Source organism: Ursus americanus, chromosome 21, assembly GCF_024610735.1.
Source record: "Ursus americanus isolate L20-20 chromosome 21, mUrsAme1.1.p, whole genome shotgun sequence".
Lineage (NCBI taxonomy): Eukaryota > Metazoa > Chordata > Mammalia > Carnivora > Ursidae > Ursus > Ursus americanus.
The window spans coordinates 53,933,250-54,221,607 of NC_142147.1; the positions used below are offsets into that span (position 1 = coordinate 53,933,250).

At 42.3% G+C, this 288,358-nt stretch overlaps 5 protein-coding genes and 3 pseudogenes across 10 annotated transcripts in view; 6 read left to right on the forward strand and 2 right to left on the reverse strand.

The window, feature by feature from the left end:
- LOC123786905 (zinc finger protein 616-like) overlaps window positions 1-22,982 on the forward strand; it is a 23,235-nt gene extending 253 nt beyond the window's left edge. Inside the window, exons 1-4 of one of the 4 annotated variants that reach the window (XM_087871197.1) lie at window positions 1-203; window positions 3,406-3,487; window positions 4,914-5,040; window positions 14,154-22,982. The exon at window positions 1-203 is cut by the window's left edge and continues 35 nt beyond it. In XM_087871197.1, the coding sequence (XP_087727323.1) occupies window positions 3,473-3,487; window positions 4,914-5,040; window positions 14,154-15,442 (1,431 nt within the window). In that variant the 5' untranslated portion in view covers window positions 1-203; window positions 3,406-3,472 and the 3' untranslated portion in view covers window positions 15,443-22,982. The remainder of the gene's footprint in view (window positions 204-3,405; window positions 3,488-4,913; window positions 5,041-14,153) is intronic. The other 3 variants (XM_087871198.1, XM_087871196.1, XM_045789240.2) reach the window with 3 other exon arrangements.
- On the reverse strand, window positions 22,839-24,388 carry LOC123786889 (vomeronasal type-1 receptor 4-like; annotated as a pseudogene).
- Window positions 24,389-34,773: 10,385 nt separating this feature from the next.
- Window positions 34,774-34,873, reverse strand: LOC123786912 (U6 spliceosomal RNA; annotated as a pseudogene).
- Window positions 34,874-39,320: 4,447 nt separating this feature from the next.
- On the forward strand, window positions 39,321-40,083 carry LOC123786910 (KRAB domain-containing protein 5-like; annotated as a pseudogene). The gene is made up of 2 exons (XR_015728185.1): window positions 39,321-39,480; window positions 39,974-40,083. The product of XR_015728185.1 is annotated as a KRAB domain-containing protein 5-like (transcript).
- On the forward strand, window positions 39,978-106,686 carry LOC123786897 (KRAB domain-containing protein 5-like). 2 transcript variants are annotated; one of them, XM_045789231.2, is made up of 7 exons: window positions 39,978-40,069; window positions 61,856-61,943; window positions 68,822-68,910; window positions 74,905-74,978; window positions 78,706-78,832; window positions 79,322-79,417; window positions 92,091-106,686. In XM_045789231.2, the coding sequence occupies exons 4-7, from the start codon at window positions 74,907-74,909 to the stop codon at window positions 94,217-94,219; spliced, it is 2,424 nt and encodes an 807-aa protein (XP_045645187.1). In that variant the 5' UTR covers window positions 39,978-40,069; window positions 61,856-61,943; window positions 68,822-68,910; window positions 74,905-74,906; the 3' UTR covers window positions 94,220-106,686. The 2 variants fall into 2 exon arrangements, with proteins under 2 accessions (XP_045645187.1, XP_087727274.1); XM_087871148.1 differs by lacking the exon at window positions 92,091-106,686 and having other exon boundaries at window positions 79,322-90,087.
- LOC123786904 (uncharacterized) lies at window positions 94,808-137,274 on the forward strand. The gene is given in 6 exon segments (XM_087871143.1): window positions 94,808-94,928; window positions 113,043-113,116; window positions 116,338-116,464; window positions 116,953-117,048; window positions 131,364-133,717; window positions 133,720-137,274. Coding segments are annotated over 5 exon segments (2,682 nt in total). The 5' UTR covers window positions 94,808-94,928; window positions 113,043-113,044; the 3' UTR covers window positions 133,753-137,274.
- A 6,586-nt stretch (window positions 137,275-143,860) lies between these two features.
- Window positions 143,861-148,444, forward strand: LOC123786896 (KRAB domain-containing protein 5-like). The gene is made up of 3 exons (XM_045789230.2): window positions 143,861-143,931; window positions 147,710-147,836; window positions 148,335-148,444. Exons 1-3 carry the CDS (start codon window positions 143,917-143,919, stop codon window positions 148,442-148,444), a joined length of 252 nt encoding a protein of 83 aa, XP_045645186.2. The 5' UTR covers window positions 143,861-143,916.
- Window positions 148,445-161,347: 12,903 nt separating this feature from the next.
- LOC148108321 (uncharacterized) lies at window positions 161,348-167,462 on the forward strand (the record flags this gene model as incomplete). Its single annotated transcript, XM_087871149.1, is given in 2 exon segments — window positions 161,348-164,228; window positions 164,231-167,462. Coding segments are annotated over 2 exon segments (2,988 nt in total), but the record flags the coding sequence as incomplete, so codon positions are not given.
- Between the last annotated feature and the right edge of the window lie 120,896 nt (window positions 167,463-288,358).

A 288,358-nucleotide genomic window follows, 5' to 3' on the forward strand; every position in this document is an offset into this window, starting at 1 on the left:
TCTCCAGTCCCGTCGTCCCACTTGCACGCACGCGCAACTGTTCGCCGACCCGGAAGCGGCTAGCCGGGAGCGAAGGTCAAATCGGCATCAGAGGGTTTTTAACTTTCTAATTTTTACGTCAGAATCTCAATCCCCAGCCCTACACCCCTGGGGCCTGGGGTCTCACGCACATTAGAGTCCCCTCGCCCGCGCCTCGCACCGCGGTAAGTCCGGCGTCGCGGAGAGACACACGGAGCCCTGTGGGCGGCGCTGCCAGCCGGGGTGCCGATGCGTTTCGGTTCACATCTTTCGGAGTCGGTCCCGGCCTGTGGTCTCCCGGCCCTCGGGCCTTCAGACGCCGCCTGCCGCGTTATCTCCCTGCCTCACGCCGTCCCTGGGCACCCCTCCCACCCGCGCCGCGGGAGTCCAGGGACATGGGCGTGTGCGCCTCGCCCCCGCAGCCTGGCCCGGCTCGGCCCGTAGAGGCGCGGAGTGTGTCCCTGGCCCTGGGATTGCGCAGACCCCGCCGCCCTCCTGAGAACCCCCTCCCGTGCAGCCCCGCATGTAGTGAGAGGACCGATGCCCAGGAAGGGCACCGTCTTCAATGCGGGCGTTGGGGAGCGGGATTTAGGGCGGAAGATGCAGGGAGTCACGGAGCAGGTCCCCTCCCCCACGCGAGGATTGGGAGCCTTGTGGAGGCCGTGACTGCGGAAGGGAGGCCAGGACAGCGGCAGACGAGGGAGAGAGGGGGAGCAGGAGAAAGAGAATGGCGGAGGAAAGATCAGTGAGAGGGTCCGTAAATTAGAGACGACAAAATAGAGGATTCGGGAGGGACTTGCAGCGAGGCCGAAAGAGCGGAAGACGAGAACTCGGGAAAGTCGCAAGCGGAGAAGAGCAAAGAGCGAAATGTGGAGGAAGGGGAGGCGGTCCAGGGGAAGGGGCCCTTGGTTAACAGAAGTGGGGCAACAAGGGCGAGGCACTTCACGCAGGCAGTGGGAAGGAGAAAATGGTTGTGGGCCGGCGATGCGGGGACAGAGGCGGTAGGGATGACAGCCAAGAGAGAAACAGCTGTGCGAGAGCTTAGCCAGAGGGGTGCCAGTGAGTGGGGGCAGAGGGAGCAGAACCGGGCGAGCAGAAGGGACACAGATGGGGACTGAGGGAGAGAGAGAGGCCGAAATCGATGGAGATGGGAACAGTCAGAAAGCTTGGGCAGGAGTATGGGAAAGTGAAATAGGTCTCAAGAGTTCCCCGGAAAGTGTGGGTGTAAAGAAAGGAAGAGAGAAACGGGGAGAAAGCAAGGGAGGAGACGGGGGAATGACAGGGAAGGAGAAACAGTGGAGAAAATCAGAAAAGAGACATGAACAGATCCTTCGGAGGGAGAAAGAAGGGGAACCCAGATCTGGGTGAGTGGTGGTTAATGGGACATGGGTGAGTCAGTTGTGATACAGTGACCTGTGTCTCCACTATGTATTTAACTTTAAATTTGCTTGTTTGAATTGAACAGTTGAGAATTACTGAACTGTTTGTAAGGCTTGTGCATTTTATAATTATTTGCATCATAAGATAGCATTAAAAAATTAAACATAGAATTACCATATAATCTGCCAATGTGCTTCTGTGTATATACTCAAAGAAGTTGAAAACGGACCAGAACAAGTATTTGTACTCTATGTCATAACATTACTCGAAATAGTGAAAAGATACAAAGAGCTCTTCTATGCAGAACACTGAAAACTTGTCTATACGCTGCAGTCTTGTTTGCATTTGACTCTTGACCCCCAAACAGACTTTCTCATCTATTTCACTCCCTTTGTCAGAGGCAGTAATGTCCTCCAGTGTTGTAAATCGAATGGGTAATTAACTCTGCATTTATCTGATCAGAAACATGTTGAACAGTGACCACTCCTTCCTTTGAAGACATTCTTTTTTCATGGCTTTTCGGACATTACAGTATTGACAGATCTTATCTATCATCTGTGTGTGTGTGTTTCTTCTCTCCACCTTGTTAACTTCAGTTTCCTGTGCTGATTTTTCATCAGTTCTCCTCTGTGACTGGAGGAGTACCCCACTGACTAGTCTTGGACCTCTTCTCTTCTCTCTCTACGCCCGGTGACTTTCCATATCATTGTATCTCAGGGTTTAAACACTCTGAGGTCTCCTAGGTTCACACTCCCATCTCAGACCTCCACCCTAAACACGAGATTGTGTTGTTCATCTGTCTCCTCTACGTCTCTGCTGGGACACCTAACAGGCATCTCCACCTTACAGTGTGCAAACATGACCTCCTGAACTCCCCCAGTAGTGTTCCCTGCAGTCCTCCACCTCCCAGGTAAGAGCAGTGCCATCCTTCCTGGGGCTTAGGTGACGATCTTGGCAGGTTTTCAAAATACATAGCATATTGTTTTTGTATTCACTTACGATAGAATAAAAAAGAAGACATTAATTTGGGTGAAAGGCTACATGGTTTCCAAAATTCATTTGAGATAGAGAACAGTATCTGAAGACCACGGCCAGACATTCCTGCCCTACTTCTGTGACCTGATCCCCTGCATGTCTCCTCCTCCTACACTGGGATTGAGGCCCACAGATGTCTTTGCTGTTCTTGGGGCTAGGGTCAGCACTGCCTCAGGGCTTTCCTGAGGATGGTCCCTCTGTCTAGAATTCTCTGACTCTTCAAATGCAGGTGGTGCACTTCCTTCCCCAGATGTTTGTTGTGATATCACCTTCTTGTGGGGCCATCTCTGACCCTGCCATGTTCCTCCCCCCCACCCTGCGTTCTGGCCTGTAATGCCTGCTCTGCATGGATCTCTGCTCCTTCCTCTTCCATTGTCTGGTTATGGGGGATGGTCCCAGAAGAGAGCAGAGCCACAGGTGGGTGGGGCGCTGGGCTGGTCTCCGGTGCTCCACCCTGACTTCCCATGGGATTGCTGAGGCATTTTGCAGATCCCTCTTGAACCCAGTCCCCAGAGATTTCTTGTGTTTGGGGTAATGGGGCTCAGCGTCAGTGGTGCTGAAAGTGCCCCAGGTGATTCTAATCTATATCCAGCATTGAGCCCCAGGGCTCTGGCTCATCCATTGATGAGGACTGAAAGTGGCCCCTAATCTAGAGAGAGGTGAGGGGGCTGTTCTCTGCATGGGGTGTTATCAGGGCGTGTCTGTGACTTTAAAGGGAGCGTTAGTGCACCCCAGCTCCCCACTGCCGCAGCTCATGTGTGTGCTTCACCAGGAGGGGGCGAGTTCTGCAGGAAGAGGTCGGAACACTCACTTGCTGGTCTCCATGTAGCAGTTTACTGTCCCTGAATCCCTCCTGGGGCAGTGGGCAGCAGAGGGCTGTCTCCCACGTGGGGGGATCTTCCTGTGTGTGTGGTTGTGGCACAGAAAGGTGTATGTTGACTGAGTTCTCAACAGCATACATTTGACACTCAGGATTGACGTCTCAAGACCCATCTTGCCCGGGAGAGAAGCCCAGAGGAGGAAAGCCCAGGAGTCAGGAATGACTCTTTCTCAGGTAAAGTCGTATCTTGGTTCGTTGTTCTGTCCTGTGTCCTCACCTCCATGTGGCCGTGCTCATCACACTCTGAAGTGTCCCTCCTGACATGTTTGCTCATGATCACCCCAGGACCTTCCCTCAGATTCCAGCTCACGTGTTTCCATATGTGTATTTAATGGAGATCAAAAGTACTTGTTACTGTTTTTTAAAACATCTTGCAGGGGGTGCATGGCTGGCTCAGAGGGTAGATCATGGGACTCTTGATCTGCAATTAGTGAGTTTGAGCCCCATGTTGGGAGTAGAGATTACTTAAAAAAAAAATGTGTTCACAGGGTTGTTTTGTAAGCAAACTAAATAGAATAACATTGGCCATTTTATTTACATCTAATACAATTTGCACATGTTTATTTTACCAGAAATGCACATTAGTAACAAAATGATAGATAATGAAGATTTATGTAAAAATAGATGTCATTTAGAGACTGGTATTTTGATTTCAGTTATTTTCAGTGTGTGTGTTTTGTGTCCACACCTGTGCGTGAACAGTAGCTCGTGGTGTGTAAAAAAGACATCGTCACTCCATATCTGACACGTTTTCCATGGCCTTAAATTTATTTCTATACTATCATGGGAGTGGGATAATAGCGGTAAGAATACGGTGTGTGTGCATATATGCGTGCATGCATATATATTGACCTTTTATCCAGGTTTAGGTTTCAGCCTTGAACTTGTTTCAGGTTTTCTCCATTAGCAAACCCTCTGTCAACAGACTTTTACTGTTGTAAGCATTACTTCACTCTGTGCTGATATGGGTTCCATCGTAAAGCCTGACCACGTGGTTCAGGTGCAGGCTCTGCCATTTATTACCTGTTTGATCAGAGGCATGTTCATTGGAGTGTGTGTGACAGAGTTTGGTCCTTTGTAAGGTGGGAACAAATACTAATTTAATGGGTTGCAATGTCCTTATACAAGTTAACACTTATAAAGCATTAGAGTGATGCTTACCATACGGGAAGTGTTCAGAACTTCAGATGGTTTTATTATGAGATTCCCATTTTGCAATTTATACCTTTCATTGACACTTCTATAGACTTTGTCAACCCCGAAGACACTACTCATGCTATCGCTCATGTAGAAATTAGCTGTCATTCGGTGTATACAACATACTATCTAGAATTTGCATATAGTTTACCATTTGTTGATGTTTTGCATTTGGGTATTTTATCTGGCACAATATTGTAAAATCCCTCAGTTTAGCTGAAGGAAATCCTGTGATGGAAAAGTGTAACAAATCAAAATCAGGGATGTATGACTTGCTCAAAATGATCTTTTGTGGATCTGTTGAAGCACTCATTTCTAATTGACCCTTATACCTCTCTCCTCCTCTCATTTTTATGAAATAAGTTTCCTAATAGCTTCTTGGTGAAATGTGCTTTCATTTCAGGGACGGTTGACCTTCAGGGATGTGGCCATAGAATTCTCTCCGGAGGAGTGGGAGTGCCTGGACCCTGCCCAGAGGGCCTTGTACAGGGACGTGATGGTGGAGAACTACCGGAACCTGCTCTCCCTGGGTAAGGACAGTTTCCCTCCAGAGGTTGGGAACTGCTCTGGTATATCTTTGTGTTTCTCTTGGGAGTTTCTTGGGCGCCCCTTCGCTGCTTGACTGAGATTGAAGCCCTGCTGATTCAGAAATGAAAAGCTTCCCAGTGTGGTATCCGGATTTTAAACCGAGATGACCCTGCAGGTTAGTGGTGGTGCTGGAAGTTGAGGAAGAACAAGACCTTACGCCGGAACGTTATAATATCCCAATGGCTGGTTTTACACCTGTAATCTTGAGTCAGTCGTTCTGGGAAGAGAACTGGATATCTGTATATGTCAAACATTTAAGCATTAGGAAGAAGGGTGTCACTGAACAAATTCGTGAAACGCTATTCTAGACCTGCCTGTAATGAATGTCCTTGGTCCCAGCTGACAAAGGGCTGGGGAGAACCCAGGACGTCATCTACTGTTTTCCATGTCAGCAGGAATCTCTTTCTGAGCTGAATATTATCTCCCCTGTGGAGCAAGGGAGAGCCCTGGGACGCCAGGAGTGGGGTGAAACTAGCCACAAAACCCGGGTGTGTGGGAAGGCGTCAAAGATGTGAACACAAGTAAGGGGCAGATGGCAGAGACGAAGTGGCTTCCAGAAATGTCATTTGGAACATTCTCCCCAGCTAGGAGAGGTGGTTGGAAAAGAAGAGTTGATTTCTCACAGGCTCTCAAAGGAGCTTGTTGTTCTCTCTCTCCTCCACTGTCTTCTTTGTACGTGTATGTTTCCGCCCTCGGTGGTTGTGCAGCTGTTGTCAGCGACAAGGGCAGAGTCTCTAACATGACCCGGGCAGGCTGTTCTCTGTCCCTTAGAGGTCTTTACTGTTCGACCTTGGGGAGCACATGGAGGGCTCTTTGCAGGGGCATTGTTCGTTCCTTAGCCCCTCCTTCCCTACTCAGTCCCCACGATCTGATCTGAGGCTCCCCCTGGTCCTGAGTGGGGCCTTCTCCAGTTTGCATCCCGTTTCCTGTGCTGAGTGACCTGTCAGGATGGGGACATCGGCTGCTCTTCTGCATCTGGGACTCCAGGCAGGAGCATGGGCTGTCTGAAGCCCTCGCCTGTTCCGTGCCTCCACCAGATCCTCGTTTCCACTCTTGCCCTTCAGGGGCGTATGTACTGGGACTAGAGGGGCGTCTTGAGATTGCTGTTCAGCAGTGCTGTATGGAGAGGGGGTGCGGGAACCTTTGATTCCCAGTCCTTCATGGGACTGTATCTCAGGCTTTGGGCCCTCAGCCTGGAGTCTGTAGGCAGACCGCCAGGTCCTGTGTGAACATCCCACAGAATCAGAGCCCCTTCCTTAATTTCCTGTCTTTTCCGTGTCTCCCTGTTGCAGCTCCTCCCTAGTCTGGGAGTGTGGGAAACCCTCGACTGTCCCTGATTTCCTGGTCTCCTAAGTTTGTATGGTGTTGCCTCTGAAATTTTCTTGGTACTGGAATATACAGTTCCTCAGTGTCTGAAATTTTAGCCTCATATTTTCTGCTGTGATAACCTGGCCTTTAGGTGCTGGACGACTTGTGGTGAACTCTCCCAGGAGGAGTTTAACTGGGTAAAAGAACGTTCTGGATGGAGAACACTTATATTTAGGTGTCACAGCATCATCCTGCCAAGTAGAGACGTGGGCCCTGAAGCACCTGAGTAGAGTGGTCAGCATGTTCCACGATGCTGAGATCGAGTGCAGCGTGAAGAGCCTGGCTTGTGGCTCCAGTTGTCCTTCTGGTTTTTGGTGTGTCAGCAAAGTGTCTCTCGAGGACATTGTGGCAATGTTGATGGAGTACGCTAAGGCTCATCCCCCTTGATTTTGCATGAAGAAGTATAGGAAGTTTTTTAAAAAACAAAGTTGTGCTCTTTTTTTAAAAAAAAAAATATTTTCTTTATTTGAGAGGGAGATCACAAGTAGGGGGGAGGGGTAGAGGAAGAAGCAGACTCCCCACTGCGCAGGGAGCCTGACGTGGGACTCCATCTCAGACCCTGGGTCATGACCTGAGCCATAGGCAGACACTTAACCGACTGAGCCACCCAGGCATCCTGAACATGTTCAGGAATTTATTCTAGGGAGAAAATTGCATTCATAATCCCATCTGTGAGACTGTTGACCAAACTATTGTTCATGGAACAGTGTTCATTCCATGTGTGTGCTGTTGTTCCTTCTTCAACAAATAACATGTTGATTTAGTGTTGGGGGAATTTATGAGTTCATGATGCCTACCTTATTGAACTCTACCCCATTTCCGTAGTTGAAAATGCTTTTACTTTGATCTGCAGTGTTCCATGTATTATAAATCAACTTGTTATTTTTGTATTTAATCATTGGTTCTGTGTTTTTGATGACACTCATTAGTGTTCTTTGTTTTATGCCTGGTTTTTGTGGGACTGTTTGATAGAAGGATGAATGTTGGTTGATATATTTTATAAGATTTCCTTCCTGAGTGTTAAGGGTTATAGCTGATTAGGTGTTTTACCAAAACCTGTGTAACCTCTAGAATTGGGAAAATACATTTGTAGTTATCCTTTTCCATGAGTGTTGCTTGCCTTTATAATTGACTCTTAAGAAACACTTCTTGGGGTGCCTGTTTGGCTCGGTCAGAAGAGTGTGTGACTGTTGATCTCAGGTCATGAGTTCTAACTCCATATTGGGTATAGAGATTGCTAAAATAAAATAAACTTAAAAAAATACTTTTCTCATTTGAATGGATTTGGAGTTTTTAAATTGGGAACCTTGGATATCTTGAGAATATACTTTTGTTTTGAAGTGACTGTGTTCCTCCCAGAATTAGAGGAAATTCATCCATAATTAGTTATATAAGATTTTCTATGGTATATTTTAATTTGTCATTTTTCATTTTTCTATGGTATATTTTAATTTGTCTAACATAACTTGTGTTTTATATGAGTTTTATAGACTTTTTAAATTTTGGCTCAACTGTTTTATTTTAAGAAATAATTTCCCTATGTAGATTTGCCGTGAAAGTCTTGGTATATTGAACTAATACTTAAATATCTTATTTTATTTTATTTTATTTTATTTTATTTTTTTATTTTATGATTTTATTTATTTATTCGACAGAGATAGAGACAGCCAGCGAGAGAGGGAACACAAGCAGGGGGAGTGGGAGAGGAAGAAGCAGGCTCATAGCCTCATAGCGGAAGAGCCTGATGTGGGACTCGATCCTGTAATGCCGGGATCACGCCCTGAGCCGAAGGCAGACGCTTAACCGCTGTGCCACCCAGGCGCCCCCTAATTTTATTTTATAGATAAATACCCATTTCTTGTACTTCGTGTAATTCATCACTGTTACTTATGACCCAGTTTTCCACAAAATTTTGTAAGGTTCTGGAAATCCCATTTTTCTGCTAACCAAAGATGATTGTTTTGTTTTTCATCTTTTATTTAACCTGAACTCTAATTAGTGTTCACATATTCCTTGTTGATCCATATCTCAGTGTTTCGTTCTCTGGCCATTATTGTTTCTTATGTTGTTGGTCACCTCTGCACAGCCACTTGCTGCATGAATCTCCTGAAACTGGCAAATATTGTTTCTGCCCTTAACTGATACTGATAATACTGTCCTCACTAGAAGTTATTCCTTGTTGTGTTAATGCACTGACCCTTAAGGTTACCTGTTGTTTCCTGATAGTCTTCGTGAATTCAGGATTTATTAATTTGGGGCAGGTGCATGGTAATTTTTATTTATTCAGGATAATTATATGATTACTAATACAGTAAAAGCATCCCTCACCTCATGTCTGTTCCATGTGCAGATTTATGTTGAGAGATCCAGGATAGAATTTCAGGTAACAAGAAGCAGCCAGTCTAAGAGAAACTATTATTTTTACATTATATAAATAGACTTAGTGTCAAAATTTAAATTGGCTGTCCCTGATTTCCTGGTCTCCTAAGTTTGTATGGTGTTGCCTCTGAAATTTGGAAATTGGAAAATGAATTAATCACTAGTTAGCTTATTTTAAAAGAACACTTTAGGGGAGCGCCTTTGTTGCTCAGTCCGTTGGCGTCTGCCTTCAGCTCGAGTCATGATCCCAGGGTCCTAGGATTGAGCCCCGTGTTGGGCTCTCTGCTCAGTGGGAACCTGCTTCTGCCTCTCCCTCTGCCTCTCTTCTTGCTCGCACTCTGTCTCTCTCAAATAAAAAAATAAAATCTTTTTAAAAAATAATGTAAAAAAAGAATACTTTATTAGAGTGGAATTCACATAACATAAAATTAACCATCTTAAGGTGATTAATTCATTGGCATTTCACACATTTAGCAGTTGTTTAGCTACTGCCTCTGTCTGGCTGTGTATTTCCAACACTCCAGTTTACTGTTCTTTACCCATTAAGCAGTTTCTCCACATTTTCCTCTGTCTCCAGTCCTTGGAAACTACCAGCCTGTGTTTTGTCTCTGTTTATCTATTCTGTAGAAATTTTCTTTTTCAGTATTGTCTGGACTCTTTAGGGCCCTTTGCAGTTCCATATTTATTGGATCATGTTTTTCCACTTCTACAGAAACGGTTTTTGGAATTTTGGTGGTGTCTGTATAGAATCTCCAGAACTCTTTGGTCAGTATTACCATCTTTGAAAATATGAAATCTTCCAATCCATTCTTTGCTATGTCTTTTCCATTTATGTAAACATGTTTAATTTCTCTCAGCAGCATTTTACAATTCTCAGCCTTACAGGTCTTTCACCTCCTTGGTTAAATTTATTTCACGGCTTTTTATCCTTTGGGTGGTTCATTATACATGGTATCATTTCTAAACTTTCCTTTTCGAGTTGTTCATTATAGTGTATAAAACACAACTGAGTATCCTGCAACTTTCCCGACATCACTTACAACATTAGAAGGGTGTGTGTGTGTGTGTGTGTGTGTGTGTGTGTGTGTGTGTCTTTCAGGGGATAGTTCATGGAATTCTATATATGTAGATCTATGACATCTTCACACTGAGATGATTTTCCTTTTTCTCTCCAGTATGTGTGCTTTTTTTTTTTTTTTCTCATTGTTTTATTGCTCTAGTTAGAATTTGCAGAATATTGTTGGGTACCATCAATGAAAATGGATGTCCATGTCTTATTTCTTATCTTGGGGGGAAATCTTCACTGTTTCATCTAGGATATTAACTATAGGTTTTCACAAATAATTTTTAAGAGGTTGAGTAAAGTCCCTTCTCTTCTGAGTATGCTAAGTGTTTTTGTCATAAGAGTTTTAGAATTTTTCAAATATTCTGCATACAGTGAGGTCATTATGTCGGTTTTCTCTGTTTATCTTACTGTTAATATGAATTATTATGTTTATAGGTATTTATATGTTGAACCTTCCACTGTTGAATTCTTGGAACAAGTCCCTCTTATGTTGTGTAATTTTTTTTTTTTAAGATTTTATATATTTATTTGAGAGAGACAGAAAGCAATGGGGGGGGGGTGGGAGGGCACAAAGGAAGAGGGAGAAGCAGATTCCCCGCTGAGCAGGAAGCCCAACATGGGGCTCCATCCCAGGACCTCAAGACCACTACTCAAGCCAAAGGCAGACACTCAGCCGACTTAGCCACCCAGGTGCCCCTTTGTTGTGTAATTTTAATAATACTTTCTATTCAGTTGGCTGGTGTTTTTTTGAAGACTTTTACAACTGTATTAATAAGGGATACTATTCTGTAGTTTTCTTTTCTTGTGATGTCTTTGTCTGGTTTGGTATCGGAATAATATTGGCCTCAGAGGCACCAAGAGGGCACAGTTGGTTAAGGGTCTGACTGGTTTCAGCTCAGGTCCTGATCTCAGGGTCATGAGATCAAGCCCTGCATCGGGCTCAGGCTCAGCGTGGAGTCTGCTTAAGACTCTCCATGCCTCTCCCTCTGCTCTTTCCCTCCAGCACTCACTCACTCTCTCTCCCGGGGGGGGGGGGGAAGTAATGTTGGTCTCCGAGAATAAATTAAGAAGTATTCCATCTTTCATTTCTTATAGTGCTGTTTTACTTACAAGGAACTTCCTCACCTTTTGTTTCTCTTGGAAGCCTAATTTTTCCCTTATTTTCAAAGGATGGTGTTTCTGGGGATAGAATTAATTAACGGATTTTTGTTTTGTTTTCTTTTGTCAGCACTTTAAATATGTTATCCCATTGTCTCTGGACTTCACGGTTTGGCTGAAAAATCAGCTCTGAAAGTTACTGTGTGTCCTTTGCACGTGATGCTTCTCCCTTCCTGCTTCCAAGATCCCTCTTCATACCTTTCTCTTTCACATATCGATTATGATTTGTTGCAGTGTGCGTCTCTGTTGCAGTTTTTCTTAATTGCGTGTTCACTGAGTTCTTAGATTCGTGGAGTCTTGTCTTTTAACGTTTAAGAAATTGTCTACCAGATTTCTTCCAATATTCCTTCTGCTTCCTTCTCTTTCTCTTTTCTTTTTGGGGCTCCCATTGTTCATATGTTGGCCCACATGGTGTTGTCCTGCAGCACCATTAAACTCTGTTCATTTATACTCAGTCTTTTTCTTCGTGCTCCTCAGACACAGTAATTTCAACAGATCTCCCTACCAGTTTGCTGAATCTTCCTTCCACCTCACTAGACCTGATATTGAACCTCTCTATGAAATCTTTGAATTCAGGTATTTTACATTTCAGTTTCAGAAAGTGTTTGGTTTCTCTTTCCACCTTCTGTCTCTTTATTGATATTCTCTGTTTATTTATACAGTATTTTCCTGATTGCTTTTTAATTCTTTGTCCATCATTCCCTTTAGCTTAAATAGTTGATTTAAAGTGTGTATTTAGGAAGTCCAAAACTTGGGATTGCTTAGGGCCCGGTTTTGTTATGTATTTAATATTTATTTTTCTGTATGGGTCCTGCTTTATCGTTTTGTGGTCTCCTTTGTAACTTCTTGTTAAAAACGGGACATTTTGAATATGTTGAAACTTTGAAAATCATAATATTCTCCCTTCCAAGGGTTTTTTTTTTTATGTCTCTTGTGGTTGTTGTGTGTGTTTGTTTCCCTCAACAAATTTTGTGTGATGTATTTTCTTTGTTAGCCATTGTGTAGCCACTGATGATGCCTTTGGTTCGCTTATTGGTCAGCTGGTGATTCAGCAGATTTCCTGAAACCTCTGGATCCAAACACAACAAATCAACGTTTCCCTCTTTGTAGATGAGGTGTGTGTGTGTGTGTGTGTGTGTGTGTGTGTGTGTTGGGGAGCGCAGGAAACACACAGGGTAGAAGTTTAAGACAACAGTGCCTTATCCTTCACTTCTGCTTGCTCAGGATCTGCTGGTCAGCAGGAGGTATGTGCTTGGGGGCTTCTCAGGTCTTTTCTCAGGTGTCTGGTCCTGGACATGCCTGCAACCTTCTGGGGTCCGTGGAATATGTGGGGGATTTTCAAAGCCTTACTCCCCAGCGCACCTCACTCTCCAGTGTCTTCCTCAGGGTTTTCAGTTTGTCCATTGTTTGTGCAAGTTGTCATCCCTGCCCTAGGTGGCAGTGGCTACTAGACTTACCTTTAAATGTTTGTGACGAATGGCCCCTGGTTATTACCTCCACCTCGGTAGAGATCTGAGCTAGGCCAGACAGCGTTTGAGCCAGTCCTTCAGGGAGCCAGCAGGCAGAATAAAAAAACAAGCAGATAACCAGTCACAATTCTTTGAAGAGCCCATCTGTTCCGTGTGTTTGGGAAGCCTGTACCCCTTGCAGACTGCTGTGTTCAAGGCCACTTCCTAGCTGGGGTGCCGGGCACAGAGTCAGGACAAGTTAAAAGAGCTACCTTTTTCTTGATTAAGAGTGTGCCTTGTTGCTGGAATCCTGTGCTTAATTTCCAGGGTTCCTATAAAGTTCATTCTGACAGTTTGGTAGTTCATCTCCTGCTGGAGTCTCCTGGAGTTCCCTTCTTTGCCGTTTTGATGTCACAGTTCCCCATTGTTAATCTCTATAATATCACATATTTGTCAGATTTTATTCACAATGGGTGATTTCAACATATTTTCCATTTTTGATATTTTGTGCTTCTCCTGAAATTCAGCCTCTTTCTTTTTCTCCTACGGGTGAGCTCTTTAGAATTCCGAAGTCTATATACATTTTTTAATAAATGAACATATTTATTAATTATTTCTGGATTCACCTTGGGTCACTAAGTGGTTTATTATTTTTTATTATGATTAACATATAATTAATTTCTACATATATTATGGCATATAACCACTTTTCACTGATCATTACATTATAGTATGCTTGTTTTGCATGGGTGTATTTTTGGAAGAAGTATTCAGAAGAATATTTTATTATCCTTGAATGTTATTTTAATACTCTATATAACAAGTATTCAAGAATTGACCTTTTTTTAGATTTTGTTTGAGAGAGAGATTTCAGAACGAGAGAGGGAGAGAGAGGGAGAGCATGAGCAGGGGTAGTTGCAGAGGGAGAGGGAGAAGCAGGCTCTCCACTGAGCAGGGAGCCCAATGCAGGGCTTGATCCCAGGACCTTGGGATCATGACCTGAGCCAAAGGCAGATATTTAACTGACTGAGCCATCCAGGTGCCCCTCAAGAATTGACATATATATATATATATATATATATATTTTTTTTTTTTTTTTCCCCCTTCCCCAAGTAGGATTCACCTCTATCCCTCCTATGAGGTTTTTAGGCTTTGGGGTACCTATGGAAAATTCCTTTGTTTCTGGGCACTGGAACTTTTGATCACAGAGCATTCAAATAGGCTTCCCTGAAAATAATTTGACCTATGTGTAATCACTCTTCCATTACTGAGGAATCTTATGTTTTTTGTGTTTCTAAACATTGCACACCATGGTTGAGAAACTTGATAGCTGTTAATTTTGAATTCTACTTTTGGTGTAATACTTTTTCTTTCTTTCTTTCTTTCTTTCTTTCTTTCTTTCTTTCTTTCTTTCTTTTTTTTTTTTAAGATTTTATTTATTTGAGAGAGAGAGAGGGAGAAGCAAGCCCCCCACTGAGCAGGGAGCCCAACGTGAGGCTCAATCCCTGGATGCTGGGATCATGACCTGAGCCAAAGGCAGACACCTGGGTTGCCCCTTGTGTAATACTTTTTCATATAAAATATCCATCTTCACACTCTGGTTAATATGGAGCCTATCATTATTTATATATTACAGATATCTCTACTAGATGTATGAGGAAAGAATTACCACCAAAAGACAACATTAATAATGGAGAATTATTCCAAACGTTGATTTTGGAAAGACATGTAAGTCGTGACTTTGATGACTTTGGTTTGAGGGAAGTCCAGCAAGATGTGAACAAACTTGAGACTCAGTGGTTATATGAAGAAAAAAATTACAAAGGAATGACTACATCCCATTATAAAAATCTCACTTGTAGAGAAGACCAACAACATCACAAATCCTGGAATAATTTCCCTGGAAAGCATAGTGTTTCCATAAGAAATAGTAAATCTCAATATTATAAACATGATATGACGAATAAGGCACTAAAATACAAGGTAGGCTCTTCAGGAAGCAAGCATAGGAACTGTTCGGACAATAGGCTTGGATTAAGCTTTCATTCACATCTGGCTGAACAGCGATTTCAAACCCAAGAGGAGATTCATGAAGGTAATCAAGTTGAGAAGTCTGCCAAAAAGTCCTCAGTTTCACCCCTTCAAAGAACTCCTTCTAGTGTCAAAACCAACATTTTTAACAAATATGGGAAGGTTCTTACGCATTCTTCATTACAGACAGAACACCAGAAAACACCCAAAAGAGAAAAACCTTACAAATGTAAAGAATGTGGGAAGACTTTCAGCCATTGCTCAACCTTAGCTACTCATCAAAGAATTCATTCTGAGCCGAAACCTTACAAATGTAATGAGTGTGGCAAAGTCTTTAACAGGTTCTCAAACCTCACAAGGCATCAGAGAATCCATACTGGAGAGAAACCATATAAATGTAATGTATGTGGTAAGGATTTTATGATACGTTCACACCTTTGGGGACATGAGCGAATTCATACAGGAGAGAAGCCTTACAAATGTAATGTGTGTGGCAAAGCCTTTTCTGAGTGTTCAAATCTTGTTCAACATAAAAGAATCCATTCTGGAGAGAAACCTTACAAATGTAATCAGTGTGGTAAGGAATTTATCACCCGTTCACACCTTTGGGGTCATGAGAGAACTCACACTGGAGAGAAGCCTTACAAATGTAATGAGTGTGGCAAGGCCTTCTCCGGGAGTTCAAATCTTACTCAACATAAGAGAATTCATGCTGGAGAGAAACCCTATAAATGTAATGTGTGCGACAAGGCCTTTAGTCAGAATTCAAGCCTTACAGTTCATCAGAGAATTCATACTGGGGAGAAACCATACAGATGTCGTGAATGTGGCAAAGCCTTTAAGCAGTATTCAAGCCTGAGTAGACACCAGAATATACATAGAATGAAGATATAGATGTAGAGCCTGTGGTAAGGCTTTTATTAAATGTTCTCATGTTTGGAGTCATGAAGGAATGCATACTGCAAAGAAACTTTCCAGAAGAATGGCATGGCCTTTGTGCCATGACTTGACCTCAGGAATCACCAAAGATTTCATGGTGGAGAAAACTCAACAAACACAACATGTGGTAAATTGCTTACGTAGGTTGTACAATGTACTGTGCAGGAGAGGATTCTAACTAGTGAGAACTAAGTTTAGTTCTTGAAGATGAATCAAATCAAGTGTCAAACTCTGCAGGAAAATTAAAAGTCAAAATGATTTAAAATTCCTGAGACAATGGGTATCAAAGGAGCAGGGGCATCTGTGGAAATGCCCACTTACCTTCAGTTTATACAGTCATTTTATTCGTTTAGATTTCGTGATGAGGTTTACTTTATTATTGAATTTGGACCTGTGTTTGAAAATCTGTTAATGATGTTATGTCTCCATCACAGACCTTCCACGTGTTGCCATGATGGTGTCTGTAATGGAACTTCTTGTTTTGGTCCTAATGTGAATGGTGATTTGTTTTTATTTTTCAAGTCACTTGTTCCTTGCTGTTACCTAGGAAGACAGTTAACTTTCGTACTGTGACCTTGTATCCTGCAGCCTTGGTATTATTGCACCTTAGCATTTTATCTACCATACTCTGGCACATCATATGCGGTAGTTCAGAAGATCTGGTGACAGGTGCCACTCTGTCTTGTTCCTGGCGTAAAAACACAGGACTCTGTTACCATACTAATGCTGATTGAATCTTGCAGTCATTGAGTCCATCTTGGTCATGGTGTAGGTTCTCGATGTATTGTGTTGCAATCAGAGTATCCAATTTGTTAAGGTCTCAGAAGCATTATGCATCATTGGTAATGGCATATAAAAGAAATCTTTGCACATAAATGGAACCTGGTCACAGCCAAAATTACAGATAATATACCGGTAATCTAAAATATGAGTGCAAGTTACGAAAACACCTAAGCGTAGATCTAGATGATTATAAGAACGTGGCCTTCCAGCTGTTTCAGGATATCATAATGGTTAAATCGTGCGCTTTGGTACCCTCCCCAGTAAGTTTAAGTCCCCAGTCTGCTGCTAAAGAAGGAGTGAAGTTAAATCACTCAAACTCGTGTGCCTAAGTTCTCCTTAGAATGAAGGTAGTAGTAGTCCCATCCCTGATTTTTGATGAATGAAGACTTTAAGTGCCTCAATAGCAGAGATTCTCACATTGTGAGTGTTCTTTAGAATTCCCCATTCAACTCTTAGAAGGCTCCCAATGAAGCTAAAATAAAAATTTTTTTCTTAAGTATTTTATTTATTTGCAAGAGAGTGAGAGAGAAAGAAGGAGAGAGCACAAGGAGGGGGAGAGGCAGGGGGAGAGGGAGAAGCAGACTCTCTGCAGAGCAGGGAGCCTGACGGGCTTGATCCTGGGACTCCAGGATCATAACCTGAGCCAAAGGCAGATGCTTAACCCACTGAGCCATCCAGGCGCCCCCAAAGTAAATATGTCTTAATGGGAAATAAACGTAAGTGAAGAATATTGGTTTTCACTTAAAATGGTAACTCTAGGTGAAACTTCAGGTTCCCATGCAGCATCCCCCAAAGGGAGAAAGTCATTCACTGCGAACCATTCAGATGGCCTCTAGGTTTTTGGCAGTAGGAACGGTCTTCTTATCACAGATGTTGATTAGAATCCTGGGGAATTTCTTTCTTCTTTCTTTACCAGTATATCTTCCTTTTTGTCATAGGTGAAGGTTAAGGACCACAGATTTGAGTGTCAAGCACCCGTTTGTAGCCAACTCCTTAGTCATCGTCTTTACAGGAATCTCCAGCACAGTGACAGCTTTTGGGTAGGAACATTTTCTCCCTGATTTTGGATATAAATTTGTTTGCTGGGTCATAGAGTGATACTGTGCTATATTAGGTAACATGTAACTATCTGAGGAACCTGGTGAAGGGGTGAAGTTTACAAGGACTTTTTCATATGATCTTTGCACATTTTGTGTATAATTACTTCAAAATAAAAAGTAAAAGGCAGCATGATAGGCTGTGGCTTTTAGAAAGTTCAGGTGCAGCTCTTTGTTCATGTGGGAATAGAGGACATTATAGGTACATCCAAAAATCATTCTTAAAACTTAAATTCTTAAAACTTGTCACCTCCTTGGTAATTTTCCAGAACACTGTAAGTGGGACATGCCTCCACCTACATAACGTGCGGTTTACTCTGCTCCTGTGAACTGAGTCAGAAGCACAAGAGTAGAACCAAAGGATCAGGTATTTAAAGTGTTTGCTTTATTATGCATTGGTGGATACTTTGTTCTGGAACCACCTCTAATCCTGCATGAAGTGGGCAGATGGTCAGAGGAAAGGGGAAGTCCAGAAGCACCGTTGAAATTCTCTTAATGTCTGAATGAACGAAGCTTCCATATTTCCTTTAAGAACAGGGTCAGAAACTCCTTATTCTGGACAAAGTTCTCAAGACACAACAGAAGAGGCAGAGGTATACAAGGAGAGGTCCTGCCTTGGGAAGGGAAGCTGTCCTCACCCAAGACAACTGGTTTTCTATAGGTCTCTAATATCATGACTGCACGTAAGCTCTCTGAGCAGGGTCTATGCAGTCCCTGTGCTTCTAGGAGAATAGTGTGGAGTATTAGTGAATGCCACAGTCCCTGAAATGAAATACACACACACACACATACATTTCCTAAAGTGGCAGTGGGAGGATTCTTTTGTTTTCACACAACATAAAAAGACAAGAGTAGGAGCATGAGGATTGGTTCTGGCGTAGTGTGAGGATTATTACTTGGGTTTCGTGGCAGAACTTCTGGGTCCTGACTTTGGAAAAGTTTGACCTCTTTAAGTCTCCGATTGCTCCTTCAGGGTGGCACCTTCCCTGCAAGGTTCAGTTGCACATTGTGTGGGACTTTTCTGTGGAATCGTACGGTTGATGGAAGGCATTGTACACGCATGCGCCTTCCTATACTAGTTACGGGTCATGTGACTTAGTATCCGAATTCAGGTGCTTCTCCGTTTCATCTTGTGAGCATACCACCCCGGAGGCTATCCTCAGCCTCCTCCCATCATCCATCTGCCTTCTTCCTTCACCCTTGTAACCTAGTCTCCTGTTGTCCTGAGCTGGAGGGTTTGCCTGAGGCAAAAAGTGAGGGAACACGGCACCGGCTGTTTCTTAGACACAGCTGATTAATCTCTTTTTTCCTGTATCCCTTTTCCTCACGTGACCTTTGCAGTCCCAGGACTGCAGTAGAGTCTGGGATTGTCATGGGAGAGAGACCTCGTAAGGAATGTAAGAAGAAAGCAAGCTTTAGGATACAGGATGAAAGGATTTTTTAAACAGATGAGGGCCTCCCAAACATGGCAGCCTCCGGAAGACCCACAGTGGTACCCATGCCGTGGTAGTTACAAAACAGGTTGCGTGCACCTGGCTGGCCTGGTAGAGCGTGCCAGTCTTGACCTTGAGTCTGAGCACCACATTGACTGTAGAGTTTGCTTTAGAAAAACATGAAAGTTTGAAAAAGAAAATACAGGCTTGACCGGCAGCTTGATTGTACTCCGTTTCTTCAGTGAACAGGTTGCCCGCCATGCCTTCTGAATGAGTGAACGCAGATGATTATGTCAGCACCACTGATTTGTTTCTGCATCTTACATAAAGATCGGTGCCCTTAATCTCAGTCTGTAGTTTTTCAAGTGGCAGGTCAAATAGCTCCAACGTGGGCATTAGCCCAAGATCCTGGATTCTGACCACTGAATAAAACAGCCACATTGGCTCTCATTTCTGCATGTCCGACAGTGAGGCTAAACAGCCAGCCCAGTGAATCCATGAGGTTTCCAGCTTTGGAGAACCGTCCGTGGACCAGTGTCAGACGATGAGGGGAATCTGGGACCACTGAGGTCCTCACGGTGCCAGGGGCTCTGCTTCAGGCTGCAGATACGGCTCATTCCTGTAGAGCTGAGATGTTGCTGATGCCAGTCAGGATGCATTCTTAAATATACCTTCTCCATTTGACCAGCAAGTCTTCTAGGACCTCTCTGCCTTGTTGGTTGTAGGGTTCAAGTTGCCTCATCAACATGGGAATGTTACACCAGACAGTCACAAGTCCTGAATGGGTCACACTTCACTTTTGACAAATGTTACAGTAGCAAGCAAATGGCTGCTTTTCAAAAGCAATTTACCTGTTAGTTATGTCAGACCTGAGTCCAGGGGTGCTTGGGTGGCTCACTTGGTTATAAGCATCTGCCTTCAGCTCAGGTCATGATCTAGGGGTCCTGGGATCGAACCCTGCATCACATTGGGCTCCCTGCTCAGCAGGGAGTCTGCTTCTCCCTCTCCCTTTGCCCTCCCCCCCCCCCGCTTGTGCACGTGCTCTCTCTCAAATAAATAAAATCTTTAAAAACAAACCCGAGTCCAAACCCCAAGGGAGTCTTCCAGGTGGAGACTGCACGCCTTTGTCAGAGACTCCAAACGGTGGGATCTGGCACAGTTTTGCGTTGTCTCTGATAACTCCGGAAGTCTATTAAGGGGCTGGGCTTTTATTTTGATGGTGGTGGTGGGCAAGATACAACAGTGTATTTTTCTTTATTGCTAGAAGGAGCGGTGCACATTGTCCACATAATTCCAATAAACTTTAATTGGAAAAGGACACTGAATTTGACACATTTTATAAGCCTTACCTACTGGCAGAGAAGGAACGTCCTAGGCAGGGCTATTGAGAGTAATGTCTCTAACTTTCCAACAAACAATTCATCCACATAGTGAAACACAGAAGAGGGTTGAGACAAATGTGCTATATTCTCACCCACACACTGATGACAAATGCCTGGGGAGTTTGCTTCACTGACACTGTTCTACCTTCAGCCCACCCTGAAGAATGTTTGATAAATATAGAATCTCATACAAATGGTGATGGTTGTGAAAATTGGTAAACCATTTTGGAAAGTATTGGAAGTATGAACAAAAGCTGAACTGATGTAAGCCTATGACCATGAAATTTACTATTCCACATGTAACCAACAGAAATCTGTGCATATGTCACCAAAGCACAAATTCTAGAATTTACCTAGCAGAGCTATTCATAATAGCCCCAAACCGAAAACCACCCACATGTGCATCAGGAGTGGAAAAGTTAAAGTAATTGTTAGATATTTACACAGTGGAATTCTGTTAAACGTTAAGAGTCCACACAATGGAACTAATGCTGGTAAATGACCTACGGCATGTGTTAATAAGTTCATGAAACCATTTGGAATGCGAAGCCAAATATAGAAGATTGTATTCTGTATGGGTCCGTTTCTGTAAAGTGCCGAACAGGCATTTTGAAAAGTGATCTGTGCTGTTAAATGTCACATTACTGTTTACTGTGATGGGTAGTAACTGGGAGGCTTACCAAGGAGGTTTTTTGGGCTGAAAATCTGTTTTTTTGAACTACAAAATAGATACAGAGATATGTTCACTTTGTGCTATTTTACTGTGCTTTGTCTTTAAGACCTATACGTGTATCTTTAAATATTGTTTTCAAATACCTATCACCAATTTTTAAAAATTCAGGAGAAGGTAAGTAATGTTTTCATGTCCTTTTGTTATAAAGACATTAAATAGTACTGTGATTTGTTTTTGAAAGATGTGCTCTAATTCCTAGGTGAAACATGAAGATATTGAGTGTAAAACCTCCTAAATAAAGGTAAAGTAGAGAATTATTGAAAATTTACACAGAAGATAGAAAAATTAGAAAATAGACCATGGGTAATGAAGAACACGCTATTGCATGTTGGTAAATCTAATCCCAACTTACCACTATTATATTGAACATAAATTGGTAATAGCTCTTGTTACAGTCTAACATTGTTTGACTGACTCTATTCAGTGAATTTTTTTCAGAAGTTAAAACGTTAGGATTAAAGTAAAATAATGAAATATAATCTCATGGCATTTTAACCTAGAAGAACTGCCAACAGGACTGTATAATAGAGTTTAATGTAGATTGTCATTATAATCATTGTAAGTGGTACTAATCTTATATTTATTGTACAGTTTTCCAATACTAGGACTCGAATAACAATCTAACACTCCCCGCACGTACACATTCACACATGCACAGACATGTACAAGTGTATGTGTATTGCATCTTGATTTGTGGTCTAATGTGTGGTAAATATTTCTGAGTGTCTCTTACCATCTTAAAAATAGTGTTTCTCTCTTTTTCTGCCACAGGGTTCAATATTCAAGATTCATTATGTCAAACTAATTCAAATTATTGAATCCTTAATATTTTACTATAGCTTCAGTAGGTAAATACAGAGATAGCTATATTGTAATTTTTCCTGTACTTGAGTAACAACTGTTTTGTCCTTGTGGAAATCCTCCTGCCACCAACTGCACATAAACAAACAGGATTTCTGACTCTCCCTCCGAGTGACTGTTCCTGAGCTGCTACAGGTTTAGTCAACAACTCCACTTACTTCCTCATAACTGACATGAGTGCCCCCAGTGTCTTTCTTCCCAACGTGAGAATTGTCATCCTCACGTGATACAGAAAAGTCTATCCTCTACAGTTGCCAAAACCCATGCCACGTTATCCTAGACATTTTGCCTTGTTGTCTCTCACTCACCTGATGTCTTTTAAACTATGAGCCATACATCTTCGTGCTTTCATTTTTCCCACTACAGTTTAATCTGGGTATTTCTACAGGAAAAAAAAAAATTGTGCTTCTCTCCCTCCATATAATTATCTTTGCAACAACCACCATCTCTATAAGGTTGTAATGTATAGATTTCATACCTTGGCCCCAAATACACCTGCTACCTGAACCTGATTTCCATTTCCACTTTACCCCATTCTGTTTCATTTTTCCCAGAGATCATTTTGTTTGTTCAGTTTCTTGAATGACCGTCTCACATACTGTTCCTTTTCCATGGAACTTTACTGGACATTCCATGCTTAGTTAATTCCTGGATAAATGCATTATGTCAGACTGGAAGTTCTCTGCTCAAAGACATCCCCATAATATCCAGGTTGTGTCAGGACCCACGTTTTATTATTTCATGGACTCGAACTACTCCACTATAAACATGACTAACAATTATGTAAGGATTTACATAATAATTACATAGTAGTCCATTTACAATTGTGTTTATGGTTTATTATTGGACACAACTTCAGCCCAACATCTTTTGTAAGATGACTGTGTCATCACTGTAGAACTCTGTGAAGAGGAATGAATAAACAATGGACGCTGTGCATAAACCTAACTTTATATGTTTCATTTCTTTTTTTTTACGTTAAACTCAAGCCCCAGTGTGGGGCTTGAACTTATGACCACGATCAAGAGTCGCATGCTCTATTGAATGAGCTGGCCAGGTGCCTCACTTTACATTTCTGATGACATCAGGAGATTTTGTTCCTTGTCCAGATAAAGCAGAGCCTGGACACACTGGAGCCATGGCTCCTGCGAACAAAGGGGCCTACAGTTAGGAAAAATCTGTTAAGGCAGAGATGTTCACCAGCAACCAACTGGGATTATTAATAAGAACAATGCAGACTTGGAAGGTGGAAGACGGCATAAAATGGTACAAGGGTGCTCCCAAGGACAAGGATTCTTTGGGTGACTATGGCCCTGGGGAAGCATCCTGGGGAGAGATTGTTGGTATGAATGTGTCTGACCCATTGCTTGTGCTTATGCATGATAGAAACCATGGAGCCGCTGGCCCAGAGCATGACCCCCAAGCAGCAAGTATCAGATAATGATAACAATGTTGCCTGTGGTGGTGGTGTGGTTTTGTTATTACCTACCCCAGAACGGTATCCCAAATTTTCATTGTGATGTTTGCATTGTTCCATTTGCCAGTCACATACACAGGAAAAGAGATATTTACCAGCATTGGCAGGATCCAGCACACGGAAACAGGAGCCAATGTGCCTGGGAGCTTTCACTTTAAGTTCTGCACATGTGGAATTTCTGGGGCTGATCGTGATGGCCCGGAAGATACTCAAGGGGCAGGTGCTGCTGATGGACACACCCCTTCCCACACTTGTGAAGACAGAAAACAACTTTGCATCTGACATCTTCAAGGAAATCTTTCAGATCAAGAGCTGCCACTGTCCAGGGGACTCCTTTAGAAAGCAGGGTGAGAGAGTTGGCTATAATCAGGTGCTTGAGAATCAAATCTGTGGACCTCACCCTGTGCTCAGTGGAGTAAAGGAGGTAACGGTAGAGAAGAGAGAAATTTCCAATGATTCTGAATATTATCCGTGATAAGAAGATTGTTCCAATGGTCACATTCCTGAAGCCATTCTTCCAGCTTGCAGTGACTGGTAATTATTTTGTTTTCCGAGTCAGAGGATCCTGCGTGGGAGTATGATGTACGGGCTTCATTGTTTGTGTCCACTGCAATTCAGTATTCTCCACTTATCACTGGTTCCCCATTAGAAATGATCATAGTTCTGTAATTTTTAGCAACATCTTTCACCTTAGTGGTGGGTTTGTACATAGGAGCAAACACAACAGCCATATCAAAGTGCAGGGTCCTTTAGTGCCGTTCAAAGATATAAGTTCGTGGACATGTTTATTATTAACATTACTAGTCTAAGCTTTTAATACTCTATTATTATTATTTTTATCCTGAGGAAAACTCCCACAGGTAGCAGCACTTCTCACTTTCAGGTGCAACTTCCCCTAGCTCCCACTTTCCAGCACCTGGGATGGGTCCACATATTGGGACTCTCCCTTTCTCACAATGGGACTCTTTGGGAGCCCATCCACAGTCCCGTTCTCATACTCTCTTGGAGCCACGTAGGCACACCACCCACCCCAGTGGTCGCTGCGTGAATGCTTTCTAGACATAGCCACTTGGATCCCGGAGAGCTTGCCAGTAGCCCCCTGAAGCCCCTGGGAATTGGGGAGTTGAGTGATCATGATAGCCAGTGTCGGCTGGACCCCAGGGAGGACGTGGTGCTGCTATGCCTGCCCACACCCAACACCCCTGGGAGCCCTGAGGACTGAGGCTTGGCATTGAGAAAGCTGGTCTGTTTCCTGAGCAACTTAGCTGAAAGCTGGACGTTTTGGGAAAGGGGAGGGGGGTTTTGAGGGGAGTCAAGCTCCTGTGAGGGAGGGAGCATGCTGGGATGGAAAACAGCAGCTCGGTGCCACCAGGGGTGGCAGCAGGAGAGCCTTCCAGTCCCAGGTCTTTACTGGCACCTGGTGGCCCCACCCAGCACCTCCTGGAGTCCAGGGTACTGGAAGCCTCACAGTCTGCACTTGGAACTTTCCGTATAGTTCCTTTCCCACTTTCACTGGGGGCACGGCAGGGGCCAGGTCCTGGGTGGTGGCATCTGGGTCACACCAGCAGAGTGATGCTTCTTGAAAATCAAGCTGATATTTTTGTTTTCCTGTACTTCCTTGCAGGTGTATTCCTTCAGGGTTTTAGATGGAGCTCTTTTTAACACTTTCTCCCAACTTAGTATGAATTTGATCACTTTTAGGGTAGAGGCTATAGCTTTGGAAAAATCATCTCTTTAATTACTCCACCCTCCTTTTTAAGTCCTCTTCCCCCCTGTTTCACCTTCCTTTCAAATATTAAGTCTGGGGCAACCAGAGGATAAACCCCAAAAGGAAAGTGATTTCTTTTCAATGGGCATCTTCTGTGAGTTTGGGGTGAGGCACTAAGGTCGCGTAGGTGTGCAATGATCGACTGCTGTGGGCCATCAGGTTTCAGAGGTTACCTGTCACCCTGAGGCCATCTGTCCCCAGTTTCCTCTCACCCTTGCACACTCCCACCCTTCTGGCCTTACTGAATTATAGTGCATAGAGTGGAGAGTGGGCAGGAGAACCAGGCTGATTTTTTAAGTATGTGGCAGTGTTCTTTGGCGATCTTCAGGCAGATTTTTAAGAGCTGAAAGAAAAGAAAGTTATTTGCCTTACAAATTAGCATCAGTGTTCCTTTCTTTTTTGTCCCCTCTCCCTGTAAAGACAGAAACTTGAAATTGTTTGGCGCTAGGTGTTTTTTGTTTGTTTTTTTTACTGCTAATTATTAAGTTTTCAAAATTTAAATTCCAGTTAACATACAGTGTAATATTAGTTTCAGGTGTACAATATGGTGATTCAACACTTCCATACCTGGACAAGTGCATTCCGATCCATCACATGTTTAGCCCCCCCCCCCCGAAACCATTAGTTTGGGCTCAATAGTTAAGTCTGTTTCCTAGTTTGCCTCCCTTTTTTCCCTTTGCTTATTTGTTTCTTAAGTTCCACATACGAGTGCAATCATATGCCATTTGTCTTTTTCTTACTGGCTTATTTCACTTAGCATTATATCCTCTTGCTCTATCCATGTTGTTACAAATGGCAAGATTTCATTCATTTTTATGGCTGAATAATTTTTCATTGTATACACACACCATATCTCTTTTATCCATTCATCTGTTCATGGACACAGGCTGCTTCCATAATTTGGCCATTGTAAATGATGTTGCAATAAACACCAGGGTGCATATATCATTTTGAAAATTACTGTTTCTGTATTTTGCGGGTAAATACCCAGCAGTGCAATTAATGGATCATAGGGTCATTCTATTTTTAACATTTTGAGAAAACTCCATACTGTCACAGTGGCTGCACCAGTTTGCATTCCCACCAACAGTGCAGAGGGTTTCTTTTCTCTCCACGTCCTCACCAGCTCTTGTATTTTCCTGCTTTTGATTTTAGCCATTCTGACAGGCATGAGGTAATAGCTCATTGTAGTTCTGATTTGCATTTCCCTAATCATGAGTGATGTTGAGTATCTTTTCAAGTATCTGCTAGCCATCTGGATGTTGTCTTTGGAGAAATGTCTATTCATGCCTTCTGCCCATTTTTTAATTGCATTATTTGTTTTTTGGGTGTTGAGTTGTATCAGTTCTTTATATATTTTAGATACTAACCCTTCATCACATATGTCGTTTGCAGATATCTTCTCCCATTCCATAGTTGACTTTTAGTTTTGTTGATTGTTTCCTTCACTGTGCAAACCTTTTTATTTTGATACAGTCCCAGTAATTTATTTTTGTTTTTATTTCCCTTGCCTAAGAAGCCGTATCTAGAAGGCAAGCATCAGAGAAATCACTGCCTCTCTTCTAGGATTTTTATGGTTTCAGATCTCACATTTGGATCATGAATCCATTGTGAGTTTATTTTTGTGTATGATGTAAGTAAGTGGCCTAGTTTCATTCCTTTGTGTGTAGCTGTCCAGTTTTCCCAACAACATTTGTTGAAGAGACTGTCTTTTTCCCATTGCATATTCTTGCCTCCTTTGTCAAAGATTAATTGACCATATAATTGTGGGTTTATTTTTGGGTTTTCTATTCTGTTCTATTGATCTATGTGTCTGTTTTTGTGCCAGTACCATACCGTTTTGATTCCTACAGTTTTATAATATAACTTGAAGTCTGGTATTGTGATACATCCATTAAAAAAAAAATGATTTTAATTTTTTATTTCCCGTCCCCTCCCCTCCTCGTTTTTCTTTTTCAAGAGTGCTTTGGCTATTCGAGGTCCTTTGTGGTTCCATACAAATTTTAGGATTGTTTGTTCTAGTTCTGTGAAAAATGCTGTTGGTATTTTGATAGGGATTGCATTAAGTGTGTAGATTGCTTTGGGTAGCATGGACATTTTAACAATATTTGTTCTTCCAGTGCATGAACATGGAATGCCTTTCCATTTCTTTGTGTTGTCCTTGGTTTCTTTCATCAGCGTTTTATAGTTTTCAGAGTAGAAGTCTTTCATCTCTTTTGTTAAGTTTATGCCTAGGTATTTTATTATTTTTGGTGCAATTGTAAATAGGATTGTTTTCTTAATTTCTCTTTCTGCTGTGTCATCATTGGAATATAGAAATATAACATTTCTGTACATTGATTTTTATATCCTTCAACTTTATTGAATTTATTTGTAAGTTCTAGTAGTTTTTAGTGGAGTCTACAGTTTTTCTATGTACAGTATCAAGTTATCTGCAAATAGTGAAAATTTTACTTCTTTCTTAGCAATTGGATGACTTTTTTTTGTTGTCCTATTGCTGTGGTTAGGACTTCCAGTTCTATGGTGAGTAAGGGTGGTGAGAGTGGACATCCTTGTTGTTTTCCTCACTTTAGGGGAAAAGCTCTGTTTTTCCCCTTTGAGTTAGCTATAGGTTTTCCATATAAGGCCTTTTATTATGTTGAGGTATGTTCCCCTTAAACCTACTTTGTTGAGGGTTTTTATCATGATTGGATGTTGTACTTTGTCAAATGCTTTTTCTCCATCTATTGAAGTAATCATATGTTTTTTAATACTTTTTCTTACTGATGTGATGTATCACTTTGATTTGTGAATATTGAACCACGCCTGCATCCCAGGAATAAATTCTGCTTGATCATGGTGAATGATTTTTTAATCTATTGTTGAATTTGGTTTACTAGTATTTTGTTGAGGATTTTTGCATCTGTGTGCCTCAAGGATGTTGGCTTGTATTTCTCTTTATTTTGTGGTGTCTTTATCTGGTTTGGTGTCAGGGTATTGCCTGTGAAGCCATCTGGTCCTGGACTTTTGTTTGTTGGGAGTGTTTTGATTACTAATTCAATTTCATTGCTGATAATTGGTCGTTCAAATTTTCTATTTCTTCCTGCTTCAGTTTTGGTAATTATATGTTTCTGGGAACCTATCCATATCTTCTAGGTTGTCTAATTTGTTGGCATATAGTTTCTCATAATATTCTCTTTGAATTGTTTGTATTTCCATGGTGTCAGTTGTTATTTCTCCTCTTTGATTTCTGATTTTATCAAAGTCCACTGTTTCTCTCTCTCTTTTTTTCTTTTTGATGAGTCCAGCCAGAGATTTATTGATTTTGTTGATCTTTCCATAGAAACAGCTTCTGGTTTCATTATTCTATTGTTTTCTTAGTTTTTATTTCATTTATTTCTGCTCTAACCTTTATTATTTCCTTCCTTCTGATGGTTTTGGGTTTTGTCTGTTCTACTTTTTCTAGCTCTCTCAAGTGTAAGTTGTTTATTTCAGGTTTTCTTGCTTCTTGAGGCAGGCCTGTATTGCTTTCCTGTTAGAACTGCTTTTGCTGCATCCCAAATATTTTTGACTTTTTTTTCATTTATATAAATTTTGATCTCTTCTTTGATTTCTTGTTTGACTCATTGATTGTAGCATGTTATTTCACCTCCTTGTATTTGTGCTCTTTCCAGAATTTTCCTTATGACTGATTTCTAGTTGCATAGCATTGTGGCTGGAAAATGTTGGTAAAAACGGCATATTTCGCATTGGTAGGTCTTCACATTTCACATTCCAGTTTGCATCCCTTGTACAGACAGGTGCACTCCTTACTTAGCTAAATTGCTTAAATTAAATTCTGGATCCAGTCCTGACCCCACATTTTGGATCCAGCCTAAGTTCCTGGATCCAGCTGAGGTCTCACATCCACTCACCACCGAGGACCGAGGACCGGGTCCTAGACCACAGAGTCTGGCTGGCCTCTCCAAGGAGCAGTGTCTCTACCTCTAGGACAAAACCGGTTTTAACGAAAACCGACCGTCTCACCTTGAGAAAACACAAACGTTAGCTTTCAACACAAGTGGCCCAAAGGACTATAGCTCTACCTCAGACGGTTGGAGACATCAACTTAAAATAGGCAGCACTCCTGTCCCACAAGACGCGACAGAAATTCAAAGGGTTGGAAAGTCCAAAAAAAGGCACGTCCTGGGGGCGGGCTGGAGGAGACCAGGCCCCACCCAGACCCCATCGAGCGGTCCTGGCCTCGGCCCTGAAGTTCCACAGCCAGGGGAATCCCAGGGGCCCGCCCACTGCCCGAAGCTCTCAGCCCAGCTTCCGCCTTGCCCCGCCCTTATCCGTTACCCTCCCATTACCGGAAGCGCTCCCCAAGCTCCGCCCTATCCCGTCTCCCGGAACTGCGGCCCAGTCATGGCCAGTGCGTAGGTCCGATTCCGGGAGCGCTCCTCCCAGGCCCCGCCCTCACACGGTGAGCGTCCAGGCAAGGCCACTTTCCACAACCTGCGTATGCCCGAGCGTTCCGTCAGGCACGCTCGCTCCTGGGTCCGCGGAGTTCGCGCACTGGCCCGAATCTTACCCGACCCCTCCCTTTGCCGGAAGCGCTCCCCTCAGATCACGCCACAGCCCCGCCCTTCCGCCAGCGCGCACGCGCAGTTTTTTACAGCCCAAATGGTCCCCTCAGCGGCTTGGTCGCTTAGAAGCTCACGACGGCTTCGACTGTTTTCGGTCCTTTCTGTTCTCTTCGTGAGCGTCTCAGTCCCCAGGCCTACACCCCTGGGGCCTGGGGTCTCCGCGCAGGTTAGAGTCCCCTCACCCGCGCCTCGCACCGCGGGAAGTCCGGCGTCGCGGAGAGACACACGGAGCTCTGCGCGGTAAGTCCGGCGTCGCGGAGAGACACACGGAGCTCCGCGGCTGGCGCCGCCGACCCCGAGGTCCTGGTGCGTTTCGGTTCACATCTTTCGGAGTCGGTCCCTGCCTGTAGTCTCCCGGCCCTCGGGCCTTCAGACGCCTCCTGCCGCGTTATCTCCGTGCCTCACGCCGTCCCTGGGCACCCCTCCCTCCCGGGCCGCGGGAGTCCAGGGACATGGGCGTGTGCGCCTCGCCCCCGCAGCCTGGCCCGGCTCGGCCCGTAGAGGCGCGGAGTGTGTCCCTGGCCCTGGGATTGCGCAGACCCCGCCGCCCTCCTGAGAACCCCTCCCGTGCAGCCCCGCATGTAGTGAGAGGACCCATGCCCAGGAAGGGCACCGTCTTCAGTGCGGGCGTTGGGGAGCGGGATTTAGGGCGGAAGATCGCGGGGAGTCACGGAGCAGGTCCCCTCCCCCACGCGAGGATGGGGGGGCCTTGTGGAGGCCGTGACTGCGGAAGGGAGGCGAGGACAGCGGCAGACGAGGGAGAGAGGGGGAGCAGGAGAAAGAGAATGGCGGAGGAAAGATCAGTGAGAGGGTCCGTAAATTAGAGACGACAAAATAGAGGATGCGGGAGGGACTTGCAGCGAGGCCGAAAGAGCGGAAGACGAGAACTCGGGAAAGTCGCAAGCGGAGAAAAGGAAAGAGCGAAATGTGGAGGAAGGGGAGGCGGTCCAGGAGAAGGGGAGCGGACTAGTAGGGGCCCTTGGTTAACAGAAATGGGGCAACAAGGGCGAGGCACTTAACAGGCAGTGGGAAGGAGAAAATGGTTGTGGGCCGGCGATGCGGGGACAGAGAGAGGTGGTAGGGATGACAGCCAAGAGAGAAACAGCTGTGCGAGAGCTTAGCCGGAGGGGTGCCAGTGAGTCGGGGCAGAGGGAACGCAACCGGGAGAGCAGAAGGGACACAGATGGGGACTGGGGGAGAGAGAGAGGCGGAAATCGATGGAGATGGGAACAATCAGAAAGCTTGGGCAGAAGGAGTTAAGGAAGGTGAAATAGGTTTCAAGAGTTCCTCGGACAGTGCAGGTGTAGGGAAGGGAAGAGAGAAAAGGGGAGAAAGCAAGGGAGGAGATGGGAGAGTCACAGGAAAGGAGAAACAGTGGAGAGAATCAGCAAAGAGACGTGAGCCGATTAATAGACAAATCCTTCCGAGGGAGAAAGAAGGGGAACCCAGATCTGGGTAAGTGGTGGTTAATGGGACATGGGTCTCCATAATGTGTTTATCTTTAAATTTGCTTGCTGGGTCATGATCCCAGAGTCCTGGAATCGAGTTCCTTATCCGGCTCCTTGCTCAGCACGGAGCCTGCTTCTCCTCCCTTTGCCTGCCTCTCAGCTTACTTGTGTTCTGTCTCTCTCTGTCAAATAAAGTCTTAAAAAAAAAACAAAACTGGGGGAAATTAAGTTAATATCTATTTCCAGGACCCAGGCATATATAGATACACACACACACACACACACACACACACACACACAGCTCCTCTCTTAGGAAGTGCGGCTACAGAGCCTGTGCTCCTAAGATTCCACTCAAACCCTCACAAGTGTCCACAGGAAACCTGGCCTGAGTCTCCCACAGCAACTTTGGCCCTCCATCAACCAAGGCTTGTGGACCAGCCCTCATGATGCCATCTGTCCGAAGGCACGCATGGATTAAGGCAGAGCACAACTCCAACCTGAGTCAGTGTCTATAGCACAGAGCAGTCCTTCCACCAAGCCTGCACTATCTCCCCACTTGTGTGTCCTTGCTGAGCCTTGTCCAGTGCTACCCCCTCCTTCCTGCTCAGACCCTTGTGCAGGAGCACAATGAGCTCCAGGCCACCCCCAGCTTCCCAAATCCTGTGCCTGTTGGAATCTAGATGTCGGCCAGCCCTGGGTGATCAGAGCCCTAGACCTGGTTGTGGTAAGGACAAATAACACAGGAAGTGTAATACTGTGAGCTCAAACTAAGGAAAAGATTTCCTTCACCTCTCTTTTCTTAGACTGTTCAGTTTAGCAATCTTGTAATTTCCTTCTCCATATCTTTGAAATATACATAAATCCTTTTAAGCTGAAGAGAGCATTTTTTTACTTTCAGGTCTAGGAATGCCTTTCTTTCTTTCTTTCTTTCTTTCTTTCTTTCTTTCTTTCTTTCTTTCTTTCTTTCTTTCTTTCAAGATTTTATTTATTTATTTGAGAGTGTGCAAGAGAGAACATGAGTGGAGGGGAGCTGCAAAGGGAGAGGGAGAAGCAGACTCTGCTGAGCAGGGAGCCCGACGTGGGGCTTGATCCTAGGACTCTGGGATCATGACCCTAGCCGAAGGCAGACGCTTAACCTACTGAGCCACCCAGGTGCCCTCTAGGAATGTCTCAGCTGCATGGGATCTAGCTCTTTGACATGTGATCACCAAGGGGGATAGCATGCCCACCCCTCAGTTTCTGCATGAAGGTAGGAGCCTAACTCCAGCAGGAGCAAGTTCCATGGTGCAAAAATACTTCCTGTCCTAAGGATGTGAGTTTACTTCAACTTGGAATAAAGCCAGTTAACACACGGATGGTCACCCCAAATATCAAATGCTATCAAATCCTCTTATTTGAGGCCTAATTGTTATTTATCTTGAGCACATGAATATAGTAAGTTGTATCTGCTTGGCTACATGAAAGGGTGAGATTTCTTTTGGTCCTTATCACTTGGTAAATTGCCTGTAACTGGCACCACAATTTGGTTTAATGCTTATTCTGTAATAAAAATGTTTTTTGGGGACACCTGGCTGGTATAGTGGGTTGGGTCTGCCTTCGGCTCAGATCATGGTCTTGGGGTCCTGGGATCAAGCCCTGCACTGGGCTCCCTGCTCGGTGGGGGACCTGCTTCTCCCTCTCACTGTGTGCGAATTCTCTCTCTCTCAAATAAATAATATCTTTTAAAAAAAAGTGTTTTTTCTTTCTCTTCTACGTTTGTCTGGAGGTTTTCTGGTTTGGGAGAAATTTTGCTTTTAATTCTGTTTCGCTCAGCACTGGCCAGAATTACCAGTCCCCACATAAACACCCAAGGTGTCCATCAAATCCCCTCTGGAAGGTCATTTCACAGATTATCTCCCCCCCCAATACTGTCTCAGGCTTCCAGCTCTAACCCACAGTTGTGCAGCACAGAGCTTGGATGCCCCAAAATCTTCATGTCTTGTCTATATGAGTCCTACTGTCTCTGCTAGAGCAAAGTTAGAGCAGATTCCCATGGAGACAATATCCCAGCATGGCAATCAGCAGTTCCAGCTCCTTCTAATGTGCAGACCTAAAACTGATTCAGACAGTAGGGCCTGGGAATCCCAAGGAGACAAGCATGTGTACCAAATTGGTCTGAGAAGCTAAACTGCCTCCATCTGTTGCCCAAATGCCCACGCACGTGCAGAGGGTGCCTGCTGCTGCTCCCCTGCCCCTGCAGAGACCTCTCACTGCAGCTCCAAATTTGGAGTCCACCGCTTGGGGATGGACAAGATGCCCTAGAGCATCATCTCCCCTCCAGGTTCCCTCCTATCGTTGTGACGACCACAAAGACAGAGGTACGAGCCCACCTAGGATCTGCATGCAGAGCCTGTTTTCCACTTAGGATTCATGAGAGAAGGTGAGATTTTTTTGTCTGAGGATGTCTGGATAATTCAGGGTAGATAATATTTTTTTTTTAAAGATTTTATTTATTTATTCGACAGAGATAGAGACAGCCAGCGAGAGAGGGAACACAAGCAGGGGGAGTGGGAGAGGAAGAAGCAGGCTCACAGCGGAGGAGCCTGATGTGGGGCTCGATCCCACAACGCCGGGATCACGCCCTGAGCCGAAGGCAGACGCCCAACCGCCATGCCACCCAGGCGCCCCGAGATAATATTTTCTTGAGCTTGAGAGATTGGAACAAAGACATAAAGCCAAAGGCCCTCACTGGAGTGGGACCCCAGTGTTGTCCATATTTTCTTCAATGACCTGGTGCTACTGATGGTCAGTTCAGAGCCAACAAGCATAGGCGTCAAAAGCAGCACTTTTCAGGGACACATGCCCTGCCTTGAGCCATGTCAAGAAGGGAGAAGATCCCTAGCCAAAGGAGGTCAGGACTCAGAAAATATCCAGAGCCATGACCACAATTAGACCTTTGTGTAAACTGTGTTACTGGAGTAGAGACATTGTACATAAGAGTACTGCTCAGGGACAGGTAATATCACACCTGTGTCCGAGGGTGCTCTCAGCCTAGCAGATGCCACCAACCCAGCCTGAATCTTCTTTTTATCACTTTGGGGGCATCCGGTCGGTCTTACTGAGGACACTCTCTCCAGCACCAGGGACTTAGGATTCGGTGGAATCTCCTGTGCAGACTGGGGCCAAGATGACAATAGACTTGAATTTGCTTCCATCTCAGAGGAAGTGGAGTGTCATTCAGGGTCCTCATCTTCCCCCATAGAAGGAATCTCCTTCATGGCACCCAAATGGGAGCCAGGTTCCTTGTACTGTGAGGAGGCTTAGAGTGTGCAAACTGATAGAGAAAGTGATGGTTTCTATTTAATATGGTCATTAGAAAAACAGGTGAAGAGCCATGGTCCCTACCAACCAGAGACTTTGTCTAGAGCAAATGGTTAAGTGGTTGAATTCAAGATTGTTGGGTCACTGTAAGGAAGGGGTGGTTTACAGGGGACTGTGGCTTCATTTCTGTGTGGTTTTGTGAGTACTGATGTGGTGCCTGAAAACCATCCACAAAGAAAAGCGTTTTTATTAGTAGTAGCAGTACTTGTATTTGTTAACCTTGTTAAGAATAAGATAAAGTTGACCCTTAAACAGTGTGGGGCTTTGGGGCTCCAACCCCACTGTGCAGCTGAAAATCAGTGTATCGCTTTTGAGTTCCCAGAAACTTAACTTTTTTTTTGATACGGAATGCTTCACAAATTTGCGTGTCCTCCTTGTGCAGGGGCTATGCTAATCTATGCATGTCTCTAATTCCAGCATACGTGCTGTGGAAGCAAACGCCCAAAAATTTAACTCTTGACAGGCTACTATTGACTGGAAGTCTTACCAGTGACATAAGCAGTCGATTAATACATATTTTTTCTGTGCTACAAGTAGAAGGATTTTCTTCTTTTCTGAGGCTGATATATATACCAAGAAGAAATTCGATGGGGGGACTTCTACCAAGAAGACAGCTAAAACAGAGATAATTTTTTGTATCAGAAAGAGTTACCTGCCTGGTGTGGCAAACATTTGTTTTCCAAACATTTGTTCTTTCCATTTTCCTGTGAATGTACTTCCCCCTTTTTGAAATTGTAAATCCGTACCCCCTTCTCCTTAGGTCAGAATGGCATATAAGCATCAGTCACCTGTCTTTGAGCCTCATATCTTCGGGATTCCTGTAATAAGAAACTAAATTTGTTTTTGTTCTATGAATCTGTCTTATGTTAGTTTGATTTTTAGACCAGCCAAAGAATCTTGATGCATAGAACAAAAAAAAAGCTGCTTTTCCTACACATTCATTCCAGTCACCAGGACAAATATAGCAAGACCACTTCATATTTTACAGTGAGAAACCAGTTAATATTTTCTAGAATGGCTAAAATAAAGGAAAAAGGTAACACCAAATTTTCTTGAAAATGTTGAGGGATTAAGAATTCTCATATATTGCTGATGGGAGGGTGAAAAGTACATGTACTTTGGAAAATTATATGGCAGTTACTTATGAAAGTAAACATTTACATACTGGAAGGGGAGCAGAATTTGTCATCCCAAAATAGGTCTCTTTGGCATAAGAATTATTTTAGGCTGGTTATTTTAAAGACAGAGCAAAGGAAAAGCTCTGAAACCTGGTAAAAGTTTCCTATTGGAAGAGACATTAGCATTTATAAAGGAAAGCTCCCATTTGTAAGGGTGTCTCCCTCAGTGTGTCAATCTCCAGAAACTTATCAGTGGAGAAGGTGTGGATCTAAATCTGGGTCATGTGTGGAGTGTCAGCACTGATCAGATCGTCGCTGGTGCCCTCCTCCCCACCCACCTCTGATTCTGTCATTTGGTTTAGGTGAAAACAACAGTGTTGTGTTAATGAAGGGCTCCAGGTGATTCTCAGTTAAGTCCAGGGTTAAGCCCGAGGGCTTCAGGTTATTTTTATGAGAGCTGAGAGCAGGCTTTAGCGTGGCTCAAGGTGAGGTAACATGGTCTCTGCTACATGAGTCTGGGAGGGTCAGGTCCATGCAGCACACGGTTCCTGTGCTGTAGCTGAATTTGTGGGCGTCTGTGGGAGGGAAGGCCCCCCAAACAGAAGAAAAAGTCAGGGATCGATCTCCAAGTAGGAGCTCATAGTTCCTGAATAGCTCCTGACCCAAAGGACTAGGAAGTTGGGCCTTTCTAAACTGCTAGGGGGCCGGCTAGCAGTTTGCAGGTGAAGAAGTTCTCTTGGTGACTTTAAAGGCATATTCTTCTGATGCAGCTGTGATATCTCCACAAATATCTTGTGAGAAAGAAAGCTAAAGGACCAGGCGAGGAAAAAAGAAATGGCCAGTTCTCAGATAAGCCTTGCATCGGGCGTCACAGGCCGTGTCATCTTTTTCTCCTGAATTTACCTGCATTTAGAAATTGCAAATGCTGGGTCCTCTAGTTCTGATGTTTCTGCCTCATGAGTGTTTTCACCTACTTTTTTAAGATTTTATTTTTAAGTACTCTCTCTACCCAATGTCGGGCTCGAACTCACAGCCCCGAGATCAAGAATCGCATGCTGCACTGACTGAGCCCAGTGCCCCTTCACCTATTTTTCAAAACCTTTTAAAAAATAATACTCAAGGTTAGGTCTTTAGAACGCTTCTCGCCTATATTTCACAGGCTTCTCTCCCTTCTCTCCAACCTGGCTTCCAGTAGGGTGACAACAGTCGTCACTTTGAATTAATGTCTTGCAACCATTGAAAATATTCCCTTTGTGACAGATCCACAGGGAAAAGCAGTTCCTCCTGTGGATGAAGTCAGATCCTGGGATATCAGTCAAGGAGAACATTTCACATTTAGGTTCTGTCTGGATGCTTTGTGAGCTCTGTGTAGATCAGGATTAATTAAATGGACAAATAAGCAGAATGGTTGGACAGTAGACCCAGAATAACTCAGAAAGTTTTGGAAAAGAAACAGTCTTGCTCTTTAGAATGTGAAAGAAAGATGTTCTATTTAAAATACGCTAGACATTACAGGACATGGGAGCTATATGTGGCTTGAAATTTGCATAAATCCACTGTTTGCTCGTAATTAGATTAATCTTCTGATTTCCTTTTGGGGGCCACAACAACACAGCAGTGATAACGTGTCCTGTGTGTCTCAGGCACTGATACCACTTTGCTTCCCTACAGCTGGTGTTAATTTTGTTTCCTTGGTTTGGCATTCTCTGGCAGATTGCTCCTCTATGCTGTTACTGTTTTCCCTTTTATCATTCATGCAGATGTGAGATGGATTTACTGAAAGATGTGCAGAAGTCTTCAGAATTAAAGTGGAAATTCCTTTCTTCTATGAGTTCCACTGGATAATGAAGGCTCTCACTTTTGTGCACTGGAGATACTTACTGACTTCTGGGAACGGTGGTTCTGAGCCTGTAAATTTCCATTTTACTCTACCCACATCCCAGACGTACTCTTCTCTTTGTACTTTCAGAAAAAGAAAACAAGGATCACATAATTAACATGTTCAAGTGTCTTAAAATTCTGAAACATAACATAGCACAAATGATTGAAACAAAAACTGTCAGTGAATACTAGACTCAGAAACTGGCTATATTTTTTTTAATATTCTGTGCATTTGTTTTTATCGTGTGAATAAAAGAAGCATCATCTTCCACAAAGTAGATACATAAATTTTATGTCATTGAAAATGTTCCTTAATTTAAATTGCCATGACCACTTCCCCACCCAACGTGGGGCTCGAACCCAGGACCCTGAGATCATGTAATTACTTTTTAAATGTATGGATGTGTGCATAAAATGTAAAAGGGAGACCGATTTTATGTGGATCCCTTCTTGTTTCCATCACTCTTCTCAGGTTTGACACCTGCTATGAACACTGCTTTTTTAGAGTTTTCTCTGTACATTGACCTGTGTGTCATTTGAGATCAACTCTAGGTTAGGTTACTAACCTGATCCCTTCCATGTACTGGATGTTTGACAAAATATTTGCATAAAAGTGGAAGAATAATACGTTTGCTCTCTTAGATTATTATTATTTTGCATTAGTTTATGAAAAATTGTTAGAATGCTATCTAGTAACTAGAAGAGCTCAAAAATATTGTTGCCATTCTTGCTATTCTAGTGAAACCTGTAACTGCTATAAAACCTGTTCGGTTCCAAGTCCTCCAAGAATTCTTGCCTTTGGGTTCTACCTCTTTGTTATTCAAAAATGTATCCCTTGGCCCATAGGCTACTGCCTTGTTAGAAATGCAGACCAGGATCCCACCCCAGAGCTCCTGAAAAGAATCTGCATTTTAACAAGATCTCCAGGGCACTCTTGTGAAATTCTCATTTACTTTAGAATTTGATATGTACATTTGTAACCCACCCAAATTTTCCCTCTAAGAGATAGACACAATTTATACTGTATGATATAAACACGGTACTCGGTGTGTATGCCTGTGTTTATGCCCTCATTTTACAATTTATCTTGGAGAAATACACAGTATTTATAATGGCTTTGTGGATCATTTGCCATCCTCCTAACGGAGCTAGAGAATACATTCGAGCATATTACCGTGCTAAAAATCGTCTTACTGCATAAAGCAAGAAACTCGTTTAAGCCAGAACCAGTTCTAATGTAACTGAATGAATATGCGTTCACTCCTTGCTGAGTCTCAGAAACTACCTCAGGTGGGGTTGTCACAGAAAGGAAGCTTTGTGTCAGATAAGCAGATCACAGGGAATAACTTCCAAAGCCTTGACTCCCCCAAGCAAGGGTGAATGGGTTCCTTTTATCTAGAGTTAGGATGAATATTTAGAAATGGGAGCCTTGTCATTATATGTAGATGTAGGGCATAAGTCGCACGTGCCCGTAAGTAAATAGTTCCTTACATACTTCTTATATTATGTAAATAAGGTGTGAGCAGAGATTTTAGTTTTGTAATGAAGCAAAAATGTCAGTCACTCTGTGGGTCACTCCATGGTCCATCTGTGTTGGTGTGAGTCAGGAGTTAAGCTCAAACTGGGCTGGGTGGTAGGGACCAGCACGAGCTCTTTGTAGTGGCAGTTGTTGCTACTTGTGGGGTAGTTTCTGTTTCCATCATAGGAGACTTTGCCCATGGGGTCTTTTCCCTGAAGTAAAAGATAAGGTGGAAGCACGAGGTTAAGTAAAACGTGGGACAAGTGTCGGAGGGTACAAGCAGGTGAGCAGTGAAGGTTAGGTCTCGGGGTCTAGCTGGTGACACTAACTCCCTCTTGATCTTAGGGACCACCGTGAACTCTGTCGATGGCCACTTGGTGACCGTGGTATGTCTTGCAGGGACTGCTGACATTCGGGGACGTGGCCATAGAATTCTCCCAGGAGGAGTGGCGATGCCTGAGCCACACACAGCGGGAACTCTACTCGGACGTGATGCTGGAGAACTACGGACACCTCCTGTTCTTGGGTGAGGATGACTCCTTCCAGATGTCCCAAGCCACACTCGGGGTTTCATTCTTCCTTTGAAGACTGTCTCTTGGAAGATTCCCCTGGGAATGCCTGGAATTCAGATCCCGACAGGGAAATAAGTAGGGGTTTGTAGATATAGAGAAAATCTTCAGGGTGTGTCCTTTTCAGCTGTATTTTCCCCTTCCTGAAGGGAACAGCATCACTTCTGTAGATTACTGGCAGTTCTAAACACTGAGTGGCATAAAATGATATTGCCCACATCTTCAGTTCCCTATTTCTACTCTTTATTATTGTATTAGTAGTACTTGGAAGTGGAGGTCAGGATGTGAACATTGGAAACACCTCCTGTGTGTCCTAAAGGGGCTTCTGGGCAACAGCTTTTGGGAAATCATTTTCTAGAATTCTACAATGTCCTGTCTTCTCTACTGAGCACAATTGTGGATTGAAAGAATCTCCAGCAATACTCTTTTTCCTTTTTTTCTAATAAACAGGTCTCGTTGTGTCAAAGCCAGACCTGGTCATCTTTTTGGAGCAAAAGAGGGAGCTCTGGGATGTGAGGAGAAAAGAGACAGTGTTCATCCACCCAGGTAGGTGGGAATGAATGAAACAGATGATGGAGGTGAGGCCCAAAGGTCCAGGAAGAAGCAGGACCTGAAAATATGATTTGGGGAGCTCTGCTTCTACAGAAATGATTGTGAGAAGCCTAAGTTCATTTCTCTTCATCTCACAGAGGGCCATCTGTCCAACACTATTGCGGTCTTCTGTCCTCTAAGAATTCTCCTTCGGCTCCAGTGATCTCCATCACGTCCTCTGTGCATAACAGAAAAAACCAAAAAACAAAAAACCTTCCCTTGGACTGTGAGGGCCTCAGTGATCTGTTTGCTTTTTACTGCTTCTGGGTATCTGGGAAAATCTGTGCACAGAGAAGAACTCTATATTAAGCCATCTTTTAAGTTTTATTTGTTGGAAGTACATGAGAAGAGTGGTGCAGATAACAAGATTTGGGCAGAAATCCCAGAAACACTGGGGACAGAAGTGATGTGTTGTCTGCTTTATTGTTTCCAAACCTAGGACAGTTTCAAACATGACCCCACAAAATTCAGACTCCATAATTTCATCATAGCCCTAAGCACCTCCCTAAAATGAGAAAACGTAATTCCCTATTTTACTTCAAAGTCTTTTTTTGTTATGCACTATCATTTGAAATTCATTTTAAGTAATCTGTATGCTGAACATGGGGTGCAAATTTACAGCCCTGAGATCAAGAGTTGAGCGCTCTACTGACTGGGCCAGCCAGGCCCCCCAACCTCAGAATTCTTAAATGAGTGCTATGGAGGACGTTAGAACATTGCCCACCATGTAGTGCAGTCTCAGTTGTTACCCTATTTCTGTATAACTTAATGTCATTCTATAATTGTCTTGTTTTATACAAAAATTCCTGGGACTGTCCTGAATATTCTCATTTTCTGATTGGATCTATGTGAAATTAGAGTTTGACGGTCTTAGGTTACTCACAAAAGTGGAATCCTATTGTATCTGTCTTTGTGACTCCTTTATTTCATTTAACACACTGTCCCCGAGGCTTATCTAAGTTCTGTCAGGTCACAAAATCTGTTCTTCTTGGAAAACTGAGAAGTGTTCCGTGATATGTATATGCTACATTTTATTTTTCCATTTATCTGTGCGTGGCCATTTGTGTGGATTCTGCCTATTACTGGTTTCTGTGCTGCAATGGACGTGGATGTGCAAATATCAATTTCAGATCTGCCTTGGAATTCTTTCGTGTATGAACGTGGACGGTGGTTGGCTGGATCATAGGATAATTTTATTTGTAATGTTTTCAGGAAACTGCATAGTGTTTTTCATAGCAGTTCCACTATTTTATATTTCATCCAGCACTATTTAAGGGTTCCAGTTTCTCCACACTCTTGCTAACACGTTACTTTTGCTTTATTTCATAGCAATTATCCTGCGATAGCTCATTGTGGTTTTAATTTGTATTTCACTAGTCATTAGTGATTTCGAGCATCTTTCATATGCTTGCTGTCCAGTTGCTTATATATTTTTTGGATTAATGTCTATTCAGTCCTCTGCCTATTCATTCATTCATTCATTCATTCATTCATTCATTCATTCATTCATTCAAGATTTTATTTGTCAGCAAGCACAAGCAGGGGGAACGGCAGGCAGAGGGAGAAGGAAAAGCCGGCCTCCCTCTGAGCAGGGAGTCTGACTAGGGGCTCGATCCCAGGACCCGGGATCATGACCTGAGCTGAAGGCAGGCACTTAACTGACTGAGCCACCCAGGCATCCCTTTCCCCCCCCCCCGTTTATTAATTAGGTTGTGTATTAATGTTGTGTTGTGTGACCTTTTTATTAATTCAGGAGATTAATTCCTTTTCACATATATGCTTTGCAAAGATTTTCTCCCATCTGTAGTTTACTGTTTCACTTCATTTTTTTTTTTTTAACAAAATTTACTTATTTATTTAATTTAAGAGAGCATGGGCACGTGAGCAGGGGGGAAAGGGCAGAAGGGAGGGGAGAGGGAGAGAAAATTTGAAGCCGACTCCTTGTTGAGCACAGAGCCCCATGTGGGGCTCAATCCCAGGGCTGGGAGATCATGACCTGAGCTGAAACCAAGAGTTAAATGTCTAAGCAACAGAGCCACCCAGGCACATTGACTCACTCCATTGCTTTTTAAATATGCGATAGTATTTAAGGTTGTTGTAATCCCATTGGTTTATTTTTAATTTTGGATATCATATCCAAGAATTCGTTGTGAAATCAAATGTCACATAGGTTTTTCTGTTTTTTCTTTTTTTTTTTTTAAGATTTTATTTATTTGACACAGAGTGAGAGAGCACAAGTAGGGGGAGCAGCAGAGGGAGGGAGAGAAGCAGTCCCCTTCCCCCCTCCCCTGCTAAGCAAAGAGCCTGATTTAGGACTTGATCCCATGACCCTGGGATCCTGACCTGAGCTGAAGGCAGACACTTAACCAACTATTTCTGTTTTCTTATAGGAGTTTTATATGTATATGTTTTGTTTGTCAATCCATTTTGAGGTAGTATTTGTATATATGGTTTTAGGTAAGTGTCCAACTTTATTCTTGCCATGTGGGCATCCAGTTTTCTCAATACTTGTTTTAAGATGCTGTCCTTTACCTGCTGTGTGCAATAGGCACCCTTGTGAAGTTCATTTGACATGAGCTTTTCTATGTGGGCTATTTATTTTGTTCCATTATTCTCTGTCTATACTCCATTATTTTGATAAGTATGACTTTGTAATTTGCCTTAAAATCAGGAAGTGTGATACCACCAAAGTACTCTTCATTTTCCAGATGTTTCTGGGTGTGTGTGGTCCTGTGACCTCCATATGAATGTTAAGATGGGTTTTGATCTTTCTGCCAAAAATGTCATGGGGATTTTGATAGACATTGCATTAAATCTGTAGATTAGGGGCGCCTGAGTGGCTCAGTCAGTTAAGCGTCTGCCTTTGGCTCAGGTATTGATCACAGGTTTCTGGAATCGAGTCCCACATTGGGCTCCCTGCTCAGCGGGGAGTCTGCTTCTCTCTCTACCTCTCCACCCTGTTCGCCCTCTCTCTCTCTCAAATAAAGAAATAAAACCTTAAAAAAAAATCTGTAGATCACTTTGAGTAGTATTGACTCAATAATATTATTAAGTATAATATTAAGTATACCATTCCAAGAACATGGATATGTTTCCATTTATTTCTTCTTTCAATTCCTCCACAATATTTTATAGTTTTCATCCTACTAGATTTGACCTGTCATTATGTTAAATCTTAAGCATTTTGTCTTTGTGATGTTAGAATAGATAATAGAAACACAGATGATTCTATTTTTTGTTTCCAATTTCCATGACTTTTATTCATTTATTTATTTTTCTTGTCTCATTGTTCTAACTAGAACATCCAGTGCTAAGTTGAATGGAAGTGAAGTCACTTCATTGACTTGTTCCTGATTATAGAGGAGAAGCTTTCAGTCTTCCCTATTGCAGATGTTAACTTTAGACTTTTCATATATGGCCCTAATTATGTTGAGGTGATATCCTTCTATTCCTCCTTTCTTGAGTGTTTTCTATTGTTCTGCATCAATTCATATTATGTGATTTTTGATCTTTATTCTGTTAATGTGGAGTCCTAAATTTATCCTTTTCCTATGTTGAAGCAGCTTTGAATTAGAGGAGGAATACCACTTAATCATATTATAGAATGTCAAAATGTGCTTTTGATTTTGTTTTATTGTAAATTTTGCATGAATATTTATCATGGGTAGTAGTTTGTATTCTTAGTTACTTGTATTGTCTTCCTTTGGCTTTAATAGGTAATTTTGGTGTCATAGAAAATGTTTTGATAATTCCTCAATAAATGTTTGCTTGAATTATCCAGTGAATTCATCTGGCCCATGAATTTTCTTTGTTGTGAGGTTGTTTTTTTTTTTTTAAGATTTTATTTGAGAGTGAGGGAGCGAGCAAGCGAGCATGAACGGGGTGAGGGATAGAGGGAGAAGCAGACTCCCCGCTGAGCAGAGAGCCTCGTGCGGGGCTCCATCCCGGAACTGCAGGTTCCTGACCTGAGCTGAAGGCAGATGTAACTGACTGAGCCACCCAGGCGCCCTAGTTGTGAGTTTTTTGATTGCTCTTTCAATCTACTGAGTAGATCTGTTGTAATTGTTATAATTTTGTCATGCTGCGGTCCAGATTGGTTGTATTTTTGTAGAAATTTGTACTTTTTGGGGTATCTGTTTGTAGACATGTAATTGTTCATCATCATCTCTTATAGATATTTTTATTTCTTGGCATCAGTTACAATTGTCTGCTTTAAATTCTGATTTTGACTTTTTTCTCTTTTATTCTTGATCAAGTTAAGGGATGTCAGTTTTTTCAGAAACGCCTTTTGTTGATATTTTCCTATTTTAGTGATACTCTAGTTTGGTGATGTCTGCTGTATGTTAAAATTTCCTTTCTGCTGTTACTATTGGGGTTAAATGGCTCATTTTCTGATTCCTTGATGTATGAGAGTAATTTGAGCATTACATTATCACAGAATTCTATATTTGTGTATGTATTTGCTATATTGAAGTGTATTGTATTTTCATATATATTTTTTGTTGTCTAGAATCCTTTTTCAAGTTGAAGTATACTCTTAGCCTTTTTTGCAAATAGCTAGTGATGGGACACCTGGGTGGCTTAGTCAGTTAAGCCTCTGCCGTCAGCTCAAGTCCTGCATTGGGCTCCTTGCTCATGGGGAGCCTGCTTCTCCCTCTCCCTCTGCCCCTTCCTGTGCTTGTGCTCTCTCTCTCTGTCTGACAAATAAATAAAATCTTTAAAAAAAAATATATGATGAAATTCTAGTGAGTTTATTTGGTATAATTTCATTTGTTCTACAGTTTGATTGATAGGGTATTCTTGCTTGCTAGCTTTTCTTTTTACAGGACTATTTTATCATCCAGTCCGTTTTTCGTACAAGGTTACTGCTGAGAAATCCATCAGTAATTCTGTAGAAGCTCTCCTATTCGTGACGAGTTGTTTCATTCTCGTTGCTTTCCAGATTGTCATTTTGTTTGTGGTCTTGATATTTTGATCATAATGTGTACCTGTGTGGATGATATACTTGGAATTTATTGAGGTTCTTGTTGTAGGTCTGTTTCTTTCCTCAACTGAGGGAAGTTGAAACTATTAATTCTTCCAATGAGCTCTCTGTCCTCTTTTCTTTTTCCTCACCTAATTGGGTCCCCTTGATGTGTATATTGATGATGGTGTTTGAGTCCCCCCAAATGCATTGGCATTTGTCCCAAATCCACATTTTTTTTCCTCCTTATAATTAATTTTAAATGAATGGTCTTCAAATGTTCTAGTGTTCTCTTTTGCTTGATCAAGTCATTTTTGATTCTTCTATTGAAATTTGAAATTTAGTACTGGTACTCTTCAGCTTTCATTTTCTCTTTGGTCCTTTCTTATACTTTCTAATTGATATTTTCATTTTGTTCATGCATAGTTTTCTGATTTTGTTTATTTGTTTACTCTTTTAAATCACTGGTCATCGTAAAGATGATTATTTTAAATTGTGTATCAGCTAGTATAACTCTATATTACTTAGAACCAGTTCCTGGAGATGTATTTTGTTCCTTTGAATGGACATGTATTTCTGTCTCTTTGTGTGCTTTGTGATCTTCTGTTGAGATTTGGGAATTTAAACACAGCTACCTTTTTCAGTCTTCGTGGATCTGTTTTGTTCAGAACACCAGTAACAACCTGGAAATTCTGATTTTGTCAAACTCATTTGAGAATGTATATTCTCTGTGCATGTGTGTAATTTCCCAGTAACAAAACTTTTCTGTTCAAGAGCACACAATATCTTTCTCTTCCTGATGTCTGTCTCCAGTACTGTAGTCTTCCTTGTTGTTAACATAGCTCTCACCTTTGTTTTTCTCATGACCACCAACGTGCATCCCTTGTATTCCACCATTCTGTTTAATGTTCTGTGCCATGCAAAATGAAATAAGCTCAGACAGCTGTACAAAAAGCCTCAAAGTTGGACACAGATTCCAGTATTCTTACTTTCCTCCAAAGAATAAAGGAGAAATTGAGTGTTTTTTCACAATCATGCCATCGTGTGCTGGGGAGGCAAAACAAGTATGGGCAAATGTAACACGTTTTCCTACCCTCTTCAATAAGGCTGTTCTTGATTTCATCTTTGATGGGTTTCTTTGACCTCTAGATTGGCTTATGTTCCATAAAGGCTATGTGGTCAAAATCCCCTAGGTATGTTTATGTGTCCATGGAGCAGTGAAGTCCTGATACTCCCTAGTCAGCCATCTTGCTAACAGGCTTGATTGATTTTAATTTTGTATATTAGAGCTTTTAAGTGTATTCATCTGAGTGTAGTAAGTGGAATGATTTTACTTTTGTGTTACTTGATATCTTTCAGATACATCTTTGCATGACACCCAGGACTTGTTAAAGCTGCAATGCATAGAATATTTATTCCAAAAAGTGTCAGTAGGGAGATCTAAAGGTATAACATAACTAGTAATTCATTTCTTTCAGTCCTTTAACTTGATTTTTTCCCTCATTTTTTTTCATCATGGTAAGTGTACTCCTTAATTCCTATCACTTATTTGACCCATCCCTCTACCCACCTCCCCTCTGGTAATCATCATAGTTTTCTCTAGTTAAGAGTCTTGTTTCTTGGTTTGTGTCTCTCTTTTCTCCCTTTGCTTGTTCATTTTGTTTCTTAAATTCCACATATGGGTGAAATCCTATAGTATTTGTCTTTCTCTAACTGATCTATTTTGCTTGGCATTATACTCTCTAGCTCCATTCATGTCATTACAAATGGTGAAATTTCATTCCTTTTTATGATTGAATATATATACATCTCCTTTATCCATTCATCTATGGATGGAAACTTGGGCTGCTTCCATAATTTGGCCACTGTAAATAATGTTGCAACAAACATCGGAGTGCATGTATCCCTTTGAAAATTAGTCTTTTTGTTTGTTTTGGGTAAATACCCAGTAGCGCGATTGATGGATCATAGGGTAGTTCTATTTTTAACTTTTTGAGGAACCTCCATACTGTTTTCCAGAGTGGCTGCCACAGTTTGCATTGCCAACAGTGCAAGAGGGTTCCCTTTCCCCACATCCTTGCCAGAATATAGCCATTCTTACAGGTGTGACATCATAGCTCATTGTAGTTTTGATTTACATTGCCCGGATGATCAGTGATGTTGAGTATCTTTTCATGTGTCTGTTGCCCATCTGGACGTCTTCTTTGGAGAAATGCCTGTTAATGTCTTCTGGCCATTTTTTAATTGGATTATTTGGGGGGTTTTTTTGGTGTTGAGTTGTATCAGTTCTTTATTTTAGTATTATTATTATTTTTTAAGATTTTATTTATTTGAGAGAGAAAAAAAACAGGGAGAGTGAGAGGGAGAAGCACTTCCCACTGACTGGAGAGCCCAGTGTGGGGCTTGATCCCAAGACCCTGAGATCATGACCTGGCAGATGCTTAACTGACTGAGCCACCCAGGTGCCCCTCAGTTCTTTATTTTAGATACTGATATTTTATCAGATATGTCATTTGCAAATACCTTCTCCCATTCCCTAGGTTGCCTTTTAGGTTTGTTGATTGTTCTCTGTGCAGAAGACTTTTGTTTTGATGTAGTCATAGTAGTTTATTTTTGCTTTTCATATGCTTGCCTCAGGAGAACTATCTAGAAAATTGTTGCTATGGGTGATGTCAGAGACATTAGTGCCTGTGCTCTCTTCTAGAATTTTTTTAGTTTCAGTTCTCACATTTAGGTCTTTAATCCATTTTGAGTTTATTTTTGTGGATGGTGAAAGAAAGTGGTTCACTTTTATTCTTTTGCTTGTAGCTGTCAAGTTATCCCACTACCATTTGTTGAAGAGACTCTTTTTCCCATTGTATATAAATTTCTCCTTTGTCAAAGATTATTTGACCATATAATTGGGTTTATTCTGGGTTTTCTGTTCTATTCCAGTGATCTGTGTGTCTATTTTAATGCCAGTACCATAGTGTTTTAGTTACTAACCACTTTGTAATATAACTTGAAATCTGGAATTATGATACCTCCAGTTTTGATTTTAAGGTTGTTTTGGCTATTTGATGGCCTAAAACTTCAAATAATGTGTGATTATTTTTCCCACAGCTTATCTATTGTATGCTTTTCTCCTTTCAGTGACTCCTGGGATATTATGATGGATATATTACAGATTATATAGGGTACTGATGATGGTTTAGGTGAACTATTCCATGATGGTGCTACTTGGCATCCATTTTGTGTAGTCAGTGGGTTTGCAGGGGACTTGAACTGACACCAGCCCTGCTTGCTAGTGCATTTCCTAGACAACACCATGCAAGTTAGAAGTTAACGTAACTTCCAGTATGACACCCCCAACTGCCCTTGTAGCAACCATGTTGCCTGGCACTCTAGACCCTCCCCCATATGTGCCCCTCGGAGAAAATCCCCACAAAGCTTACCTAAACCTGTTTTAGTTTGAATGGCTCTATGTTGACTTAGCCCAGTAATTCCAAAGCACTCCACCATGGATACTAATAAAGGAATGTGGCCCATGGCATAGGTGGAGGGATTCTATTGATGTTTAAATGAACTGAACGTATGCCCAGTATGCCCACGAGAGTGCTGGGTGTATAATAGATACTAGATTAAATAGAAGAAAAATATCCTAATAGAAGAGGTAAGAGAGAATAAGTATAGCAAGAAGAATTGTATGAATTCTGCATGTGGAAAGAGGGCATCTGTTTCCAGGTTACACAGCTGACTCTAAATATAGAAAGAAAAATTCTACTTGTTTTACTTTTTTTTATTAAACATTATTCTTTTTTTTTTTTTTTTAAGATTTTATTTATTTGAGAGAGAGAGCACAAGAGCAAGAGCACAAGCAGGGGGAGCAGCAGAGGGAGAGGGAGAAGCCGGTTCAGACAATTTTTTTACTTGTGCTGTGCCTTGAGTGCCCTCATTGACCTCTTAATTGAGATTAGAGGGATGCAAGGCCAGCGGGCCACAGGATTATTTCAGACGTTTAGCACCGAGAGGGATGTGAACATTGGTAAAACAGGATGATCTATACTCCCTAGAGAGAGAAAGATAAGACCTATTGATGTATTAAAAGCACACCTAGAGAACTCTTTTGAAACGTGGGGAGGGAACTGGAAGAAGCCTGTAGTAATTCCATAGTCCAAGACAGTTCCTGATGGTGTCATCTGATGAATAAATGTAATGGAATGGAGGCTTGGGAAATATGGTGAGTTCCTGAGGATCAGGGAATTCCTATTTTTCTTCATGATTTAACCGCATTCCTGGGTGTTACTGGCAAGCAGATGCTGTTGGATGACAGAGTTTACTGATCTTCCCTGGGTCTACATTATTGGTGGCGGATGGTGAGGGGGGGGTATTGGATGATGGAAGCACTGTAGACATCCCTTTAAAATGGCATATGTCAGAGTAGATGTTGGAGATGAAGAAGCGCTCTGGACCCTGTAATAGGCAGGATCAGCATGTCATGGGCTGTGGCTGCACAAAGCACTGGTATCCCAGGTGTATTACCCAGCATAGGTCTGATGCACTGTAGGTCGGTGCTCTTCCAGGGATGGGCCTCAGAGCTGACACGTACCTCCCTCGTTCCTCTTAGCCCGTGATTAGGGTAGTCACGTGCTCTGGGCTCTGAGCTGGTTACTGAGTAGTTGGGGACACAGGTCCGCAGTGAGAGGCAGTGAACATGTCTACTGCAAATAGTCCACCCAATTTTTAGGCCAGAAATCCCCATGGTCTTTCACAGCCCTTGCTGTTCTTACGCTTATCCTGTCTGGAGTGGAAATAGGATTTCTATAAGGTGTGGAATTCAGTACAATGAAGTTGGGTAACAGATTCATCACATTTAACATTATTGCAAGTGAAATATAATTATTTCATTTTATAGCTGTTAGTGTTCAGCTATACCAAGAAAGAGTAATACTTATAGAAAATAAAATGTATATTTTGTTTTATGTACACAAGGAATATGTAGGAAGCCCATGTCTGATAAAATGACTGAGACATCATATGGGGTACCCTCTTTTTCCTCATTTTTGCTCTGGTATTATCCATATGCAGCATTGTGCCCCTCTTTCATCTCTCATGGCCCCAAAATCTTTGCCCCACCACTAGGTACCAAACTCTGTTTCATGATTAAGGAGTAAGAAAAAAAATCTGACAGCACATAGGGATTTTGGTTGTAAGTTATTTCTTTTTTATTCAGGGCAGTCCTGCCTCCACAGGCACTTCTCCATCTCACTGACCAGAGCTCTCTCAGATGGCGTTCTAAGCAGCATTGCATGTGTAGCCGAAGTGGACACCCAAGAGTATCATTAAAAATGACCATTTTTACCTGCACTGTGTCACAGCATCTGACACAATGGCCATCACCCTTTTCACTGGAATATTCTGCATTTGGCTTATTTCATATAACAAAATGTCTTTCAAGATATAGGGGCCAAGAGCCGGCCATCCCATATAGGGCCATTTTGGCATGAAGATTATTTTGAGTTCAAAAGCAATCAAAACCCAGCGGATTCAGGAAAAGTCTTTACCTCTCCCCTCAAATGCCTAAAAATAGTTTAGATAGCAAAACTGCCCCAGGAAGAGATGGCACCATAGATAAATACATGAGGGTATAATCTAAGTATTGTGGACAAGGAGGAACCTGATAAGGCCTGTTTGATCAAAGTCCTCTATGTCCCATTGTTTCTGAGTGGTTGGCAAACATATGCTTACCAAACGTGTACTCTTTTCCATCTTCTTATGAATTGCATTTCTTCCCATTGAAGCCCCAGACCTTTACTTTCTTCTTCTTAGTTCAGAATGACATGTTTGCCTATCTTTGGATTTTCATGTCTGTGTGGATTCCCCATACCTGTGCCCTTATATTTTATTTTCTCTTGTTAATCTGTCTCATGTCAATTTGATTCTTAGGCTAGAAGAACCTTGAAAGGGACAGGGATTTTTACTGCCAAACAAAATTCATTTTGTTGCTACAAATGGAAAGATTTCCTTAGATATATAGATAGTTCTTTGTTTTTTAAGATATCTATCTCTACCTCTATATGTAACATTAAAAAAAAAAAACCCATTTGAGTGGAAACAGAATAGTTGACTCCAAAATACATAACCGTGCATATAGATTGTTTTGACCAGAAGGCAATTAGGACACAGCAGGCTCAGAAATTTTTTCCCTTTTCTCCTTTAATTATTTAAAAGAAATTAGATGGGGGACTGTAAAGAGTAAGATGGAGTCACTCATGTGAAGTAACCAGTCATGTCAATTAGTGATGTATGCAGTCAAGGACATTGTAGCTAAGACCCTGTATCGCTCATACCGGCACAGACTGGCAGTACTTAGGACTGATAATCAGTAAGCCCAGCCCGTGCCCTGGCAGAGCTGAGAGCTGATCATCACTAGAATGAGAAGAGGCCTGCAAAGGCCCAAGACTGATGATGAAATCCGTCAGGAAGAAAGGACTTGTGCAGCAAACTGCAAAAAGTTCTGAAGCAAACCCTACCATGTTTGATCACATTTGAAAGGCACCTTCCACCAAAGGTTCTGCCTGATTGATCTCTGAATGCAGTGGAGATCCTACACTGCTTGAACGTGATAAGCAGTCTGGGCCAAGAGTGGGCCCAGCATAGACCTGAGTCCCCATCTCAACTGCATGCTCAAGAGACTGACTTCACCTTTGGTTAGTCAACTTCTTACCCCTTATTGTATCATGTTTGTTGTGTGACTTTACATCGTTTGTTTTGTGTGACGTGTATGCAGCCAAGTTCAATGCTTAGTGAAACGTTACTGAGTTTGGAATCCTCAACCTGCTTTCCAATTATGGTAATCTTGCATGACGGTTGAATAAAGCTGACATTGTAGAAAGACACAACTCACGTATGTGCCTTTATAGCATGCTTGAGACTGGAATCTGTACCAGGAACAAGAACTGATACCAGAGATAACTTTTTAGATCAGAAAGAGTTACCTGCCTGGCATGGCAAAATTAGCTTACCATGAGCTCTTTCTGTTTTCCTGTTTACTGACTTCTTTCTCCCTTTTGAGGTTCTAAATCCCTACCCCTTTCTCTTGAGGGCAGGATGGCATATAAATGTGAGTTGCATGTCTTTGAGCCTCATGCGTTTGGGGTTCCTCCTTTAAAACATTTAATTTGTTTTTCTCCTGTCAATCTGTTTCTCAGCCAAGAACCTGGAAGGGCAGTGGGAAAATTAGTTTTCTTCCCCTGCACTAAATTATTACCAAAAAATAGGGGTGCCTGGGTGACTCAGTCGGTTAAGTGTCTACCTTCAGCTCATTCAGGTTATGACCCCAGGGTCCTGGAATCAAGCCCTGTGCCCCGTCCTGCTCCCTGCTCAGCAGGGAGTCTGCATCTCCCTCTTCCTCTGCCCCTCCCTTGCTCCTTCTCTGTCTCTCACTCATTCTCTTTCTCTCACTCATTCTCTCTCAAACAAATAAAATCTTTAAAAAAATAATTTACCAAAAATTAAAGAAAGAAAACCATGAGAACTTCCTCTGAAGTACTACTCCACGCTTGCTTTCTGTATTCCTCCCATCCATCTTTGTTTAGATCCTATTTTATACAATCAGTAGTCGAGAAAGAGAAGAAATAGAAAGGCAGGGCCCAGCATCTACATCCTCAGAGGAAATATGGGACACCGAGTACCAACTCCTATAGTATTGGGAGACATGTGCCTGAGGTTCCCAGCATATTGCATGTACCCTACATGTGTGCACAGAGTAAATGCTCAATAAACATTGCATTAATGATGTGGCTGCGTTATTTTCCAAATACAGACTTACTGCGACATTACTACCTTCTCCATCCTGTTAACTTCAGAGGGCTGGCAAAAACTGTGATGTCTCAGGACTTTGATTTGGTAGTCTTCACTGGGAACCAGGAGTGCCTGTGTTGAGATAAGTGGATGGGTATAGGGGATCAGATGTGCTGTGTCTATTTTCTCTGGTTTAGTGATTTATGATTATGGGTCTGTGTGAAACAGGACTCCAGCTACCTCAGTCTGTACTTCCTAAGTACATTCTTCTTTCAAGCTTATCTTTTAACTCAGGGAAAAGACCAGGTAGGCAAAATCTCCTGATGGGAACCAGACTACCCCCTTAAGTAATAGAGTTCCTTTGATTGACCCCTAGACAATGATCAGCCTCATCTTTAGTGCCCAGCTGCATGTACCTACTGACTTTGTCCTACATTTTTCTTACATAAACCTATTAGTATTTTCAGCCCTCTGGAAACAGCCTTTAGTATACTATTCTCCTGCCTTCCTAGTGTTGACCTCACTGAAGTGAATTCCTTTCTTGCTGCACCACCACTGGTCTCTCTGCCTTTAGATTTTGTCAATAACGAGTGGCCAAACCTAGTATGGTTGGGACCCCTGGAACCAGATGCTTTTGCATCTTAAGCTTTGGTTACAATTTTTGTTGAGCCGGCCAGGAGCTGTGCTTTTGATTTGTGTAGTCCCCTTGGGATTTCCCGGATGGAGTGGTTGGCTGCAAAGGCATGCCAATTCTTTACTCACCCATTTCTTTACTGAGCTAGTGGTTGTGATGGGTCGGAGCTAGCTACTTGAGGCTAGTTGACCCCGGGCCAGGGAAGTGAGGAGAACAGACCCTCGCAGCTGCTGAAACTTGTTTTGTTTTGGGAACACTCCTTTCTAGATGCCCTGAACTGCCATCTACTACCTTAACCACATTTGGTGAAACAGAGAAAGGAATTATAAGTAGTGGGACCTAGAATTTTGGCTCCTGGTAAGTTCCCTCAGTAAGTGCACATTGAACCTTTTCCTTCTTTGTCTCCCTGCTGTTGGATTCTTTTGAATCACTTGTTGTGGTTTTTCGTGAACTGTTTGTTTCAGGTTTTTGTAACTCTAAGCTTGCATAGCTTGAGCTGTGGCAGGGGCCATTGTAATTTATAAGATACTATTGGAAAAAAGAAACAGATGTAACATAAATGGGAATGTAGGATATGCTTTTGGGAAGATTGCTGTTGGAAATTGTGCATGTATATGAGCGTGTGTGTGTGTGTGTGTGTGTGTGTGTGTGTGTGTGTGTAGAAAATGGGGGAATGCTGATTCTGTCCTCTCTCAAACCCCCAAGGGAGAATCCAGCTGGTTGGGGTTTATTTTTTAGTTATTAACCTAGGACCAAGAAAAAAGGATTTTTTTATTGTAACGCCACCTTGCCCATGTATATGTTATGCTTAAAAGAAAGATGGCCACTGAATGGGTCTCTTGGATTTCTTTCTCCCAATATGGTCCCTCCAAGAACAGGGTTTTGTTTTGGCTCTCTTAGCTTGTCTCGGAAGCTGTTTGGTTCACTTGGTGAATCTCCAACTTTTGGGGATAAACCAGAAACTGGGATGATATTTTGTTCAGTTGGTGAAGCTCCAGGTTTGGAGGAAGAAGGAGTGCTATCAGATGTTCTCTCTGCTTCCTTTAGTTTAGTTTTGTTTCATCTGTGTTCTTTCTGAACTTTTGCGTAGGAAGAGGGGGAATGCTCCTTCTGTTCCAAAGTGAATCCATTTGAACATTTTTTGAATGAATGGTGCAGAGGGCTGAAAAGCAACCAGAGAAAAAGCCTCTTTTGCCCGAGGGAGAAAGAGTAGACAGACCTCTGGCAACCCTGGCATCTGTTCCTCCTACCCTTACTATTCTACCCTCACAGAAACCTCCTTTGGAGGTTCAAATGGAAGCATCTCCCAAATCAAAATGAATGGGCCCAGAGGATCCTGGACTTACACCTCCCACTTTAGATTTCCCCACAGGAGCCCCAGGTAAAACTGACAGTTGGGAACATATTGATTGACTTTTTAGTAGACATAGGTGTAACATATTTGTTATTGAAGCTTATTCAAGGTTGTTGGTTTAATTAAAATGGATGTATCTTTATAGTTATCAGCATTAAATATAAAACTTCTGTTGTACCTAAATTTATTATATTAGTCTTATCTCTGTTACTATTCGTGTCGTCAAAATAATGGTTAATTTTGTCTGTCTCATAGAGTTTTCATGGGTAATTGTTAAGAGCAAGTAGGTTGAATAGGTAAAAAGGTTTATAGCTTTCAAAACCTTTGAAACTTTCAAGTTTTGCTAGGTTAAATGATAAATTGGTTTAAACTCACAGGACATCTAAATCTTTTCCAAATAAAGTAAAATAACGAAACATTAATTACTAAACATAGTTTTATCTGCTTTTGCTTCTTATTACAGAGAAACTAAAGATATTTGAGTCTGTTAGTAAACATATGTTATGCTTTATTGGAAGTTGTGCTATGAAAATCACATGTTTCTAGGAATTATAAAATGTATTCATAAATTTCCGATCTAAAGAATTCCAGAGTGCGTGCCTGGCTGGCTCAGTCAGAAGAGCAGGAGACTCTTGATCTCAGGGTTGGGAGTTCAAGTCCCACGATGGGCATGTGGCCTACTTAAAAAAACAAAACAAAACAAAACACACAGGTAAATGGTTGAAACAGATGGTAAACCCAGTGTCTGAGTCCTGAGCGCCATCAATGGGAAGATTTCTAGATGTCAGGCTTGAAGCCTCTTCAGACAGTGCTAGCTCAGGCAGTGGCAATCAGAGATTTTCCTGTTCTGCAGTTAAAATGTTCCTATGAGCTTTCTGAGTGGCCCATGTGGCAACAGGAAAGAAGATTGTGAAAGCACGGGCCATTGTGGCAGTTTCTCTGAAATTGACCTGCAGTCCTCTAGTTTCAGTTTGGGGGGGAAAAAGGGCAGTTTTCGTTCTCAGTGATCCCAAGTCAATAGAGTGGGAGGAAATTGGAAAAGTTAGTTTGAAGAATCATAGCCAGATACTTGGGGAAACCAGAATTCAGGATCCAGCCCAATTTTATAGGCAAGCAACAAAAATTTTTAAAAGAGTACACCAGAACTGGAACCTAACATCCACAGAGGTGTGTTAGTAAAATATAATTTTTCTCTCTAAAAACACCCTCGTTTTTACTGAAGATAGTCAAATTAAGACAAATGTGTTTATGAAATAAGCCCAGTTTTGACAAACTTGGCCTAATTATTTACATAAGTGCAGTAGGAATGGTGAGGAATAGTGACTGGCTATATAGGTTCTTTTAAATCTGCTTTGCTGGAGCTCTTTATAAGATATTTCAGGTTGAATTCTTAACAGACTTTTGAGGCTAAGAAGCCAAGCCAAGGGGCACCTGGGTGGCTCAGTCATTAAGCGTCTGCCTTCGGCTCAGGGCGTGATCCCAGGGTTCTGGGATCGAGCCCCTCATAGGGCTCCCTGCCCCCCTGGGAGCCTGCTGCTTCCTCTCCCACTCCCCCTGCTTGTGTTCCCTCTCTCTCTGGCTGTCTCTCTCTCTGTGTCAAATAAATAAATAAAAACCTAAAAAAAAAAAAAGCCAAGCCAAATACTTGCCAGAGTCACCTGCACAACGTACATATATGGGTTACTTCTTCTCTTCTTGATGTCCCCACAATATCTTGAGGTTCTTGAGCCTGCCAGGAGGTGACCTTCCTTACTCACCTGGTAAGGCTCCCAGCAACACTGTAAGCAAAATACCAGACTTATTATTCCAAGGGGCTTCATTGGTCCTGATAGGGTTAAGGACAGAACCCCTAGAATGTGCCACTTTTTCATGTGGATTATTTTGAGCTGAAGATACTTGAGACAGGCTCAAGAGAAACTTTTGTCCCTCCCTTAACCACACAGAAGAATCTAAATTGGGTGTCTTTTCCAGAATAAGGGTTATTAACAGATAAATTTTATCTTAGTGACCCATCTGTATGGTAGGGCAAATACCTAAATACCAAACATTGCTCTTCTTTTCACCCTGTGAAGTGCATTCCTTCCTTCCGAAGTTCAAGACCACTACCCCTTTCTCCTTAGTTCAAGATGGTATATATACCTTATTTTCCTGACTGTCTTTGGAATTTCCATGTCTGTGTGGTTTTCCCATATGTACATCGATTAAATTTTATTTTCTCCTGTTAATCTGCATCATATCAGTTTTATTCTTAGTTCAGCTAGAAGGACCTTTGAGAGGACAGGAACTCTTTTTTCCTAACAGAGGATTTGATTTTAATGCCTCATTTCCTGGCATAAAGGATAAAGGATAAAAAGAGCTGTAGGAAGTACTTCTACAAGAGTCGATATTCTTGAGCTCATTTTTGTTCACTATTTCAGAAGGCTTCTAATTTGTTGCCTACACAAATAGTATCTTGTCATTGTTCCTTTTAAAAGCTTCTAAATACCAACCAAAATCTATATCCCACTCAGTTTGTTAGTTTAATAGTTGGTCTCCCAAGGTGGGTGTTTAAGTACACTAATTAGGTATTTCAAAGAATCCTCATTTAGCCCTTTGAACATTAAAATCACCCCTAGTATAATTTTCCATTTATTTAGATACTTGCAAATATATAATCCATGTGTATTAAACATGAATTCCATTGGAGTACTGGAAGGTGATTCTCCATCCCTTTTCTCCCCATTGTGATGGTTTATTTTCCATTTTAGTGGGTTTGAATGCTGGGCAGTACCTAAGGGATTTTAGTTGTGGACCGATGTGCTAATTAGAGTGATCTTGCTTCTTCGGGTGTCCCCTTGGTGATGGTTGGTTGTGTTTTGTGCCTTGGTTTTCTCTGGATTTAGCCTGGCTACACTGAAAGTGTTGGGAAAGCTTAGTGGCTGATTCTTCTATACTTCTCCTGGGAGAGTAAATTATTTGAGTTGTAAATGAGAATCCCTATGGGGACCACTGCTGAGCACTGAGGTTGACCTCTGCCATTCTCTGATGTGAGGAGCTTATGTCCCTTGTCTTTGGATTCATTCAGAATCTCATCTACAGAATGGATTAAGCATTTAGATTGGCAAAATTGTGACGATGCATCCTTCCTTTGGACCTGCAACCCTTGTTCTAAACAGAGTGGCATCTTTTCTTGGCCCTAGAGTGTATTGTGGCCATGTAGTATTATGAAAGAAAATCATCGTTTCCTTTCGGTAGAGTCATAACTGAACACTGACCAATTTTGTAACATGGAACCTACTGGGCTGCAAGTGGGGAGCTAGATCAGAAACAGTGTTTCCCACTGCTGGCCAAAACCAACTTAAATAACATAAGCACAGAACCAGACCCAGAGTAGCCTCTCAGAGCTCTTACTCTCTTGTAAGCAGAAGAGGACTAGTCCTCACCAAAATGAGTATGTGCTGAAACTCAGACCAAATAATAAATGTCTCTTGTGTTGTCACACAGTTATTCTTTTTTTTTTTTCCCGTGAAAGTGTTTTTTATTTTTTTTATTTTTTTATTTTTTATAATGATTTTTTATTATATTATGTTAGTCACCATACAGTACATCCCCGGTTTCCGATGTAAGGCTCGATGATTCATTAGTTGTGTATAACACCCAGTGCACCATGCAATACGTGCCCTCCTTACTACCCATCACTGGTCTATCCCATTCCCCCACCCCCCTCCCCTCTGAGGCCCTCAGTTTGTTTCTCATAGTCCATAGTCTCTCATGTTTCATTCCCCCTTCTGATTACCCCCCCTTTCTTTATCCCTTTCTTCCCCTACCGATCACCCTAGTTCTTATGTTCCATAGATGAGAGAAATCATATGATAGTTGTCTTTCTCTGCTTGACTTATTTCACTTAGCATTATCTCCTCCAGTGCCGTCCATGTTGTAGCAAATGTTGAGAACTCGTTCTTTCTGATAGCTGAGTAATATTCCATTGTATATATGGACCACAACTTCTTAATCCAGTCATCTGTTGAAGGGCATCTCGGCTCCTTCTACGATTTAGCTATTGTGGACAATGCTGCTATGAACGTTGGGGTGCATATGGCCCTTCTCTTTACTACGTCTGTCACACAGTTATTCACCAAGAGACTTCCTCCCAGCCAGATGCCTTATTTCTCTTACTGCAGATGAAAGCACCATAGACCAACAGCATCTGGTCATGGGAGCATCTCAGTTCTGTCCCTAGACCAAGCAGTCTGGGCAGCTGGTGAATGGGGCCTTGCTATATTTCCACTGGCCAAGGGCCAGTGAAACTTGGGCAGAACTGAGATCCCCTGTGGTCACCAAATTTGTAACCAAAGGAAAGGAGAGTTTGTCTCCCCTGTGCGTGGCAAGCCAGTAAAAACTTACACTGAGCTGTTTTTTTTTTTTTTGCTTTTATTTAAATTCAAGTTAGATAACATATTATTAATTTCAGGGTAGAATTTAATGATTTATCAGTTGTATATAACACCCAGTGCTCATTACATCAGGTCCCCTTCTTAATGCCCATCACCCAATTACCCCATTTCCCCACCCATCTCCCCTCCAGCAACCCTCATTTTGTTTCCTATAGTTGAGTCTCTTATGGTTTGTCTCCCTCTGTTTTTATTCTGTTCTATTTTACTTTTCCTTCCCTTTCCCTATGTTCATCAGTTTCTTTCTTTTTTAAGATTTTATTTGTTTATTTGACAGAAAGAGAGGAAACACAAGTTGGGGGAGTGGGAGAGGGAGAAGTAGGCTCTTCCCTGAGCAGGGAGCCCAGTGCAGGGCTCAATCCCAGGACCCTGGGATCATGACCTGAACTGAAGGCAGACGCTTAACAACAACTGAGCCACCCAGGCGCCCCTGTGTTCATCAGTTTCGTACACTGAGTTTTTGCAGTGAACCAAGATAAGCTTATTATTGTTATGGTGCCACCCAGGAGAAGGGAGAAGTTAATGCTCAAAAGTCTTGAACTCCTTGATGGCTTGCAAGTGAAGATTTTTAAGGGGAAAACTGGGGGCAAGGGTCTTCTGATGAGACAGAGCAGAGACTGGACTCAGGCCCTCTCAGTACTGACTGTGAAATCCAGCATTCTCTGGCTGCCTCCATAAGGGGGGGAGGGAAGCCAAAACTCTATGCCTTATAAGTACGTTATGATGAAGGAATTTGGAGGAAGGATGCTAACTATGAACACTAATGAAGGTTGGACCAAACCAGGTTGCGCCAAGATGGACCACAGTGCTGAAATTTCTCTGACTCTTTCCCTCATTCTAATACCAAAAATCCTGCCTAGGGGTGGAGATTTAATATGTTAATTAGACAAGCAGTATGTGAAAAAGCAAGACCTTTAAGCACGTACTGTATGCTTAGACATCACTCTTTTCCCACCAAAGTTTCTTTTAAAAAATTCTCCCAGACCTCTCCTCAGGAGTCAGCCTGAGGACACTTTCTTTTGTGCTCTCTCCCTGGTGCTGGAGCATAAGCCCCAGTAAAGCCTTGTCTGAGACCCGTCTTTGGCCTCTTGTCAAATTCTGTTGTTCAGAGAGCCCAAGGTCATGGTTTGGTTCAGTATCACTGAGAAGGTGAGTGCTGTTCATTGGAGACCCATGAGGCCATGTTAGCAGATGTTCCTTGATAACTTATGGTGCCGCTGCACCTGGTACCCAGAGGTGTATTCTGTCTCAAAAGACTCTGAATCAGTAACATATCTTTCTTATCTTAGAGGTTTTATTAGGTGCCTTGATAGTTATACCTGTAGGGTAGTGCTGATGAACTCCCTGTAGGCTAGTGGCTTACATTGCTATGTCTTCAGCCTAGGCTCTATGTTCCTTATCTGGTATAGCTGGGCCGAGGGGGCATTCTCTCCTCTGAACCGATGCTGGCTTCATTTCGAGTTGATACTTTCAAGGAGCAAGAATTTCTGTCCCCTTCAAGGTCCGTCTAGCTGGACTAAGAACAAAACGGACATGAGACAGATGAAGAGGAGAAAAATCAAATTTAATATCATAAGTATAAAGAACCCTACAGACATGGAAATCCCAGAGTCAGGCAAAATGAAGTATATATGGCATCCTGGACTAAGAATGGTCTGCTACTTTGAGAATAGGAATGTTTTTGCAAAGCAATAAGGAGAGCAGATGTTTGGATGGGTCACCGAGATAAAATTTCTCTCTGATAACAGCCCTTATTCTGGGAAAGACCCACAGTGTAGATCCTTCTCCGTAGTTAAAGGAGGAGCAAAAGTTTCTCTTGGGCCTATAGGTGTCAGTTGCATTTAACTTAAAAAACACTTCATGGACAAGTGTCCCATCTTAGGACAGCCTGCCCTTGGCCCCCATGGAACGTTGCTTTAAGGTAGTCTCTGTATATAGGGGCGCGTGGGTGGCTCAGTCGTTAAATGTCTGCCTTCGGCTCAGGTCATGATCCCAGGGTCCTGGGGATCGAGCCCCGCATCGGGCTCCCTGCTGGGAGCCTGCTTCTTCCTCTCCCACTCCCCCTGCTTGTGTTCCCTCTCTCGCTGGCTGTCTCTCTCTCTGTCAAATAAATAAGTAAAACCTTAAAAAAAAAAAAATAGTGTCTGTGTATAGACCTGTGTGTTGTGTTACATAAACTCTTAGGTCAGATGACCTTGGTTAAAACCTAGTTTCTTCCATTTACTGGATGTTTGACAGAAGACTCTCATAAAAGAGAAAGAATAATACGTTTGATCTCATAAGTTATTTTTGTGTGGCTTTTTTTTTTTTTTTTTTTTTTGCATTAACTTATGAAAAACTGTTGTAATGCTATCTAGTGACTAGTAAATGTTTAGAAAGGATTGTTGTTTGCCATTCCCGGTGTTTTAGTAGAACCTGTAATTGCCGTAAAAATTGTTATGAATAAATAAAATAACAGGATTTTGGGAAATCATTTTCAGAATTCTACAATGTCCTCTCTTTTTTACTGAGGACAATACCGAACTCCAAGTTACAGAATCTCCAGCAAAACTCATATTCCCTTTTTAAAAATAAACAGGTTTTGCTACATCTAAGCCAGGCCTTTTTGGAGCAGAAGAAAAAGTTCTGGGATGTGAAGTGAAGGCAGGCAGTAGCTGTACAACCAGGTAGGTGGAAATGAATGAAGCAGATGACACAGGTGAGGTCCAAAGGTCAAGGAGGGAAGCCAAAACTTAAAATGTGGTTTGGGAAGCTCTGCTTGAATGGAGATAATTTTCCAGAATCTTCAGTTCATTTCCCTTGCTATCACAGAGGGACAATCCTATCTAACACTCCCCATGCTTCTACATCCTCTAAGATTCTCCTTCACCCCCCACCCCCACACCGGTCTTCCATCATATTCACAGGGAGGGCCAAAGACCCTTCCATAGCCTATGAGGGCCTGTGTGATCTGTCTGCTTTTCTATGAGTTTTGGGGGCCTAGGGAAATCTGTGCATATTTCTGAGGAACTCTATGCTAAGCCATTTTTTAAGTTCTATGTTTGCATTGCAGCAGACATCAGTTGTTACCGTATTTCTTAAAAACTGATTTTTCTAGTTTTGTCTTATTTATATGAAGTTCTTTTGTCTATGTCCTATATGTTTTCAATTTATGATTAGTTTCCTGTGAAATTCAGCTGTGATTTTGGATTCTAAATTTCTTTTTTTTTTTTTTTTTTTTTTTAAAGATTTTGTTTATTTATTTGACAGAGAGAGACAGCCAGTGAGAGAGGGAACACAGCAGGGGGAGTAGGAGAGGAAGAAGCAGGCTCATAGCAGAGGAGCCCAATGTGGGGCTCGATCCCATAACGCCGAGACCATGCCCTGAGCCAAAGGCAGACGCCCAACCGCTGTGCCACCCAGGCGCCCCAAGGATTCTAAATTTCTGATAGAACGTGCTTAAATGTACATGTGTTTTATAAGAAGTAAGGTAATTAGCGGCGCCTGGGTAGCGCGCAGTCGTTGGGCGTCTGCCTTTGGCTCAAGGCGTGATCCAGGCGTTTTGGGATCGAGTCCCACATCGGGCTCCTCCGCTGGGAGCCTGCTTCTTCCTCTCCCACTCCCCTGCTGTGTTCCTTCTCTCGCTGGCTATCTCTCTGTCACATAAATAAATAAAATCTTAAAAAAAAAAAAAAAGAAAAAAAGAAGTAAGGTAATTAGTAAAAATCCCCATATTTATTAAAATGTTTTGTTCATAAATATAAATATAATCATCAGTATTTTCATCCACTTTCCTCAAAACGTATCTGAAATGTGGTGTAAGTAATACCTAAATGTTTATTTTATATACCAGTGATGTGCGGCATATTTTACAACTCATGGTGTTTCTTTATTCAGAAATGTTTTGTTTTCTTTTGTTACTTCTAAAAGATGAATTGCAGCCTTTGCAGTCTGTGTAAAACTGGGAGTATTATATTAATAACAAATTTCTCAGTGTTATTTAAATGCTTATTCGTAACATTTTTATTTGGGCATTTTATAGTTGTGAATTTTCTGAGCAATTTTACTGCCATATAACACAGACTGGTGCTTCAAATACTTGCTTTTTGCAACAATCCCAGTTTAAAATTATAATTATATAGAAACATCATTTTAAGAGTGTATGTTTTATTCAGAATTTGGTGGGTTTTTTTCCCTGTTCTTGTTTTGCAATTCCATAACAATGTTGTCTTTTGTATGATAGTTTCCACAATATTAATTTACTGTGTTTTTGTTTTTTATCTATGTTTTATGTTTTTGGATAACAATTTTCAACTCAGCACATTTGAAGGCAGCGTAGGATTTAATTCAAATAGGAATCAGCTATGTATCAATTACCAATAAAATTATGTGTGCATTTGTCTGTATAAATATTACCCATACGTTCTTTGTTCATGACTTAGGTACCCAGATGGGAGTCTCTCCAGGTTTTTTGTGCTGTGGTAAAGAACACTGAGCAAGTGTAGAGATGCAAACAGATAGAAACTGCTTGTTTCCGTGGTATCTGGTCATTAGAAAAACATGAAGAGTCATGATGCCTACATCTGGGAACCTTTAATCTAGAGCCATGGGTACATAGTTGAATTCAGGATTGTAGGGTCAGTGCAAGGAAGAGGTAGTATACAGGGGACTTTGCTCCAGTTGGGACAGTTCCCTTTCTGTGTTGTACGAGTTTCTGCTTCACCCGTGATGGATCATCTATGAACCAAAGCATTTTTATTAGCACTAGTAGTAGCCTTTATTTTACATTCTTGTTAAGAATGAAAGGTTTCTGGGGTGTCTGGGTGGCTCAGTAGGTTGGGCATCCGACTTTTGGGTTCAGCTCAAGTTGTGATCTCAGAGTCATGGGATTGAGCCCCATGTTGGACCCTGTGCTCAGTGTGGAGTCTGCTGGAGATTTCTCTCTCCCTCTCCCTCTTTCTCTCCCCTCACTTGTGTATACTCACTCTCTCTCTCTTTCTCTCAAATAAATAAATACGTCTTTATAAGGTTTCTAACATAATTGTCCCGGAAATTCTAAATGTTTGAGTTAAGTTGATTTTTATTTTATGAAATAGACAGAAGTGACTAACTAGATTAAAATAATATGAACTCTGAGAGTTAAATTTCTGTTGGGCAGGCTTAGAAATGATAGAGCTGGAATTATCCCAGAGGCCAGGAGATCAGAGCCCATAGTGAGCTCTCCCATAGCCCAGACCAGATCAAATCCCCTTCTGAGGCTGTGTCCAGGTCTGGTGGGGCTCTGGGATCAGTTCTGAGGGGCTGTTCCTTTCATCTCTCCAGGGCTGGTGCTCACAGCTCCTGAAACCCAGAAGCAGATAAACAGGGGAAAAAGATTATATATATTAGTGCCTTAATTTCTGTTTTTTTCCATTAAATCCTGTGTTTCAGGATTCTTTCACCCATAATCCTGTTTTCCTTTCCTGCAGGTTTAGCTGTTGCTCAAGTTACAAAATATAAATATTTATATACATTCTGACATGATTTTAACAATCTAGCCAATTAATATGTCCATCACCTTATATAGTTAGGATTTTTAATTTTTTAATTTCTGTTGTGAACATCTAAGATATACTCTCTTAACAAATTTCAAATATAATAGACATATCTGTATTCTCCATGCTGTACTTTAGATGTCCAGAATGTATTCATCTTGAAGAGTTGAATCTTTGTACCATTGACCAACATCTCTCACTTCACCCACAGACAGCTCATGGCAATCACAATTGTACTCTGCTTTTATGATGAGTTCCACTTTATTAGATTCCAGCTATAATGAGATAATACAGTAATTGCCTTTGTGTGTTGGCTTATTCCACATAGCGTAACTGCTTCTAGGCTCACCAGCATTGTTCCAAATGGAAGGATGTCCTTTTTCTTTTTTTTTTTTTTTAAGGCTGAATTTTATAAACTCACATTTTCTTTAGCCATTTCTCCTAGAAAGCAGGGAAACAAGAAGATGCCACTTTGCACTTTCTAGGATGGCTAAATTTGAAAAAAACCCAAAATCGGTAACCCCAAATTTTAATAAGAATGTAGGAATTAAAATAATTATGTATTGCTGTTGGAAGTGTACAAAGTACATCCAGTTAGGAAAACTGCTCTTATTTATGAACTCAAACATTTTTCTAGCCTATTAAAAAATGTAATCACAGGGCGCCTGGGTGGCTCAGTCAGTTGGGCATCTGCCTTCAGCTCAAGTCGTGATCTCTAGGTCCTGGGATGGAGCCCAGCCTCAGGCTCCCTGCTCAGCAGGGAGTCTGCTTCTTCCTCTGCCCCTCCCCTGCCATGTGTGCACTCTCTCTCTCTCTCTCACTCTCTCTGACTTAAATAAATAAAATCTTTAAAAAAAAATGTAGGGCACCTGGATGGCTCAGTTGGTTGGGCGTCTGCCTTTGGCTCAAGTCATGATTCCAGAGTCCTGGGATCAAGCCCCGAGTTGGGCTCCTTGCTCAGCAGGGACCCTGCTTCTCCCTGTCCCCCTGCCTGCTGCTCCTCCTGCTTGTTTGTTCGTTCTCTCTCTCTCTCCCCCCCATCAAATAAATAAATAAAATCTTAAAAAAATAAAAAATTAAAGAATGTAATCACAACAATGAAAACTCTCTGAACTTCTACCCTTTCTGTATTCTTCATTCATGTTTATTTAGTTCTTATTGTATACAGCCTTTTTTTTTTTTTAATCAATAGGGAGACTGAGGACAAGTCAGATAGGTGGCACCCAGAATCTACATCCTCATGGTTATTACAGGACACCTAGTACCTAGCTCGCAGGGTATTATGGGGATGAAATCGTATGTGTGAAGTTCCCAACACAGTGCACCACAACCTCCTTATAAACACAAGTAAGTGCTCAATAAACATTTCAGTAATCAATGTATACATGTTCTTTTCCAAAAAGAGACTTGCTCCGACATGAGTGCTCACTAGCCTTCTTTCTGTAAACTTTAAAGTGCTGTGAAAACATGTGGTCCTTCAGGATGGCGATGGTGGTCTTTGCTGGGACCAACAATAAACTCACAACAGTGAGAAGTAAATAGTAAACTCTTTCCTGGGAACTCACCGGGAGTTGTTTGTGTTGACATAAAACGGCAGGTGTGGGGGGCTCAGGTGCGCTGTGCCTGCGTTCTCCAGTGTGGCCACTAACTGTGGGTCTCCAGGAGCAGCGTCCCCACTACGAAGGAACTTGTGAAAGCAGTTCTTGGACCCTATTCCAAAGCTGCAGAATCACCATTTCTTCTTTGGGACCTGGAAGGCTAAATGATTTCTGTGCACATTCAAACTTGAAAGCACATCATTGCTTATCAGCCTGGGTTTACAATAAAGGGTGGGTTTGCAGAACCACCATCACCTGTGCCCTCTGCCAGAGTCTGTCTATTGGTCAGGGTGAGAGCATCAGTGCTGCTTTACCTCTGTGCTCCAGGTGCTTCTCAGGTAGACCAGGGTGAAGCCTAAGGAGTCACGGATACAGTTGTGAGAGCTGCTTTCAGTTGAAGAGAAGATACCAGAGTGTTCGGCCTTCCCTTGGAAGGGGCAGGTCAGTGCAGCCCACGTTCCCCGTGCTGTGGCAGGATCTGTGGCTGTCTGTGGGAGGGGAGGACATCTGAAACTGGGAGGGAGAAACTCACATGCAGATGTCCACACGGGAGCTCCTTTTTTCTGAATCTTTCCTGTGACAAAGGAGAGGGTGGCCTTTTGTGCATTTCAAGGTCCTTCTGCCTCTGACCTGATGATAGCAGGTGAAGAAGCTGTGCTGAGGCCTTTAAAGGCTTCCAGGTGTGATTTCTCTATATAATCTCACTCGAGAAAGAAGCCTAGAACAGAAGGGAGTGTAAGAAATGGCTGCTTCTCTAGTATATCTTGTCTTGACTTAGCTCAGGAGCTGTGTCCTCATTTCTTACTGAAATGTCGTATAGTTAGAAGTTGTAAAAATTTACTTCTCTACCTCTGGGGTTCTTGCCTAAGACATTAGTTTTTTTAATAGTAAGTTCTTTAGATATTCTTCTTTTATTTTGTTTTTGTTTTTTTTTTTAAAGTATTTATTTGACAGAGAGCTCAAGAGAGAGCACAAGCAGGGGGAGCAGCAGAGGGAGAAGCGGAATCCCCGCTGAGCAGGGAGGCTAACATGGGGCTCAATCCCAGGACCCTGGGATCATGACGTGAGCCGAAGGCAGACGTTTCACCGACTGAGACACCCAGGTGCCCCTAGATATTCCTCTTTTATATCCTGGGTCCATCTCTCCATTCTCTTGAACCAGGTTTTCTGTACAGCCTGAGGAATTCTTACCATGAATTCATGACCTGTAACTGTTGAAAATATTCTGTGACGGATCAACATGGGGATATGTTGATACCCAAGATGTTCACTGGAGATGGGTTGGGTTTCGGGACCCCAGTGAAGGAGGAGAATATATAGTATTTAGGTTTTGTCTGGTTGTGCCCTGAGTCTACGGAAACTAGATTGAGGAAATGATCAACAAGGTGGCTGTTGGGTTCCCAGAATAACTCAACATTCTGAAAAAGAAAGCCTTGCTGTCTACATTGGTTCAAAGAAAGGCTTACTATTTAAAATACATTAAAGACTATAGGATATGGGAGCTGTCTGTCACTTGAAATGTGCATAAAACCATTTTCTCATGATTAGAATCCTGTTGTTTTTTATTTTGCAAGCATCACAGCAGCGATGAGTTCTTGCACGTGCATTAGGCAGCTGATATCAATTTGTCTCATTACAGCTGTTAATTTTGTGAACTTCGTTAAGGGCCTCTCTGCCAGATTCCCCCTCTATAAAGTTATTGTTCCCATTATCATTAAGAAGAATCTATCCAAATAAGAATAATTTACTGAGAGATGGGCATAAACTTATCATCATAGTTAATGTGGAAACGCCCATCTTCTAGTTTCTCTTTCTTGTAGTTTGCTTTGGAAAATGAAGTCCCTCATATTTGATTTGTGGAAATCCTGGCTTTTGTAAGCAAAGGTTCTAAATTCGTCCTTGGGCCTGTAAGGTTCCATTTTGTTCCCCAAAATGTCACACGTATTTTCTTCATTACTTTGTTTTTATTTTCAGCAAAAGGAAATAAGCACTGTGTAATTTCTGTATGTTCAAGTATCTTAAATTCTATAGTGTAATTAAGCACAAATGATAAATAATTCCAAGGAAATAACTAGGCATTTGTTGATGTAAAGAAGGAAATGTTAAGATGAAACATCGTGAATCTTCCCCTTTTCTAAGGTTATCTCTAACCATCACTCTAGATTAGTGATAATGCACTGAACGGCATAGAATATTGTTGCCCACATCTTAAAATTAGATATCCGTTCCTTATTTTTAATTCAGTAGTTCTTGAAAGTGGAGTTAAGGAACTGAAAATTGAAAATGCTCGTAAGTATTCTAAAGAGACCATCAGGAAACAGCATTTGGAGAAATAGTTTTCTATAACTTTCTATAATGTGCTCTTTTCTCTACGGAGCATGGTGAAATTGAAGATTCTCCAGCAAGAGTCATGTCTCTTTTCCTTATGAACAGGTCTTGCTGTTTCTAGACTGAATCTGGTCACCTGGTTTGGAAAAGAAAAGAGCCCTAGGACATAAAGAGAAAGACAGACACACCACCAGGTAAGTGGGAATGAATGAAGCAGATGACACAGGTGAGGGCCAAAGGTCAAAGGAGAAAACTCTGCCTTAAATGTGGTTTGGGAAATTCTGCTTGAATGGAATGATTCTGGAAGCCTAGGTTTAATTCTCTGGTGGTCACAGAGGAATATCTTTTGTCTTCTCACTCTTCCCATGCTCCTCCATCCTCTAAGGATTTCCCTTCTGTTCCAGTGTCTTCCATGGCATTCACAGTGAGAGTTGAAAGCCTCTCCGTGGCCAGTGAAGGTCTATATGATCTGACTGCTCTTCTATTGCTTCTAGCGGCATATGAAAATCTGTACATAGAGGGGGTTTCGAAGTGGAGGCCCCAATGTGATTTACTCCTCCCTTATTTTGGGGTGTACTTGTCTTCTGCAGACAAAAATTCTGGTACAATATCAGGAATATGGGGTAGACTGACCGTCCCTTATCAAATCTTATGCAGAGCAGTCCTCCCCATGGAGGCTTCCCCATTGACCAGACCCTGTGCTCTGTCCTCAAGAGATGTACCTGGGAGCCTCACAGTATTTACTTTGGTCTCACAGCGGAATATCCTGGGTCACATCATTCAGACTTAATTGATGCTAGGCCCCATCAAGTACTAAGTGCCAGAGTCTTGGGGGTTGGAACACTGGAGATGGTAGTTGTAAAAAATACACAGGGGAATCCAATGGGAAGCCATAGGCAATAAAATTTGCATGGCTTTTACCCAATCTTGCCTCTTAATCCTTTTTGCCAATTAATTCCTCATCCATTATCCCCTTCCTTCCCATGATTTCCTCCACCCTCTTACTCCCTCAACATACATATCCCTGCATACACCCACCCCCAACCTTCAAACCTGTAGTGTACTTTAATCCCTCAGTGACATTTAACTCCCTAATGCCTTTCAGCCCTGTAGTGGGTTACACAGTGTGCCTCAAATAAATACGCTCAAGTCCTAATCCACAGTACGGTCATTGTAACCTTATTGGGCAAGTAGGATCTTTGCAGATGCAGTTAAGTTGATGTGAGGTCATACTGGTTTCGGGTAAACCTAAGTTCAATGCCTGCTGTCCTAATGAGAAGAGGGAAATTTACAGACACACAAAACAGTGTGCGATGATGAGGGCAGAGACTGAGAGATGCATCTACTAGCCAAGGAAGGCCAAGGAGAGCTGACAGTCCCCAGAAGTTAGAAAGAGGGAAGACTCAATTCTTGAGATAAATTGTGGCCCTGTCAACAACTTGACTTCAGACATCTAAGAACCCCCAGAACTGTGAGATAGTTTTTTGGTTTGTTTAGCCACCCAGTCGAGCTAATATGTTACAGCAGCCCTAGGAAACTAACACAGGTCCTGTCCTTTCTTCCCCTTTGGCTCTGTTATCCCAAGCCCCTAGACTCTCTGCACTCCATTTATCCCTGTGCCCTCATTCTTACCCCACGGTGTCACTCCCCATCTTCATGCCAAGCACCTCGACCTAAAGTGGCAGCGCTCCTTATTCTTTCAGTGGCACATGTTGCGAATATGGTCCTTGTAGAGCTTTGCTATGTTGGAAAGAATGAAAGAGTGGAAAGGGCTTTTGTTTTCAGACATCCAGGGGACTGTAGCTAATCCTGTTTTTTCCATATACAAACACTTCCATCATGTGACTGAATGAGATTTTTATGAACCTGAGTGTGACTGTGTTAGTGTCATCATAAGTGTGTTTCACTATAAGTATTGTGAAAGGTGGGGTGCCTGGGTGGCACAGCGGTTAAGCGTCTGCCTTCGGCTCAGGGCGTGATCCCGGCGTTATGGGATCGAGCCCCACATCGGGCTCTTCTGCTATGAGCCTGTTTCTTCCTCTCCCACTCCCCCTGCTTGTGTTCCCTCTCTCGCTGGCTGTCTCTATCTCTGTCGAATAAATAAATAAAATCTTAAAAAAAAAAAAAAAGTATGGTGAAAGGGAGCCTGTATGTGGTGTGTGTCTCTGCATGGATATTTGTGAATTGGGACTGTGTGTGTGAGTAGGCAAGTGACTGTGTGTGAGTATATATGATTCTGTATTTGAATGTTTGACTGTTAATACAGGCTTGTGTTTGCACCTGTGTGTAGATGTGGTCTCTATATGTGTGTATAGAATATAAGTTGTCTCCTCTTACGGCTCTAATCCATGCCTTGGCAATTGTGGCTTTGGGAAGGAGACAGGGATCAAATATGGATAGGTTTCCTTGAAATTTGAAAGGATTGAAGTTACTTTTTCAATGTTTCTTCAGTAATTAGAAAACTAAAGCCTGTTACAAAAATGTGAGAACATTGGTAACCATTCAGTGCTCTTAAACTCAGTAGAAATGAATTGATGATATTTTTTTAACACAGCAGAGTCTGCTTTTTTCCCCTGTTCAGAATCTGCTTATTAAACTGTTTTCTCCTGGTTTTTGTGAGAGGCTCTTTTATAACATTCGCTGTCTTCATGGGTATTGTTCTCTTTAGAATTGCTAATAATGCTGAGACCAATATTTAGATTATATTTTCCCACCAAATGTCCATATTATTTAATTTCCAAACTGATTTCATGGAGTTGTGCAAATCAGCATAGAAATTATTGTCTTTTCATTTTAATTGTGTTGGTACTAAAATTCTTAGTCAGGATGTTTGATTGCTTTTTGCTGCTAAAGAACTATGGCACAGTTAAGTGGTCTGAAAATGAGGAAAGAACTCAAGTTGCAGAAGAGTTTATCAGGGAAAAATAGAATCCAGTAAAACACACCAGCTTTTTGCCTATCCCTCATGTATCACCCTCAGCATGGTCTGCTCCCCTTTATATGAGAGGCTTTTTGCTTTCCAGGGATGATAGAAAGGATGGAGTTTCTCTTCCATGAAATGAGATGCAATTGTACATCCACGTTTTTAAAGAATTACCGGAGTTGTGATGCAATTGTACATCCACGTTTTTAAAGAATTACCGGAGTTGTGAAAGTGTTTTAGTATTCAGAATTAAGCTGGTAAGAAGTTAAAATAGAGGGGTGCCTGGGTAGCGCAGTCGTTAAAGCGTCTGCCTTCGGCTCAGGGCGTGATCCCGGCGTACCGGGATCGAGTCCCACATCGGGCTCCTCTGCTGTGAGCCTGCTTCTTCCTCTCCCACTCCCCCTGCTGTGTTCCCTCTCTCGCTGGCTGTCTCTCTGTCACATAAATAAATAAAATCTTTGAAAAAAAAAAAAAAAAGAAGTTAAAATAGACTCCTAGAAGATGTCTTCTTTAGGCCTCATGGTACTCACAAAATGAAAAATGTAGTAGCAGATACAGAATGGGGAGGGAGAAAATAAGCTAAGTATACCCGTTCAGAAAATCATCAAATCACAAAGATAGCAAATGCATAAGAAAGGGTCAAATAATTCTAAACAGCCAGAAAACAAAACAATGACAGCAGTAAGTCCATACTTGTGTTGATATTTGCTTTAAATATAAACAGACTAAATACTCCAATCCAAAGATACAGATTGCCTGAATAGAAAGAAATACAAGACCCAACTGTATACAGTCGTCCAGAGACTCACTTCAGTTTTGTTTTTGTTTTTGTGTTTGAGAGAGAGAGAGCAAGAGAGAGCACGAGAGAGGGCAGGGTCAGAGGGAGAAGTAGACTCCCTGATGAGCGAGGAGCCCGATATGGGACTTGATCTGGGGACTCCTGGGGCCGAACTCAGACACTTAATCGACGGACCCACCCAGGCACCCTCACTTCAGCTTTAAGAACACAGACTGAAAGTGCAGGTGTGGAAAAGATATTCTATGCAAAGGGAATAGAAAAGCATGCAGGTTAGCTTCTTACCTCTGTCAAAATAAAGAGCCAGAGTGACTAATAAAACATGCCAAAGGTCATTGTAAAATAAAGGGGCTGACTTTGTGCGGTGTTTTTAATTATACGGAGTTTGACAGAATGTCAAAAAGGATTTTCCCCCATTTTGGTTTTGGAAGTACAGGATTAGTTGGATCATGTAACTCGAGGGCAGTTAATCAGTACAAAGGGGGGCACTGGAATCTGTACCACTATTTGAGAGCAGACTCCCGGCGGCTCCCTGTAGACATGAAGGAGGTGCTGGGCAGGGTAGATGGTGCCCAGGGCGAGCTTGTGCAGGACAGTTCAGTTGCTCTCTCCTTTCTCCTGTGCATATGCTTCCCCTTTCTGAAATGCTAAATCCCCAACCCCTTCTTAAGTCACAGTGGTATGTAGGCATCAGTCGCCTGTCTTTGAGCCTCATGTCTCTGAGTCTCCCCTAAGTAAGACATCACTTTCTTTTTCCCTTGTGAATCTCTTATGTCCCCTTAGATATTAAACTGGCCAAGGAATTGAGAATGGAGGAAGATAAATGTGTTCCTCTTCTTCACATTCTGCTGTGAAAACCTGACCTCCGTGCTTCGGAGCCAAAATAGAACGTGAAGACAGAGCTGGGGATCAAGAGGAACAACAGGTTAATTACTTTGCCAGGAAGAGAGGCTGCAGCAGGTCAGGGCCTTCAAAACAGCAAGCCCCCCAGTGGAAGGGGTGGGGTATTTGTCGGGAAATCCCTACAGGATCTAGCCGGTTCCACCAGGAAATGTGTCTGTGCCGCCAGCTGTGTCCATCACCTTTTCAGGGTGGGACCCAGTGCTGGAAAGGAAAGGCTAAGAAGGGGAGAGTGGAAGGTTGGAGAAGAGAGGGAAAAGGATCCCTAGTTTAATATCAAGGCTTGCTGATGTTTTAATGTAGCCATTTTGATTTCTGTTCAACTTTATGTGTTTACGTGCTTTCAGTGCAGTCACCAGGAGAACTGTAGGAAGCTTCATTTTTAGCCGAGAGAAACGACTCCGTATTTTCTAGAGTGGCTAAGATAAAGAAAAAGGTTCACACCAAATTTCAGGGAGCATGTTGGGGAATTAGAGTGCTCATGTATTGCTGATGGGAGTGAACAACGTACATTCCCTTTGGAAAAGTCTGTGGCAGTTAGTTATGAAAGTAACCATTTACCTACTGACGGAGCACATGTTGTCACCCCAGCATATGTCTCGTTAGCATAAGGATTCTTTTCGGCTGGTATTTTAAAGAGCAGACAGGGGTGCCTGGGTGCGTCAGTCTGTTAAGCGCTTGTCTTTGGCTCAGTCATGGCCCTGGGATCAAACCCCCGCGGTGGGTTCCATGCTCAGTGGGGAGTCTGCTTCTCCCTCTCTCTGCTACTGTCCCTTTCTGTGCTCTCTCTCTCTCTCTCTCCCTCTCTCACTCAAATAAATAAAATCTTAAAAAGAAGAAGAAGAAGAAGTAACAGCTGACCCAGAAAAACCTCTGAAACCTAGTCTGGTTATTTTTGTAGCAGACATTTGCATCTCTAAGGGAAAGCTCCATTTGTAAGGGTGGCTCCCTCCCTGTAGCAGAAAGAGGGAGAAAGTGTAAATGTCCACAGACTGTGATCCATCGACAAGTCATGGAATAAATCGGAATAACAACGACAGCCTTGATTACTGCTTTTTGCCTGGTCACCTCCCCAAATGCTTCCCAATAGGATCACGTGTGGAGGTTCGAGAAGGGATCAAATCCTGTGCCCCCCACCCCAGAGTCTGTCAGTGGGTGAGGGGGGAAACAGCTGTGATGTTGTCATTAAATGGTCCAGGTGATTCTAGGTGAAGCCAGGGGTAAGCAGGCTTAACCATGAATAGAAGACAGTTGAGGGCAGGCTTGGCTCAGGAGAGGTAACACGGGCGCTGCCACGGGAATCTGGAAGCATCAGGTCCATGCAGCACATGTTTCTTCTTTCTGCTCTAGCAGAAGTTGTGTGTGTCTGTGCTGGGGGAGGCCCCCTGAAAGCAGAGAAGGAAAAACTCTAAAATTGTTCTCCAAGGAGACTTCATCCTTTCTGAATAGCTCCTGACAAAGGACAAGGAAATTGGGCTTTTCTGCATTTCAAAGTCCTACCTTCAGGCAAGCAGTTTCTGGGTGAAGTCGCCCTGTTGGGGGCATTAAAGGCATTTTCTCCTGCTGCAGCTATGATTTCTCCTGGAATCCTTCTGAGCAAGAAGTCTGGAGGACAAAGGGAAGAAGAAATGGCCAGTTCTCAGGTAAGCCTTGCGTCTGAGTTCAGCGGCCCTGTCATCTTTTTCTCCTGAAATTCCTCACATTTAGAGATTGCAAATAATGAATGTCCTAGTTCTGATGTTTCTGACATCCAATTTTTACACCTTTTCAAACATGATACTGAAGATTAAGCCTTTAGAACACTTCTCTCTAATCAGCCAGAACCTTCTATCCCTTCTCTCCAGCCTGGCTTAGAGTAGGCCATCAACAGATGTCACTTTCAATGAAGGACCTGCCTGCCAGTATGGAAAATAGCCCCTTGGTGACAGGTCCACGGGAAGGTGTTGAGTTAAAAGATTCCTGTTGCTGAAGGGGTCTGGTCCTGGGTTATCCGTGAAGGAAAATGGTATTTTTTAGGCCCCATCTGGAAGCTTTATCTGCTCTGCGTAGAGTAAGGAGTAAGAAAATGCACAAATAAACAGTGGATATGATACAATATCCAGAGTCACTTGGAATATTCTCTGAATAAAGAAGGGTGTTCATATTCTTCAGAATGTGTCTAAAATACACTACGTATTACAGAACAGAGACAGTGTATGTGATTGAAGGTTGTATAAATCGACTGTATTCTCATAATTTAATTGACATTCTGATTTACTGTTTAGGGGCTATGAGAATGTGGTCCCTAAATGGGGTGTCTCTTCATCAGATGGGGATTTTGGGTGAGGATCAGGTACAGGCCCTTGGCAGGGGAAGTGACAGATTTCAGCTGAGCCAGAACAAGGAGCCAGGAGGTCATTGAATGCACAGCAAGGGGGCAGGGGTGGGGAAGGACACCAGACAGGCCTTGTGCTTGGAGGTAGTGGGTGTGGCATAGATTTAAAGGGAAAGATGGGACAGTCTGGGGACAGATGGAATCTTCCCTTTTTTGGGAACTGAACCTGGTTGTAAGTAGCCCATTGGTTGGTTAGGGCCTATGGCTATTTGGGGGTGGGTCGCTCCTGGGCCTGTCTGCATTCAGGCAGATAGTCACCGGCCCTTCCCCCATTCCAGCACTCAAGCCAGTTTGCCTGAAAGGAGGCCACTAGAAGGAACACGCTGGTGCCAGGTTTTTGTCTGGTGGAGCAGAATGCATATCAGGCGCAAAAGGGGGAAATGATTATCACGTGAAGGTGAGAACAGAAAGCAAGCTTTCTAGAGTGAGCGGGGTCCCGAATGGTTGCCACCCAGCGCCTTTATAGTTGGTCTTTTATAGAAAACTGACCGGGGACCTTCAATCTCCTTGACGTCACCGCTGATAGCACCATGATTACTTCTCCTTTGAATATGTCATCTCAGGTGTTTAAAACAAATGAGGTGGTTAAAACAAATGAGGTGGTCTGGTCACATTCCCTTGGCTCTTGTTTCCTTTATGTCCCCCCTTTCCTGGGATTTTTGGTGAGCCTGGTCACTTAGCCCCATACCTATCCACCCCTCTCTAACCCCCCGCCCCCCTTACTCAACACCAAGCAACAGGTCCTTCAGTGTGCCTTAGGCGCTGATGATCAACTTGGTCATTAGGGCTGATGTTAACTTCTTGTAATGGCTTGTTGCTCTGCCAGATAGCTCCCCCTGTAAGGCTCACGTTGTCCTTGTTAATTCCTAAGGGTTTTGGACAGATTTACTGGGTGATGGGCCGAAACCATTCCATTTCACCTGGAAGCTTCTTCTGATTTTGCCTTTGCTTGTAGTTTCTGATCAGGAGAACAAAGCAAAAGAAACGTAGAGGAGAAGGAAATGTCCTTGCAACTCGCAGCCCACAGATAAATACTTGGCACATGGAAAGTATGACTTTCCTCAAATGACTTTCCTCACAAGTGCCTTACTGTTAATGCTTTGCTGGAGGCAAAAGCAACCTTAGCTTGACCATAGCCAGACCTCCAGGATCCTCTTGAACATAGGAAAATCCCCTCAGAGACTTCTGTTATCGCTACCCCTACATGAAGAGTTTATAGTCAGTACCTTCTCACAGTCACACTGTAGCTCTTCTGCCAACAGGTCCTGTCCCTGAGGTTTCATCAGGGACAGATGAGACGAAAAATGTCTCAAGAACACGTCTTGACCATTTGCTCCCAGCCCCTCTCACATCAGTTTCCACTGCACAAATGAAGACTCTCACCTTCTTGTAGTTGATAGTATTGACTTCTGGGCCTGGGGGATCTATGTCAGTCAGACCCCCATCCTGTGAGTTTTTACTTTATTCCATACTCATGTTATAGACATTCTCTTTATTGAAAAAAAAAAAAAGAATATTTGCGAGTGAGAGAACTAGTGTGTGTGAAAGAGGAGGAGAGGTGATCCTGGTACAGGCAGAGGGGGGAGGAGAAAATTTCATGCCGACTCCGTGCTGAGTGGATCCCAGGACCCTGAGACCATGACCTGAGCCAAAATCAAGGGTAAGACACCTAAGCCATTGCATCACCCAGGAGCCCTATTTCCTTCCTTGTATTTTCAGAAGAAGAAAACAAGAATCCTATAATTAACATGTTTGAGTGTCTTAAAATCGTGAAATAAATCACAGATGATGATTAAAACAAAAACATTCAATGAAATACAATATTGTGGGATCCCTGAGCATGACGGTCAAGAACGAATTCTTGAGATGTGTTATGGTGCCCGAGAGTAGGTTTATTGAGTAGCTTGGGGACAGCAGCTGTGGGCAGAAAGAGCTGCACGTTGGCTGCGTGAAGCTGGTGGTTTTATGCTTAGTGTTCAAGGGCGAGGGTAGGTGCACCGAGTTTAAGATCAGAAAGGTTTCTTTGAATTTCTGCTTGTTACTTTTCCCAATCTCTCCCATGCTTTCTCTCCGTTCGATGTTAATATCGGTGAAATGTACAGGCAGTTAAGAGACCCTAAGGTAACAAGTCGTATGTATTTGACTCTTAGCAGAGCTATGCCGTCGGTGGGTCAGCCTTCTGAGTTAAAGGTGAACATTCTTCTGCCTCTATCCTTCACCATACCAGACTCCTAAATAATAGCTGTTTTATGTGTATCATTCTCTGTGTTTGTGTTGATAGTGTGAATAAAAGATAGAGACATCATCATACACAAGTTGACTTATAAATGTTACATCATTGTAAATGGTTCTTAAATTACTCATCATGAGAATTTTCTACTCTATCACTTTTCATGTGTATATAACTACTTCCTAAATGTATGGATGGGTGCATGAAATGTAAAGACATTGATTTTTGTGTGGATAACCTTTTTTTCCATCATTCTTCTCACATTTGACGCCTGCTTTGAACATTGGCGTAGAGTCCTCTCAGCATATTGACCTGCTTGTCGTTTTCAGTCAACTCTGAGATAATAACCTCGGTTAAACCTGATCCCTTTGCACGTTCGGTAACTGAGGTTTGTGCTTCTCCGTGGGTGGAGAATATTAGCTTTATGTTGAGGTAAAGGTAACTAGATCACTCCATGGGATACATCCGGGTCCCTCTGCCTCAAACTGGGCTAGCCCAAGCACCCCCGCTGGGCGGTCATTACGTTTCATTGGATAGTTTCTGTTTTCCCCGCAGGAGACTCTGCCCACGGGGTGTTTTGGCTGAAGTAAAGGATAAGGTGGACAGAAGAACTGAAGTAAAATGTGGGATCTAATTTGGGGGGTACAGTGGTAAGCAGTGTAGGTCAGATGTTGGGGTCTAGCTGGTGACACTAACTCCCTCTTGATCTTAGGGACCACTGTGAACTCTGTCAATGGCCACTTGGTGACGGTGGTATGTCTTGCAGGGACTGCTGACATTCGGGGACGTGGCCATAGAATTCTCCCAGGAGGAGTGGCGATGCCTGAGCCACACGCAGCGGGAACTGTACAGGGACGTGATGCTGGAGAACTACGGACACCTCCTGTTCTTGGGTGAGGATGACTCCTTCCAGATTTCCCAAGCCCCACTCGGGGTTTCATTCTTCCTTTCAAGACTGTCTCTTGGATGATTCCTCTTTGCACAAGTGGAATTCAGGTCACTGCCCTAAGGGACAAAAGTAAGGATTTGTAGATGGGGACAAAAATCTTCCTGATGTTTCCTTTTCAGCTTTAGCTTCCCCTTCCTTAGGGTCACATCATTTCTGTTGATTAGCGGTAGTTCTGAACCTGGCGTGGTGTCGAGCGGTACTGCCTGCATTTAAACTCCAGTTTTTACGCCTTCTTATTGTCTCGGGAGAGCTTGAAAGTGCAAGTTAGGAAGTGAGTGTTTGAAACTCCTGCATGTTCTCTAGGGGCTGTTGGTGAACAGTGTTGGGGAAATCATCTTCTAGAATTCTACAATGTCCTCTCTTCCCTACTGAGCCCAGTAGTGGCTTGCAAGGATCCCCAGCCATACTTATATTCCCTTTCTCTATTAAACAGGTCTTATTGTGTCCAAGCCTGATTTGGTCTCCTTTTTGGAGCAGACGAAGGAGCCGTGGGATGTGAAGAGAAGGAAGACAGTAGTCTTTGATCCAGGTAGGTGGGAATGAATGAAGCTGATGACAGACGGAGGTCCATGTCTGAAGGAGGAAGATAGACCTTAAAATGTGGTTCCAGTAGCTCTGCCTGGATGAAAATCAGTTGGAGAAGCCCAGATGTATTTCTCCGTTTCTCACAGAGGGACGTCTGCTCGCCAGCATTGTCATTGCTTTCATATTCTCGAAGACTTCTGCTTTAGCTCCAGTGATGTTCTGTCACATCCACAGTGAGCGCCATGGGGTGTGGGAGGGCCTCCATAATCAGAGAGCTTTTCCATTGCATTGAGGGCCTTAGGGAAATCTCCCTATTCCTGAGGGTCTCTGTGCTAAACCTCTTTTAAGTTCTGTATTGCCTCTTGGGAGAAAGTGTGCACAGTTGTGTGGGGCATACTGGGGATTCGGGCGGGAATCCCCACAGCACTGGAAGCAGACATCACATGTTTTCTGGTCCATCCTTTCCAGTGTTACGGAGGCTTCAGTCTTAATCGTACACAATGGAGACTGAGCAATGTCATCAGGTAACAAAGCACTTCCCTAACAGGAGAAAATATACTCCTTTATTTCACTTGAAATGTTCATTTCCTTTTGTATTAACGGGAAGAAGATGTTTCCCCTCCATGCGTTCCATTCCTCAGTGGTGAAATAAGTTAATGCCTCTATTTGTTCCGTAGATTTCTTACACAAAGTAATGTTATATGGGATTTACAACTTTTGAAACCTGCAGCCTATAGTTATGTCTCAATTCTTAGCTTCTTAATAAGTGCATCATTTTCTAATTTTGTCTCGTATAATAACAAGTTCCTGTGACTTTGTCATATGTTTTCACTTTCTTATTAGTTGTCTGTGAGACTCAGCTCTTCTTAGATCAAAAGTTCTGATATGATGTGGGCATATGCTTTATAAGAAGTGATGTAGATAGTAAAATTCCCGTATTGACAAGAATGTTCTGTTACTGAATGGAATTTTACTTCAGGAATAATTAATCATAAGGTTATCTTAGTACTTTCCTCAGAATGTATCTGGATTTACTGGCCTGTAGTTATTTTTTATTAAATGATTGTCAGCATATTTTATAACTGTGATGGTGTTTATTTAGAAAGGGAAGGTTTTTGCTTCTCTGCTTTGTTCTAAACAATGGGTTATATCCTTGAAATCTGTGTAAGGGGAGAAATATATGAGTAACAGAATACATTTTTTGATGTCCCTTAAGTCCTTATTCATAATATTTTTCATTACAGCTTTTCATGGTTGATTTTAATGAATATTCCGTACAGTTTTACTGTCAGTGAACTTATGCCAGAATTGAAGATGTCTGTTCATGGATACACAGAGTTTAAGATTATCGCTCTATTGAAGGTTTCCTTTTAAATAATTCATGTATTGCATTATGTGGCATTTTTTTCAGTTCAGTTTCGGCTTGTTCTCATTTTGGAATTCCTTAATAACGTGCTTCCTTTCATATGGGACTTTCCTCAACATTAGTTAGTTGTGGATTTTTGTTTTTTTTTACCAATGTATTTCATTATAGGATGACCGTTTTCAACACAGTACACTTTTGAACAATGTGTGGCTTAAATGTGAATCAGGTTTGTGCCCTTTCCCAGGAACATTATGTATGTGTCTATGAAATATCACCCCTACAGAGTGTGTAACTCGTCTTGTGTATTTCTGGTGGTGGTGAATATTCTAGCATATCTAGGAGAGTTGTTAAAATACTCGCAATAATTTCAACATCTGTTTATTGTTGAATTTATATTCTCTTTGCATGAGAAGCACTTGTGGTGAATCGAAAGCAATTTTTAAATTTTTTTCTACGTCTGTATGTTAAAGAGGTATTATATTTTATGTTAATTACGGTGTTATACCCATGATATGCTTTGACACCATTCTCATTCACTTTTCTATCTTCTGTATGTATTTTCATTCTGGTTGCCTTAGAGATTCCTTAAAACATCTTAAAGGTATAGCAAACCGTTTTCAACTGATGTCGTCAATTTTATAGGCAACTTTTCTCCTTCATCCTCTCTGTCCCTGAACCTGCTGGATGTTACCACTATCACAAGTTCTATCTTTTATGTGGTGTAGTTTATTATGCAGATTTCTGCATTTTATGCTTTTGTTTAAGACAATTCTGTAGCAGAAATACAAGTGATTGGGCTACCTCATTAAAGCACTGCAGGTTTCTAGAATTGGGTACGTACTGACGTGAGCAGGAGTTTTATGTTGTCCTGTGGTTTCAGTTACCCTTTAGAATCCTTGGTTTCCAACCAGAAAGACTTCCTTTCACGTTTCTTGTAGGACAGGTTTACTAGTAACTTGAAGGGTCTTTTACTAGGCATTGTTTTTATTTCTACATTCGTGGAAAACAGGTAGATTATGCCAGGTAGATGACTCTTGGTGTAGACTGAATCTTTCTGTACTCGAATACACGATCCCATTCCCTTCTTCCTATAGGGTCTGCTGAGAACTGCAATAATCATCTTACAGGGGCTCTCCTGCAGAAGAGGAGTTGCTCTTGTCAGGCTTTTTCAAAATTCTCTTTTCGTCTGTGTTTTTTTTTTTTTTTTTAAGGTTTTATTTCTTTTTTTTTGTTGTTTTTTAAAAGATTTTATTTATTTATTTGACAGAGATACAGCCAGCCAGATAGGGAACACAAGCAGGGGGAGTGGGAGAGGAAGAAGCACGCTTCCAGCGGAGGAACCTGATGTGGGGCTCGATCCCATAACGCCAGGATCACGCCCTGAGCCGAAGGCAGACGCTTAACGACTGTGCTACCCAGGCACCTCTAAGGTTTTATTTCTTTATATGATGGGGAGAGAGAGAGAGAGAGAGGGCGAGCAGACACACAAGCACGGCAGTGGTCTGCAGTGGTCAGCAAGGGAGAGGGAACAGACACATAAGCAGGGGGAGTGGTGAGCAGGGAGCACTATGTGGGGCTTGATCCCAGGCTCGTGGAATCATGACCTGAGCCTAAGGCAGGCACTGAACCAGCTGAGCCACCCAGGTGCCCCTCACCTGTAATTGTTGGTAGGTTATTTATAATGAGTCACTGTGTTCATGTCTTGACATTGATCCTACTGTGAATTACTGAGTTTGTTCAGTTGGTCTCCCTTTTGCACATAAGTGTGAAGTAAAAGCCTTTAGTTCTTCGTGTCAACTCTCTTCCCTGTTTCACTCTCCTCTCCTTATGGGGTCCCCTTAATGTACATATCAATCCACTTAGGTGTCTCCTGAGTCCCCAGTCCGTGTCCTTTCCCCCATTTTTCCTTGGTCGTCTTAGTAGACAGTTTAAAACAAGGGGTTTTTAGCTTGTCGGATTCTTTCTTCTGCTTGAGCAAGTCTGTGGGTGACCCATTGGTGTGTTTTTAAATTCAGTGATTGTATTCTTCAGCTCCCAATTCCTGGGCGGTTGGTTGATATACTTTGTCTCTTTGGGTTACATTTTGGTCGTGCCCAGTTTGCTGGTACCATTTAGTTCCCTATCTGTTGTCTCCTCCTGTCTCCATGCACAGCTTTATGATGCTTACACCTTTGTCGTGCAATGCAGAGTTCTTCATTGATTGAGGGTCCGTTTGTGGGATTTAATTTGTTCTTGTGATTGGAACACATTTTTTTTTTTTTAAAGATTTTATTTATTTATTTGACAGAGATAGAGACAGCCAGATTGAGAGGGAACACAAGCAGGGAGAGTGGGAGAGGAAGAAGCAGGCTCATAGCGGGGGAGCCTGATGTGGGGCTCGATCCCATAATGCCGGGATCACGCCCTGAGCCGAAGGCAGACGCTTAACCGCTGTGCCACCCAGGCGCCCCTGGAACACATTTTTCTATTTCTTTGTAGCCTTGTGATCTTTTGCTGACATCTCGCGATTTAAAAAAAAAAGAGCCTCTGGGCCCAGGTTTCTGGACTTGCTCTGTAGAAAAGCACACAGATCATAGTAATTATGGTGCGTGTCACACATATTCTGGGTATTTGTCGTGTCGACATTCTTGTAATTTCCCAGGTTATGAAAGTGCAGTTACTTTGCAGCCCGTGATACCTTCCTCTGTTTCCCTTCAGCTCTATTATCTGTCTGTGTCTGAACGAATACTCCGTTTTATCTGAGCAGCTACCACAGTGCTTCCAGAGGGCGCGCTCCTTCCCTCTTTTTTCCATGTCGTGCGTGACAGAAGTGCCGTCCGTTCCTCAGGCAGCTGCAGAGAGGTCAGATCACTGAACACACAGGTCACTCACGTGTAGGAGTTTCCTCACAGTGTGGCCATGGAGTGTCAGGGAGGGTGAGCAGCTGGCGTGAGCAAGTGTCAAACCCTTCCTTTGTCTCTTTGATGTGGCTCTTCTGCATTGGTAATTGCTGGGTGTGTTGGGTTCTCCCAGCTGGCTTCTGGAGCGCTCTAAAAGGTAATTTGGTCCATTTTTGTCTCCATTGAAGAGCAAAGGCCAAGTGCTTCCAGTTCCTCATTTGCTGATGCCCTAGGGTAGTTATTAATGGGGCATGTTAGCACTTTTTTTTTTTTAAAGATTTTATTTATTAATTTGACAGAGAGAAACAGCCAGCGAGAGAGGGAACACAAGCAGGGGGAGTGGGAGAGGAAGAAGCAGGCTCCCAGCGGAGGAGCCTGATGTGGGACTCGATCCCGGAACGCCGGGATCACGCCCTGAGCCGAAGGCAGATGCTTAACCGCTGTGCCACCCAGGCGCCCCATATTAGCACTTTAATGTATATGCATCTGAGCATAGTGAGTGGAATAACTTATTTTGTATCTTTTCATTATGTTTTTCCATAATGCCCTAGGCCTGTTAGTAAAGAGAGGCAAAGAAGATTGTGATATGGGAATGGATGGAAGCTCTAGCCCTGAGCCCTGAGTATCTATACTTATGAATGGCTAGTAATGTGATGGGGGAGCAAAGGGCAGAAAGGGTGTTATTATGAATCAAAGCAAAGTGGGACAATTACCTGTAATGAACTCCCTCCTACCAGAAGAGTTCAAGGGTAAAACATTCTGTGGGGCATGGGGGTTGAACCCCACCTAAGTCCGTTATATTTTCAGAATGATGTCTTTTTTCTTTTTTTTTTTTTTAAAGATTTTATTTATTTATTTGACAGAGACAGCCAGCGAGAGAGGGAACACAAGTAGGGGGAGTGGGAGAGGAAGAAGAAGGCTCCTAGGGGAGGAGCCTGATGTGGGGCTCGATCCCAGAACGCCGGGATCACGACCTGAGCCAAAGGCAGACGCTTAACGACTGCGCCACCCAGGTACCCCTCAGAACGATGTCTTTTAACCCAAGAAACTAAATTCATTTTTATACATACATATTCTTTGAATGGGCCTTTGTAAATTCTAGAAAGTCCCCCTAGTCCATGCTGAAGATAATTACTGAAAATATCAGTTTGGATGAGTCATGCACAGGAACATCTGTGAAAGTGAGGCATGGAAAAAGGAAGATAAAAATTCTAGAAGGGATTGATTTGAGAAGTCTTGTAGAAGGTTCATTATTCTTCAACACATCATCTGTCCTTTTTGTAATCACTCTGATTTTGATGGACATGGTACGGGGTCTTCATGGAAAAGTCACTGTTCAATAGTTATCCATAATACATAACGTGGAGCAATTTTTCTTGTTACGTGTTGTGCACTCGGAGTCCTCACTAAAGGCTTTTCTAGCTTCCAGAATTACTGAGGTGTTTGTAATGGAGACAGAACATATCAGTTGAATGAATGTTGGAAAAACATGAATCAAGGGTCAAATCTTAATAAGCCTCAGGGAATCAGTTTCCAGAGAACTAGTGTAACAGTAATACATGTGGGAACGTCTTTAATGGAAGCTCCAATCTTAGCGTACATCATTGTGTCCTCACTGGAGAGAAGACTTCTGAATGTAGTAACTCTGGCAAGCATCTGAACTAGTCTTCAGAACTTGGTCAACGACAGAGATTTCATATGGGAAACAAATCTTACACATGTAAACAATGTGGCAAAGCCTTTGACTACCACTCAAAACGTATCAACATAAGGTAGTACATAGTGGTGAGAAGGCTGAGGAATGTAAATAAAAGAAAAACATGTGGCAAACCTTTAAGCAGAACTACAACTTCCTAAACATCAGAGAGTGCACGATGACAGAAATCCTACAAATGTCAAAAACGTGGCAAAGCTGTGGTGTACGGTGTGTGAGGAAAGTGCACGTGGAGATGCCGTTTGTGGTTGACGTAGAGGAGTGATAGAAGTCAGGGTGGAGTAAGTCTTCAGGGAATCATTATTTACATTAATGTAAGATAGAGAGCTGTGCGTGGTGACTTAGTCAGTGAAGCATCCATGTCTTTATTTTGACTCAGGTCACGATCTTGGGGTCTTGGGATGGAGCCCCAGAGTGGGCTCGGGCTCCGTGGAGTTCGCTGGGGCTTCTCTGTCTCCTTCTCCGTCTGGCCCTCCCCTGCTATGCTCTCACATGCTCCTTCTCTAAATAAATGGATACATTCCTTTTTAAAAAATATTTTATTTATTTGTCGGTGGGGGGCAAGCAGGGGCAGCAGCATGCAGAGGGAGAAGCAGGCTTCCCGAAGAGCGAGGATCCCCGTTCGGGACTCTATCCCAGCCCCTAGGATCATGACCTGAGCTGAAGGTGGACATTTTACCGACTGAGCCACCCAGACATCCCACGGTTTGTGGTTTTTCCCATTTTTAGAAATAGTCTCTTATACCAAGACCACAGAAATACACTCCTTTCTATTTTTCTAATAACATCATTAATTCTCTTACACTATTGCTGAGGAATGTATTAAATAGCGTCTTCTGTGGTTTGTGTAGTGACTGAGGTTTTCTCTTGTTTAAGATTTTGTTTTTAAATAATCTCTATAATCAACAGGGGGCTTAACCTTAAAACTTTGAGCTCAGGAGTTGCATGCACTACCGAGTAGCCATCCAGCTGCTCAGTGAATGATGATTCCCTTATTCCCACAGTGGAATGCTTTCTCAGGGCTTGGCAGTAGCGATAATGTAATTGTCATAGAGTGTAGCTGGAATCTTGGCAAACTGATGGCTGTCTTTACCATGATCTCTCTCCCTTTACTTCCCTGGGCTTAGGTTACGTTCTATAGATTTTACTGCCAAGCATGAGTATGGTCAACACATTCGTCATGGTCTCCTAAGGAGTCCCACCAAGAGTGACGGCTTTTGGGTGATGAGATTTCTGTCATGATTTTGGGTGTCGACTTCTTTGGTATCATTACAGAGTGACCAGGGGTGTGTCCATTGTAGTGCAGTGTGGGTCTTGGGTGTCTTCTAGACCATTAAGGTTAGCCATCTGTACCCTGCTTGGAAGGAGGTCAAGTCAGAGCTTTCAAGTCCACGAGCTTCTCATCTTCCTCTGTATGTCAGTGCTGAATGAGCAGCAGAGCATCCTGAAGGAAAACCTATTATGGATACTGCTGTGAATGTCAGAAGAAAATTATACATTTGGTGTATCCAGCATTGTTATCTTTCCCTGAAATCATGTTGTGAGCTCCTGATCTACACCCGCGGTTCCTTGATTTCCATCTTTTAGAGGCACAAGCAGTAGGTCATGTCTGTTCATAAGATGAACATTTCCTCCAGGTCTTCACCTAAGTTCAGAGCCCCCAAAAGTACTTTTGTCAGTGTGACATTCCGGTTTCATTTGACTCAACCTCCTGCATCTTGTATGTCTACATGGCTGTTGTTACTATTCCCTGTTGAACACCTCTGCTCCAATTCTTATGTGTTTCTCTCAATCCTCAGCCCTTTTACTGTAATGGGCCGTGATTCCACTACATATAGGGCTTACTCTTCCTGGTGAGATATGTAAAATCCTCTCATCTGTTGAGATGCATATAAGTTGTATGCTTTTGCTCTGTTGTATCTTCACCCCTCTCCCTTTGAAAACTCACAGCAGAAATTGAAGGGAGATTCTCATGGGCATTGGGATTTTTTTACCTGTTCAAATACAAGAGCTATGGGGATTTTTACAAGAGAATGTTACAGCTCACGGGATTCTTCTGTATTGATCCTGGGGATCATAGTGTTTAGCAGTGTTTCATGATATAAAGTGAATAGATTTTCTCCCAGATCTTGGGTCAGATTAAGGAGTATTTGACGAGGTGCTGTACACATGGGAAAATGAGGCAGGAGCCAAGCCGGGGTTAAACTGAATGATGGGTAATGTTTGGAGACGATTCTCTATGGATTTATGTTTCTCCACATTTTATGGATGGAGACACTAAACGTTTCTTCTTATCTTTTCATTGAAGTTTGTGTATAAGAATGCTTTGGAATATAGTGATAGTGTTGACCATGGATAGAGCACAGATTGTTTTATCATATAGGGAAGTAGAGATCTCTCCTTCCGTGGCAAAGTTCAGGTAGATAGGCTAGATGGTCCTTTAAGACACTGGGTTTCGTACGCACAGGGCCTCAAAGATGTGATACAGACTGTCCGCACATGCGGCATCTACGTGTAGGATTTGGGCTACGCAGTGGGTACGTGACGTCAGTGTGACAAAGAAGCTCATGGTGTTTGTTGTGTCATGAGCCACGAGGTCCTGCGGACTGTGACCGCGGAGTCCTCTGTCTCCAAGCAGCATTGCTAGGTTGTTACAGGCCAACTTGTTACTTTATAGAATGTGTGGAGTCTTGGAATTTTTGGCGTTCTTGGGACTATCCATGGACCTTAGTTTAAAAAAAATGGATATTTATGGGTGTTTTTGTGCTTTTCTTTGTTCACATTTTATTTTTTTTAGTTTGTACCTAAAAGTGACGTTATACTATTTATGACTTTCTCTGTCCAACTTCTCTCACTTAGCACAATACCTTCTCTAGGTCTATTCCCATTGTCTCAAATTGCAGGGAAGAACAACCAAAAAGCAAAAATAGACCCATAAATACAAACAAGCAGCTGCTGTTTCCCAGAGTGGAATAGGATGGAAGATGGACAAGATGGGTAAATAGGAATGGGAAGTACAGCTTTCCAGTTAAGGGATTCATATGTCATAGGGATAATGGGTCAGCATAGCAAAGATGGTCAGTGATGTTTTAATAGGGTCCTAAGGTGACAGCTGGTAGCTACACTTGGGGTGAGCATAGGAGAACCTAGAGAGTAGTCAAATGTCTATGCGGTACACCTGAAGTAATGTAACATTGCATGTCAGGTGTTGTTTAATAGAAAAGAAAGAAAACTAGACACAGATATGCCTAAACATGTATCACTTAAACTACTTTTTATGAAGTTGCGTGTAAACGAAAGCTACCCAGCTCTGCACAGCAAGGGAATCCTATGTGTTCATGGTAGGTTAGAAACTTAGGAAAGTGAATTTATTTGTAACACAATACGAGTGAAAAGAGAGGACATGGGAGAGAAGTGAGAGTTCCCAGGAGGAACACAGCATTCACTTCCTCACTGACTGAGCCCCCAGAAGACACCTGAAGAAGCGTCATTTCTGTGAGAGCTTCTTAAGATGTTTCCCCTGCAGTGGGCTCTCCTCTCTCATCGTTAAACTGTATGTGTTAATGGCCACATGCTCATTAAGTCTTCTTTCTATAAGTGGTTTCTTTGGGTAATACTGTTAAATACAATGGATTTTTATGTACGTGCTCCTATTAACGCAAAGTCAGATTTTAGGAGGAAGCCTGAATTAAACACAGAAGAGCTCCTGTACCATGAAACAGTGGGAACAAGTAAGGTAGAGGGAACACTTGATATTTTTGAAGGCTGTGTATTGACTGGAGTCCAAGGTAAGAAATCTAGCCTTGCAACCACAAGCAGATTGTCCCTGCACTGCTTGTCAACGAGAGAGCTAGTTCCAAGAATATGTTAGACATGGCAGGAGGACGAAGGAAAAGAAAAAGGTGTGGCAGAGGAGTGGCTGGTGAAATTCACCCTGGAGGGGTGGAATTAACCTGACCAATGAACCAGCCGTTCAAGAAGTAGTAAAGCAGTATCTTGAGTGCAGGTGAGACAGCAAAAGTGATACGGACAAGAAAGCATCAGAGAAAATCTCCAGAAACAATGGCAAAACAAGACCTAGAATGGCAGTAAACACGTCTCTGAATAATTATTTTGGAGTGTATAGTACATTTTCAGTCACTCAAGACATATAAGGTGTCTAAATGCATTAAAAAAAAACCAGACCCATCTATATGCTGCAAACAAAAGCCTCATTTTTATTTTATTTTTTATTTTATTTTTTTGAGAGAGAAAAAGCATAAGCAGAGTGAGGGTCTGAGGGGGAGGGACAAGCAGACTCCATGAGAGGTGGGGAGCCTGATACAGGGCTCAGTCCCAGGATCTCAAGATCACGACCTGAGACAAAGGTAGATGCTGAGCTGACTGAGGTTCGCAGATCCCAAAAGTCTAATTTTAAACCTAAAGACACCTGCGGATTGAAAAAGATAAGATGAAAACGGGTGTGCAAAGAAAGCCAGAGTAACAATAATTTCATCAGACAAAGTAGACATTTTTGTTCTAGTATTGTCTTTATGCTGGTACCAACGCTGGCCTCCTAGAATGATTATGGTTGTGTTCCCTCTATTCTGCTATTTCTGACGTTTGTTTGCCTTTTTAAGTATTTGTTCAAACGGACCAATGAAGGCATGGAGTCTTGGGGTTTTTGATACTGGGGGGATCTTTATTACAAATTCAACTTTTATTTATGTATTTGGTCTAAGAAGACTTGCTATTTCATAGTACGAAGTTCATATTTCAAACGTGATAACTTCTGTTTTTTAAGAATTATCTTTTTTTCTAGTTTATCTAAATTGTTTGTATATAACTGTTTATAGTAATCTGTTATCACAGTATATATTTCTGTGGTTATGGGTTGTCTCTCTTTTTTTTTTTCCATTTCTCTTTTTGGATTTTGAGTCTTCTTTTCTTCTTAGGTAATGTCGTTAAAGCATTGCCAGTTTTGTTTGTTTTGTAAAACCTGGCATTGCTTTCAATATGATTGTTTATTTTGGTATCTGTTTATTTCTGATTTCACTTTGAAATATCCTCCTAGTGATTTTCAGCTAAGTTCGTTCTTTTTCTATTTCCCTGTGATGTCCTCTTAAGAAAAAAACAGTAGAGGGGCATCTGGGCAGCTCAGTCAGTGATGTGTCTGCCTTTGGCTCAGATTATGATCCCGAAGGCAGAAGCTTCACTGACTGAGCCACGTAGGCACCTCAGTCGTGCTATTTTTAAAAACATGGAGTTATTTCTTTTAGAGAGAGAAAGACAAAGAGCTCCCAAAGAGGGGGAGGGACAGTGGGAGAGAGAGAATCTCAGATTCCCTCCTGTGCATGGAGCCCAATGTGGGCTCCATCCCTCGACCACGAGATCATGACCTGAGCTGAAATCAAGAGTGAGACCCTTAAGCAACCCAGTGAGTCAGCTGCTTCTGATGGTGTAATTTTTGACACACATTCTATTAACTTGCAAGCTCAAATTGATAGTCTTCCGTATGTTGAAATACCCTTGAATTCCCAGAAGAATTCTCACTTGTTTATATTATAAAATGGTGGAGTGTGCTTTTGATTCAGTTGGCTTTATTTTATTGTTGACTTCACATTGAATCTTTCTCACAGGTGGTCGCTTGTAGCCTTTCCTTGTAGCAGCGGTACTTTGGCTTCAATAACCTGGTAGTGCTGGTGTCACAGAGAGTGTTCTCAGCAGCTCCCTTCTCTTTACTGCTTGGAAATGTTTGAGGAGATGTGAAGTAATTTCTCATTATATATTTGTAAGAAAATTGCAGTGAACTCCTCTGGCAGCAGACTTTTCTTTGTTGAGCATTTTTTCAAATTATTTTTTTCAATCTATGTAGTTGTAGATCAGTGGAGGTTTTTAAAAATGTATATTTGTGATGGAGTCCTGGTTGTTTATATATTTTTGATATTATTTGGTATCTATTTCTCGGCATATAGTTATGTATCATTGCCTTATAATTGTTTTTATTTCTATGCTATCAGTGATACTGTGTCTGCTTTCACGGCTTCCAATTTTTAGTTGGTCTTTTTCATTCTTACTTGATTTACTTATAGGTCTGTCAGTTTTGATTTTTGTTTTTTTTTCTGAAATCGAAATCCTCCCATCATTGCCATTTTCCTATTTTTTCTAAATCCTACATTGTTCATTTCTGTTTCATGTTTGTTTAAATTTCCTTTTTTCCACTGGGCACCAGAATGGCTCAGTCAGTTAATCTTTTGACTTCTGTTCAAGTCATGATCTCAGGATCGTGGGATTGAATCCTGTGTCAGACTCCCTGCTCGGTGGGGAATCTACTTACCCATTCCTTTTGGCCCTCACCTCAATCATGCTCTCCCTTCTCTCTCCCTTCCTACCTCTCTCTCTCAAAGAAGTCTTTAAAAGTAATTCCTTCCTTCCTCTGATTTTGGGCTCATAGTGGTACTTTTCCTGATTATTAGAGGGACTGATTATTAGAGGGAGAGGAGTGGGATTTGTGTTACACAATGACAGTGCTACAGAATTATCTGTTTAGGTATGTGGCCCATGTGTTGTGTGCAAGTTTATGTGTCCATGGAGGAATGAAGTCCTGATGATTCCTTCTCAACCATCTTGCTGACGCTTTCTGATTGATTTTATGGTTGTATGTTAGACGTCATCAGTGTATTTATCTGAAAGTAGGAAGTGGAATGACTTGACTTTTCTATTATTCAATATCTTTCAGTGTTAACTTCACATGGCGCCCTGAGCTTCCTGCCAGAGCCGTGCAAAGAAGCCTCGTTTCAAAATGTGTCAGTCGGTCGTTATAAACATAGTGCCCTTGAGAAGTTACACTTAATGATAGACCGTGATCATGATTGTAAAGGATATGTCCAAATTGAGACTGCCGCCCATAATAAGACTCTCACTGTCCAAGATGGCGAGGGATATAAAACAGTTTGTAAAACCCTCCGTATTAACTCCACTCTTTCTGTAAAGCAGGGTGTTTCTGTAAGCAAGAGCTCCAATAAACTCTTTAAGCCTACATGTACATGGAAAGAGAATGTGGAAAATCTGGAAAGTTACCTAGTCCATGCTGAAAATAATGATTTGAACAGTGTTGAAAAGAGAATTAGATTGACCTTTCAGTCAAATATTTCTACACTTCAGAGGTTCAAAAATGAAGAAACAACTGCTAAGTGGGGTCCACTTGAGAAGTCCCTCACCGAAGAGTCACCCCTACAAACTTACCTGGGCATTTTCAATGGAGACAGAATTGCTCAAGGCAGTGAATGTGAAAAAACATTTGATCAAGGCTCAAATGTTAAAAAACATCTGAGGACTCATTTTCAGGAGAACCATTTTGAACGTATTAAGTGTGGGGACGTCTTTGATCAAAGATCCAACCTTATATATAAGACTGTGCATATAAGAGAGAATCCTCATAAAGGTAACGAATGTGAAAGAGATTTTAACCAGTCCTCCAGTGTGGGTGATCATCAGAGAATTCATGTGGGAATAAATCCATACGGATATCATAAGCCTGGGAACATGTCTGGCAAGTCATCAAGAATACGTATATGTAAGACAGTCCGTAGTGGAGAGAATCCCTATAAATGTAAGGAATGTGGCAAAGTCTTTAGCAATCTATCAGGTCTTATCCGACATCACAGAATTCATACTGGAGAGAGACCTTACGAATGTAAACAGTGTGGCAGAGCCTTTAAGCAGAAATCAGACCTTAACAACCATGAGAGAATTCATACTGGAGAGAAACCTTACAAATGTAAAGAATGTGGCAAAGCCTTTAAGCAGAAATCAAACCTTATCATCCATGAGAGGATTCATACTGGAGAGAAACCTTACAAATGTAAAGAATGTGGCAAAGCTTTCAACAATCTAGGAAGCCTTACACAACATCACAGAATTCATACTGGTGAGAAACCTTACAAATGTAAAGAATGTGGCAAGGCCTTTATGCATAAATCAAGCCTTACTAAACATCACAGAATTCATACTGCAGAGAAACCTTACAAATGTAAAGAATGTCGCAAAGCCTTTACCCATCCATCAAGCCTTATTGGGCATCACAGAATTCATACTGGAGAGAAACCTTACAAATGTACAGACTGTGGCAAGGCCTTTATCTTTAAATCAGCCCTTAGTCAACATCACAGAATTCATACTGGAGAGACACCTTACAAATGTAAAGAATGTGGCAAGGCCTTTAAGCAGAAATCAAACCTTAACAGGCATGAGAGAATTCATACAGGAGAGACACCTTACACATGTAAAGAATGTTGCAAGGCCTTTAAGGAGAAATCAACCCTTAGAAACCATGAGAGAATTCATACTGGAGAGAAACCTTACAAATGTAAAGAATGTGGCAAGGTTTTTAGGGTTAAATCAGTCCTTACTGAACATCACAAAATTCATATTGGAGAGAAATTGTACAAATGTAAAGAATGTGGCAAGGCCTTTATCCTTAAATCAGTCATTAGGCAACATCGCAGAATTCATACTGGAGAGAAACCTTACAAATGTAAAGACTGTGGCAGGGCCTTTTTCCTTAAATCAGCCCTTATTCAACATCACAGAATTCATACTGGAGAGAGACCTTACAAATGTAAAGAATGTGGCAAAGCCTTTAAGAACAAATCAAACCTTAATGAACATCACAGAGTTCATACCAGAGAGAAACCTTACAAATGTAAAGAATGTGGCAACGCCTTTAGTTCATCCTCAAACCTTACTCGCCATTACCAAATTCATCGTGGAGAGAAACCTTACAAATGTAAAGAATGTGGCAAGTCCTTTAACCGGCGCTCAAACCTTACTCAACATCACAAAATTCATAGTGGAGAGAAACCTTAGAAATGTAAAGAATGTCACAAGGCCTTTATATATAAATCAGTCCTTACTAAACATCACAGAATTTATACTGGAGAGATACTTCACAAATGTAAAGAATGTGGCAAAGCCTTTAAGCAGAAATCAGACCTTAATGAACATCACAGAATTCATACCAGAGAGAAACCTTACAAATGTACAGAATGTGGCAAGGCTTTTAAGCAGAAATCATGCCTTACTGTACATCACAGAATTCATAGTGGGGTTCGTCTTACAAATTTGAAGACTGAGAGAATTTGGAAGGATTGTTGATCCCTAACTCCGCATCAGCATCATAGAGTTCATACTGAGGAAAATACTACAAATGACGGACTGTAGCCGTCCTCTAGCTGGAAGTCATAACTTGCTCAAACTCATCCTTAATCATACAGGAAGGAGCAAAACCCTAACATGTCAAGAAAGTAGCCACACCTTTAAGTGGAATTCAATTCTTATTTGGTGTCCAAAAATGTAGGCTTGGTTCAAAATGTACAAACGTAATGAATGAGGAAAGACATTATCTTACAATTTAGAAATCATTATAGAGTTCAGAGAAGAAAAGCAACTTGAAAGATAGGAGTATGTAGAAACGTATTTAATTGAACATCAAATGTCAAATATATGTCACAGAATTCACAGTGGAAAGCAGTACTTCAGTCACTCCAGAGATGGCATCAGAAGGAATAAATACAAGGTTAGTCAGTTAGATAATGTATATGCTGTTCTTCAGAAGATGGAAGGGAGGGATTTTTGCATGGGTGTAATTTCAGTGTGTGTGTGTTTCCATTGACCCTATATGAAGTTTGTGACTTGCGAATATCGGTGTGTTTCTACTCTCACAACTCTTCAGAAAATTCATTTATTCCTGGTGGGTGTGTGAAACTATGTAGGTATTGTTGTTGTGTCAAAGATAAGAGATGCCCTTTTTCCTTAGGTGGGATCCATGCATATCTATTTTCCGTGGAAGATGAAGGACAATAGAATATAAAATATATGAAAAAAATCTAAATGGCTATTCTTTTTGTGGTTCTAGCATTGATAGAGGTCATCATGAAGTCTGTGTTCAGAACATCATTCTCCATTTATCAGAACTAATGAAAATTCTGTCTGTTACAAATTAAATGTTTTACTAATTGGTCTTGAAGAGAAGAGAGATGGCAGTGTAGTAAACTGCTGATGTGTCTTCATCATAGTAATCATTGGTATGGACTGATGTGGTTTAAATGAAGACATTCTTATACATTTCAGAGAATATCTAACTCTTCCATAAAATGAGATACAGTTGTACATCGGCGTTTTTAATGAATTACTGGAATTCTGAAGGTGTTTTAGTATTTAAACTTAAGCTGGAAAGAAGTTAAAATAGACTCCTAGAAGATGTCTTTTTTTGGCCTCATGGTACTCACAAAATGAAAAATGTAGTAGTAGATACAGAAGAGAGAGGGAGGAAATAAGTATACCCTTTTAGAAAATCATCAAATCACAAAGTTAGCAAATGAATAAGAAAGGGTCAAATAATTCTAAACAGCCAGAAAAACCAAAGAATGATAACAGTAAGTTCATACTTGAGTTGTTTCTTGCTTTACATATAAAGGGACTAAGTTCTCCAAGCCAGAGAATGAAATTGCCTGAATGGAAAGAAATACAAGACCCAAAGGTATACAGTTTTCAAGAGACTCACATCAGTTTTTATTTTATTTTATTTTATTTTATTTTATTTTATTTTATTTTATTTTATTTTTATTTTTATTTTTTATTTTATTTTAGAGAGTGTGAGAGAGAGCCCGAGAGGGGACAGGGTCAGAGAGAGAAGCAGACTTCCTGATGAGTGAGGAGCCCGATGTGGGACTCCATCCAGGGACTCCTGGATCATGACCTGAGCCGAAGGCAGACACTTAATCGACTGAGGCACCCAGGCGCCCTCACTTCAGCTGTAAAAACACAGTCAAACTGAAAGTGCAGGTGTGGAAAACGATATTCTATGCAAAGGGAATCCAAAAGAAAGGATAGCCACGCTTCCATCAGTCAACGTAAACTTTAACCAGAGAGAGTAGTAGAACATGGCAAAGGTCATTGTAAAATAAGGGGCTGACTTTGTGCCATGTTTTTAATTGTATGGTGTTTGGCAGAATGTCAAGAAGGATTTTCGCCCGTTTTGGTTTTGGAAGTACAGGATGAGGAGGAGGATGTCACTCGGTGGTACTTACCACTTTTAAAACCAACACCTTTTTCCATAAATCTTGGTGGTGGTAGTCCACTTCCCTCAAAACAACTAGTTACTTTCAGAACCACTTCTCTGTCTTTCTAGGGTTTGGAAAAAAGAGCAGTGGACAGCAACTTGAGAGAGACCTATTACTTTCAGATTCTGACGTGTGTGAAAAAACAGGTGCAGTAAAAATCTTGGCAATTGACTGTACCAAGTAGCCCGTAGTTTCTCAGACATAACTCATGCAGGCTCATAAATGTTCCCACAGTATTCGGTTATCTACCGTCTTGCTATGAAACATTGCATAGTGACGCAGTGGGGGCAGGTGAGGCCACAGGGATTAACGGAGTGCACAGAGTGTGGGGTTTGGGGGAACAGCCACAGGGGAAGAGGACAGAACTTGGGTTAGTTTTCTAGGGCTGCTGGAACAAATTAGGACAATTGGGGGCTAAAGAAGCCCCCAAATTCTGGCTTTCACTTCTGGAAGTTCTTAGGTGGCTGAAGTCACACTGTTGGCAGAGCCACACTTTATCCGTACAATGGAGTCTTTCCTCTTTCTGACTTCTGGGCACTGTCAGCTCTCCTTGATCTTCCTCGGCTGGATCTCTGTCTCTGGCTTCATCAGCACACAGTGTTGTGTGTGTGTCTAAATTCCCTCGTCTCATTAGGACTGCAGTCATTGAATTCGGGTTTACCTGAATCCAGTATGACCTCATTTTAGCTTGACGACATCCTCAAAGATCCTATTGCCCAAGAAGGTTACAGTTACGGGTACTGAGGAAGAAGAGGTGAGCATGTTTATCTGAGGCTTTCTGTGTAACCCACAACAGGGCTGGAAGGCAGTAGGGAGTTAACTGTCACTGAGGGATTAAAGTGCACTACAGGTTTGAAGGTTGGGGGTGGGTGTATGCAGGGATATTACTGATAATGAGGCATATATGTGTTGAGAAAATGAAAGGGTGGAGGAAAAACGGGGAGCAAGGGGAAAATGGGTGATGAATTACTTGGCAAAAGGGAGTCCAGAGGCAAGGGTGGGTAAAAGGCAGACAAAGCTTATTGCCTAGGAATGGTGAAAGAACCATCGGGGTGTAAGGGGGATAGTTGGTTGTGAATGGAGGCCTGGGGGTGCCCAGTACTCTGAGCAGAGATGAATGGTGGGGGAAAAAGTTGATGCCTGGGGAACATAATGGACACAGAGTTTAATGTGGGTGGAGGGGATGTTCACAGCTGGGAGAGGGTGGGCATCAATAGGCTTAAGGGCCCATGGGAAAAAAGGAGCGTGGGGTTGAGCATAATGGGTGTGGGGCCATGAGGAAACTAAGGACTCCTGGTAAATGATGGCTGAGATACTGAGGGCAGTGGATATAAAAGGCACAATAAATGGTCTGAAGTTATTAGAATGATGGGGTGGAGGGGAGATAAATGACCACGGAGGAGGAGGAAAGAATGGAATATTCCAGGACAATGGATTTTGGACTAAGGGCTCTAGAATTAGATGAAGAGGGGTTTACTGGTGTAAAAGTCTAAAATGCACAATATGAATGTGGAAGAGCGTGAGGAAGCCTAGAGGGGTCATTGCAGGCAGAGTGCTAAGGTTCATGGATATCGACAGGTGTGGAGATTCAGGTCACCATGTGGCGTAGAGGCAGAGGGCGAGGACGGGTAGAGCTCTGGGTGATGGAGTTCCAGGAGGTCACTCATTCATTCATTCTCACTAATTCCCTGATTTGCATTTGATTCACAATTCACTGCTGTTTGTAATTTCAGTTCATGAGGCAATAACCACACTTACATAAATTACTCAGTAAGCTTTTCAATGGAATATACAGGTAAAAGTGTGAGTCAACAATGAGAGTTGATGTTTTCTCTCTCTGGGGGTACTATGGAGAAGCTGTGACCATGGAGAGGGTACGTATCAACAGGGAGTAGCAGATGAACGCTGTCAACAGTCTCAAGAATCCTTGAGGTAGATTCCCTGCTAGAGGCTACAAAGAAGGTCCAATCCCTCATGAAACCTTGATTCTGACCTTGTTGGACCCTAAACAGAAAACCCAGCCAAGCCCACTGGAATTCAGGCATATAAAGAGTAGAATGTTCTTTTTTAGCTCCTAAATGTATGAAAATTGGTTACGGTAGTGAGAGAAAACGTCTACAAATATGCATAACTTGAACCGTAAAATAAAAATGAGAGAATACAAACTTGGAAAATATTTAAATAAAATAAAAATCCCCCTTAGTTGTCCCCAGTAGTGATCGCTTGATCTTTAGACCTAACAGCTGGTCAGTTTGAGGTGTACCCTCCTCCTCCTGCAATTTCAGAGTACATGTGAAATTCCATTTGGAATTGTCTAACACACAGGCACTAAAATACTCTGGTGTTGCTTCAGTGTCCGTAAATACTGTCACATACTTCCTCTGAATTGAATTCTTTTCCTCAACCAATGCTATATGATGGCAGTGTTTTCCTGTTAGTACAAATGGATTTACTGCATTCCCAAAACATCATTTCCCGTGGTAATTGTCAATACAAAACCCTTGGAGAAAAACCCCTTGTTCTTGCACATATCTAGTTAAATGCATCTGTCTCCTGCTAGGACCCACATCATGAAATGTCGATGTTTGATTTGTACACAGGTGACTTAACTGCGTGGTTCTGGGACACAAGATTTTTGCTCCTTCATGATTTTTTTTTTTTTTTTAAATTAAGAATGTTTATTTGAGAGAGAGCAGGATCAGGTGGGAGGGCCGGAGAGGGAAGGAGAAGCAGACTTGCTGATGAGCTAGGAGCCAGAAGTGGGTCTCAAAGCCAGGACCACAGCATCCAGACCTGAGCCTAAGACAGAGGTCTACCAAGTGAGCCGCCCCGGCACCCTGTGACTGTGTTCTTACAGTGAGGGGACAATTGTTCACCTGGCCTTGCAAATCAAACACCAAAAACAAAGGAACAAACGTAATGTCCTACCAACTGTGTTTCTACTGTTAAGGAAATTACAGGGAAGCCGATAAGACTCCCGTGACTCTACTGTCTCTGTAGCGTCTGCAAGCAGCCCACATGTTCATTCAGTCAATGCACTGGAATGGAGGAAAAGGAACTCTAACAGCTCCAGTCAACTAGGCCTTCCAGAAAGAAGGCAGCTGCTTCAGGTGCAGCCCATCAGATACTGGCCTGGCTTTCCTTCCGTAGTGTGTCTGTGAACACCTCACTGCAACCTCCCCCACGTGGAGCATGCCTAACCATTTGAAGAGACAATTCACTGGTCGAAGTAAGTCTTGAACATTTGAAGGTACATCCGTTCGTCTGTTTCCACCACACAGGACCACGTTTCATCTTGAGCACTTTCTCCTGTGGCCTAAACATCGAGCCCATGTTCTAAGAGGGCGGAAGACTCAATGTTATAGGTTTCCCTGTCCCGCTCCGCCCACTTTTGCCCATGCGCACGACACACCACTACGACTCTCTGCTCAGAGTCCCCAGCCTTCTCCCTTCTTGATGACCGCTCACCGCGCATGGGCAGGAGTGTTTACACCGAGTGCTGCCCATGAACACGAAGATCTTGTGACACAGCCCCTTTCAGGGCCACAGTCGGCCGTCTTGTACTCCTCCCTTTACCACCTCAGGTCTCCCGAGGACCGCCTCCGGTGGCGTCTCAACCAAGCCCAGACATCTGTGTTCCCAGTTCGGACAAACTGGGGCCAGAGGCTGTGGACAGAGCAGTCCTCCCACTGAGCGACGTTTTTATCGCACCCAGATTTTTGGATGGCCTCTCCGGTTTCTGCCTTTCTTGGTACCCAAACTTCGCACATGCGCAGAAGGAGAACGCAGGTGAGCCCTTCATGGTCCTGAGTCAGGCACCTGTCACGATGCAGAGGACAGCAGACTGGTAGGGATCAGGGACTGGATGTCCACCATTGCTGTGGAATATGAACTCGTAAGGCGCCCATGAGTCCCATCTCTGCAGCGGACCTTTTGAGGTCCCCGCGTTCCTGTTCCAGACATTGGGCCCTAATATTGTGGGCACAGAGCTCGGCTACTCCAGAATTCCCACTGGGAATAGTCCCTCTGGTAAACGCAGCTGCCAGAGCCTCAGACAGATTTGTCAGTTCAGATTCTGAGGAAAATGACCTCAGACCACAGAATTGCCTTCCACGGTCCACTGCCAATCCCTGATCCTCCCTCCACAGAACAGTCTAGAGAACAGAGTTCGTTCTCTGGGTGGCCCGAGTTGGCCTTCCCACAGTCCTGAGGTTCAGACTCAGATCAAGGAGAATAAAATACTTAGAACTTCATTTTCAGTTTTGCCTTTCTAGTTAAAACAGCGCTTCCAAGAGAACGCAGAGCACCCCACCTTCCATTCTTGGGATATGCCCTGATAGTCCACACATGAAAATTCACCAAATACATACATGCAGATGATGGATGCATCAGATTTCCCTCAGAGTCTCTCACCCACTCTTCTCACTCCCAGTCTGCTCTCTCTGTATGAGCCGTCACATCCAACATTACTTTCAAGGTGACTGATGATGAAGAAGAAAGAAGGGAATTCTACTCCCACGGTGGCTCGTCCAGCACAGATCCTCCTGGAAAAATATGAACATAAGGTACCCAATTCCCAGGGCTTCCAAGAGATTAGCTTGTATCATGTATGTCAGATTCACAGCACGGTGTCCTGCGCCCAGGGCCGCCTCCTATACTTGGTGCCTGTAGTAGGTGCTCAATAAAGAGTCCGTTGATGCATGAGCACATACCATTTCTCCCAAACAGCCGTGCACAGACACCACTGCCTCATCTAGCCTTCCAGGATCAGCAGAAAGTATCTTTATTGGAACTGTTAGTAGTGTTCACTGTGCATGGCAGTATGTGTGGTGACACACGATGGTTTGGTCTGAGGGACTCGGTGTGCTCTGCTTTCTCTAGCTCAGTGCTACTGGAAATGCAGTCTTTGGACCAGGATCTCAATGGTTGTTAGAAATATAAACTAGGGGTGGCTGGGTGGCTCAATTGCTAAATTGTCTGCCTCTGGCACAGGTCATGATCTCAGGGTCCTGGGAGAAGCCCCTGTCTGAGTCCATGCTCTGGGGAGTCTGCTTCTCCCCCTTCTGCTGCCCCTACCCCCACTCGTGCTCTCTCACTCTCAGATAAAATAAAATCTTTTACAAAATAAAAACAAATTCATGGGTCTCATCCAGACTTAGGGATTCATGATATCTGAGTATAGAGACCCAGAATCGGTTTTTAGTGGAAATCCCAGGTGATTTGTATATACAGGAAATGTTCACAAACACTGTTTAGAAAAGTCACCCTCAGCTAGGGCTTCCCATTGGAATCCCCTGTGTAGATTTTAGATCTACCATCTCCAGGGTCCCATCCCCAAGGATTCTGGCACTTTTAGCATCAGTTACGTATTGATGAAGGGGCCCAACTTACTCTACTGTGAGCCCAGGGCAAACAGTGAAGCTCCCAGGTACCGTTCTGAGAATGGGTCCGAGAGTGATCAGTGGGGAAGCCTCGATGGGTAGGGCTGGTCTGCATAAGATTTGATAGGGGAAGGTCAGTCTACCCCACATTCCTGATGTTGTACGAGACTGTTTCTGTCTCCAGGAGATAAGTGCACTTAAAAATCAAGAAGGAATAAATCCCATTGGGGCCTCACCTGAGAATCTCCCTGTGTGTACAGATTTTCACATGACTCCACTAGCAATGGAACAGCAATCATTCACATAGACCCTCGGTGGCCATGGGGAGGCTTTTGGATTTCACCGTGACTGCCCTGGAAGACATTAGAACAAAAGGTCAGTCCTTGAGGTTGTAGGAGTATGTGAAGAATGAGACAGGAGCTGTCCCTCGGTGACCACCAGAGAATTAAAGATGGGCTTTTAGAACCATTTCATTCAGCAGAGCTTCCCAAACCCCATTTTACGCTTCAGTTTTGTCCTTTGATCTTTGGCCTACACCTGTGTTGTCTGCTTCTGTCATCTGCCACTACCTGGGTGTGTGGCTCCTGTCTCCTTTGTTTTCATGTGTCCGGGGCGCTTTCCTGTTCTGAAAAAGATGACGAGATGCACACTAGAGATGGCAAGATCTGTTGATAATAAAAACATGACTGTTGCTAGGGATTCTTCTATTTGAAATCCAGTACCATGCTTGGTAGATAGTACAGTAGAGTAGTTTATAGAATATTATTTCTCTAGATGCTATTTTTCTTTTTTTTTTTAAAGATTTTATTTATTTTTGTCAGAGATCACAAAAGGGGAGAGGCAAACATAGCAGGCAGGGGGAGAAGCAGACTCCCTTCTGGGCAAGGAGCCCGACTTGGGACTTGATCCCAGGACCCTGGGATCATGACCTGAGTCGAAGGCAGATGCTTAACGGACTGAACCACTGAGGCATCCGTAGATGCTGTTTCTTGATGGATGCTTTAAAATACTTACGAAGCTTTTTCAATATTCAGCTCCTTAAGTCTACTTGCCAGTACTAGTGAATCAGAAATAAGGATCAGATATCCGATTTTAAGATGGGAGCAACAATACCTTACACCCTTCGGTTTCTAGAATTATCACTAAAGTGGAGGTTACAAATACCCTCAGGGAAGGGGAAAGTTAAAGGCAGGATGAACCATGAATACTTCCTTCCTTACCCCAACAAACGCCTGATTACTTCCTTGAAATGATGTCGTTTGTTACGCTCTAGAATTTTAAGACGTTGAACATACAGTCATTATATGATCCTTGCTTGCTCTTGCTAAAAGTTAAAAAGTAATAAAGGATTGCTAAAAATTAAAAAGTAATAAGAGAATATCTGTAACACAGTACAGAACAAAATGGAATCTTCCCGGTCCAGGACTAATTAAGAACCTGTATTTGCAAAGTCCAGGATCTCCACGAAACAGCGGTGACAGCCTTTGTTTTCTGGTGGCATCTGGCAGAGAGATCCTGAGCCAAGTTAACAAAGTTAATATCAGTTGTACTGAGACACATTGATACCAGTGTCCTGAAGCACATGGAAGGACTCATCACTGCTGCCATATTGTTTAGGGGGGAAAAAGAGGGCAATCATGGGAGACAGGATTCTGGGTGAAAGGCTCATGAAGCACAGGATTTCATGATAAAAACAGCAATGAAGTCATTGAAATATATAGTCCTTTACTCCCTCGTATCAGATTCTGGGTTTTTTAAAATTGTGAGCACCAGCCTTGAAGAGATGAAAGGAAGAGTCAACTCAGAATGTGATCCCTCGAATCTGTCCTGGGAAGGGAGGAGATCCCAGAGGCAGGCCAGACCTGCACACAGCCTCTGAAGGGGATGGATCTGGATTGGGCTGGGGAGGAGCTGGCTGTGGGTTCTCGTCTCCCTGCCTCTGGGGTACTTCGAGCTCTGTCTTTCCTAGGTCCTTCCAAAGAAGATCAACACAGAGTTCATAGTATTTTCATCAACGTAGTTTCTTTCCATTCTGTTTCCTAAAAGAAAAGAAAAAGCAACTTCAACAGAATTTTCTGGGACAATTGTATTAGAAAGCCTTTCTTAAGAAGAACGTGAACTAAATGCTACAACTACTGCTACTAAAAACTCTTTGGTCCATGGATGAGCCATCAGGGGTGACGCCAGAACTTACACCACAACACAGGGAACTGCCCCAACTGAAGCAAAGTCCACTGTCTACCTCTGTTCTTCCTCACACTGACTCCACAATCCTGAATTCAACCATGTACCCAGAGGCTCTGACTAAGAATTCCTGGATGATTCGGATCATGACTCTTCATCTGTTTTTCTGATGAGCAATTGCCATGGAAAAAAAGCAGTGTCTATCTGTTTGCATCTCTAGCCTTGTTCAGTGTTCTTTAGCACAGTCAGAGGAACCCAGGGGGACTCCCACCTGGCTCCCCCGAAGGAGATTCCTTCTACGGAGGGAGGAGAGGGCCCTGGATGACTAATGCCTCTTTCTCTAAGATGGAAGGAGATTCAGATTCTTGTGCTAGTCTAAACCCAGTCTACACAGGACATCCGCAAGGGTTAAAAGAGTCCCTGGTCCTGGAGAGTGTGCCCAAGTAAGATTGACCAGATGCCCCCATAGGGATTCAGGTACCAGGAAGGTGAGACTTAGGCTGGGCCATCAGGTAGAGCATGGATCTTTCCTGATGGAGCCTTATCCTCAAATGCAGGATATGTGTGTGCTGTTTCCTGTCCCTGAGCAGGGCCCCCTGAAGTAAGATGCCTCTACTCCAGTGAGTAAGGTTACAGCTAGCTGTGCTTGTGGTCATGACTGTAGGTGTTTCAGTGGGTCTTAGCCTTGCACTGTGAATGGATCTTCTTCCCTCCTGAGTTTGCAGTAACACAGGACCTAGTGTGGTAAGTTTTCATCACTATTCCTGTCACTACTTAGAGATTCTGCAGTTAGTGTGAGGGGCACCAGCTTCTTGAAGGAGCAACAAACTTGTTAACCATGTTTGTGGAGCCATCTTCACAACCCACACCCAAGTACATGTTTGGCCAACGTAATATCTGATACTGAAATACACATTCAAATGTTTTTTGAACATCTCATTCCTTCAGGAGACAATGTTACACTGCTGGTTAGATTCTGACCTTATCTCCTGGGACCATATATGCATCAAAATTATATGGATAATCATATAGTATTATAATAGGACTCATCGTATGTCTATGGTTTATTATTTATTGGTGGCATAGCTTCTCTGTCATACAGTTTTAGCTACAATTGACTGGCTTGTCATTGTACATAACCCTCTGTGAGGCATGAATATATACACGGTTGACATGGAGAAAAACAGTTCATTTTTCGCATGAGATGAGAAACGTTTGGAATTCCTCCAGGATACACGGAAGAGCCTGAATGCACAGTGATTGTCACTCAAGAGAATAAAGGGGCTGGCATTTGGGAAGCACGCATTGCTTTAGGCTACATTGTTCACTTCCCCCACACAGTCGAATGGAAAAGAACAATTCCAGTGATGGCAGAGAGGGTCTAAAAAGTCCCAAAGGTGCTCCCGAGGAGAAGAGTGCTTGGGGTCGTAGCTGTGATCTCAGGATTTAGGTGAGATATTGTGTCTAGGAGAGGGTTGGCCCCTAGGCTTGTGCACCCAGAGAGTAACAACCATAATGAGCCCTAAACACAAAACATCTGTGGCACGTCTGAATTCTGTACAGAGTAAGTCTGGTGTTCCTCACTGCGTATATCAGAACAGGATCTGAAGCCTATAATGTTTGTGAAGTATTCTTCTTGTCTCGTACCTACGTAGGGACTGTGATATTTACCAGCTCATGTGGAATCTGGCACAGGATGCTGGCGGGGCCGATGGAATGTGGGATAGGAGCTTCATGCTTCGCCCACCTGGAGTCCTAGGACTGACGGTAATGGCCTAGAAGACACTCAAGGGGCCACAGTTGCCAACGGAAACACCTCTGGACTCTCAGTCAAACTAGAAGGAAGTCTCTATCCAAAACCATGGTGAAAATGTTTCAAGCCAACAGCTGCCAAGGTGTCTGGGATTCTGCTTAGAAATAACGAGCAACAGGTGACCACAATCAGATGACTGAGAAAAAGCTCTCACACTCATGCTGGTTCCATTGGTGTAAAGGGGGAAAAAAATGACGACATAAGATATACAATCCTGCAAGTTTCCACTGAAAATCCGGACCACATTACTATTGTAAAAGTGGTGCAGGCTTAGTCCATTCCTCTGTGACTCTCTGATATTTATTTGGATTTCTTTTTTCATTACCCAGATTGCCATTTTGTTTTATACCTTTAAAGATTTCTTTTTCCCAAAATGTATATTCAAACAGTTTTCCCCCTATTCATTGTATTTCTAGGATTTCTATCTACTACGCGGTCTCTGATTTCGAGTTAAGTGTTAAGTTCAAGTTAAAGACATTACCCATTCTTTACATTTGTTTGTCGTCTCTCCAGTATGTATTCTCTAATGTGTGGTAACGTGGTGGCTCTAGTTAATGATTGTGTCACGGTCTCTACATTTGTAGGGTTTCTCCCCTGCATGCGTTGTCTTCTGTCAAGGAAGGCTTAAAATCCAGCTGAAAGTTTACTATATTCCTTACATTTTTAAGGCTTCTCCCAGTGTGCATGCACAGGTGTTTACTTAGGTAGTCGATCTGTTTAAAGCCTTTGCCATATTGTCTGCATTTCTTTGGTTTCTCCCTGTGTATGTATACTCTGATGTCAGGGAAGGTCTGAGCAATAGGGAAAGGTTTTGCAAATTCTTTACATTGGCTTTTTTCTTTGTCTTTTTTATAGATTTTATGCATTTATTTGACATAGCACAAGCAGTGGGAGCAGCAGAGGGAGAGGGAGAAGCAGGCTCCCTGCTGAGCTGGTAGGCCGACCCGGGGCTCGATCCCAGGACCCCGGGATCGAGACCTGAGCTGAAGGCAGACGCTTAACCCATTGAGCCACCCAAGTGCCCCGACATATACTTTTTTCATCCTTGTAATTATGTGCCTTTTCATCTTTGTCATTGTTTGCTTACCTTACTTATTTGAAAATGATATGTTGTAATGAGGCAGTATTCTTGATAGGGTTTGAAACCTTCAAAATACCAATTAAAATAGAAACCCATTTAGTTTTGTCCATTTGAGAACTATGGTTGTCCAACTCATCTTTGATAAAAGTTCCTTTGGAAACATCAGTGAATCCAGTAATGGCCACTGAAGTTCTAAATTACTTCTGTGTAAGTCAGTCCATTCATGTTCAAATGCCCATGAGGAGGAAAAGTCTTTTTCAAACATAAGTGTCTCTTCCATTTGGCTGAATAGAGGAGTAGTATCCATAAGCAGATTAAGTCCATATAAGATCCAGTCCATCTCAGGGTGCCTGGGTGGCTCAGTCATTAAGCATCTGCCTTCAGCTCAGGGTGTGATCCCAGGGTCCTGGGATCGGGCCCCACATCGGGCTCCATGCTTCGCTGGGAGCCTGCTTCTTCCTCTCCCACTCCCCCTGCTTGTGTTCCCTCTTTCCTGGCTCTCTCTCTCTCTGTCAAATAAGTAAAATCCTTCAAGAAAAAAAATATCCAGTCCATCTCTTCCTGTTGGATTTGCAGTTGACCCCCAGTGGGAGTGCAGGAGAGCTGCTCCCACCAAAACCCTCTGATTCCATTTGAGTGAGTGTCCCGTGACTAATTTTCACAATTGGAAAGGAAAATTTGCTTTGTTCAGGAGGCTGGCCAATGGGGAACGTGGTAGATTCGTGTCCCAGGGCAATCTACAAAGTCACAGACGGAGCAGGAAGTGTTGAAGGAGGAGGCACACAGAAGTGGTGAGCATTACCATGCAGGGCAAGCAGTGCTACAGCACTTTTTCATTCCCACTATGATCTCAAAGAGACTCACTGCACTCAGGGAAGGCCGTGTTGTAGCACGGTGTAGCTTGATCTTCTAGGAACATCGGGTTCCTGGTTTCCCTAGCATCAGGTGTCTGTTGAAATCTCAAGGAAGCTACAATTAGTTGAGCTATAAGCTAGAGGGCACCTGTCAGTTCAAAGTATGTAGCCATTCCAGCGCTGGGAACAGTTATAGTCTGAGAAAGTCTGTATTTGGAGGATAATGTACAGATACCATTAATGCGGCGTTTCTTGAGCCTTTACTCTGTGCACACATGTAGGATCCATGGTGTTGTGCTGGGACCTCAGGAACATATAGGTTAGTTAATACTCCTAATATGTTAGGACTTGGTATTCAGTGTCTCATATTTTCTCTGAGAATGTAAATGTTGGGCCCTGCCTTTCTGTTTCTTTTTCCTTCTTAACATTGATCGTATAAAATAGATATATATCGATTGGAAAATTATACAAAAGCATGAACTGAAACAGAAGAGGAAGTTCTCATTGTTGACTAAAAATCAAATTGGCATGAGTTAAACAGGAAAATCAAATTTAAACTGAACATGTAGACACTCCACACAGATGGGAAAGTTGCGAAGACCAGCAATGTAAGGTATGTGTCTTTGAAGAGGAGAGAAGGAGGAAATAGAACAAGGTGGAAGTCTGGGAACTCCAAGGGAAGTGCAATTCACAGGAAGAAGGAAAAGAGGAAATACTTGGTAAACAAAAATTCTCTGGGCCACTCAAAAACAATAGGCTATAGAGAACTTTCTTCAAAGAGGCCTAACCAGGTTCCTCCCTGTTTCTCAAACCTAGTTTATATCATAATGTAGTTACCCAAGGGGATAGCTCTCATCCTACGGCAGGTTCTCTCTCTCAATTCTTTTTAGGTAGTGAGGGGAATGGAAAAGACTTTTCCTGAATCTGCTGGATTTTTATTGGTTTTTAAATCAAAATAATCTTCCTGCCAGTCACCCATCATGGAGGAACCTGAGCTTGGCCCACACAAAATGGAGGATAATCTGTTGATTTCAATAAACCACACACAGAAAAAAAAGTAGTGTATGAAATCTAAAAAAAAAAAAAAAAAAAGTTATCAAAGTGAAGATTAGAATGTTTGCTGCTATCAACTGAGAGTGAAGGAAATGTTGAGATGTTGGTCAAAGGGTGATTGAGTCAGTAAATGGAATCCTGACTAAAATGCAGTCAGGAGATTTCAGCAGGGGGAGCTCTCAGGCCTTATCACTCATTGTCAACAGGAAGGGAAGGTCTTGACCTTACACAAGCGTGACCTTGGAAGTGGATTATAGTCTACAATTCCAGCCAGAGGAAGAGATGGTTTTCTTATCGCACGCAGGCTACAGCCTCACCAGTGAAAACCCACCATCCTTGAAAGTACCATTTTACTACAAAGAACTTTTATTTGTAACAGACTTCTCAACTTAGCCCGTCTCCTCAAAAAAGCATGCCCCTTGTTTGTTCCCGGGAATTGCCTATGGTTTTGCCATAGCTTGTGCCTACACACAATCTTTTCTTAGTTTCTGGGGTACAGCGTAGTGATTCCACAATCCCATACATCAGCGGGTGCTCATCAGGAGAGGTGCACTCCTTAATTCCCCTCTGCTATTTAAGCCTTCCCCCCACTCACCTTCCCTCTGGGAACCATCAGGTTGTTCTCTCTGGTTAAGCCTCTGTTTCTTGATTGGGCTCTCTGCCTCCCTACACTGTCACTTAATGAGTGCTTAAATTCCTGGTGGAGGGGTGGATTATGGTCACCCTAAAGGGTCTTCTCATTGTTCTCCTGATTTTTCATTATAATAGTATTCTACTTGTGTTCTCTCTTTTGCTTTGTTCCCTCCTATTGTTGAGGTATATGCAAGCAGTTCCTGTCTCTTTCACCCAGCCAAGGAGACGATGCTTACTACTCATTTCATCCCAGTATTCCCTCTGGACTCTACAGGAATAGCCTTTTGTAATACTTACATGTAGGGACAGATAGTGACAAATTTGGGTCCACGTGTCGGGACATGTCTACAACCCCTGTCCCCAAAGAAGTTACAGAAGATGAATCCTTCAGCTTTCAACAACTGTAAAGATTGAAGGATTAAAAATTGTTCGTTGATGAAATGATAGAAAGAGAAAAATGTTCCCCTTTAACCCAGAAGCCTGACTTATAGCCTGCATAGCTTTGATAAGGATCAAATACGTGCTGGTTGGTACATTCCTAGAGGGTCTCATGACTGCCTGTACATCTCACCCATAGTTAATATCAACCTGAATGATAAGCACCAGAGAAATATTGTAGTAGTAGTTTTATGAGTAGAAATTGAAAAAAACATTTATGATCAGGGCGCCTTTGTGACTCAGTGGGTTGAGCCTCTGACTCTTGATTTCTGCTCAGGTAATGATCTCAGGGTCCTTGGATCTACTCCCCCCCCCCTTTGGCCTGTGCTCAGAATGGAGTCAGCTTGTCCCTCTTCTCTGCTTCGCACCCCCCAGCTATCTCTGTCTCTCAAAGAAATAAATAAGATTTTTAAAGGAAAAAAACATTTATGATCTAATACTCTCTACATGAACCCTCTCTCTTGAGCACTCAGTGTATAACCACCAGCTTCATAGCCAAAATGAAGCTCTTTCTGCCCTGGGGTCCTGTACTGTAGTACTTGGATAAACGTACTAAGTAGCACCATCAAACATCTCAAGAATCCTTTCCGGGTGGTTGTACTCATCAATCCCACAGCAGTTTGTTACTGAAAAACCCAAGTTTGGCTGCCAGTCGCATGAAAAGCCAAGACACAGGCATGAGTCTTGATTGGAAAGGAATAAGAGGTGTATTCAGGAGGCCAGCCACTTGGGAAGAAGGTGGAGTCTTGTCCAAAAACCAACTCTAATGTTTCTGCCCGGCCCAACGATTTTTAAAGGACCTCAAGGGCAGTTAAACAGTACAAAGGGGGGCACAGGAATCTGTACCACTATTTGAGGGCAGACTCCCCGCGGCTCCCTGTACACATGAAGGAGGTACTGGGCAGGGTATGATGGTGCCCAGGGCGAGCTTGTGCAGGACACTTCAGCCGCAAGGCCTGCTAAGGAACAAATGCGTGATCTATAAATATACAAAAGGACGATGTGATTCATGACTGACCCAGGCTAAAGGTGCTTGCTACATATGAAGCCTACTAAGTTGGCTGGAAGGGCATTGGCAGGACTTCAGACTAACCTTGAAAATGGTGCTCTAGGTTTATGCTGTTACTGCAAATGGAAGGATCTCATTCTTTGTGAGGCTGATGATACACCATCAATAAGTGAGACGGGGAAACTCTATCCGGAAGAGCACAAATGACTCAGAATCTAACTCTGGACCACACAGGCTTGCCTGCCTGGTGTGGCAAACCATTGTTGGACATTGCAAAACACATTTGCTCTCCTTTCTCCTGTGCATATCCTTGCCCCTTTCTGAAATGCTAAATCCCCAACCCCTTCTTAAGTCACAGTGGCCTGTAGGCATCAGTCGCCTGTCTTTGAGCCCCATGTCTCTGAGGCTCCCCGTAGGTAAGACATCACTTTCTTTTTCCCTTGTGAATCTGTCTTATGTCCACTTACATATTAGAGTGGCCAAGGAATTGAGAATGGAGGAAGAAAAACATGTTCCTCTTCTTCACATTCTGCTGTCAAAACCTGACCTCCGTGCTTCGGAGCCAAAATAGAACGTGAAGCTGGAGCTGGGATCAAGAGGAAGGACAGGTTAATTACTTCGCCAGCAAGAGAGGCTGCAGTGGGTCAGGGCCTTCAAAACTGCAAGCCCCCCAGAGGCAGGGGTGGGGTATTTGTCGGGAAATCCTTACAAGATCTAGCCGGTTCCACCAGGAAATGTGTCTGTGCCTCCAGCTGTGTCCATCACCTTTTCAGGGTGGGACCCGGTGGTTGAAAGGAAAGGCTAAGAAGGGAAGAGAGGAAGGTTGGAGAAGAGAGGGAAAAGGATCTCTACTTTAATACCAAGGCTTGCTGATGTTTTAATGTAGCCATTTTGATTTTTGTTCAGCTTTCTGTGTTTACGTGGTTTCAGTTCAGTCACGAGAACAACTGTAGGAAGACGGCTTCATTTTTTGCAGAGAGAAACGACTCTATTTTCTAGAATGGGTAAAATAAAGGTTCACACCAAATTTCAGGGAGCATGTTGAGGAATTAGAATGCTCGTGTATTGCCGATGGGAGTGAACAACGTACATTCCCTTTGGAAAAAGTCTGTGGCAGTTAGTTATGAAAGTAAACATTTACCTACTGACGGAGCACATGTTGTCACCCCAGCATCTCGTTAGCATAAGGATTCTTATTGGCTGGTATTTTAAAGAAAGAGCAGACGGGGGCCTGGGTGGGTCAGTCGGTTAAGTACTTGTCTTTGGCTCAGTCATGGTCCTGGGATCAAACCCCGTGGTGGGTTCCATGCTCAGTGGGGAGTCTGCTTCTCCCTCTCCCTCTGCTACTCTCCTTCTCTGAGCCTCTTCTCTCACTGTCTCTCTCTCAAATAAATAAATAAAAATCTTTTTAAAAAAGAAGAAGAAGAAACAGCAGACCAAGAAAGAGCTCTGAAACCTGGCTGGGTATTTTTTTTAGCAGACATTTGCATCTCTAAGGGAAAGCTCCATTTGTAAGGGTGGCTCCCTCTGTGTAGCAAAAAGAGGGAGAAAGAGACCGTGATCCATGGACAAGGCATGGATTAAATGGGAATAACAACGACAGCCCTGATGAGTGCTTTTTGCCTGGTCACCTCGCCAAATGCTTCCCAGTAGGTTCAAGGAGGGATCAAATCCCGTGTCCCCCACCCTAGAGTCTGTCAGTCGGTGAGGGGGGAAACAACTGTGGTGTTTTCATTAAATGCTCTGGGCAATTCTAGGTGAAGCCAGGGTTAAGCAGGCTTAACCAGGAATAGAAGACAGCTGAGTTCAGGCTTGGCTCAAGGAGAGGTAACACGGGCACTGCCACGGGAATCTGGAAGCATCAGGTCCATGCAGCACACGTTTCTTCTTTCTACTCTAGCAGAAGTTGTGTGTGTCTGTGTTGGGGGAGACCCCTGAACCAGGGAAGGAAAGACTCCAAGATTGGTCTCCAAGGAAGAATTCATTGTTTCTGAATAGCTTCTGACACAAAGGGATAAGAAATTGAGCCTTTTTGTGCATTTGAAAGTCCTCCCTGCAGGCAAGATATTTATGGGTGAAGACACCTTGTTGGGGGCTTTAAAGGCATTTTCTTCTGCTGCAGCTATGATTTCTCCTGGAATCCTTCTGAGCAAGAAGTCCGGAGGACGCGCTGAAGAAGAAATGGCCAGTTCTCAGGTAAGCCTTGCGTGCGAGTTCCGAGGCCCTGTCGTCTTTTTCTGGAGAAATTCCTCACATTTAGAAATTGTTAATATTGATTTTTTCCTAGTTCTGATGTTTCTGCTCTATGTTTACACCCAGGTTTTAAACCTTTTCAGACATGATACTCAAATTCGATCTTTAGAACCCTTCTCCCCTATCAGCCAGAGCCTTCTATCCCTTCTCTCCAACCGGGCTTAGAGTCGGCCATCAACAGTTGTCACTTTGAATGAAAGACCTGCCTGCCAGTATTGCAAATAGTCCCTTGGTGACAGATGCTTGGGAAGGTGTTGAGTTAAAGATTCCTATTGCTGAAGGGGACTGGTCCTGGGATATCAGTGATGGAAAATGGTCTTATTTAGGCCCCATCTAGGTGTCTTATCAGCTCTGTGTAGACCGGGAGTAAGAAAAGCACAGATAAACAGCGAATATGATACGATATCCCTAATCACTTGGAATATTCTCTGAAAAAAGGGGGGGGGTTCATATCCTTTAGAATGTATCTAAAATATACTAGGTATTACAGACCGGGAAAGTACATGTGATTGAAGTTTGTATAAATCGACTGTATTCTCATAATATAATTGACATGCTGGTTTACTGTTTAGGGGCTACAAGAATGTGGTCCGTAAATGGGGTGTCTCTTGAGTGGATGGGGATTTTGGGTGATGAGCAGGCATGGGCCATTGGCAGGGGAAGTGAGAGAATTCAGGCGAGGCAGAACAAAGGAGCCAGGAGCTCCTCGAATGCCTTGTGCTTGGAGGTAGTGGGTGTGGCGTAGTTTTAAAGGAGAAGATGGGACAGTCTGGGGACAGATGGAATCTTCCCTTTTGGGAACTGAACCTGGTTGTAAGTAGCCCATTGGTTGGTTAGGGCCTTCGGCTCTTTGGGGGTGGTTCGTTCCTGTACCTGTCTGCATTCAGGCAGATAGTCATCGACCCTTCCCCCATTCCAGCACTCAAGCCAGTTTGCCTGAAAGGAGGCCTCTAGAAGGAACACGCTGGTGCAGGGTTTTTGTCTGGTGTAGCAGAATGAGTATCAGGTGCAAAAGGGGAAAGTGATTATCACGTGAAGGTGAGAACAGAAAGCAAGCTTTCTAGAGTGAGCGGGGTCCCGAATGGTTGCCACCCAGCGCCTTTATGGTTGGTTTTATAGAAAACTGACCGGGGACCTTCAGTCTCCTTGACGTCACCGCTGATAGCAGCATGATTACTTCTCCTTTGAATATGTCATCTCTGGTGTTTGAAACAAATGAGGTGGTCTGGTCACATTCCTTAGCTCTTGTGTCCTTTATGTGTCCCCTTTCCTGGGATTTTTGGTGAGTCTGGTCACTTAGCCCCATACCTATCCACCCCTCTCTAACCCCCTGCCCCCTTTACTCAACACCAAGCAACAGGTCCTTCAGTGTGCCTTAGGCGCTGATGATCAACTTGGTCATTAGGGCTGATGTTAACTTCTTGTAATGGCTTGTTGCTCTGCCAGATAGCTCCCCCTGTAAAGCTCACGTTGTCCTTGTTAATTCCTAAGGGTCTTGGACGGATTTACTGGGTGGTGGGCGAACCATCCCATTTCACCTGGAAGCTCCTTTCTTCTGAGTTTCTCTTTGTTCCTAGTTTCTGATCAGGAGAACAAAGCAAAAGAAATGTAGAGGTAAAGGAAATGTCCTTACAAGATAAATATTTGGGACATGGAAAGTATGACTGTCCTCAAGGAATTCACAGGTGCCTTAGTGTTAATGCTTTGCTGCAGGCAAAATCACCTTAGAGACTTTTTTTTCTCTACCCCCCTACCTGAAGAGTATATAATCAATACCTTCTCACAATCACAGTGCAGCTCTTTCTGCCAATGGGTCCTGTCCCTGAGGTTTCATCAAAACAAATTTGTTTCACGAAAAATGTCTTCAAGAATACTTTCTTGACCATTTCCCCCAACGCCCCTACATCAGTTTCCACTGCACAAATGAAGACTCTGACCTTCATGTAGTTGGTAGTATTGTCTCCTGGGCCTGGGGGATCTAAGTCAGTCATATGGCCATCCTGTGAGTTTTTACTTTATTCCACACTCATGTGATAGACATCCTCTTTATAAAAAAAAAAAAAGAAAAGAGTACTTTATTTATTTAGTGATTGATTGATTGATTGAAGCGAGTGAGAGAACTAGTGTGTGTGAGCGAGGAGAGGTGATCCCGTAGAGCCAGAGGGGGAGGGAGAGAATTTCATGCCGACTCCTTGCTGAGTGGATCCTAGGACCCCGAGACCATGACCTGAGCCAAAATCAAGAGTAGGACACCTGAGCCATTGCATTACCCAGAAGCCCTGGTAACAAGTAGTACGTATTTGACTCTTAGCAGAGCTATGCAGTCGGTGGGTCAGCCTTCTGAGTTAAAGGTGAACATTTTTCTGCCTCTATCCTTCTTCATACCAGACTCCTAAATAATAGGTGTTTTATGTGTATCATTCTCTGTGTTTGTGTTGATATCATGTGAATAAAAGCCAGAAGCAGCATCATCCACAAAGTGATTTATAAGTGTGACGTCATTGAAAATGGTTCTTGAATTACATATCATGACAATTTGTACTCTATCACGTTTCATGTGTATTTCACTACTTCCTAAATGTGTGGATGGGTGCATGAAATGTAAATGGTTAGATTGATTTTGTGGGGATAACTTCTTGTTTCCATCATTGTTCTCATGTTTGACACCTGCTGTGAACATTGGCATAGAGTCCTCTCTGAATATTGACCTGCATGTCCTTTTCAGTCAACTCTAGGATCATAACCAGAGTTCAAACCTGATGTCTTTGCACATTTGGTAATTGAGGTTTGTGCTTCTCTGTGGGTGGAGAGTATTAGCCTTATATTGAGGTAAAGGTAACTAGATCACTCCATGGGTTACATCTGTGTCCCTCTCCCTCAAACTGGGCCAGCCCAAGCACTTCCCCTGGGTGGTCATTACCTTTCGTTGGATAGTTTCTGTTTTCCCCACAGGAGACTCTGTCCATGGGGTGTTTTGGCTGAAGTAAAGGATAAGATGGACAGAAGAGTGAAGTAAAATGTGGGATCTAATTTGGGGGGTACAGTCAGGTAAGCAGCGAAGGTCAGATGTTGGGGTCTAGCTGGTGACACTAACTCCCTCTTGATCTTAGGGACCATTGTGAACTCTGTCCATGGCCACTTGGTGACGGTGGTATGTCTTGCAGGGACTCCTGACATTCAGGGACGTGGCCATAGAATTCTCCCAGGAGGAGTGGCGATGCCTGAGCCACACGCAGCGGGAACTGTACAGGGACGTGATGCTGGAGAACTACGGACACCTCCTGTTCTTGGGTGAGGATGACTCCTTCCAGATTTCCCAAGCCACTCTCGGGGTTTCGTTCTTCCTTTCAAGACTGTCTCTTGGATGATTCCCCTTTGCGCAACTGCAATTCAGGTCACTGCACTAAGGAACAAAAGTAAGGATTTGTAGATGGGGACAAAAATCTTCTTGATGTTTGCTTTTCAACTTTAGCTTCCCCTTCCTTAGGGTAACATCATTTCTGTTGATTAGTGGTAGTTCTGAACCTGGCGTGGCATGGAGCGGTACTGCCTCCCTTTAAAATCCAATTTTTCGCCGCTTTATTGTCTCGGTAGAACATGGAAGTGCAAGTTAGGAAGTGAGTGTTTGAAACTCCTGCATGTTTTCTAGGGGCTGTTGGTGAACAGTGTTGGGGAAATCATCTTCTAGAGTTCTACAATGTCCTCTCTTCCCTACTGAGCCCAGTAGTGGCTTGCAAGGATCCCCAGCCATACTTATATACCGTTTCTCTATTAATCAGGTCTCATTGTGTCCAAGCCTGATTTGGTCTCCTTTTTGGAGCTGAGGAAGGACCCATGGGATGTGAAGAGAAGGAAGACAGCAGGCTTTGATCCAGGTAGGTGGCAGTGAATGAAGTGATGACAGAGGACGTCCAAGTCTGGAGGAGGAGGAAGATAGACCTTAAAATGCAGTTCCAGTAGCTCTGCTGGAATGAAAATCAGTTGGAGAAGCCCACGTGTATCTCCCCGTCCGTCACAGAGGGACGTCTTGTCACAATATTGTCATGCTTTCATATTCTCAAAGGCTTCTGCTTCAGCTCCAGTGATGGTTCGTCACAGCCACAGTGAGGGCCACGGGGTGTGGGAGGGCCTCCATAATCAGAGAGCTTTTCCATTGCATTGAGGGCTTTAGGGAAATCTCCCTATTCCGGAGGGTCTGTGCTAAGCCTCTTCTAAGTTCCATTTTGCCTCTTGGGAGAAAGTGTGCAGAGTTGTGTGGGGCATACTGGGGATTGGCGTGGGGATCCCTTCAACACTGGAGGCAGTGTTTTCTGGTTCATGCTTTCCAGTGTTATGGAGGCTTCAGTCTTAATCATACACAATGGAGACTCATCAATGTCATCAGGTAACAAAGCACTTCCCTAACGGGAGAAAATACAATCCTTTATTTCACTTCAGATGTTCATTTTCCTTTGTATTAACGAGAAGAAGAGGTTTCCCCTCCTTGCGTTCCATTCCTTAGTGGTGAAATAACGTAATGTCTCTATTTGTTCTGTAGATTTCCTACATACAGTAATGTTATGCGGGATTTACAACTTTTGGATCCTGCAGCCAATAGTAAAGTCTCATTTCTTAGCTTCTTAATAAGTGCATCATTTTCTAATTTTGTCTCGTATAATAAGAATTTCTTCTGACTTTGTCGTATGTTTGCACTTTCTTATTAGTTGTCCTGAGACTCAGCTCTTATTTCTTAGATCAAAAGTTCTAATGTGGGGCGCCTGGGTGGCACAGCGGTTGGGCGTCTGCCTTCGGCTCAGGGCGTGATCCTGGCGTTATGGTATCGAGCCCCACATCAGGCTCCTCTGCTATGAGCCTGCTTCTTCCTCTCCCACTCCCCCTGCTTGTGTTCCCTCTCTCGCTGGCTGTCTCTATCTCTGTCAAATAAATAAATAAAATCTTTAAAAAAAATTCTAAAAAAAAAAAAGTTCTAATGTGACATGGGCATGTGCTTTATTTTTATTTTTTTTTATATTTTATTTATTTGATGGAGAGACAGCCAGCGAGAGAGGGAACACAAGCAGAAGGAGTGGGAGGGGAAGAAGCAGGCTCACAGTGGAGCAGGGAGCCTGATGCTGGGCTCCATCCCAGGACCCTGAGAACACACCCTGAGCCTAAGGCAGACACCGAACCACTGAGTCACCCGGGCGACCCAGGCATGTGCTGTATACGAAGAGATGTAGATAGTAAAATTCCCATATTGACACAAATCTTCTGTTCCTGAATAGAATTTTACTTCAGGAAAAATTAATCATAAGGTTTTTTTACTATTTTCTTCTGAATATATCTGGATTTACTTCCCAGTATGTATTTTTTATAAAATGATTGTCAGCCTATTTTATAACTGTTTTGGTCTTTTTTTATTTAGAAATGGAAGTTTTTTGCTTCTCTGCTTCGTTCTAGAGAATGGGGTACATCCTTGAATTCTGTGTAACAGGAGGAATGTATGAGTTACAGAACACATTTTTTGATGTCACGTTAGTCCTTATTCATAATATTTTTATTACAGCTTTTCATGGTTGATTTTAATGAGTATTCCTTCCAGTTTACTCTCACTGAACATATACCAAAATTGAAAATGCCTTTTTTTCATGGATACACAGAGTTTAAATTGCAGCTCTGTAGAAGGTTTCCTTTTAAATAATTCATATATTGCATTATGTCGCATTTTTTTCAGTTAAATTTAGGCTTGTTCTCATTTTGGAATCCCTTAATAATGTGCTTCCTTTCGTATGGGACTTTCCTCAACATTAGTTAGTTGTGGGTTTTTGTTTTTGTTTTTATTTACCGATGTATTTTGTTAGACGATGACAGTTTTCAGCACTGTACGCTTTTGAACAATGTGGGTGTGACTCAAATGTGAATCAGGTTTATGCCCTTTGCCAGGAACATTATGTATGTGTCTATGAAATATCACCCCTACAGAGTGTGTAACTCGTCTTGTGTATTTCTGGTGGTTACGAATATTCTAGCATATCTAGGTGAGTTGTTAATACTTGTAATAATTTCAAATCTGTTAATTGTTGAATTTATATTCTCTTTGCATGAGAAGCACTTTTGGTGAATCGAAAGCAATTTGAAACTTTTTTCTACGTCTGTATCTCATATAGGTATTATATTTTATCTTAATTGTGGTGTTATATGCATGATATGGTTTGACACCATTTTCATTCACTTTTCTGTCTTCTGTCTGTATTTTCATTCTGGTTGCCTTAGAGATTCCTTAAAACATCTTAAAGGTGTAACAAACCATTTTCAACTGCTGTCGTCAATTTTATAGGCAACTTTTCTACTTAATCTTCTCCAGCCCTGAACCTACTATCACAAGTTGTATCTTTTACGTGGTACAGTATATTATGTAGATTTCTGAATTTTACGCTTCTGTTTATGAAAATTCTATAGCAGCAATACAAGTGATTGGACTACCTCATTACAGCACTGCAGGTTTCTAGAATTGTGTACATACCGACGTGATCAGGAGTTTTATGTTGTCCTGTGGTTCCAGTTACCCTTTAGAATCCTTGGTTTTCAACCCAAAAGACTTCCTTTCACATTTCTTGTAGGACAGGTTTACTAGTAACTTGAAGGGTCTTTTACTAGGCATAGTTTTCATTTCCACCTTCGTGGAAAACAGTATATTATGCCAGGTAGATGACTCTTGGTGTAGACTGTTGAATCTTTCTGTACTCGAATACACGATCCCATTCCCTTCTTCCTATAGGGTCTGCTGAGAACTGCAGTAATCATCTTACAGGGGCTCTCCTGCAGAAGAGGAGTTGCTCTTGTCAGGCTTTTTCAAAATTCTCTTGTCACATGTGATTTTTTAAGGTTTTATTTCTTTTTTTTTTTTTTAATATTTTATTTATTTATTCGACAGAGATAGAGACAGCCAGCGAGAGAGGGAACACAAGCAGGGGGAGCGGGAGAGGAAGAAGCAGGCTCATAGCTGAAGAGCCTGATGTGGGGCTCGATCCCATAACGCCGGGATCACGCCCTGAGCCAAAGGCAGATGCTTAACCGCTGTGCCACCCAGGCGCCCCTAAGGTTTTATTTCTTTATATGATGGAGAGAGAGCAAGCAAGAGAGAGAGGGCGAGCAGACACACAAGCAAGGCAGTGGTCGGCAAGGGAGAGGGAGCAGACACACAAGCAGGGGCAGTGGTGAGCAGGGAGCATTATGTGGAGCTCCATCCCAGGACCCTGGGATCATGACCTGAGCCGAAGGCAGGCACTGAACCAACTGAGCCACCCAGGTGCCCCTCACCTGTGATTATTGATAGATTATGTATAATGTGTCACTGTGTTCAGGTCTTGACATTGATCCTACTGTGAATTCCTGAGATTGTTGAATTGGTCCATCTTTGCACATAGGTGTGAAGTAAAAGCCTTTAGTTCTTCGTGTCAACGCTCTGCCCTGTTTCAGTCTCCTCTACTTATGGGGGTCCCCTTAATGTACATATCAGTCCACTTAGGTGTCTCCTGAGTCCCCAGTCCGTGTCCTTTCCCCCATTTTTCCTTGGTCTTCTTAGTAGACAGTTTAAAACAAGGGGTTTTTAGCTTGTCGGATTCTTTCTTCTGCTTGAGCAAGTCTGTGGGTGACCCATTGGTGTGTTTTTAAATTCAGTGATTGTATTCTTCAGCTCCCGATTCCTGGGCGGTTGGTTGATATACTTTGTCTCTTTGGGTTACATTTTGGTCGTGCCCAGTTTGCTGGTACCATCTAGTTCCCTATCTGTTGTCTCTTCCTGTCTCCATGCACAGCTTTATGATGCTTCCGTCTTTGTCATGCAATGCAGAGTTCTTCATTGATTGAGGGTCCCTTTGTGGGATTTAATTTGTTCTTGTGATTGGAACACATTTTTCTGTTTATTCTGTAGAGTTGTGATCTTTTGTTGATATTTTGGGATTAAAAAAAAAAGCCTCTGGGCCCAGGTTTCTGGACTTGCTCTGTTTTAAAGCACACAGATCGTAGTAATTATGGTGCGTGTCACACATATTCTGGGTATTTGTTGTGTCAAGATTCTTGTAATTTCCCAGGTCACAAAAGTGCAGTTACTTTACAGCCCATGATACCTTCCTCTGTTTCCCTTCAGCTCTGTTATCTTTCTGTGTCTGAACAAATACTCCGTTTGGTCTGAGCAGCTACCACAGTGCTTCCAGAGGGCGTGCTCCTTCCCTCTTTTTTCCATGTCGTGCATGACAGAAGTGCCGTCCGTTCCTCAGGCAACTGCAGAGAGGTCAGATCATTGAACACACAGGTCAGTCCTTTGTAGGAGTTTTCTCACAGTGTGACCATGGAGTGTCAGGGAGGGTGAGCAGCTGCCATGGGCAAGTGTCAAAGCCTTCCCTTGTCTCTTTGGTGTGGCTCTCCTTCATTGGTACTTGTTGGGTGTGTTGGGTTCTCCCAGCTAGCTTCTGGAGCACTCTCAAAGGTAATTTGGTCCATATTTGTCTCCGTGGAAGAGCAAAGGCCAAGTGCTTCCAGTTCCTCATTTGCTGATGCCCTAGGGTAGTTATTAATGGGGCACGTTAGAACTTTAACGTATATGCATGTGAGCATAGTGAGTGGGGTAACTTATTTTGTATCTCTTAGTTGTGTGTTTCCGTAATACTCTAGGCCTGTTAGCAAAGACAGGCAAAGAAGATTGTGATATGGAAAGTACAGAAGCTGTGGCCCTGAGCCCTGAGTATTTTTAGTTACGACTGACTGGGAATGTGTTCGGGGGAGGGAAGGGCAAGACGGGTTTTATGTCGGATCAAACCAAACTGGGACAATTACCCATAATGAAATCCCTCCTACTGGAAGAGGTCAAGGGTAAAAACATTCTGGGGGGGCATTCCTAAGTCAGTTATATTTGCAGAAGAATGTCTTTGAACTCAAGGAACCAGACCAATTTTTATAGGTTCATATACTCTTAAAAGAGCATTTGTAAATTCTAGAAACGCCCACTAGTCCATGCTGAAAATAGTCACTGAAACCATTTTAAATGTAAGTTTGGATCAGTCATGCACAGGAACATCTCTGAAAGTGAGACATTGAAAAAAGAAGGTAACAATTCCAAATGTGATTGATTTGAAAAGTCCTTGTCAGGAGGTTCATTATTCTTCAACCAACATAACATCTATCCTTTTCCAGTGTCTCTGATTTTGATAAACATGGGGGGTTCTTTATGCAGTCATCACTGTTCAATAGTTATACATAATGCATAACGTGGAGCATGTTTTTTTTTTTTTTTTATGTGTTGTGCTCTTGGAGTCCTCTCTAAGGGCCCTTCTAGCTTCCAGAATTACTGAGGTGTTTATAATGGAGACAGAATGTTTTAATGAAATGAATCTCTGAAGCATGAATCAAGGGTCAAATTGTAATAAGCCTCAGGGAACTCAGTTTCCAGAGAACTAGTGTATCATAGTAACTTAGTAATGCATGGGGGACTGTCTTCGATGCAAGCTCGAGTCTTAGCATACACACTGTCATGGTATCCTCACTGGGGAGAAGACGTCTAAATGTAGAAAGTCTGGTAAACATCTGGACTCGTCTTCACAACTCGGTCAACAGCAGAGATTTCATATTGGAAGGAAATCTTACGAACGTAAACAATGTGGCAAAGCCTTTGACTGTCACTCAAAACTTATCAACTAAGGTAGTACATAGTGGTGAGAAGGCTGAGAAATGTAAAAACAGCAAAAAATGTGGCAAAGCCTTTAAGCAGAACTAGAACGTTCTAAACATGACAGAGAGTGCAGCATGACAGAAACCCTACAACTGCCGAAAATGTGGCAAAGCCATTATTTCATACTCAGAACTCTTCAACATGAGATAATACACCTGTGGAGATGCTGTACACGTGGCAAGAAGGTTGGCCATGTCTTCCCATGAGCTCATTCTTCCTCAGCTTCAGTGAAAGCCTACTGGATAGAAATGCCTGAAATGTGATGATTGATGACAATCCTATATTTTTAACATATACTTCAAAAAAATGTCTTCGTGAAGGATAAAAATATTATAGATATGAGCAGTTGCAAACTGTGCAATGGAATGAAATTTCTGTAACATCAGAGCATTCACAGCAGAAAGCATTAAGTCCATCTCCTTTTGCAGACATGATCCTAAATTAGGGTATTTATTATGGAGAAAAATCCGAAGTTCAAACAGTTAATTACATTTTAGTTTCGACAATGCAGACGTTAGGGGTGTCAACGCTTCCACGATTGACAATCTGCTTTTCACTTTTGGGTCCCCAAAAGTAAAACCATACCTACTTTCCATGGAAATAGCCTATTGTTGAGAGGAAGGCTTACCTAAAATATAAACAGTTAATATCCCAGACTTAGTATGTTGTCTGTGTTTGTGTAAGTGTTGTTATAATAAAGTAAGCTTCAGAAGAGTCAATATTAAGGAAATCATAATGAACAGAAAATATTTTTACAATACTGTATAGTATGTATCCAAAAAATAAAAAAATAAAAAAGTATGTATAAGTGGACCCAGGCTGCTCAAAACCATGTTCTTCCTTTGTCAGCTGCATTTGTTAATATGCCTAAAGGATCGAGGGAGGATGGATGTCTGGGAAGGGATATTACTCTCTCTTTTTCTTTTGACCCTATTTGAGATATTTTACTCTTAGGGAAAATACTGTTCGACTCTTAAATGATGTCATACTGTGCATTTATTACTCGTATGCCTGCAAAGTGATGTGATCCTTGTTGTCTCAGAGACACGAGGGGCTCTTGTATGCTGGGGAATTCATTCCTGCCACTTCGCGTAGAAGATGAAGGAGGCAGTGGTGTAGGGTGTGTGAGGAAAGTCCACGTGGAGATTCCATTTGTGGTCGTCATATAATAGTGATAGAAATCAGGGTGAAGTAAGTCTTCAGGGAATCATTTACATTAAAGTAAGAGAGCTGTGCGTGGTGGCTTAGTCAGTGAAGCATCCATGTCTTCATTTCGACTCAGGTCAGGATCTCAGGGTGTTGGAATGGAGACCCACGTTGGGCTCCGGCTCAGTGGAGTCTGGTGGCGCTTCTCTGTTTCTCTCTCCCTCTGGCTCTCCCCTGCTATACTCTCACATCCTCTTTCTCTAAATAAATGGTTACTTTCCTTTTTAAAAATATTTTATTTATTTATCGGGGGTGGGGGAAGCAGGGGCAGCAGCATGCAGAGGGAGAAGCAGGCTCCCCGAAGAGCGAGAATCCCCGTTCGGGACTTGATCCCAGCTCCTAGGATCCTGACCTGAGCTGAAGGTAGACATTTAACCGACTGAGCCACCCAGACATCCCATGGTTTGTGGTTTTTACCATTTTTAGAAATAGTCTCTTATACCAAGACCACAGAAATACACTCCTTTCTGTTTTTCTAATAACATCATTAATTCACTTTCAGTTTTGCTCAGAAATGTATTAAACAACGTCTTCTTTGGTTTGTGTAGTGACTGAGGTTTTCTCTTGTTTAAGATTTTATTTTTAAGTAATCTCTGTAATCAACATGGGGTTTAACCTTAAAACTTTGAGCTCAGGAGTCGCATGGACTACCGACTGAGCCATCCAGCTGCTCAGTGAATGATGATGCCCATATTCCCACAGCGGAATGCCTTCTCAGGGCTTGGCAGTAGCGGTAATGTAGTTATCATTGAGTGTAGCTGGAATCTTGGCAAACTGATGGCTGTCTTTACCATGATCTCTCTCCCTTTACTTCCCTGGGCTTAGGTTACGTTCTATAGATTTTACTGCCAAGCATGAGTATGGTCAACCCATTGGTCATTGTCTCCTAAGGAGTCCCACCAAGAGTGACGGCTTTTGGGTGACGAGATTTCTGTCATGATTTTGGGTGTCGACTTCTTTGGTATCTTTACAGAGTGACCAGGGGTGTGTCCATTGTAGTGCAGTGTGGGTCTTGGGTGTCTTCTAGACCGTTAAGATTAGCCATATGTACGCTGCTTAGAAGGAGCTCAAGGCAAAGCTTCCAAGTCCACGAGCTTCTCATCTTCCTCTGTATGTCAGTGCCGAATGAGCAGCAGAACATCCTGAAGGGAATCCTATTAGGGATAGTATTGTGGATCTCAGAGGAAAATTATACATTTGCTCTCTCCAGCATTGTTATTTTTCCCTGAAATCATGTTGTGAGCCCCTGATCTACACCTGCGGTTCCTTGATATCCATCCAGTGGAGGCACAAGCAGTAGATCATGTCTATTCATACGATCAACATTTCCTCCAGGTCTTCACCTAAGTTCAGAGCCACCCAAAGTACTTTTGTCATTGTGACACTTCGGTTTCATTTGACTCAACCTCCTGCATCTTTTATGTCTACATGGCTGTTGTTACTATTCCCCGTTGACACTTCCTGAACACCCCTGCGCCAATTCTTATGTGTTTCCCAGTCCTCAGCCCTTTTACTGTAATGGGCCGTGATTCCACTACGTGCAGGGCTTACTCTTCCTGGTGAGATATGTAAAATCCTCTCATCTTTTCAGATGCATGTAAGCTGTATGCTTTTGCTCCATTGTTTCTTCATCCCTCTCCCTTCGAAAGCTCACAACAGTAATTGAAGGGAGATTCTCATGGATATTTGGAATTTTTTTTATCTGTTCAAATACAAGAGGTATGGGGACCTTCACAAGTGACTGTTACAGCTCACGGGATTCTTGTCTATTGCATCCTGGGGATCATAGTCTGTAACAGTGTTTCATGATATAAATCAAATAGGTTTTCTCCCAGATCCTGGGTCAGATTAAGGAATATTTGACGAAGTGTTGTACACATGGGAAAATGAGGTGGGAGCCAAGCCGGGGTTAAACTGTCTCGTGAATAAGGTTGGGAGACTATTCTCTATGGATTTATGTTTCTCCACGTTTTATGGATGGACACACTAAACGTTTCTTCTTGTCTTTCCATTGAAGTTTGTGTATAAGAACGCTTTGGAATATAGTGATAGTGCCCATGGATAGAGCACAGATTGTTTTATCATATAGGGAAGTAGAGATCTCTCCTTCCGTGGCACAGTTCAGGTAGATAGGCTAGACGATCCTTTAAGACACTGGGTTTCGTACGCACAGGGTCGCAAAGCTGTGATACAGACTGACCGCACGTGCGGCATCTACGTGTAGGATTTGGGCTGCGCAGCAGGCACGTGACGTCAGTGTGACGAAGAAGCTCATGGTGTTTGTTGTGTCATGAGCCACGAGGTCCTGCGGACTGTGACCGGGGAGTCCTCTGTCCCCAAGCAGCATCGCAAGGTTGTTACAGGCCAACTTGCGATAGTACAGAATGTGTGGAATCTTGGAATTTTTTGCATTCTTGGGACTATCCATGGACCTTAGTAAAAAAAAAAAAAAAAGGTATTTATGGGCCTTTTTGTGCTTTTGTTTGTTCATATATTTTGTTTTTTAGCTTGTACCTAAAAGTGACCTTATACTATATATGACTTTCTCTGTCCAACTTCTCTCACTTAGCACAATACCTTTTCTAGGTCTATTCCCATTGTCTCAAATTGCAGGGAAGAACAACCAAAAAGCAAAATAGACCCATAAATACAAACAAGCAGCTGCTGTTTTCGAGAGTGGAATGGGGAGGAGGATGGGCAAGACGGGTAAAGGGGAAATGGGAAGTACAGCCTTCCAGTTAGGGAATTCATACATCATAGGGATAGTGGGTACAGCATAGCAAAAATGGTCAGTGGTGTTGTAATAAGGTCCTAGGGTGAGAGCAGGTAGCTACACTTGGGGCGAACATAGGAGAACCTAGAGAGTAGTCAAATGACTATGTGGTACACCTGTTACTAATGTAACATTGAATGTCAGGTGTAGTTTAATAGAAAAGAAAGAAAACTACAGATATGCCTAAACATGTATCACTTAAACTACTTTTTAAGAAGTTGCATGTAGGGGCGCCTGGGTGGCACAGCGGTTAAGCGTCTGCCTTCAGCTCAGGGCGTGGTCCTGGCGTTATGGGATCGAGCCCCACATCAGGCTCCTCCACTATGAGCCTGCTTCTTCCTCTCCCATTCCCCCTGCTTGTGTTCCCTCTCTCGCTGGCTGTCTCTGTCTCTGTCAAATAAATAAATAAAATCTTAAAAAAAAAATTCTAAAAATAAAAAAGAAGTTGCATGTAAATGAAAGCTAACCAACTCTGCACATCACGGGAATCCTATGTGTTCATAGTAAGATATAAACTTTGCAAAGTGAATTTATCTGTAACACAATGCTAGAGAAAGAAGAGGACATGGGAGAGAGCTGAGCGTTCCCAGGAGGAACCCAGGATTCAGAAGTGAATATTGCAGTCGTCACAGGCTGAGCCTCCAGAAGACACGTGAAGAAGAGTCATTTCTCTGAGAGCTTCTTAAGATGTTTCCCCTGCAGTGGGCTCTCTCTCCTGTCTCACCTTTAACATGTATGTGATAATGGCCACGTGCTCATTATGTCTTCTCTCTATAAGGGGTTTCTTTGGGGAATACTGGTAAGAACAATGGATTTTTATTTCCGTGCTCCTATTAGGCAAAGTCAGATTTTAGGTGAAGCCTGAGTTAAACACAGAAGAGCGCCTGTACCATGAAACAGTGGGAACAAGTAAGGTAGAGGGAACACTTGATATTTTTGAAGTCCGTGGATTGATTGGAGTCCAAGGTAAGAAATCTAGCCTTGCAACCACAAGCAGATTGTCCCTGCACTGCTTGTCACAGAGGGAGCTGTTTCCAAGAATGTGTTAGACATGGCAGGAGGAGGAAGGAAAACGAAAGGGTGCCACACAAGAGTGGCTGATGGAATTGACCGTGGAGGGGTGGAATTAACCTGACCAATGAACCAGCCCTGCAAGAAACGGCAAAGCCGAATCTTGAGTGCAGGTCAGACAGCAAAAGTGATAACAGAGAAGAAAGCAGCAGAGGGGCGCCTGGGTGCCTCAGTCGTTGGGCGTCTGCCTTTGGCTCAGGGCGTGATCCCGGCATTGTGGGATCGAGCCCCACATCGGGCTCCTCTGCTATGAGCCTGCTTCTTCCTCTCCCACTCCCCCTGGTTGTGTTCCCTCTCTTACTGGCTGTCTCTCCGTCATATAAATAAATAAAATCTTAAAAAAAAAAAAAAAACCAGCAGAGAAAATCTCCAGAAACAGTGACAAAACAAGAATAATGGCAATAAACACGTATCTCTGAATAGTTACTTTGGACTGTATAGTACATTTTCATTCAGTCAAGACATATAAGGTGTCTGAATGCATTTAAAAAAAACCAGACCCATCTATATGCTGCAAACCAAAGCCTCATTTTTACTTTATTTTTTATTTTATTTGAGAGTGAGCGAAAGAGAGAGCATACGCCGAGTGAGGGTCTGAGGGGAAGGGACAACCAGACTCCATGAGAGGTGGGGAGCCTGATTCAGGGCTCCATCCCAGGATCCCAAGATCACGACCTGAGCCAGAGTTAGATGCTGAACCGACTGAGGTACACAGATCACAAAAGTCTAATTTTATTTTATTTTTTATTTTATTTTATTTTTTTTAAAGATTTTATTCATTTATTTGACAGAGAGAGACAGCCAGCGAGAGAGGGAACACAAGCAGGGGGAGTGGGAGAGGAAGAAGCAGGCTCATAGCGGAAGAGCCTGATGTGGGGCTCGATCCCATAATGCCGGGATCACGCCCTGAGCCGAAGGCGGACGCTTAACCGCTGTGCCACCCAGGCGCCCCACAAAAGTCTAATTTTAAATGAAAGACACCTGCGAATTGAAAAAGAGGAGATGAAAATGGGTGTCCAAAGAAAGCCGGAGTAACAATAAGTACATCAGACAAAGTAAACATTTTTGTTCTAGTATCGTCTTTATCCTGGAACCAATGCTGGCCTCATAGAATGATTATGGTTGTGTTCCCTCTGTTCCGCTATTTCTGACGTTTGTTTGCCTTTTTAAGTATTTGTTCGAACTGACCAATGAAGGCACGTAGTCTTGGGCTTTTCGATACTGTGGGGATCTTTATTCCCAATTCAACTTTTATTTTGTAATTGGTCTAAGAATACTTGCTATTTCTTAGTTACAGGTTCATATTTCAAACTTGGTAACTTCTGCTTTTTAGGAATTACCTTTTTTTCCTAATTTATCTAAATTGTTTGTATATAACTGCTCATAGTAATGTGTTATCACAGTATGTATTTCTGTGGTTATGTGTTGTCTCATTTTCTCCCCCCATTTCTCATTTTGGATTTTGAGTCGTCTTTTCTTCTTAGGTAATGTCGTTAAAGCATTGTCAGTTTTGTTTGTTGTTTTGTAAAACCGGGCATTGCTTTCAGTGTTGCTGTTTATTTTGGTGTCTGTTTATTTCTGATTTCTCTTTGAAAATTCCTCCTAGTGATTTCCAGCTAAGTTTCTTCTTTTTCTATTTCCCTGTGGTGTCATGTTATGAAAAAAACAGTAGAGGGGCATCTGGGCGGCTCAGTCAGTGAAGTGTCTGCCTTTGGCTCAGGTCATGATCCCGAAGGCAGACGCTTCACTGACTGATCCACCCAGGCGCCTCAGTTGTGCTATTTGTAAAAACATGGATTTATTTCCTTTAGAGAGAGAGAGCTCCCAAAGACGGGGAGGGACTGTGGGAGAGAGAGAATCTCAGGTTCCCCGCTGAACATGGAGCGGGCTCCATCCCTCGACCACGAGATCATCACCTGAGCTGAAATTGAGAGTCACACCCTTAAGCAACCGAGCGAGTCAGATGCTTCTGATGGTGTCATTTTTGACACTCATTCTGTTAATGTGCAGGCACGAATTGATAGTATTCTGTATGTTCAAATACCCTTGAATTCCCGGAAGAATTCTCACTTGTTTATGTTGTAAAATGCTGGAGTGTGCTTCTGATTCAGTTGGTTGTACTTTATTGTCGACTTTGCCGGAATCTTCCTCACAGGTGGTAGCTTGCAGCCTTTCCTTGTAGCAGCTCTGCTTTTTCGGTAACCTGGTAGTGCTGGTGTCACAGAGAGTGTTCTCAGCAGCTCCCTTCCCTTTCCTGCTCGGAAATGTTTGAGGAGATTTGAAGTAATTTCTCATTATATATTTGTATGAATTATCCAGTGAAGTCTTCTGGCCCGGGAGTTTTCTTTGTTGGGCCTTTTTAAAAATTACTTTTCACTCTACTAAGTAGTTGTAGATCAGTGGAGGTTTTTTTTTTTTTTTTTCTATTCTTATTTTTTTTTTAAGATTTTATTTATTTATGTGACAGACAGCCAATGAGAGAGGGAACACAGCAGGGGGAGTGGGAGAGGAAGAAGCAGGCTCCCAGCGGAGGAGCCCGATGTGGGACTTGATCCTGGAATGCGGGGATCACGCCCTGAGCCAAAGGCAGACGCTTAAGGACTGCACTACCCAGGTGTCCCCAGTGGAGGTTTTTAATAATATTTCTTCACGATGGAGTCCTGGTTGGTTATTTGTTTTTGATATTTTTTCGTATCTGTTTCTTGGCATATAATTATGTATCGTTACCTCATAATTATTTTTATTTCTATGGTATCAGTGATACTGTGTCTGCTTTCACGGCTTCTGATTTTAGTTGGTCTCCTTTCATTCTTACTTGATTTACTGATAGGTCTGTTAATTTTGATTTTTGTTTTTTTCTGAAAACCAAATCTGCCTATTGTTGATATTTCCCTATTTTTGCTAAATTATGTTTTGTTTATTTCTGTTTTATGTTTAAATTTCCTTTCTTCCACTGGCCAGGATGCCTCAGTTAGTTAATCTTTTACTTCTCCTCAGCTCACGATCTCCGGTTCGTGGGATTGAATCCTGGATTGGCTCCCTGCTCTGATGAGAATGTGCTTGCCCCTCTCCTTTGGGCCTCCTCTTGCTCATGCTCTCTCTCTCTCTCTCTCTCTCAAATAAGTCTTTAAAAATCTTCTTTCTTCCTCCGATTTGCACTCATAATGGTACTTTTCCTGATTATTTGAGGGAGAGGAGAGGGATTTGTTTTACACAATGTCAATACTACAGAATTATCTATTCAGCTGTGTGGTCCGGGTGTTGTGTGCAAGTTTATGTGTCCATGGAGGAATGAAGTCCTGATGATTCCTTCTCAGCTGTCTTGCTGATGCTCTCTGATTGATTTTATGGTTGTATGTTTGACGTCATCAGTTTATTTATCTGAAAGTAGGAAATGGAATGACTTGACATTTCTATTATTCAATATCTTTCAGTGTTAACTTCACATGGTGCCCTGAGCTTCCTGCCAGAGCCATGCAAAGAAGCTTCATTTCAAAATGTGTCAGTGGGTCGATATAAACATTGCGTCCTTGACAAGTTACACTTAATGATAGACTGGGATCATGATCGTAAAGGATATGTCCAAATTGAGACTGCCGCCCATAATAAGAATCTCACTGCCCAAGATGGCGAGGGATATAAAACATTTTATAAAACCTTCCGTTTTAAGTCCACTCTTTCTGCAAAGCAGGGTGTGTCTGTAAGCAGGAGCTCCAATCAGCTCTTTAAGCCTACATGTACATGGAAAGAAAATGTGGAAAATCTGGAAAGTTACCTAGTCCATGCTGAAAATAATGATTTGAACAGTGTTGAAAATAGGATTGCATTGACCTCTCAGTCAAATATTTCTACACTTCAGAGGTTCAAAAATGAAGAAACAACCGCTAAGTGGGGTCCACTTGAGAAGTCCCTCACCGAGGACTCAACCCTACAAAATTACTGGTGCATTTTCAGTGGAGACAGAATTGCTCAAGGCAGTGAATGTGAGAAAAAACTTCATCAAGGCTCAAATGTTAAGAAACATCTGAGGACTCATTTTCAAGAGAACCATTTTGAACGTATTAAGTGTGGGGACGTCTTTGATCAAAGATCCAACCTTATATATAAGACTGTGCATATAAGAGAGAATCCTCATAAAGGTAACGAATGTGAAAGAGATTTTAACCAGTCCTCCAGTGTGGGTGATCATCAGAGAATTCATGCGGGAACAAACCCATACAGATATCATAAGCCTGGGAACATGTCTTGTGAGTCATCAAGAATACATATACATAAGACAGTCTGTAGTGGAGAGAAACGTTACAAATGTAAGGAATGTGGGAAAGCCTTTAAGTATCCATCAAGCCTTACTAGGCATCACAGAATTCATACTGGAGAGAAACCTTACAAATGTAAAGAATGTAGCAAAGCCTTTAAGGACAAATCAAGCCTGAGGATCCATGAGAGAAATCATACTGGAGAGACACCTTACAAATGTGAAGAATGTGGCAAAGCCTTTAAGGACAAATCAAGCCTTAGGTTCCATGAGAGAAATCATACTGGAGAGACACCTTACAAATGTAAAGAATGTGGCAAGGCCTTTAAGACGAAATCAGTCCTTAGCAAGCATGAGAGAATTCATGCTGGAGAGAAACCTTACAAATGTAAAGAATGTGGCAAGGCCTTTATCCATCATTCAAGCTTTACTCAACATAACAGAATTCATAGTGGAGAGAAACCTTACAAATGTAACGATTGTGGCAAAGCCTTTAGCCAGCAATCACACCTTAATACACATCACAAAATTCATACTGGAGGAAAACCTTATAAATGTAATGAATGTGGCAAGGCCTTTAGCTCTCCATCAACCCTCACTCAACATCACAGAATTCATACTGGAGACAAACCTTACAAATGTAAAGACTGTGGCAACGCCTTTGTCCGGCGGGCACACCTTACTCGACATCACAGAATCCATACTGGAGAGAAACCTTATAAATGTAAAGAATGTGGCAAGGCCTTTATCGATCAATCAGGCCTTACTGAACATCATACAATTCATACTGGAGAGAAACCTTACAAATGTAAAGAATGTGGCAAAGCCTTTACCCGTCCATCAAGCCTTACTGGGCATCATGGAATTCATACTGGAGAGAGACCTTACAAATGTACAGACTGTGGCAGGGCCTTTACCTGTAAATCAGTCCTTCGTCAACATCACAGAATTCATACTGGAGAGAAACCTTATAAATGTAAGGAGTGTGGCAAGGCCTTTAGCTTTCAGTCAAGCTTCACTCAACATGACAGAATTCATACTGGTGTGAAACCTTACAAATGTAAAGAATGTGGCAAGGCCTTTGTCCAGCACTCACACCTTACTCAACATCACAGAATTCATACTGGAGAGAAACCTTATAAATGTAAAGAATGTGGCAAGCTCTTCGTCCTCCATTCAGACCTTACTCAGCATCACAGAATTCATACTGGAGAGAAATCTTACAAGTGTAAAGAATGTGGCAAAGCCTTTAACTACCATGTACAACTAAGGCAACATCACAGAATCCATACTGGAGAGAAACCTTATAAATGTGCAGAATGTGGCAAGGCCTTTATCCATCAATCAAGCCTTACTCAACATCACAGCATTCATACTGGAGAGAAACTTTACAAATGTAAAGAATGTGGCAAGGCTTTTAACTGGCGCTCAACCCTTATTCCACATTACAGAATTCATACTGGAGAGAAACCTTACAAATGTAAAGAATGTGGCAAGGCCTTTGTCCAGCAATCAAGCTTTACTCAACATAATAGAATTCATACTGGAGAGAAACCTTACAAATGTAAAGAATGTGGCAAGGCTTTTATCCAGCAGTCCCACCTAATTATACATCACAGAATTCATACTAGAGCAAGTGTTAGAAATTTTAAGACTGTGTGAGAATTTGTAAGGATTGCTGAACCCTAACTCTACATCAGAATTCATATTGGTGTGGAACTATACATGTGTAAAGAAGGTGGCAAGGCCATTAATTAATGCTAAACCCTCGTTCCTTATCAGAATGTATAGCGGAGGTGATTTTACAAGTGTAAAAATTTGGCAAGCCCCTTCATAGTGCTCAAGTCTCTTCCAGCATTACAGAATTCGTACTGCAGAGGAACCTTCTAAGTGTAAAGAATGCGGTAAAGCTTTTGGACTGCTCAAGCCTTACTCAGCATCACTGAGTTCATACTGAGGAAAGATACTACAAATGGAAAGAATGTGGTAAACCTCTAGCTGGAAGTCATAACTTGCTCAAACTCTTCTTTATCATACAAGAGCCAAAGTAACATGTCAAGAAAGCGGCCAAGCCTTTAAGTGCAATTCAGTCCTTACTGAGTATCCAAAAATGCAGTCTTGGTTCATACTGTACAGACCTAATGAATGAAGAAAGACTTTTTCTTCATCAGAGAGTTCAGAGAAGAAAAGTAACTTGAAAGATAAAAGTATGTAGAAGTGTATTTAATTGAACATCAAATGTCAATAAATGTCACAGAATTTACAGAACAAAGCAGGTTATCAGTCACTCTCTTCAGAGATAACATCAAGAGGAATAGTACAAAGTTAGTCAGTTAGATAATGTGTGTGCTATTCTGCTTCAAAAGATGGAAGGGATGGATTTTTGCATGGGTGTAATTTCAGTGTGTGTGTGTTTCCATTGACCCTATATGAGATTTGTGACTTCGAATATCAGTGTGTTTCTGCTCTCACAACTCTACAGAAAATTCAGTTATTCCTGGTGGGTGTGTGAAACTACGTAGGTGATTGTTGTGTCAAGGATAAGAGATGCCCTTCTTCCTTAGGTGGGATCCATGCATATCTATTTTCCATGGAAGATGAAGGACAATAGAACATACAATATATGAAAAAAATCTACATGGATATCCTATTTGCGGTTCTAACATTGATATAGGTCATCATGAAGTGGGTGTTCAGAACATCATTCTCTGTTTATTGGAACTAAAAAAACTTACGAATATTACAAATTAAATGTTTTACTAAGTGGTCTTTAAGGAGAGAGAGATGGCAGTGTAGTAAAGTACTGATGTATCTTCATCATAGTAATCGTTAGAGAGTATGAACTGATGTGGTCGTAATGAAAACATTCTTACAGATTTCAGAGAATAGCTAACTCTTCCCTAAAATGAGAGGCAATTGCACATCGACGTTTTTAAAGAATTACTGGAGTCCTGAAAGTGTTTTAGTATGCAAAATTAAGCTGGTTAAGAAGTTAAAATAGACTGCTGTAAGATATCTTCTTTAAGCCTCATGGTAATGACAAAATGAAAAAAATGTAGTAGATAAGAGAATTGATAGGGAGAAAATTATCTAAATATACTCTTATAGAAAATCATCAGTTCACAAAGATAACAAATGAATAAGAAAGGGACAAATAATTCTGAACAGCCAGAAAACAAAAGAATGACAACAGTAACTCCATACTTGTATTGATGCTTGAAATATAAAGGGACTAAAGTCTCCAATCCAAGCATACAGATTGCCTGAATGGAAAGAAATCTAAGACCCAACCGTATACAGTCTTCAAGAGACTCAGTTCAACTTTAAGAACACACTGAGACTTAAAGTACACGTGGAAAAAGATATTCTATGCAAATGGAATCGAAAAGAAAGCAGGACAGCTATGCTTCCGTCGTCAAAATAAATAAATTGTAAGCCAGAGAGTGCAGTAAAACAGGGCAAAGGTCATTATAAAATAAAGGGCTCACTTTGTGCAGTGTTTTTAATTACGTGGTGTTCGGCAGAATGTCAAAAAGGGTTTCCCCTATTTTAGATTTGGAAGGACAGCAATAGTATATTACGTAACTCGTGTAGTGTTTACAACTTTCAAAACCAACATGATTTTGCAGAAATGGTTTTGTACCTCAAAACAAGTAGTTATTTCCAAAAACCTTTTTCTGTGTTTTGAGGGTTGGGGGGGAAAAACCCTGGGCAGCAGTTTGAGAGAGACCTGTTGCTTTCAGGTTTTGCTACGTGTAGAAAAATACAGGTGCAGTGAAAATCTTGGCAATTTACTTTAACAAGTAGCCTATAGTTTATCAAAACTAACTTGTGCAGGTAATAAATCTTTTCCACAGTATCAGTTGTCTAACATCTTGCTATTATACAATGCCTATTTTTTTCACATGTTACTTAATTTACATTGTTATCTGCTATTTAAAGTCCCTAAATAAATGACTTGTACTTTCAGGGAGGTTACCATAATGCCCTTCGGGAAGATTTCTGATATTATTTCTGGACAGTATTTCTTTATATACGGCTGCAAATGATAGGCTTTGTCTGGGTCACCTTGGCCATAGTTATGATAGTGGATTTAGTTCAACCTGGGTTTTTTCTGAAATGTACATCTTCCCATAAGAACCCCTTACATTCTAGTTGGTTCACGGTTTTTAATGTAACTTACAGGTGACTACCAGTTGTATACAGTATATATGCATTTAGTAAATATAAAACATTCAGTCCTTTAAAGGTGGAGAAAGGTAGCTAACGCGTGTGCTTAGGATTTGTTTACGTTACATTAAAGCTGTAGTTTTGTATATTCGTGTAGAGTCTGTAGTGACAAGACATCTCTCTCTCTTGCTTTCCGCTCCGTGAGCAAAAACCAGTTTTTTTGTGTGCATTGGATTGTTGTGTTGATTTGTTTACAATTTGGATACAAAGAAGTCACTTACTTTTAAAAACTAATTTTGTTTGATAGATCTATAGTAATCTTTTACATTTTTCAAATAAATATAACTTGCTTTTCCTTAAAAAAATAAAAAGTAATAAAGTGGTCAGTTCAACAAATGGATACAACTTATAATTATTTTGGCACCCAACATGAAAGCACATAACACATAAACCAACTATTAACAGATAAGAACAGGGGAAGAGACAGCAGTTCATTAGAGAGGGACTTCAGTCCTGTGCGTTCAATAGTGGCCAGGTTATCCAGAAAAAATCAATAAGGGGAGGTGAGACGACAATGATAGGAAGCAGACAGACTTCACACACACGCATCCAACAGTATCAGAAAACACGTTCTCACATTCACCTGGAGCATTCTCCAGTATAGAGTATATGTTGGGCCACAAACAAGTCTTAATAAATTTATAACTGAAATCCTACCAAGCACCTTTTCCATCCACTATGGCATGTAACTAGAAGTCAGCTGCAAGTACAAACCTAGAAGATTCACAAATATGAGAAAAATAAACATGAAACATGCATAATAGCCAAAATGGAAAATTCCTTGTCCATTGTCAGATGAGTAGATCATGTGTATATATACAGTGTTCACTGGATATAATTAACAATACATTGGAAAGTTGCTACAGAAGAGCTCTTAAAAATTCTTAACACGTGAAAAATTGTAACTGAGATAGTAACTATGTTTTTCAATATGTACATATATCAACTCAATGCACCTTAATATGCTATATGTTAATTGTATCTCAGTGAGATTGAGAAAAAGGGACATAAGCAGATCAGTGGTTTCCTAGGCACAGGTGTAAGAGGATGGGGATGGTGAAGTCAGAGAATGAAGTCTCTGTAAGAGGTGATTTATTGTAAATTGACTATGGTTTGCTTGAACCTATGTGTGAATCAGGTAAGACCCTAATATTTGCACATTTTGAAAAAAGATTATGTTTATTTAATTGACAGAATAGGCAGGGGGAGGGGCTGGGAGAGGGAGAAGCAGACTCCCCACTGAGCAGTGAGCCAGGGGAAGGCCTCAATCCCATGACTCTGGAATCACGACCTGAGCCAAAGGCAGACACTTAACCAATTGAACCACCCAGGCTCCCCATCCGGTCCATTTGTGCATTTTAAATGGGTGAATTATACACCCCATGGAAATCCTATGCAAATAAAGCTGTTACAAAGAACCCTAAATAAATGCCTGCAGGAGAAGACTTAGTATTATAACATATCAAGACTACATAAATTCAGCTATTGAACACACCCACAGTTGTAAGATTTCAAAGGAAATTTAGGATTGAACTTTGTCGTGTGTGTGAAATTTTACGAGAATACAAAAACAATTTTGAAAAGCACTTAGGAAAGCAGTTTTGTCAAATTACACGTATATAATTAATAGCGTGAGTTACGTTCAGTTCTTTGATGTTGGGTGAAGAAAATGTAGAGTTGCGAAAATGTGTATCGGTTTCTCCAAGGAGTCAACAGAACAGATTTCTATGTAATTCCTTTTGTATTTTTAATATCTGAGTTTCTATAGATCTCTGTTTATTATCTCTACATATATATAGAGAGGGAAGGATTTCGTTGATGAATTGGCTAACCCAGTTGTGACAGACGGCAAGTCTGATGTCTGCAAGGACGTCCAGCGGGCCAGAGAGCCAGGGAGGAGCTGATGTTGAAGCTGGAGAACAACAAGACAGTCTGGAGACAGACATAAAAGCCCCTTTAGAATAGACAGCTAATTCCTATGTTCTCCAGAATGGACTGTCTACTAAGTGGTATGGGCTTATTTGCATAGAACATACAAACTAATAGCAGTAGAAAAAAAGGGCAAATAATTTCTAAAAAGTTAAACATCTTACAATATTTTGACTAACTGTAGGAGAATATACGGTATTTTCAAGCATGCACTAGTGTCTACCTTCCACAAAAGACAGAATCATGGTAGGATGTATACATTGAACACTATAATCAAAAGCATATCTATTTTTCTTAGATAGTGTAAGTAAAAAATTAGTGTTAGCCAAGGAGGAAATATTTTAATTATTAAATAGGACTGAGAGACAATACCTCTGCCGTTGTACCTTACTCTTCTATGTACAGAAGTTAATTGACAGAATAACCTGAATGTTCAATAATGAAAATTGCTCAAATATCACAGCCGGTAAGTAGAATACAAATAAATACAGAGACATCACTTCTAGCCTCATGATAGACAAAATGAGTGGTAATAAAGAGTGTTGGTGAAGCCAGGAGGAAAAACATACACTCTGTCTAAAGAAGGATATAAGGGCAACCTTGGGCAAGAGCTCCTGTACAGTACCTATAAAAATTTTGATTTCCTTCACCTTTGAAGCAGTAATTTACAGCTCGCACTCTACTACTCACAGAAATAAATAGGGGCACCTGGGGGCTCAGTCAGTTAAGCATCTGCCCTTAGCTCAGGTCATGCTCCCAACCCTGGGATCAAGCCCCTCCTCTGACTCCCCGCTCAGCAGGGAGTCTGCTTCTCCCTCTGCCTCTCTGCTATACCTGCTTGTACTCTCTTTCAAATAAAAAAAAAATTTTAAAGAAATAGATACAAATCTGTCTGAAACATAAATCACAACATTCTTTATATGGGAAACTTAAAAATGACTTCTATGTCATCAATAAAATACATGCATATTTTAAGGTATGCCCTCATTCCATTCTTACTAAGACATCTCTCTACTAGATCACGTAAATGTTGAGAAAAGCTGCTTCACCTTACAGAACACGATATGCGCTAAAACAGCATGCATACTTTTAACTCAGTATCTGTACGTGTATTTATACAAGACTTAAAATCATACAGGTGGGAACATCTGAGTATGTTTCTGTAGAGAGGGATGCATATTGCTTACATAATTGTAAGGTTCATAACTTACCTCTCCTTCAGAAGTATTTGAAATATTTGCCCAAAAAGAAACGTTGCATTGGTAACAGCTGTTGGAAACTGTCCGTCTGATCACAAAGCCAAAGTTCTAGGTTATCAGGGAAATCATTTCTGTGTGACTGAGGGGTTACCGCGGTTCTCACTTTTTGCATTTTGTAATAGGCATTAATTTCCTAATTACTGAACAGGTGTTAAAACTTACACAATCTTTGATATTTCAAATAAACAAATCCACATCTGACCCATGTCTCCTTCCCAAAGCAACCACAATTGCCAAGGGATGCGTTAGAGCTGTAACGAGACAACTTACATTCTGTACACACCCCCCACATCTACACACTCAAACATTCAAATACACAATCCCATACACGCACACACAGTCCGTTGCAAACTCACAGTTCAGTCCCCCATTGACAGACACCCATCCAGACACACACACACACACATACACTCCTCCAGCAACACACAGAATGAAACACACTTGTGGGGACATAAGCTCACAGAGTCACACTGGGGTTCATAAAATCACATTTAGTCGCATGAGGAAGTGCATCTCCGTAACGTGTTTGCATGTGGGGAAAACGGGATCAAGTATAGTACTCTGGATGCCTGGAAACAAACACTCCTTCCACTCTTTGTATTCCTTCAACACAGCAACACTCCACAGGGACCCTGTTCACAGCGTGTGTCATGGAGAGAATAAGGAGCACTGCCACTTGAGGTCGAGGTGTGTGGCCAGAAGACAAGGAGTCATCCAGTGGGGACAGAGTGAAAGCACAGGGGTAAATGGAGTGCACAGAGTCTGGGGAGTTGGGGGAACAGAGCCACAGGGGAAGAGAGGACAGGACCTGTGTTAGTTTCCTAGGGCTGCTGTAACACATTAGCACAACCGGGGGGCTAAACAAGCCCCCAAATTCTGGCTCTCAGTTCTGCAAGTTCTTAGGTGTCTGACGTCACGCTGTTGCCAGAGCCACACTTTATCTCTGCAATGGAGTCTTTCCTCTTTCTGACTTCTGGGGACTGTCAGCTCTCCTTGATCTTCCTTCGCTGGTAGATGGATCTCTGTCTCAGCCTTCATCACCACACACTGTTGTGTGTGTGTCTGATTTCCCCCGTCTCCTTAGGACAGCAGTAATAAAGCAGGAACCCAATGTCCCAAGCAATAGATACCTTTCCTGCACAGAGAGGTAAAGAGGGGGCGCCTGGGTGGCTCAGTCCTTAAGCGCGTCTGCCTTGGGGCCAGGTTGTGATCCCGGAGTCCTGGGATCCAGTCCCACATCAGGCTCCTCTGCGGGGAGCCTGCTTCTTCCTCTCCAACTCCCCCTGCTTGTGTTCCTTCTCTCCCTGGCTGTCTCTCTCTCTGTCAAATAAATAAAAAATAAATAAATAAAACAAAAGAGAGGTAAAGAGGGATTCTTACCTCCAGGCATAGAGGAAGGGGAGCTGAGAAGTCCGCATGAACAAACCTTGTGACTTTTCACTACTTTACTGCGACTGCCCAGATTCCGCTCAGAATTCCATACTATTCCAAGGCCCAAAGAGGTTTTGCTTATTTTGCCAAATCCTCACAGATATATTCTTTTTCTAAAAAGCATAAAAACAGTCTGCATTAGTTATTTCTCCGGGGCTCCCTTTCATGATGGGTTGTGGATGCATGTAATTACAAGCTAGTATTGTTTCTGCTGTCATATTTCTTAGTCAATCTGAATGTTAGTCCAGGTAAAATAATCTTGAATATTAAAGGAAAATTATTCCTCTAGCCACATTTTTCCATAAAGTCCTAAATAACACAAGTGCACAATCAGACATCTCAAGAATGCTTTCCGGATGGTTGTACTGAACAATCCCACAAGAGTTTGTTACTGAAAAACCCAACTTTGGCTGCCAGTCGCATGAAAAGCCAAGACACAGGCATGAGTTTTGATTGGAAAGGAATAGGAGGTGTATTCAGGAGGCCGGCCACTTGGGAAGAAGTTGGAGTCTTGTCCAAAAACCAGCTCTAAAGTTTCTGCCCGGCCCAACGATTTTTAAAGGACCTCAACGTCAGTTAATCAGTACAAAGGGAGGCACAGGAATCTGTACCACTATTTGAGAGCAGACTCCCGGCGGCTCCCTGTAGACATGAAGGAGGTGCTGGGCAGGGTAGATGGTGCCCAGGGCGAGCTTGTGCAGGACAGTTCAGTTGCTCTCTCCTTTCTCCTGTGCATATGCTTGCCCCTTTCTGAAATGCTAAATCCCCAACCCCTTCTTAAGTCACAGTGGCATGTAGGTATCAGTCGCCTGTCTTTGAGCCTCATGTCTCTGAGGCTCCCGTAGTTAAGAAAGCACTTTCTTTTTCCATTGTGATTCTGTCTTATGTCCACTTACATATTAAACTGGCCAAGGAATTGAGAATGGAGGAAGATAAATGTGTTCCTCTTCTTCACATTCTGCTGTCAAAACCTGACCTCCGTGCTTTGGAGCCAAAATAGAACGTGAAGCCGGAGCTGGGGATCAAGAGGAACAACAGGTTAATTACTTTGCCAGCAAGAGAGGCTGCAGCAGGTCGGGGCCTTCAAAACTGAAAGCCCCCCAGAGGCAGGGCTGGGGTATTTGTCGGGAAATCCCTACAGGATCTAGCCGGTTCCACCAGGAATAGTGTCTGTGCCTCCAGCTGTGTCCATCACTTTTTCAGGGTGGGACCCAGTGCTGGAAAGCAAAGGCTAAGAAGGGGAGAGAGGAGGGTTGCAGAAGAGAGGGAAAAGGATCCCTAGTTTAATATCAAGGCTTGCTGATGTTTTAATGTAGCCATTTTGATTTCTGTTCAACTTTATGTGTTTACGTGCTTTCAGTCCAGTCACCAGGAGAACTGTAGGAAGACCGCTTCGTTTTTACCGAGAGAAACGACTCCGTATTTTCTAGAATGGCTAAGATAAAGAAGAAGGTTCACACCAAATTTCAGGGAGCATGTTGAGGAATTAGAATGCTCATGTATTGCTGATGGGAGTGAACATCGTACATTCCCTTTGGAAAAGTCTGTGGCAGTTAGTTATGAAAGTAACCATTTACCTACTGACGGAGCACATGTTGTCACCCCAACATATGTCTCGTTAGCGTAAGGATTCTTATTGGCTGGTATTTTAAAGAAAGAGCAGACAAGGGTGCTTGGGTGGGTCAGTCGGTTAAGTACTTGTCTTTGGCTCAGTCATGGTCCTGGGATCAAACCCCGCAGTGGGTTCCATGCTCAGTGGGGAGTCTGCTTCTCCCTCTCTCTGCTACTCTCCCTCTCTCTCTCAAATAAATAAATAAAATCTTTAAAAAGTAGAAGAAAAAGAAGGAGGAGGAGGAGGGGGAGGAGGTGGAGATGGCCCAGAAGAAGGAGAAAGAGAAGAAGAAGAAACAGCCCACCAAAAAAGAGCTCTGAACCTAGTCTGGTTATTTTTGTAGCAGACATTTGCATCTCTAAGGGAAAGCTCAATTTGTAAGGGTGACTCCCTCCCCGTAGCAGAAGGAGGGAGAAAGTGTAAATGTGCAGAAATAGTGATCCATGGACAAGGCGTGGATTAAATCAGAATAACAACGACAGCCTTGATTACTGCTTTTTGCCTAGTCACCTTCCCAAATGCTTCCCAGTAGGTACAAGAAGGGATCATATCCCGTGCCCCCCACCCCAGATTCTGTCAATCGGTGAGGGGGGAAACAACTGTGCTGTTTTCATTAAATGCTCCAGGCGATTCTAGGTGAACCCAGGGTTAAGCAGGCTTAACCATGAATAGAAGACAGCTGAGTGCAGGCTTGGCTCAAGGAGAAGTAACACAGGTGCTGCCACGGGAATCTGGAAGCATCAGGTCCATGCAGCACACGTTTCTTCTTTCTGCTCTAGCAGAAGTTGCGTGTGTTGGGGCGCCTGGGTGGCACAGCGGTTAAGCGTCTGCCTTCAGCTCATGGCGTGATCCCGGCGTTATGGGATCGAGCCTCACGTCAGGCTCCTCTGCTGTGAGCCTGCTTCTTCCTCTCCCACTTCCCCTGCTTGTGTTCCCTCTCTCGCTGGCTGTCTCTATCTCTGTCAAATAAATAAATAATAAATAAATAAAAAGAAGTTGCCTGTGTTTGTGCTGGGGGAGGCCCCCTGAACTAGACAAGGAAATACTCCAAGTTTGGTCTTCAAGGAAGAATTCATTGTTTCTGAATAGTTCCTGACACAAAGGGCAAGGAAGAGGGCATTTTTGTGCATTTGAAAGTCCTGCCTGCAGGCAAGACCTTTATGGGTGGAGACGCCCTGTTGGGGGCTTTAAAGGCATTTTCTCCTGCTGCAGCTGTGATTTCTCCTGGAATCCTTCTGAGCAAGAAGTCCGGAGGACGAGGTGAAGAAAAAATGGCCAGTTCTCAGGTAAGCCTGGCGTACGAGTTCCAAAGCCCTATCTTCTTTTTCTCGAGAAATTCCTTACATTTAGAAATTGTTAATATTGATTTTTTTTCTAGTTCTGATGTTTCTGCTCTATGTTTACACCCAGTTTTTAAAACTTTTCAGACATGATACTCAAATTCGGCCTTTAGAACCCTTCTCCCCTATCAGCCAGAGCCTTCTATCCCTTCTCTCCAACAGGGCTTAGAGTCGGCCATCAACAGTTGCCACTTTGAATGAAAGACCTGCCTGCCAGTATTGCAAATAGTCCCTTGGTGACAGATCCTTGGGAAGGTGTTGAGTTAAAGATTCCTATTGCTGAAGGGGTCTGGTCCTGGGATATCAGTGATGGAAAATGGTCTTATTTAGGCCCCATCTGGAAGCCTTATAAGCTCTGTGTAGACCGGGAGTAAGAAAATGCACAGATAAACAGCGAATATGATACGATATCCAGAATCACTTGGAATATTCTCTGAAAAAAGAGGGGGTTCATATCCTATAGAATGTATCTAAAATAGACTAGGTGTTACCAGACCGGGAAAGTATATGTGATTGAAGTTTGTATAAATCGACTGTATTCTCATAATATAATTGACATGCTGGTTTACTGTTTAGGGGTATAAGAATGTGGTCCCTAAATGGGGTGTCTCTTGAGCGGATGGGGATTTTGGGTGATGAGCAGGCATGGGCCACTGCCAGGGGAAGTGAGAGAATTCAGCTGAGGCAGAACAAAGGAGCCAGAAGCTCACTGAACGCACAGCAAGGGAGCGGGGGTGGGAAGGACACCAGAGAGGCCTAGTGCCAGGAGGTAGTGGGTGGGGCCTGGTTTTAAAGGGGAAGATGAGGCAGTCTGGGGACAGATGGAATCTTCCCTTTTTGGGAACCGAATCTGGTTGTAAGTAGCCCATTGGTGAGTTAGGACCTATGGCTCTTTGGGGGTGGGTCGCTCCTGGGCCTGTCTGCATTCAGGCAGAGAGTCACCGGCCCCTCCCCCATTCCAGCACTCAAGCCAGGTTGTCTAAAAGGAGGCCTCTAGAAGGAACACGTGGTGCCGGGTTCTTGTGTGGTGTAGCAGAATGAGTATCAGGCACAAAAGGAGACAGTGATAGTTTATCACGTGAAGGTGAGAACAGAAAGCAAGCTTTCTAGAGTGAGCAGGGTCCCGAATGGTTGCCACCTAACGCCTTTATGGTTGGTCTTTTATAGAAAATTGACCAGGGGCCTTCAGTCTCCTTGAGGTCACCACTGATAACAGCATGATTACTTCTCCTTTGAATATGTCATCTCTGGTGTTTAAAACAAATGAGGTGGTCTCGTCACATTCCCTTGGCTCTTGTTTTCTTTATGTCCCTCTTTCCTGGGATTTTTGGTGACCCTGGTCACCTAGCCCCGTAGCTGTCCACCCCTCCCTAGCCCCACCTGTACCTTACTCAACACCAAGCAACAGGTCCTTCAATGTGCCTAGGGGCCGATGATCAACGTTCCATTGCAGCTGATATTAACTTCTTGTAATGGCTTGAGTCTCTGCCAGATAGCTCCCCCTGTAAGGCTCAAACTGTTCTTCATATTTCCTAAGGGTCTTGGACGGATATACTGGGTGATGTGCAGAAACCATCCCATTTCACCTGGAATCTTCTTTCCATTGAGTTTCTCTTTGCTTGTAGTTTCTGATCAGGAGAACAAAGCAAAAGAAATGTAGAGAAAAAGGAAATGTCCTTGCAACTTGCAGCCCACAGATAGATACTTGGCACATGGAAAGTATGACTTTCCTCAAGGAATTCCCAAGTGCCTTAGTGTTAATGCTTTGCTGGAGGCAAAAGCAGCCTTAGCTTGACCATAGCCAGACCTCCAGGATCCTCTTGAACATGGGAAAATCCCCTCAGAGACTTCTGTTATCTCTACCCCTACATGAAGAGTTTATAGTCGGTACCTTCTCACAATCACACTGCAGCTCTTCTGCCAACGGGTCCTGTCCCTGAGGTTTAATGAGAACGGATTTCTTTCATGAAAAATGTCTTTGGGAATACTTTCTTGACCATTTCCCCCAACGCCCCTACATGAGTTTCCACTGCACAAATGAAGACTCTCACCTTCCCGAGGTTGATAGTATTGACTCCTGGGCCTGGGGGATCTAAGTCAGTCATACCGCCATCCTGTGAGTTTTTACTTTATTCCACACTCAAGTGGTAGACATTCTGTTTATTTTCAAAAAAGAAAAGTCTTCCTTCCTTCCTTCCTTCCTTCCTTCCTTCCTTCCTTCCTTCCTTCCTTCTTTCTTATTGTAGCGAGTGAGAGAACTAGTGTGTGTGAGAGAGGAGGAGAGGTGATCCCGTAGAGCCAGAGGGGGAGGGAGAGAAGTTCATGCAGACTCTGTGCTGAGTGGATCCCTAGACCCCGAGACCATGACCTGAACCAAAATCAAGAGGAGGACACTTGAGCCACTGCATCACCCAGAAGCCCTATTTCCTTCAGTGAATTTTCAGATGAAGAAAACAAGAATTCTCTAATTAACATGTTTGAGTGTCTTAAACCCTGAATTATATCACAGATGATGATTGACAAAAAGCATCAATGAAATGCTGTGTTGTGGGATCCTTGAGCATGATGGTGAGGAACGAATTCTTGAGATGTGTTACGGTGCCCGAGAGTTGGTTTATTGAGTAGCTCGGGGACAGGAGCTGTGGGCAGAAAGAGCTGCACGTTGGCTGCATGAAGCGGGTGGTTTTATGCATAGTCTTCAAGGGGGAGGGTAGGTGCACCGAGTATAAGATCAGAAAGGTTTCTTTGAATTTGTGCTTGTTACTTTTGCCTGATCTGTCCGATGCTATCTCTCCGTTCGATGTTAATATCGGTGAAATGTACAGGCAGTTAAGAGACCGTAAGATAACAAGTAGCATGTATTTGACTCTTAGCAGAGCTATGCAGTCGGTGGGTCAGCCTTTTGAGTTAAAGGTGAACATTTTTCTGCCTCTATCCTTCATCATAGCAGACTCCTAAATAATAGCTGTTTTATGTGTATCATTCTCTGTGTTTGTGTTGATATCATGTGAATAAAATCCAGAAGCAGCATCATCCACAAAGTGATTTATAAGTGTGACGTCATTGAAAATGGTTCTTGAATTACTGATCATGACAATTTTCCACTCTATCACTGTTAATATGTGTATAACTACTTCCTACATGTGTGGATGGGTGCATGAAATGTAAATGGTTAGATTGATTTTGTGTAGATAACTTCTTGTTTCCATCATTGTTCTCACGTTTGAAAGCTGCTGTGAACACTGGCATAGAGTCCTCTCTGAATATGCACCTGTATGTCCTTTTCAGTGAACTCTAGGATCATAACCTGAGTTCAAACCTGATCCCTTTGCACATTCGGTACATGAGGTTTCTGCTTCTCCATAGTTCGACAGTACTAGCTTTATATTGAGGTAAAGGTAACTAGTTTACTCCATGGGTTACATCCGGGTCCCTCTGCCTCAAACTGGGCTAGCCCAAGCACCCCCGCTGGGCGGTCATTACGTTTCATTGGATAGTTTCTGTTTTCCCCGCAGGAGACTCTGCCCACGGGGTGTTTTGGCTGAAGTAGAGGGTAATGTGGACAGAAGAAGTGAAGTAAAATGTGGGATCTAGTTTGGGGGGTATAGTCGGGTGAGCAGTGAAGGTCAGATGTTGGGGTCTAGCTGGTGACACTCCCTCTTGATCTTAGGGACCACTGTGAACTCTGTCGATGGCCACTTGGTGACGGTGGTATTTCTTGCAGGGACTGCTGACATTCGGGGACGTGGCCATAGAATTCTCCCAGGAGGAGTGGCGATGCCTGAGCCACACGCAGCGGGAACTGTACAGGGACGTGATGCTGGAGAACTACGGACACCTCCTGTTCTTGGGTGAGGATGACTCCTTCCAGATTTCCCAACCACTCTCGGGGTTTCGTTCCTCCTTTCAAGACTGTCTCTTGGATGATTCCTCTTTGCACAGTGGAATTCAGGTCACTGCCCTAAGGGACAAAAGTAAGGATTTGTAAGTAAGGATTTACAGATGGAGACACAAATCTTGATGTTTGCTTTTCAGCTCTATCTTCTGCTTCCTTCGGGACACATCATTTCTGTTGATTAGTGGTAGTTCTGAACCTGGCGTGGTGTGGAGCGGTACTTCCTGCATTTAAACTCCAATTTTTACGCCACCTTATTGTCTCAGTAGAACTTTGAAGTGCCAGTTAGGAAGTGAGTGTTTGAAACTCCTGCATGTTCTCTAGGGGCTGTTGGTGAACAGTGTTGGGGAAATCATCTTCTAGAGTTCTACAATGTCCTCTCTTCCCTACTGAGCCCAGTAGTGGCTTGCAAGGATCCCCAGCCATACTTATATTCCCTTTCTCTATTAAACAGGTCTCATTGTGTCGAAGCCTGATTTAGTCTCCCTTTTGGAGCAGAGCAAGGAGCCGTGGGATGTGAGGAGAAAGAAGACAGTAGTCTTTGATCCAGGTAGGTGGGAATGAATGAAGCCGATGACAGATGGACATCCAAGTCTGATGGAGGAGGAGGATAGACTTTGAAAGGGGGTTCCAATAGCTCTGCTGGCATCAAAATCGGTTGGAGAAGCCCAGGTGTATTTCCCCGTCCATCACAGAGGGACATCTTTTCTCAATATTGTCATGCTTTCATATTCTCAAAGGCTTCTGCTTCAGCTCCAGTGATGTTTCGTCACAGCCATAGTGAGGGCAATGGGATGTGGGCAGGCCTCCATAATCGGAGAGCTTTTCCATTGCTTTGAGGGCCTTAGCTTTGAGGGCCTCCCTATTCCGGAGGGTCTGTGCTAAGCCTCTTCTAAGTTCCATTTTGCCTCTTGGGAGAAAGTGTGCAGAGTTGTGTGGGGCGTACTGGGTCTTGGCGTGGGAATCCCCGCAACACTGGAGACAGACATCACGTGTTTTCTGGTCCATGCTTTCCAGTGTTATGGAGGCTTCAGTCTTAATCGTACACAATGGAGACTGAGCAATGTCATCAGGTAACAAAGCACTTCCCGAACAGGAGAACATACAATCCTTTATTTCACTTCAGATGTTCATTTCCTTTGTATTAACGAGAAGAAGAGGTTTCCACTCCTTACGTTCCATTCCTCAGTGGTGAAATAATGTAATGTCTCTATTTGTTCCCTGGACTTCCTACATACAGTAATGTTATTCGGGATTTACAACTTTTGGAACCTGCAGCCTATAGTAAAGTCTCATTTCTTAGCTTTTTAAAAATGCATCATTTTCTAATTTTTCTCGTATAGTAAGACGTTCCTGTGACTTTGTCGTAAGTTTGCACTTTCTTATTAGTTGTCTCTGAGACTCAGCTCTTATTTCTTAGATCAAAAGTTCTGATGTGACGTGGGCATGTGCTGTGTAAGAAGTGATGTAGATGGTAAAATTCCCCTAGTGACAAAAATGTCCCGTTGCTGTTGGAATTTTACTTCACGAAAAATTAATCTTAAAGTTTTTTTTACTAGTTTCTCAGGAATGTATCTGGATTTACTCCCCTGTATTTCTTTCTTATAAAATGATTGTCAGCATATTTTATAACTGTGACGGTGTTTGTTTATTTAGAGAGGGAAGGTTTTTGCTTCTCTGCTTTGTTCTAAGGAATGGGTTATACCCTTGAATTCTGTGTAAGAGGAGGAATATATGAGTAACAGAATACATTTTTTGATGTCACTTAAGTCCTTATTCATAATATTTTTCATTACAGCTTTTCATGGTTGATTGTAATGAATAATCCTTACAGTTTTACTGTCAGTGAACTTATGCCAAAATAGACAATGCCTGTTTTTCATGGATACACAGGTTTAAAATTATACCTCTATTGAAGGTTTTCTTTTCAATAATTAGTATATTGCATTATGTGGCATTTTATTCAGTTCAATTTTGGCTTGTTCTCATTTTGGGATTCCTTAATAATGGGCTTCTTTTTGTATGGGACCTTCCTCAACGTAAGTTAATTGTGGGTTTTTTTGTTTTTCTTTACCGATGTATTTTGTGATATGATGACAGTTTTCAGCACCATACACTTTTGAACAATGTGTGGCTTAAATGTGAATCAGGTTTGTGCCCTTTCCCAGGAACATTATGTATGTGTCTATGAAATATCACCCCTACAGAGTGTGTAACTCGTCTTGTGTATTTCTGGTGGTGGTGAATGTTCTAGCATATCTAGGTGAGTTGTTATAATACTCGCAATAATTCCAACATCTATTGTTGAATTTATATTCTCTTGGCATGAGAAGCACTTTTGGTGAATCGAAAGCAATTTAAAAAATTTTCTATGTCAGTATATTGTGTAGGTCCTATATTTTATCTTACTTGTGGTGTTGTACGCATGATATGGTTTGACACCATTGTCATTCACTTTTCTGTCTTCTGTCTCTATTTTCATTCTGGTTGCCTTAGAGATTCCTTAAAACATCTTACAGGTATAACAAACCATTTTCAACTGCTGTCGTCAATTTTATAGGCAACTTTTCTCCTTCATCCTCTCCATCCCTGAACCTGTTGGATGTTACCACTATCACAAGTTCTATCTTTTATGTGGTGTAGTTTATTTATTATGCAGATTTGTGCATTTTACGCTTCTGTTTAAGACAATTCTGTAGCAGAAATACAAGTGATTGGGCTACCTCATTACAGCACTGCAGGTTTCTAGAATTGGGTACGTACTGACGTGAGCAGGAGTTTTATGTTGTCCTGTGGTTCCAGTTACCCTTTAGAATCCTTGGTTTTCAACCAGAAAGACTTCCTTTCACATTTCTTGTAGGACAGCTTTAATAGTTAATTGAAGGGTTTTTTACTAGGCATTGTTTTTATTTCTACCTTCGTGGAAAACAGGTAGATTATGCCAGGTAGATGACTCTTGGTGCAGACTGTTGAATCTTTCTGTACTCGAATACACGATCCCATTCCCTTCCTCCTATAGGGTCTGCTGAGAACTGCAGTAATCATCTTACAGGGGCTCTTCTGCAGAAGAGGAGTTGCTCTTGTCAGGCTTTTTTCAAAATTCTCTTTTCGACTGTGATTTTTTTTTTTTTTTTAGTTTTTTTTTCTTAATATGTCAGAGAGAGAGAGAGCGCGAGAGAGAGTGCAACCAACACACATGCAGGGGGAGTGGTGAGCAGGGAGCGCTATGTGGGGCTTGATCCCAGGCTCCTGGGATCATGACATGAGCCAAAGGGGACACTGAACTGACTGAGCCACCCAGGTCCCCTCACCTCTGATTGTTGATAGGTTATTTATAATGAGTCACTGTGTTCATGTCTTGACATTGATCCTACTGTGAATTCCTGAGATTGTTGAATTGGTCCATCTTTGCACATATGTGTGAAGTAGAAGCCTTTAGTTCTTCCTGTCAACTCTCCTCTCCGTTTCACTCTCCTCTCCTTATGGGGTCCCCTTAATGTACATATCGGTCCACTTAGGTGTCTCCTGAGTCCCCAGACTGTCCTTTCCCCCATTTTTCTTTGCTCTTCTTAGTAGACAGTTTAAAACAAGGGGTTTTTAGCTTGTCTGATTCTTTCTTTTGCTTGAGCAAGTATGTGGGTGACCCATTGTTGTGTTTTTAAATTCAGTGATTGTATTCTTCAGCTCCCAATTCCTGGGCGGTTGGTTGATATACTTTGTCTCTTTGGGTTACATTTTGGTCGTGCCCAGTTTGCCGGTACCATTTAGTTCCCTATCTGTTGTCTCTTCCTGTCTCCATGCACAGCTTTATGATGCCTCCGTCTTTGTCATGCAATGCAGAGTTCTTCATTGATTGAAGGTCCATTTGTGATATTTAATTTGTTCTTGTGATTGGAACACATTTTTCTGTTTATTTTGTAGCCTTGTGATCTTTTGTTGACATTTCGGGATTAAAAAAAAAAAGAGCCTCTGGGCCCAGGTTTCTGGATTTGCTCTGTTTTAAAGCACACAGATCATAGTAATTATGGTGCGTGTCACACATATTCTGGGTATTTGTCGTGTCACCATTTTTGTAATTTCCCAGGTTACGAAAGTGCAGTTGGTTTACAGCCCAGGATACCTTCCTCTGTTTCCCTTCAGCTCTATTGTCTGTCTGTGTCTGAACAAGTACTCCATTTTGTCTGAGCAGCTATCACAGTGCTTCCAGAGGGTGCACACCTTCCCTCTTTTTTCCATGTCGTGCATGACAGATGTGCCGTCTCTTCCTCAGGCAGCTGCAGGGAGGTCAGATCACTGAACGCACAGGTCAGTCCATTGTAGGAGTTTTCTCACAGTGTGGCCATGCAGTGTCAGGGAGGGTGAGCAGCTGCCGTGGGCAAGTGTCAAAGCCTTCCTTTGTCTCTTTGATGTGGCTCTTCTGCATTGGTACTTGCTGGGTGTGTTGGGTTCTCCCAGCTGGCTTCTGGAGCACTCTAAAAGGTAAATCGGTCTGTTTTTGTCTCCATGGAAGAGCAAAGGCCAAGTGCTTCCAGTTCCTCATTTGCTGATGCCCTAGGGTAGGTATTAATGGGGCATGTTAGCACTTTAATGTATACGCATGTGAGCATAGTGAGTGGAATAACTTATTTTGATTCTTAGTTGTGTGTTTCCATAATACTCTAGGCCTGTTAGCAAAGACAGGCAAAGAGGATTGTGATATGGAAGGTACAGAAGCTGTGGCCCTGAGCCCTGAGTATTTCTAGTTACGAATGACTGGGAATGTGTTGGGAAGAGGGGAAGGACAGGACGCGTGTTATGTCAGATCAAACCAAACTTGGGACAGTTACCCATAATGAAATCGCTCCTTTTGGAAGAGCTCAAGGGTAAAAAGATTTTGGGGGTGCGTTGGGGGAGAATCCCCTCCTACGTCAGTTATATTTGCAGAAAAATGTCTTTGAACCCAAGGACCCACACCAATTTTTATAGGTTCCTATTCTCTAAAAGTGCATTTGTAAATTCTAGAAACCCCCACTAGTCCATGTTGAAAATAATCACTGAAACCATTTTAAATGTAAGTTTGGATCAGTCATGCACAGGAACATCTCTGAAAGTGAGACATCGATAAAGGAAGATAAGGATTCTAAATGGCATTGATTTGAGAAATCCTTGTCAGGAGGTTCATTATTCTTCAGCGAACACATCATCTGTCCTTTTCCAATGTCTCTGATTTTGATAAACATGGGGAGTTCTTTATGGAATCATCACCGGTCAATAGTTATGCAGAATACATAACGTGGAGCTTATTTTTTTTTTATGTGTTGTACACTGTAAGTCCTCTTTAAGGGCCCTTCTAGCTTCCAGAATTACTGAGGTGTTTATAATGGAGACAGAATGTATTAATGAAATGAGTCTCTGAAAGGCATGAATCAAGGGTCCAAGTGTAATAAGCCTCAGGGTACTCAGTTTCCAGAGAACTAGTGTATCATAGTAACTTAATAATGCATGGGGGACTGTCTTCGATGCAAGCTCGAGTCTTAGCGTACACACTGCCATGGTATCCTCACTGGGGAGAAGACATCTAAATGTGGTAAGTCTGGCAGACATATGGACTCGTCTTCACAACTCGGTCAACAGCAGAGATTTCATATTGGAAGGAAATCTAATGAATGTAAACAATGTGGCAAAGCCTTTGGTTATCACTCAAAACTTATCAACATAAGGTAGTACATAGTGGTGAGAAGGCTGAGGAATGTAAAAACAGAAAAGAAATGTGGCAAAGCTTTTAAGTAGAAGTACAATTTTCTAACCATGAGAGAGTGCAGGATGACAGAAACCCTACAAGTGTCGAATATGTGGCAAAGCCATTATTTCATACTCAGAACTCTTCAACATGAGATAATACTCCTGTGGAGATGCTGTACACATATCAAGAAGGTTGGCCGAGTCTTCCCATGAACTCATTCTTCCTCAACTTCAGAGAAAGCGTACTGGATAGACATGCCAGAAATGTAATGATTGATGACAATCCTATATTTTTAACATATACTTCAAAAAAATGTCTTCGTGAAGGATAAAAATATTAAAGATATGAGCAGTTGCAAACTGTGTAATGGAATGCAAGTTCTATAATATCAGCCATTCACAGCAGGAAGCAGTAAGCCCATCTCATTTTGCAGACATGATCTCAATTAGGATATTTATTACGGAGAAAAATCCAAGGTTCAAACACTTAAATCAGTTACATTTTAGCTTTGGACGATGCAGACGTTAGGAGTGTCAACTCTTCCACAATTGACAATCTGGTTTTCACTCTTGGGTCCCTAAAAGTAAAACCGTACCTACTTTCCATGGAAGTAGCCTGTTGTTGAGAGGAAGCCTTACCTAAAACATAAACAGTTAATATCCCACTCTTAGTATGTTGTCTGTATTTGTATAAGTGTTGTTATAGTGATGTAAGCTTCAGAAGAGTCAGTATTAAGGAAATCATAATGAACAGAAAATATTTTTACAGTACTGCATAGTACGTATCCACACACACACACACAAAAAGTATGTATAAGTGGACCCAGGTCGTTCAACCCCATGTTCTTCATTTGTCAGCTGCATTTGTTAATATGCCTAAAGGATCAAGGGAGGATGGATGTCTGGGAATGGATAATAGTGTCTCTGTTTTTGTTTTGACCCTATTTGAGAAATTTTACTGTTAGGGAAAATACTATTCGACTCTTAAATGATGTCATGCTGTGCCTTTATTACTTGTATGCCTGCAAAGTGATGTGATCCTTGCTGTCTCAGAGACACGAGGGGCTCTTCTTGTATGTTGGGGAATTCATTCCTGCCACTTCGCATAGAAGATAAAGGAGGCAGTGGTGTAGGGTGTGTGAGGAAAGTCCACGTGGAGATTCCATTTGTGGTCGTCCTATAAGAGTGATAGAAATCATGGTGGAGTAAGTCTTCAGGGAATGATTATTTACATTAAAGTAAGATAGAGAGCTGTGCATGGTGGCTTAGTCAGTGAAGCATCCATGTCTTCATTTCGACTCAGGTCACGATCTCAGGGTGTTGGGATGGAGCTCCATGTTGGGCTGGGGCTTCTCTGTCTCCCTGTCCATCTGGCCCTCCCCTGCTATGCTCTCACATGCTCTTTCTCTAAATAAATTGTTAACATTCTTTTTTTTTTTAAGATTTTATTTATTTTTTTGACAGAAGGAAAGAGAGTGAGAAAGAGGACAATCAGGGGGAACAGTAGGCAGAGGGAGAAGCAGGCTCCCTGTGGAGCGAGGATCCCCATTCAGGACTTGATCCCAGCCCCTAGGATCATGACCTGAGCTGAAGGCAGACACTTCACCGACTGAGCCACCCAGACATCCCATGGTTCCTGGTTTTTACCATTTTTAGACATAGTCTCTTATACCAAGACCACAGAAATACACTCCTTTCTGTTTTTCTAATAACATCCTTAATCCTCTCACACTTCTGCTGCGAAATGTATTAAAGAACGTCTTCTGTGGTTTGTGTAGTGACTGAGGTTTTCTCTTGTTTAAGATTTTGTTTTTAAGTAATCTCTATAATCAACAGGGGGATTAACCTTAAAAGTAGAGCTCAGGAGTCACACAGAGTACTGACTAACCATCCGTCTGCTCTGTGAATGATGATTCCCTTATTCCCACAGCAGAATGCTTTCTCAGGGCTTGGCAGTAGCGATAATGTAATTGTCATAGAGTGTAGCTGGAATCTTGGCAAACTGATGGCTGTTTTTACCATGATCTCTCTCCCTTTACTTCCCTGGGCTTACCTTACGTTCTACAGATTTTACTGCCAAGCATGAGTATGGTCAACACATTCGTCATGGTCTCCTAAGGAGTCCCACCAAGAGTGACGACTTTTGGGTGACGAGATTTCTGTCATGATTTTGGGTGTCGACTTCTTTGGTATCTTTACAGAGTGACCAGGGGTGTGTCCATTGTAGTGCAGTGGTGGTCTTGGGTGGTCTAGACCGTTAAGATTAGCCATATGTACGCTGCTTGGAAGGAGCTCAAGGCAAAGCTTCCAAGTCCTTGAGCTTCTCATTTTCTTCTGTATGTCAGTGCTGAATGAGCAGCAGAGCATCCTGAAGGAAAACCTATTATGGATACTGCTGTGAATGTCAGAAGAAAATTATACATTTGGTGTATCGAGCATTGTTGTTATTCCTTGAAATCACGTTGTGTGCTCCTGAGCTACACCCGCGGTTCCTTGATCTCCATCCAGTAGAGGCACAAGCAGTAGGTCAGGTGTATTCATGAGACAACATTTCCTCCCAATCTTCACCTCAGTTCGGAGCCACCCAACGTACTTTTGTCAGTGTGACACTTCGGTTTCATTTGACTCAACCTCCTGCCTCCTTTATGTTGATGTGGCTGTAGTTTATATTCCCTGTTGATGGTTCCTGAACACCCCTGCCCTAATTCCTATGTGTTTCCCAGTCCTCAGCCCTTTTACTGTAATGTGCCATGATTCCACTACGTGCAGGGCTTACTCTTCCTGGTGAGAAATGTGAAATCCTCTCATCGTTTCAGACGCATGTAAGCTGTATGCTTTTGCTCAGTTGTTTCTTCACCCCTCTCCCTTCAAAAGCTCACAACAGAAATTGAAGGAAGATTCTCATTGGTATTCAGATTTTTTTTACCTGTTCAAATGCAAGAGGTAGGGGGACCTTCACAAGTGACTGTTACAGCTCACGGGATTCTTGTCTATTGCATCCTGCAGATCATAGTCTGTAACAGTGTTTCATGATGTAAAGTGAATAGATTTTCTCTGAGATCTTGGGTCAGATTAAGGAGTATTTGACAAGGTGTTGTACATTGGGAAAATGAGGCAGGAACCAACCAGCGTCAACCTGAGTGATGGATATTGTTGGGAGATGATTCTCTGTGGGCTTATGTTTCTCCTAGTTTTATGGATGGAGGCGTTGAGCGTTTTTCTTCTTGTCTTTCCATTGAAGTTTGTGTGTAAGAACGCTTTGGAATATAGTGATAGTGCACATGGATGGAGCACAGATTGTTTTATCATATAGGGAAGTAGAGATCTCTCCTTCCGTGGCAAAGTTCAGGTAGATAGGCTAGACGATCCTTTAAGACACTGGGTTTCGTACGCACAGGGTCGCAAAGCTGTGATACAGACTGACCGCACGTGCGGCATCTACGTGTAGGATTTGGGCTGCGCAGCGGGCACGTGACGTCAGTGTGACGAGGAAGCTCATGGTGTTTCTTGTGTCATGAGCCACGAGGTCCTGCGGACTGTGACCGGGGAGTCCTCTGTCCCCAAGCAGCATTGCAAGGTTGTTACAGGCCAACTTGTGACATTATAGAATGTGTGGAATCGAGGAATTATTGGCTGCCTTGAGACTATCCATGGTCCTTAGTCAAAACGAAATAGGTGTTTATGGGTCATTTTGTGCTTTTGTTTGTTCATTTGTTTTTTAGATTGTACTTAAAAGTGACATCATATGGTATATGTCGTTCTCTGTCCAACTTCTCTCACTTAGCACAGCACCTTTTCTAGGTCTATTCCCATTGTCTCAAATGGCAGGGAACAACAACCAAAACGCAAAAATAGACCCATAAAGACTGTTTTCCAGCTGCTGTTTTCCAGAGTGGAATGGGATGGAGGATGGGCAAGATGGGTAAAGGGGACTGGGAAGTACAGCCTTCCAGTTAGGGCATTAATACGTCATGGGGATAATGGGTACAGCATAGCAAAGATGGTCGGTGGAGTTGTGATCGTGTCCTAGGGTGACGGCTGCTAGCTACAGTTGGGGTGAGCATAGGAGAACCTAGAGAGTAGCCCAATGACTGTGTGGTACACCTGAACGAATGTAACATTGAATGTCAGGTGTAGTTTAATAGAAAAGAAAGAAATCTAGATACATATATGCCTAAACATGTATCACTTCTACTACTTTTTAAGCAGTTTCATGTAAACGAAAGCCAACCAACTCTACACATCAAGGGAATCCTGTGTGTTCATGGTAGGATATAAACTTAGGAAAGTGAAGTTATCTGTAACCCAATACTAGAGAAAGAAGAGGACATGGGAGAGAGGTGAGAGTTCCCAGGAGGAACCCAGCATTTAGAAGTGAATGCTGGAGTTGTCACAGGCTGAGCCCCCAGAAGACACCTGAAGAAGAGTCATTTCTCTGAGAGCTTCTTAAGATGTTTCTCCTGCAGTGGGCTCTCTCTCCTCTCTCACCATTAAAGTGTATGTGATAATGGCCACGTGCTCATTATGTCTTCTCTCTGTAAGGGGTTTCTTTGGGGAATACTGGTAAGAACAATGGATTTTTATTTCCGTGCTCCTATTAGGCAAAGTCAGATTTTAGGTGAAGCCTGAGTTAAACACAGAAGAGCGCCTGTACCATGAAACAGTGGGAACAAGTAAGGTAGAGGGAACACTTGATATTTTTGAAGTCCGTGGATTGATTGGAGTCCAAGGTAAGAAATCTAGCCTTGCAACCACAAGCAGATTGTCCCTGCACTGCTTGTCACAGAGGGAGCTGTTTCCAAGAATATGTTAGACATGGCAGGAGGAGGAAGGAAAAGAAAAAGGTGCCGCAGAAGAGTGGCTGGTGAAATTCACCGTGGAGGGGTGGAATTAACCTGACCAATGAACCAAACATTCAAGAAATAGTAGAGCAGAATCTTGAGTGCTGGTCAGACACCAAATGTGATATGGACAAGAAAGCATCAGAGAAAATCTCCAGACAGTGACAAAACAAGAACTAGAATGGCAGTAAACACGTCTCTGAATAATTACTTTGGAGTGTATAGTACATTTTCAGTCACTCAAGACATATAAGGTGTCTGAATGCATTTAAAAAAAAGTAGAGCCATCTGTATGCTGCAAATAAGCATCATTTTTATTTTATTTTTTATTTTATTTGTTTGAGAGAGAGAGACAGAGCATAAGTGCAGTGAGGGTTTGACGGGGAGGGACAACCAGACTCCATGAGAGGTGGGGAGCCTGATTCAGGGCTCAGTCCCAGGATCCCAAGATCGTGACCTGAGCCAACGTTAAATGCTGAATTGACTGAGATTCGCAGATCACAAAAGTCTAATTTTAAACCTAAAGACACCTGCAGATTAAAAAGGAGGAGATTAAAATGGGTGTCCAGAGGCGCCTGGGTGGCAAAGCTGTTAAGCGTCTGCCTTCGGCTCAGGGCGTGATCCCGGCGTTCTGGGATCGAGCCCCACGTCAGGCTCCTCCGCTAAGAGCCTGCTTCTTCCTCTCCCACTCCCCCTGCTTGTGTTCCCTCTCTCGCTGGCTGTCTCTCTCTGTCAAATAAATAAATAAAATCTTAAAAAAGAAAAACGGGTGTCCAGAGAAAGCCAGAGTAACAATACTTTTATCAGACAAAGTAGACGTTTTTGTTCTAGTATCGTCTTTATCCTGCTACCAAAGCTGGACTCATAGAATGATTATGGTTGTGTTCCCTCTACTCCGCTATTTCTGACGTTTGTTTGCCTTTTTAAGTATTTGTTCAAACGGACCAATGAAGGCACGTAGTCTTGGGCTTTTCTATACTAGGGGGACATTTATTCCAAATTCAAGTTTTATTTTTGTAATTGGTCTAAGAAGACTTGCTATTTCATAGTATGAGGTTCGTATTTCAGACTTGGTAACTTCTGCTTTTTAGGAATTATCTTTCCCAATTTATCTAAATTGTTTGTATATAACTTTATAGTAATCTGTTATCACAGTATACACTTCTGTGGTTATGTGTTGTCTCTCTCTTTTTTTTTTTTCCCCATTTCTCATTTTGGATTTTGAGTCTTCTTTTCTTCTTAGGCAATGTCGTTAAAGCCTTGCCATTTTGTTTGTTATTTTGTATTACTTGGCATTGCTTTCAATATGACTGTTTATTTTGGTGTCTGTTTATTTCTGATTTTGCTTTGAAATTTCTTCCTAGTGATTTTCAGCTAAGTTTCTTCTTTTTCTATTTCCCTGTGGTGTCATGTTCAGAAAAAAAAACAGTGGAGGGGCATCTGGGCAGCTTAGTAAGTGAAGTATGTGCCTTTGGCTCAGGTCATGATCCCAAAGGCAGACGCTTCACTGACTGAGCCACCCAGGCGCCTCAGTCGTGCTATTTTTAAAAACTTGTCTTTATTTCCTTTAGAGAGAGAAAGAGAGAGAGCTCCCAAAGAAGGGGAGGGACAGTGGGAGAGAGAATTTCAGATTCCCCACTGAGCATGGAGCCCAATGCGGGCTCCATCCCTCGACCATGAGATCATGACCTGAGCTGAAATCAAGAGTCAGACCCTTAACCAACCGAGCCACCCAGCTGCTCCTGATGGTGTCATTTTTGACACTCATTCTGTTAACATGCAGGCTCAAATTGATAGTATTCCCTATGTTCAAATACCCTTGAATTCCCGGAAGAATCCTCACTTGTTTATGTTGTAAAATGCTGGAGTGTGCTTCTGATTCAGTTGGCTGTACTTTACTGTCGACTTTGCTGGAATCTTCCTCACTGGTGGTAGCTTGCAGCCTTTCCTTGTAGCAGCTCTGCTTTGGCTTCGGTAACCTGGTAGTGCTGGTGTCACAGACAGTGTTCTCAGCAGCTCCCTTCGCTTTACTCCTTGGAAATGTGTGAGGAGATTTGAAGTAATTTCTCATTATATATTTGTATGAATTATGCAGCGAAGTCCTCTGGCCCGGGAGTTTTCTTTTTTGGGCCTTTTTAAAAGTTACTTTTCAATCTACTGTGTAGTTTTAGATCAGTGGAGGTTTTTAAAAATATTTCTTCAGGATGGAGTCCTGGTTTGTTATATGTTTTTGGTAGTTTTTGGTATCTGTTTCTTGGCATACAATTTTGTAATGTTGCCTCATATTTATTTTTATTTCTATGGTATCAGTGATACCGTGTCTGCTTTCAAGTCTTCCGATTTTAGTTGGTCTTCCTTTTTATTCTTACTTGATTTACTTATAGGTCTGTCAATTTTGATTTTTGTTTTTTCCTGAAATCCAAATCTGCCTATTTTTGATATTTCCTTATTTTTGCTAAATTCTATTTTGTTCATTTCTGTTTTAATGTTTAAATTTCCTTTCTTCCACTGGCCCAGATGGCTCAGTCAGTTAAGTCTTTGTCTTCTGCTCAGGTCATGATCTCAGGGTCGTAGGATTGAATCCCGTATTGACTCCCCGCTCTGATGAGAATGTGCTTGCCCTCTCCATTGGGCATCCTCTCTCTCATGCTCTCCCTCTGTCTGTCTCTCTCTCTCTCTCTCTCAAATAAGTCTTTACACAAATTCCTTCCTTCTTCTGCTTGTGGGCTCATAATGGTTTTTCCTGATTATTTGAGGGAGAGGAGAGGATTTGTGTTATATCATGACAGTACTACAGAATCATCTGTTTAGCAATGTGGTCAGTATGTTGTGTGCAAGTTTATGTGTCCATGGAGAAATGAAGTCCTGATGATTCCTTCTCAGCTGTCTTGCTGACGCTCTCTGATTGATTTTATGGTTGTATATTAGATGTCATCAGTGTATTCGTCTGAAGGTAGCCGCATGGAATGACTTGACTTTTCTGTTATTCAATCTTTCAGTGGTATCTTCACATGGCAGCCTGAGCTTCCAGCCAGAGCCGTGCAAAGAAGCTTCGTTTCAAAATGTGTTAGTGGGTCGTTATCAACATAGTGTCCTTGAGAAGTTACACTTAACAATAGACCACGATCATGATTGTAAAGGATATGTCCAAATTGAGACTGCCGCCCATAATAAGACTCTCACTGTCCAAGATGGCGAGGGATATAAAACATTTTGTAAAACCTTCCTTTTGAAGTCCACTCTTTCTGCAAAGCAGGGTGTGTGTGTAAGCAAAATCTCCAGTCAACTCTTCAAACGTACATATGCATGGAAAGAGAATGTGGAAAATCTGGAAAGTTACCTAGTCCATGCTGAAAATAATGATTTGAACAGTGTTGAAGAGAGGACTGGATTGGCCTTCCAGTCAAATATTTCTAAACTTCAGAGATTTCAAAATGAAGAAACAACTGCTAAGTGGGGTCCACGTGAGAAGTCCTTCACTGAAGACTCAACCCTAGAAAATTATCGGAGCATTTTCAATGGAGACAGAGCTGCTCAAGGCAGTGAGTGTGAGAAAATGTTTGATCAAGGCTCAAATGTTAATAACGATCTGAGGACTCATTTTCAAGGGAACCATTTCGAACATAATAAGTGTGAGGAATTCATTGATACAAGATCCAACATTATACATCACACTATGCATATAGGAGAGTATCCTTATAAAGGTAACGAATGTGAAAGAGATTTTAACCAGTCCTCCAGTGTAAGCGATCATCAGAGAATTCATGTGGGAAAGAAACCATACGGATATGATAAGCCTGGGAACGTGTCTAGTGAGTCATCAAGAACACGTATACGTAAGACAGTGTGTAGTGGAGAGAAACCTTACCAATGTATAGAATGCGGCAAGGCCTTTTCCCACAAAACAAACCTCACTAGACATCACAGAATTCATACTGGAGAGAAACCTTACAAATGTAAAGAATGTGGCAAAACCTTTAAACAGCTCCCTCACCTTACTCAGCATATAAATACTCATACTCGAGACAAAATTTATAAATGTAAAGAATGCGGCAAGGCCTTTTTCTGGAAAAGAAGCCTCACTACACACCACAGAATTCATACTGGAGAGAAACCTTACAAATGTAAGGAATGTGGCAAAACCTTTAAACAGCTCCCAAACCTTACTCTGCATATAAATACTCATACTCGAGAGAAAATGTATAAATGTAAAGAATGTGGCAAGGCCTTTTCCCACAAAACAAACCTCACTACACATCACAGAGTTCATACTGGAGAGAAACCTTACAAATGTAAAGAATGTGGCAAAACCTTTAAACAGCTCTCAAACCTTACTGAGCATATAAATATTCATACTCGAGAGAAAATATATAAATGTAATGAATGTGGCAAGTTCTTTTTCCACAGATCAAACCTTACTAAACATCACAGACATCATACTGGAGAGAAGCCTTACAAATGTAAAGAATGTGGCAAAGCCTTTAAACAGAAATCATATGTTAACATCCATGAGAGAATTCATACTGGAGAGAAACCTTACAAATGTAAAGAATGTGGCAAGGCCTTTTCCTACAAAGCAAGCCTCACTACACATCACAGAATTCATACTGGAGAGAGACCTTACAAATGTAAGGAATGTGGCAAGGCCTTTCAGCATAAATCATATGTTAACATCCATGAGAGAATTCATACTGGAGAGACACCTTACAAATGTAAAGAATGTGGCAAAACCTTTAAACAGCTCGCACACCTTACTCAGCATATAAATGCTCATAGTCGAGAGAAAATGTATAAATGTAAAGAATGTGGCAAGGCCTTTTCCCACAAAACAAACCTCACCATACATCACAGAATTCATACTGGAGAGAGACCTTACAAATGTAAAGAATGTGGCAAAGCCTTTCATTATAAATCAAGGTTTAATATCCATGAGAGAATTCATACTGGAGAGACACCTTACAAATGTACAGAATGTGGCAAAACCTTTAAACAGCTCCCACACCTTACTCAGCATATAAATACTCATACTCGAGAGAAAATTTATAAATGTAAAGAATGTGGCAAGGCCTTTTTCCAAAAAACAAGCCTCACTAGACATCACAGAATTCATACTGGAGAGAAACCTTACAAATGTAGAGAATGTGGCAAGGCCTTTTTCCACAAAACAGAACTCACTAGACATCACAGAATTCATACTGGAGAGAAACCTTACAAATGTAGAGAATGTGGCAAGGACTTTAAGCACAAATCATGCTTTAACATCCATGAGAGAATTCACACTGGAGAGACACCTTACAAATGTAAAGAATGTGGCAAAACCTTTAAACAGCTCCGAAACCTTACTCTGCATATAAATACTCATACTCGAGAGAAAATTTATAAATGTAATGAATGTGGCAAGGCCTTTTCCCACAAAACAAACCTCACTACACATCACAGAATTCATACTGGAGAGAGACCTTACAAATGTAAAGAATGTGGCAAAGCCTTTCAGCAGAAATCACACCTTATCATCCATGAGAGAATTCATACTGGAGAAACACCTTACAAATGTAAAGAATGTGGCAAATCCTTTAAACAGCTCCCGAACCTTTATCAGCATATAAATAGTCATACTCGAGAGAAAACGTATAAATGTAAAGAATGTGGCAAGGTCTTTTTCTATAAAACAAACCTCACTAAACATCACAGAATTCATACTGGAGAGAAACCTTACAAATGTACAGAATGTGGCAAGGCCTTTAAGCAGAAATCATGCCTTACCGTACATTACAGAATTCATAGTGGGGCTCCTCTTACAAATTTGAAGACTGTGAGAGAATTTGGAAGGACTGTTGTGCCCTAACTCCACATCAGCATCATAGAGTTCATACTGAGGGAAAATACTACAAATGAAAGAATGTGACAGACCTCTAGCTGGAAGTCATAACTTGCTGAATCTCATCATTAATCATACAGGAGCTAAACTGTAACACGTCAAGAAAGCGTAAAGCCTTTAAGTGGAATTCAATCCTTATTTGGTTTCAAAAATGCAGTCTTGGTTCAAGATGTACAACGATAATGAATGAGGAAAGACGTTGTCTTACATTTTAGAAATCATCAGAGAGTTCGCAGAAGAAAAGTAACTTGAAAGATAGAACTATGTAGAAACATAGAAACGTATTTAATTGCACATTAAATGTCCAATATATGTCAGAGAATTCACAGTAGAAAGCAGTACGTGAGTTACTCACATCAGATATCACCTCAGAAGGAATAATACAAGGTTAGTCGGTTAGATAATGTGTATGCTATTCTGCTTCAAAAGATGGAAGGGAGGGGTATTTGCATGGGTGTAATTTCAGTGTGCATGTGTTTCCATTGACCCTATATGAGATTTGTGACTTGGGCATATCACTGTCTTTCTACTCTCACAACTCTTCAGAAAATTCACTTATTCCTGGTGGGTGTGTGAAACTACGTAGGTGATTCTTGGGTCAAGGATAAGAGATGCTCTTCTTCCTTAGGTGGGATCCATGCATATCTCTCTTGCAGGGAAGATGAAGGACAATAGAACATACAGTATATTAAAGAAATCTAAATGGATATTCTGTTTATGCTTCTAACATTGATATAGGTCATCATGAAGTGGGTGTTCACGTCATTCTCCGTTTATTAGAACTAAAACAGTTTGTGACTGTTACAAATGAAATGTGTTACTAATTGGTCTTTAGGGAATAGAGATGGCAGTCCAGTCAACTTTGATTCATGTTCATAATAGTAATAGTGTGAAAGTATGAATTGATGTGGAAATGAAGAAATCTGCAAAGATATCAGAGAAGAGCTATCTCTTCCGTGAAATGAGATACGGTTGTACATCCAATTTTTAAAGAGTTGCCGGAGGTGTGAAAGTGTTTTAGTATGCAAAATTAAACTGGTAAGAAGTTAAAATAGACTCCTAGATGATGTCTTCTTTAAGCCTCATGATACTCAGAAAATGAAAAATGTAGTAGTAGATACAGAATGGGGAGGGAGAGAATAATCTTAGGTATACCCTTTCAGAAAATCATCAATTCACAAAGATAGCCAATGAATAAGAAAGGATCAAATAATTCTACACAGCCAGAAAACAAGAATGACAGCAGTAACTTCATACTTGTGTAGTTCCTTGCTTTACCTATAAAGGGACTAAGTTCTCCAAGCCAAAGATACAGATTGCCTGAATGGAAAGAAATACAAGACCCAATGGTATACAGTCATCAAGAGACTCACTTCATTTTTTAAAAAGTATTTTTTTTTTTCATTGAGAAACAGAACAGAGAAAACGAGAGAGCCCAAGAGATGCCAGGGTCAGAGGGAGAAACAGACTCCCTGATGAGCTTGGAGCCTGGTATGGGACTCGATCTGGGGACTCCTGGATCATGACCTGAGCCGAAGGCAGACACTCAACTGAGGCACCCAGGCGCCGTCACTTCAGCTATAAGAACACAGACTGAAAGTGCAGGTGTGGAAAACGATATTCTATGCAAAGGGAATCCAAAAGAAAGGATAGCCATGCTTCCATCAGTCAACGTAAACTTTAACCAGAGAGAGTATATGGCAAAGGTCATTGTAAAATACGGGGCTGACTTTGTGCCGTGTTTTTAAATGTATGGTGTTTGGCAGAATATCGAGAAGGATTTTCGCCCATCTCGGTTTTGGAAGTACAGGATGAGGAGGGTGATGTCACTCGGTGAACTTACCATGTTCAATATAACACCTATTTCCATAAATCTTGGTGGTGACAGTCCATATACCTCAAAACAACTCGTTACTTTCAGAACCACTTCTCTGTCTTTCTAGGGTTGGGAAAAAACAGCAGCGGACAGCAACTTGAGAGAGACCTATTGCTTTCAGATTCTGACGTGTGTGGAAAAACAGGTACAGTGAAAATCTTGGCAATTGACTGTACCAAGTAGCCGGTAGTTTCTCAGACATAACTCATCCAGGCGCATAAATGTGTCCCACAGTATTTGGTTGTCTACCGTCTTGCTATGAAACATTGCATAGTGATGCAGTGGGGGCAGGTGAAGTCACAGGGATTAATGGAGTGCACAGAGTGTAGGGACTTGGGGGAACAGAGCCACAGGGGAAGAGGACAGAACTTGTGTTACTTTTCTAGGGCTGCTGGAATAAATTACCACAACTGGGGTGCTAAACAAGCCCCCAAATTATGTTTCTCACTTCTGGAAGTTCTTCGGTGGCTGAGGTCACACTGTTGGCAGAGCCACACTTTATCTGTACAATGGAGTCTTTCCTCTTTCTGACTTCTGGGCACTGTCAGCTCTCCTTGATCTTCCTGGGCTGGTAGATGGATCTCTGGGCTGGTAGATGGATCTCTGTCTCTGGCTTCATCACCACACAGTGTTGTGTGTGTGTCTGATTTCCCTCGTCTCAGTAGGACTGCAGTCATTGAATTCGGGTTTACCTGAATCCAGTATGACCTCATTTTAGCTTGACTACATCTGCAAAGATCCTATTGCCCCAGGAGGTTACAGTTACGGGTACTGAGGAAGAAGAGGTGAGCATGTTTATCTGAGGCATTCTGTGTAACCCACAAGAGGGCTGGAAGGCAGTAGGGAGTTAACTGTCACTGAGGGATTAAAGTGCACTACAGGTTTGAAGGTTGGGGGTGGGTGTATGCAGGGATATTACTGATAATGAGGCATATGTTGAGAAAATGAAAGGGTGGAGGAAAAATGGAGAGGAAAGGGAAAATGGGTGATGAATTACTTGGCAAAAGGGAGTTCAAAGGCACAGGTGGGTAAAAGGCAGACAAACCTTATTGCCTAGGAATGGTGAAAGAACGTAGGGGTGGGGGTCGCCTGGAAGGCTCAGTGTTAAGCGTCTGCCTTTGGCTCAGAGCGTGATCCCAGCGTTCTGGGTTTGAGCCCCCCATCAGGCTCCTCGCTTCTTCCTCTCCCATTCCCCTGCTTGTGTTCCCTCACTCGCTGGCTGTCTCTATCTCTGTCAAATAAATAAATAAAATCTTAAAAAAAAAAAAAAAAGGAACATCGTTGTGGAAACGGGATAGTTGCTTGTGAATGGAGACCTGGGGGTGCCCAGTGCTGTGAGCAGAGATGAATGGTGGCGAAAAAAGTTGATGCCTGGGGAACATAATGGACACAGGGTTTAATGTGGGTAGGGGATGTTCACAGCTGGGAGACGGGTGAGCATCAATAGGCTTAAGGGCCATGGGAAAAAGGGAGCGTAGGGTTTAGCATAATGGGTGTGGGGCCATGAGGAAACTAAGGAGTCCTGGTAAATGATGGCTGAGATACTGAGGGCAGTGGACAAAAAAGGCACAATAAATGGGCAGAAGTTATTAGAAAGATTGGGTGGAGGGGAGATAAATGACCACGGAGGAGGAGGAAAGAATGGAAGATTCCAGGACAATGGATTTTGGACTAAGGGCTCTAGAATTAGGTGAAGAGGGGTTTACTGGTGTAAAAGTCTAAAATGCACAATATGAATGTGGAAGAGCGTGAGGAAGCCTAGAGGGGTCATTGGAGGCAGAGTGCTAGGGTTCATGGATATCCACAGGTGGTGGAGATTCAGGTCACCATGTGGCGTAGAGGCAGAGGGCGAGGACGGGTAGAGCTCTGGGTGATGGAGTTCCAGGAGGTCACTCATTCATTCATTCTCACTAATTCCCTGATTTGCATTTGATTCACAATTCACTACTGTTTGTAATTTCAGTTCATGAGGCAATAACCAGACTTACATAAAATACTCAGTGAGCTTTTCGATGGAATACACAGGTAAAAGTGTGAGTCAACAATGAGAGTTGATTTTTTTTCTCTTTCTGGGGATACCCTGGACAAGATGTGACCATGGAGAGGGTACGTATCAACAGGGAGAAGCAGATGGATGCCATCAACAGTCTCAGGAGTCTTTGAGGGAGATTCCCTACTAAAGGCTACACAGTCGGTGCACTCCCTCATGAAACCTTGATTTTGACCTTGTTGGACCTGAAACAGAAAACTCAGCCAAGCCCGATTCAGATATATGAAGAATAGAGTGTTCTTTATTAGCTCCTAAGTGTGTGAAAATTGGTTACAGTAGTGATAGAAAACATCTACACATAGGCATAACTTGAACTATAAAATAAAAATGAGACAGTACAAACTTGGAAAATATTTAAGTAAAATAAAAATCCCCCTTAGTTGTCCCCAGTTGTGATTGCTTGATCTTTAGACCTAACAGCTGGTCAGTTTGAGGTGTACCCTCCTCCTCCTGCAATTTCAGAGTAGATGTGAAATTCCATTTGGAATTGTCTAACACACAGGCACTAAAATACTTTGGTGTTAATTGAGTGTCCGTAAATATTGTCACATACTTCATTTAATTGTTTTCCTAAACCAATGCTATATGATGGCAGTGTTTTCCTGTTAGTATAAATGGATTTACTGCATTCCCAAAACATCATTTCCCGTGGTAATTGTCAATACGACACCCTTGGAGAAATACCCCTTTATGCAAATACGTAGTTACATGCATCTGTCTCCGGCTAGGACCCGCATCATGAAATGTCGATATTTGATTTGTACACAGGTGACTTAACTGTGTGGTTCTGGGACATGAGATTGTTGCACCGTCATGATTTTTTTTTTTTTAAGAATGTTTATTTGAGAGCAGGATTAGGTGGGAGGGCCAAAGATGGAGTGGGAAACCGACTTGCTGATGAGCTGGGAGCGAGAAGCAGGTCTCAAATCCAGGACCACACAACTCCTGACCTGAGCCTAAGACAGAGGTCTACCAAGTGAGCCACCCCGGCACCCTGTGACTGCGTTCTTACAGTGAGGGGACAATTGTTGACCTAGGCTTTCAAATCAAACACCAAAAACAAAGGAACAAACGTAATATCCTACCAACTGTGTTTCCACTGTTAAAGAAATTACAGGGAAGCCATTAGACTCCCGTGACTCTACTGTCTCTGTAGCGTCTGCAAGCAGCCCACATGTTCAGTCAATGCACTGGAATGGAGGAAAAGGAACTCAACCGATCCAGTCAAGTAGGCCTTCCAGAAAAAGGCAACTGCTTCGGGCGCTGCCCATCAGATACTGGCCTTGCTTTCCTTCCATAGTGTGTCTGTGAACACCTCACTGCAACCTCCCCCACGTGGAGCATGCCTAACCATGTGAAGAAACAATTCACTGGTCAAAATAAGTCTTGAAAACTTGAAGGTACATCCGTTTATCTGTTACCACCACACAGGACCACGTTTCTTCTTGAACACTTTCTCCTCTGGCGTAAACATCGCGCCCACGGTGTAAGAGGGTGGAAGACTCAACGTTACAGGTTTCCCATTCGTGCTCTGCCCACTTTTGTACATGCGCACAGCACACCACTGCGACTCTGACAAGAGACCCCAGCCTTCACCCTTGGTGATGACCGCTCACCGCGCATGGGCAGGAGTGTTTCCACCGAGTGCTGCCCATGGACACGAAGGACTTGTGACACACACAGCCCCTTTCAGGGCCGCAGTCGGCCGTCTTGTGCACCTCCCTTCACCACCTCAGGCCTCCGGAGGACCGCCTCCAGTGGCGTCTCAACCATACCCAGGCATCTGAGTTCCCAGTTCAGACAAGCTGGGGCCAGAGGCTGTGGACAGACTAGTCCCACTGAGCGACGTTTTTATCACACCCAGTTTTGGATGGCCTCTCCAGTTTCTGCCTTTCCTGGTACCCAAACTTCACACATGCACAGGAGCAGAACACAGGTGAGCCCTTCACGGTCCTGAGTCAGGCACCTGTTCAGATGCAGAGGACCCCGGAGCAGGTGGCAGTCAGAGACTGCATGTCCACCATCACGCTGTGGAATAGGAACTCACAAGGCGGCCATCAGTCCCATCTCTGCATCAGACCTTCTGAGGTCCCCGGGTTCCTGTTCTAGACTTTGGGCCCTAATATTGTGGGCACAGAGCTCAGCTACTCCAGAACTCCCAGTGGGAATAGTCCCTCTGGCAAAGGCGGCTGCCAGAGCCTCAGACAGATTTGTCAGTTCAGATTCTGTGGAAAATATCCTCAGACCACAGAATTGCCTTCCACGGCTCCACTGCCAATCCCTGATCCTCCCTCCAAAGAACAGTCTAGAGAACAGAGCTCCTTCTCTGGGTGGCCCGAGTTGGCATTCCCACTATCCTGAGGTTGACACTCAGATCAAGGAGAAGAAAATACTTAGAACTGCATTTTCAGTTTTGCATTTCTAGTTAAAACAGTGCTTCCAAGAGAACATAGAGCACCCCACCTTCCATTCTTGGGATATGCCCTGATTGTCCACACATGAAAATTCACCAAATACATACATGCAGATGATGGATGCATCAGATTTCCCTCAGAGTCTCTCACCCACTCTTCTCACTCCCAGTCTGCTCTCTCTATATGTGCCATCACATCCAACATTACTTTCAAGGTGACTGATGATGAAGAAGAAAGAAGGGAATTCTACTCCCACGGTGGCTCGTCCAGCACAGATCCTCCTGGAAAAAAATGAACATAAGTACCCAATTCCCAGGGCTTTCAAAAGATTAACTTGCGCCATGTATGTCAGATTCCCAGCACGGTGTCCTGGGCCCAGGGCTGCCTCCTATACCTGGTGCATGTAGTAGGTGCTCAATAAACAGTCCGTTGATGCATGAGCACATACCATTTCTCCCAAACAGCCGTGCACAGACACCACTGCCTCATCTAGTCCCTAACTGGCCTTCCAGGATCAGCAGAAAGTATCTTCATTGGAACTGTTAGTAGTGTTCACTGCGCATGGCAGTATGTGTGGTGACACACGATGGTTTGGTCTGAGGGGCTCGGGTGTGCTCTGCTTTCTCTAGCTCAGTGCTACTGGAAATACAGTCTTTGGACCAGGATCTCAATGGTTGTTAGAAATATAAACTAGGGGTGGCTGGGTGGCTCAGTTGCTAACATGTCTGCCTCTGGCACAGGTCATGATCTCAGGGTCCTGGGAGAATCCCCTGTCTGAGTCCATGCTCTGTAGGGAGTCTGCTTCTCCCCCTTCTGCTGCCCCTATCCACACTCATGCTCTCTTTCTGTCTCTCAGATAAAACAAATTCTTTTACAAAATAAAAACTCAAATTCATGGGTCTCATCCAGACCTAGGGATTCATGATATCTTGAGTATGGAGACCCAGAATCTGTTTTTAATGGAAATCCCGGGTGATTTGTATATACATGAAATTTTGACAAACACTGTTTAGAAAAGTTACCCTCAGGTAGGGCTTCCCATTGGAATCCCCTGTGTAGATTTTAGATCTACCATCTCCAGGGTCCCATCCCCAAGGATTCTGGCACTCTTAGCATCAGTTAGTTGTTGATGAAGGGGCCGAACTTACTCTACCGTGAGCCCAGGGCAAACAGTGACGCTCCCAGGTACCTTTCTGGGAAAGGAGCAGAGAGTGGTCAGTGGGGACACCTCAATGCATAGGGCTGGTCTGCATAAGATTTGATAGGGGAGGGTCAGTCTACCCCACATTCCTGATGTTGAACCAGACGGTTTCTGTCTCCAGGAGATAAGTGCACTTAAAAATCAAGACGGAATAAATCACATGGGGGCCTCCACTGAGAATCTCCTTGAGAGTACAGATTTTCACATGCCTCCACTAGCAATGGAACAGCAATCATTCACATAGACCCTCGGTGGCCATGGGGAGGCTTTTGGATTTCACCGTGACTGCCCTGGAAGACACTAGAACAGAAGGTCAGTCCTTGAGGATGTAGGAGCATGTGAAGAATGAGACAGGAGCTGTCCCTTGGTGACCACCAGAGAATTAAAAGATGGGCTTTCAGAACCATTCCAATCAAGCAGGGCTTCCCAAACCCCATTTTAAGCTTTAGTTTTGTCCTTTGATTTTCAGCCTCCGTCTGTGTCGTCTGCTTCTGTCATCTGTCCTTACCTGGGTGTGTGGCTCCTGTCTCCTTTCTCTTCATGTGCCCAGGGCTCTTTCCTGTTCTGAAAAAGATGACAAGATGCACACTAGAGATAACAAGGTCTGTTGATAAGAAAAAGGAACATGACTGTTGCTGGAAATTCTTCAATTTCAAATCCAGTACCATGCTCGGTAGATAGTACAGTAGAGAAGTTTATAGAATATTATTTCTATAGATGCTATTTTTCTTTTTTTTTTTAAAGATTTTATTTATTTTTGTCAGAGATCTCAAATGGGGAGCGGCAAGCAGACCAGGCAGGGGGAGAAGCAGATTCCGTTCTGGGCAAGGAGCCCAACTTGGGACTTGATCCCAGGACCCTGGGATCATGACCTGAGTCTGAAGGCAGATGCTTAGTAGAACCATTGAAGGCAGGTGCTTAGTAGACTGAACCACTGTTTCTTGATGAATGCTTTAGAATACTTATGAAGCCTTTTCAATATTCAGCTCCTTAAGTCTACTTGCCAGTACTAGTGAATCAGAAATAAGGATCAGATATCTGATTTTAAGATGTGAGCAACAATACCTTATGCTGTTCAGTTTCCAGAATGATCACTAAAGTAAAGGTTACAAATAGCCTCAGTTAAGGAGAAAGTTAAAGTGGGGATGAAACATGAATATTTCCTTCCTTACTGCAACAAACACCTGATTGTTTCCTTGAAATGATGTCATTTGTCTTTTGTCCTCAGTTACCCTCTAGAATGTTAAGACCCTGAACATACAGTCATTATATGATCCTTGCTTGCTTTTGCTAAAACTTAAAAAGTAATAAAGGAGAGAATATCTGTAACACAGTACAGAACAAAATGGAAACTTGCCAGTCCAGGACTAATTTAGAACCTTTTTTTGCAAACGCCAGGATCCCCAGGAAACAGTGATGACAGCCTTTATTTTCTGGGGACTTCTGGCAGAGAGACCCTGAGGGAAGGGAAGGAAGTTAACATCAGGTGTCATGAGACACATTGATATCAGTGTCCTGAAGCACATGGAAGGACTCATCACTGCTGCCATATTGTTTAGGGAGAAAAAAGGCAATCCTGGGAAACAGGATTCTGTGTGAAAGGCTCATGAAGCACAGGATTTCATGATAAAAACAGCAATGAAGTCACTAAAATGTATAGTCCTTTACTCCCACATATCAGATTCTGGGTTTTGAAAATTGTGAGCACCAGCAACGCAAAATGTGATCGGTCGAATCTGTCTTGGGAAGGAGGAGACCCCAGAGGCAGGCCAGACCTGCACACAGCCTCAGAAGGGGTTGGATCTGGTTTGGGCTGGGGGGGAGCTGGTTGTGGGCTCTGATCTCCCTGCCTCTGGGGTACTTCCAGCTCTGTCATTCTTGAGCCCTTCCAAAGAAGATCAACACAGAGTTCACAGTATTTTCATCAATGTAGTTTCTTTCCATTCTGTTTCCTAAAAGAAAAGAAAAAACGAACTTCAACAGAATTTTCTGGGACAATTGTATTAGAAAGCTTTTCTTAAGAAGAATGTGAACTAAATGCTATGACTACTGCTACTAAAAACTCTTTGGTCCATGGATGACCCATCAGGGGTGACACCAGAGCTCACACCACAACACAGACAGGGAACTGGCCCAACTGATGCAAAGTCCCCCACTACCCCTGTTCTTCCTCACACTGACTCCACAGTCCTGAATTCAACCATGTACCCAAAGGCTCTCACTAAGTATTCGTGGATGATTTGGATCATGACTCTTCATCTGTTTGTCTAATGACCAGTTGCCATGGAAACAAGCAGTGTCTATCTGTTTGCATCTCTAGCCTTGTTCAGTGTTCTTTAGCACAGTCAGAGGAACCCAGGGGGACTCCCACCTGGCTACCCCGAAGGCGATTGCTTCTACGGAGGGAGGAGAGGGCCCTGGATGACTAATGCCTCTTTCTCTAAGATGGAAGGAGATTCAGATTCTTGTGCTAGTCTAAACCCAGTGTACACAGGACAGCCGCGAAGGTTAAAAGAGTCCCTGGTCCTGGAGAGTGTGCCCAAGTGAGATTGACCAGATGCCCCCATAGGGATTCAGTTACCAAGAAGGTGAGACTTAGGCTGGGTCATCAGGTAGAGCATGGATCTTTCCTGATGGAGCCTTATCCTCAGATGCAGGAAATGTGTGTGCTGTTTCCTGTCCCTGAGCAGGGCTCCCTGAAGTAAGATGCCTCTACTCCAGTGAGTAAGGTTACAGCTAGCTGTGCTTGTGGTCATGACTGTAGGTGTTTCAGTGGGTCTTAGCCTTGCACTGTGAATGGTCTTCTTCCCTCCTGAGTTTGCAGTAACGCAGGACCTAGTATGGCAAGTTTGAATCACTATTCCTGTCGCTACTTAGAGATTCTGCAGTGAGCGTGAGGGGCACCAGCTTCTTGAAGGAGCAACAAACTTGTTAACCATGTTTGTGGAGCCGTCTTCACAACCCACACCAAGTACATGTTTGACCAATGTAATATCTGATACTGAAATACACATTCAAATGTATTTTGAACATCTCATTCCGTCAAGAGACAATGTTAAACTGCTGGTTAGATTCTGACCTTATCTCCTGGGACCATATATGCAACAAAATCATATGGATAATCATATAGTAATATAATAGGACTCATCGTATGTCTATGGTTTATTATTCATTGCTGGCATAGCTTCTCTATCTTACAGTTTTAGCTACAATTGACTGGCTTGTCATTGTACATAACCCTCTGTGAGGCATGAATATATACACGGTTGACATGGAGAAAAACAGTTCATTTTTCTCATGAGATGAGAAACGTTTGGAATTCCTCCAGGATACAGGGAAGAGCCTGAATGCACAGGGATTGTCACTCAAGAGAATAAAGGGGCTGGCATTTGGGAAGTACGCATGAAGGCCAAGTTGTTCAGTTCCCTCTCACAGTCTAATGGAAAGAGAACAATCCCAGTGATGGCAGAGAGGGTCTAAAAAGTCCCAAAGGTGCTCCTGAAGAGAAGAGTGCTTGGGGTCGTAGCTGTGATCTCAGAGAGGATTTAGGGGAGATATTGTGTCTAGGAGAGGGTTGGCCCCTCGGCTTGTGCACCCACAGAGTAACAACCATAATGAGCCCTAAACACAAAACATCTGTGGCACGTCTGAATTCTGTACAGAGGAAGTCTCTGTGTTCCTCACCGCGTATATCAGAACAGAATCTGAAGCCTATAATGTTTGTGAAGTATTATCAGTTCTTCTTGTCTCGTACCTACGTAGGGACTGTGATATTTACCAGCTCAGGTAGAATCTGGCACAGGATGCTGGAGGGGCCGATGCAATGTGGGATAGGAGCTTCATGCTTCGCCCACCTGGAGTCCTAGGACTGACGGTAATGGCCTAGAAGCCACTCACGGGGCCAAGGTTGCCAGTGGAAACACCTCTGGACTCTCAGTGAAGCTTGAAAAGTCTCTATCCAGACCATGGAGAAAATGTTTCAAGCTGACAGCTGCCTAGGCATCTGGGATTCCGCTTAGAAACTATGACCTACGGGTGGCCACATTGGAATGACCGAGATAAAGTTCTCAACCTCACGCAGGTTCCTTTGTGTAAAGGGGAAAAAATGATGACATAACATTTAGAATCCTGCAAGTTTCCACTGAGAATCTGGACCATATTACTATTGTAAAAGTGGTGCAGGCTTAGTCCATTCCGCTGTGACTCTCTGGTATTTATTTGGATTTCTTTTGTCATTACCTAGATTGCCACTTCGTTTTACACATTTCACCATTTTATGCTGTATGAACTGCGCTCCGGCGGCTCCTTGTAGACATGAAGGAGGTGCTGAGCAGGGTGTGTTGGTGCCCAGGGCGAGCTCGTGCAGGAGAGTTCAGCCGCAAGGCCTTCTAAGGAACAAATGCGTCATCTGTAGATGGGATTTACTTCATTTGTAACTGGCAGCCTGTAGTAAAGTCTCATTTCTTGGCTTCTTAGTAAGTGCATCATTTACTAATTTTGTCTCATATAGTAAGAAGTTCCTGTGACGTTGTCATAAGTTTGCTCTGAGGCTCAGCTCTTATTTCTTAGATCAAAAGTTCTGATGCGACCCGGGCATGTGCTGTGTAAGAAGTGATGTAGATGGTAAAATTCCCCTAGTGACAAAAATGTTCCGTTGCTGTTGGAATTTTACTTCACGAAAAATTAATCATAAGGTTTTTTTTACTAGTTTCTCAGGAATGTATCTGGATTTACTCCCCGTATTTCTTTTTTATAAAATGATTGTCAGCATATTTTATAACTGTGATGGTGTTTGTTTATTTAGACAGGGAAGGTTTTTGCTTCTCTGCTTTGTTCTAAAGAATGGGTTATACCCTTGAATTCTGTGAAAGAGGAGGAATGTATGAGTAACAATACATTTTTTCTTAAAGATTTTATTTATTTATTTGACAGAGATAGAGACAGCCAGCGAGAGAGGGAACACAAGCAGGGGGAGTGGGAGAGGAAGAAGCAGTCTCAGCGGAGGAGCCTGATGTGGGGCTCGATCCCATAACACCGGGATCACGCCCTGAGTTGAAGGCAGACACCCAACCGCTGTGCCACCCAGGTGCCCCCCAACCGCTATTTCATGAAACTAGAAGTCAGAGGTACAAATCTAGAAAATTCAGAAATAGGTGAAAAATAAACATGCAACTTTATGCATAATAGCCAAAAGAATGGAAAATTCCTTGTCCATTGTCAGATGAGCAGAGAATGTGGTGTATATATACAGTGTATACTTGATATAATTAACAATACAATTGAGAGTTGTTAAGAGAATAGCTCTTAAAAATTCTCACCACATGAAAAATTAGAACTCTGAGGTGATAATTATGTTTTGCAATATATACTTAATATAATGTTAATGTTAATTATATCTCAGTGAGACTGAGAAAAAAATGAAATAAGCAGTTAGTGGTTTCCTAGCCACAGGGATAAGAGGATGGGGATGGGGATGGGGAAGGTGATGCATTGTAAAATTGACTATGGTTTGCTTGCACCTATGTGTGAATCACTTAAAAGCCTACCGTTTGTACATTTTAAGTGTATAAATTATACAGCACTTAAATTCAATGCAAATAAAGCTGTTTAAAAAGAACCCCAAAGAAGGAATGCCTGTATAAGAAGGCCTAGTATTATAACATACCACGACTACATAAATTGAACCATGACACACGTACATGTGTAAGATTTCAGGGGGAATTTAGGATTTAACTTTTTCCTGTGTTTTCGATTTTGTGAAAATACAAAAAGAATTTGTAAGAAGCGCATGGGAAGGAAGTTTGTCAAATTATATATATTTAATTATTAGTGTGAGTTATGTTCAACACTTTGATGTTGAAGAAAATGTACAGATGCTAAAATCTGGGTTTCTCCAAGGCAACAAACAATAGAATGGATATCTATGTATCTCTTTTTGTATTTTCGGTATCTCTATTTGCATAGACCTATAGATACAGAAGAAGATATAGGCATATGATAAATAGGAAGCAATCTCTATTTCTCTATAAATCTCTACATAGAGAGAGGGGAAAGATTTCTTTAATGAATTGGCTAACCCGATCGTGAGAGATGGCAAGAGTCACGTGTGCACGTCCAGCAGGCGAGAGGGCCAGGGAAGAGCTGATGTTGAAGCTGGAGAATCTCCAGACAGTCGAAACAGACGCAGGTCAGTAGGAAAGAGCCCCTTCGGAATACACAGCTAATTACTGTGTTCTCCAGAATACACTGTCTAGTAAGTGGTATGGTTTCTTTTGCATAAATTTAATGTAAACTATTTGAAATGGGAAAAAATACAAATAATTTCTAAAGAGTTAAACATCATCTTCGACTATTTTGACTACACGGATGAGAATAGATAGCATTTAGAAGCATGCCTTAGTGTACGCCTTCCACCAGAAACAAATCAGAATTACGGTAGAGAGAGAACAATATAATCAAGAGCATATGCATTTTTCTTAGATGTATAAGTAAATAAAAATTAGTGAAGGAGAAAATATTTTAATTGTTAAACAGGATTAAAAGACAAAAAATAGCTCTGCAATTTAAAGCTTATTTTTCTAAGTATAGGAAAAGTTAATTGATCGAATAACTGGAACATTCAGTAATGAAAATTGCTCCAATTTCACAGCTGGTAAGTAGAATAGACATAAAGACACGACATGACTTCTAGCCTCGTGATAGATGAAATTAAAATGAGTGGTAATAAAGAGTGTTGGTGAGGCCAGGAGGAAACACTACGTATAAAATAGGACATAAGTGCAACTTTGCGGAAGAGCTCCTGTCCGGTATCTATAAAAATTTCGAATTCATTCACCTTTGAAGCAGTAATTACAGTTCACATTCTACAACTCAATGAAATATATACAAATTTGTCTGAAACAGGAATCACAACATTCTTTATATGGAGGAAGTGAATCATGACATAGGTAATCAATAAGAAAATACTTACATGGATCTTTTAAAGAATGTCCTAATTCCATTTTTACTAATAAAACATCTCTAGGGGCGCCTGGGTGGCTCAGTCAGGTAAGCGTCTGCCTTTGGCTCAGGTCATGATTCCAGGGTCCTCGGATGGAGACCGGAGTCAGGCTCCTTGCCTATGGGGGGCCTGCTTGTCGCTTCCCTCTCCCTCTGCCCCCCCCATTGTCTGTCTGTTGCTCTTTCCCTCTGCCCCCCCCCATTGTCTGTCTGTTGCTCTTTCTCTCTCTCAAATCTTTAAAAAAAAAAAAAAAAGCTCTACAATAGATCTCTCTACAATAGAGGACATGAATGTTGAGAAAAGCTGCATCACGTTCTAGAACACAATAAGCAACAAAATGGTATGCATACCTTTAACTCAATATCTGTGTGTATATATTTATTTATACAGCTAGAAAATCTGAGTGTATGTTTCTGTAGAGAGGGAGTCATGATGCGTATATAATAGTAAAGAATAGAACTTATTTCTCATTCAGAAGTATTTGAAATATTTGCCCAAAAAAGCCATGTTGCATTGGTACAACTGTTGGAACCACACTTGAAACCGTCCATCTGATCACAAAGCCAAAGTTCTAGGTTGCTTCCTCTGTTGAATTGTAAGCATTTTTCTCTCGTTTATACTGAATGCTGCAGAGCAATTATTTGGTATACAGCTGGCCTTCAGTTCAATGCATGTGGTATCTATTAATAGATTTCCAATTTTCAGATATCTACATTGATTCTTATTGTAAAAACTAAGTCTTTAATAAATCAAGTTTGTCATGTGATTTTAAAGGTAGTGTCACTAAGAACTGATTTCCGGTTATGGAATGATTTTATTCTATTCCCTATAACACCTCTGTTTGGTATTCAGTAATGCTCTCGTTCACTCTCCAAAGACCATTTTAAAATCTGGTGGAGCAAATTCCCCCTTAGTACTTGCTTTTTTCAGAATTTTGCACTTTATTGGGGCCATTGACCTCAACTGGATTACATGTGCAGTTTCTTTAATCCCAGTCTACACAGAGCAGCCCGAATTTCCAATGCCCACTAACACTACAGGCGGCCCCTCCTCTTTGATATCCAGAACTTGACCTCCAACTCCAAAAGGAATCTTGGCGTCAAAGCTGATCCACTCCCAACACAAACCTCAGAAGCTTTGGGTCATTACTTCATGGTGAAAATTGTTCAGGGCACGTAAAAAGCCTGAGGAGAAAGAAGTGAGAACTGACAGGGGCTTCTGTGATGTAGAAGAGAAATATTCAGAGAGCCAGCCTTCAGTAGAACAAGAAAATAAGGCAACATGTCAATGAAAAGAAGCCCATCGGGCAGGACACCTCAGAGCTAGAGAAGTAACAGGTTTCAAGTTGTAAAAAATGGAATTGCGCAAAGACAGGAAACATCGTGGACCTGAGACATCCCATCCCTGAAAACCAGTGGGCAGTCTCCTTCTCCCTCTGCCTGCCCTGCTTGTGCTCTCTCTCTTGCTCTCTCTCAAATAACATCTTTTAAAAAAAATCAAACATTATCCTGTTTAAAAAAATGTAGGCACAACAACAAAAACTCTCGGAACTACTAATTTACCCTTCCTTTCTGTATTTTTCTGTTCCTCCCTACTTCACTCCTGTAGAATACGAACATTTTTTTTCAATCAATAGGGAAACAGAAGATGAGGCCGATAGGTGGGGCGTGGTGTCCACCTCCTCATGGTTATTACAGGACACCTAGTGCCCAGCGCGCGGGGTATTATGGGGGTGATGTCACATCGTATATGCAACACGGTGCACCATAACTTCCTGGGGAACAGAAAATCAGTGTCAGGCAACATTGCCGTAACCAACGTATGCACGCTGCTTACCACATAGAGACTTGCTCCGACATGAGCGCTCACTAGCCTTCTTTCTGTAAACTGTAAAGTGCTGTGAAAGCATGTGGTCCTTCAGGATGGCAATGGTGGTCTTTGCTGGGAACCGACCGTAAACTCACAATAGTGAGAAGTAAATAGTAAACTCTTTCCTGGGTACTCGGCAGGAGTTGTTTGTGTTGACATAAGACCGCGGGTGTGGGGGGCTCAGGTGCGCTGTGCCTGCGTTCTCCAGTGTGGCCACTAACCGTGGGTCTCCAGGAGCAGCGTCCCCACTAAGAAGGAACTCATGACAGATGCCAATTCTCAGACCCTGTTACAAACCTGCAGAATCACCATATCTTCTATGGAACCTGGACACCAAATGATTTCTATGCACATTCAAGCTCGAAAGCACATCATTGCTTATCAGCCTGGGTTTACAGTAAAGGGTGAGTTTTCAGAACCACCATCACCTGCGCCCTCTGCCAGAGTCTGTCTATTGGTCAGGGCGAGAGCGTCAGTGCTGCTTTACCTCTGTGCTCCAGGTGCTTCTCAGGTAGACCAGGGTGAAGCACAAGGAGTCACAGATACATCTGTGAGAGCTGCTTTCAGTTGAAGAGAAGATACCAGAGTGTTCGGCCTTCCCTTGGAAGGGGCAGGTCAGTGCAGCCCACGTTCCCCATGCTGTGGCAGGATCTGTGGCTGTCTGTGGGAGGGGAGGACATCTGAAACCGGGACGGAGAAACTCACGCAAGTGTCCGTGTAGGACCTCTTTTCTTCTGAATCTTTCCTGTGACAGAGGGCAGCCTCTTGTGCATTTCGAGATCCTTCTGCCTCTGACCTGATGATAGCAGGTGAAGAAGCTGTGCTGAGGCCTTTAAAGGCTTCCAGGTGTGATTTCTCGATATAATCTCACCCATGGAAACAAGAGCAGGAGGGAGAGGAAGAAATGGCCGCTTCTCAGGTAAATTTGTCTTGCCTTAGCTTAGGGCAGTGTCCTCATTTCTTCCCCAAATGCCATATATTTAGAATTTGCACATTCAGTTCTCTACCTCTGGTTGTCCTTCCTAGCAAATTTGTTTTGCTATTTATCCTTTTAATGAGAGTGAGAGTGAATTCTTAGGGTATTTCTCTCTTGCATTGCTGGGGCCGTCTCCATTCTCTCCGACTGTGCTTTCTAAGCAGCGTAGGGAATTCCTACCATGAATTCATTCCCTGGAGTATGAAAATATTCCCGCTATGACAGATCAACAAGGGGCTTGTTGCTACCCAAGATTCACACCTGGGGACGTGTTGGGTTTCAGGACCCCAGTGAAGGGGGAGAATATATAATATTTATGGTTCTGCCTGGGTGTGGCCTCAGTCTTCAGAAACTAGATGAACATGAAAAAACAATCCAGATGGCTATTGGGCCCAGAACAAGTCAGTGCTCTGAAAAAGAGAGCCTTGCTGTCTACATTGCTTCAAAGAAGGACTTAGTATTTGAAATATATTAAAGATTACAGGACACTGGAGCAATCTGTGGCTTGAAATTTCATAACTGCTATACTTTCACAATTGGAATCCTAGGATTTGTTTTTCTTTTTGTTTTTTGGGGGGGGTTTTTAGTTTTTTTGTTTTCTTGTTTTGTTTTTTTAGTAAATATCACAGCAGTGATGAGTCCTACGTGCTCAAGGGCAGTAATTATAATTTTTCTCATTACAGCTGATGTTAACTTTGTTCACTTGGCTCAGGGTCTCTCTGCCTGATTACCCCAGAAAATGGAGGCTATCACGTTTGTTTCCTGGAGATCCTGGCCTTTGCAAATAAAGGTTCTAAATTAGTGCTGGACCTTGAAGTTTCCATTTTATTGTGCACAGTGTCACAAACAATTTTCTTTATTTTTGTATTTTTAGCAAAAGGAAACAAGTATCATGCAATTCGTATATGTTCACATGTCTTAAAATTCTATAGTGTATCTCATCCCAAATAACATCATTTCAAGGAAATAATCAGGCGTTTGTTGGTGTTAGGAAGGAAGTCTTCATGATGTTTTATCTTGGCTTTAACTTTCCCTTCCCTGAGGTTATCTGCAACCTTCCTTTTCTATTTGTGATAATTCTAGAACCTAAGTGGCATAGAATACTGTTATCCACATCTTCAAATGAGGTATCTATTCCTTATTTTTGATTCAGTAGTACTTGGAAGTGGAGGTAAGGAGCTGAACATTGAAGAAGCTTCCTCGGTATTCTAAAGAGGCCATTAGAAAATAGCATTTTGAGAAAAAAATTTCTATATCGTTCTGTAATATGCTCTCTTCTCTACCGAGTGTAGTACATAGTACAATTTGAAATTGTACATTCTCCATCAAGTCCTGTTTCTTTTCTTATAAACAGGGCTTGCTGTCTCTAGACTGTGTCCGGTCAACTTCTTTGGAAAAGGAAAGAGTCCCGGGCACATGAAGAGAAAGGAGACAGTAGCCACACACCCAGGTAGGTGGGAATGAATGAAGCAGATGACACAGGTGGGGGCCAAAGGAGAAACCTCAATCTTAAAATGTGGTTTAGGATGCTGTGCTTGAATGGAATGATTCTGGAAGCCCATCTTTAATTCTCTGGTGGTCACAGAGGGACATCTCCTGTCTCATTCTTCACATGCTGCTACATTCTCCAAGGATTTCCCTTCTCTTCCAGTGTCTTCCCTGGCATTCACAGTGAAATCCAAAAGCCTCCCCTTGGCCAGTGAGAGTGCATGTGATTGCTATTCCATTGCTTGTGGAAGCATGTGAACAAAGGTACACATCGGTAATCTCAAAGTGGGAGCTCCAATGTGATTTGCTCCTCTCTCATTTTTGGGTGCACTTGTCTTCTGCGGACACACACAAAGTCTGGTACAAAATGAGGAATGTGGAGTAGACTGCCTCTCCCCTATCAAATCTTCTGCAGAACAGCCCTCGCCATGGGGGCTTCCCCACTGACTAGACCCTGTGCTCTGTCCTCAGAAATGTACTTGAGGGGGTGCCTGGGTGGTGCAGACAGTTGGGTGTCTGACCCTTGGTTTCAGCTCAGGTTTTGATCTCCTGGTCTGGGATCGGGCTCCGTGTTGGGCTCCGCACTCCTTGTGGAGTCTGCTTAAGACTCTGTCTGCCCCCCTTCAAAATAAATGAATAAATCTTAAAAAGAAATGATGTGTACTTGAAAGCCTCAATGTTTACATTGGTGTCACAGTGGAAAGTGTTGGGCCACTTCATGAAGACCTAATTAATGTTAGGTTCCATCAAGGACAACGTGCCAGAACCTCTGGGGCTGGGACACTGGAGATGGTAGTTCTAAAAACTACACAGGGGATCCCAATGTGAAGCAAAACCTGAGACCGACTTTTCTAAACATTGCTTGTCAGAATTTCCTGTAGATACAAACCCTTTGAGGTTCCCACGAGAAACAGACTCTGGGGACCCACCCTCGGATATCACAAATCCCTGGGTCTGGATGAAGCCCGTTAATGTGTACTTTTAACAACCATTGAGGTTGCTGTTCCCAGACTTTGTTTCCAGTAGCCCTAGTCCAGAGACAGCAGAAGAGCACACCCGAGTCCCTTCTACCAAACCATCCTATGTCTGTACAAATACTGCCATTCCCAGCGAAGGCGACTAGCAGCTCCATGGAGATGAGATTCTCTGCTCATCCCCAGCAAGTGGGGAAGGGACTAGATGAGGCAGTGGTGTCTGTGCACGGCTGTTTGGGAGAAATGGTATGTGCTCATGCATCAAAGGGCTGTTCATTGAGCACCTACTACGTGCTTCACGTATAGGAGGCGGCCCTGGGCCCAGGACGCTGCTGGGAATCTTCCATATGTTATGCATGCTAATCTTCCTAAAGGTCTGGGAATTGAGTACTCTATGATCGTTTTTCCCAGGAAGGTTTGCATACTGGGTGTGCCTTCTTGGGAGTAGAGATTCTCTTCTTTTTCATGATCAGTAGTCTTAAAAATAATGTTGGATATGATGGCACATATACAGAGAGCAAACTGGGAGACAGGAAGGAAGGGTGGATCATTTGCACTTTGTCTTTGGTTATCATTAATGTGTGGACTATGAATGGACATCCCAGGAATGGAAGGTGGGATGCTCTGTGTCATCTTGGAAGCAGTGTTTTCACCAGAAAGGTGAAACTGACCAGCAAATTGTAAGTCCTTTGTTCTCCTTTATCTGAGTCTGAGCCTCAGAAAAGTGTGAATGCTAACTTGGGCCTCCCAGGAGATGGAGCTGCCAGGAACTCTGTGTTCTGAACCGTTCTGAGGAGGAAGGATCAGGAACTGGCAGAGGAGTGTGGAGGGCAGTTTTGTGGTCTCAGGTTGAATAACTGGCAGAATCTGAACTGACAATTTACTTAGGCTCCGCAAGCCCCCTTTACGCAGAGGGACTATCTCCTATGGAAATTCGGGGGCAGCTGAGCTCTGTGCCCGCAATGTTAGGCCCGAAGTTTGAAACAGGAATCCAGGGGCGTCAGCAGGTCTGCAGGGAGAGGTGGAGCTGATGGGCGCCTTAGGTGTTTGTATTGCACAGGGTGATCAGGGAAGACCAACCCCTGTCCCCATGTGCTCTGGTGTCCTCTGCATTGTGGCAGGTGCCTGACTCAGGACCTCGAGGGGTTCACCTGTGTGCTTGCTCTGCACGTGTGAAGTTTTGGCCCTAGGAAGGGCAGACATGGGAGAAGGCATCCAGAACTCTGAACCTGATAACACCACCAGAGGGAGGACTGGTCTGTCGTAGCTCTGGTCCCAGCTTGCCTGAAGGGTGACCTCCGATGTCTGGGCCGGGTTGAGGTTGGATTGAAGGCCGGTGTTCTGGAGACCAGGGCAGGTGAAGGGAGGAGCATGTGCCTGCGGGTTTTGGCCCTGAGGAGGGCCGTGTGTGCCGCACGTCCTCTGTGGGCATGTGTAGCACGTGGTGGGAAAGTCGTGGGGAGCCGTTACCAGGAGTGAAATCTGGGGAAGTGAGAAGGAGTCGTGTTAGTTTCTTGTGTGCATGTGTGAAGGTGAGTGAGGAGAGGCAAGAAAAGCTGTCACACTGAGTCCTGAGCCTGCGTTGCAAGCCAGTGAGCAAGGCGGTAGTGTTTGGTGTTAAAAGATGAAGTGATATGGGGCACCTGGGTGGCTCAGTCGGTTAAGCGTGGGACTCTGATTTTGGCTAAGGTCAAGATCTCAAGGTGGTGAGATCGAGCCCCCAGTGTGGGCTCTGAGTTCAGTGCAGAATCTGCTTGAGACTCTGTCGTTCCCTCTCCATCTGCCCGTCCCCCTGCTCGCTCTGTCTCTCTCAATAAGTAAATAAAATCTTTAAAAAGAGATGAAGCGATACACATTCAAATTTTCAAGAGTTAATTTGTCTCTTCAAATGACGAGGCATGCTCCACCTGTAGGACCTAGCGAGGAGGTTTTTATAGAGAGGATATGGAAGGAAAGCAAGGACACTGATTGAATATACCTAAAGCAGTTGCCTTATTTTTGGAAGGTCTAGTTGGCAGTAATTGCTTGTTCTTAAGTGCATTTTCTTCCACTTCGGTGCATTGACTGTGAAATAAGTTGTTTGCTTACAGAGGCTACCGAGGCGTTAAAGCCACTTGAGTCTAATGGTTTCCCTGTTGAATTTCTTTCACAGTGGAAACAGTTGGTAGGATATGTTGGTTGTTGTGGTTGTTTTTATCTGTTTGCAAGGTTAGTTCAGCAATTGTCCACTCATTGTAAGAATGCACACTCATGATGGTGCAACAGCCTCATGCCCAGAACCACCCAGTGAAGGCACATGTGTACAGATCAAAGATCCACTTTTCACGATGTGCGTCGTAGCGGGAGAGTGATACGTTTAACTATGTAAGTGTATAAACAAGGAGGTGTTTCAACAAGGGTGTTATATTTCCTATTACTGTGGGGTATGGTATTTTAGGAATGGAGTAAATCCATTTCTACTGGTGTGAAACTGCCACCCTCATACTACGTTGGTTAAGGAAAGCAATTTGATTCATAGTAAGTTAGATATGAGAATATTTATGTAAACATTGAACCAAGTGCGAAATAGTTTGTGTTCTACAGTTTCAAATGGAACTTCACATATGCTCTGAAATTGCACAAGAAAGAGGGTACAGCTCAAACTGCTGAGCTCTTACGTCCGAAGATTAAACTATTACTGATTGGTGGCAATTAAGAAGGATTTTTATTTTATTTAAATATTTTGAACACTTATATTGTCTAATTTTTATTTTACAATTAAAGTTCTGCCTATGTGTAGGTGTTTTCTGTCTCTACCATCACCAATTTTCACACATTTAGGAGCTCAAAAGGAAAACTCTGCTCTTTGTATGTCTGAATTGCAGTGGGCTTGGTTGGGTTTTCTCTTTGGGGTCCAACAAGGTCAAAAGCAAGGTTTCGTGAGGGATTGGACTTTCTGTGCAGCCTCTAGCAGTGAATCTACTTCTGGGACCATTCAGATGTTGACAGCATCCATCTCCTTCTCCTGGTTGCCACGTGCCCTCTCCATGTCACACCTTGTCCATAGTATCCCCAAAAAAGAGAAAATATCAACTCTCGTTGACTCACAATTTTACCTGTAGTCCTTTACCGTATATTCCATTGAAAAGCTTACTGAGTATTTTATAAAAATAAGGGTATTGCCTCATGGACCGAAATTAGAAACTGTTGACAATTGTGAATCAAATGCAAATCAGGGAATTAGTGAGGTGGAGAATGAATTAGTGACCTCCAAGAGAACTCCTGGAACTCCATCACCCCCAGCTCCACCCCTCCTCACCCTCCACCTCTATGCCCCATGGTGACCTGAATCTTTGCATGACCTGTAGATACTACGAACCCTAGCACTCTCCCTCCAAATGAGCTTCTAGGCTTCCTCCTGCTCTTCTACATTCATCTTGAGCACGTTAGACTTCTACACCAGTAAACCCCTCTTCACCTAATTCTAGAGCCCTCAGTTCAAACTTCCTTCCATTGTCCCCGAATCTCCATTCTTTCCTCCTCTCCCATGGTCCTTTATCTCCCCCTCCCACCATCATTCTAATAACTTCAGCCCATTTATTGTGTCTTTTATGTCCACTACCCTCAATGTCTCAGCCATCATTTATCAGGAGTCCTTAGATTCCTCATGACCCTGCACCCGTTATCCCCAACCCTACACTCCCTAACACTTTCTCACGGGCCTTAAACGTACTGATGTCAACTGTTCTCCCAGCTCCAATGATCCCCCTCCACCCACATTAACTACGTGTGTCATTATGTTCTCCAGGCATCGGCTTTCTTGCCACCATTCATCTCTGGTTAGAGCACTGAACCACCCCCCCCCCAGGCCTCCACTCACAAGCAACTATCCCCCTTCCACCCCATGTTCTTTTACCCTTCCCAGGCAGTAAGGTTTGTCTGCCTTTTACCCACCCTTCCTTGCCTTTGAACTCTCTTTTGCCAGTGAATTCATCACCCATAATCCCCTTCCTTCCCATGATTTCCTTCACCCTCTTATTCCCTCAGGACATCTATGCCTCATATCCTTTTTTTTTTTTTTTTCTTAAAGACTTTTTTTTAAAGACTTTATTTGAGAGAGAGCACAAGAGAACCCAAGCAGGGGGAGCAGCAGAGGGAGAGAGAGAGAAGCAGGCTGCCAGCTGAGCAGGGAGCCCTGTGTGGGACTTGCTCCCAGGATTCTGAGATCATGACCTGAGCTGAAGGCAGGTGTTTAACTGACTGAGCCGCCCAGGCACCCCTGCCTCATATCCTTAATATCCCTGCATGGTCCCACTCCCAACCTTCAGACCTGTCCTGCACTTCAATCCCTCAGTGACAGTTAACTCCCTAGTGCCCGTTAGGCCTGTGGAGGGTTACACAGCGTGCCTCAAACCTGCGCAAGTCCTCCTCCTCAGTGCCTGTACTTGTAACCTCCTTGGGCAATAGGATCTCTGCAGACGTAGTCAAGCCGAAATGAGGTCGTACTGGATTCAGGTAAACCCGAATTCAATGCCTGCTGTCCTAATGAGACGAGGGAAATGAGACACACACACAACAGTGTGTGGTGATGAGGGCAGAGACTGAGCAATGCAGCTGCCAGCCGATGAAGGCCGAGGAGAGCTGACGGTCCCCAGAAGTGAGAAAGAGGGAAGACTCAATTCTTGAGATGAAGTGTGGCCCTGCCAACAGGTTGGCTTCAGGTTTCTAAGAACCTCCAGAACTGTGCGACAGTAATTTTTCAGGTTGTTCAGCTCCCATAGAAACCCCACCGTCACAAACGCCCCATAAACAAACACAAACTGCCTCTCCTTAAATGCCTTTTTCTAACCTACTCCAAATGTAATGAATACTTCATTATAGACTTTGTCACTTTGAAGACCATGCGGGTGAACCCCTAAAAGTCATAAGACCAGCAGGGTCAATTGATATAATCACTAAAAAAAGAAACAGAATTGCCTTTTATAGATCCCCGAATTATGCCTTTGTCCAAGCGTGTGTGTATATAAACTTTTCATATTCACCAGAGATCTTTACAAGATTAGCAAGTACGTCTTTTTTTGCCCTCCCTGAACATACATTCAAGTTCATATATGCACATTTTCACATGAATTTAAATATACTAAGTTTCTTCTGTAATGTCACGTTTCAAATGAATACCATCTCCGTAGGATGGATTGTGCAAAGTTGGTAAGCTGACCCACCCCTTCCCTGCTGCCCTAAACTGAATTTGCCCCCAGCCGCACCACAGCCTACTTCATTATTCTGTACGTCCATTGTTTTCTTCAGCTTCTTGAATGACCATCATATTTGCTTCCTTATTGATAAAATTGTCCTAAATTCCCATGCCTGCTTGACATCTGGAAATCTTCATTTGTCACATTGAAGGTTACACAGTCAAATATTTCTCTATAATTTACAGACTGTTTTAGCACGTTAACATTTCGTTAACTCATAGACTCTAATCTTTCTCCTTTAAACATTAATAAATTTGAAAGCTACAAGTCCACAATACATGGCAATCCCCTTACATTCCCTTAAATTGCTATTACAGTTTGCTTTTAATTGGGCAGGGCTCTGTCTGTCTGTCTTCGTCACTACTTGTCTGTAATGTGTTGAATAATAGAGCTTAGGCTTGGCAGGGGATGAATGAATAAATATCTGAACGTTGTTAAAACCCAGAATTTACATCTCTCTCATTATATTGAGGGACTTGAGTTCCTATCCAGTCCCAGCAGAGCCCAGGTAGACTGGAGTCATGACTCATGAGAAGAAAGGGGCAGACAGTTGGGAAACAGGCAGCAGAATAGTGCAGGGATGGTCACCATCACCCAGCTGGGGTTATTCCCAAGAGCACTGCACACCTGGCAGCTGGAGGGGAGCATGTTCGAGGATACAGAAGTGCTCCGCACGACAAGAATGTTCTGGGTGACTGTGGTCTCCTGGGGGGATCTGGGGAAAACCCACTTTCTATGAACGTGTTGGACCCCTGCTGCTTTTGCCTGGGCAGCCTGAAAACCAGGGAGCCGCTGGCCCAGACCATCAGCCCCGAAGGTAAAACACCAGGCAATAATAGCCATGCACTGTGATTTCTCCTTGAAATGTAGCAGAACAGTATCCAAAATCTTTCTTCTTTGTGACATGTAAGCTGTTCGATTTGGCCTCCCATGCTTAGGAAAAAGCAGATTAATCCGTGTATATAGCATCCGATAAGGGAGCATAGAGGGCTCCATGTACTTGGGAGTTTGACTTTCGGTTCTGCCCACCTGCAGTTCCGGGACTGACCGTGTTCCCCTGAAGTGCACGCAGGGGGCGGCTGGTGCCACCAGACAGACCCCTGCCCTCTTCATGAGCGTACAACACAAGTTTGCATCCAAGATCACTGAGACAGTTTTCCAACCCCAGACCTGCCATCGTCTGGGTGACTCCTTTATTTACTAATTTGTGAAGATTTTATTTATTTGACGGAGGGAGAGAGAAAGGGAACACAAGGGGAGCGTGGGAGGGAGAAGCAGGCTTCCCACCGAGCAGGGAGCCCGATGTGGCGCTCAATCCTCGCGCCCTGGGATCATAACCTGAGCCGAATGCAACCTTCACGGCTGAGCCACCCAGGCGCCCCAGGGTGACTCCTTTAGAAAGAAGCAGCAAGGAGTTGGCTGTGGTCCGGTGTTTGAGAATCAGGTCTGTGGACCTCCCTGGTCCCAGTGGAGAGAAAAGGCAGGTACAATGGTAAAGGAGAGAGAAATTCCTCAGGATTTCAACTATACTAGAAATGTTACTCCTATTGTCAAGTGTCCCGAGGCTATTCTGCTGGTTTCCAGATGACGGCTTATGCACCTTTGTTGCCAGATTCCTGTTGGAAATATGAGGCAGGAGTTATAGGGAGCATGTCAGCTGAGAGCCAATAGTTTCCATTTATTACTAGTTCCTACTCAAAGGAAATTACTAAAATATAGGTGCTTTTGTTTAGAGGCTTCCAGAGTTTACCATAGTAGCCTTTATATAACCATTTGCATGGATCACTGGTATGGACACTGTACATGCATTGATTTTTAAAATCTTAACAAGTCTTTAGTAAGGGCCCATACATCGTTTTCATTTTCAGAGGAAAACGAAGGAGGCACAGAATGGTTAGCCTGTACGTGAACATGCAGACACTGCGTAGGGGGCGGAGTGCTGGGGTGGGGCAAAGATGATCTTCTTAGCTGTCCTACACTAATAAATTATGACCCTGGGCTTTCAGATAAATCAGATCTCTATTTAGTGTTGCTTCCTATACCCTGACATTTTAATTTAGATTGAGAGATTTTTTTTTCAATAATTCTGGTTTTCACAGGTTTTTTTTTTCTTGTATAAATATTCTACAGGCCAATATCGAGTATGAAAAATGATTTGGGGTTCTTATTACGTTAGGTGAACTGCTGAGTATGATAGAAAAAAGACTCTCCCCTGTGACTAACCTGGTTTTAAGGAAAACAGAATGACTCCCTTATCAGACAGGACTTCTTTGCTTGTGTGCCAGTGCCAGCGTGCAGTGTCAGGTGTCCCGGTGAGTGACCAGTAATATCACGTTATGAAACCATTGACGTGATACCCCGACTATGAAACTTCAGTCATGGACATAACAGTGTGTAGAAATGAATGTTTACTATTTTCAGATCACGTATTTCTCTATTCACACCTGAGATTAATGAAACTATTGCCAATAAAGTGAGACGGGTGAAATCTTGTGCATGGTAGAAAGTTGTGGAGAAATTCATGTTGAGCTTAGGCTGGATACTAAAATATTTGTAAACCAGGGAAAATGTCACAACGTGCATTTGATCCTGACAGCTGCTCTCTAAAACACACGATGCAAAGGTTTACTACTCTACTTCCTCAGTTCCGCAGTCTCTCCATCATCATCAGACAGCAGGTGTTCTAGGAGACACAGAATCAGTGTCTCCCTTACGTACACCATACTCCATAGTTAAAAAAAAATGTATCTGTGTTAGAAACTGTCCCTCAGAGGCTGTTCTCGTGTAGGATTACGGGATTCCGAGGACCCACCTGCTCATCATGACAAGCCAGTCACCCTGCAGTGATCCTGAAAGGTTAGTCTAGAGAAATTCCAGCGAGAGCCATCAGGGATTGGTGTGGCGTCAGAAGCCTCACTTCTCTCTGCCAGCTCAGCTCAGGCCTCAGGAATTTTCCTCATTCCTGTGTCGCTTTGAACTGGAGCACCGTCCACCCCAAAATTCCATCGACTCACACGATCACTACCCAGACTGTTGACACGCCTCCTGCCCTTACGGACTGTGTCCCTCCCACTGAAGCAGAAAATACACGATGCTTTTCTGCTGCCAGGACGGTGGGTGGAGTGTGAAGGTTGTAACAGCTGTTGCATGTGTGACAGGGAGGCAGCCAGACCCTGCCCTATGGATCTGTGATTCTATGACCTCACCTCCCTTCCGAACTGCAAAGTAGTATTTTCCCTGGAGTGGCAGTGACCGTGCAGCCTTGGGGACCTGGGAATCGTTATGGGGTGGAGGGAGTCACTGTTACTGCCTACTAAAGACAATCACAACCTTCTGTTAGCATCTCTGAAGAGACCATGTTCGTGGAGTTTAGGAGAAGCCCCCCTTTTGCATGATCCCTGGATGCAGATAGGAACTCATAGAGAGGAAGCTGGAAGTTCTGAGCCCTGACAGGAGATGGCCTGACAAGGTAGGAATAGAGCTCATTGACTCAGTGGATTCCCTCTTTGCTGAGTTGTTATTCTGCCTGAAAATGCATTTTTTTTTTTTTACTAAGTCATAGGCACAGAGATATACCATCTCACGATTTATGAGCAGAAATTTGGAATCTGACAACATACTTGCTATGGATATTCACTGAGATACAAGTAAAAAAGAACTTGAAGCCACTAATGTGCGTTAGAAATGATTAGATTCATTGCACAACTCGATTCCAATGAATGTGAAGGTTAGATAATGAGGAACTTTTGTGGGAAAACGTGATTGAGCAATATTGACCCCAATCCTGCAGGAAGTCTAAATAAAACCATATCCAAAGATTTGTAAGTAAACCAAAGCACCATCATCCGATGCTTTCACAGGCAGATTCTCCCCTTTAAAGAATGTCGGGGGTGCCTGGGGGGCTCAGTCATTTAAGTGTCTGTGGCTCGAGTCATGATCTCAGGGTCCTGGGATCGAGTCCCATATCAGGCTCCCTGCTCAGCGGGGAGTCTGCTTCTCCCTCTGCCCCTCCCCCTGCTCATGCTTGGGTGCTCGCACGCTCCCTCTCTCTCTCTCTCTCTCTCTCTCTGAAGTAAGTAAAATCTTTTTAAAATAAGTCAAATAATTCAATTCTCCTCACTCAGTTCAAGATCACTGAACAACTACCACACTCGTCTACTCGTTGTTGAATCTCATGTCATGGGCACGCATTACTTTTGTAAGCAATGAAGGAATTTAAATTTGAGTATATACCAATCCTTGATATTTCTAAACAAGAATTCCAGAATTTGCTTCTGGCTCACGATCTAATTATCATCCATTTCTAAGTGAGGGATTAGAGCTGTGATGGTGGAGAAACACAGACACACGTCACACACAAATGTAAACCTGTCATGTACGCATTTACACTTGCACACGGCCCTGTGCTCTCTACCAGCCCCATCATCCACACATTTACCACAACCTCAACTTGAGTCCTTCACACACACACACTCCTATGATCACAGTCACATTCACATGCCCACATACCACAACCACAGTGGTGTGTGTCATGATAGCATGTTCACATGTGGAAGAATAGTAATGCTTCCAGAACTCAGGATGACTGAGAAATGGGACCTTTTGTACCTTTTAGACTTTCCAAACCCTTAACATCCCACCAGGTATGTGCGGTGACCTTTGCCTCTTCAGGATGAGATGCGAGGCAGGGAAGCTGGAGTGTTTGTGTAACATTGTAAGTGTGAGAATGTGCAGAGTGAGAACGAGGACACAGAATGTACAGGGTAAGACGCAGGGGAGCATAGGGAGAGTTGGGACACAGGGAGCCTGGGGATGTGGGGAGAGAGGGTGCAAGGGGAGAGTGCGGATAGTTAGAGAGTGAGGCTGTCGGCCACAGATCTTAAAATCTATTGTGGGTTTAATGGTACAAGGGACAGTGTATGCAAAGAAGTTAAGGGATTGGGAGGTGGTGGATACTGAGGGCTATGGAAAAAAATGGAGAGAGTCATGGTAGCAAAGGCGATAACTGGGAATAGTTCAATAGTATGAAAGACAACAGCAAACTTCGTCTGTACAAGCCAAATTTTGCCACATAACCACACTTTTTTCCTCTCTGTGTATGTTTTTGTGTTTTCACGTGAGAATAATGTTGACCTTAAATCTGAAAGAGCAAAAATGGGTTTATTTGGGAATGGCAGAGAATTGCAAATAGGGACAAGCAAGTGATGGCAAAGGAATAGCTTAGCATGGAGAACAAAGCAGAGGAACACGCTTTTCTAGTGGAAGATGTGGGGTTTGGAAGGGCTGCCATAAGCAAAAGCCCGTTGGAGAAACTGGGTGTTTGAGGTGTAGTGGCTTGTCATTGGTGAGCTGGGACGGTCTCTGGCTTGGCTGTTGCCAGGCAAGGAGAAGAGCTCTCTTCATCCTGCGGGGAAAGTCTAGTGGAAAGACTTCTTCCTGCTGAGGTCCGCGATAGCAGTGGCAGGGGGCTGGGAGCGCCCCCTTCTGGCCTCCCAACGCCATTGCAGTGAGGCTTCCGTTACTCCGCTTCACAGTAAGGTGCTGGTATCCTGACATGCTGCCCCTTTCAGTATCAGAATGTTTACTCCCTAAGAAGATCATTGTCCTACATAACCACAGTACACTTGCCACACTTTGTGCACTACCAATTTTTTTAAGATTTATTTATCAGAGAGCAAGCAAGCGAGCGCACACAAGCAGGGGGAGTCCCAGACAGAGGGAGAAGCAGGCCCCCCACTGAGCAGGGGGCCCAATGTGGGGCTCAGTCTCAGGACCCTGAGATCATGACCCAGCCGAAGGCAGACACTTACCCAGCTGAGCCACCCAGGTGTCCCACCGCTGTTATATTACATGCACCTAGCCGGGAGTCTGTATACACGTTTCCTCCAGTGATGCAATCATGCCGTGTTTTCATCTCCAGGATTCAATCATGTTTCACGGATTGCATGAGTCATCTTGACTCTTTTGGCTCTAGTTTCTTTCCCCTGGAACAGTGGTCTCCATTTTTTTTTTTTCCATCTTGTAGGACACGATTTTGTGGAATGTGCATCAAGTTTCTCAGGACGTCCTGGAGTGTGAATTTCTCTTCTCTTCAGAATCCAGTCCCAAGGATGAGTCACGCTGACACACACATGAGCTTATAAGCCTCTTAGGCTATCACAGCACAGGTGGGTGTTACAGGTACTTTCCATTTTTGGTGATGTTTGGTTGTCATAGAGACAGCCTGTCTGAGTCTGCAGGGCTTAACAGAAAACTGTCGGATCAGGTTTGCCCTAGCAAAACTCTGAGACCAGGCAGTAGCCCCACCCTGGCCCCTCGCCCACTCCCTCCTACTGCTCTGTGTTTCTGGAACAGCTCAGAGAACATGAGAGCTCATGGCAGCCACCCGTCCTACTGGTCCAGGGCTGGTACTATCTCCTGACACCTGCACTCAGATCTTAAATTTGATGAGCCAATGTCTGTCTTTCTGGTTAAAACATGGGCGTCAAGAGTAGCTTGCAGCACCCGCCTTCTATTTCTGGGGAGCGTATTGATCGTCCTTCATGGTGAAGACAAACAAAATACATGATGCAAGTGAATAATCTACCCAACTCTGTCAACTGCTCTATTCTCTCTCTTTCTCTTTTGAGACAGAAAGGCCCTGCTCCATCCTTCTCTTCTCACTTAGTTGTGCTCTCGTGCAGGACTCTTCGTAGGATCAGTAAGGTAAGGAAAGAGACAGAGAGAATCCGTGTTCCTAGAATTACCAGGCCCAGCACCTGTAAGCCCCTGGGAAAGATGTCACCACCTCCCAGGGTATTTCCAGGATTGGCTCACAGAATGCGAGGTTCCTAGCACAGTGTCGCACATGCATGCTCCTACCGCGCATGTGAGTACATAGTAGGTGTTCTAGAAACACTTCTCTACTTTTCTGAAGTACAGCTGACACACGACGTGGCATTAGTTTCAGGTGTTCCACACAGTGATTGTGCAAGTCTGTCTGTGAGCCTACACTCAGCGTAGGTGTAACTATTATCTGTCATCCTACAACGCTATGAAAATACCCTCGCCTCGGTTCCCTGTGCCGTACTTTCGTCTTCATGCCTTTTTCATTCTGTCCCGTGCACTCTGAAGACTCCACGTCCTACTCCCTTCATCCATTCTGCAATCCGCCCGCTCCTCTCCGTTCTGGCCACCAGTTGGTGTCTAGAGACATTTATCTCATAAATGAGTGAATGGATGTTGTTTCCCAAATACAGCCTTGTTCAAATACTGCTCTTGTCTCTAGTCCCCTCTCATGTTACAGAGAGACAACTGCAAACATGAGCTCTCAGGGAAGTCTATACTGGCAACAAATACTATTTGTATTGTGATATGCGTGTGGGCAAAAGAGGCTCTAGTTTTCTCTGCCTCCTTTCACTAGATCATAGCAACCAGAAGTGGGATTTGAGGGCCCAGCGTCAAACCATCTGAGGATGTGGACAAGTTCCTTAGATCTACTCCCGCAGTAAATTTATGTATGCACTGCGGTATTATTACGTATAGTCACCGTGCTGTATATTAGATCTCCAGAACTTACGGAAGTTTGTACCCTTGACAGACATTCCCCATTTCCCCCCGTCTCCCAGCCCTCACCGTGCACACGCACACGCACACACACACACACACACACACACACACACACACGACATCTGTGTGCAGTGATGGATATGATAATTAGCTTGGTGCGGTAATCATATCATCGTGTATACATGTACAAAAAATCATTTGTATAGCTTACAGATATACAATTTTTCTGGTCAATCGTAGTTCAGTAGAGCTGAAAATAAAATTACTTTCAAAGTTGCAACAGGAGAAAATATAAGTTCATAGGCCCCACCCTGGACCAGCTGATTCAGAATTTTTTTTTTTTTGGTTAAATATTTATTTGAGAGAGAGAGTGTGCAAAAAAGAGAAAACATGTAAGTGGGGGTGGGGGAGGAGAAGGGAGGCAGAGGGAGGGAGAGAAGCAGACTCCCTGCTGAGCCTGGAGCTCATGCTCAGGAACCTGAGATCATGACCTGAGCTGAAATCTAGAGCCCAGTGCTCAACCAGCTGAGCCACTCAGGTGCCCCTGAATCATAATTTCTAAGTGTGGAGCCTTATCATTTGTTTTATCAAACTGTTCAAGTGACTAGCATGCGTGTTACAGGTTGAGAAGCAATATATAATATTAATACCATAAATGCATGCTTTTCAGTCCAGTTTCTCTGGGGATCACATGGGTAGTTTTAAAAATTACCCTCGTCTGTGACCATCTCTAAATTGCTCTCTCCTGGCATCTGCAGTGAAGCCCAGTTTCTAAGTCGTTTTAATAAAATGTCCCAGGGGAACACCTGGGTGTTTCAGTCAGTTGAGCATCTGCCTTTGGCTGTGGTCACGATCCCAAGGTCCTGGGATCGAGCCCCACATTGGGCTCCCTGCTCAGTGGGGAGTCTGCTTCTCCCTCTCCCTCTGCTCCTCCCCTCCCTACTCATGTTCTCTCTTGCTCTCTCTCTCTCTCTCTCAAATAAATACATAGATAGACAGACAGATAGTTAGATGATAAATAGATAAAATGTCCCAGGTAACTCCAATATGAAGAAAGGGTTGAGCACCAGGGCTCCCAGTTACATTTCAGAAAGTGGAGAACTTGCTCTGGTCCTGAGGTTACAGGATCTCTACTGTGTATGTTTGGGGAGGAACCTCAGTCTAGCCACATCCCCATTGCCGCAGCAGAATTGGGGGGCATTTGTAGGAGAGGAGGGCACGTGAAGACACAGAGAAGTTTGCATTTTGGCCTCCAGATGGAAGCTGGTTGTCCCTGCATCTCTCCTGCGGCAAGGAAAGAGAGGGTGGCCCTTTGTCATCAAGGTGCTTCTGCTTGTGGGTGCGGCGGTGGCATGGGAAGGGGTAGCATGGGAACTGCGGTATGTTGGCATCTTAAACATGTACTCTGAAATGCAGGTGTGCTTCTGCAAGAGAATTTCATCTGGGAAAGAAGCCCAGAGAGGTAGGGAGAAGAGAGGAAATGACTGGTGCTCGGTGGTGGAATGAATGTCTCAGGGCCGTGGTTGGGTCCTGTCTTCATACAACACCATCTCTTCACAGTGTGAACACCTTTACTTCTCTTGCTCTGAGGTGTCCTGCCTAGTGGGCTTCTTTTCATCGACTGGTTTCCTTATTTTCCTTGTTCTGCTGAAGGCTGGCTCTCTGAGCATTTCTCCCCCATATCACAGAATCTCCTGTCAGTTCTCACTTCTTTCTCCTCGGGCTTTTTATGTGCCGTGAACAATTCATACCATGAAGTAATGACCTAAAGCTTTTGAGGGTTGCGTAGGGGGTTGATCAGCTTTGATGCCCAGGATTCCTTTTGGAGTTGGCGGTCAGGTTCTGGATATCAAGGAGCCTGTAGTGTTAGTGGGCATTGGATAGTCGGGCTGCTCTGTGTAGACCGGGATTAAAGGAACTGCACATGTAATCCCGATGGGGTCAATGACCTCAATAAAGTGCAAAGTCCTGAAAAATGCGGAGTACTAGGGGAATTCGCTCTGCCAGAATTTAAAAAGCTTATTAGAGGATGACCAAGAGCATTACTGAATACCAAACAGAGGTGTTAGAGGGAATAGACTAAATCATTCCATAACCTGAAATCAGTAACTATCAACAGTGCCCTTAAATCATATAACAAACTTAAGTTATTAAGCTATTAATTTTCGGGGGCACCTGGATGGCTCAGATGGTGAAGCGTTTGCCTTTAGCTCAGGTCATGATCTCCAGGTCCTGGGACTGAGCCCCGCATTGGGCTCACGGTGCAGCGGGGAGTCTGCTTCTCCCTCTCTCTCTGCTTCTCCCCCTGCTCATGCTCTTTCTCTCTCTGTATCTCTCTGTCTCAAATGAATAAATAAAATGTTTTTAAGAAATTAATTTTTAAAAAATAGAGTCAACCTAGATATGTAAAAATTAGAGGTCTGTGAAACAATCCTTGCCTTATCCATTGAACTCAAAGCTAGTTATATACTGAGTAACTGGTTACCGGGTGACTCAGTTAAACGTGACTCTTGATTTCAGCTCAGATCATGATCTCAGGATGGTGAGATTGAGATCCGTGTCTGGCTCTGCACTGAGTGTGAAACCTGCTTGAGATTCTCTCTCTCCCTCTCTCTGTGTTCCTCCCCCAGCCCCTTTTGCACTCTGGAAGGAAGGAAGGAAGGAAGGAAGGAAGGAAGGAAGGAAGGAAGGAAGGAAGGAAGGAAGGAAGGAAAAAGAAAGAAGAAAAACATGCTTACAATTCAATTGAAAAAGTAGAAAAGCAGTTTGTGTTTTTGATCAGTTTCAAGTGTGGTTCCAACATTTGTTACCCATGTAACATTTCTGTTTTGGGGAAATAGCTTAAAGACTTCTGAATGAGAAGTACATTATATTCTTCACTTTTATATACCCAATATAAATCCCTCTCTTTTAGAAACATACATTCCTATTTGTCCCTGGCTGTATAGTTTTAATCTCTTATAAATACATGTATTGATATTGAGTTGAAAGTTTGTATGTTGGGGCGCCTGGGTGGCTCAGTTGGTTAAGCGTCTCCCTTCGGCTCAGGTCATGGTCCCGGTGTCCTGGGATCGAGCCCTGCATCGGGCTCCCTGCTCAGCGGGGAGTTGGCTTCTCTCTCTCCCTCTGCTGCTCCCCTTGCTTGTGGGCTGCTCTCTCTCTCTCTCTGTCAGTTAAATATATAAAATCAAGTATTAAGTTTGCATGTCATTTATGTACATATTGTGTTTTATATAATGTTACGTAGCTGCTCTCAACATTTATGTGCTGTATTGTGGAGATGTTTTATCAGTAGTAAAAATAGAATTAGTACATAAAATATTCATGTAATCATTTGCTTATTGGTCACATATACATTTTGTAAGATTTCTTTCATAGAAAGAATGTTAACATTTGTTTCAAACAGCTGTGTGTGTGTGGATTTCTATGGGTGATAGGGTGTGAACTGTGATCACTGGTTTAAAGGTGTATGCGTGTAATCTTTTGATAGATGCTCTAAGGCATCCTTGAATTGAGGCATCTTTGATATTTATCACAATACTGAGTCTATTTATTTAGGAATTATTAAGTCGTTATTGTTTTCTTAAAAACAGCTTTATTGGAGGGGGACCTGGGTGGCTCAGTTGGTTAAGCATCTTCCTTGGGCTCAGGTCATGGTCCCAGGGGTCTGCTTCTCAATCTCCCATAGCCCCTAACCTACCCCCCTACCCCCACCTCGTGCTGTCATCCTCTGTCTCTTTTTTCTTTCTCAAATAAATAAATAAATAAAATATTTTAAAAAACAGCTTTAGGGGCGCCTGGGTGGCTCCATTGCTTATGTGTCTGCACAGTACTGTTAACTATAGTCATCATACACTCTGTATACCCCACTGTCTGTATTGACTGGTCTTACAGTCGACACTTAGGTTGTACCCATGTCTTGGTATTGTAGAAGCAATGACCATGGGGGTGTCCAGAGATCTCTTAAAGACAGAAATTCCCTTTTCTTTGGATATATACCCAGAAGTAGGATTGCCTGATGATAGGATAGTTGTATTTTAATTTTTTGAGGGACCTTCATACTGTTTTTGACAGTGGCTGCACCAATTTCCATTCCCACCAACTGTGCACAAGGGTTCTGTTTTCTCTACATCCTTGCCAACACCTGGTATCCTTTGTCTTTTTGATGATAGCGATCTGACAGGGAGAGTGTTTAGGGTTTTCTGTATATGATATCATGCCATCTGCAAATGGAGACCACGTTACTTCTACCTTTCCAGTATGTCTACTTTTAATTTCTGTTTTTTTTTTTTAAAGATTTTATTTATTCGACAGAGACAGAGACAGAGACAGGCAGCGAGAGAGGGAACACAAGCAGGGGGAGTGGGAGAGGAAGAAGCAGGCTCATAGCAGAGGAGCCTGATGTGGGGCTCGATCCCAAGACGCTGGGATCACGCCCTGAGCCGAAGGCAGACGCTTAACCGCTGTGCCACCCAGGCGCCCCTAATTTCTGTTTTATACTTAATTTTTCTGGCTAAAACTTCCAGGAGTAATTTGACTGAAAGGGGCAAGAGTGGGCATCCTTGTTTTGTTCCTGATCTTAGATGGAATGACTTTCAGTGTTTCGCCATTGAGTATTATGTTAGCTGTGGCCTTGTCATACATGGCCTTTATTATATCGCGCTACCTTCTCCCTGTACCCAGTTTGTTCAGAGTTTTTATCATGAATAGATGTGACTATTGTCAGAGGCTTTCCTGCATCTGTTGGGGGGATACGATTTTCATCCTTCACATTGTTAATGAGGGGTATCACATTGGTTGCTTTATAGATATTGAGCCATCCTTACATCCCTGAAATAAATCCCACTATATCATCGTGGATGCTCCTTTTAATGCCCTGTTGAATTTGACATGCTAACATTTTCTTAAATATTTTTTTGCAGCTATGTTCATCAGCGATGTAATTTTATTTTCTTGTAGTATCCTTATCTTGTTTTGGTATCAGGGTAATGCTGGCCATGAAAGTGAGTTTGGAAATGTTCTGTCCTCTGTGATATTCTGGAAGGAGTTGGAAAAGAGTTGGTATTTTCTCAGCGTTTGGTTGAATTCACCAGTGAGCCATCTAGGCCTCTGGGCTTTCGTTTGATGAGAGGTTTTTGATTACTTTTTCAATATCCTTGCTCGTAAGTGGTCCATTTAGATTTTTTTTTGTTCTTCATGCTTCAGTCTTGGTAGGTTGTAGGTTTTTAGGAATTTATTTCTAATACATTCTCCAGTTTGTTGACATAATTGTCCATAGTGGTCACTCTTGATCATTTAAATTTGTGTGCTACCAGTTGTAATGTCTCCTCTTCCATTTCACATTTTATTTACGTTCTCTCTCCTTCTCCTCCCCCCCTCTGGTTAGTCTAGCTAAAGTTATATCAACTAAGTTCTTCTTTTCAAAAAAAAAAAAAAAAGATTTTCTTTTCACCGAACTTTTCTATTGTCTTTTAAAAATTTTTTTTTATTATGTTAGTCACCATACAGTACACCCTTAGTTTTTGATGTAGCTCCATGATTCATTGTTTGCATATAACACCCAGTGCTCCATGCAGTACATGGCCTCCTTAATACCCATCACCGGCCTATCCCAAGCCCCCACCCCTCTCCCTTCTGAAGCCCTCAGTTTGTTTCCCAGAGTCCATAGTCTCTCTTGGTTCATTCCCCTTCTGTTTACCCCCCCTTCATTCTTCCCTTCCTTCTACCGATCTCCGTATTTCTTATGTTCCATTAATGAGTGAAACCATATAATTGTCTTTCTCTGCTTGATTTATTTCACTTAGTGTAATCTCCTCCAGTCCCGTCCATGTTGCTGTAAATGTTGGCTAATGGTTCTTTCTGATGGCTGAGTAATATTCCATCGTATATACGGACCACATCTTCTTTATCCATTTGTCTTTTGAAGGGCATCTCGGCTCCACAATTTAGCTACAGGGGACAATGCTGCTATGAACATTGGGGTGCATATGACCCTTCTCTTCACTATGTCCATATCTTTGGGGTAAATACACAGTAGTGCAATTACTGGGTCATAGGGTAGCTCTGTTTTTAACTTTTTGAGGGACCTCCACACTGTTTTCCAAAGTGGCTGTATCAACTTGCGTTCCCACCAACAGTGTAAGAGGGATCCCCTTTCTCCACATCCTCTCCAACATTGGTTTTTTCTTGACTTCTCCATTTTTGCCATTCTAACTGGCATAAGGTGGTATCTCAGTGTGGTTTTGATTTGAATTTCCCTGATAGCTAATGATGTTGAACATTTTTTCATGTGTCTGTTAGCCATTTGTATGTCTTCATTGGGAAAGTGTCTGTTCATATCTTCTGCCCATTTTTTGATTTGATTATTTGTTTCTCGTGTATTGAGTTTGAGATGTTCCTTATAGATCTTGGATACCAGTCTTTGATCTGTAGTGTCATTTGCAAATATCTTCTCCCGTTCTGTGGGCTGCCTCTTAGTTTTTTTGACTGTTTCCTTTGCTGTGTGGAAGCTTTTTATCTTGATGAAGTCCCACAAGTTCATTTTTCTTTTGTTTCTCTTGCTTTTGGAGATGTGTCATGAGAGAAGTTACTGTGGCCGATGTAAAAGAGGTTACAGCCTATGTTCTCCTGTATGATTTTGGTGGATTCCTGTCTCACATCGAGGTCTTTCATCCATTTGGAGTTTATCTTTGTGTATGGTGGGAGAGAGTGGTCAAGTTTCATTCTTTTGCTTATAGCTGTCCAATTTTCCCAGCACCATTTATTGAAGAGACTGTCTTTTTTCCACCGCATGTTTTTTCCTGCTTTGTGAAGATTAGTTGCCCATAGAACCGAGGGTCCATTTCTGGGTTCTCTATTCTGTTCCATTGGTCTATGTGTCTGTTTTTGTGCCAGTACCATGCTGTCTTTGTGATCACAGCTTTGTAGTACAGCTTGAAACCGGGCAATATGATGCCGCCAGCTTTGTTTTTCCTTCTCAACATTTCCATGGCTATTCGAGGTCTGTTCTGGTTCCACACAAATTTAAAGGCTGTTTGTTCCAGCTCTTTGAAAAAGGTCAGTGGTAGTTTGTTCAGGGTGGCATTGAAAGTGTAGATTGCTCTGGGTAGAATAGACACTTTAACTATGTTTATTCTTCCGATCCATGAGCATGGAATATTCTTCTATCTTTGTGTGTCGTCTTCACTGTCTTTCAAGAGCGATTTGTAGTTTCTGGAATATAGATCCTTTACGTCTCTGGCTAGGTTAGTTCCGAGATAACGTATAATTTTTGGTGCTATTGTAAATGGAATGCATTCCCTAATTTCTCTTTCTTCAGTCTCATTGTTCATGTATAGAAATGCAACTGATTGCTGAGCATTGATTTTGTATCCTGCTACATTACTGAATTGCTCTATAAGTTCTAGTAATTTGGGGGTGGAATCTTTTGGGTTTTCTATATAGAGTATCATGTCATCTGTGAAGAGAGACAGTTTGACTTCTTCTTTGCCAATTTGAATACCTTTTATCCCTTTTTGTCGTCTGATTGCTGTTGCAAGGACTTCTAATACTATGCTGAATAATAATGCTGAGAGTGGGCATCCATGTCATGTTCCTGATCTTAAGGGAAAGGCTTTCAGCTTTTCTTCATTGAGACTGATATTGGCGATAGACTTTTCATAGGTGGTTTTTACGAAATTGAGGAATGTACCCTCTATCCCTACACTCTGAAGGTTTTAATCAGGAAAGGATGCTGCATTTTGTCAAATGCTTTTTCTGCATCATTTGAAAGGATCATATGGTTCTTGACTCTTTTCTTGTTGATGTGATCTATCACACTGATCGATTTGCGAAAATTGAACCACCCGTGCATCCCAGGGATGAATCCCACTTGGTCGTGATGTATAAATCTTTTAATGTACTGTTAGATCCTATTAGTTAGGATCTTGTTGAGAATTTTGGCATCCATATTCATCAGGGGTATCAGTCTGTAATTCTCCTTTTTGATGGGGTCTTTGCCTGGTTTGCTGATCAAGGTAATACTGGTCTCATAGAATGAGTTTGGTAGTTTTCCTTCTGTTTCTATTTTTTGAAACAACAGCTTCAGGAGAATAGGTATTATTTCTTCTTTGAATGTTTGGTAGAATTCCCCGGGGAATCCGTCAGGCCCTGGACTCTTATTTTTGGGGAGGTTTTTGATCACTGCTTCAATCTCTTCATAATTAATCGGTCTGTTTAAATAATCAGTTTCTTCCTGTTTCAGTCTTGGTAGTTTATAGGTTTCCAGGAAGGCATCCATTTCTTCCAGGTTGTTTAATTTATTGGCATAAAGGTGTTGATAAAAGTTTCTAATGATCCTTCCTATTTCATCAGTGTTGGTTGTGATCTCTCCCCTTTCATTCATAATTTTACAAATTTGGGTCCTTTCTCTATTCTTTTGAATAAGACTGGCCAGTGGCTTATCGATCTTATTTACTCTTTCAAAGAACCAGCTTCTAGTTCTGTTGATCTGCCCTACTGTGCTCCTGGGTTCTAATTCATTGATCTCTGCTCTAATCTTGATCACCTGCCTTCTCGTGGGTGGGTTAGGCCTGTTCTTCTCTTCCAGCTCCAGCTTCTTGAGGTGAGAATATAAAAACTGCATTTTAGAATTTTCTGTTCTCTTGAGTGAGGCTTGGACGGCTATGTATTTTCCCCTTAGGACTGCCTTTGCAGTGTCCCATAGGTTTTGGACCGATGTGTTTTCATTTTCATTGGTCTCCAAAAATTGTTTAAACTGATTTTTAATTTCCTGGTTTACCCAGTCATTCTTGAGCAGGATGGTTCTTCGTTTCCAAGTGTTTGAGTTTCTTCCAAATTTTTCCTTGTGGTTGAGTTCCAATTTCAAAGCATCATGGTCTGAGAATGTGCAGGGAATACTCTCAGTCTTTTGGTATCAGTTGAGACCTGTTTTGTGACCCAGTATATGGTCTATTCTGGAGAAAGTTCCATGTGCATTTGAAAAGAATGAGTATTCTGTTGTTCTGGGGTGTAGTGTTCTATATATATCTATGAGGTCCATCTGGTCTAGTATGTCATTCAAAGCTCTTGTTTCTTTGTTGATTTTCTGCTTAGGTGATGTGTCTATTGCTGAGAGTGGAGTGTTGAGGTCCCCTACTATTAACGTATTATTATCTATATGTCTCTTTATTCTGGTTACGAGTTTGCTTGTGTATCTTGCTGCTCCCCTGTTGGGGGGATAGATATTTATAATTGTCATATCCACCTCTTGAATACATCCTTTAAGAATAGTCTAATGTCCTTCTGTATCTCTAACAACAGTCTGTAGTTTAAAATCTAATGTGTCTGATATGAGAATTGCTACCCCAGCTTTCTTTTAAGGTCCATTGGTGTGAAAAAATGGTTTTCCATCCCTTCACTTTCAGTCTGGATGTATCTTTAGGTTGAAAATGAGTCTTTTGTAGACAGATAATGGATGGGTCATGTCTTTTTATCCAATCTGCAACCCTGTGGCATATATGGGAGCATTTAGGCCATTCACATTGAGAGTGATTATTGAGAGAGATGATTTTAATGATGTCATGTTGCCTGTGAAGTCTTTGTTTCTATAGATTGTGACTTTCTGTTCTGTATCACTCTTGGGGCCTTTTTACTTTTATAGAACCACGTCTCTGTAGACAGGTCTGACGTTATTCTGATATTCCTACCTCTGTAGGTTAGGATTTTCTTTCCCCTGGCTGCTTTCAATACTGTATCCTTGGATCTAACATTTGAGAAATGAACTATGATGTGACGTGATGTAGGTTTGCTGTGATTGACCTTGGGAGGGGTCCTCTCTGCCTATTGGACACGGAATGCTTGTTTCCTTTGCCAGATTAGGGAAGTTTTCAGCTGCAGTTTGTTCATCCATCCCCTCGGGGATGCCAATGATTCTGACATTGGAATGTTTCATTGAGTCAGTAATCTCCTGAAATCTACATTCTTGAGCATGTATTTTTTTGAGCCCAGTTTCTGTTTTCACTTTCTCTTCTACCATCCCATCCTCCAATTCACTCATTCATTCTTCTGCCTCATTTACCCTGGCCATCAGAGTGTCTAGTTTAGACTGCATTTGATTCATAGCATTTTTCATTTCTTCCAGATTTGCTCTCATTTCTGCCCTTAGTCTATATTCTCCTTAATATTGTCGTTAACATTTTTTCCAAGTCTATACATCATCTTGACCGTTGTTACTCTGAACTCCATTTCTAACAATTTGGTCATATCCATATCCATCAGTTCTGTGGCAGAGGCCACAGACTCATTATCTTGTCCTTGCTGGAGGGGGTTTTCTCCTCATCATTCTGATGAGGAGAGGTTGCGGGGATGCCCAGAGCCCCAATTATTGACCAGGACCCAGGCAGTGTGCACTTGTTTTATAGGGACCTTAGGGATGTGGGCTTCTTGATTTGTCAGCCTGCCTTCTGGGGGAGGGGCCCGCCACGCTGATACTCAGGCAAACTTGTTTGGGTAGAGTCTCCCTGTCCCCTGGGAGGGGGGATGGAGATTAGCACAATGTGAGCTGGTATTTCCAGGGTTTTGTTCTCTGGCGACTTTCCCTGGTGGTTTTTCTGTGACCATTCTGAGAGAGCAGCAGCGGCCGTATCCTAGCGTCTGTCTCAGAACAGAGGGATCGCAGTCCACTCTCACTGAGCTCTCCTGGCCACATTAACTCTGTTTCTGTCGGTGCTGCTAAAAACCCTGCAGTGTCCTGGGCTGTGCGCCCCACAGTCGCTCTCCCAGCCCTCACTTCCAGGCCCGGCACGTCTCTGTCCTTTCTATTTCTAATACCGCCAGCCGCCAGCTGCCCCGGTTCCTGCGCATGCTCCCGAGCTCCAGTTCAGTGTGGTCCATGCGCATGCGCTCTCCGGAGCGCCGGTTTTCAGTCAGCTCACCTGCGCTCCCAAGCTCCCGGTTTCAGTCCGGTTGCAGTGAGTGCTCCGGAGCGCCGGTTTTCAGTCTGGTCGCGCGTTCCCAGGCTCACGGTCTCTGTGTGCTTTCCTGAGGGTGCCGGTCCGCGAGTCCGCCCGCTCCCCAGTGCAGGTGGCTACCGCTTCCCGGCGCCTGAACACGGCAGCTCCCTCCCCCTTCCGTTTATCTTCTGATATCTGTGCGAGGATTCATGGCTCCCCGTTTTGTACCTCAATACTCAGCGCTGGAGATGTTCCTTTGTAGAGATCCAGATGTATCTTCCTGCATTTCAGGCTGATTCTGTGCGTGTTCAGGATGGTCTGGTATGTATCCAGCTCGACTCAGGACCAGCTGAGAAAGGGGTCCCCTGCTCCTCCACCATCTTTTCTCCTCCTTGCAGAAAGTGGTCACTTTTCTGTTCATAGAGTTTCTGCTACTCTTTTCTTCGTTCTCCGGTTGCGCTCATAGGTATTCAGAATGGCTCGGTAGCTCTGTAGCTGAATTCCAGGGACCAGACGAACGTTAGGTCTCCTGCTCCTCCGCCATCTTGGAACCGCCCCTCACCCTTGATATTTTTTTCTTGTCTAATTTTTGTGGCTAGGACTTCAGGTACTATGTTGAATGAAAATGGTGGGAATCTGATTCCTGACCTTAGGGGAAAAGCTTGCAGTTTTCCCCCACTGAGTATAATGTTCACTGTGGGGTTTTTCATATATGGCCTTAATTATGTTCCCTTTTACTTTATTGAGGTCTTTTATCATGAATGGATGTTGTACTTTCTCAGGTGCTTTTTTTGGGTCTATTGAAATGATCATATGGTTTTTATCCTTTCTCTTATCGATGTGACGTATCACATTGATTGATTTGAGTATTGAGCCACTCTTGTGACCCAGGATTATATCCCCCTTGATCATGGTAAATGGTTTTTTAATGTATTGTTGGATTTGTTTTGCTACTATTTTATTGAGGATTTTTACATCTATGTTCATCAGGATGTTTCCCTATAGTTGTCTTTCTCTATGGTGTTTTGGTTTTGGTATCAGGCTAATGCTGACCTTCTAGGATGAATTGGGAACTTTTCCTTCCGTTTCTATTGTTTAGAATAGTCTGAGAATAGATATTAACTCTTCTGTCTGTTTTTGGTAGAATTCATCCATGAAGCCATCTAGTCTTGAACTTTTGTTATTTGAGTGGTTTTTTTTTGTTTGTTTGTTTGTTTTTTTACTGATTCCTTCTCCATTCTGATAATTGGTCCATAAATTTTCTATGTCTTCCTGCTTCAGTTTTAGTAGATTATACGTTTCTATGAATGTATCCATTTCTTCTAGGTTGTCTGATTTGTTGGCATGTAGTTTTTCATAATATTCAGGAACCTGTAGTGTTGGTTGCTATTTCTCTTCTTTTATTCGTGATTTTGATTCCTATCGATCTCTTTCTGATGAGTCTGTCTAGAGGTTTATCAATTTTGTTGCTCTTTTCAAGGAACCAGCACCTGGTTTCATTGATCTGATTTTTTAAAAAATTTTCTTTATTATTTACTTCTGCTCTAATCTTTATTATTTCCTTTCTTCTGCTTTGGCGTTTTGTTTTTCTTTTTCTGGCTCCTATAGGTACAAAGTTAGGTTGTCTATTTGACATGCTTCTTGCTTGTTGAGGTTGGCCCATATTACTCTAAACTTCCTCTCAGAACCCTTTTTGCTTCATCCCTAAGATTTGGGACCATTTTTTTTCAATGTAATTTGTTTCCATGTACTTGTTTATTTCTTCTTTGATTTCTTGGTTGACTCATTCACTGTTTAGTAGCATGTTATTTTAGCTCTGTGTTTTTGTGGTATTCCTAGGTTTTTTTCTTCTTAACTTCGAGTTTCATAGCAGTGAGGTTAGCAAAGATGCACGGTGTGACTTCAGTCTTTTCTAATTTGTTGAGGCTTTTTTTGTGGCCTAATATGTCATCTATTCTGGAGAATATCCTGTATGTACTTGAAGAGATTATGTATTCTGCTGTTTTAGGATGGAATATTCTGAATATATCTGTTAAATCCATCTAGTCCAGTGTATCATTCAAAGCCACTGTTTCGTTGTTGATTTTCTGTTTGGATGATCTGTCCGTTGACGTTAGTGAGGTATGAAAGTCCTCTCCTATTATTGTATTACTACTGATCAGCCCTTTTATGTTTCTTATTAACTGTTTTATGTATGTGGGCGCACCCATGCTGGGTCCATGAGTATTTACAATTGTCATATCTTTTTGTTGGATTGTCCCTTTTATTACTACATAGTGTCCTTCTTTGTCACTTTTTGCAGACATTGTTTTAAAGTCTAGCTTGTCCAATATAAGGATTGCTACTCCAGCTTTCTTTTGACGTCCATTTGCATGAAAAATATTTCTCCATCCCCTCACTTTCAATCAGCAGGTGTCTTTAGGTCTGAAATGAATCTGTCGTAAACAGCATGTAGATGGGCCTTTTTTTTTTTTTTTAAATGCACTGTCACAGTATGTCTTTTGATTGGAGCGTTTCCTGCATTTACATTCAAAGTAATTATTGATAGAGATGTTTCTATTGCAGTATTGTTTTAGTTTTGTCGTTGTTTTGTAGTTTAATCTTCTCTGTCTCTTTCATGGCTGGCTGGTTTTCTTTAGCGCTATACTTGGATTCCTTACTCTATTTTTTGTGTATCTGTGACTTTTTTGATTTGTGGTTACCATTCAGTTTATATATAACATCTCTGCCGTCTATATTAGCTAGAGAGCAGTGTATATTAAGCTAAAACATCTTAATATAACAATCTGTTTTAAGCTGAGAACAACTTTGAATGTGTACTAAAACTTTGCATTCTGTCCCCCCTACATTTTGTTTTCGATGTCACAATTTACACCCTTTTACCTTGTGTATCAATTTACAAATCAGTATAGTTCTAATTACAGAAACACATTTGTCTTTTACCTTTTCTGCTAGAGTTAAGTGATTTACCTACCAACAGTCTAGAGTTCTGAATTTAGCTATGTGTTTACCTTGAGCAGTGAGATTTATACTTTTGTAAGTTTTACTGTACTAATATCCTTTTGTTTCAACTTGAAGTGCCTTGAACATTTCTTTAAGGCCAGTTTAGTACTGATGAGCTCCTTCAGTTTCCTCTTGTATGGAAAACTCGTTATGTCTCCTTCCGTGTTGAAGGACAGGTTTTCCAAGTAGAAGATTCTCGGTTTGCAGTCCTGTCTGTTCAGCAGTTTGACTACATCATGCTACCTGCTCTGGCCTGTGACGTTTCTGGAGAAAATCTAATGGTCCTATGGGGGTTTCCTTGTATGTAGCAAGCTGCTCTCCTCTGGCTTTCCTTTTCCTTAAGTTGGACGATTATGCTGTGTGTCAGCGTGGGTCTCTGTGGACTCCTCTTCCTGGAAGAGGAAATTCTCACTTCGCTTGGGCCTTGTGCTCCTTGCCTTGGTGAACATGTTTAGGAACATTATTTCGAACTCTGTCTCCATTTCATTATAGCTTGTTTTGGGGGTTTTATCACGTCCTTTGTAACATTTCTCTGTCTCTTCACTTTCCTTGCCTCTCTGTGTTGTTGCGTATGCATTAGATAAAACAGCTTCCCCTCCCGTCCTGATGCAGTGGTCTCAGGAAAATAATGTCGTTCAGCTCTTTCCGAGCTCTTGATCGTCTCTCGGATGTTTGGGGTATTTTCGTTTTTCCTTTTGCATGAGACACAAAAGCTTTCATGTTATTTGTTTTTTCAAATTCTCATGACTGAGCTCCCTTCTTTGTTCCACGTGTCTCCACATGGCGGAGGGTGCGCCAGGTCCCATTTTAATGTGAGTATCTTCTTGTTTATTTGATGTGTAGGTATCACTCGTCTAGTATCTGGAATTTCTTTCAGAGGGAGTTGCTCCCTGCATAGATTCCGTACGTCTTTGGGAAAAGATGAGTTCAGGAGTCTTTTTCAGTGTCATTCTGCAGTGGAACATGCACAGACACTTTTAACATCCTACATCCTACATACGCGGGCCCATCAGTGCGCCCAGGAGTCCTGTGGGGAAAGTCCTCCATGGTGGCCAAGCACCGATTCCCCCAGGGAATTTATTTCAGTGGCTGGTGGTGGTGGGAGGAACCACAGGAGGTTAAATGGGAGGGAGGTGTCTGCCCGCTGAGGGTCAGTGCAGAGCTGCTCAGAGAAGGAAAAGAGGAGAACAACTAAGCGCTGGGCTGTTCTACTGGAGGGGGACATATTTGAGGAAGAAAAGGAGGGTGAGTGAGATGGGTGGGAAAGAATTGCCCATGGCCCTGTGCGTCTGCTGCGCTTGGAAGAACTGAGCCAGGAGCGCAGGCAGCTGAGGGAGCAGGAGCATGACAATCTGTCCCCTGACTGCACCTGTGTCACCTGCTTAAGAGACAAAACGTTGGGAAGAACATTTAGGGGCCGGGAGAGCCAGAGTAGCAGGAAATGTGAACAGCTGGGAGAAGAGGGAGGAAGGAGCCGTGCAAGTGGGCATGGACAGAGCAGGCAGCGGTGGCCTGGATCCCCGCCCCCCCATCCCCAGTCCTGCTTATTTAACCTTTAAAGTGATTTACGTACATCTCAAAGGAGCATAGAAAGACATTTTAAGTTTACATTTTCTTAAAGTTTTTTCACAAAAAAGGGAGAAAATGGAAGTCTCCTTCCCTTTTTGCTCTAGAGGATTTGTTGTTTGTATTTACTCTCATATGAGTCAGAATATATTAAATTTCAGAATAGATTTTTGGGGGCACCTCAGTGGCTCAGTCGGTTAAGTGTTTGACTCCTGATCTCAGCTCAGGTCTTGATCTCCAGTTCATGAGTTCAAGTCCTGTGTTGGGCTCCTGAGCATGGAGCCTACTTAAAAAAAAAAAATAGATGTTTTTGAAGTTTGTGTCCTAACGCAAGCAAGGATGCATGTGTAAGATTTGTTCCCAGTGTAATTTATCTGACGCTGATTTAGGGATGAGTTCTGACTTAGCGCTCTGGTTCTCAAACCGGGTCTGCAACAACCCCAGGGAGGGGTGGTAATACATGATTTCTGGGCCCCTCTGCAGTTTACTCTTTTCGCAGTTCTGGGATTGTGCCCGAAATTCTCCTTTTTTACAGTCAGGGTAATGCTACTCATGGTGGTCAAGAGATTATACTTTGGGACCAGTGCCTAGGGGCACATTTATTGTTTTCTTCTCCAGTAAGAGTGTAGACCCGTGTGGAAACAGACAGGTAATATACAAGTCTTCTGGTTGACCTGGATGTTGGGAGTGACTATCCAGGTGTCTGTGTGGGAGTAATTGCGGGCTGGGTCGGTTTTCTTCCTTTTCAGCTTTACGTCTGAGGACTGACCCTGGTCCAGTAAGATCAGAGAAGGGTCCACTAAAATTCTATATGGGCAGGCCACGCCAAAACCCTAAACTCAAGGCCCATGCCGTGGTCTTGTCTGTGTCATCACTGCAACCCCGTCTTACATATATTAACTAATTTGGTTTTCATCACAGCCCTGAAAGATAGATTATACTATTATTGCTATATTATAGATGAAAAGACTGAGGTAGTGTGATTTGGCCAGTGTCAATAAATCTGTTTCTATGAGTTTGAATTGTTTTTTTTTTAATATTCCCTGTATAAGTGATATCATATAATATGTATGTTCTCGAGTTATTTCATTTAGAATAGTTCCCTCAAGTTCCATCCACGTGGTTGCAGTGACAGGATTTCTTTCTTTCTCGTGGCGGAATAATGTTCCTGTGCGTCTGTGTGTATCTTAAATCTTCTTTAACCATTCATGCATAGATAGGTGCTTAGATTGTTTCCATGTCTTGTCTATTGTAGATAATGCTGCAATGAACATGGGGGTGAAGAGATCTCTTTGAAATCTTGATATTATTTTTATTGGATATATATCCAGAAGCAGGGTTGTGGAATCATACGGTAGCTCTATTTTTATGCTTTAGAAAGCCTCCGTATTATTTTCCACAGTGGCTACACCAATTTGCATTCTCACTAACAGTGAGAATTTTCTCCCCATTTTCTCCCCAACCTCCTCCACACTTGTAATCTCTTGTCTGTTTGAAGGTAACCATTCTATCATGCATGAAGTGATATCTCACTGTGGTTTGCATCTGCTTCTTTTTTAAAAAATTTAAGTAAGCTCTACACCCAACGCGAGGCTCAAACTCATGATCCCAAGATCAGATTGCATGCTCTCCCAACTGAAGCAGGCAGTTGTCCCTCATTTGCATTTTCTCAATGATTTGTATTGTTGAGCATTTTTTCCTATACCATTTTTCATATATGTATGTTGGCAATTTATGTGTCTGCTTTGGAACATGTCTATTCAGTTCCTCTGACCGTTTCTTAGCCAAATTGTTCGGTTTATACTACTGAGTTTTAGGAGTTCCTTATATAATTTGGATAATAATGCCTTTTCTGATGTGTTTTGCAAATATTTTCTTCCATTCCATATGTTTTGTTTTGTTATTTTAAATTTTTAAAGAATTATTATGATATGTTAGTCACCATACAGGACATCATTAGTTTTTGATGTCGTGTTCCATGATTCATTGTTTGCGTATAACACCCAGGGCTCCATGCCATACGTGCCCTCCTTACTACCCATCACTGGGCTGGCACATCCCCCGACCCCCACCCCCAGAACCTTCAGTTTGCAGCAATGTCTGCAATAGCCAAACTGTGGAAGGAGCCTGAGATGCCCTTCAATGGACGAATGGATAAAGAAGATGTGGTCCATTTATACAATGAAATATTATTCAACCATCAGAAAGGAAGATTATCCAACATTCCATATGTTTTTTATTGGGTTGTTTCTTTCACTGTGCAGAAGCTTTTTAGTTTGATGTAGTCATGCTTCTTATTTTTGTTTTAGTTTCTTGCGCTTTTGTATTCATACGCAAAAAGTCATTGCCACAACCAATGTAAAGGACCTTTATCCCTATATCATCTTCCAGGAGTTTTACACTTCCAGGTCTTATGTTTACATCTTTAGTAATTTTTAGTTATTTTTTGTGAATGGTGTAGGATAGGGTTCCAATTTCATTTTTCTGCATGTGGTTATCCAGTTTTCTCAGAACCATTTCTTGAGGAAACTCTTCTTTCTCCAGTGAGTATTTTTGGTTCCCTCATGAAAATATTAGTTGACTGCGTATGGAAGGGCTTACTTCTGTCTCTTCATTCTGTTCCATTGGTCTATGTGCCTGTTTTGATGCTAGTACCATACTGTGTTAATTATGACAGCTTTGTAGAATTTGAAAACAGAAAGTGTAATGCCTCCAGCTTTATTCTTCATTCTCAAGGTTGCTTTGCCAATTTGTGTTCTTTTGTGGAAAAAAAATGTATATCCATTTTCTTTCTATGCAGAATGCCGTTGGAATTTTGATAGGGATTGCATTGAATGTACAGATTGCTTTGGGCTTTTTTTTTTTTTTTTTAAGATTGACTTATTTTAGGGAGAGAGAGAGAGTGTGTGTCGGGGCGAGGGCCAGATGGAAAGAATCTCAAGCCGACTCTCCGCTGAATGCGGAGCCTAACAAGGAGCTTGATCTCACAACTCCGAGATCATGCCCCAAGCTAAACCAAGAGTTGGACACTTAACCAGCTGAGCCACCCCGGTGTCCCAGGTAGTGTGGACATTTTAACAGTATTAATTCTGATCCATTAACATGGAATAGATTTCTTCTTCTTTGTACCCTGGTCAGTATTGTTTTGCTTGATCAGTCTTATCCTTTTCAATGTACAGATCTTTCACCTCTTGGGTTACATTTATTCCTAAGAATTTGATTCTTTTTCATGAGATTGTATATGGGATTAATTTAAGTCTTTCAGATGTTTTGTTAGTAGTGTATGGAAATACAACTTGTTTGTTGAGTTTGTATCCTGCAACTTTACTGAATTTGTTGTTTAATTTGAACAGTTTTTGGTGGTGTCTTTAGAATTTTTTATATGTAAGATCATAACATGTAATTTTACATGTATGTGGGATCTTAAAAAAAACACAACTGAATAAGCAAACAAATGAAAAGGAGAATCAGACATATCAATACAGTGAACAAATTGATGGTTGCCAAAGGGAATGAAGGTGGAGGGATGGACCAGATGGGTGAAGAGCAGTGGGACATACAGGCTTCCAGTTATGGAATGAATAAGTCATGGGAATAAAAGGTACAGCATGGGGAATATACACTTGTGAGCATAGCACAATGTAGAGAGACTGAATCACTATGTCGTGCACTTGAAACTAATGGAACATTGGGTGTCAACTCTACACACAAAAAATTGAAAAGATCATCTCTTCAAACAAAGAAAATTTACTCCTTTGTTTCTGATTTTGGGGACTTTTCTCTTTTTCTCACATACTTGGTCTGGTTCAGACTTCCAGTACTATGTCGAATAGGAGTGGTAGGATTGGTGACTCTTGCTTGTCTCCTGTTATAGAGGAAAATATCTTTCAGCATTGAATATGACGGTTAGCTGTGGGCTTATTGTATATGGCCTTTACTATGTTGAGATACATCCCTTCTATACCCAATGTGCAAATGGTTTTTTCCACGAAAGCATGTTTTGTCAGATGCTTTTTGTGATCTCTTGAGATGATCATATAATTTCTTCTTTCATTGTATCAATGCGGGGTATCACATGTATTGATTTATGTGTGTTAAAGCCTAAATGGGATTTGGTCATGGCAGATAATGTTTTCAATGTGCTGTTGAATTTACTTTGTGAATATTTTCTTGAGAATTTTTGTATTTATATTCATCACAGATGAATATAGTAGCTTAGTTTTCTTGTCCTTATCTGGCTTTGGTATCATATAATGTTTGCTTCATAAAATGAATTTGGGAGCATTCCTTCCTCTTGAGATTTTTGGAAGAGTTTGAGAAGGATTGTTGTCAATCCTTTGCCTGGTAGAATTCATCAGGGAGACGAACTGGTGCTTTGGTTTTCTTCATTGGAAGATTTTGATTGCTAATTTGGTCTCCTTATTCATTACTGGTTCAGATTTTCTACTTCTTCATGATTCAATCTTGGTTGATTGTAGGTTTCTAGGAATGTATCTATTTCTTCTAGGTTCTTCTAGTTGGCATATCATTGTTCATTGTTGTCTCTTCTGATCCTTTGTATTTCCTTGGTAAATGTTACGTTTCCCCTTTCACTTCTGAATTTATTTAGGTCTTGTCTTTTAGTCTTGCCAAAGAGTCGTCAATCTGTTTTTGCAAAACACCATCTCTGAATTTCATTGATCCTTTCTATTGTTCTTCTGTCTCAATTTAATTTCTGTCTTTCTTCCTGCTCTGATCATTGCTCTGTCCTTTTCTCAGTTAACTTTTGGCTTAGTTTGAGGGTTTTTTTCCAGTTTTTTTTTTTAGGTATAAAGTTAGATTCTTTATTTGAGTTCTCTCTTCTTAATGTAGGCATTTATTGTTATTAAATTCTTAGAACTGCTTTTAATGTGTACTATAGGTTTTAATATTTTGCTTCTATTTTCATTTGTCTTGGTGTTTTATTCTTTATTTTTAAATTTCTTCTCTGGCCATTGGTTCTTCAGGAGTGTGTTGTTTGGTTTCCATAGATTTGTATATGTGCCTCAGAAATCTCTCCTTACTGATGTCGTGTTTCATACCATTGTGACTGAGAAATACTATGATATCAACCTTCCTAAATTTCCTAATGCTTGTTTTGTGGCCCATGCTATGATTTATCTTGGAGAATATTCAGTGTGAACTTGAGGGAATATGTATTCTGCTGCTGTGAGGTGGGCTGTACTGTTTATGTCTGTTAGGTACATTTGGTCTAGAGTATAGTTCAAGTCCAAAAGTTCCTTACTGATTTTCTGTCTGGATGATTTATTCATTTTTTTCAACTTTTTTTAAAAATAATTTTTTAGTATGTTAGTCACCATACAGTACGTCCCCAGTTTTTGATGCAGTGTTCCACGATTCATTACTTGCGTATAACCCCCAGTGCACCATGTAATATGTGCCCTCCTTACTACCCACCACCGGCCTATCCCATCCCCCACCCCCTCCCCTCTGAAGCCCTCAGTTTGTTTCCCAGAGTCCATAGTCTCTCGTGGTTCCTTCCCCCTTCTGTTTAACCCCCCTTCATTCTTCCCTTCCTTCTCCTACCGATCTTCCTATTTCTTATGTTCCATGAGTGAGATTTATTCATTTTTAGAAATCTTTTGTATCGTCTGTTTCTCCTCTCCAGTCTGATGGTATTTGCTTAATACACTGCGGCCCCACACGCAGTGCGTGTCTGTGATCACGGTCTTCTTGATGAGCTGGCAACTTTAGCATCAATAGTTTTATATTTCCCCTGTTGCAGCTTTTGCCTGAAAGTCTACTTTTCTAATAAAAGTATAGCTAACACTGCTTTCTTGGGTTTCTATGTGTATGAAATATCCTTTTTCAAGGCTTCATTTTGAGCTTCTGTGAATCTGGGGTGAGTCTCTGTAGGCATCATATAGTTGGTCTGGTATTTTTATCCATGCAACCACTCTATGACTTGTGAGTGGAAAATGTAATCTATTTATATGTAACTATTGATAGGTAAGGACTTACCAATGTCATTTTATTTGTTTTCCGGCTGTTTTGTGGTTTCTTTCATCTTTCTTCCTCTCTTGTTGTTTTTGAATTGATTTTCTATAGTGGTATGCTATGATTCTCTTGTCTTTGTATTTTCTTGAATCCATGTAGGTTTTTTGTGGTTCTATGAGGCTTACATGAAACATCATATAGATGTAATAGCCTATTTTATGCTGATAAAAATTTAACTTTAGTTAGACACAAAAACTCTACCCTTTTACTCCTCCCTTACCCCCATTATTTGTATATAATCACAATTTACCTTTTTGTATATTGTTTATATGTTAAAAATTATTATAGCTAAAACATAATAATAGCTCTATTTATTTTTAATCTTTTAACCTCTATACTCCTGTTAACTGGCTAATGTACCACCTTATTATATTACTAGAATACTCTTAATTAACTACATGCTTATCTGTGAGTCTGCTGTGTATTCTCATGTTTTTATATTACTAATGGTAATATATGGTCTTTTTATTGCAGCTTGAGAAACTCCTTTTAGCATTTCTTGTAAGGCAGGCCTAGTGATGATGAACTCCCTCAGCTTTTGATTCTTTCGGATATTGTTGCTCTCTATTATTTATCTTGAAATATATTTGACTTGTAACAGTGTGTAAATGTAAGCTGTACAACATGTCAGTTTGATATACTTATATATTTAATATGATTGCCATTGTAGCAAATAGCATCTCTATCATGTCACATAATGATGTCTTTCCTGTGATTAGGAAGATTAAGATGTAGTCTTTTCAGAAGTTTATTATCATACAGTGTTGTTGTCTATACTCACTGCACTGTGTGTTAGATCTCCAGGACTTATTTACTTCTAGTTTCAACTTTCTACCCTTGAACAGCATCTGTCCTATTCCCCAACCCCCTGCAACTGGTAATTACCACTCTGCTCTTTGTTTTATGAGACTGGCTGTTTTAGATGCCACCTGTAGCTGATATCATACAGTATTTCTCTTTTTCTATCTGACTAACTCAGCAGAATATCTTTGGGTCCATGTATGTCACAAACGGCAGGATTTCCTTTTTTATGGCTGAATAATATTCCATTGTATATGTACACTGCATTTTCTTTACTCCTTCGTTGACGTACACTTTAATAGTTTCCATATCTTAACTGTTATAAATAATGCTGGAATGAACATGGGGGTGCCGCTATCTTTTGAAGACAGCAGTTTCATTACCTTTGGGAAAATACCCAGAAGCACATCTGCTGGGTTATATGGTAGTTCAATTTTTAAGGTTTTGAGGAACCTCCATATGGTTTTCCATAGCGGCTGCACCTATTTGCCTTTGCACCAATTGTGTACAAGTGTTTCTTTTTTCCCACATTCTCAGCAACACTTGTTATTTCTTGTGTTTTCAATAATCGCCATCGTAATTGGTGTGAGGTGATCTCATTGTGGCTTTCAATTGCATTTCCCTTATGGTTAGGAATGTTGGGCACCTTTTCATGTACCTGTGGGCCATTTGAAGGTCTCCTGGGAAAAATTTTTATTCATATTTTCTGTCCATTTTTAAATTGTTTTGGGGATTTGAGGTTTATAAATTCTTCATATATTTTGGATATTAACCACTCCTTATCAGATATATGATTTGCAAATATTTTCTCTCATTTCACAGATTCTCTTTTCATTCCATTGATGATTTCCTTTGCTGTACAGAAGCATTTTCTAGGTTTAAATATTTGAGGTATTCTGAAAAATTTATTTTTGCAATAATTTACTTTGAAAAAAGCAATATGGCCTTTATTATACCAATTTTTTACCTACTGTATAGTCGACAACAAATTGCATGTATTTAAAGTGAACAATGTGATGTTTTGATATACAGTGTGAAAAGAGTCTCACAATTAAGCTAATTAACATATTCACCTCACATACTTACCCTTTGCAGGGGTTGGGGGTGGGGGGGGGGGTAAAAACAATTAACATCTCTCTTAACAAATATCAGCTATGCAGTATAGCATTGTTAACTGTAGTCAAGAGGTTGAACATTAGATCTCCAGAACTCATTCAGCCTGTACCAAAACTTCCCCATATCCCTCAGCTCTGTCTCTTGATAACCATTCTGTTCTCTACTTCTAAAAATTTCACTCTTTTAGGTTCTACATAGGAGTGAGGTCATCTAGTACCTTTCGGTGTTTGGCTTATTTCATTAGCATAATGCATCCATGTAGTTGCAAATGAGGAGATTACCTCATTTTTTTTAAAGCTGAGTAATATTTTAGGGCGTGTGTGTGTGTGTTCAGGACCCTCGATAGTGTCTTCATAGTGGCAATACCTATTTACATTCTCACCAAAAGTACACAGTGACTTCCTTCTTTTCCCTACACCTTTGAGAACACTTATTATCTTTTATCTTTCTGATATTAGCATTTTTCCCAAGTGTGAAGTGATATCTCCTTCTCATTTGAATTTGCATTTTCATGATTAGTGGTGTTGAGCACTTTTCATATACCCGTTTGCCATTTGTAGGTCTTCTTTTGAGAAATGTCTTTTCAGGTCCTTGCCCATTTTTCAAACAGGTTGTTTTTTTGCTGTTGAGTTCCCTATATGTTTGGATATTAGTCCTACGTGAGATACTGGTTTGCAGACATTTCCTCCCATTACATAGTCTCTTGCCTCTTGATTTTTTCCTTTGCTGTTCAGAAACATGTTAGTTTGATGCAATCTATTTTTTTCCCTCTATTTGCTTTTGTTTTCTGTGCTTTTGGTGTTGTACCCAAAAATACGTTGTCCATACCAATGTCAACAATTTTTCCCCTATATCTTGTAATACTTTTACAGTTTCAGATCTGACATTTAAGTCTCCAATCCATTTTGAGTTAATTTTTGTATATAGTGTGAGATAAGGGCCAATTTCTTCTTCGTGGATGTGGATATCCAATTTCCCTCATCATTTATCAAAGAGATCATCCTTTCCCCATTGAATTTTTCTGGCATCATTGTCAATGATCAGTTGACCATAAATGTGTGGATTTATGTCTAAGCTCTTTATTCTGATCCATTGTTCAAATGTCTTGTTTTTGTGCTACGACCATACTGCTCTGATTACTATACCTTTGTAGGATAATTTGAAACCCTGCAATGTGATGCTTCCGCTCTGCTCTTTATGCTCAAGATTGCTTTGGATATTTAGGTCTTTTGTGGTTCCTCATGAATTTGATTTATTTTTTTGACATGAGTTTTAGGACTGCCTTTTCTATTTTATGTGAAAACTGCCAGTGGAATTTTCATCAGGATGGCACTGAATTTGTAAGTTGTTTTGGGTAGTATGGACATTTTAACAATATTTCTTTCTTTTTTTTTAAAGATTTCTTTTTAGCGAGAGGGGGTGTGTGAGCGTGCGCGCACGTACACAAGGTGGGGGAAGGGGCTAAAGGATCTTCAAGCAGACTCCCTGCTGAGCGCAGAGCCCCATGCAAGGCTCCATCTCACAACCTCTGAGTCATGTGCTTAACTGACTGAGCCGCCTAGGCGCCCCTTAACAATATTTTTTTTTCAGTTCATTAAAAGAGGTTATCTTTCCATTCATTTGTGTCTTCTTCAATTTCTTTCAATATTTTATAGTTTTCAGTGTACACTTTTACATTCTTAATTTTTTTCCTTTTTTTTTTTTTTAGTGCTATCATATATGGGAGCTTTTTCTTCTTTTTCTGAGAGTCTGTTGTCAGTGTGTAGAATCACAACTGATCTTTGAATGTTCGTTTTTTATCCTGCAACTTACTGAATTCATTTATTTTAACAGTTTTTTGGTGCATGTTTAGAAGCTTCTGAATATAGGATGATGTCATCTTCAAACAGGGACAATTTAACTCCTTCGTTTATGATTTGGATTTTATTTCTTTTTCTTGCCATTCTGCTCAGGCTAGGTCTTCAAGTACTATATTGAATGGAAGTGTCAAGAATAGGCAACCTTGGCTTGTTGACCTCAACTTAGAAGAAAAGCTTTCAGGGGCGCCTGGGTGGCACAGAGGTTAAGCGTCTGCCTTTGGCTCAGGGCGTGATCCCAGCGTTATGGGATCGAGCCCCACATCAGGCTCCTCTGCTATGAGCCTGCTTCTTCCTCTCCCACTCCCCCTGCTTGTGTTCCCTCTCTTGCTGGCTGTCTCTATCTCTGTCGAATAAATAAATAAGAATCTATAAAAAAAAAAGAAGAAGAAAAGCTTTCAGCTTCCACCATTCAATAGGACGTTAGTTTGGGGCTTGTCATAGAAGGCTTCTATTATGTGAGGGAAATTCCTTCTATACCTAATTTGTTGAGTGTCTTTATCATGAAAGGAAATTTTGTTTCATCAAATAATTTTTCTGTGTCTGTTAATATGATTGTATGATTTTTCACCTTCATTCTGTTAATGTGTATCACATTTGATTTGTATACGGTGAGCTATCTTTGAACCTCACAGATCAGTCCCACTTGATCATGGTGTGTGATCCCTTTAATGTGATGTGGAATTTTATTTGCTAGTATTTTTTGAAGATACTTGCATCTAGGTTTTTCAGGGCTATTGACCTGTAATGTTTTATAGTACCCTTGTCTGGTTTTGCTATCAGGGGAATGATGGCCTCATGAGTTTGGAAATGTCCCCTCCTCTAATTTTTTAGAAGAGTGAGAAATTTTGGCTTTAATTACTCAAATGTTTGGTATAATTCACCAGTAAAGCATCTGGTTCTGGGATTTTCCTTATTGAGAGGTCTTTTGAATACTAATTCAGTATCTTTACTCACTAGTGATCTGTTCAGATTTTCTATTTATCCAGTATTCAGTCTTGGTAGGTTGTATGTTTCTAGGAATTTGTCCATTGTTTTCTAGGTAATCCAGTTTGTTGGCATGTGATAGTTAATACTTGTCTCTTACGGTGTTTTATATTTCTGTGGTATCATTGTAATGATACACCTTTATTATTGTTAGTCTTTTTTCTTATTCTAGCTAATTGTCAATTTGGGTTATTAAAAAAAAACAATTCTGTTGATCTTTTCTACTATCTTTATGGTCTCTATTGCTTTAACTTCTGCTTTTATTATTTACTTCTGCTAACTTTGGTCTTAGTTTGGTCTTTTTCTGGTTTCTTGAGTTGTAAAGGTAGATTGTTTAATGGAGATCTTTTTTTAATTTTTTATTTAAGATATAGTGTATTATTAACATCTAGTGTATGATTAGTTTTAGGGGTAGAATTTAGTGATTCATCAGTTGCAAAAAACACCCAGTGCTCATTCCATCAATTACCCCATCCCCCCCTCACCTCCCCTCCAGCAGCCCTCAGTTTGTTCCCTATAGTTAAGAGTCTCTTATGGTTTGCCTCCGTTTTGTTTTCCCTTCCCTTCCCCTAGGCTCATTTGTTTTGTTTCTTAAATTCCACTTATGAGTTTTTTTTTTCTTTATGTATTTATCACTTTCAGGATCCCTCTTTGAGGTGCTTTTGCTGCATCCCTGAGTTTTGGTATACTGTGTTTCCATTCTCATTTGTTTCAAGATATCTTTTGATTCTCTCTACAACTACTTCTCTGACACACTTGTTCAGAACTGTGTTGTTCAAGTCCCATGTATTTGTGAATTTTCCAGCATTCTTCTTGATAGTGCTTTCTGGTTTCACATCATCATGGTTAGAAACAATCCTTGATATGATTTCAGTCCTTTTGTATTTTTGAAGGCTTGCTTTGGGCTTAGCCTATGATCTATCTTAGGGAATGTTCTCTGTGTACTTGAGAAGAATGGGCATTTTACTGCTGTTGGATAGAATGTATTATATATGTCTGTTAGGTACACTTGATCTGAAGTGTAATTTCAAGTCCAGTATTACCTGACGGATATTCTGTTTGAGCGACCTACCCAGTGTTGAAAATCAGGTATTAAAGTTCCCTACTACTATTGTAGATCTGTTATTTCTCCCTCGATATCTCTTAATATTTGATTTATATATTTAGGGACTCCAGTGCTTGGTGCATAACATTTATAATCGCTTAATGAATTAACCCATTTATCATTATAATAACCTTCTCTGCTCCTTTGATAGGTTTTCACTTAAAGTCTAATTGAGACTAGTCGGGCTTGCTCTCTTTTGATTATCATTTGTGTGGAATAACATTTTCCAAGCCTTCAACTTTATCCTATAGAGTTGTATACACAGCATAGGATTGGATTTAAAAATTCATTCAACCACTCTGTGTGTTTTACTTGGGAAATTTCATCTATCATTAAAGTGTAAATGGACCAAGACTCAGTAACAAAGGAACTACAATACAGGTAGAAAGAACTTTCTCTCTTACTACCTTCGTTTGTGGTTTATTCTTAGTGGTATCCTTTGATTCCTTTTTCTTGGTATATTGTGTACTTAGGACAAGATTTTTGTTTCCCATGAGGCTTACATAAAACTACTTGTAACAGTCTAGTTTAACCTGGAAACAACTTAATTTTGATTACGTACTAAAATTTTATGGTTGTATTTCTCCCTTCTCCCAATACCTTGTTTTTGATGTTACAATTTACGTATTTTAAGTGTGTATCCACTAACAAATTATCATAGTGGTCATTTTAAAATCTTTTCACTTTCAAATTGGAGTAGAAAGTGGCTTATGCACCACCACTACAGTATAAGACTATGCTGTGTTTGACTCTGTGCTTGCCTTCACTAGTGAGTTTTCATGTGTCCTTTTGCTTCCATATGAACAACTCCTTTTAACATTTCTTGTATGGCAGCTCTAGTGGTTAAAGAAATCCCTCAACATTTACTTGTCTGGGAACATCTTTCTCTCTCCTTTATTTCTAAAGGACAGCTTTACTGATATAGTATTTTTGGTTCATAATTTTTCACTTGCAACAGTTTGAATATATTATTCCACACTCTTTATCTGCAAGGTTCTTGTGGGCTCCCTTGTATGTTATAGGTCTCTTCTTTTGCTAACAAAATTTTTACTTTGACTTTTTAATGTGTCTTGATGTAGAGTGCAACTTGCAAACTATTTGGGGTCCTTTGGACTGACTTCATGGATACACATTTGGATTTCTTTCCCCAGATGTGGGATGTTTTCCAGCAATTATGTCTTTACACACATTTTCTCATTCTCTTCTCCTTCTGACTTCCATAATTCATGAGACTACATGTGAAATGATGTACAGGCCTTTAAATCTTTCTTCACACACTTATTTTTTCTTTTTTGCTCCTCTGAGTGGATATCAAATGTTCTCCTCAAGTTTGCTGATTCTTGGTTCAGCTTATTCAAGTCTGCTTTTGAAAGCCTATATTAAAATTTTCAGATCAGGGATGCCTGGGTGGCTCAGTCAGTTAAGCATCTGACTTCAGGTCCAGTCATGATCTCAGGATCATGGGATTGAGCCCCATGTTGGGCTCCCCACTCAGCAGGGAGTCTGCTTGTCCTTCTTCCCCTCCCCTCAGTCATGCTCACTCTCCCTCTCAAAATCTTTATCAGGGAAAAAAAATATCAGGGTAAATGAAAGGGATATATGGTTTAATCTGAAACCAGTTGCAATTTGCTCCCAGTTGCAAAAGCTGAAACAATTTGAGCAACAATGTAAATACCAGTGTTGGATTAAAAGTTACAATGTAAGATATTGTGTGTGTGTGTGTGTGTGTATACACACACACACTATTTATATCATGTAAAGTCTCTCTATAGATGATAGATAGATGATAGATAGATAGAAACAATCAAATAGATGAGAAATCTTCCTGGTAGAAAAATACAAAACACTATGGGAGGATATTCCTGTTCCCAGGAGATGGAGATTAATTTATTCCTTCCCCTGTGACTGGGCTGGACACATAGTAACTTTATAATGTAGATACCTGGAAAACACTAGCTTAACCAATGTTCAAGGTTAATACCTCCAGTGATATATCCTTTATCATGAATCTAATGATGAGAAAACAGACCCCACTTAACTTTAACTTCTCAATTATTCTGGCAAGGACATTTGGTACTATGTTGCAGAAAAGTGGTGAGAGTGAGGCATCCTTGTCTCAGTCCTCCTCTTAGAGAAAAAGCAGTCACCTTTCACTGTTGAGTATGTTAGCTGTGGGCTATGCTGAGGTACATTCCCCTTGTACCCATTTGGTTGAGAGGTTTTATCATGAATGGATATTGAATTCTGTCAAAGGCTTTTCCTGCCTCTATTGAGATGATTGCAGGAGTTTAATCCATTATTTTGTTCATATGCTGTATCACATTGATTGATTTGTGGATATCGAACCATCCTGCATCCCTGGAATAAATCCCATTTGCTAATAGTGTATAATCCTTTTAATGCCCTGTTGAATTCAATTTGCTACTGTTTTCCTGAAGATTTTTACATCTCTGTTCATCAGGTAATTGGCCACTAGTTTCCACTCCTTGTAGTGTCCTTGTCTGGTTTTGGTATCAGGGTAATGCTGGCCTCATGAAAGGAGTTTGGAAGTGTCCCCTCCTCTTCCTTTGTGTGTGTGTGTGTGTGGAATACTTTGAGAAGAATTGGTAGTCTTTAAATGTTTGGTAGAATTTGCCATTGAAGTCTTCAACTTTTGTTAGGTTTTTGATTACTGTTTCAGTCTTCTTACTAGTAATTGTTCTCTTCAGGTTTTCTATTTATGATTCAATCTTGGTAGGCTGACTAGTTCTAGGAGAGTTCCATTGCTAGGTTGTCCAATTTGCTGGGGTATAATTGTAGCAGTATTTTAGGTCCTTTGTATCTGTGTGATGTCAGTTGTAATAGTTCCTATTTCTACTTTTATTTCTGCTCTGCTTTTCTTCTGACTTTGGGCTTAGTCTGAATTTCCATTTTCATTTGCCTCAAGATATTTTTTATTTCCTTTGATGGCTTCTTTGTCCTTTCGGTTGTTCAATTACAAAATGTTAAATCCACAAATATGTGGAAATTACCAGCCGCCTTATCCTTCATTTCCAGTTTTAACCACTGTGTTTAGAAAAGAGGCTTGATACGGTTTTCTGGCCTGGCATATGCTATATCCTGGAGAATGTTCCACAACTGTCTGTTGATGCCATCTGGTCTCAAGTCCAAAGTCTCCTTATTCTGTCCAGATGAAGTCCCCTACTATTATTACTGTGTCTCTTAATACTTACTTGCTTTATGTATTCAGGTGTTCTTACCCTAAGTATTTATAAATGTTGTGTGCTCTTGTTTGATACCTTTATCATTATACAATGACCCTCTTTGTCTTAGACTTTCAGCCAAAGAACATAACTCCAGCCACACTTGCATGGAAGATATTTTTCCAACCTTTCATTTTCAGTCTGTGTCCTTACAGCTGAAGTCAGTCTCTTATAGGGAATATATACTTGGGGCTTGTATTTATACCCCTTTAGCCACTCTGTCTTTTTAGTCCATTTACATAATGTAATTCATAGGTATGTACTTACTACTACTGCCGTTCTGGTTTGCTGTCTGGCATACCTAGATCTAATACAAAGTTTTGCTTTGTGGTTACCACGAAGATTGGAGAAACTTCACACTTTTTGGTTTTGATATCACAATTTACATATTTTTTACTTTATGTATCCATGAACAAATTATTTTTAATACTTTTGTAGCTTTCACAGTAGAGTTAGGTGATTTACCCACCACTAACACAACATGAGGGTATTCTGAATTTAAGTATTTACCTTTACTAGTTAGTGACAGGAAAACATGTGAAAGTATAGATCAAATTAGGTGTCCTTTCATTTCAGCTTGAAGAAGTTCCTGTAACATCTCTCCAAAATCCAGTCTTAACTCCTTCAGCCTACACTTGCCTGGGAATCTTCCTTCCACTTTGAAGGACAACTGTGCCAGGTAGAGTATTCTTGGTTGGCAGTTTTCTTCTTTCAGCACTTTTGGAGACTTTGGGTTTGTGATTCAGTGACCTCAACTCCTGGCAGCAGTGCAGTCATCACTTCACCTGTAGTTTCAGAGATACTAAATATCAAAAACAAAAGAACAGCTTTCCCAATCCCCATAAATGATTAGATTTTCTATTTACTCAAAGTTGAGTGTATGGGAAAAGCTTTCCTTTTTCCGTAATAACTATAAGCAGACAAGGTCTGACATGATGGAAGCAGAAAAGATGCTGTGATCTTCTAGGTGAAGAACTACAACAGTGCATGTGCATTTAACTGAGAAGTTCACCGTCCCCAACATATCATTATCTGTTCATCGTCAGGCTCCTGAACTTACGTTAGCAACAGAAACAAGGAAGGATACAAAGGACTTGAGGAAAAAATTTCCAACAAGAGTGGGGGGAACAGGGGGTGGCATGCCATGAACTTGTACAAATCATCTCTGGTGATTTTTAGTAAAACTGCTGCAAATAGGAAAAGTCTAAGAATACGAATTTCCCAAATCTTACAAAGATTCTCATATATGCCTTAATATCCAAAATCATTAAATATAGTTTTAGCAAATACTGGCAAATTTAAGAATTTCTAGCAAGGTTAAGTGAATTTTATACCAGGACTACCACAGTTTTTCATTGTTAAGAAATATCATTTTTATAACTTTACAAGTGACTATATGGATGCATATATATTCAACTTAAAGATGTCACTGACCCCCAATGTTAGTTTACCTATTGAGAGAGAGAGATTAATTCCCTCTAAGGTCAAAAAGAACCCTAGGAAATCCCAACACCCTATATTATTTAGCACCTTGAGGTATTAGTAAAGAATTAACCACTGGAAAAGAAGGGTTCAAACAATCTCTGTTTACAGAGTATGGTCAAAGTGTCAGACAAAATATTATAAAGATTATGTCAAGCATATAGTACATATTTTATGCACATTCTAAGCAGCTGGAAGATAGGCTGCAGTTTAAAATAGGAGTAAATCTGACAAGACATGTGAAAAGCCTGTATTAATAAAATTGTGCGCTCCCTATACAGGTAGTACAGATTTGAGGTGAAATCTAACCATTTCCTTGGGTAGAAAAATAAATATTACATAGAGACACCTAAATATGTGTGTGTATTCTACAGAAGAATAAAAAGTGGTAACCTTCAGGAGTTATTTACAATACATGTGCACAAAAAGATTTTCAACCTAACTAATCACCAGAGAATGTAAAACCGCAATGAGATACCACCTCACACCTAAAACATACACTCACACACACACGAAAATAGCAACTGCTGGTAAGGATGTAGAAAAACTAGAGCCCTGTGTACTGTTTATAGGAACATAAGTTGGTGTTCCTGCCATAGAAAACAGTATAGATACCCAAAGTAATTGAATGCAGGGTCTCAACGAGGTATTTGCAGACCTATATTCTTAGCAGCATTATTCACAGCAGCCAAAAGATGGGAAAAAATCCAAGTGTCACTGTTACATAAATGGATATTGTGATATATACTTATGATAAATTATTGAGCCTTAAATAGGAAGAAATTCTGGCACCTGCCACAACCTAGATGAAGTTTGCAGACATTAAGCCAAGGAACATACATCAGTCACAAAAATCATTCTACTCAGACACCTAGAATAATCAAATTAATGGAGGCAGTAAATAGAATGGTGGTTGATAGGGACCGGGGAGGGTAGGAAATGGAGTTAGTGTTTAATGGGTGCAGTTTTTAAGTGATTCAGTTCAGCCTTTTCTATAAGTCAAATCATTCCTGTTTTAAAAACATGTATTTTCCCATTAACAACAATAATTCAGCATCCATCTACTTATGAAAGTGCATTCCTGGGAGCTTTGGGACCCAGGTAGGAAAGTGTGAAATCCCTGGACAGTCTAAGACCAAGGAGAGCCCTTTTGAGAAAGCAGGCTTTCACCCAGGCAGCTCACTGGCTAACCAGAGTCCCAGATACAGAAACATTTCCACACTCCTGAGGACTTACCCACCGCCCCATTTGGCTCTGGGGCTGTCACCAGTACCATACACCAAGGGCCTTGGGAGCAGTCACACCCATCCGTAGGTCTGGTAATAGAGACCTTGGTCTTGGCTGTGGACCCTGAAGTAGCCATGCATACTGGAGCTCGGGCCCTGTAAGCTGTGTCCAGCCCATCCCAGTTGTAGCCAACCACTAGTCCTTCCTGGCCCAGGGACATAGTAGGAGAGTCTCATTTCTCAGGTCCTAGCTATAGATCTGAAAATAGCTCTGTACCCTTGAGGACTTGGCTATAGTCCTGTTTGGCTTGGTTGTGTCACTTGTGCGTTGGATAATAGACATTCAGACCTCAGTGCAGGCTGTGGACCCTGAAACTGCAGTTCCCCACCATGGTACATAAATAGTCTTGTTGACACAGAGCAGGCAGGAGAAATGCTCCTCCATGCCTCCTGAGAAACCGAAAGGGCCCTATTAGTGACTGCAGCGTCCTCCCAGCCACAGTCTGTGAGCAGTTGGAGGGTCTCCTATCTATAAATCTGGAGATCCCGAAAGTGCCCTATATTGGAAATCGGTAACCAAAGGGTTAACAGCACTAATAAGTACAACTGTAACTTTTACACAAATTGTTTGTCCCCAGAATGCACTGTGAGCTAACACAGGCCCTATGGCCTGCCATGCCACAGTGTTTCCACAGGTAGGATTATGTCAGACAAGAATGTTAACAAAACCTTGACTTAACTGTTTTGCAGAGACTCAGAGTTTCACCAAGGACCTGGCCAGAACCACCAACCTTCTCGCCGAGCAAGTGTGAGTGTCCGGTGGATGACCTTGCAATATAGAAGGGCCTAAAATTCCACCCTTGGCTCATGCTAAGGACCCAGCTTTCTAGTCACGAATTGCATGACAACATATACAGAAGACCCACGCAAGTCCAGATAACACAATGACTTTGGTACTTCCCTACTTATAAACCTCCTGTAAGTAATGTGGCTCCTCTCCCCATACTACTTGCTTCTCAATATTATCCCTGACTCTTCCCCCCTTGGGGAGGCAGATTTGAGGCTTGCCTTCCCATCTCTTTATTGGCTGCCTCTTGAATAAATCCTTTCCCAGCTGCATGCTCCATGCCTCAGGTTCAGTAACATCCTCAACGCCAGCCCCTTCACACTCATAGTCTGCCAGTAGTCCTGAGGGGCCAAGGTCCCAGCAGGAGATGTTCCCATCCTATAATTCCTGCCCTATACTCAGGTCCCCATCCATCACAGCTGCACTAGCAGCTAGCAGATACCCAGTGGGAAACATACCCATGCCTCAGGAATCTAGAAAGCACCCTATCTTCAGTTCCAGGCTTTCCCAACGGTGTCCACTGACAGTCATGCATGCACAGGAGTGAGGCAGGAGACACAATTGCACCTAAGGAGATGCTGAAAGGGCCCTATACTCAGGTACATACCCTCCAGTCATGGTCAGGGACCAGCCCACCTAGGGACCTACCAAGAAACATCATCCATTTGTGCCTCCAGAGCTAGGTCCGCTGACAACACACATGACTGTACAAGTTGTAACAGACCTGGAGCACAGTTCCCGTCCCTCTCAACCATGGCCCCAGGCCAGTCCTATCTACCTAGGGACCTACCCACTCACAAGAGAGCACCCCTCTCAGAAACCATGGGGGAGTCACAGTTGCCATGTACCTGATAATGGGCTCACTGGTGGAGGACCCAACTGTGGTCCCACAGTGTATGCTCAGCCTAGTGGCACTCTACTGAGCAAGGTAATGGAGGCAGTCCCACCCACTCAGGGACCAGACAGGATCCATGCCCACCAACCACAGACCCACCAGCAGTCTCAGAACTGGCTCCATCCCAGCGTGATTGTGATTTTGAAGGTAATCCCACCAACCCAGAGAACAGATAGGAATCTACAGAAATCCCGGAGCTGAAGAATACAACGAGAAGTGAAACATTCAGTAGATTGTGCAACAGATTTGATCATGTAAGTGTAAGTGAACTTACAAATTAATAAAAGTTACCTAGCTAGAGGAACCAAGAGGAAAAGTGAAGAAAGACTACATGAATTGGGGGACACTGTCTTGTTAATATTAGCATCACGGGAGTCCCAGGAGGAGATGAGAGAAAGGAGAATAATTATCTGGGGAGAGATATGGATATTTGGGTACGGAATGTTGAAAGGACCCCAACCAAGATCAACACAAGATTCAGGTACATTATAATAAAAATATTAAAAGACAAGGAGAGAATTGCTAATGCAGCAAGAAAAAAAACAACTTGCTGTATTCAAGGGCCTCCCTATACAAATAACAGTGGATTTCTTTGCAGAAACCTTGTAAACAAGGAGGAAGTGGATAATATATTCAAAATGCAGAAAGAAAAAAAACACAAACCTGCCACTGAGAATACTATATACAGCAAATCAAGCCTCCAGAAAAACAAACGCTAAGAGAGCTCATCACCACTAGAGCTGCCTTAGAGAGTTCTTTAGGCTGAAATAAAAGGATGTTAAATGACAGGAACTATGAATGTATAAAACTCACTGGCAAAGGTAAATATATATAAATTCATAATACCCTGGCACTGTAATAGTGGTATGTAGGTCACCTGTTTCTCTACTATAAAAGTTTGTAACTCAGACGACCATGACACTTGATCTCAGAGCCATGAGTTCAAGCCCCACATTGGGCATAGAGCGTAAATAAAAATAAAAATAAATAAAAATACAAATGACCATAACTACGTTGATTTACTAATGGCTGTGCAAAGAAGTGACATCAACAGTATAAAACATGAGAGGAAAGTAAAAGTGTAGAATTGTGCAAAATTGATAACTTATCAATTTAAAGTACCTTTTATACACACAAGATATTTTAAGTATGCCTCATAGAAACCACCAGTAAGAAAGCTAGTGTGGTTTCCACAAAGATTAAAAAAAGGAATTCATTTGTACCACATCAGGAAAAACAAAAACGAAAACCCACAAAGGAACACTGCAAGAGGAGGAGAGCGGGGAAAAAAGGAACTAAAACAGCAGCAGCAACAGCCACCACCAGAAAACACTGAAAGGGCAAGTTTAAGTCCTTACAAGTTAAACAAATGGTCTAAATTCTCATATTGAATAACACAAAGTAATTGAATAAATTTTAAAACGTCCAACAATATGCTATAAAATATACCCTAACTTTAAAGACACATAAGTGAGGGAGTGAGAAAACCAATATTCCATGCAATCGGTGACCCAAAGAGAGCTGAAGTGACCATACTCACCAGACAAAATAGACTTTCAGTCAAAATTGGTAACAAGAGACAAAGGTCACTCTACATCGATAAAGGATCAATTCATCAAGAGACTATAACAATAAAAACTTTATACACACTCATTATAAGAGGACCTAGATATTTAAACCAAATATTAGCAAAACTAAAGGAAGAAATAATAAAAGTAGGGAATGTCAGTATTCCACTTTCAACATTGGACAGAGCATCCAGAAAATTAATAACCAGTGCACCTACATAACACTATAGACAAATGGACCTAACACATATATACAGAACATTCCATCCAACAGCACCAGAAAACATTCTTCTCAAGTGCACATAAAACCATCGCCAGGATAGATGATATGCTGAGCCACAAAGCCAATCTTACCACATATAATATTAAAACCATAACTCAAAACTTTCCAACCAAAATGGTACGGAACTAGAAATCATTGCAGGAGGAATATTAAATTCATAAATATATAGAAATAAAATAGCCTGAAGTTAGCAATAGAAAATATTAAAGATTAGAGCAAAAATTTTAAAAAGAGAACTGAAAATGAGAAGTGCAAACAAGAAATTAAAACTAAACATTGTTTCTTTAAAAAAAATAAAATTGATAAACACTTAGCTACACTAACCAAGCGGGGGAAAGGACCCGAATCAACAAAATTGTGAATAAAAAAGGAAACATTACAACTGATACCACAGAAATACAAAAGACTGTGAGAGTACTATGAACAACCATGTGCCAACAAACTGGACAACCAAGAAGAAATAGAAAAATCCCTAGAAACATTCAACCTATAAAGATTGAATCAGGAAAAAAAAAATCTGAACAGACCTATTACTAATAAGGAGATTGAATCCATTAACGAAAATCTCTTAACAAAAACACAGGATCAGATGGCTTCACTGGTGAATTTTACCAAATATTTAATTAAGAATTCTCAAATTTTATGAAAAATTTTAAAAATGATCATTTCACAAGACCAACATTACCCTGATAACAAACCCAGAAAGGGACATAAAGAAAACTACAGGCAAATACCCTATTAACATAGATGCAAAACTCCTCAAGGAAATAAATTGAACACAGCAGCATATTAAAAGAAGCATTCAGCACAATCTGCTGGGATTTATCCCTGGGATGCAAGGATAATTCGATATACAGAAGTCAATCAATGTGATACATTAATAGAAAATTCTTATCATCTCAATAGATGCAGAAAAAACATTTGAAAAAATTCACCCATTCATGATAAAAATTCAACAAATTAGGTATAGAAGTAATATACATATGCATAATAAAGATCATATATAACAAGCCTACCACCAACCTCATACTCAATGATGAAAGGATAAAAGCTTTTCCTCAAATATTGGGAACAAAACAAGAGTGTCCACCTTTACCAATCCTATTCAACATAGCCCTAGGCATCCTACCCAGCTCAGTCAGGCAAGAAAAAGAAATAAAAGTAACAAAATGAATAGAACTAGAAGATATTATGCTTAAGTGAAATAAAGAAATACCATATGATTTCCCTTTTACGTGAAGTCTAAAAAACAAACAGAAACAGACTCATAGATACAGGAAAGAAACTTGGTTACCAGAGTGGAAAGGTTTTAGGAGTTGAAATAGGTGAAGGAGATTGAGAGTTAAAAACTTCCAGTTATAGGGGGGAGGAGTTAAGATGGCCGAGGAGTAGGGGTCCCCTTTTTCAGCCAGTCCCATGAGTCGAGCTGGATAGGTACCAGACCATCCTGAACACCCACGGAATCAGCCTGAGACGCAGGAAGATACATCTGATCTCTACAAACGAACATCTCCAGCGCTGAGTATTGAGGTATGAAGCGGGGAGCCGTGAAACCGCAAACAGATATCAGAAGATAAACGGAAGGGGGAGGGAGCCGCCGCGCTAGGGCGCTGGGAAGCGGTAGCCACCTGCACGGGGGAGCGTGCGGACTCGCGGACCCGGCACCCTCGGGAAAGCAGACTGAGACTGTGAGCCTGGGAACGAGCATGACCAGACAAAACTGGAGCTCCGGAGCATGTGAACCACACTGAAATGGAGCTCGGGAGCACACAGGGGCAGCTGGCGGCTAGCAGTGTTAGAAACACAAAGGACAGAGATGTGCCGGCTCTGGGAGTGAGGGCTGGGACGCTGGCTGTGGGGTGCACATCCCGGGACACTGCAGGGTTTTTAGCAGCACCGACAGAAACAGAGTTAAGGCCAGAAGAGCTCAGTGGAGAGCAGACTGCATACTCTGTTCTGAGACAGAGGCTGGGATTTGGCCACTGCTGCTCTGACTCTCAGAAGAGCCACAGAAAACCACCAGGGAAAGTCGCCAGAGAATAAAACCCTGGAAATACCAGCTCACAGTGTGCCCATCCCCCATCGCCTCTCGCAGGGGACACGGAGACTCTTCCCAAACAGGGTTGCCTGAGTATCAGCGTGGCGGGCCCCTCCCCCGAAAGGCAGGCTGACAAATCAAGAAGCCCACATCCCTAAGGTCCCTAAAAAACAAGTGCACACTGCCTGGGTCCTGGTCAATAATTTGGGCTCTGGGCAACCCCACAAACTCTCCTCATCAGAATGAGGAGAAGGAGAAGTCCCCCCTAGCAAGGAAAAGATAATGAGTCTGTGGCCTCTGCCACAGAACTGATGGATATGGATGTAACCAAATTGTCAGAAATGGAGTTCAGAGTAACAATGGTCAAGATGATATGTAGGCTTGAAAAAACTATTAATGAAAATACTAACGAGAATATAGAATCTCTAAGGGCAGAAATGAGAGCAAATCTGGCAGAAATTAAAAATGCTACGAATCAAATGCAGTCTAAACTACAGGCTCTGACGGCCAGGGTAAATGAGGCAGAAGAACGAATGAGCGAACTGGAGGGTGGGTTAGTAGAAGACAAAGCTAAAACAGAAACTTGGCTCAAAAAAATCCAATCTCAAGAATGCAGGTTATGGGAGATTACTGACTCAATGAAACGTTCCAATGTCAGAATCATCGGCATCCCCGAGGGGGTGGAGAAAGAGAGAGGTCTAGAAGAGATATTTGAACAAATTGTAGCTGAAAACTTCCCTAATCTAGCAAAGGAAACAAGCATTCGTGTCCAAGAGGCAGAGAGTACCCCTCCCAAGCTCAACCACGACAAACCTACGCCACGTCACGTTATAGTGCAATTCGCAAATATTAGATCCAAGGATACAGTATTGAAAGCGGCCAGGGCAAAGACATTTCTCATGTTCCAAGTCAAAAGTATCAGGATTACATCAGACCTGTCTACACAGACCTGGAATGAGAGAAAGGGTTGGGGGGAGGCATTTTTAAAGCTCTTTCAGAGAAAAACATGCAGCCAAGGATCCTTTATCCAGCAAGGCTGTCATTCAGAATTGATGGAGAGATGAGGACCTTCCAGAATCGCCAGTCACCAGTTTTGTAACCACGAAACCAGCCCTACAGGAGATATTAAGGGGGGGTTCTCTAAAAGTAAAAAGGCCCCAAGAGTGATACAGAACAGAAAGTTACAATCTATAAAAACAAAGACTTTACAGGAAACATGACATCATTAAAATCATATCTCTCAATAATTACTCTCAATGTGAATGGCCTAAATGCTCCCATAAATGCCACAGGGTGGCAGATTGGATAAAAAGACATGACCCATCCATTTACTGTCTACAAGAGACTCATCTTGAACCTAAAGATACATCCAGACTGAAAGTGAAGGGATGGAAAACCATTTTTCATGCCAATGGACCTCAAAAGAAAGCTGGGGTGGCAATTCTTACATCAGACAGATTGGATTTTAAAGACTGTAGTTAGAGATACAGAAGGGCACTATATTATTCTTTTTTTTTTTTTAAATGATTTTTTATTATATTATGTTAGTCACCATACAGTACATCCCCGGTTTCCGATGTAAGGCTCGATGATTCATTAGTTGTGTATAACACCCAGTGCACCATGCAATACGTGCCCTCCTTACTACCCATCACCGGTCTATCCCATTCCCCCACCCCCCTCCCCTCTGAAGTCCTCAGTTTGTTTCTCATAGTCCATAGTCTCTCATGTTTCATTCCCCCTTCTGATTACCCCCCCTTTCTTTATCCCTTTCTTCCCCTACCGATCATCCTAGTTCTTATGTTCCATAGATGAGAGAAATCATATGATAGTTGTCTTTCTCTGCTTGACTTATTTCACTTAGCATTATCTCCTCCAGTGCTGTCCATGTTGTAGCAAATGTTGAGAACTCGTTCTTTCTGATAGCTGAGTAATATTCCATTGTATATATGGACCACAACTTCTTAATCCAGTCATCTGTTGAAGGGCATCTCGGCTCCTTCCACAATTTAGCTATTGTGGACATTGCTGCTATGAACATTGGGGTGCATATGGCCCTTCTCTTCACTACGTCTGTATCTTTGGGGTAAATACCCAGTAGTGCAATGGCTGGATCATAGGGTAGCTCAATTTTTAACTTTTTAAGGGACCTCCACACTGTTTTCCAGAGTGGCTGTACCAACTTGCATTCCCACCAACAATGCAGGAGGGATCCCCTTTCTCCACATCCTCTCCAACAATTGTTGTTTCTTGCCTTGTCTATTTTTGCCATTCTAACTGGCGTAAGGTGGTATCTCAGTGTGGTTTTGATTTGAATTTCCTTGATGGCTAATGATTTTGAACATTTTTTCATGTGTCTGTTAGCCATTTGTATGTCTTCATTGGAAAAGTGTCTGTTCATATCTTCTGCCCATTTTTTGATTTGTTTATTTGTTTCTCGTGTATTGAGTTTGAGAAGTTCTTTGTAGATCTTGGATACCAGTCCTTTATCTGTAGTGTCATTTGCAAATATATTCTCCCATCCCGTGGGCTGCCTCTTAGTTTTTCTGACTGTTTTCTTGGCTGTGAGGAAGCTTTTTATCTTGATGAAGTCCCATAAGTTCATTTTTTCTTTTGTTTCTCTCATCTTTGGAGATATGTTATGAAAAAAGTTGCTTTGGCTGATGTTGTAGAGGTTGCTGCCTATGTTCTCCTCTATGATTATGATGGATTCCTGTCTCACATCGAGGTCTTTCATCCATTTGGAGTTTATCTTTGTGTATGTTCTGTGAGAGTGGTCAAGTTTCATTCTTTTGCATGGAGCTGTCCAATTTTCCCAGCACCATTTATTGAAGAGACTGTCTTTTTCCCACCGGATGTTTTTTCCTGCTTTATCAAATATTATTTGCCCAAAGAGCCGAGGGTCCATTTCTGGGCTCTCTATTCTGTTCCATTGGTCTATGTGTCTGTTTTTGTGCCAGTACCATGCTGTCTTTGTGATCACAGCTTTGTAGTATAGCTCGAAATCCGGCATTGTGATGCCCCCAGCTTTGTTTTTCCTTTTCAACAGTTCCTTGGAGATTCGGGGCCTTTTCTGTTTCCATACAAATTTAAGGACTGTTTGTTCCAGCTCTTTGAAAAATGTCCTTGGTATTTTGATCGGGATAGCATTGAAAGTGTAGATTGCTCTGGGTAGCATGGACATTTTAACTATGTTAATTCTTCCGATCCATGAGCATGGAATATCTTTCCATCTTTTTATGTCTTCCTCAATGTCTTTCAACAGTGATCTGTAGTTTCTAGAATATAGGTCCTTTACGTCTCTGGTTAATTCCAAGGTAATGTATGGTTTTTGGTGCTATTGTAAATGGGATGGATTCCCTAATTTCTCTTTCTTCGGTCTCGTTATTCGTGTATAGAAATGCAACTGATTTCTGAGCATTGATTTTGTATCCTGCCACGTTACTGAATTGCTCTATAACTTCTAGTAATTTTGGGAGTGGCTTCTTTTGGGTTTTCCATATAGAGTATCATGTCATCTGCAAAGAGAGACATTTTGACTTCTTCTTTGCCAATTTGAATACCTTTGATCCCTTTTTGTCGTCTGATTGCTGTTGCAAGGACTTCTAGTACTATGTTGAATAATAGTGGCGAGAGTGGGCATCCTTGTCGAGTTCCTGATCTTAAGGGAAAGGCTTCCAGCTTTTCCCCATTGAGAATAATATTTGCAGTAGGCTTTTCATAGATGGCTTTTATGATATTGAGAAATGTACCTTCTATTCCTACACTCTGAAGGGTTTTAATCAGGAAAGGATGCTGTATTTTGTCAAATGCTTTTTCGGCATCGATTGAGAGGATCATATGGTTCCTGAGTCTTTTCTTGTTGATATGATGTATCACGCTGATTGATTTGCGAATATTGAACCACGCTTGCATCCGAGGTATGAATCCCACTTGATCGTGATGGATAATCCTTTTAATGTACTGTCGGATCCTATTAGCAAGTATCTTGTTGAGGATTTTGGCGTCCATATTCATTAGGGAAATCGGTCTGTAATTCTCCTTTTTGATGGGGTCTTTGCCTGGTTTGGGGATCAAGGTAATATTGGCCTCATAGAATGAGTTTGGTAGCTTTCCTTCTGTTTCTATTTTTTGAAATAGCTTTAGGAGAATAGGTATTATTTCTTCTTTGAATGTTTGGTAGAATTCCCCAGGAAAACCGTCCGGGCCTGGAGTTTTGTTATTTGGAAGGTTGTTTATCACTGACTCAATTTCTTCATAATTAATTGGCCTGTTTAAGGAATCAATTTCTTCCGGTTTCAATCTTGGTAGTTTATAGGTTTCCAGGAAGGATTCCATCTCTTCCAGATTGCTTAGTTTATTGGCATATAGCTGTTGATAAAAATTTCTAATAATCCTTCCAATTTCAATGGTGCTCGTCGTGACCTCTCCTTTTTCATTCATAATTTTAATAATCTGGGTCCTTTCTCTTTTCTTTTGGATAAGTCTTGCCAGTGGTCTGTCAATTTTATTGATTCTCTCAAAGAACCAGCTTCTAGTCCTGTTGATCTGCTCTACTGTACTTCTGGTTTCTGCTTGATTGATTTCAGCTCTAATTTTGGTCAACTGCTTCCTCGTGCGTGGATTAGGCCTGTCCCTCTGTTGCTGTTCCAGCTTCTTGAGGTGAGAATATAAAAACTGCATTTTAGATTTTTCTATTCTTTTGAGTGAGGCTTGGATGGCTATGTATTTCCCCCTTAGGACTGCCTTTGCAGTATCCCATAGGTTTTGGACCATTGTATTTTCATTCTCATTGGTCTCCATAAATTGTTTAATTTGATTTTTGATTTCCTGGTTTATCGAGTCATTCCTGAGCAGGATGGTTCTTAGTCTCCAAGTGTTTGAGTTTCTTCCAAATTTTTCCTTGTGGTTGAGTTCCAATTTCAGAGCGTTGTGGTCTGAGAATATGCAGGGGATAATTTCAATCTTTTGGTATCGGTTGAGACCTGTTTTGTGTCCCAGAACATGGTCTATTCTTGAGAATGTTCCATGGGCATTAGAATAGAATGAGTATTCTTTGGTTCTGGGGTGTAGTGTTCTATATATATCTATGAGGTCCAACTCGTCGAGTATGGCATTCAAAGCCTTTGATTCTTTGCTTAGTTTTTGCCAGGGTGTTCTGTCTATTTCTGATAGTGGAGTGTTGAGGTCCCCTACTATTAATGTATTTTTATTTATATGTCTCTTTATTCTGGTTAAGAGTTGGCTTGTGTATCTTGCTGCTCCCCTGTTGGGGGGAGGGCACTATATTATTCTTAAAGGACGTATTCAAGAGGTGGATATGACAATTATAAATATCTACGCCCCCAACAGGGGAGCAGCAAGATACACGTGCCAACTCTTAACCAGAATAAAGAGACATATAGATAATAATACGTTAATAGTAGGGGACCTCAACACTCCGCTCTGAGCAATAGACAGATCACCTAAGCAGAAAATCAACAAAGAAATGAGCTTTGAATGACATACTAGACAAGTTGGACCTCATAGATATATATAGAACACTACACCCCAGAACCAAAAAATACTCATTCTATTCTAAAGCCCATGGAACATTCTCAAGAATAGACCATGTTCTGGGTCACAAAACAGGTCTCAACTGATACCAAAAGACTGAAATTATTCCTTGCATATTCTCAAGATGTGGTCCATATATACAATGGAATATTTCTCAGCCATCAGAAAGAACAATTACCCAACATTTGCAGCAACATGGACAGGACTGGAGGAGATTATGCTGAGCGAAATAAGTCAAGCAGAGAAAGACAGTTATCATATGGTTTCACTCATTTATGGAACATAAGAAATAGCAGGGAGATCGGTAGGAGAAGGAAGGGAAGAATGAAAGGGGGGTAAACAGAAGGGGGAATAAACCACGAGAGACTATGGAGTCTGGGAAACAAACTGAGGGCTTCAGAGGGAAGGGGTGTGGGGGAATGGGATAGGCTGGTGATGGGTAGTAAGGAGGGCACGTATTGCAGGGAGCACTGGGTGTTATACGCAAACAATGAATCGTGGAACACGACATCAAAAACTAAGGATGTCCTGTATGGTGACTAACATAATAAAAAATTTTTTAAAAGAAAACAGAAAAGTTCTGTGAAAGAAAATCTGTCGGTTTTGTTGTTTGTTTGTTTGTTTTGGAAAAGAAGAACTTAGTTGATATAACTTTAGGTTGACTAACCAGAAGGGGGAGGGGAGAGAGAGAGAGAATGTAAATAAAATGTGAAATGGAGGAGGAGACATTACAACTCATAGCACACAAATTTAAATGATCAAGAGAGACCACTATGGACAATTATGTCAAGAAACTGGAGAATCTGGGGCGCCTGGGTGGCACAGCAGTTAAGCATCTGCCTTCGGCTCAGGGTGTGATCCCGGCGTTATGGGATCAAGCCCCACATCAGGCTCCTCCACTATAAGCCTGCTTCTTCCTCTCCCACTCCCCCTGCTTGTGTTCCCTCTCTCACTGGCTGTCTCTATCTCTGTCAAATAAATAAATAAAATCTTTAAAAAACAAAAACAAAAAAGAAACTGGAGAATCTATAAGAAATAAATTCCTAAAAACCTATAACCTACCGAGACTGAAGTACGAAGAAGAAAAAAAATCTAAATGGACCACTTACGAGCAAGGATATTGAAAAAGTAATCAAAAACCTCTCATCAAACAAAAGCCCAGAGGCCTAGATGGCTCACTGGTGAATTCAACCAAACGTTGAGAAAATACCAACTCTTTTCCAACTCTTTCCAGAATATCACAGAGGACAGAACATTTCCAAACTCACTTTCAGGGCCAGCATTACCCTGATACCAAAACAAGATAAGGATACTACAAGAAAATTACATCGCTGATGGACATAGCTGCAAAAAAATATTTAACAAATTATTAGCATCTCAATTTCAACAGGGCATTACAAGGAGCATGCACCATGATCAAGTGGGATTTATTTCAGGGATGCAAGGATGGCTAAATATCCATTAAGCAACCAATGTGATACCCCTCGTTAACAATGTGAAGGATGAAGATCGTATCCCCCCAACAGATGCAGGAAAGCCTCTGACAATAGTCACATCTATTCATGATGAAAACTCTGAACAAACTGGGTACAGGGAGAAGGTAGCTCGATATGATAAAGGCCATGTATGACAAGGCCACAGCTAACATAATACTCAATGGCGAAACGCTGAAAGTCATTCCATCTAAGATCAGGAACAAAACAAGGATGCCCACTCTTGCCCCTTTCAGTCAAAATACTCCTGGAAGTTTTAGCTAGAATAATTAGGTACAAAACAGAAATTAAAAGTAGACATATTGGAAAGGAAGAAGTAAAGTGGTGACATGTAAATTATATTCCAATAAAGCTGGGTTTTTAAAAGATTTTATTTATTTACTTCTCAGAGAGAGTGAGAGAGCACAAGCAGGGGGAGCAGCAGAGGGAGAGGGAGAAACAGGCTCCCCACTCAGCAGGGAGCCCGATGTGGGGCTCCATCCCAGGACCCGGGATCATGACCTGAGCTGAAAGCAGACACATAACCAACTGAGCCACCTAGGCACCCCTAAAGCTGTTTTTTGGAAAGATTTTATTTATTTGAGAAAAAGAGAGAGCATGACAGCACAAGGTGGGGGGGAGGGGGTACGGGAGGGGCCATGGGAGATTGAGAAGCAGACCCCTGGGACCATGACCTGAGCCCAAGGCAGAAGCTTAACCAACTGAGCCACCCAGGTCCCCCTCCAATAAAGCTGTTTTTAAGAAATCAAAAACGACTTAATAATTCCTAGATAAATAGACTCAGTATTGTGATAAATATCAAAGATGCCTCAATTCAAGGATGCCTTAGAACATCTATCAAAAGATTACATGCATACACCTTTAAACCAGTGATCACAGTTCACATCCTATCACCCATAGAAATCCACACACACACAGCTGTTAGAAAGAATGTTAACATTTGTTTCAATGAAAGAAACCTTACAAAATGTATATGTGACCAATAAGCAAATGATTACATGAATATTTTATGTACCAATTCTGTTTTTATTACTGATAAAACATCTCCACGATACAGCACATAAATGTTGAGAGCAGCTGCATAACATTATATAAAACACAATATGTACATAAATGACATGCAAATTTTTAAAGATTTATATATTTATTAGAGAGAGAGAGAGAGCCCACAAGCAGGGGAGCAGCAAAGGGAGAGAGAGAAGCCAACTCCCCGCTGAGCAGGGAGCCCGATGTGGGGCTCAATCCCAGGACCCTGGGACCACGACCTGAGCCGAAGGGAGACGCTTAACCAACTGAGCCACCCAGGTGCCCCGACATAGAAACTTCCAATTCAATATCAATACGTGTATTTATTACAGATTAAAATTATACAGCCAGGGACAAATAAGAATGTATGTTTCTAAAGAGAAGGATTTATATTGGGTATATAAAAGTGAAGATAACTTACTTCTCATTCAGAAGTCTTTAAGATTTTCCCCAAAAATGAAACATTACATAGGTAACGAATGTTGGAACCACACTTGAAACCGATCAAATAAACAAACTCTTATTCTACTTTTTCAGTTGAATTATAAGTGTGTTTTTCTTCTTTCTTTTTCCTTCCTTCCTCCCATCCTTCCTTCCTTCCTTTTAGAGAAAAAGAGCACAAAAGGGGGTGGGGGAGGAACACAGAGAGAGGGAGAGAGAGAATCTCAAGCAGGTTTCACACTCAGTGCAGAGCCAGATGTGATCTCAATCTCACCATCCTGAGACCATGATCTGAGCTGAAATGAAGAGTCAGATGTTTAACCGACTAAGTCACCCAGTAACCAAAAGGTTACTTGATACATAAGTAGCTTTGAGTTCAATGGATGAGGCATGGATTGTTTCACAGACCTAGGTTGACTCTGTTTTTAAAAAATTAATTTTTTAAAATATTTTATTTATTCATTTGAGACAGATAACAGAGAGAGAGAGAGAGAGAGAGAGAGAGGGAGAGAGCGCATGAGCAAGGGGAGAAGCAGAGAGAGAGGGAGAAGCAGACACAATGCGGGGCTCAATCCCAGGACTTGGAGATCATGACCTGAGTTGAAGGCAGACGCTTAACCTTATGAGACACCCAGGTGCCCCCCAAAATTAATTGTTTAATAACTTAAGTTTGGGGGCACCTGGGTGGCACAGCGGTTAAGCGTCTGCCTTTGGCTCAGGGCGTGATCCCGGTGTTGTGGGATTGAGCCCCACATCGGGCTCCTCCACTGTGAGCCTGCTTCTTCCTCTCCCACTCCCCCTGCTTGTGTTCCCTCTCTCGCTGGCTGTCTCTATCTCTGTCGAATAAATAAATAAAATCTTTAAAAAAAAACCTTAAATTTGTTATATGATTTAAGGGCACTGTTGATAATAACTGATTTCAGGTTATGGAATGATTTAGTCTATTCTCTCTAACACCTCTGTTGGTATTCAGTAATGCTCTTGGTCATCCTCTAATGAGCTTTTTAAATTCTGGCAGAGCGAATTCCCCTAGTACTCCGCATTTTTCAGGACTTCGCACTTTATTGAGGTCACTGACCCCATCGGGATTACATGTGCAGTTCCTTTAATCCCGGTCTACACAGAGCAGCCCGACTATCCAATGCCCACTAACACTACAGGCTCCTTGATATCCAGAACCTGACCGCCAACTCCAAAAGAAATCCTGGGCATCAAAGCTGAACAACCCCCAACGCAACCCTCAAAATCTTTAGATCATTACTTCATGGTGAGAATTGTTCACGGCACGTAAGAAGCCCGAGGAGAAAGAAGTGAGAACTGACAGGAGATTCTGTGATATGGGGGAGAAATGCTCAGAGAGCCAGCCTTCAGCAGGACAAGGAAAATAAGGAAACCAGTCGATGAAAAGAAGCCCACTAGGCAGGACACCTCAGAGCAAGAGAAGTAAAGGTGTTCACACTGTGAAGAGATGGTGTTGTATGAAGACAGGACCCAACCACGGCCCTGAGACATTCATTCCACCACCGAGCACCAGTCATTTCCTCTCTTCTCCCTACCTCTCTGGGCTTCTTTCCCAGATGAAATTCTCTTGCAGAAGCACACTTGCATTTCAGAGTACATGTTTAAGATGCCAACATACCGCAGTTCCCATGCTGCCCCTTCCCATGCCACCGCCGCACCCACAAGCAGAAGCACCTCGATGACAAAGGGCCACCCTCTCTTTCCTTGCCGCAGGAGAGATGCAGGGACAACCAGCTTCCATCTGGAGGCCAAAATGCAAACTTCTCTGTGTCTTCAGGTGCCCTCCTCTCCTACAAATGCCCTCAAATTCTGCTGTGGCAATGGGGATGTGGCTAGACTGAGGTTCCTCCTTAAACATACACAGTAGAGATCCTGTAACCTCAGGACCAGAGCAAGTTCTCCGCTTTCTGAAATGTAACTGGGAGCCCTGGTGCTCAACCCTTTCTTCATATTGGAGTTACCTGGGACATTTTATCTATTTATCATCTAACTATCTGTCTGCCTATCTTTGTATTTATTTGAGAGAGAGAGAGCGAGAGAGAACATGAGTAGGGAGGGGAGGAGCAGAGGGAGAGGGAGAAGCAGACTTCCCACTGAGCAGGGAGCCCAATGTGGGGCTCGATCCCAGGACCTTGGGATCATGACCACAGCCAAAGGCAGATGCTCAACTGACTGAGGCACCCAGGTGTCCCCCTGGGACATTTCATTAAAACAACTTAGAAATTGGGCTTCACTGCAGATGCCAGGACAGAGCTATTTAGAGACCGTCACAGATGAGGGTAATTTTTAAAACTACCCATGTGATCCCCAGAGAAACTGGACTGAAAAGCATGCATTTATGGTATTAATATTATATATTGCTTCTCAACCTATAACACGCATGCTAGTCACTTGAAGAGTTTGATAAATGATAAGGCTCCACACTTAGAAATTATGATTCAGGGGCACCTGAGTGGCTCAGCTGGTTGAGCACTGGGCTCTTGATTTCAGCTCAGGTCATGATCTCAGGTTCCTGAGCATGGGCTCCAGGCTCAGCAGGGAGTCTGCTTCTCTCCCTCCCTCTGCCTCCCTTCTCCCCCCCACCCCCACTTACGTGTTTTCTCTTTTTTGTGCACGCTCTCTCTCTCTCTCTCAAATAAATAAATATTTAACAAAAAAAATAATTCTGATTCAGCTGGTCCAGGGTGGGGCCCATGAACTTATATTTTATCCTGCTGCAACTTTGAAACTAATTTTATTTATTTTCAGCTCTACTGAACTATGATCGACCAGAAAAATTGTATATGTGTAAGCTATACAAATGATTTTTTGTACATGTATACACGATGATATGAGTACCGCACCAAGCTAATTATCATATCCATCACTGCACACAGATGTCGTGTGTGTGTGTGTGCGTGTGCACGGTGAGGGCTGGGAGACGGGGGGAAATGGGGAATGTCTGTCAAGGGTACAAACTTCCGTAAGTTCTGGAGATCTAATATACAGCACGGTGACTATACGTAATAATACCGCAGTGCATACATAAATTTACTGCGGGAGTAGATCTAAGGAACTAGTCCACATCCTCAGATGGTTTGACGCTGGTATTCCACTTCTGGTTGCTATGATCTAGTGAAAGTAGGCAGAGAAAACGAGAGCCTCTTTCGCCCACACGCATATCGCAATACAAATAGTATTTGTTGCCAGTATAGACTTCCCTGAGAGCTCATGTTTGCAGTTGTCTCTCTGTAACATGAGAGGGGACTAGAGACAAGAGCAGTATTTGAACAAGGCTGTATTTGGGAAACAACATCCATTCACTCATTTATGAGATAAATGTCTCTAGACACCAACTGGTGGCCAGAACGGAGAGGAGCGGGCGGATTGCAGAATGGATGAAGGGAGTAGGACGTGGAGTCTTCAGAGTGCACGGGACAGAATGAAAAAGGCATGAAGACGAAAGTACGGCACAGGGAACCGAGGCGAGGGTATTTTCATAGTGTTGTAGGATGACAGATAATAGTTACACCTACGCTGAGTGTAGGCTCACAGACAGACTTGCACAATCACTGTGTGGAACACCTGAAACTAATGCCACGTTGTGTGTCAGCTGTACTTCAGAAAAGTAGAGAAGTGTTTCTAGAACACCTACTATGTACTCACATGCGCGGTAGGAGCATGCATGTGCGACACTGTGCTAGGAACCTCGCATTCTGTGAGCCAATCCTGGAAATACCCTGGGAGGTGGTGACATCTTTCCCAGGGGCTTACAGGTGCTGGGCCTGGTAATTCTAGGAACATGGATTCTCTCTGTCTCTTTCCTTACCTTACTGATCCTACGAAGAGTCCTGCACGAGAGCACAACTAAGTGAGAAGAGAAGGATGGAGAAGGGCCTTTCTGTCTCAAAAAAGAAAAAGAGAGAACAGAGCAATTGACAGAGTTGGGTAGATCATTCACTCGCATCATGTATTTTGTTTGTCTTCACCATGAAGGACGATCAAAATTAACTCAAAATGGACTAGAGACTTAAACGTCAGATCTGAAACTGTAAAATGATTACAAGATATAGGGGAAAAATTGTTGACATTGGTATGGGCAGTGTATTTTTGGACACAACTCCAAAAGCACAGAAAACAAAAGCAAATAGAGGAAAAAAATAGATTGCATCAAACTAACATGTTTCTGAACAGCAAAGGAAAAAATCAAGAGGCAAGAGACTATGTAACGGGAGAAAATATCTGCAAACCAGTATCTCACGTAGGACTAATATCCAAACATATAGGGAACTCAACAGCAAAAAAACAACCTGTTTGAAAAATGGGCAAGGACCTGAAGAGACATTTCTCAAAAGAAGACCTACAAATAGCAAACGGGTATATGAAAAGTGCTCAACACCACTAATCACGAAAATGCAAATTCAAATGAGAAGGAGATATCACTTCACACTTGGGAAAAATGCTAATATCAGAAAGATAAAAGATAATAAGTGTTCTCAAAGGTGTAGGGAAAAGAAGGAAGTCACCGTGTACTTTTGGTGAGAATGTAAATAGGTATTGCCACTATGAAGACACTATCGAGGGTCCTGAACACACACACACACACACACACACACACACACGCCCTAAAATATTACTCAGCTTTAAAAAAATGAGGTAATCTCCTCATTTGCAACTACATGGATGCATTATGCTAATGAAATAAGCCAAACACCGAAAAGTACTAGATGACCTCACTCCTATGTAGAGTCTAAGAGAGTGAAATTTTTAGAAGTAGAGAACAGAATGGTTATCAAGATACAGAGCTGAGGGATATGGGGAGATGCTTGCACCCTTGACCAAGTTTTGGTACAGGCTGAATGAGCTCTGGAGATCTAATGTTCAACCTCTTGACTATAGTTAATGCTATACTGCATAGCTGATATTTGTTAAGAGAGCAGATTTTAATTGTTCTTAACCCCCCGCCCCCACAAAGGTAAGTATGTGAGGTGGTGAATATGTTAATTAGCTTGATTGTGAGGAACTTTTCACACTGTATATCAAAACATCACATTGTTCACTTTAAATACATGCAATTAGCCATCAGGGAAATTCAAATCAAAACCACAGTGAGATACCACCGTACACCAGTTAGAATGGTATAAATTGACAAGGCAGGAAACAACAATTGTTGGAGAGGATATGGAGAAAGGGGATCCCTCCTACATTGTTGGTGGGAATGCAAGTTGGTACAGCCACTTTGGAAAACAGTGTGGAGGTCTCTTAAAAAGTTAAAAATTGAGCTACCCTATGATCCAGCCATTGCACTACTGGGTGTTTACCCCAAAGATACAGACGTAGTGAAGAGAAGGGCCATATGCACCCCAATGTTCATAGCAGCAATGTCCACAATAGCTAAATTGTGGAAGGAGCCGAGATGCCCTTCAACAGATGACCGGATTAAGAAGTTGTGGTCCATATATACAATGGAGTATTACTCAGCCATCAGAAAGAACGAGTTCTCAACATTTGCTCCAACATGGACGGCACTGGAGGAGATAATGCTAAGTGAAATAAGTCAAGCAGAGAAAGACAATTATCATATGATTTCTCTCATCTATGGAACATAAGAACTGGGAAGATCGGTAGGGGAAGAAAGGGATAAAGAAAGGGGGGGTAATCAGAAGGGGGAATGAAACATGACAGACTATGGACTATGAGAAACAAACTGAGGGCCTCAGAGGGGAGGGGGGTGGGGGAATGGGATAGACTGGTGATGGGTAGTAAGGAGGGCATGTATTGCATGGTGCACTGGGTGTTATACGCAACTAATGAATCATCGAACTTTACATCAAAAACCAGGGATGCACTGTATGGTGACTAACATAATAAAAAAAATTATTATAAAGAAAATAAATAAATAAATACATGCAATTTGTTGTCAGTTATGCAGTAGGTAAAAAATTGGTATAATAAAGGTCATATTGGTTCTTTAAAAGGAAATTATTGCAAAAATAAATTTTTTAGGATAGAAAATTTTTCAGTATAGAAAATGCTTCTATACAGCAAAGGAAATCATCAGTGGAATGAAGAGAGAATCTGTGAAATGAGAGAAAATATTTGCAAATCATATATCTGATAAGGAGTGGTTAATATCCAAAATATATGAAGAATTTATAAACCTCAAACCCCCAAACCAATTAAAAAATGGACAGAAAATATGAATAAAAATTTTTCCCAGGAGACCTTCAAATGGCCCACAGGTACATGAAAAGGTGCCCAACATTCCTAACCATAAGGGAAATGCAATTGAAAGTGACAATGAGATCGCCTCACACCAATTACGATGGCGATTATTGAAAACACAAGAAATAACAAGTGTTGCTGAGGATGTGGGGAAAAAAAAGAAACACTTGTACACAATTGGTGCAAAGGCAAATAGGTGCAGCCGCTATGGAAAACCATATGGAGGTTCCTCAAAACCTTAAAAATTGAACTACCATATAACCCAGCAGATGTGCTTCTGGGTATTTTCCCAAAGGTAATGAAACTGCTGTCTTCAAAAGATAGCGGCACCCCCATGTTCATTCCAGCATTATTTATAACAGTTAAGATATGGAAACTATTAAAGTGTACGTCAACGAAGGAGTAAAGAAAATGCAGTGTACATATACAATGGAATATTATTCAGCCATAAAAAAGGAAATCCTGCCGTTTGTGACATACATGGACCCAAAGATATTCTGCTGAGTTAGTCAGATAGAAAAAGAGAAATACTGTATGATATCAGCTACAGGTGGCATCTAAAACAGCCAGTCTCATAAAACAAAGAGCAGAGTGGTAATTACCAGTTGCAGGGGGTTGGGGAATAGGACAGATGCTGTTCAAGGGTAGAAAGTTGAAACTAGAAGTAAATAAGTCCTGGAGATCTAACACACAGTGCAGTGAGTATAGACAACAACACTGTATGATAATAAACTTCTGAAAAGACTACATCTTAATCTTCCTAATCACAGGAAAGACATCATTATGTGACATGATAGAGATGCTATTTGCTACAATGGCAATCATATTAAATATATAAGTATATCAAACTGACATGTTGTACAGCTTACATTTACACACTGTTACAAGTCAAATATATTTCAAGATAAATAATAGAGAGCAACAATATCCAAAAGAATCAAGGAAATAATTAATCTGTGAATTAGAAGATAAGAACTTGAAAATACCCAGAGAACAAAGAAAAAAATATAAAAGAGTGAAGAAAGACTGTGTGATATCATCAAAAGAAAGAATTGGCAAATGACTGAAGTCTCAGAGGATATATAGAAAGAAGAGGGCAGAGAGATTATTTAAGGAAATGATGGCTGAGACTTACCAAATCTGGGCAGAGATGTGAATATTCAAGTTCATGAAGCTCATTGGTCACCAGACAAACTCAGAGGTCTTCTCCAATATATATTACGATAAAACTGTCAAAAATCAAAGACAGATTTGTAAAAGCAGTAGGAGAAAAGTAGCTTTTTTTTTTTTTAAGATTTATTTATTTCACAGAGAGACAGCCAGCGAGAGAGGGAACACAAGCAGGGGGAGTGGGAGAGGGAGAAGCAGGCTTCCCGCTGAGCAGGGAGCCCTATGCGGGGCTCCTGGGATCACGCCCTGAGCCGAAGGCAAACGCTTAACGACAGCCACCCAGGTGCCAAAGAAAAGAAGCTTTTAACTTACAAGCAACCCCCCCTACAGCTATCAGTGGACATTTCAGCAGAAAACGTCAGGCCAGCAGAGAACAGGATGATCTATTCAAAGTGCTCAAAGAAAAAAACTGCCAACCAAGAATATTCAGCAAAGTAGTCCTGCCTAAGGGAGGACATGATAAAGACTTTTCCCCAAAAATCAAAAGCTGAGGGAGTTCATCATCACTAGGCCTGCCTTACAAGAAATGCTGAAAGGAGCTCCTCAAGCTGAAATAAAAAGACAACCATTAGTAATATAAAAACATGAGAATACACAGCAGACTCACAGATAAGTATGTAGTTAATTCAGAGTATTCTAGTAATATAGTAAGGTGGTACATTAGCCAGTTAACAGTAGGATAGAGGTTAAAAGACAAGATTAAAAATAAATAGAGCTATTGTTATGTTTTAGCTATAATAATTTTTAACATACAAACACTATACAAAAAGGTAAATTGTGATTATATACAAAAAATGGGGGGAGGGGAGGAGTAAAACGGTAGGGTTTTGGTGTCTAACGAAAGCGAAATTTTTATCAGCATAAAGTAGGCTATTATATCTATAAGATGTTTCATGTAAGCCTCAAGGAACGACATAACAAACTGAGGGCTTCAGAGGGGAGGGGGATAGGCCAGTGATGGGTAGTAAGGAGGGCACGTATTGCATGGTGCCCTGGGTGTTATATGCAAGTAATGAATCATCGAACTTTGCATCAGAAACCAGGGGTGTATGGGGCGCCTGGGTGGCACAGCGGTTAAGCATCTGCCTTCGGCTCAGGGCGTGATCCCGGCGTTATGGGATCGAGCCCCATATCAGGCTCCTCCACTATGAGCCTGCTTCTTCCTCTCCCACTCCCCCTGCTTGTGTTCCCTCTCTCGCTGGCTGTCTCTATCTCTGTCAAATAAATAAATAAATAAAATCTTTAAAAAAAAAAAAAAAAGAAACCAGGGGTGTACTGTATGGTGACTAACATAATAAAAAATTATTTTTAAAAAAAGTTGAAAAAAAATGAATAAATCATCCAGACAGAAAATCAGTAAGGAACTTTTGGACTTCAACTATACTTCAGACCAAATGTACCTAACAAACATAAACAGTACAGCCCACCTCACAGCAGCAGAATACATATTCCCTCAAGTTCACACTGAATATTCTCCAAGATAAATCATAGCATGGGCCACAAAACAAGCATTAGGAAATTTAGGAAGGTTGATATCATAGTATGTTTCAGTCACAATGGTATGAAACCAGACATCAGTAAGGAGAGATTTCTGGGGAAAATTTACAAATCTATGGAAACCAAACAACACACTCCTGAAGAAACAATGGCCAGAGAAGAAATTTAAAAATAAAGTAAGAATAAAACACTGAGACAAATGAAAATAGAAGCAAAATATTAAAACCTATAGTACACATTAAAAGCAGTTCTAAGAGAGAATTTAGTAACAATAAATGCCTACATTAAGAAGAAAGACATCAAAGAATCTAACTTTATACCTAAAAAAACTGGGGAAAAAAAAAACCAAACTAAGCCAAAAGTTAACTGAGAAAAGGACAGAGCAATGATCAGAGCAGGAAGAAAGACAGAAATTAAATTGAGACAGAAGAACAATAGAAAGGATCAATGAAATTCAGAGATGGTGTTTTGCAAAAACAGATTGACGACTCTTTGGCAAGGCTAAAAGACAAGACCTAAATAAATTCAGAAGTGAAAGGGGAAACGTAACATTTACCAAGGAAATACAAAGGATCAGAAGAGACAACAATGAACAATGATATGCCAACTAGTTGGACAACCTAGAAGAAATAGATACATTCCTAGAAACCTACAATCAACCAAGACTGAATCATGAAGAAGTAGAAAATCTGCACCAGTAATGAATAAGGAGACCAAATTAGCAATCAAAATTCCAACGAAGAAAACCAAAGCACCAGTTCGTCTCCCTGATGAATTCTACCAGGCAAAGGATTGACAACAATCCTCAAACTCTTCCAAAAATCTCAAGAGGAAGGAACGCTCCCAAATTCATTTTATGGAGCAAACATTATATGATACCAAAGCCAGATAAGGACAAGAAAACTAAGCTACTATATTCATCTGTGATGAATATAAATACAAAAATTCTCAAGAAAATATTCACAAAGTAAATTCAACAGCACATTGAAAACATTATCTGCCATGACCAAATCCCATTTAGGCTTTAACACACATAAATCAATACATGTGATACCCCGCATTGATACAATGAAAGAAGAAATTATATGATCATCTCAAGAGATCACAAAAAGCATCTGACAAAACATGCTTTCATGGAAAAAACCATTTGCAGATTGGGTATAGAAGGGATGTATCTCAACATAGTAAAGGCCATATACAATAAGCCCACAGCTAACCGTCGTATTCAATGCTGAAAGATATTTTCCTCTAATAACAGGAGACAAGCAAGAGTCACCAATCCTACCACTCCTATTCGACATAGTACTGGAAGTCTGAACCAGACCAAGTATGTGAGAAAAAGAGAAAAGTCCCCAAAATCAGAAACAAAGGAGTAAATTTTCTTTGTTTGAAGAGATGATCTTTTCAATTTCTTGTGTGTAGAGTTGACACCCAATGTTCCATTAGTTTCAAGTGCACGACATACTGATTCAATCTCTCTCTACATTATGCTATACTCACAAGTGTATATTCCCCATGCTGTACCTTTTATTTCCATGACTTATTCATTCCATAACTGGAAGCCTGTATGTCCCACTGCTCTTCACCCAACTGGTCCATCCCTCCACCTTCATTCCCTTTGGCAACCATCAATTTGTTCACTGTATTGATATGTCTGATTCTCCTTTTCATTTGTTTGCTTATTCAGTTGTGTTTTTTTTAAGATCCCGTGTTCTTTTAAGATCCCACATACATGTAAAATTACATGTTATGATCTTACATATAAAAAATTCTAAAGACACCACCAAAAACTCTGTTCAAATTAAACAACAAATTCAGTAAAGTTGCAGGATACAAACTCAACAAACAAGTTGTATTTCCATACACTACTAACAAAACATCTGAAAGACTTAAATTAATCCCATATACAATCTCATGAAAAAGAATCAAATTCTTAGGAATAAATGTAACCCAAGAGGTGAAAGATCTGTACATTGAAAAGGATAAGACTGATCAAGCAAAACAAAACTGACCAAGGTACAAAGAAGAAGAAATTTATTCCATGTTAATGGATCAGAATTAATACTGTTAAAATGTCCACACTACCTGGGACACGGGGGTGGCTCAGCTGCTTAGTGTCCAACTCTTGGTTTAGGCTTGGGGCATGATCTCGGAGTTGTGAGATCAACTCCTTGTTAGGCTCCGCATTCAGCGGAGAGTCGGCTTGAGATTCTTTCCATCTGGCCCTCGCCCCGACACACACTCTCTCTCTCCCTAAAATAAGTCAATCTTAAAAAAAAAAAGCCCAAAGCAATCTGTACATTCAATGCAATCCCTATCAAAATTCCAACGGCATTCTGCATAGAAAGAAAATGGATATATATATATATATATATATATTCCACAAAAGAACACAAATTGGCAAAGCAACCTTCGGAATAAGGAACGAAGCTGGAGGCATTACACTTTCTGGTTTCAAATTCTACTACAAAGCTGTCATAATTAACACAGTATGGTACTACCATCAAAACAGGCACATAGGGGCGCCTGGGTGGCTCAGTCGTTAAGCGTCTCCCTTAGGCTCAGGGCGTGATCCCGGCGTTCTGGGATCGAGCCCCACATCAGGCTCCTCCGCTGGGAGCCTGCTTCTTCCTCTCCCACTCCCCCTGCTTGTGTTCCCTCTCTTGCTGGCTGTCTCTGTCTGTCATATAAATAAATAAATAAAATCTTAAAAAAAACAAAAACAAAAAACAGGCACATAGACCAATGGAACAGAATGAAGAGACAGAAGTAAGCCCTTCCATACACAGTCACCTAATATTTCATGAGGGAACCAAAAATACTCACTGGAGAAAGAAGAGTTTCCTCAAGAAATGGTTCTGAGAAAACTGGATAACCACATGCAGAAAAATGAAATTGGAATCCTATCCTACACCATTCACAAAAAATAACTAAAAATTACTAAAGATGTAAACATAAGACCTGGAAGTGTAAAACTCCTGGAAGAAGATATAGGGATAAAGGTCCTTTACATTGGTTGTGGCAATGACTTTTTGCGTATGAATACAAAAGCGCAAGAAACTAAAACAAAAATAATAAGCATGACTACATCAAACTAAAAAGCTTCTGCACAGTGAAAGAAACAACCCAATAAAAAACATATGGAATGTTGGATAATCTTCCTTTCTGATGGTTGAGTAATATTTCATTGTATAAATGGACCACATCTTCTTTATCCATTCGTCCATTGAAGGGCATCTCAGGCTCCTTCCACAGTTTGGCTATTGCAGACATTGCTGCAAACTGAAGGTTCTGGGGGTGGGGGTCGGGGGATGTGCCAGCCCAGTGATGGGTAGTAAGGAGGGCACGTATGGCATGGAGCCCTGGGTGTTATACGCAAACAATGAATCATGGAACACGACATCAAAAACTAATGATGTCCTGTATGGTGACTAACATATCATAATAATTCTTTAAAAATTTAAAATAACAAAACAAAACATATGGAATGGAAGAAAATATTTGAAAAACACATCAGAAAAGGCATTATTATCCAAATTATATAAGGATCTCCTAAAACTCAGTAGTATAAACCGAACAATTTGGCTAAGAAACGGTCAGAGGAACTGAATAGACATGTTCCAAAGCAGACACATAAATTGCCAACATACATATATGAAAAATGGTATAGGAAAAAATGCTCAACAATACAAATCATTGAGAAAATGCAAATGAGGCACAACTGCCTGCTTCAGTTGGGAGAGCATGCAATCTGATCTTGGGATCATGAGTTTGAGCCTCGCGTTGGGTGTAGAGCTTACTTGAATTTTTTAAAAAAGAAGCAGATGCAAACCACAGTGAGATATCACTTCATGCATGATAGAATGGTTACCTTCAAACAGACAAGAGATTACAAGTGTGGAGGAGGTTGGGGAGAAAATGGGGAGAAAATTCTCACTGTTAGTGAGAATGCAAATTGGTGTAGCCACTGTGGAAAATAATACGGAGGCTTTCTAAAGCATAAAAATAGAGCTACCATATGATTCCACAACCCTGCTTCTGGATATATATCCAATAAAAATAATATCAAGATTTCAAAGAGATCTCTTCACCCCCATGTTCATTGCAGCATTATCTACAATAGACAAGACATGGAAACAATCTAAGCACCTATCTATGCATGAATGGTTAAAGAAGATTTAAGATACACACAGACACACAGGAACATTATTCCGCCACGAGAAAGAAAGAAATCCTGTCATCTGCAACCACGTGGATGGAACTCGAGGGAACTATTCTAAATGAAATAACTCGAGAACATACATATTATATGATATCACTTATACAGGGAATATTAAAAAAAAACAATTCAAACTCATAGAAACAGATTTATTGACACTGGCCAAATAACACTACCTCAGTCTTTTCATCTATAATATAGCAATAATAGTATAATCTATCTTTCAGGGCTGTGATGAAAACCAAATTAGTTAATATATGTAAGATGGGGTTGCAGTGATGACACAGACAAGACCACGGCATGGGCCTTGAGTTTAGGGTTTTGGCTTGGCCTGCCCATATAGAATTTTAGTGGACCCTTTTCTGATCTTACTGGACCAGGGTCAGTCCTCAGACGTAAAGCTGAAAAGGGAAGAAAACCGACCCAGCCCGCAATTACTCCCACACAGACATCTGGATAGTCACTCCCAACATCCAGGTCAACCAGAAGACTTGTATATTACCTGCCTGTTTCCACACGGGTCTACACTCTTACTGGAGAAGACAACAATAAATGTGCCCCTAGGCACTGGTCCCAAAGTATAATCTCTTGACCACCATGAGTAGCATTACCCTGACTGTAAAAAAGGAGATTTCGGGCACAATCCCAGAACTGCGAAAAGAGTAAACTGCAGAGGGGCCCAGAAATCATGTATTACCACCCCTCCCTGGGGTTGTTGCAGACCCGGTTTGAGAACCAGAGCGCTAAGTCAGAACTCATCCCTAAATCAGCGTCAGATAAATTACACTGGGAACAAATCTTACACATGCATCCTTGCTTGCGTAAGGACACAAACTTCAAAAACATCTATTTTTTTTTTTTTTAAGTAGGCTCCATGCTCAGGAGCCCAACACAGGACTTGAACTCATGAACTGCAGATCAAGACCTGAGCTGAGATCAAGAGTCAAACACTTAACTGACCGAGCCACTGAGGTGCCCCCAAAAATATATTCTGTAATTTAATATATTCTGACTCATATGAGAGTAAATACAAACAACAAATCATCTAGTGCAAAAAGGGAAGGAGACTTCCATTTTCTCCCTTTTTTGTGAAAAAACTTTAAGAAAATGTAAACTTAAAATGTCTTTCTCTGCTCCTTTGAGATGTACGTAAATCACTTTAAAGGTTAAATAAGCAGGACTGGGGATGGGGGGGCGGGGATCCAGGCCACCGCTGCCTGCTCTGTCCATGCCCACTTGCACGGCTCCTTCCTCCCTCTTCTCCCAGCTGTTCACATTTCCTGCTGCTCTGGCTCTCCCGGCCTCTAAATGTTCTTCCCAACGTTTTGTCTCTTAAGCAGGTGACACAGGTGCAGTCAGGGGACAGATTGTCATGCTCCTGCTCCCTCAGCTGCCTGCGCTCCTGGCTCAGTTCTTCCAAGCGCAGCAGACACACAGGGCCATGGGCAATTCTTTCCCACCCATCTCACTCACCCTCCTTTTTTTCCTCAAAATGTCCCTCTCCAGTAGAACAGCCCAGCGCTTAGTTCTTCTCCTCTTCTCCTTCTCTGAGCAGCTCTGCACTGACCCTCAGCGGGCAGACACCTCCCTCCCATTTAACCTCCTGTGGTTCCTCCCACCACCACCAGCCACTGAAATAAATTCCCTGGGGGAATCGGTGCTTGGCCACCATGGAGGACTTTCCCCACAGGACTCCTGGGCGCACTGATGGGCCCGCGTATGTAGGATGTAGGATGTTAAAAGTGTCTGTGCATGTTCCACTGCAGAATGACACTGAAAAAGACTCCTGAACTCATCTTTTCCCACAGACGTATGGAATCTATGCAGGGAGCAGCTCCCTCTGAAAGAATTCCAGATATTGGACGAGTGATACCTACACATCAAATAAACAAGAAGATACTCACATTAAAATGGGACCTGGCGCACCCTCCGCCATGTGGAGACACGTGGAACAAAGAAGGGAGCTCAGTCATGAGAATTTGAAAAAACAAATAACATGAAAGCTTTTGTGTCTCATGCAAAAGGAAAAACGAAAATACCCCAAACATCCGAGAGACGATCAAGAGCTCGGAAAGAGCTGAACGACATTATTTTCCTGAGACCACTGCATCAGGACGGGAGGGGAAGCTGTTTTATCTAATGCATACGCAACAACACAGAGAGGCAAGGAAAGTGAAGAGACAGAGAAATGTTACAAAGGACGTGATAAAACCCCCAAAACAAGCTATAATGAAATGGAGACAGAGTTCGAAATAATGTTCCTAAACATGTTCACCAAGGCAAGGAGCACAAGGCCCAAGCGAAGTGAGAATTTCCTCTTCCAGGAAGAGGAGTCCACAGAGACCCACGCTGACACACAGCATAATCGTCCAACTTAAGGAAAAGGAAAGCCAGAGGAGAGCAGCTTGCTACATACAAGGAAACCCCCATAGGACCATTAGATTTTCTCCAGAAACGTCACAGGCCAGAGCAGGTAGCATGATGTAGTCAAACTGCTGAACAGACAGGACTGCAAACCGAGAATCTTCTACTTGGAAAACCTGTCCTTCAACACGGAAGGAGACATAACGAGTTTTCCATACAAGAGGAAACTGAAGGAGCTCATCAGTACTAAACTGGCCTTAAAGAAATGTTCAAGGCACTTCAAGTTGAAACAAAAGGATATTAGTACAGTAAAACTTACAAAAGTATAAATCTCACTGCTCAAGGTAAACACATAGCTAAATTCAGAACTCTAGACTGTTGGTAGGTAAATCACTTAACTCTAGCAGAAAAGGTAAAAGACAAATGTGTTTCTGTAATTAGAACTATACTGATTTGTAAATTGATACACAAGGTAAAAGGGTGTAAATTGTGACATCGAAAACAAAATGTAGGGGGGACAGAATGCAAAGTTTTAGTACACATTCAAAGTTGTTCTCAGCTTAAAACAGATTGTTATATTAAGATGTTTTAGCTTAATATACACTGCTCTCTAGCTAATATAGACGGCAGAGATGTTATATATAAACTGAATGGTAACCACAAATCAAAAAAGTCACAGATACGCAAAAAATAGAGTAAGGAATCCAAGTATAGCGCTAAAGAAAACCAGCCAGCCATGAAAGAGACAGAGAAGATTAAACTACAAAACAACGACAAAACTAAAACAATACTGCAATAGAAACATCTCTATCAATAATTACTTTGAATGTAAATGCAGGAAACGCTCCAATCAAAAGACATACTGTGACAGTGCATTTAAAAAAAAAAAAAAAAGGCCCATCTACATGCTGTTTACGACAGATTCATTTCAGACCTAAAGACACCTGCTGATTGAAAGTGAGGGGATGGAGAAATATTTTTCATGCAAATGGACGTCAAAAGAAAGCTGGAGTAGCAATCCTTATATTGGACAAGCTAGACTTTAAAACAATGTCTGCAAAAAGTGACAAAGAAGGACACTATGTAGTAATAAAAGGGACAATCCAACAAAAAGATATGACAATTGTAAATACTCATGGACCCAGCATGGGTGCGCCCACATACATAAAACAGTTAATAAGAAACATAAAAGGGCTCATCAGTAGTAATACAATAATAGGAGAGGACTTTCATACCTCACTAACGTCAACGGACAGATCATCCAAACAGAAAATCAACAACAAAACAGTGGCTTTGAATGATACACTGGACTAGATGGATTTAACAGGTATATTCAGAATATTCCATCCTAAAACAGCAGAACACATAATCTCTTCAAGTACATACAGGATATTCTCCAGAATAGATGACATATTAGGCCACAAAAAAAGCCTCAACAAATTAGAAAAGACTGAAGTCACACCGTGCATCTTTGCTAACCTCACTGCTATGAAACTCGAAGTTAAGAAGAAAAAAACCTAGGAATACCACAAAAACACAGAGCTAAAATAACATGCTACTAAACAGTGAATGAGTCAACCAAGAAATCAAAGAAGAAATAAACAAGTACATGGAAACAAATTACATTGAAAAAAAATGGTCCCAAATCTTAGGGATGAAGCAAAAAGGGTTCTGAGAGGAAGTTTAGAGTAATATGGGCCAACCTCAACAAGCAAGAAGCATGTCAAATAGACAACCTAACTTTGTACCTATAGGAGCCAGAAAAAGAAAAACAAAACGCCAAAGCAGAAGAAAGGAAATAATAAAGATTAGAGCAGAAGTAAATAATAAAGAAAAATTTTTAAAAAATCAGATCAATGAAACCAGGTGCTGGTTCCTTGAAAAGAGCAACAAAATTGATAAACCTCTAGACAGACTCATCAGAAAGAAATCGATAGGAATCAAAATCACGAATAAAAGAAGAGAAATAGCAACCAACACTACAGGTTTCTGAATATTATGAAAAACTACATGCCAACAAATCAGACAACCTAGAAGAAATGGATACATTCATAGAAACGTATAACCTACTAAAACTGAAGTAGGAAGACATAGAAAATTTATGGACCAATTATCAGAATGGAGAAGGAATCAGTAAAAAAACAAACAAACAAACAAACAAACAAAAAACCACTCAAATAACAAAAGTTCAAGACTAGATGGCTTCATGGATGAATTCTACCAAAAACAGACAGAAGAGTTAATATCTATTCTCAGACTATTCTAAACAATAGAAACGGAAGGAAAAGTTCCCAATTCATCCTAGAAGGCCAGCATTAGCCTGATACCAAAACCAAAACACTATAGAGAAAGACAACTATAGGGAAACATCCTGATGAACATAGATGTAAAAATCCTCAATAAAATAGTAGCAAAACGAATCCAACAATACATTAAAAAACCATTTACCATGATCAAGGGGGATATAATCCTGGGTGACAAGAGTGGCTCAATACTCAAATCAATCAATGTGATACGTCACATCGATAAGAGAAAGGATAAAAACCATATGATCATTTCAATAGACCCAAAAAAAGCACCTGAGAAAGTACAACATCCATTCATGATAAAAGACCTCAATAAAGTAAAAGGGAACATAATTAAGGCCATATATGAAAAACCCCACAGTGAACATTATACTCAGTGGGGGAAAACTGCAAGCTTTTCCCCTAAGGTCAGGAATCAGATTCCCACCATTTTCATTCAACATAGTACCTGAAGTCCTAGCCACAAAAATTAGACAAGAAAAAAATATCAAGGGTGAGGGGCGGTTCCAAGATGGCGGAGGAGCAGGAGACCTAACGTTCGTCTGGTCCCTGGAATTCAGCTACAGAGCTACCGAGCCATTCTGAATACCTATGAGCGCAACCGGAGAACGAAGAAAAGAGTAGCAGAAACTCTATGAACAGAAAAGTGACCACTTTCTGCAAGGAGGAGAAAAGATGGTGGAGGAGCAGGGGACCCCTTTCTCAGCTGGTCCTGAGTCGAGCTGGATACATACCAGACCATCCTGAACACCCACGGAATCAGCCTGAAATGCAGGAAGATACATCTGGATCTCTACAAAGGAACATCTCCAGCGCTGAGTATTGAGGTACAAAACGGGGAGCCATGAATCCTCGCACAGATATCAGAAGATAAACGGAAGGGGGAGGGAGCTGCCGTGTTCAGGCGCCGGGAAGCGGTAGCCACCTGCACTGGGGAGCGGGCGGACTCGCGGACCGGCACCCTCAGGAAAGCACACGGAGACCGTGAGCCTGGGAACGCGCGACCAGACTGAAAACCGGCGCTCCGGAGCACTCACTGCAACCGGACTGAAACCGGGAGCTTGGGAGCGCAGGTGAGCTGACTGAAAACCGGCGCTCCGGAGAGCGCATGCGCATGGACCACACTGAACTGGAGCTCGGGAGCATGCGCAGGAACCGGGGCAGCTGGCGGCTGGCGGTATTAGAAATAGAAAGGACAGAGACATGCTGGCCCTGGAAGTGAGGGCTGGGAGAGCGACTGTGGGGCGCACAGCCCAGGACACTGCAGGGTTTTTGGCAGCACCGACAGAAACAGAGTTAATGTGGCCAGGAGAGCTCAGTGAGAGTGGACTGCGATCCCTCTGTTCTGAGACAGACGCTAGGATACAGCCGCTGCTGCTCTCTCAGAAGGGTCACAGAAAAACCACCAGGGAAAGTCGCCAGAGAACAAAACCCTGGAAATACCAGCTCACACTGTGCTAATCTCCATCCCCCCTCCCAGGGGACAGGGAGACTCTACCCAAACAAGTTTGCCTGAGTATCAGCGTGGCGGGCCCCTCCCCCAGAAGGCAGGCTGACAAATCAAGAAGCCCACATCCCTAAGGTCCCTATAAAACAAGTGCACACTGCCTGGGTCCTGGTCAATAATTGGGGCTCTGGGCATCCCCGCAACCTCTCCTCATCAGAATGATGAGGAGAAAACCCCCTCCAGCAAGGACAAGATAATGAGTCTGTGGCCTCTGCCACAGAACTGATGGATATGGATATGACCAAATTGTTAGAAATGGGGTTCAGAGTAACAATGGTCAAGATGATGTATAGACTTGGAAAAAATGTTAACGACAATATTAAGGAGAATATAGACTCTCTAAGGGCAAATGAGAGCAAATCTGGCAGAAATGAAAAATGCTATGAATCAAATGCAGTCTAAACTAGACACTCTGATGGCCAGGGTAAATGAGGCAGAAGAACAAATGAGTGAATTGGAGGATGGGATGGTAGAAGAGAAAGTGAAAACAGAAACTGGGCTCAAAAAAATACATGCTCAAGAATGTAGATTTCAGGAGATTACTGACTCAATGAAACATTCCAGTGTCAGAATCATTGGCATCCCCGAGGGGATGGATGAACAAACTGCAGCTGAAAACTTCCCTAATCTGGCAAAGGAAACAAGCATTCTGTGTCCAATAGGCAGAGAGGACCCCTCCCAAGGTCAATCACAGCAAACCTACATCACGTCACATCATAGTTCAATTCTCAAATGTTAGATCCAAGGATACAGTATTGAAAGCAGCAGGGGGAAGAAAATCCTAACCTACAGAGATAGGAATATCAGAATAACGTCAGACCTGTCTACAGAGACGTGGTTCTATAAAAGTAAAAAGGCCCCAAGAGTGATACAGAACAGAAATTTACAATCTACAGAAACAAAGACTTCACAGGCAACATGACATCATTAAAATCATCTCTCTCAATAATCACTCTCAATGTGAATGGCCTAAATGCTCCCATAAAAGCCACAGGGTTGCAGATTGGATAAAAAGACATGACCCATCCATTATCTGTCTACAAAAGACTCATTTTCAACCTAAAGATACATCCAGACTTTGAAAGTGAAGGGATGGAAAACCATTTTTTCACACCAATGGACCTTAAAAGAAAGCTGGGGTAGCAATTCTCATATCAGACACATTAGATTTTAAACTACAGACTGTTGTTAGAGATACAGAAGGACATTAGACTATTCTTAAAGGATGTATTCAAGAGGTGGATATGACAATTATAGATATCTATCCCCCCAACAGGGGAGCAGCAAGATACACAAGCAAACTCGTAACCAGAATAAAGAGACATATAGATAATAATACATTAATAGTAGGGGACCTCAACACTCCACTCTCAGCAATAGACATATCACCTAAGCAGAAAATCAACAAAGAAACAAAAGCTTTGAATGACATACTAGACCAGATGGACCTCATAGATATATATAGAACACTACACCCCAGAACAACAGAATACTCATTCTTTTCAAATGCACATGGAACTTTCTCCAGAATAGACCATATACTGGGTCACAAAACAGGTCTCAACTGATACCAAAAGACTGAGAGTATTCTCTGCACATTCTCAGACCATGATGCTTTGAAATTGGAACTCAACCACAAGGAAAAATTTGGAAGAAACTCAGACACTTGGAAACGAAGAACCATCCTGCTCAAGAATGACTGGGTAAACCAGGAAATTAAAAATCAGTTTAAACAATTTTTGGAGACCAATGAAAATGAAAACACATCGGTCCAAAACCTATGGGACACTGCAAAGGCAGTCCTAAGGGGAAAATACATAGCCATCCAAGCCTCACTCAAGAGAACAGAAAAATCTAAAGTACAGTTTTTATATTCTCACCTCAAGAAGCTGGAGCTGGAAGAGAAGAACAGGCCTAACCCACCCACGAGAAGGCAGGTGATCAAGATTAGAGCAGAGATCAATGAATTAGAACCCAGGAGCACAGTAGGGCAGATCAAAAGAACTAGAAGCTAGTTCTTTGAAAGAATAAATAAGCTCGATAAGCCACTGGCCGGACTTATTCAAAAGAATAGAGAAAGGACCCAAATTAATAAAATTATGACTGAAAAGGGAGAGGTCACAACCAACACTGATGAAATAGGAAGGATCATTAGAAACTTTTATCAACAGCTTTATGCCAATATATTAAACAACCTGGAAGAAATGGATGCCTTCCTGGAAACCTATAAACTACCAAGACTGAAACAGGAAGAAATTGATTATTTAAACAGACCGATTAATTATGAAGAGATTGAAGCAGTGATCAAAAACCTCCCCCAAGGGGCGCCTGGGTGGCACAGCGGTTAAGCGTCTGCCTTCGGCTCAGGGCGTGATCCCGGCGTCATGGGATCGAGCCCCACATCAGGCTCCTCCGCTATGAGCCTGCTTCTTCCTCTCCCACTCCCCCTGCTTGTGTTCCCTCTCTCGCTGGCTGTCTCTATCTCTGTTGAATAAATAAATAAAATCTTTAAAAAACAAAACAAAACAAAACAAAACCTCCCCCAAAATAAGAGTCCAGGGCCTGACGGATTCCCCGGGGAATTCTACCAAACATTCAAAGAAGAAATAATACCTATTCTCCTGAAGCTGTTGTTTCAAAAAATAGAAACAGAAGGAAAACTACCAAACTCATTCTATGAGACCAGTATTACCTTGATCAGCAAACCAGGCAAAGACCCCATCAAAAAGGAGAATTACAGACTGATACCCCTGATGAATATGGATGCCAAAATTCTCAACAAGATCCTAACTAATAGGATCTAACAGTACATTAAAAGATTTATACATCACGACCAAGTGGGATTCATCCCTGGGATGCACGGGTGGTTCAATTTTCGCAAATCAATCAGTGTGATAGACCACATCAACAAGAAAAGAGTCAAGAACCATACGATCCTTTCAAATGATGCAGAAAAAGCATTTGACAAAATGCAGCATCCTTTACTGATTAAAACCCTTCAGAGTGTAGGGATATAGGGTACATTCCTCAATTTCATAAAAACCACCTATGAAAAGCCTATCGCCAATATCAGTCTCAATGAAGAAAAGCTGAAAGCCTTTCCCTTAAGATCAGGAACATGACAAGGATACCCACTCTCACCATTATTATTCAACATAGTACTAGAAGTCCTTGCAACAGCAATCAGACAACAAAAAGGGATAAAAGGTATTCAAATTGGCAAAGAAGAAGTCAAACTGTCTCTCTTCACAGATGACATGATACTCTATATAGAAAACCCAAAAGACTCCACCCCCAAACTACTAGAAGTTATAGAGCAATTCAGTAATGTGGCGGGATACAAAATCAATGCTCAGCAATCAGTTGCATTTCTATACATGAACAATGAGAATGAAGAAATAGAAATTAGGGAATGCATTCCATTTACAATAGCACCAAAAACTATACGTTATCTCGGAACTAACCTAGCCAGAGACGTAAAGGATCTATATTCCAGAAACTACAAATCACTCTTCAAAGACAGTGAAGATGACACACAAAGATAGAAGAATATTCCATGCTCATGGATCGGAAGAATAAACATAGTTAAAGTGTCTATTCTACCCAGAGCAATCTACACTTTCAATGCCACCCTGAACAAACTACCACTGACCTTTTTCAAAGAGCTGGAACAAACAGCTTTAAATTTGTGTGGAACCAGAACAGACCTCGAATAGCCATGGAAATGTTGAGAAGCAAAAACAAAGCTGGCAGCATCATATTGCCTGATTTCAAGCTATACTACAAAGCTGTGATCATAAAGACAGCATGGTACTGGCACAAAAACAGACACATAGATCAATGGAACAGAATAGAGACTCCAGAAATGGACCCTTGGTTCTATGGGCAACTAATCTTCACAAAGCAGGAAAAAACATCCAGTGGAAAAAAGACAGCCTCTTCAATAAATTGTGCTGGGAAAATTGGACAGCTATAAGCAAAAGAATGAAACTTGACCACTCTCTCCCACCATACACAAAGATAAACTCCAAATGGATGAAAGACCTAAATGTGAGACAGGAATCCACCAAAATCATACAGGAGAACATAGGCTGTAACCTCTTTTACATCGGCCACAGTAACTTCTCTCATGACACATCTCCAAAAGCAAGAGAAACAAAAGAAAAATGAACTTGTGGGACTTCATCAAGATAAAAAGCTTCCACACAGCAAAGAAAACAGTCAAAAAAACTAAGAGGCAGCCCACAGAACAGGAGAAGATATTTGCAAATGACACTACAGATCAAAGACTGGTATCCAAGATCTACAAAGAACTCCTCAAACTCAACACACAAGAAACAAATAATCAAATCAAAAAATGGGAAGAAGATATGAACAGACATTTTTCCAATGAAGACATACAAATGGCTAACAGACACATGAAAAAATGTTCAACATCATTAGCTATCAGGGAAATTCAAATCAAAACCACACTGAGATACCACCTTATGCCAGTTAGAATGGCAAAAATGGAGAAGTCAAGAAAAAACCAATGTTGGAGAGGATGTGGAGAAAGGGGAACCCTCTTACACTGTTGGTGGGAATGCAAGTTGATACAGCCACTTTGGAAAACAGTGTGGAGGTTCCTCAAAAAGTTAAAAATAGAGCTACCCTATGACCCAGTAATTGCACTACTGTGTATTTACTCCAAAGATATGGACATAGTGAAGAGAAGGGCCATATGCACCCCAATGTTCATAGCAGCATTGTCCCCTGTAGCTAAATTGTGGAGCCGAGATGCCCTTCAACAGACAAATGGATAAAGAAGATGTGGTCCATATATACGATGGAATATTACTCAGCCATCAGAAAGAATCATTAACCAACATTTGCAGCAACATGGACGGGACTGGAGGAGATTACACTGAGTGAAATAAATCAAGCACAGAAAGACAATTATCATATGGTTTCACTCATTAATGGAACATAAGAAATATGGAGATCGGTAGAAGGAAGGGAAGAATGAAGGGGGGGGTAAACAAAAGGGGAATGAACCAAGAGAGACTATGGACTCTGGGAAACAAACGGAGGGCTTCAGAAGGGAGAGGGGTGGGGGCTTGGGATAGGCCGGTGATGGGTATTAAGGAGGCCATGTACTGCATGGAGCACTGGGTGTTATATGCAAACAATGAATCATGGAGCTACATCAAAAACTAAGGGTGTACTGTATGGTGACTAACATAATAAAAAAATTTTTTTAAAGACAATAGAAAAGTTTGGTGAAAAGAAAATCTTTTTTTTTTTTTTGAAAAGAAGAACTTAGTTGATATAACTTTAGCTAGACTAACCAGAGGGGGGAGGAGAAGGAGAGAGAACGTAAATAAAATGTGAAATGGAAGAGGAGACATTACAACTGGTAGCACACAAATTTAAATGATCAAGAGAGACCACTGTGGACAATTATGTCAACAAACTGGAGAATGTATTAGAAATAAATTCCTAAAAACCTACAACCTACCAAGACTGAAGCATGAAGAACAAAAAAAAAATCTAAATGGACCACTTACGAGCAAGGATATTGAAAAAGTAATCAAAAACCTCTCATCAAATGAAAGCCCAGAGGCCTAGATGGCTCACTGGTGAATTCAACCAAACGTTGAGAAAATACCAACTCTTTTCCAACTCTTTCCAGAATATCACAGAGGACAGAACATTTCCAAACTCACTTTCATGGCCAGCATTACCCTGATACCAAAACAAGATAAGGATACTACAAGAAAATAAAATTACATCGCTGATGAACATAGCTGCAAAAAAATATTTAACAAAATGTTAGCATGTCAAATTCAACAGGGCATTACAAGGAGCATGCACCATGATCAAGTGGGATTTATTTCAGGGATGCAAGGATGGCTCAATATCCATAAAGCAACCAATGTGATACCCCTCATTAACAATGTGAAGGATGAAAATCGTATCCCCCCAACAGATGCAGGAAAGCCTCTGACAATAGTCACATCTATTCATGATGAAAACTCTGAACAAACTGGGTACAGGGAGAAGGTAGCGCGATATAATAAAGGCCATGTATGACAAGGCCACAGCTAACATAATACTCAATGGCGAAATGCTGAAAGTCATTCCATCTAAGATCAGGAACAAAACAAGGATGCCCACTCTTGCCCCTTTCAGTCAAATTACTCCTGGAAGTTTTAGCTAGAATAATTAGGTACAAAACAGAAATTAAAAGTAGACATATTGGAAAGGAAGAAGTAACGTGTTCTCCATTTGCAGATGGCATGATATCATATACAGAAAACCCTAAACACTCTCCCTGTCAGATCGCTATCATCAAAAAGACAAAAGATACCAAGTGTTGGCAAGGATGTAGAGAAAACAGAACCCTTGTGCACAGTTGGTGGGAATGGAAATTGGTGCAGCCACTGTCAAAAACAGTATGAAGGTCCCTCAAAAAATTAAAATACAACTATCCTATCATCAGGCAATCCTACTTCTGGGTATATATCCAAAGAAAAGAGAATTTCTGTCTTTAAGAGATCTCTGGACACCCCCATGGTCATTGCTTCTACAATACCAAGACATGGGTACAACCTAAGTGTCGACTGTAAGACGAGTCAATACAGACAGTGGGATATACAGAGTGTATGATGACTATAGTTAACAGTACTGTGCAGACACATAACCAACGGAGCCACCCAGGCGCCCCTAAAGCTGTTTTTAAAATATTTTATTTATTTATTTATTCGAGAAAGAAAAAAAGAGAGAGAGCATGACAGCGCGAGGCGGGGGTAGGGGGGTAGGGTAGGGGCTATGGGAGATTGAGAAGCAGACCCCTGGGACCATGACCTGAGCCCAAGGAAGATGCTTAACCAACTGAGCCACCCAGGTCCCCCTCCAATAAAGCTGTTTTTAAGAAAACAATAACGACTTAATAATTCCTAAATAAATAGACTCAGTATTGTGATAAATATCAAAGATGCCTCAATTCAAGGATGCCTTAGAGCATCTATCAAAAGATTACATGCATACACCTTTAAACCAGTGATCACAGTTCACACCCTATCACCCATAGAAATCCACACACACAGCTGTTTGAAACAAATGTTAACATTCTTTCTATGAAAGAAATCTTACAAAATGTATGTGACCAATAAGCAAATGATTACATGAATATTTTATGTACTAATTCTATTTTTACTACTGATAAAACATCTCCACAATACAGCACATAAATGTTGAGAGCAGCTACGTAACATTATATAAAACACAATATGTACATAAATGACATGCAAACTTAATACTTGATTTTATATATTTAACTGACAGAGAGAGAGAGAGAGCAGCCCACAAGCAAGGGGAGCAGCAGAGGGAGAGAGAGAAGCCAACTCCCCGCTGAGCAGGGAGCCCGATGCAGGGCTTGATCCCAGGACACCGGGACCATGACCTGAGCCGAAGGGAGACGCTTAGCCAACTGAGCCACCCAGGCGCCCCGACATACAACCTTTTAACTCAATATCAATACGTGTATTTATAAGAGATTAAAACTATACAGCCAGGGACAAATAGGAATGTATGTTTCTAAAAGAGAGGGATTTATATTGGGTATATAAAAGTGAAGAATATAATGTACTTCTCATTCAGAAGTCTTTAAGCTATTTCCCCAAAACAGAAATGTTACATGGGTAACAAATGTCGGAACCACACTTGAAACTGATCAAAAACACAAACTGCTTTTCTACTTTTTCAATTGAATTGTAAGCATGTTTTTCTTCTTTCTTTTTCCTCCCTTCCTTCCTTCCTTCCTTCCTTCCTTCCTTCCTTCCTGAGTGCAAAAGGGGCTGGGGGAGGAACACAGAGAGAGGGAGAGAGAGAATCTCAAGCAGGTTTCACACTCAGTGCAGAGCCAGACACGGATCTCAATCTCACCATCCTGAGATCATGATCTGAGCTGAAATCAAGAGTCACGTTTAACTGAGTCACCCGGTAACCAGTTACTCAGTATATAACTAGCTTTGAGTTCAATGGATAAGGCAAGGATTGTTTCACAGACCTCTAATTTTTACATATCTAGGTTGACTCTATTTTTTAAAAATTAATTTCTTAAAAACATTTTATTTATTCATTTGATACAGAGAGATAGAGAGAGAGAAAGAGCATGAGCAGGGGGAGAAGCAGAGAGAGAGGGAAAAGCAGACTCCCCGCTGCACTGTGAGCCCAATGCGGGGCTCAGTCCCAGGACCTGGAGATCATGACCTGAGCTAAAGGCAAACGCTTCACCATCTGAGCCATCCAGGTGCCCCCGAAAATTAATAGCTTAATAACTTAAGTTTGTTATATGATTTAAGGGCACTGTTGATAGTTACTGATTTCAGGTTATGGAATGATTTAGTCTATTCCCTCTAACACCTCTGTTTGGTATTCAGTAATGCTCTTGGTCATCCTCTAATGAGCTTTTTAAATTCTGGCAGAGCGAATTCCCCTAGTACTCTGCATTTTTCAGGACTTCGCACTTTATTGAGGTCATTGACCCCATCGGGATTACATGTGCAGGTCCTTTAATCCCGGTCTACACAGAGCAGCCCAACTATCCAATGCCCACTAACACTACAGGCTCCTTGATATCCAGAACCTGACCACCAACTCCAAAAGGAATCCTGGGCATCTAAGCTGATCAACCCCCAACGCAACCCTCAAAAGCTTTAGGTCATTACTCCATGGTGAGAATTGTTCACGGCACATAAAAAGCCCGAGGAGAAAGAAGTGAGAACTGACAGGAGATTCTGTGATATGGGGGAGAAATGCTCAGAGAGCCAGCCTTCAGCAGAACAAGGAAAATAAGGAAACCAGTCGATGAAAAGAAGCCCACTAGGCAGGACACCTCAGAGCAAGAGAAGTAAAGGTGTTCACACTGTGAAGAGATGGTGTTGTATGAAGACAGGACCCAACCACGGCCCTGAGACATTCATTCCACCACCGAGCACCAGTCATTTCCTCTCTTCTCCCTACCTCTCTGGGCTTCTTTCCCAGATGAAATTCTCTTGCAGAAGCACACTTGCATTTCAGAGTACATGTTTAAGATGCCAACATACCGCAGTTCCCATGCTACCCCTTCCCATGCCACCACCGCACCCACAAGCAGAAGCACCTTGATGACAAAGGGCCACCCTCTCTTTCCTTGCCGCAGGAGAGATGCAGGGACAACCAGCATCCACCTGGAGGCCAAAATGCAAACTTCTCTGTGTCTTCAGGTGCCCTCCTCTCCTACAAATGCCCCCAATTCTGCTGTGGCAATGGGGATGTGGCTAGACTGAGGTTCCTCCCCAAACATACACAGTAGAGATCCTGTAACCTCATGACCAGAGCAAGTTCTCCGCTTTCAGAAATGTAACTGGGAGCCCTGGTGCTCAAGCCTTTCTTTATATTGGAGTTACCTGGGACATTTTATCTATTTATCATCTAACTGTCTGTCTATCTATGTATTTATTTGAGAGAGAGAGAGAGCAAGAGAGAACATGAGTAAGGAGGGGAGGAGCAGAGGGAGAGGGAGAAGCAGACTCCCCACTGAGCAGGGAGCCCAATGTGGGGCTCGATCCCAGGACCTTGGGATCGTGACCACAGCCAAAGGCAGATGCTCAACTGACTGAGGCACCCAGGTGTCCCCCTGGGACATTTCATTAAAACAACTTAGAAATTGGGCTTCACTGCAGATGCCAGGACAGAGCTATTTAGAGACCGTCACAGATGAGGGTAATTTTTAAAACTACCCATGTGATCCCCAGAGAAACTGGACTGAAAAGCATGCATTTATGGTATTAATATTGTATATTGCTTCTCAACCTGTAACATGCATGCTAGTCACTTGAAGAGTTTGATAAAACAAATTATAAGGCTCCACACTTAGAAATTATGATTCAGGGGCACCTGAGTGGCTCAGCTGGTTGAGCACGGGGGTCTTGATTTCAGCTCAGGTCATGATCTCAGGTTCCTGAGCATGGGCTCCAGGCTCAGCAGGGAGTCTGCTTCTCTCCCTCCCTCTGCCTCCCTTCTCCTCCCCCACCCCCACTTACGTGTTTTCTCTTTTTTGCACACTCTCTCTCTCAAATAAATATTTAACCAAAAAAAAATTCTGAATCAGCTGGTCCAGGTTGGGGCCTATGAACTTATATTTTCTCCTGTTGCAACACTGAAAGTAATTTTATTTTCAGCTCTACTGAACTATGATCGACCAGAAAAATTGTATATGTGTAAGCTATACAAATGATTTTTTGTACATGTATACACGATGATATGAGTACCGCACCAAGATAATTATCATATCCATCACTGCACACTGATGTCGTGTGTGTGTGTGTGTGCGTGTGCACGGTGAGGGCTGGGAGATGGGGGGAAATGGGGGATGTCTGTCAAGGGTACAAACTTCCGTAAGTTCTGGAGATCTAATATACAGCACGGTGACTATACGTAATAATACCGCAGTGCATACATAAATTTACTGCAGGAGTAGATCTAAGGAACTAGTCCACATCCTCAGATGGTTTGACGCTGGACCCTTGAATCCCACTTCTGGTTGCTATGATCTAGTGAAAGGAGGCAGAGAAAACGAGAGCCTCTTTCGCCCACATGCATATCGCAACACAAATAGTATTTGTTGCCAGTATAGACTTCCCTGAGAGCTCATGTTTGCAGTTGTCTCTCTGTAACATGAGAGGGGACTAGAGACAAGAGCAGTATTTGAACAAGGCTGTATTTGGGAAACAACATCCATTCACTCATTTATGAGATAAATGTCTCTAGACACCAACTGGTGGCCAGAACGGAGAGGAGCGGGCGGATTGCAGAATGGATGAAGGGAGTAGGACGTGGAGTCTTCAGAGTGCACGGGACAGAACGAAAAAGGCATGAAGACGAAAGTACGGCACAGGGAACCGAGGCGAGGGTATTTTCATAGTGTTGTAGGATGACAGATAATAGTTACACCTACGCTGAGTGTAGGCTCACAGACAGACTTGCACAATCACTGTGTGGAACACCTGAAACTAATGCCACGTTGTGTGTCAGCTGTACTTCAGAAAAGTAGAGAAGTGTTTCTAGAACACCTACTATGTACTCACATGCGCTGTAGGAGCATGCATGTGCGACACTGTGCTAGGAACCTCGCATTCTGTGAGCCAATCCTGGAAATACCCTGGGAGGTGGTGACATCTTTCCCAGGGGCTTACAGGTGCTGGGCCTGGTAATTCTAGGAACACGGATTCTCTCTGTCTCTTTCCTTACCTTACTGATCCTACGAAGAGTCCTGCACGAGAGCACAACTAAGTGAGAAGAGGAGGATGGAGCAGGGCCTTTCTGTCTCAAAAGAGAAAGAGAGAGAATAGAGCAGTTGACAGAGTTGGGTAGATTATTCACTTGCATCATGTATTTTGTTTGTCTTCACCATGAAGGACGATCAATACGCTCCCCAGAAATAGAAGGCGGGTGCTGCAAGCTACTCTTGAAGCCCATGTTTTAACCAGAAAGACAGACATTGGCTCATCAAATTTAAGATCTGAGTGCAGGTGTCAGGAGATAGCACCAGCCCTGGACCAGCAGGACGGGTGGCTGCCATGAGCTCTCATGTTCTCTGAGCTGTTCCAGAAACACAGAGCAGTAGGAGGGAGTGGGCGAGGGGCCAGGGTGGGGCTACTGCCTGGTCTCAGAGTTTTGCTAGAGCAAACCTGATCCGACAGTTTTCTGTTAAGCCCTGCAGACTCAGACAGGCTGTCTCTATGACAACCAAACATCACCAAAAATGGAAAGTACCTGTAACACCCACCTGTGCTGTGATAGCCTAAGAGGCTTATAAGCTCATGTGTGTGTCAGCGTGACTCATCCTTAGGACTGGATTCTGAAGAGAAGAGAAATTCACACTCCAGGAGGTCCTGAGAAACGTGATGCACATTCCACAAAATCGTGTCCTACAAGATGGAAAAAAAAAATGGAGACCACTGTTCCAGGGGAAAGAAACTAGAGCCAAAAGAGTCAAGATGACTCATGCAATCCGTGAAACATGATTGAATCCTGGAGATGAAAACACGGCATGATTGCATCACTGGAGGAAACGTGTATACAGACTCCCGGCTAGGTGCATGTAATATAACAGCGGTGGGACACCTGGGTGGCTCAGCTGGGTAAGTGTCTGCCTTCGGCCGGGTCATGATCTCAGGGTCCTGAGACTCAGCCCCACATTGGGCCCCCTGCTCAGCGGGGAGCCTGCTTCTCCCTCTGTCTGGGACTCCCCCTGCTTGTGTGCGCTCGCTTGCTTGCTCTCTGATAAATAAATCTTAAAAAAATTGGTAGTGCACAAAGTGTGGCAAGTGTACTGTGGTTATGTAGGACAATGATCTTCTTAGGGAGTAAACATTCTGATACTGAAAGGGGCAGCATGTCAGGATACCAGCACCTTACTGTGAAGCGGAGTAAAGGAAGCCTCACTGCAATGGCGTAGGGAGGCCAGAAGGGGGCGCTCCCAGCCCCCTACCACTGCTATCGCGGACCTCAGCAGGAAGAAGTCTTTCCACTAGACTTTCCCCGCAGGATGAAGAGAGCTCTTCTCCTTGCCTGGCAACAGCCAAGCCAGAGACCGTCCCAGCTCACCAATGAGAAGCCACTACACCTCAAACACCCAGTTTCTCCAACGGGCTTTTGCTTATGGCAGCCCTTCCAAACCCCACATCTTCCACTAGAAAAGCGTGTTCCTCTGCTTTGTTCTCCATGCTAAGCTATTCCTTTGCCATCACTTGCTTGTCCCTATTTGCAATTCTCTGCCATTCCCAAATCCATTTTTGCTGTTTCAGATTTAAGGTCAACATTATTCTCACGTGATAACACAAAAACATACACAGAGAGGAAAACGATGTGGTTATGTGGCAAGATTTGGCTTGTACAGACGAAGTTTGCTGTTGTCTCTCATACTATTGAACTATTCCCAGTTATCGCCTTTGCTACCACGACTCTCTCCATTTTTTTCCATAGCCCTCAGTATCCACCACCCCCCAATCCCTTAACTTCTTTGCATACACTGTCCCTTGTACCATTAAACCCACAATAGATTTTAAGATCTGTGGCCGACAGCCTCACTCTCTAACTATCCGCACTCTCCCCTTGCACCCTCTCTCCCCACATCCCCAGGCTCCCTGTGTCCCAACTCTCCCTATGCTCCCCTGCGTCTTACCCTGTACATTCTGTGTCCTCGTTCTCACTCTGCACATTCTCACACTTACAATGTTACACAAACACTCCAGCTTTCCTGCCTCGCATCTCATCCTGAAGAGGCAAAGGTCACCGCACATACCTGGTGGGATGTTAAGGGTTTGGAAAGTCTAAAAGGTACAAAAGGTCCCATTTCTCAGTCATCCTGAGTTCTGGAAGCATTACTATTCTTCCACATGTGAACATGCTATCATGACACACACCACTGTGGTTGTGGTATGTGGGCATGTGAATGTGACTGTGATCATAGGAGTGTGTGTGTGTGTGTTGTGTGAAGGACTCAAGTTGAGGTTGTGGTAAATGTGTGGATGATGGGGCTGGTAGAGAGCACAGGGCCGTGTGCAAGTGTAAATGCGTACATGACGGGTTTACATTTGTGTGTGACATGTGTCTGTGTTTCTCCACCATCACAGCTCTAATCCCTCACTTAGAAATGGATGATAATTAGATCGTGAGCCAGAAGCAAATTCTGGAATTCTTGTTTAGAAATATCAAGGATTGGTATATACTCAAATTTAAATTCCTTCATTGCTTACAAAAGTAATGCGTGCCCATGACATGAGATTCAACAACGAGTAGAGGAGTGTGGTAGTTATTCAGTGATCTTGAACTGAGTGAGGAGAATTGAATTATTTGACCTATTTTAAAAAGATTTTACTTACTTCAGAGAGAGAGAGAGAGAGAGAGAGAGAGAGAGCGCCCAAGCATGAGCAGGGGGAGGGGCAGAGGGAGAAGCAGACTCCCCGCTGAGCAGGGAGCCTGATATGGGACTCGATCCCAGGACCCTGAGATCATGACTCGAGCCACAGACACTTAAATGACTGAGCCCCCCAGGCACCCCCGACATTCTTTAAAGGGGAGAATCTGCCTGTGAAAGCATCAGATGATGGTGCTTTGGTTTACTTACAAATCTTTGGATATGGTTTTATTTAGACTTCCTGCAGGATTGGGGTCAATATTGCTCAATCACGTTTTCCCACAAAAGTTCCTCATTATCTAACCTTCACATTCATTGGAATCGAGTTGTGCAATGAATCTAATCATTTCTAACGCACATTAGTGGCTTCAAGTTCTTTTTTACTTGTATCTCAGTGAATATCCATAGCAAGTATGTTGTCAGATTCCAAATTTCTGCTCATAAATCGTGAGATGGTATATCTCTGTGCCTATGACTTAGTAAAAAAAAAAAAAATGCATTTTCAGGCAGAATAACAACTCAGCAAAGAGGGAATCCACTGAGTCAATGAGCTCTATTGCTACCTTGTCAGGCCATCTCCTGTCAGGGCTCAGAACTTCCAGCTTCCTCTCTATGAGTTCCTATCTGCATCCAGGGATCATGCAAAAGGGGGGCTTCTCCTAAACTCCACGAACATGGTCTCTTCAGAGATGCTAACAGAAGGTTGTGATTGTCTTTAGTAGGCAGTAACAGTGACTCCCTCCACCCCATAACGATTCCCAGGTCCCCAAGGCTGCACGGTCACTGCCACTCCAGGGAAAATACTACTTTGCAGTTCGGAAGGGAGGTGAGGTCATAGAATCACAGATCCATAGGGCAGGGTCTGGCTGCCTCCCTGTCACACATGCAACAGCTGTTACAACCTTCACACTCCACCCACCGTCCTGGCAGCAGAAAAGCATCGTGTATTTTCTGCTTCAGTGGGAGGGACACAGTCCGTAAGGGCAGGAGGCGTGTCAACAGTCTGGGTAGTGATCGTGTGAGTCGATGGAATTTTGGGGTGGACGGTGCTCCAGTTCAAAGCGACACAGGAATGAGGAAAATTCCTGAGGCCTGAGCTGAGCTGGCAGAGAGAAGTGAGGCTTCTGACGCCACACCAATCCCTGATGGCTCTGGCTGGAATTTCTCTAGACTAACCTTTCAGGATCACTGCAGGGTGCCTGGCTTGTCATGATGAGCAGGTGGGTCCTCGGAATCCCGTAATCCTACACGAGAACAGCCTCTGAGGGACAGTTTCTAACACAGATACATTTTTTTCTAACTACGGGGTATGGTGTACGTAAGGGAGACACTGATTCTGTGTCTCCTAGAACACCTGCTGTCTGATGATGGAGAGACTGCGGAACTGAGGAAGTAGAGTAGTAAACCTTTGCATTGTGTGTTTTAGAGAGCAGCTGTCAGGATCAAATGCACGTTGTGACATTTTCCCTGGTTTACAAATATTTTAGTATCCAGCCTAAGCTCAACATGAATTTCTCCACAACTTTCTACCATGCACAAGATTTCACCCGTCTCACTTTATTGGCAATAGTTTCATTAATCTCAGGTGTGAATAGAGAAATACGTGATCTGAAAATAGTAAACATTCATTTCTACACACTGTTATGTCCATGACTGAAGTTTCATAGTCGGGGTATCACGTCAATGGTTTCATAACGTGATATTACTGGTCACTCACCGGGACACCTGACACTGCACGCTGGCACTGGCACACAAGCAAAGAAGTCCTGTCTGATAAGGGAGTCATTCTGTTTTTCTTAAAACCAGGTTAGTCACAGGGGAGAGTCTTTTTTCTATCACACTCAGCAGTTCACCTAACGTAATAAGAACCCCAAATCATTTTTCATACTCGATATTGGCCTGTAGAATATTTATACAAGGAAAAAAAAAAACCTGTGAAAACCAGAATTATTGAAAAAAAAATCTCTCAATCTAAATTAAAATGTCAGGGTATAGGAAGCAACACTAAATAGAGATCTAATTTATCTGAAAGCCCAGGGTCATAATTTATTAGCGTAGGACAGCTAAGAAGATCATCTTTGCCCCACCCCAGCACTCCGCCCCCTACGCAGTGTCTGCATGTTCACGTACAGGCTAACCATTCTGTGCCTCCTTCATTTTCCTCTGAAAATGAAAACGATGTATGGGCCCTTACTAAAGACTTGTTAAGATTTTAAAAATCAATGCATGTACAGTGTCCATACCAGTGATCCATGCAAATGGTTATATAAAGGCTACTATGGTAAACTCTGGAAGCCTCTAAACAAAAGCACCTATATTTTAGTAATTTCCTTTGAGTAGGAACTAGTAATAAATGGAAACTATTGGCTCTCAGCTGACATGCTCCCTATAACTCCTGCCTCATATTTCCAACAGGAATCTGGCAACAAAGGTGCATAAGCCGTCATCTGGAAACCAGCAGAATAGCCTCGGGACACTTGACAATAGGAGTAACATTTCTAGTATAGTTGAAATCCTGAGGAATTTCTCTCTCCTTTACCATTGTACCTGCCTTTTCTCTCCACCGGGACCAGGGAGGTCCACAGACCTGATTCTCAAACACCGGACCACAGCCAACTCCTTGCTGCTTCTTTCTAAAGGAGTCACCCTGGGGCGCCTGGGTGGCTCAGCCGTGAAGGTTGCATTCGGCTCAGGTTATGATCCCAGGGCGCGAGGATTGAGCGCCACATCGGGCTCCCTCCCACGCTCCCCTTGTGTTCCCTTTCTCTCTCCCTCCGTCAAATAAATAAAATCTTCACAAATTAGTAAATAAAGGAGTCACCCAGACGATGGCAGGTCTGGGGTTGGAAAACTGTCTCAGTGATCTTGGATGCAAACTTGTGTTGTACGCTCATGAAGAGGGCAGGGGTCCGTCTGGTGGCACCAGCCGCCCCCTACGTGCACTTCAGGGGAACACGGTCAGTCCCGGAACTGCAGGTGGGCAGAACCGAAAGTCAAACTCCCAAGTACATGGAGCCCTCTATGCTCCCTTATCGGATGCTATATACACGGATTAATCTGCTTTTTCCTAAGCATGGGAGGCCAAATCGAACTGCTTACACATCACAAAGAAGAAAGATTTTGGATACTGTTCTGCTACATTTCAAGGAGAAATCACAGTGCATGGCTATTATTGCCTGGTGTTTTACCTTCGGGGCTGATGGTCTGGGCCAGCGGCTCCCTGGTTTTCAGGCTGCCCAGGCAAAAGCAGCAGGGGTCCAACACGTTCATAGAAAGTGGGTTTTCCCCAGATCCCCCCAGGAGACCACAGTCACCCAGAACATTCTTGTCGTGCGGAGCACTTCTGTATCCTCGAACACGCTCCCCTCCAGCTGCCAGGTGTGCAGTGCTCTTGGGAATAACCCCAGCTGGGTGATGGTGACCATCCCTGCACTATTCTGCTGCCTGTTTCCCAACTGTCTGCCCCTTTCTTCTCATGAGTCATGACTCCAGTCTACCTGGGCTCTGCTGGGACTGGATAGGAACTCAAGTTCCTCAATATAATGAGAGAGATGTAAATTCTGGGTATTAACAACGTTCAGATATTTATTCATTCATCCCCTGCCAAGCCTAAGCTCTATTATTCAACACATTACAGACAAGTAGTGACGAAGACAGACAGACAGAGCCCTGCCCAATTAAAAGCAAACTGTAATAGCAATTTAAGGGAATGTAAGGGGATTGCCATGTATTGTGGACTTGTAGCTTTCAAATTTATTAATGTTTAAAGGAGAAAGATTAGAGTATATGAGTTAACGAAATGTTAACGTGCTAAAACAGTCTGTAAATTATAGAGAAATATTTGACTGTGTAACTTTCAATGTGACAAATGAAGATTTCCAGATGTCAAGCAGGCATGGGAATTTAGGACAATTTTAACAATAAGGAAGCAAATATGATGGTCATTCAAGAAGCTGAAGAAAACAATGGACGTACAGAATAATGAAGTAGGCTGTGGTGCGGCTGGGGGCAAATTCAGTTTAGGGCAGCAGGGAAGTGGTGGGTCAGCTTACCAACTTTGCACAATCCATCCTACGGAGATGGTATTCATTTGAAACGTGACATTACGGAAGAAACTTAGTATATTTAAATTCATGTGAAAATGTGCATATATGAACTTGAATGTATGTTCAGGGAGGGCAAAAAAAGACGTACTTGCTAATCTTGTAAAGATCTCTGGTGAATATGAAAAGTTTATATACACACAGGCTTGGACAAAGGCATAATTTGGTGATCTGTAAAAGGCAATTCTGTTTCTTTTTTTAGTGATTATATCAATTGACCCTACTGGTCTTATGACTTTTAGGGGTTCACCCGCATGGTCTTCAAAGTGACAAAGTCTATAATGAAGTAATCATTACATTTGGAGTAGGTTAGAAAAAGGCATTTAAGGAGAGGCAGTTTGTGTTTGTTTATGGGGCGTTTGTGACGGTGGGGTTTCTATGGGAGCTGAACAACCTGAAAAATTACTGTCTCACAGTTCTGGAGGTTCTTAGAAACCTGAAGCCAACCTGTTGGCAGGGCCACACTTCATCTCAAGAATTGAGTCTTCCCTCTTTCTCACTTCTGGGGACCGTCAGCTCTCCTCGGCCTTCATCGGCTGGCAGCTGCATCGCTCAGTCTCTGCCCTCATCACCACACACTGTTGTGTGTGTGTCTCATTTCCCTCGTCTCATTAGGACAGCAGGCATTGAATTCGGGTTTACCTGAATCCAGTACGACCTCATTTCGGCTTGACTACGTCTGCAGAGATCCTATTGCCCAAGGAGGTTACAAGTACAGGCACTGAGGAGGAGGACTTGCGCAGGTTTGAGGCACGCTGTGTAACCCTCCACAGGCCTAACGGGCACTAGGGAGTTAACTGTCACTGAGGGATTGAAGCGCACGACAGGTCTGAAGGTTCGGAGTGGGACCATGCAGGGATATTAAGGATATGAGGCAGGGGTGCCTGGGCGGCTCAGTCAGTTAAACACCTGCCTTCAGCTCAGGTCATGATCTCAGAATCCTGGGAGCAAGTCCCACACAGGGCTCCCTGCTCAGCTGGCAGCCTGCTTCTCTCTCTCTCCCTCTGCTGCTCCCCCTGCTTGGGTTCTCTTGTGCTCTCTCTCAAATAAAGTCTTTAAAAAAAAGTCTTTAAGAAAAAAAAAAAAAAAGGATATGAGGCATAGATGTCCTGAGGGAATAAGAGGGTGAAGGAAATCATGGGAAGGAAGGGGATTATGGGTGATGAATTCATTGGCAAAAGAGAGTTCAAAGGCAAGGAAGGGTGGGTAAAAGGCAGACAAACCTTACTGCCTGGGAAGGGTAAAAGAACATGGGGTGGAAGGGGGATAGTTGCTTGTGAGTGGAGGCCTGGGGGGGGGGGTGGTTCAGTGCTCTAACCAGAGATGAATGGTGGCAAGAAAGCCGATGCCTGGAGAACATAATGACACACGTAGTTAATGTGGGTGGAGGGGGATCATTGGAGCTGGGAGAACAGTTGACATCAGTACGTTTAAGGCCCGTGAGAAAGTGTTAGGGAGTGTAGGGTTGGGGATAACGGGTGCAGGGTCATGAGGAATCTAAGGACTCCTGATAAATGATGGCTGAGACATTGAGGGTAGTGGACATAAAAGACACAATAAATGGGCTGAAGTTATTAGAGTGGTGGTGGGAGGGGGAGATAAATGACCATGGGAGAGGAGGAAAGAATGGAGATTCGGGGACAATGGAAGGAAGTTTGAACTGAGGGCTCTAGAATTAGGTGAAGAGGGGTTTACTGGTGTAGAAGTCTAACGTGCTCAAGATGAATGTAGAAGAGCAGGAGGAAGCCTAGAAGCTCATTTGGAGGGAGAGTGCTAGGGTTCGTAGTATCTACAGGTCATGCAAAGATTCAGGTCACCATGGGGGATAGAGGTGGAGGGTGAGGAGGGGTGGAGCTGGGGGTGATGGAGTTCCAGGAGTTCTCTTGGAGGTCACTAATTCATTCTCCTCCTCACTAATTCCCTGATCTGCATTTGATTCACAATTGTCAACAGTTTCTAATTTCGGTCCATGAGGCAATACCCTTATTTTTATAAAATACTCAGTAAGCTTTTCAATGGAATATACGGTAAAGGACTACAGGTAAAATTGTGAGTCAACGAGAGTTGATATTTTCTCTTTTTTGGGGATACTATGGACAAGGTGTGACATGGAGAGGGCACGTGGCAACCAGGAGAAGGAGATGGATGCTGTCAACATCTGAATGGTCCCAGAAGTAGATTCACTGCTAGAGGCTGCACAGAAAGTCCAATCCCTCACGAAACCTTGCTTTTGACCTTGTTGGACCCCAAAGAGAAAACCCAACCAAGCCCACTGCAATTCAGACATACAAAGAGCAGAGTTTTCTTTTTGAGCTCCTAAATGTGTGAAAATTGGTGATGGTAGAGACAGAAAACACCTACACATAGGCAGAACTTTAATTGTGAAATAAAAATTAGACAATATAAGTGTTCAAAATATTTAAATAAAATAAAAATCCTTCTTAATTGCCACCAATCAGTAATAGTTTAATCTTCGGACGTAAGAGCTCAGCAGTTTGAGCTGTACCCTCTTTCTTGTGCAATTTCAGAGCATATGTGAAGTTCCATTTGAAACTGTAGAACACAAACTATTTCGCACTTGGTTCAATGTTTACATAAATATTCTCATATCTAACTTACTATGAATCAAATTGCTTTCCTTAACCAACGTAGTATGAGGGTGGCAGTTTCACACCAGTAGAAATGGATTTACTCCATTCCTAAAATACCATATCCCACAGTAATAGGAAATATAACACCCTTGTTGAAACACCTCCTTGTTTATACACTTACATAGTTAAACGTATCACTCTCCCGCTACGATGCACATCGTGAAAAGTGGATCTTTGATCTGTACACATGTGCCCTCACTGGGTGGTTCTGGGCATGAGGCTCTTGCACCATCATGAGTGTGCATTCTTACAATGAGTGGACAATTGCTGAACTAACCTTGCAAAGAGATAAAAACAACCACAACAACCAACATATCCTACCAACTGTTTCCACTGTGAAAGAAATTCAACAGGGAAACCATTAGACTCAAGTGACTTTAACGCCTCGGTAGCCTCTGTAAGCAAACAACTTATTTCACAGTCAATGCGCCGGAGTGGAAGAAAATGAACTTAAGAACAAGCAATTACTGGGGCGCCTGGGTGGCACAGCAGTTAAAGCGTCTGCCTTCGGCTCAGGGCGTGATCCTGGCGTTATGGGATCGAGCCCCACATCAGGCTCCTCCACTGTGGGCCTGTTTCTTCTTCTCCCACTCCCCCTGCTTGTGTTCCCTCTCTCGCTGGCTGTCTGTATCTCTGTCAAATAAATAAAATCTTAAATAAAAAAAAAAAAGAACAAACAATTACTGCCAACTAGACCTTCCAAAAATAAGGCAACTGCTTTAGGTATATTCAATCAGTGTCCTTGCTTTCCTTCCATATCCTCTCTATAAAAACCTCCTCACTAGGTCCTACAGGTGGAGCATGCCTCGTCATTTGAATAGACAAATTAACTCTTAAAAATTTGAATGTGTATCGCTTCATCTCTTTTTAAAGATTTTATTTACTTATTGAGAGAGACAGAGCGAGCAGGGGGACGGGCAGATGGAGAGGGAACGACAGAGTCTCAAGCAGATTCTGCACTGAACTCAGAGCCCACACTGGGGGCTCGATCTCACCACCTTGAGATCTTGACCTTAGCCAAAATCAGAGTCCAACGCTTAACCGACTGAGCCACCCAGGTGCCCCATATCACTTCATCTTTTAACACCAAACACTACCGCCTTGCTCACTGGCTTGCAACGCAGGCTCAGGACTCAGTATGACAGCTTTTCTTGCCTCTCCTCACTCACCTTCACACATGCACACAAGAAACTAACACGACTCCTTCTCACTTCCCCAGATTTCACTCCTGGTAACGGCTCCCCACAACTTTCCCACCACGTGCTACACATGCCCACAGAGGACGTGCGGCACACACGGCCCTCCTCAGGGCCAAAACCCGCAGGCACATGCTCCTCCCTTCACCTGCCCTGGTCTCCAGAACACCGGCCTTGAATCCAACCTCAACCCGGCCCAGACATCGGAGGTCACCCTTCAGGCAAGCTGGGACCAGAGCTACGACAGACCAGTCCTCCCTCTGGTGGTGTTATCAGGTTCAGAGTTCTTGATGCCTTCTCCCATGTCTGCCCTTCCTAGGGCCAAAACTTCACACGTGCAGAGCAAGCACACAGGTGAACCCCTCGAGGTCCTGAGTCAGGCACCTGCCACAATGCAGAGGACACCAGAGCACATGGGGACAGGGGTTGGTCTTCCCTGATCACTCTGTGCAATACAAACACCTAAGGCGCCCATCAGCTCCACCTCTCCCTGCAGACCTGCTGACGCCCCTGGATTCCTGTTTCAAACTTCGGGCCTAACATTGCGGGCACAGAGCTCAGCTGCCCCCGAATTTCCATAGGAGATAGTCCCTCTGCGTAAAGGGGGCTTGCGGAGCCTAAGTAAATTGTCAGTTCAGATTCTGCCAGTTATTCAACCTGAGACCACAAAACTGCCCTCCACACTCCTCTGCCAGTTCCTGATCCTTCCTCCTCAGAACGGTTCAGAACACAGAGTTCCTGGCAGCTCCATCTCCTGGGAGGCCCAAGTTAGCATTCACACTTTTCTGAGGCTCAGACTCAGATAAAGGAGAACAAAGGACTTACAATTTGCTGGTCAGTTTCACCTTTCTGGTGAAAACACTGCTTCCAAGATGACACAGAGCATCCCACCTTCCATTCCTGGGATGTCCATTCATAGTCCACACATTAATGATAACCAAAGACAAAGTGCAAATGATCCACCCTTCCTTCCTGTCTCCCAGTTTGCTCTCTATATATGTGCCATCATATCCAACATTATTTTTAAGACTACTGATCATGAAAAAGAAGAGAATCTCTACTCCCAAGAAGGCACACCCAGTATGCAAACCTTCCTGGAAAAAACGATCATAGAGTACTCAATTCCCAGACCTTTAGAAAGATTAGCATGCATAACATATGGAAGATTCCCAGCAGCGACCTGGGCCCAGGGCCGCCTCCTATACGTGAAGCACGTAGTAGGTGCTCAATAAACAGCCCTTTGATGCATGAGCACATACCATTTCTCCCAAACAGCCGTGCACAGACACCACTGCCTCATCTAGTCCCTTCCCCACTTGCTGGGGATGAGCAGAGAATCTCATCTCCGTGGAGCTGCTAGTCGCCTTCGCTGGGAATGGCAGTATTTGTACAGACATAGGATGGTTTGGTAGAAGGGACTCGGGTGTGCTCTTCTGCTGTCTCTGGACTAGGGCTACTGGAAACAAAGTCTGGGAACAGCAACCTCAATGGTTGTTAAAAGTACACATTAACGGGCTTCATCCAGACCCAGGGATTTGTGATATCCGAGGGTGGGTCCCCAGAGTCTGTTTCTCGTGGGAACCTCAAAGGGTTTGTATCTACAGGAAATTCTGACAAGCAATGTTTAGAAAAGTCGGTCTCAGGTTTTGCTTCACATTGGGATCCCCTGTGTAGTTTTTAGAACTACCATCTCCAGTGTCCCAGCCCCAGAGGTTCTGGCACGTTGTCCTTGATGGAACCTAACATTAATTAGGTCTTCATGAAGTGGCCCAACACTTTCCACTGTGACACCAATGTAAACATTGAGGCTCTCAAGTACATATCATTTCTTTTTTTTCTTTTTAAGATTTATTCATTTATTTTGAAGGGGGGCAGACAGAGTCTTAGGCAGACTCCACAAGGAGTGCGGAGCCCAACACGGAGCTTGATCCCAGACCCGGAGATCAAAACCTGAGCTGAAACCAAGGGTCAGACACCCAACTGTCTGCACCACCCAGGCACCCCCTCAAGTACATTTCTGAGGACAGAGCACAGGGTCTAGTCAGTGGGGAAGCCTCCATGGCGAGGGCTGTTCTGCAGAAGATTTGATAGGGGAGGGGCAGTCTACCCCACATTCCTCATTTTGTACCAGACTTTGTGTGTGTCCGCAGAAGACAAGTGCACCCAAAAATGAGAGAGGAGCAAATCACATGGAGCCCCCACTTTGAGATTACCGATGTGTACCTTTGTTCACATGCTTCCACAAGCAATGGAATAGCAATCACATGCACTCTCACTGGCCAAGGGGAGGCTTTTGGATTTCACTGTGAATGCCAGGGAAGACACTGGAAGAGAAGGGAAATCCTTGGAGAATGTAGCAGCATGTGAAGAATGAGACAGGAGATGTCCCTCTGTGACCACCAGAGAATTAAGGATGGGCTTCCAGAATCATTCCATTCAAGCACAGCATCCTAAACCACATTTTAAGACTGAGGTTTCTCCTTTGGCCCCCACCTGTGTCATCTGCTTCATTCATTCCCACCTACCTGGGTGTGTGGCTACTGTCTCCTTTCTCTTCATGTGCCCGGGACTCTTTCCTTTTCCAAAGAAGTTGACCGGACACAGTCTAGAGACAGCAAGCCCTGTTTATAAGAAAAGAAACAGGACTTGATGGAGAATGTACAATTTCAAATTGTACTATGTACTACGCTCGGTAGAGAAGAGAGCATATTACAGAACGATATAGAA

Bases quoted from the DNA above. Each gene is read 5' to 3' on its own strand.
- LOC123786897 (XM_045789231.2), top strand. From the start codon at position 74,907: ATGATTTCTCCTGGAATCCTTCTGAGCAAGAAGTCTGGAGGACAAAGG. The intron at 78,833-79,321 runs GTGAGGATGACT...TCTATTAAACAG, and splicing joins CGGACACCTCCTGTTCTTGG to GTCTTATTGTGTCCAAGCCT. The intron at 79,418-92,090 runs GTAGGTGGGAAT...AATATCTTTCAG, and splicing joins GACAGTAGTCTTTGATCCAG to TGTTAACTTCACATGGCGCC.
- LOC123786896 (XM_045789230.2), top strand. The intron at 147,837-148,334 runs GTGAGGATGACT...TCTATTAAACAG, and splicing joins CGGACACCTCCTGTTCTTGG to GTCTCATTGTGTCGAAGCCT.